The sequence below is a fragment of the Megascapheus bottae genome, chromosome 19 (genome assembly GCF_031878675.1).
Source record: "Megascapheus bottae isolate mThoBot1 chromosome 19, mThoBot2.hap1, whole genome shotgun sequence".
Classification (NCBI taxonomy): domain Eukaryota; kingdom Metazoa; phylum Chordata; class Mammalia; order Rodentia; family Geomyidae; genus Megascapheus; species Megascapheus bottae.
The window spans coordinates 41,323,251-41,567,043 of NC_143527.1; the positions used below are offsets into that span (position 1 = coordinate 41,323,251).

General features: G+C 43.6%; 3 protein-coding genes and 1 pseudogene across 4 annotated transcripts; 3 read left to right on the top strand and 1 right to left on the bottom strand.

The window, feature by feature from the left end:
* Positions 1-83,359: 83,359 nt before the first annotated feature.
* Positions 83,360-211,607, top strand: Gnal (G protein subunit alpha L). Of its 2 annotated transcripts, XM_090353420.1 has the most exons (13): positions 122,143-122,199; positions 122,715-122,952; positions 123,167-123,239; positions 123,978-124,032; positions 124,180-124,299; positions 171,958-172,055; positions 197,641-197,695; positions 199,613-199,686; positions 202,015-202,073; positions 202,464-202,584; positions 203,880-204,010; positions 206,768-206,835; positions 208,831-211,607. In XM_090353420.1, exons 2-13 carry the CDS (start codon positions 122,811-122,813, stop codon positions 208,975-208,977), a joined length of 1,143 nt encoding a protein of 380 aa, XP_090209546.1. In that variant the 5' UTR covers positions 122,143-122,199; positions 122,715-122,810; the 3' UTR covers positions 208,978-211,607. The 2 variants fall into 2 exon arrangements, with proteins under 2 accessions (XP_090209545.1, XP_090209546.1); XM_090353419.1 differs by lacking the exons at positions 122,143-122,199; positions 122,715-122,952 and adding an exon at positions 83,360-83,693.
* Chmp1b (charged multivesicular body protein 1B) lies at positions 185,527-188,220 on the top strand. The gene has a single exon (XM_090353422.1). It carries the CDS (start codon positions 185,641-185,643, stop codon positions 186,238-186,240), a length of 600 nt encoding a protein of 199 aa, XP_090209548.1. The 5' UTR covers positions 185,527-185,640; the 3' UTR covers positions 186,241-188,220.
* A 118-nt stretch (positions 211,608-211,725) lies between the features above and the next one.
* Mppe1 (metallophosphoesterase 1) lies at positions 211,726-243,492 on the bottom strand. Its single transcript, XM_090353424.1, has 10 exons — positions 243,182-243,492; positions 225,164-225,521; positions 224,201-224,309; positions 220,218-220,321; positions 219,269-219,343; positions 216,093-216,201; positions 215,904-215,972; positions 215,697-215,819; positions 213,687-213,827; positions 211,726-212,501 (listed from the first exon to the last, which is right to left on the bottom strand). The coding sequence occupies exons 2-10, from the start codon at positions 225,460-225,462 to the stop codon at positions 212,328-212,330; spliced, it is 1,203 nt and encodes a 400-aa protein (XP_090209550.1). The 5' UTR covers positions 225,463-225,521; positions 243,182-243,492; the 3' UTR covers positions 211,726-212,327.
* LOC150049907 (cyclin-D-binding Myb-like transcription factor 1 pseudogene) lies at positions 230,760-233,154 on the top strand (annotated as a pseudogene).
* Positions 243,493-243,793: the final 301 nt, after the last annotated feature.

Here is a 243,793-nt window from a genome sequence, read left to right on the forward strand (position 1 = left end):
CTGGCTCATATTTGTGATTGCATGGCCTGTGGAAAAACCAATGCAAAGAGGTCTTATCTTGAGGCACTCTGCAAACCTATACAAGCAAGATGCCTTGTGACTAAGATGGCTGTGGATAGAAGTTCTATATCTATGAAAAGAGTTATGAAAAGAGTCCTAAACCAAGTAGTATTATATTGGGAAAAAAGACAAATCAAGTATAAACTCACTAGAGCCAGATTCCCTCTAGACTTCCCTTTTTATTCCTCAAGCCTCAGCAATTTCAAAGGCAGAATTTTACATTTATGTATTTATTTGTTCCTGACATGTTTGTTGTAAGAGAAGATTAGGGTTTGGTCCTTTTAGCTGATGAGCTAATCACAAGTCCATATGCCTTAAATAATACGAAGGTCTAACAGTATTTAAACAATATTTAAGGTCGAAGTTTATATTAAAGTGGGTAAGAAATTCTCCACAAATTTAAAAGTGTTGGGAAATTCTGTCTGTCTTTCCTGTCAAGGTGCCACAGATGGTAGAAACAGTCTTTCAGGGTTGGGTCAGGGCTATAAACACTAATTGCTGCTGTTTTGGTTCCAAAATCACTCTGTACAATTGTTCACATGTCCAAGAGGATTCTTAAAAGCGAAAGAAAAGAGCCAGGAGTTTGGCCTAGTGGTAGAGTGCTTGCCTAGCATGCACAAAGACCCGGATTCAATTCCTCAGTACCACATACATAGAAAAAAAAAGCTGGAACTGTCCCTGAGGCTCAAATGGTAGAGCTCTAACCTTGAAAAAGACCAAGGACACTGCTCAGGCCTTGAGCTCAAGCCCAAGACTGGCAAAAAAAAAAAAAGCGAAAGAAAGATATTTAGATACAATGATGTCCTAGTTTCCAGTTACTATACTACAAGGACTCCAAACCTGATCATCTAAAAACAGTGACTCGAGCCCTGGAGCTCACAGAACTGCATGGAGTGCCAGCTCAAAACGTGGCTCATGGCTCATTGCTATTACAGGTGGGCTGGGCAGGCTAGATTCTGAAGTTATCTGATGATTTAGACTCAGAACTTCCTCACCTGTCCAGAGGCTGACACCACTTGTTACTGAGCACAGATTCCTGAGCCCTCTCCATGGCTGCCTGACTTTCACCCAGAATAATGGCTGAGTTCTAAATGCCATCATCCCAAGAAAGAGATAGAAGGCAGTTATTTGACCTTTCTCAACTTAGCCTCAGAATTCCTATGGCATCAGTTCTTTTATTCTACGTTTTGCTGAGAATGGCACAATGAGTCTCTAAGAAGACCAGTCTGGACTCCATTTGGGGTGTGTGTGTGTGTGAGTGTGTCTATGTGTGTCTATGTCTGCGTGTGTGTAAGAGAGAGAGAGAGAGAGAGAGAGGAACTAATGTTTGAACTCAGGACCTCATGCTCTCTTGACTTGCTTGCTTTGCTGACACTCTAATACTTGAGCCATATATCCCAGTTTTTGCTGGCTATTTTGGAGACAAACTCACAGAACCTTCTGCCTGACCTTGAATCTCTCATCCTCCATATCCCAGCCTCCTGCTTAGTAAAGATTGTCACATGAACCACAGCATGTGACTTCCTAATTCCACTATTTAATGGGGAATGGCAAGGTACTGGTAGAGTGAGAAAAATTGTAGAAAATACTGTGCACTCCACCTAAATTTCATTGAGTCAGTATAGTATATTGACCTTCTGTGACGTTTTCCCAATGCACTATGCCCAAATTAGAAATTAATTCACTTTTGAAATTCTTGATATGAGCTGTACATTTCACTAAGTTATGGATATGTAAAGATTAATAGGACAATATTCTATTCCCCCAAATCCTCAGTGCCTCCTATGAGAACAAATATGAAGTTGCATGACTTAGGAATATTTGGGTTGAGCAGGATTTACAGCAACTATGAGGCCTAGAGTCTGGGTTTAAGTTGCCTGGGTGCAAATCCTTGCTTTGTTACTCATTTCTGTCTAGGACTTGGTAAGTTCTTGAAACTTTTCTTTGCGTTATTGTGTGATACATGGCACTTGTAATAGATTTACCTCATTGGCTGTTGTAAGCTATAGCATATTACGTGACTGGTTAAATACTGCCTGATCCATAGAGAGGAAACACTTGACAAATATTAGCCATTAATAGGGTTATTAATGCTATCATATGCATTGAGTGCTTATGGCATAATGATGGGTGAAAGAAGACAGAAAATAAGCCATACTGTATCAACACAATGAAGTACAGAAAAACATCACAAGTGAAATATTCTACCGGAAAAAAATCCATCAAACAATGATAAATGAAACATTGGATTAGAAAATCCTATAACATCTTTTCTTTCCATTCAAAAACCAAGATCTCTCCATAAAAATGATTTGTGTGGCCAGGAGTGTGGACTATTAGTAGAGTACTTGCCTAGCATGCATGAAGGCCCCAGTTTTGATTCCTTGTACCACCTACATAGAAAGTCATAATAGCCCAGCACGGTAGCTCACAGCTGTAATCCCATCCACTTGGGAGGCCGAGATATAAGGATGCAGTTAAAAGCCAGCCCAGGCAGTAAAGTCCATGAGACTCTTATCTCCAGTTAACAACTAGAAAATCAGAAATGGCACTGAGGCTCAAGGGGCAGGGTGATAGCCTTGAGCTGAAAAAGAGCTCAGGGGCAATGCCCAGGCCCAGACTTCAAGTCCCATGACAAACCACGAAAGAAAGAAAGAAAGAAAGAAAGAAAGAAAGAAAGAAAGAAAGAAAGAAAGAAAGAAAGAAAGAAAGAAAGAAAGAGAGAAAGAAAGAACGAAAGGAAGAAAGAAAGAAAGAAGAGAGAGAAGAAAAAGAAAAACTCTAAGTGATGTTGTGGCTCGTGTGGTAGAGCTCTAGCCTTAAGAAAACCCAAGGACATTGGTCAGGCCCCGAGTTCAAACACCAGGACTGGCAAAAAAATATTTATGTAATATTTTATTATGTAGGGTTTCTTTTGTTTGTTTGTTTTTCATGCTGGTCCTGGAGCTTGACCTCAGGATCCAGATGCTACCCTGACCTTTTCTGCTCATAGCTAATGCTCTACTTTTGTGTATACATGATTAATCGGAGATATGACTCTCCAATCAATAGTGGTTTCTGGCAGGAACCACTATCCTCAGTTCTCAGCCTCTGAGTAGCTAAGATTGGAGCAGGAGCCACCGGCACCTGGCTATATATGTGTTTTTAAAAACTAGAAACTCAGCTGGGAGTTGGCTTAGTGGTAGAGTGCTTGCCTAACATGCATGAAGACCCAGATTCAATTCCTCTGTATCACATCCATAGAAAAAAGCCAGATGTGGTGCTGTGGCTCAAGTAGTAGAATGCTAGCCTTGAGGAAAAAGCCTAAGGACAGTGCTCAGGCCCTGAGCTCAATGCCCAGGACTGGCAAAAACAACTAGAAAATATTACCTGCTGACATACACTTAAAATAATAACAAAAGCCATATAATGAGTGATTGTTGTCCTTAATGTACTATGTTATTTCTCATCTCTTTTGCTCTCCCTTGGCTATCTCATATTGTTACAGTATTTTACCTTGTTATCAGATATATTGTATATATGCTTAATTGGTTATTTGAAATTGGATAGGGAAGGGGGGAAATAAGCGGGGGGAGGATAGGAGGGAAATAGGGACCATGTCATGAGAAAGGGTATCAACGTGTATGAAGTTATGCACCTCCTATCTGGTGAATATAATCACAATAAAAAAATATTTCATCTTGAACAAAAAAAAAGAAAGCCCACAGAGTAGGAGATCTTCACTAGCCATACAAGAGACAAATGCCTCATATCTAAAATATATCGACAGCTCAAAAAATTGTGTGTGTGTCTGCATGTGTGGGAGAGAGAGAGTGTGTGTGTGTGAGTTCTGTGCTCATGGCAAGTACTCTAACACTTAAGTCGTGCCTCCAGTACAGCATTTTTCTGATGAATTGGAGATGGAGTCTTATGACCTTCCTGTCCAAATTGACATTCAAAATTCCATTCACGCCATCCTCAATGGTGAGGGTTATAAATGATTCCTTTTAATAGGAGAGCAAGATCACACCTCGGTGGGATTGGGGACTGGGAAACAACACAAAGAAAAGTTATCCCAAATTAGTCCTCAAACAGCTGACCTGACAACCATTCAGTGCAATGATGAAGAACAGCACAGGACACCTCTAGGCCAGCTTGCCACACCATCAATCTCAGCCACAGTAACCCAATCTAAGAGGTGAACTGGCCTTTCTCACATGGTCCAAGTGAGCTCACAAGTGCTCTCTCCAAGTGAGAAAGCACAAAGTGAAATTGGAGGTGAGGAGGACAGGTGAAAGTACATACCACTGTCAGGCCCTCACACTGGTATCAACAATTGCTGGAGGCTTACACTGGTAATCCTAGCTAGTGAGGAGGCTGATACCTGAGGACCTTGGCTCAAAGCCAACCCAGGCAGGAAAGTCTTTTCTACAAGTAACCACCAACAATTTGGAAGTAGAGATACAACTCAAGTGAGAAGGGCCAACTTTGAGATAAGTAAGAGCTAATAGCTGTGAGTTCAAGCCCCAGTACTGACAGCAAAAGAGAAAGGAGGAGACAGAGAGTAAGAGCGAGAAAAAGAGGAGGGAGAGAAGAGAGAGGGAGAGAGGGAAAGAATGAAGTAGGCAGGAGGAAGGAAGGAAGGAAAAAAGGAAGGAAGGAAGAAAAAAGGAAGGAAGGAAAAAAGGAAGGAAGAAAAAAGGAAGGAAGGAAAGAAGGAAGGAAGGAAAGAAGGAAGAAAAAAGGAAGGAAGGAAGGAAGGAAGGAAGGAAGGAAAGAAGGAAGGGACAGGTGCTATTTTGTAAGTTTTAAAAGGTATAAAAAAATTGGTATTTTAAAGCCAAAACTGGAGGGCAGGGGATTCATTCCATTTCCTCCTATGAGGAGCAGTTTGGGATTCGGAACGATTCCTGGGAAATCAACATGTCTCTTCCAACAACGTAATGTTGGAGCTTCCCAAATGAGAGAGGTATGGTGCACCTGTTCAAATTTACCTCGCTAATTAGTGCAACACCTCACAGACAGTATAAATTCAGTATTGTTGAGAACTGGACACTCATGTTTACTGTGGCACTATTATAATAGTAAAGATTTATGAGGCCCTCAACTTTCTGTCAACAGATGAACAGAGAAAGAAAAAAATACACACACACACACACACACACACACACACACACACACACACACACACTGGAGCATTGTTCAGCAATCAAGGAGAATAAAAGTGTGTTATTTTCAAGAAAATGAGAGGACATCAGAAAGGCCAAGGAAAATATGTCCAACTTGTGACCACCACATGTTTTCTCTTATATTTGGAGTCTAGACCCATATATACAAGTAATCAAACATCCAAATAAAAACGGCTTAAGCAGAGGGAAGGATAGGAAGGTGTACAGGTACCAGGATGAGAATGTGAATAAAAACACAGTACTCGAGCATGGGTGGAGATATCATAATGAAATCCATTATTTAGTGAGTTGGGAGTGTGGCCTAGTGGTGGAGTGCTTGCCTAGCATGCACGAATACCCAGGAGTAGAGCTAGAGAGTGGTAGAGCTCTAGCCTGAGTGCCTCCTTGGACACATTTTGCTCAAGGCTAGTGATCTGCCACTTGAGCCACAGGGGCACTTCACACATGGACATCTCTCCCTACTCCATCACTGAGCCAAGACATATAGAGTTCCCATTCTCTCCTGGATGCTGCCTAATTTACATTCCTTTTTTTGCCAGTCCTGGGCTTGAACTCAGGGCCTGGGCACTGTCCTTGGGCTTTCTAAAGGCTAGTGCTCTACCCTTGAGCCACAATACCACTTCAAGCTTTTTCTGTGTATGTGGTGCTAAGGAATCGAACCCAGGACTTTGTGCATGCTAGGCAAGCACTCTACCACTAGGCCATGCTCCTGGTCCCTTACATTCCATTTTATTGAGTAATTCAACTGCATGCCCCCCTTGAAGTTGAATGTTAGCCATGGGCTTTGGGCAGCCTCCATAGCCACTCCCCATTTTTCTTCTGTAGCAGGAAGGTTTGTGTGTCTTCTGACACCCCATTTCATCTATTTTCTCATTTTATTGGAATCTGTTCTTCCCTATGCTAATCACACTCCTATTTCTCTACATACGGGTTTTCCAATGCATGAATTTTATCACATCCAAAAGTCCGAATGTAAGCAAGCTGCTAGGAAATTTTCACTCCGAACCCAATGCTTAGTCTTGAAAATGAACAAATACGGACAGTAACTCTAAGAGATAATCAATGGTGGGTGAGGCCCACAGCTGGACATAGACAAGGTGAAAAGCAGGTGTCAGATTTCATCCTCATCCCACTCAGAGTAGTAACTAAAAATTTATGGGAGGGCCAGGAGTTTGGCATAGTGGTAGAGTGCTTGCCTAGGATGCAGGAAGACCAGGGTTTGATTCCTCAGTACCACATACATAGAAAAGCACTGGAAGTGGTGCTGAGGCTCAATTGGTAGAATTCTACCATGAAGAAAGTCCAAGGACAGGGCTCAAGTCCTGAGCTCCAGGACTGGCAAAAAGAGAAGAAAAAATATTTATGGGAACTCTAAGTTATGTATAACTCAGCATGAGAGCATTCACCTTGCATCTAAAGGCCCCACAATTGATCCTCAGCACCACACAAAAAGAAATAATTAAAGAAATAAAATTTATGAATTTTCTGGAGTTTGTATTAATATTTTTAGACTATAGTTGACTTTGAATAACTGGACAAAACATCCCACAAATACAGTAAGAATTATGATATTTTCCCTCCACCATCTCCTCCCTCTCTCTCTATCTCTCACTTGCTGGCTCAGTTGTGTGTATATGCATGTATTTTACACTCTGGCTGTGTTGCCCAGACTGTTTGAAACACCTAGGCTCAACTGATATTCCCATCTCAGCTTTCCAAGCAGCTGGGACAATTAAAATGTACCACCATACCCCGCTCAGGACTAGACTATTAAAAAAAAATCACTTTCTCTTCTATAACTACAGGGGAATTTTATGAGGATAGAGAAATTCATTGTCACAACTGAAAACCCTATCTGTAATACCACCAAATTTTTTTCTTCTAAAGTGTTCTTCTTTATAAGAAAATTCTGGCTAAACTCTCTCTCTCTCTCTCTCTCTCTCTCTCTCTCTCTCTCTCTCTCTCTCTCTCTCTCTCTCTCTTTCTCTCTCTCTCTCTCTCTGTCTCTGAACCTTAAGTTAAAAGGAGAAGCAAATCTATCCTCATATTGAAATTACTATAGGATGAAGCGAATTTAATGTGTAAGATCATTAGCACTTACATACAACTATTGAAAAAAACAATAGTAAGCCAGGCCCGTTGGCTCATGCTTGTATTCCTACCTACTCAGGAGGCTGAAATCTGAGGACTGAGGTTCAAAGCCAGCAGGCACTGAAATTCCTGAGACTCTTATCTCCAATAAACCACTAGAAAACGCAAAGTGTCCCTGTGACTCAAGCGGTAGGGTGGTAGCCTTGTGCTGAAGAGCTCAGGGACAATGCTCAGACCCAGGGTTCAAGCCCCATGACCAACAAAACAAAACAAAAATCTGTTTTCACTCTGTCCACAGTATTCACTCTTGATCCACAAGTGGATCAACAAGGCAGAGCCCAGTGGTTGGCACTGGAGTCTCTCCAGCAGGGTGCCCTGTAGCTGTAGGGTTCTTGTCAAGGCCAGCAGTTGTTCCTATTAGAAAAGCTGAAGTCTTGAATATGAGACATCTGTGGCAGAGAGCCAGCCACTCAAACCATATTGCCAGATCTTGAGCCTAGAGATTAATAAGTCCCTCTGCGAAGGAAATGCTGGTGCATGAGGACAGGAAATGTGGTAGAATTTTAGCAGGATCTGAGGGGGGAGTGAGGAGCATGCAATTGAGTGAAGTACAATCTCCTCCACATCCTGTGTCTCATTATTGCTCATGCTACCTCCCCATGGCTGTGCTTTCACAGACCACACCAGCCCAGGCAGAGACTCCTCTACCAATGGATTGCTCTGAGTGTGTCTTGCACAACAACTACTGAAAACCTGCAGACTTTCAGACAATAAACAGATGTTACAGGCAGGCCTTACATTTGTGTCTGTGTGGCTGGGCCTGGAAGAGTTCAGATATGTAGGTCTGTGCTCCTGGGAAGATGATGAAGGAAACCTTGCCACATGATGGGACCAACCGTCCCCAGAAGATGAGCTTCATCAGAAAAAATGAAAGGCAGAACTTGTGGCTGACCCCTCAGTTCACTCCCCATGGGCCTAACTTTCTTTTCCTACTACCTGATGGGGCCTCTGAGTAGCCCCACTTTCAATTGGTAGATTCTGGATACAAAGAGATAAAGGATCCTAAGAAAAGTGGCTTTTGCCTTTGATGTATACATAGAAGGTTGCCAAATTAAAAAAAATAAAAATCTAGTGCATTATATACAGAATGAGAAAAGAGAAGTTCAAATGAAAGCTCTGACTCATTCAAACCCAAAGTCACCCTGAGTCCTTCCCTCCCCAAACAGTGTCCAGAACTAACAGCAAAAACTGGAAACTAAATTGTGCATGTTGCTGATAGCAAGATGACATCATTCTTGGCAGATACAGACAAAGTTGAAGCAAGGAAGGAATGAAGGGGAGCTGGGGAGGGGTGCGTGCCTATCTGAGAAAGTTCTGTCTTCTTCCTTTGCTGGACACACACGCTGATTTGCAAATTTGCACACCTCAAAGGTAGGCACAGATTTCTCTATCCAAGTATATTTTTAAAAACCTTTAAGACACTATCATCCAGACTAGCTGCCCTGAGTGAGCACAGTACATGCTCAGGAATGGTGCCACCACCAATGAGCTGGCACCAGCCCCCGCCTCAAGTCTCCAGGACCCATGAACTTTTATGTTCAAGAAGCAAGTACAAATATCTCCCTGTTGGCTAGTACAGGTGCACCTGGGAAACAGACTGCAGTGTGCAGCTGGAATGAGGATCTTTTTGACTTGTTCCCTAATTTAAAAAAAAAAAGAATCTTCATCATTAGAATTGTTCTCTGTTTAACCTTCTCAGCTCTTTTCAGAAATCTGTATAAAAATTTGTAGAGTGTCCCAGACATTGTACAGGAGAAGGGGGGAGGAGGGAGAAATAGGAGCCCTGAAGTGGGAGGAAGATTGGCGTGTCGGGGGGATCCTGAGTGCCGAGAACAAGGGGGTGGCTATAATCTCCAGATGACCAGCAGATCTGCAGAAATAACTTTTTTGCCCTTAAGAAACGTAAAACTCTAGTAAGTGCTATGGATGTCACATAGATTCCCATTTCTATTTGTCCAAGTACTGGGGCTGGAACTCAGAGCCTTGTGGTCTCTCTTGGCTGTTTTGCTTGAGTGTTCAACCACTTGAACCACACCTCTACTCCTGATTTTGATGGTTAGATATAAGGGTTTTGTAGACTTTCCTGCCTGGGCTAGCTTTGAACCTCGATCCTCAGATCTCAGCTCCTGAGTAGCTGGGATTACAGCTCTGAGTCACCAGTGCTCAGTAGATTCGAAACCCACATCATTCAGAGATGCCAAACACCAGGACTACCAGACAAAGGAAGAACGTCAACATCAGATAAGCCCTGAAGAATGGCTTAGAGAAGTAATTCGCTAAGTGCTATGGCTAGGGGCTTTGAAATCATAGTTTCTTTGATTCCAGTGACACTCTGGGACATGGAGAAAGAATTCAATTATTTGCCCTTCGACGTAGTTAGAGCCCTGCCTCTTTCTTGTCCTTTGCTACCACCACGTGGCAATTTTTCTTCACTGTCTCCTATCCAAACCAAACAACAACAACCAACCCAAATTCCAAATCTCAGACCAAATCAGCAGATATAGCTCTCCATAAGTGTCCAACTGTGCTCCTTAAACCTACTGTGAGCTTTGAGAGCTTGCGAAATTAATCATGGTTCTCAATGATGTTTTCTTCAGAGGAGTGTGTGTCCAGACATCAGGATTCTTTTTTTTTTCTTTTTTTGGCCAGTTGTGGGGCTTGAACTGAGGGCCTGAGCACTGTCCTTGGACTTTTCTCAAGGCTAGAGCTCTACCCCTGAGCCACAACACCACTTCTAGCTTATTTCTCTGTATGTGGTGCTGAGGAAACAAACCCGAGTCTTCGTGCATGCTAGGCAAGCACTCTACCACTAGGCCAATCTCCCGGCTCTCTTTTTTTCACTTTTCTAACGAAGGTGTCACTGTGCATGAGAGATAGAAAGCCCAGGTAGGGGAAGGCCAGGAGGATGCCAATGGGAAAATGTTTTGAAATTGATTATTCAGTGTCTTGGAGCCCAGTGATGTACCTTAGAGCCCAGTGATGTACCTTGGAGCCCAGTGATGTACTTACCAAAGCTCCTGGCAGATGGAATGTGGACTACAAGCTGGAGCCAATAGCAACATGATGCCCTTGGGTAGGATTTATTGTATGGGATAGCAAGCATGCTTCCTCTTCCTCATTGACTCAGGCACATTCTGAAGATATAGTTCACATTTGCTTTCACATTAATTGCACACATTCCTGCCAAATTACATCATAACACCGAATGTGATAGCCTACCAATGTGGCCTGCACTCCTAATTAATTTAGAGGAAATCAGCAATTCTGGTTTTTTAATCTCTTTCATATTAGAACTAATGATTCACATCATTGAGACCTGACTTTACAATCAAGTGCCAGAGCCACTGGCCTGACAGTGAGTGATCATTACACAACCATGCTGGGTAGTGGGGTGAGGACTTCATAGGGTATGGGGCAGGGGACATCTTTGACCTGGTTATTAAATGCTATTCAATTTCTGTTTTACAATATTAAGAACATGTTTTAAAATTATGAATGGACCCTTTGTATGTGACTCGCATGCACTGCACTGGTGGATGCACAGCTGTGTTACTGGAATAGTTAAAAGGGCTCAAAAATTCTAAGAGGTCACTCCTGTTCTCTGGGCAGACACATAGAGGAGGGCAAGGAGCCCTTGGTGGGAAGCTTGCTGTGCGGGAAGAAGAGGAGGTAGAACAGGAAGAAGAAGAGCTCTGGGTGGGAAGTCTCTGTGGGGTGCACAGGAAATAGGGAACCTATCAGGAAATGGGAGGAGAAAGGGAATGGAAAAGGAGGATAGAACACTCTGGAGGCCGAGAACAGAGTAAGGACTCCACCCAGGCTCTCCATTGAACACTCCATTGGGGCCACCACATGCATTAGCTATCATTTCTAGAAGTCTTCAATGAACTAATGTTTGGTTGTCTCAGGTCCACAGCCTCTCGTCGAGAATATTGACATCACGAGCTGGGCACGGTGGCTCAGGCCTTTAATCCTAGCTGCACAGGAGGCTGAGATCTGAGGATCAAGATTCAAAGCCAGCCCAGGCACAAAAGGACCTGAGACTATCTCCAACTAACCTCTAGAAAATGGGAAGTGGGGTTTGTCTCAAGGGTAGGGAAGTAGCCTTGAGCTGAAAAGCTCAGGGACATTGCCCAGACCCTAGGGTAGGGTGGTATCCTTGAACTGAAGAGTTCAGAGAAAGCCCAGCCAACTTCAAGCCTCATGACACCCACCAAAAAGAGAGAAAGAAAGAAAGAGTATTGATATCACAGTTGTGGTCATTTTCCAGGCGCTGACCCAAACGTCAGGTTTTCCATTTCCAAGCCAGATCTGCCTCTGGGAAGAAATGATTCTCTATACTTTCCTTGTAAAGTATAATATTTTATATAACTCATAAAATAGTGCTTTTGCAAAATTTTATTCATGGTTGCTAGAGAGCATATAATGCTCCCCCCCCCAAAAAAAGGTCCTGGGTTTTTATTATATGTGGTTTTCTAAGTATGTACTCCAATGGAGAAATGCGGACAGGATATGCTAGTATCCTTGGTAAAACTATTCTCATTATTTTGTCTGTGGCCTGCTTATTAAGATCTGTTCAGTTTCTGTTTTACAATAGTAAGAAAGTGCTTTAAAACTCTGAATGAACCTTTTGGGGTTTTTTTGGGGGGGTTGATATTCTTTATTGTAATTAATAATAGGGTTACATGATATTTGCCAGATAGAAGGTGCATTAATTCACATACATTGATACCCTTTCACACGTCTTGGTCCCCATTACCCTCTCCCCTACCCCCCATCTTGTTTTCCCTGCTTCCCTATCCAATTTCAAATAACCAAATACAATTGTATTCAATATATCAGATAACAAAGTGAGATACTGTAACAATATGAGATAACCAAGGGACAGCAAAAGAGATGAGAGATAACATAGTACCATAAGGACAACAATCATTCATTATATGGCTTTTGTTTCTATATCCTAGAGGTCCTTTCAATTAGCTTCATACTATATGGCCTTCTGTATCAAGGTTTTGCTCTATTGCAGATCTCTGCTAGGAGAGCCCAAGGTTTCTACTGATTATGACAAATGAGGGAAACCATTGAGCCTAAGTTCCTTTGAGTCTGGCTTACTTCACTTAAGATGATTTTTTTCTAAGTCTTTCCATTTCCTTACAAATGGGGCAATGTCATTCTTTCTGACAGCAGCATAGAATTCCATTGTGTACAAATACCACATCTTGTTGATCCACTCATCAACTGAGGGACATCTAGGTTGGTTCCATATCTTTGCTATGGTAAATAGTGCTACAATGAACATTGTTGTGCTAGTGGATTTAGTATGTCCTTGTTTCTGGATGATTGGGTAAATGCCAAGTAGTGAAATTGCTGGATCATAGGGGAACTCTATGTTTAGTCTTTTGAAGAACTGCCATACTGCTTTCCATAGTGGTTGAATGAGTTTGCACTCCCACCAACAGTGTAGTAGTGATCCCTCCTGGCCACATCCCCTCCAGCATCTGTTGTTATTAGTTTTCTTGATCCTGGCCATTCTAACTGGAGTGAGGTAGAATCTTAGAGTTGTTTTGATTTGCATTTCTTTTATGACCAGAGATGTTGAGCATTTCTTCATGTGTCTCTAGGCCATTTTTGTTTCTTCTTCAGAGAAGACTCTCTTTAAGCCTTTGGCCCAACTTTTAATGGGATGGTTGTTACTTTGGAGATTAGTTTTGGAGTGATTCAAGTTTTTGAGCTGTTCGTATATTTTAGATTTGAGGCCTTTGTCCGTTGTATGGTTGGTGAAGATCTTCTCCCACTCTGTAGGCTTCCTAATTAATTTACTAGCTATGTCCTTTGCCATACAAAAGCTCTGCAGTTTAATGCAGTCCCACTTATCCAGCCTTTCTCTGATTTGTTGTGATTCTTGGTCCTTATTAAGAAAGTACTGACCTGTGCCAAGGAGGCCTAGTGTATCTCCTATTCCTTCTTGTAAAGTTTTCAGTGTGTTGGCTTTGACCTTGAGGTCTCTGATCCATTTGGGGTTAAATGTAGTGCAGGGTGACAAAGAAGGATCCAACTTTAGTTTTCTGCAGGTGCTTAACCAGTTCTGCCAGCACCACTTGTTGAAGAGGCTGTCTTTCTTCCGTTCTATTTTTTTGGCTCCCTTGTCAAAGATTAGGTGGCCATAGGTCTGTGGTTTAATATCTGGGTCCTCAGTTCTATTCCATTGGTCTTCAGGCCTGTTCTTGCGCCAGTACCAAGCTGTTTTGATGATTATAGCTCTGTAATAGAGTCTAAAGTTTGGTATTGAAATTCCTCCTGCGCTGTTCTTTCTGCTAAGAAGTGTTTTTGCTATATGGGGTCTTTTATTATTCCATATGAAATTTTGGATTTCCTCTTCTATTTCTTTAAAGAATGACATTGGGATATTGATGATTGTCTCAATAGATGTAGAAAAGGCATTTGACAAGATCCAACACCCCTTTGTGTGAAAAGCTCTGGAGAAACTAGGAATCCATGGAACATTCCTTAATATAATAAAGGCTGTGTATGACAAACCCACACCTAGTATTATACTTAATGGCGAAAAGCTAAAGCCATTCCCTCTAAAGTCAGGAATGAGACAAGGATGTCCACTCTCTCCACTTCTCTTTAACATAGTATTAGAATTCCTAGCCAGTGCAATAAGGCAAGAAGCAAGCATAAAGGGGATCCAAATAGGTAAAGAGGAAGTAAAACTATCCCTCTTTGCAGATGACATGATTCTGTATTTAAAGAATCCTATAGACTCTACTCCCAAGCTCCTTGAGCTGATTCAAAACTTTGGAAGGGTAGCAGGCTATAAAATTAACCCTCAAAAATCAGCTGCCTTCCTCTATGCCAACAGTGAGAGGAATGAGGCAACAATCATGAAAGCAACTCCTTTTGCAATAGCCTCAAAGAAAATAAAGTACCTAGGAATTACCGTAACTAAGAATGTAAAGGACCTTTTTTTTTGCCAGTCCTGTGCTTGAGCTCAGGGCCTGTGCAGTGTCCTTGGACTTTCTCAAGGTTAGAGCTCTACCACTTGAGCCTCAGCACCATTTCTGGACTTTTTTTTTCTATGTATGTGGTACCAAGGAATCGAACCCAGGTCTTCATGCATGCTAGGCAAGCACTCTACCACTAGGCCAAACTCTCAACCCCTGTAAAGGACCTTTTTGATGAAAACTTTAAAACCCTGAAAAAGGAAATTAAAGCAGAACTGAGGCAATGGAAAAACTTCCCATCCTCCTGGATTGGAAGAATCAACATCGTGAAAATGACAATCTTGCCAAGGGCTATCTACAAATTCAACGCAATACCCATGAATGAACCTTTTGTATGCTACTCGCATGAACTGCTATCCACTTTGCAGGGTCTGCTGTTCCGAGGATGTCAGGAACACAGGAAGGCCAGATCTACAAGGGCCTGGGGCTTCCAAACCACAGTGGCAGCTCCAGGGGCCGGCCCCCTTCACAGCCTGTCCCTCTCCAAACAGGCAACTGGAAGGCCTGATGACCTCTGACAGGAAGTGAAACACAGACGGGGTGGGACTGCAGATTGAGGCTATCTCTACAAGATCCAAGTGGCCAAGCTGTAAAGTGGAAAGGCCAGTGGCCAATCAAGCCACCTCTAAGAATATCCCATTGGTTGGCAATTGCTGCTGACCGCCGTCTCTTCACTCCAGACATAAAAGGAAAGATAGAGTTGAACTGACACTGAAACCCTGGGGCCCACTTGTGCTAATGACACTATACAAGGCTTATTCGCCATAAAGGTCTGTCATCGTGTAGACACAGCCACATGAACCGAGCAGGATTTGAACAGCCTGTACGTTCATTTGTTTCTTCATACATTCCTTAGCATGGCACTAACAGGAAACTATGACCACAACTACCTACGGTGATGATTTTACTTATCAGAATGTGTCTGTGCTAATTGTTTAAAAGTCCCCAAGACAGAGACCAAAAAAGAAAACACAATAATAATAATAATAATAATAATAATCCAAAAACACAAATAACTAAATACCAAAGAATCGACTTGAAGATAGAGATAGGAGAGGGGAAAATGGAGAAGAAATGGGTGACCCCAGAGCATTGTACTCCTAACCTGATTTACAGAATTGCAACCCTTTTGGATAACTACTCAATAAACATAAATAAATACCAAAGAACCTACATGAAGGGACCTCAGATTTTTTCAGAATACATTCAATTCTACAAAAAAAACATTTCATACTTCTAGTGCTTCATATAAAATAAAAGTAAAAAAACACATGCCCACTCGAGCCACCTGTGTGGATGGAAAAGTGAGAATGACACAACACAGCCCAGGAGCCAGGAAGTGGCTCCCAGAATGCATCTGCCTCTGAAAGGAACCTGAGGATGTTGTTGGAGGGCAGTGATAATATGGAAAAGCCAAAATAGCTTCCAAATGTTTAACACATTCTAGGATACAAAAAAGAACTTGATGTCTCTAATGTGAGTAGAGAGGATTTAGAATTTAATACTAAATGATTGTGCTTCTGAAGCTATAAGCTCACAGTCCATCCTCTAGAAAATAGGTTAGTTTTCGCCCTGTGAAGTCTTTGGATGACTATCTGGAGGTCTCTAGGTCATCCTAGTCATGATTCTATTGTCCTTTCCTCTCTTCCTGTTTCCAGTCCAGGTTGGCATGCTAACTAATGCCCAACATGCTCTCTCTCCCTCCTTCTCCTGACTGAGGTCAGCCATCCTCTCTCTCTTGATGACACTGATCTGCCATCCACTTGAGTCTCTCTTCACCTGGACATAGTTATGAGGACCTGATCAGCAGGGTTTACTTCTGTTCTCTCCACTGATCAAGTTCATCTGTCTTTTCTCTTTCTTCTCTCTCTGTGCTCTTTACCCAGGAAGCTGCATGCCCTTTTCTATTGAAGCAAAAGCCCCACCATCTCTTCCGCCCACCGATATCAAGATCTCTGTGATATCCCCAGCATTTTCTAGTTGCTGTGTCACAGGAACATGGTGGAGCATCCTCTACCAGTGTGTTGATGGATTTGTCTCTTCTTCCAGAATCTGGATTTTGGGGGGCAGCACTGGGGTTTGAACTTAAGACTTTGTGCTTGCCAGGCAGATGCTCCACTGCTTGAAGTTCACTCCAGTCCTCACTGTCAGAGCTCATAGGACAGATTCGTGGCAGTCTGGGTGGGAGGAGAGGCTGGGCTCAACTCTAGATAGAGCAAGGCCATTAGAGACATACGTCCAGTGGAGAAGGTAAGGGCTCGTTGACGGACAGTTAATAAGAGAAAATATTAGACCTAAAAGAGCCACCGCCAGGCACAGGTAGTTCATATCTCTAATCCTAGCTGCTCAGAAGGCTAAGATCTGAGGATGGCAGTTCCAAGCCAGCCAGGGGCAGGGAAGTCCATGAGCCTCTCATCTCCACTTAACCACCAAAAGGCCAGAGTGGAGCTGTAGAGCAAGTGAAAGACTGCCAGCCATGAGTGGAAAAACTAAGGGAAAGTGGCCAGGCCCTAGAACTGGCACAAAATTAATTAGTTAAGCTAACTAAGCTAACATAACAAGATTTTTGCTGAAGACAAGCAGGCCAGGACAATCAGCCATCACACTGGTGTGGGAAGAAAGGGGGCGCGGTGTCGATTGAAGGACCTGATCAGATACTGAAGGTGATCTGAAAAGGCAGTATATGGCTGGGTCGGGGGAGTTTCTTATTGAATTGACTTGCAAAGGTTCTTTGCCAAAACTGAATTTTACTGGGATATACACAGGAGAAGTTTCAGAAACCTAAAGTTTGAGTAAGCTCAGGACCTGCGTGTCCAAGACACAACTTCTAATCTGGTTGGCATCTTGTCCTGTGCCACCCTCCGTATACTCTCCACCCCGACACAGCTCTGCCAACTCAGCCCTGCTCAGCCTGCTCAGCCTCAGAGCTCCAATGGGCTTGAGAAGCTCTGGAAATGCACTCAACGGGCAGAGCCTGGAGGGCAGGCCCCGTCCTGTTTCCCAGTTCTGCTTTCTGCCTTGGTCTTGGGGTGACCCTCAATGCTCCCCACAGGAGAAGAGCAAAGCTCTTCATTTTCATCCAGACCACAGACTGGTGAACCCCCTTTAGACAGACTGATCCTTGCACCCTGTGGGTTTCAAAGTCAGTGTTCCTCCAACCGTTCTCCTAGTAATAGTCCTGTAAAATTCACTTCTTTCACATGCTTTTAAGTAGATAGCTCAAAGAGCCAGGGAGATACACCTGCCTGCCCAAGAATTGTTAAACAAATTGCATTCAACTTGTGAAACCAGAAAAAAGAACTCATTAGTTTCTTGGAGAGGTACGAGTTGCTTGTGTCCATCTGATTATGTCACAAAAGGACTGGTAGGGAGGGCAGCACAAACTCTCCCCAAACAATCACTGTCCTGATAAGGTATTTTATGTTCCAGGCATTTTGAAGAGACTGACCTAAGCTCAGATTAAAACTAATTGTCCTTTGTCAACTGTGCCATCTTGTGTTGAAAGAGGGACATGACACTTTGTTGTTTGTTGTCTTCACCACTTCTTGACATTCCCATTTTGCTTAGGTAGATCCAAAGCAAAGAAAGATTCTGGACAGATGCAGAAACAATACTCAAGGGCCACTGCAAACAGCCCCTATGAGAAGAGATGGAGCAGGAACATCAATGGGGGGTTTAGGAATCTGGATCTTCAGTGTATAAAAAACCAGGTTTATTTATGGTCAGTGTTTTGAAGGTTCTAATCCACGATCAGGGGACCCCATTGCTTTAGGCCTGTGCTGAAACCATACATCTGGGGGGGGGGATACATGACAGAGAAGGTCTGCTTACATCATGAGCCAAAGAGCAAAACTGGGACAGACAGAAAGACCACCTTCAAAGACTCACCTGGCTGCAATGACCTAAAGGTCTCCCACTGAGCCTCATCTTTTGCGGGGAGAAGAGGAGCGAATAATAAGCCTCACACTTAACAGGAAAGTGCTTCTACCACTTGACTTATACATGTGGCCTCCTATCTCCAGGCTGGTCACCTTAATGGACATACTGCTCACACTGTTTCTAGAAATAGTAAAGATCAAACTGTTCTTTTTTATTGTAATTAATAGAAGGGTTACATTATATTCACCAGATTGAAGGTGCATTTCTTCACAAACATTGATACCCTTTCTCATGTCATGGTCCCCATTTCCCTCCCTCCCTCCCCCCTCTCAAAGCAAAACTGATGAGAAAACCTAGTTGATCTCACCTCCTGAAAAAAGTCATCAAAGCTTTTAACCTGCTCCAACACAAACACACACCACAGACACCTGCCCTCAAGCATCTAAAAATATGTCTGAAATCCCTCTAGAAAGAAATATTTCAAAAAAAATAAGTTTTCAGTGATGGGTCACCACTTCAATCTCCTAGAAGGAAGAATAGAAAATCTTTGAGAAATGCTCCAGAGGAGAGGGGTGAGGAGGCAGAGTGGATGCTGACAGAGCCTGATAGGCCTTCCAGGCATCAACTGAGCATGTCCCCTGGTTATGGGAAGCTGTTCTTGGCCTTGCTTTGCAATGTATGCTGTAGAGGATGGAAAGGAATCAAAGGTCCGAGAGCACACCTGTAGACTCAGCTGGTGGGTCAATGCAAACATGACAGAAGTGGGTGGGTGTTGGGATCTGTGCCCCACCAGCAAACCAAGAACCAGAGGTGTACTTCCTTCCACACAGAATAAGACCCATCTACCAATCCGAGGTTTCACGGTGTTCTGAGCTGAGGTGTCATCCTCTTGAAGCTCTGCAGACAAGAGTGTGGAAGTGGTAGATGCAGATATGACATTGGGGAATGTCCGTGAAGTTATCCTTCTAATGCCTTCCTCTGGCCTCAGGGCTTCCTGGCTAAATGGCACACTCCAGATACTGGGCCTGATGTTCCTGATGGAGGACTGGCTGAAATGAAAGGCATGTGTGTGCCTTGAAGAGAATTCTCCTCCTCAGATAAATAGACAGAGGCAGCGGTGGGGAAGCAAGTGTGTGTGTAGGCTCCAGCACTAGGACTTGGCTCAGGGTCTTCATGGTTTCCTAGCTTTTCTAGGTCAAGGCTAGCGCTCTACCACTTGAGCCAAAGCTCCACTTCTTTTTGCTAGTGAATTGGAGATGAGTCTCCAGGACTTTCCTGCCTGGATTGGATTTGAATCGTGAGCCTCAGATATCAGCTTCCCAAGCAGCTAGGATAGCAGGTGTGAGCCACCAGGACCCGGCTCATAGATGGAATTATTTAATTGCTTTTACAAACAAGAAAATTTAGAAGAGAGAATATGCCGTCATAATATTCAATGCATACGCTCTGAAACTAGGAAAACTGAGCAGAGGGGTTTGGTTGGGAGGGATTGAAAAGGATAATGGAAGGGGGAACGTCACTCAAGGTGCATTGTACCTAAACTGGTTGGCTGAATGGTGATCCTTTTGTATAACTTCTTAAAACAACAAAAGTATATTTTTTAACATTTTTTGCCTGCCCTGGTGCTTGAACTCAGGTCCTGAGCTCTGTTCTTGAGCTTTCTCAAGGCTAGGGCTCTATCACTTGAGCAACAGCACCACTTCCAGCTTTTTCTGTGTATGTGGTACCAAGGAATCAAACCCGGGTCTTTGTGCATGCTAGGCAAACACTCTACCACTAAACCATGCTCCTGGCCCAAAAGTATATTTTTAAAAAGAAATAGAAGCCTCAGTTCAAAAGGATTTATCTTGACCCATAGTCTAGATGGTAGGTTTGGGAAAAAGAGTGAGAGAAATAGAATCTTCTGCCAACCAGATTCATATCATCACACCTCTTAGATAAAGGAAGTGTCAGTACATTGTAGGAGAGCCAGGCACTAATTTAATCCTCACAACAGCTTCATGATGTTCATGTGATTCTCCCATTATTCAGAAGTTTGTTTTTTTTTTTTTACTCCTCAAGAATATGTAGCCAGTCATGGATTCAAACCTGGAATTGAGTGACTCCAAAATTCAACTCCATGAACTTTCTAGAATAAAGGGGTTAGCCAGACACCCATGGCTCGCCCCTATAATCCTAGTGTCCCCAAAGAGGGCAGCGCTCCTCGGAAGGATATGTGAGCTAAGGTGCTCTGAAGGTACTGGCATCTGGGGAAGATTCAAGGACTCTAAATAGCTGGTCATTCCCTATGACAGGTGCCATCAGAAAGGAATAAGCATCTACAGAAGGGCATATGGCGATTCTATGGAAATGTTCCCACTATCCATTATGCCACTAAGATAAGGCCTCCTGATAATAGACAGAAGCAAATGTTTGGACAGTCCCAAAATGAATATGGCAGGCTTATGCCTGTCATTCCAGCTAGTTGAAGGCAGAGACCACAAGAAGACTCTATCTCAACTAATAAGCTCAGCTCAAGGTAGTACATCACACCTGCAGACCCAGCAATGCTGGAAGAAGAGGTAGACTGTACAGGCCAGTCCAGGCCAAATTTAAAAGCTCTCACTGAAAAAGAATAAAAGCAAAAAAAGACTGGGGGTGTGGCTCAAGTGGCTCATTGCTTGCCTAGCAAACATAAGGCCCTGAGTTTAAATCCCAGTACCAGAAAAAAACAAAGACAGCTTCTCCCCTCTCACACTAACTTGCTGTTTGTTTTAGGGAACTTCAAAACTTGTATCTTGTGCACACATAAAATTGCCTATCACTCTTGAACTGTGATGGAAAGACAAACATTGCTGAGTAGATCACTGGCGTGTACCACTAGGCTACCTAACTTAATTTTTTAATAATTTTAATTATTCAGTCATTGTACAAAAAGTTGCCATTCACCAGTGTAGTTTATGAATACAGTGTAGTCTGATCACTGTCACCTTTCAACTTCCTCACCCACCCCTCCCAACCTCCCCTTCCTATACTCAGCTTGATTTTAGAATATGTATTGAATTTTTTTACAATTTAACAAAAGTTTATGTGTACAATTGCCTTGACTATTGTCTTTCCTATGCTAAGGTAAGGTCCTGGGCTTCCCTGTGTGTGTGTGTGTGTGTGTGTGTGTGTGTGTGTGTGTGTGTGTGTCCTTATCTTGCTTATCTCTCAGTCACACAACTTATACTTCCACCCTTACTAGTGCTACATAAACCACATTTACTACCTTAGGGAATCTCACTTATGATCTATCCAAAATATACCATTGAAACATCCATTGAGTTTGTACCAACTTTCATTTGGGCAGTAGCCACATTCTTTTGGTTGGTACCAATTTTTTCTGTGGATACTGCTCCAGTACTCTTTAAAGAAAACAAGTTTCTAAATAATTAGATTCAGCCACTGTGCAATTCTGTTTTGTTTTGGTGGTACTGAGGTTTAAGTCTAGGGTGTTGTACATGCTAGACAGGTAATCTCCCACCCTGTGCGTGTCAATTTTTTGAAAAGGGTCTGGTGCTTATGGTAGGGCCGACTTAGAATGTAATCCCATTTACACTTCTGGAGAGTGCATTTCTTTAGTGACTTCTACACATACCTGACTTCTTAGCTTTTCTGCTTTGTTGGGTTCCAGGTACTTCTTGCATCAGTAAAGAGGTTATCTAAGAAGATCTCAAACCACCTTTCCTGTACTCAAGCACTTTGAAGAGTGACGAGTTAGATGCCAATGTTTAGGCATGCCCTAAACATTTCAAAATTTAGTTCAAACTGGCATCAGCAAGATTCCTCCTGTTGATAATCAGGAAAGCAGAATGTGTTCTGTGAATGAAGGAGGGAAGGTGTGTCAAAGGTCATCGCATCCTGCTAAGTAAGATTTGTTACATCCTGGTCAGTGTGCTCTAAGACCGGTCAGTCAGGTTTGTGGGATGACACAAGGCAGGAAGCTGACTCTGACCTCTTCCTGAGCTGAGGACTAGGGAAGGCTTCAAGGGCTCCTGGAAAGATGTCTTTCTGTTCACTTTGGCCAGAGGATTAAGTCTGGGCAACCTGACTTAAAGTTGTTTTCTCAGATCATGGACTTCATAGAATGACAGTACTCTTCCTGGTGATTTGTCACTCTGCTGTATTCTTTTGGATTGGAACACTCTGGAATTTTCCCCTTAGAAGGAGGAAGGAAGGGGAAGAAAGTAGAAGAAGAGAAAAGGGGAAGGAGGAGAGAGAAAAGGGCAAATATTACCAACTGATGTCAAGGAACAGAAGTGTAAAGATGACTCTGCCTTCTAGGCGATTGTTAGGGCAGAAAAAGATCAAAGAGCTAGACTAGGCAGTCAAGGGAAAGGCCCCTCCCATCCAGACTCTCCACCTGCCACCTTGGCCTTTCAGATCCCAGATGTCGGGAGCATAGACATGGCATCACCATGAGCTTGAGAAGCGGGGTTTGCAGGCCCCAGGCTCTCTCTTGGTGAGATGGTGGTACCCTCCCTTGCAACGCCTCATGTCTTTCCTGAGCTCTGCTTATCTTTCTCTTGAATGCACCGTTGCCATTTTACACCTTCTTCTGTGTCTGTGGACTCATTCTTTGGGATCAGGTTGATGAAGGACCTGATCCATGGGTGACAGCTCTTCAGTATGTCTGGATCATTTTGGGGGGGACCTGAGGATTCTCCTATGAGGGGCTTTGGGAGAAGACTTGTCACGCCTTATTCCTAGTGTCCACCATTAAAACTGAAACATTATGCCACGTTCCCCACAGGGTTTATGTCCTCTCCTGTCATCACACAGCCCGCTTAGTGATTTCATCCTTTCACACACCACCTGTCATTTACCAACTAAGGTGCAAGACCAGGGCTCTGCAGCCCAGTGAGTTGAAGCAGCTTCAACATGGCTGTTGCCACCATTTTAGTCATCCTAGAGTCCCTCCCACAATTCCAAGGCCAAAAGCCACAGGAGCATGGAGAGTGACTCCAAGGCTGTGAACAAACTTTCCAAAACCAGGGCCCAAACCCCAATGACTGCAAGCGCTTCTCATCCAGAGTTACACTCTCCCACCACACACAGTTAACAGTAGCGCTTCACTAAACAGAGGTCAAATAGAAGGATACTCTTCCCACTAAACCACAACCAAGCATTGGCAAACCATGGAGAGGTTGAAGCTGCCAGAGCCTCTGCACCTCTGCCACTCCCATGCACCACCACACCTCATGAATGTTTTCCTTGTGGCCTAAACTACCTACACCCCACCCCTTCTCCTCTTAGCAGCATGGGGCAAGGTGAGAGCTAAAACATGGATGGAAGCTTGAGCACTGGACAGAGCCAATAGCCTACACCTTTACCACCCTGCCTGGGGAAGAGTCATCCAAAGATGACTGGGGCCAGGCCTCTTCGTGATTCCTTCCATACTCACCGGAAGTCTGAGAGTTGGTATAAAAACCTCACAGCACTTGAAATAAGGTCTTGTCTCCTGGGTCCCAAAGAGGGCATCCATACACACATCGAGCGAGGAGTCAAATGGCAACGATTTATTGAAGAAAAAGGTAGCGGGGCTCTGGAAGGAGCACAGGGATTCCCAGGAAGGGCCGTGCCTGGAGTGCATGTTCAGGGGTTAACGCGATGTCTCTAGAGAGGCGCTACGCGACTCTCAGGGTCACTGGACAGCCTGTGGACCACATCAGCCCCCAGACACAATCAGATGCTGCACACAGTCTGCATAAGCTCCCCATGAGTCCCTGAGTCCTTTGGATCCAGTGCTTATTCCAGCACAAACTTCTGGAATCCAACCCGTTGGCTATCCAGGTGCATATGTGCAACTAACTTCTCAGAGCCATAATGATGGAGTGCCTAGGGGCCTGCATACCACACTTTCAAGGCCCCAGGGAGGGATGCAGAGCCTCGGTGGGATGGAGTCTCTGCCCTGACTGCCCAGCCAGGCTCTTTTTCTGCTCTCAGAGAATATCATGACACACTCTGATGGTAGTGTTTCATGGCAAGTGGGGAGCTTTCCCAGAGTGCTATCTCCACAGCCAGACAATGCTTCCCATGAAAAATAAACGATGATTATTTTCTTCTCTGCCAACTGAAAGCAGTTCTGGAGGCAGTCACCCAAAAGAAAGCAAACAGGATTCCATCCATGCAAAAGTCATTCTAATCCACTCAATGCGAAGGAGAAGCAGTCTGGATCCACTGGCTCACACCTGTCTACCCTAATTACTTAGGAGGCTGAGAGCTGAGGACCACAGTTTGAAGTTAATCCATGAAAGACCCATCCAAGAGACATCAATTCATCTCCAGTTAATCAGCAAAGCGCCAAAAGTAGGGCTGTGGCTCAAGTGGTAGAGCACCTCCTATGAGTGACAAAATCTAGAAAGAGAGCACAAACCACCCCCCACCGGAACCAGCACACACACACACACACACACACACACACACACACACACACTCACACACATGCACACACTCACACTCACGCATACACTCACACATACACACACTCACACATACACACACACTCACACATACACACACTCACACACATGCACACACTCACGCACATACACACACACTCGCACACCCACACACACACTCACACGCACACACACTCACTCACACACTCACACACATACACACTCACACACACATACACACATACACACACACACACACACACACTCTAAAACAAATAAAATAATAAATGAGAAGTATTTAAGGTCAATGAGGAAAGAAAAATAATAAATCTTTGAAAAGTTTCCAAGTTTACATGTCACAAAGTCACCCAAGTGAGGTTTCTGCTGAGGAAGAGATGGGGGTTCCAGACTATGGAGACAGCCTGAGAGGAGGCCCAGCTTCCAGAAGCCACTGCCCCAGAACCTCATGCCACCTAACACTACTAGATCATGTCAGATAATCCACGTTCAACGATTTTGAATCTGGTTTTGCAGATAATTTACTCATTTCTTTGAAGAAAGAAAATTGTCTAATCAAAACAGTTGTTTGGGCCCAGCATGGTGGCTCAGGCCTGTAATCCTAGCTACTCAGGAGGCTGAGATCTTGAAGATCGAGGTTCAAAGCCAGCCCGGGCACTGAAAGACCTGAGACTCTTATCTCCAATTAACCTCTAGAAAATGGGAAGTGGGGCTTGGCTTAAGGGTAGGGTGGTAGCCTAGAGCTGAAGAGCTCAGGGACAATGCCCAAGCCAAGTTCAAGCCCCATGACCTACAAAAAAAAAAAAAAAAGTAGTTGTTTGGATGGGTCTCATAGAGTTTACCAGTAATCATATCGAGTCAATGACCTGATGCCCTTTCTGTCGGGGTTTTTAGCACTCTTTGCCTCCTGACCAGCAGGATGGGCAAAGAGAACACGCCCCAACTAAGATGAGACCTAGAAAGGATAGGGCCAGCTGGCCGCCTTCACCCACCCCTCCCTTCTCCAGAGGGAAGACACAGATGCACCAGGGAGAATGTCACAGCAGACATGGGAAGATACCAGGGGCTAAAGAAGCAGGATTGTCTATTAACATAAAAGTAGGCAGGACAGGGGGAGGTAGGTGTGGTCAGAGAGGGCGGCGGGGCCAATCCATGGGTTCCAGGTAGCCTTATTTTACATCACAAACCATAGCCAAACCTCCCAACCAGGAGACAGGCAGGTTGGATTTCCAAAACCAGGAAGTGAGCACTGGGCCACCAGGTAGGCCTTTTACCCTTGATGTGACGTGCCCCACACTTTCCTTCATGAAAACTCTTGGACCATCTCTCAGTATAAGCTACAGTGACATAGATGAAAAAGTAGCCACACACATAACTAAAAGTGAGGAAGTAATTTAATCCACAGATGCATAAGTAATGTTTCTCTAATTTTTTTCTAGACCATTCCTCCACTTCCTTTCTTGTTACATTCATGGGTCTTACATAAATGACCTCATTATTATATAATGAGGAAAATTTTCAAATTTCTTCTCTTTCTTAAAAGAAGCAAACCACCCAGGATAAGACCTTTACTCACCAAGACTATTACCTGGTTGTACCTCCAGAGCGGTCCAGCTGGTAGAAAGCAGCTAACACTCTAGTGGCCACAAAGACATAAAACAGAACCACTCCTTCAATAGTTACAATATAAGAAACCTCATCCAAGAATCAAAGATAATCTTAGTAGGCCCATCCCTATTCAGGAACACAATAATCAATACCCTTCTAAAAGAGAAAGCACCTGTACCTGCAGTATCTCTCTTCAGCATGGAACAACTGAAAGACTACTTCAGAACTCAGTCTCTCAAAACTCAATCTCTGAGATCAGCATTACCTAATTTTCAAATAGCCAAAGACATGGCAAAAAAGGAAAGGGCCATATAGCCATCTCCTATGACAAGAGATGCAAATGTCTTCAACAAAATATTACCAGCAGACCAACCGGCCTTCTGGACCCTGGTACAGAACAACCAGATCAGGCATAAAGAGAGAATGGGATTTGACAATGCAAGTCCAGAAACAGTGATAAAGCATTGAAAACAGACATGAAGGCAGAAATATGCCTTAAGTGTATACAAGCAAAAAAAAAAAAATCCTTTGAAACATTGCCTACTCATCCAAGAAAACAGTCGAATAGAGGGAAAAGTCAGTGATGCATCACAGTTAGAACAAAAGACTCTGAAGAAACCCATCACGAAATTACTATGTGAGCACAGTAAGTCTCAGAGACCCAGAACTGCAGAGGAGTGACGAGAAAGAGACAACCACACAGGGACAGATCGCTGTTCCCATAGTGGGCAATTATTGTGTTGGCTCACATAAAATCAATACCTGTGAGAAGAAAAAAAATAAGCAAGAGAAAGTCAGCAATGTGTAACAGCATTATGTCATGCCCCAAATGGGAATTATTCCACTACAGATGGCAAAAGTGCACATAAAAAGTGGTAAGTGACTCCTAAAAAATAATACAATCATACAATTTTGGGTTTTGAATCGGCCAAATTGAAAGATATTCTCAAGAGAAAAATGGTTGTTTATCCGATGTCTAAACAAAAACACCAGAATCTGTAAGACCACACAACAGTGCAAAATTCTGAGGAATTTATTTCCTAATTTCAACCTATAGCTCTCCAAATTATCTGTCCTAAAAAAAGGAAAATATCTGTTCAGGTATGCAAGCTCTCAAATGTTATATCTAGCATATACCAGTTACCATGAAACTGGGAGAAGGATACTTTGGCAAAACTGAGAAAGAAGCCATGAGAAAGAGGTGGGAGTCGGTAAACAAAGACTCCAACACAGAAGGAATTGGATGGAAATTCCAAGGCTAGTGATGAACAATGTTCATCTGGCCTAAAAACAAGAGTAGAAAAGAAGTGTTCATCTAGGCAGTCAATGACGGAGGGCTCAAGCCCTCACTACTCACTACTACTTGGGAAGTTAAGATCAGGAGGATCACAATATGAAGCCACCTCCACTGTGGAAAAACTCTCAAGACACCCTTCTCAACTGAATGCCAAGTACATTGGTACATGCCTGCCATCCCAGCAGGAACAAGAAGCCAAAAAGCAAGCAGATCGTGTCTCAGGGAGAAAACCCTATATTAAACAAGAAGATAATCTATGTGTCTCCAGTAGCAGAGTGAGGCCCTGTTTTCAAACCCCAATACTACCATAAAAAAAGTGGGGGAGGACACCGAAATGTGACATAAAGAGGAAAATGGGAAATCAGCTAAATGTGACTGGCCTATATTGAGAAGAATTTTAGAGTTCTCCATCGGCATTTATGGGTGCATTAAGCTGAAGCACAGTGCAGTACAAATGGGCTTGCCTTTGACTGGATCAGAACAATTGTAGGTGCCACATCCTCTTGTCAAAGAACAATTTAAAGGGAATTTGGAGTGAGCAGAAAAATCCAGCAAAAACTAAAGACGGTTTGGTCCTTAGAAAAGACCTCTGCTTACCTGGTTTGTTCCCAGCAATGTCTTCCTGTCCCTGTAACACAAAGATAAAACTCAAGTGGACAGCTCCAGGATCACGAACTTGAAATGAGAGAGGGTGAAAATTAATGCTGTCAGCCCATGAGGCACGGAAAGGGTGTAGAAGAGAAGGGAGAGGCTCCAGATAGCTGTAGAAACTCCGCCAAGTCTGTGCCAAGCCATCCCAAGCATAGGATGTGGAGAAGCCTAGAGTTTCATAAAGGTAATGGGAAAATCCAGTGGCCCATGGCACAGGTATAGAAGACTCTGACTTCAGATCTCCATGCAGAAGAATGGATTCTAATTCTTCTTCCACACAACAAAGAATTATACCAAATAGCCACAAAGCTCCTCAAAAAGAAGTCTCCCATCGCCCCCAGAGCAGAAATAGAGAACGCCTGGCTAGGCTAGTGAAATCATTTGGTCTAGTCCTGCCAAGGCACTAGACTAGGTGGGACTCAAACTTCAGTTAAGTCTAAGAGATTTTGTTCATGAAAACATAAATTGATATGAAGTGGATCCTAGTAGTGATGTCAATTTTGAGGGACAAGCAAGGAATATTCATTATGGAATAGACAGGACACATAGGAGTACAGGGACAGACACACATGTTTCTTGTTGGCGGTCCAGGGACCATCTCCCCATCTTGCATCGAGTCCACGCCAGCCAGGCTGGGCGGGCACCCGGTATGAAGGTGACAATGCACACACAGTGCTGAAACTCTGGTGATACAGTGGTAGGGGTGTGGGATAGTTCTTCACGACAAGGTGACCTTGCATCTCATGGCTAACTGTGATACTGGCCTCTTGGTCAGCACAGACTATTACTCCAATCCAACCTTTTGCTCTACATCCACAATCAATTATCCTTGCAAAAACTGAATCTCAGCTGATGAAGGAAATTATAGTACACATCAAAGACCTCCACTGCTCCCAAGTCAGAAGCACATGGGATACCACTTGCACACATACCACCAAAGCTAAAATCAAAACCATAAAAACGAGCATCGGTGTGGATGTAGGCAAACTGAGACCTCACACGTTTATGATAAGGATATATAACATGTAGGCCACTGCAGGAAACAGCTTTGCAGTCCCACTACATGTCAAGACATAAGGGCTACTGAGTGACCCATCCATTTAGTCTTAGATGTGGACTCGAGAAATGTAAATAACAAACCATGGACCCGCCTGTGGGTTTTTAACAGCACTGCTCATGTCAGTTGAAAACAAATATAGCCTAAACATTGGTCAAGTGAGGAATGAATAAAGCAAAATGGGCTACACAGTACACAAATAGGCTACTGTGCCCAGAACCTAGGCAATAGCCATCGGGAAAACCAGTCTGTTTGTTCTGGATTTGACAATGAGGTGTTATTTTGTTACTGTGAAGTTTCCAAAACATTGAGATTAAGGCTGTACAGATTACTTGTACTTTCTGTACATTAAGCCTCTCTTATTGATTTCACAAATGGTGGTGGTTCCTTTGCAAATGAAATGAGAAGTACGTTCGAATAAAAGAAATGATGTGTGCACAAGGTGGGTTTGAAGGAAATCCAAATTCCAAATGCTATTGGGTGAAGTCCTGAGTATCAACGACCCCTCATCAGTGCAAGCATTCCTTTCTTGGGTGGTCAGGTGTAAACATCTGGCACAGATCATGAGTACTTTCGGTCTTCTCCAGGTTTACACACATACAGGTCACAGTAGATGTACCCAGATAAAATCTGAGGTGTCTATTGATTGGGTTTGGCTGCGTCTTCCAAAAAGAAACACCGCCAGTGCCATGTCACCAGTACTGACCTGTGTGTGGCATGGGCCTCTGACATGCTGGATAAGGAAGGCTCTTCTATCCTGTTGCATTATTTCTCAGGGCTCATCACTTTAGGCTCCAGAAAAACCCCGAATAGAACAGTCAGTCTATTGGATAATTCTCAAGGACCACCAATGCAATGAAAAACAAGACTGAACATGTCCAGAAGAGAATGACAAATAAATGCAGTGTCATACAACACATCGCACAACCGTGGAAAAAGCCAAAACCTGGCGAGATCTAACTAAAGACTGCAACTAATGTTATGGTAAGCTCAGTTCTTAGTTTGGGGAATGCATCACAGTAATAAACACTGTTAACCATGGAGAAAGCTGGGTGATAGACATAGAGAAACTCCTATCCTGTATTTTCAAAGCTAGCAGCAGGGTCACAGAGTCTGCAGAGCTTGAGGAAGCTCTGGCAGATGGCTTTCTGCTAGGACTCTTCCAGGTACCTCTCCATCCAAAGTTTGTAAAGACCCTCTCTGTGTATTCACATCCCCGACAACTCTTAGTAGTGCATATTTCTGTAACTGATGCCAGTCTAATAAGTGGGTAGTATCTGCCCCTTCACTTCAATTTGTCTTATTTCCATTGACGATGATCTTTATTTAGAATAAAGTCAGTCCATAGTTGCTCAGGAAAATAGACAGAACTGTAAAAACATGCACGAATCATCAAATTTATGATGAATGCATTTTATAGTATATAAATTGTGCCTCAATAAAGCTGTTATTTAAAATTAGAAGTAACATGAGACTACTGCTAAACTAGAATGGAATTGATTTCCCAGGTCAAAAACCTAGAAAAATAAACTGAGATGAAATAAACAAATGGAAAATTAAAAGAATTAGAAATAAAGCCAGAAATGTGGTTTGGAGCAGCTTATCCATACAAAATACTAAAGAACTCAGAAAACAATTACAAGAATAGAGTTAGCAAAATGGAAATAATTTTTAGATCAAAATTACATTTCTAAATGCCAGAAAAAAATCAAAAAATGTAATTTTATATTAGCAACCAAACATTAATTACAAAAGATAATTACAAAGCTAACCCCAAAAAAATATCCAATCACTTAGTGAGAACATTTAGAAGCTTCATTGAAAGACTACAGGAAATAAAATGTGGTGACTTACGCCTGTAATATCAGCACTTTTGAGGCAAAATCTGAAAGATTATTCTTTCCATAATCCTGGGTCAGTCTGAGCTACATGCAAAGTTCAAGGTCAAGCTGACCCCCATATGAGATCCTGTTTCAAAAAACAAATGACTTGATCTGGGAGCATAGTCTAGTGGGTAGAGTGCTTGCCTAGCATGCATGAAGCCCTGAAGGAATCTAAATTCCTTGGTACCACATACAAAGAAAAAGCTGGAAGTGGTGGTGTGGCTCAAGTGCTAGAGTGCCTGCTTTGAAAAAGCTCAAGGACAGTGTTCAGGTCTTGAGTTCAAGCTCCAGTACTGTTAAAAAAATATATATGACTCTAAGCCAAGAACCCATGGCTCATTTCTCTAACGCTAGCTACTCAGGAGGCTAAGATCTGAGAATCACGGTTCAAAGCCAGACCAGGCAGGAAAGACTGTGAGACTCATAACTAAAATCTGAGCAAAGTGCAATCTGTTCATTTCTCATAAAGCCACATGGATCAACATTTGCCAATAACACTTTTACTACAAATAAATGGGCAGCCAATTACATGATACCAAAATAAGATCTATGAACCTTAACACATAACAAACAAACACAAAATTTTGAAAAGGTTTTCAAAAACTTGAGTACAGCACCACCTGGCCTTGGGAAGTCTCCAAAAGAGTCAAAGTTGGTGAGGAGAGAACAGAAAAAAAAATTTAGAAAATAATGGCCAAATTATTTTACCAAATTTGTTGACAAAGCTCAGCAAGTCCTAACTCCCCGAAATCGGGGAGAAGGGGACTTAAAAGCAATAACAAAGAGAAGATTCTAAACGCAGCCATACCAAAACATTGCATGGTGGGCAGAGAAATAATGATAAATGATCTGGAAGCCTGGTACAAGAAGTGGAATTCCTGCCCAGCAAGCCCAAAACCCCGAGTTCAGTCAGTCCCTAGTTATTAAAAAAAGAGAAAGAAAAAGAAAGAAAGAAGGAGGGAGGGAAACCATAAGGGATTCACCAAGGTCACTGTTTTTTATATGATTTGAAGGGAGAGAGTTATAAAGATGTATACTATAACCTTAAACAGGACATTGTTGGTTATGACAGTACTAGAAAGAAGAAGAGGAACTGTAAGATACATTTCTAAACTGAACTAATAGAAAACCAAAAACTGGACAAATGTAACAATGAATCCATGGAATACAGGGGAAATAGCACACGAATGATCTTTTGAATGCATTTTGAATGCAAATGGTCTAAACACTCAGATGATTGCCAAATATTGTTGGAGGAAGACAAAAGCATGGCCTAATATGAAATCTTTATTACCAAAGAATATTTTCTAATCACAGCAAAATTCAACTAGAAAGCAGTACCGAGAAGGGAGGCAACAGAGTGGATGCCCAGCCTTCACTAAGCACTGACTTCAAGCTCCAATACCACAATAAAAGAAATGAACAAAAAGGCATATGGGAAATCCCCCAATATTTGAAAAATATACAGACCTTAACTCATGGTTCAAAGGCAAAAAAGAGAAACTCATAAAGTACTTTGAACTGTATGAAAATGAACATAAAGCATATCCAAATTGTGGAGTGCAGCTAAAGCAATGCACTGTGGGAAGTCAGCAGCACTGACACCTCTAAGAGAGGACAGAAGTGCACTGTGGAAAGTCAATACCACCAACACTCTAGGACGGGACAGCACTGCGTTGGGGGAAATCAACAGAATCAACACCTCCAGAAGGGAATATTAAATTAACGCCTAAGAAGAAAATAGGGTCACCAGGTGCTGGTGACTCATGCCTATAATCCTAGCTACTCAGGAAGCTGAGATCTGAGGATTGCAGTTCAAAGCCAGCCTGAGCAAGGAAGTCCGTGAGACTCTTATCTCCAGTTGACCACCAGAAAACCAGAAGTGGTACTGTGGCTCAAAATGGTAGAGTGTGACCCTTGAGCTGGAGAGTTCAGGGGCAGTGCCCAGGCCCAGAGTTCAAGCCCCATAGTAGAGAAGGAGGAGGAGGAAGAGGAAGAGGAGGAGGAGGAGGAGGAGGAGGAGGAGGAGGAGGAGGAGGAGGAGGTGGTAATGGTGGTAAGGGAAGAAATATCACAGTAAATTATGCTAAATATAGTAAGATAAAATAAAAATAGAAATCAATGAAAAGACAGTGGGTTTTGTTTTTTTTTTTTTAGCATGAAGACCAGTGTAAAAACAATTCAGCTTGGGGCCGGGAGTTTGGCCTAGTGGTAGAGTACTTGCCTAGCATGTACAAAGACCCAGGTTCGATTCCTCAGTACAACATACACACACACACACACACACACACACACACACACACACACACACACACACACACACAAAGCCAGAAGTGGTGCTGTGGCTCAAATGGTAGAGCTCTAGCCTTGAGAAAACCCAAGGACAAAGCTCAGGCCCTGTACCCAAGCCCAGAAGTGGCACAAAAAAAAAAAAAAAACTAAGCTTGTTCATATTATATATATATGGTATAGTGAGATATAAATTCTGAAGATTTGACTAAATAAAACATTTTTTAAACCAAGCTTAATATATCTAGAAATAAAACCAAACTTTATATATCTAGAGAAAAACAGGCAGCAAAGCAAGAGGCAGAAATTTTCCCAAAATACACTAGATTTATAGGCAAGTAGTTATCTAACAAAGAAATAACTCAAAATGTATCAAAAATCTAAAAGTAAAAGTGAAAGACATAGAAGAAAACAAAAATCTTATTTGTGTTTACCAATGTTTTTTCATTTGCATTTTATTGAGAAGATGATATACAGAAAGGTTACAGTTATACAGGTAATGAGTACATTTTGGTTTTGTGGGGGCTTGAACTCTGTTCATGGGGCTTGAACTCTGAGCCTGGTGCTGTCCCTGAGCTCTTCAGCTCAAGGCTGTCTACCACCTTGAGCCACACAGCCACTTCCATACATTTCTTTTTGAAGAGTGTTACCCCCTCGCTCATTCTCTCCCACTTTCCCCCCATCCCACTCCCAAGTTGCAAAGTTCGTTTTCAACATAGTGTCTAGTGATATCAGTGTCGAATTGGATCACCCTTTGTCCCGCTGTTTCTGAGATTCCTCCCAGGCTCCCCAAATCCTATAAACCCATATTCAAGACAATGGGTACAGAAATCAACGACACCCGGGAATAAACCAAAAGAAACAAAAAAGAAATAGTGCAATAACTGATGTGTGTACAGATAGTTCAATAAAAAGAGAAAAAAGAAAAAAAGAAACGTCTTGTTTCCATTTTTTTTTATTTGGTCACCTAGCTATTGAGCCATTGTGATCCTCTCCTAAGAATATCTGCGTCCAACTTCATCAAACAACAACTACTAACCCTAAAACACATAGGTCCAAACACATTGATGGCTGGTGACTAGCACATCACCGGTGGCTCTGGATAGACCAACCCAGCAAAAACTCAACAGAGAAAACTCAGAACTAAATAATTGCATTGACCAACTGGACTTAACAGACATCTGCAGAATATTCAACCCAGCAGCTTCGGAATGTATATACAGTCTTCTCAGCAGCACATGGAACATTCTCCAAAATAGATCCTATTTTAGGCCACAAAGCAAGTCTTAGCATAAGCCACAAGAAAAAAGTTATAAAGTACACTTCACTAAAATTTAAATATTTGTTCATCAAAATACAAAATACAATGTTAAAAAATGAAAAGACAAACCAATCAGCAACCAGATAGAAAATACTTTCAAATAAATACCAACGGACCTGTATCTGGAATATATATACATACATATGTATATGTATGTGTGTAAATATATATACATGTATATATGTATATTGTGTGTGTATATGTGCCAGTAGTGGGGCTTGAACTCATGGCCTGGTCATTGTTCCTGAGGTATTTTTGCTCAAGACTGGCACTATACCATTTGAGTCATTGCTCTACTTCTGGCTTTTTGGAGGTTAACTGAAAATAACAATCACATGAACTTTCCTGTCTTGGCTAGTTTCTAATTGTAATCCTCAGATCTCAGCCTCCTGAGTAGCTAGGATTACAGGCATGAGCTTTCAGCTTATGGTTCAATAATAAGTAATCAATGAGAAAAAAAATAAAAATTAAATAAACGAAATAAAATATTTTCACCAAAAGAAATCCATTCTGCCCAAGAGCAGCAGAAGGGTAGGAAACCAGTTCCACTACTGCATGGAGCAGGAGCCCTTCCCCTAAAGACATCACTCAGCTCCCGAGAACCGACACTGAATCAAACCCCAGTCTCTTCTGTCCATCTGCTAAATGCCAACATGAACCAGCAGCATGCCCATATTCTCAGGAATCAGACTGCCTGGGATCTCCCAGCAAAGCAAACTTGCTTTATTCATAATTCACATTATTCAGTAAGTCATACTTGCTGAATGTCCACTGAACTGTGTGGATTTAAGTACAGGTAACAGCTCTTTAACCACCTTTATTATCTTTGCCCTAAAAGAGCCAACTCTGTCACATATCTTAACAAATGGGGTGATGTCATTCTTTCTGACAGCAGCATAGAATTCCATTGTGTACAAATACCAAATCTTGTTGATCCATTCATCAACTGAGGGACATCTAGGTTGGTTCCATATCTTTGCTATGGTAAATCGTGCTGCAATGAACATCATTGTTCTATTGGATTTAGTATGTCTTTGTTTCTGGATGGTTGGGTAAATGCCAAGTAGTGGAATTGCTGGGTCATAGGGGAGAGCTCTATGTTTAATCTTTTGAGGAACTGCCATACTGCTTTCCATAGTGGTTGAACGAGTTTGCACTCCCACCAACAGTGTAGTAGTGATCCCTCCTGGCCACATCCCCTCCAGCATCTGTTGTTATTAGTTTTCTTGATCCTGGCCATTCTAACTGGAGTGAAGTGGAATCTTAAGAGTTGTTTTGATTTGCATTTCTTTTATGACCAGAGATGTTGAGCATTTCTTCATGTGTTTATAGGCCATTTTTGTTTCTTCTTCAGAGAAGACTCTCTTAAAGGGTATCAATGTATGTGAATTAATGCACCTCCTATCTGGCAAATATCATGTAACCCTTCTATTAATTACAATAAAAAATATATGAAAAAAAATGAACCACAAGTCAATAGCACTTAGGAATAAAGAATTGATAAATAGCCAGACATTGGTGGCTCACACCTGTGATACTAACTAGTCATAAATCTGGGCTGAAATCTAAGGGTCATGGTTCAAAGCCAGCTTGAGCTGGCTGATGATGTGTCAAGGGGGAAACCAGTGTAACAGCAATGTTCACAGAACAACATGTTGGAAATGAACTTTACAAGTAGGAAGGGGATGAGGAGAGGTTTCAAAAGTGGGAGAAAATCATGGGAAGAGGAAACAATGTGCAAGAAGTAATGTACTCATTACTTCATGAATATAACTGTAACCTAGTAAAAAATAAACATTTTTAAAGCTTCAAAAAAAGAGCCAACTCTGACACATCCTTAATAATAATAAGAATGCAGTTCAGGCACGTGAGGGCTAGAGCTACTGCAACCAGTTAGGTACCCTGAGGAAGATATCCTGAAAGTGCATCAAACAATATCCAGAAAGCAAGAAGGCAAAAAAGAGCAGGCCAGGCTTCATGTCCTAAGTGACACCACTGAGTCGTTGAATGAGAAAGGTAATTTATTTGAGTCAATGAAACATATAAAGACTAGAGCAGAGAAAGAAGCAATCTAAGGGGAAAAATAGGTACCTGACCTGAGTAGATATTCAAAGAAGAAGAAACATGACCCAAATATTGCTCAAGACACAGAAATTAAAGTATAAGATGCTATCTTCCACTTCATGTTTTCTTCTAAGTACCAGGATGTTGAACAAAGAAAAATCTTTTAAATGCGGGTAAGAATATAAATCCTTGTGTCCAATTAGAAAAAAAGAAAGTTGGCGTTACCCTCTGACATTTGAGAATTTCTCTGCTGGGTAGGTGACTAGAGCAATTGCTGCACAAATATAATGTATGAGCTTTTATTTTGCCAGTCCTGGGGCTTGAACTCAGGGCCTGAGCACTGTCCTTGGGTTTTCTCAAGACTAGTACTCTATGCCTTGAGCCACAGTACCATTTCCAGCCTTTTCTACGTATGTGGTACTGAGGAATCGAACCTGGGTCTTTGTTTCTTCTAGATGAGCACTCTGCCACTAGGCCACACTCCCGGCCAATATATGAACATTTTAATGGCAAAAGTTTTTAAAAGGATTTCTTAACCAGAGTCAGAAGAAAACACCAATAGCATATTGTCAGACCAAAGAATAAACCTTAAATACATTAAGAGAAACAATCAAAGTTTATAAACATTCAAGAATAACATATTGTTCAGAGCCCTGAACAGAGGTGATAAAACTAAGCTAGGCAAGAGATTTACAATAAAACAACTTAGATGCATAAGTCCAAATAATATGATGCTAAATGAAAGGACCTCCAGGATATAGAAACAAAAGCCATATAATGAGTGATTGTTGTCCTTAATGTACTATCTTATCTCTCATCTCTTTTGCTGTCCCTTGACTATCTCATATTATTAGAGTATTTTACCTTGTTATCAGATATATTGTATATATGCATATTTGGTTGTTTAAAATCGGATAGGGAAGGGGGGAAAACAGGATGAGGGGCAAGGGTGGGGGGAGGGAAATGGGGACAAGACATTAAAAGGGGTATCAATGTATGTGAATAAATGCACCTTCTATCTGGTGAATATAATGTAACCCTTCTATTAATTACAATAAAAATATATGGAAAAAAACTAAGCTAGGCAAGAAGCAGCATGTGTACCCTGCCCCATCTAATTCATCTTTGCCCAGGTCAATTGAAATATTTTGAATATTAACCCTCCAAAAGAAACACAACTAAGGCAGCTGAGAAAATGCAACACCAAGTCAATTCCTACCATTTCCTAAAACAGACTTAAAAGTTAATTATTAGCCATATTCTATTTTTCATCTGTGGTTGAAACTTTTTCATTTTCTTTTTCTGTGTGTGTGTGTTCTTATGTTGAGTATTGGCTCTTCTTATTATCAGTGTTGTTCGTTTTGTTGGTGGGGAGGGCGATTCTTTTGCTTTACTTTTTTATGAATATACAAGCCTATGACCACCTATTCTTTTGCTTTCATATTTCTGTGCATATCCCTATGGCCCTTTGGCTTTTATATTGTGGTTCATATCACTATGCACAGCAATAGAGAAGTAGGCTGTGTCACTGCAGAAATGGCCGTGTATGGCTTCTTTAAGGTCGTGAAGGGTAAGTGCTCGCTCATCTCCAGAGCCACTGGCTACCAGCTGTGAGGAGAGCTGTGCACCAGAGTCCCCCCTGGACAACCAGGAAGCACTCATATATGTGTGAGAGACACTGGGCACACAAGAGCATTTCAGTTGCTGCTGTAACCCAGCTCCTGAGCCACCAAATGAGAGGAGAGACCATAAATGATTAATCTTGTGTTAATCATCTGACTTTGGGATTGTTTACTGTTGACAAAAATTTAAAAAGCCAGTGTGAGGGAAGCTGTGTCATGTGTTTGCAACTTGAAGGTGCATATAGGGGGGAGGGGAATCCAGGAGGTGGGGCCTAAAGGAAGGATGTTAGGTCTTTGGGGGTGATGCCCTCATAAAGGCTAAGTACTTAGCCCAGGTTCCTCTCTTTCTCCCTTCCTTCTCTCCCCTCGCACACATTCTCCCTCTTTTCCACTTCCTGCATACACTGAGGAGAGTAGCTATGCTGCAGATCCCAAACCAACAAAGCCATCCAACAACCACCCAGCAACCACAGACCGAATCTCCTGAAAGCATGAGCTGAAAGAAAGCTTTCCTCCTCAAGAGTGGGTTGTCTCAAAGTCCTGGTCATGGAGAAAGAAATGGTTTGTGTCAAACTAAAATGTCTCTATCCTCTAACAGGTCAATATTCTATACTGATATTTCCTGGAATTATTCGCTTCTTGACTTTAAAACTCTCCACTGTATTGTTTTATGACCCAGCAAGCCATGTCAGGGTCATGTATGAATCCTTGCCAAGGAGTTTAAACAACCAAAAAAAATAAAATAAATCCCCCTTGAATGAGAATATTCCACTGACTCCTCCAACTCCCTCCATACCTGTACCTCCAGTGAGACCAGGCCTCCCCACACCCACAGGGGCTTTACACTAATGGGTAGAGTGCTTTCTAACCCCCTTGTATCAACCCATCACCCTGGCAGCCAATTTCCTGAGTAGCAAGAAAGGACAATGTCTCTCCTTGGGTGACTGTCTCACTGGAGTGCCTGTCTAGCTCTTTGGAGGGTGGTAGCACACCCTTTTGAGTAGAAGTAAAATGTCTATATTGCTGTGTATCTATTCATGTTCTGACACCAGAGAGTAGTGTTTCCAACATCACAGCAACAGAAAGCTGCATCCCCCAGTGTAGACTGACAGTTGGCTAAAATGCACCTAACTGGGACACAGAGGAGATAAAGGGAATAAAAGAAACTCCAAGGAAGAGGCAATTCTAGACTTTACAAAAAAAAAGTTATTCTAATTCTCAATTATAATCAAAATAGGAAACAAATGGGAAAATTAAGGGAATTATTTAAGGAAACAGACTAGAGGTCAAGATCAAATACCTTCAGAGAGTTCCCTAGAGAAAATTTTAAAGTATTACAAACAACAACCCTGTACCGGTAGAAAAAAGAAACCCCAAATGGGGTTAGATATTGGTGCTTTATATGTCAAGGGCCAATCTTAAAACCAATTGTCTTTTGCCCAAAGTCTGAGCTGGGTTTACCAATGATTAACCAAGCATGTAAATTTATTTTCAGAAGAAAATATAGTCTCTGTAGAAATAAGGTTCTCCAAGCTATTGAAAAGAGTCCTGGTTTCCCATCAAGTGAAGGTAAGAGGAAAAAAGATGAGGAAACATAACTCCCCCATTGAGATCTACTGGCTTCTATTTCCAATGCCAGCCGTGACTCACTCCCCAGTTCCTCCCTTCCATCTCCCCTACTCATTATCCCCCCTCCACCTGCCCCAAAACAATACCCCAGACTTCTTGATTCCTCTCTGGATAGAGCAGGCAGGGTGCCCTGGGAAGAGTGAAGCCTGCCTGCCTAGCTCTTCACACCACCTAACATTCCAGGCCTGGGATGAACCCCGGGACCCCAAGAGTAAGAGGCTCTGCTGTTCTGTAGGAACCTCGCTTTCTCAAAGAAGAGGCACCCTGCCCCCTGCCCCCATCTTGAGAGCAACAAATGGAGACTAGAGTTACCACTGTTGGGCAATCTGGAGGGTAGAAGCAGTTGATATCTTGGGTGATGTACTGGTCCTCAAGGCACTGATTTTAGGGACAGATGCAGGAAGCAAGGGCTCAATATGTTTTACTCTGCAGCTACAACCTGGGCCTGACTTTACCCATCTCTAGCCATCTCTAGGATTTCCTCTCTCTCTTCTCTCTCTCTCTCTCTCTCTCTCTCTCTCTCTCTCTCTCTCTCTCTCTCTCTCTCTCTCTCTCTCTCTCTCTCTCTCTCACCGCCTCCCCCCCCCCCGAGTCTTGCCCTTCAGAGAAGTTCCCCTGGGGAATGGCAAAATTGAATTTCTTGGGGCTGGGAGCGTAGCCTAGAAGTAGCATGCTCACCTTATATGCACAAAGCCCTGGGTTTGATTCCCCAGAACCACATACACAGAAAAAGCCAGAAGTGGTGCTGTGGCTCAAGTGGCAGTATGCTAGCCTTGAGCAAAAGTGTCCAAGGGCAGTGCCCAGGCCCTGAGTTCAAGCCCCAGGTCTGGCAAAAAAAAAAAAGGATTTCTTAATGCCCCACTCACTATTGCTGAGATAAAAGCTTAAAGAAAACTCCAACCTCTGCTAGAAGGAGTCCCTTTAGAATCTCTGAACAAGCCAATCAGTTTCTGGGTCCACAACTATATACTTGAATTGTCTTCTACTTTGTTCACTCTTTAGGGAAAAAAAATAGAAGCTGTTGGCACAAGCCCCTCCACTTGACTTTCCCAATCATTCCCATCAACCTGGTAATTACATGCTGATCAAAACCTAGATGAAAGACAAGCTTGAGACAAGGGAGTAAGCTTGAAACAGGGACATTTCCTGGTATTCTTACCACAGAAACTGCTGTTTAAAACTGCTCAAAAGAGTTGACCATCACACTAATGTAAGGAAACTCCGATTCCAGCTCCAGATCAAGAAAAAAAAATGGACTGTCATCCCACACCCAGTAAGTACCAAGGTAGCTATAAAAATTGTCATTATTCTCTGGTTCCCCAGTTTGGTTCCCTGGTATCACGTGATAGGGACCTAAAAGTCCAGACCCAATGGGTTCAAGTCCCCTTACTCATTAATGTGACTAATATGAATACCCTCAAACCATTGAATTTGATGTGTGCCAAGCCATGTACTGCAAAAATCTTGCAAATCAGAGTGTCCATGAATATATGTATCTAAAAATCCTTAAGTATTTATGCCCTGAGCCCACTGTGTGGGAAAGGTTACTGTAACTCAGGAGACGATTCTTGGTGTGCTACCAAATATAAACATCCAAAATTTACTTTACCCGAGGATTTTAGCACAGTAAGAAAAGTGTAGGGATTGGGGTAGATGCAACTGGAAAGGATCCAGTAGAAAGGCTGGGAGTTCACATAAAAGCCAAGGGATTATTACACAAGCTCCTCTCTCACCAAGACCTCAGGCTGATAAATGTAGGATCGAAGGCAGACAGTAGCCTTGAAAATTGGGTACAGGGACACAAATGAGACTAAATATCCTGTCAACACATTAAATAAGAGCAACTATTATGTTTGTGTGACAGGAAGGCTGGGTGGGGGCTCAAGTTGTCCCAATCCTGCTGGGATGACCCTCCGATACGGAAGGCATGCCGTGTAGGACAGCTCTTTTCCAAGACATCAAAACTTCAGGAGTTCTGGTGGATCAGCCGCCCCCAGAACACAAACTACCTCCTCCAGGTGTCAATTAAACCTCGGGTCTTACCAGTCAAGGGAGGAAAACTGACAAGTATGGTGAATCCAACGGGATAACCTGGCACATTCTCAGTGGACAGAGGCAATATTTAGTGGTGTTGTGGGCAAGTTTACTTGTTTTCTGTGGAAACATTCTCAAGAAAGCAGATACCTGTCATCCTTCTCACACTGACATTCACATCACCAAGTCAGGCCACTGGAACATCACAATAAAAAATGGAAATACAAACATTCCCAGAGGTTCCTTCGACCCTCACATTTATATTGATGTCATTGGGGGTTCCCAGAGAAGGGGTACCAAATGACTCTATAGCCAAAAATCAAATGGCAGCAGGATTCAAGTTCCGACTGTTTTCGGTGGTCTATAGTCCACAAAAATGTTGATTGGATTAATTATATTTATTATAATCACCAAAGGTTTGTTAACTATACCAGAGATGAAATCAAGGAATTAGCTCAACAGCTTGATGCTGTCATCTATCTAGCCTGGAAGAACAAGTTTTCCTTCAACATGATACTAGCAAAAAGAAAAAAAGGAGGTATGTGTACTAATTGGAGTGCAGTGTTGTCTATTTATACCTAACAACACTGCCCTGTGGAACCACAACTAAAGAATTGCAAGGCCTACCCACTGTGGGCCAATGGGTTATCTGAAAATTCAGAAACGGATGACCACTTCATCATCTTGATAGAACAGTGCTTTGGAAAGTGGAAGGGAGTTAAAGCATGTATCCTGACTTCACTTGTGGTAGTTGGTGGAGTCCTACTCTTACAGGGGTGCTGTCTAATCCCCTATACTTGAGGACTAGTCCAGTGGCTTATAGAGACCATCTTGACTAATCAGCCATCCCCCACTCTATACAAGCAGTGCCTTTCTCCCAGACCTCTGAGAACCTAAGTCAGATACTTCTCCCAAAATCTGAAACATGAAAAAGCATCAAGAAAAGAGGAAAATTGTTGGGGGTGGGGTGAGGGGGGGGAGCAGTCTTTTCTGTCAAACTAAAATGTCACCATCCTGTAACAAATCAATATTCTGATATTTCCTGATACTGATATTTCCTGGAATTATTCACTTCTTGACTTTAAGCTAAAACTATCAGCTGTGTTGACTATGACCAGTCAGCTAAGTCAAGGGTATGAACCCTTGCCAATGGAATTAGAAAACAGACCTTTCCGCTTGAGCAGAAACTTTCCACTGACTTTTCCAACCTCCTCCCATTGTAAGCAGCAGCCGCCCTATTCCAAGGCCCATTCCCAGCTAGCTATGATGAGAAAAACATGCATCTATGCCTCCAATAACCACATTCCCCAACACCCCCACTGGGGATCTTTCACTGATGGTTAGAGTGATTTCTACTCTCCCTGTCACCGTGGTAGCCCATCACCAATGGAGCGTGGGCCTAACGCCTTAAACAACAAGGAGAAGGGACAATGTCACTCTTGGGGTGAGGTAAAAGCCAAGCAGACCATCCACCCTGGTGTGCCTGCTTACTTCCTGTACAGAACTAAAGTGCCTTGGTGGGATCTCCTATGTCACTTGTGTGTCTATTCATGTTCTGACACCAGAGGGTCATCACAGCAATGTAAAGATGCATCCTCCAGTGTGGACTGGGCAGTGGACACAAGCCGCATCGCCTCCTCTCACACATCGCAGGAAAGGCCTTTGAAGGCGCTGCTAGTGGTCACATCTGGAAAGGCTGCCTGTAAGGGCAGAAATAGAGTGGGCAACATCTGGCCGTTGAAATCATGGGTTCTAGCCCTGCCCAAGACCAACCACCATGGGTGGGACAAAAGTCAATAAATCTAGGAGCTTTGGTTCATAGCAACATAAACAGCAGTACCAGCTAACACACACCAGAAGTCCTTGACAGGAAAAAACAAAATGCTCCTTTTTGCCACAAAGGAGGCAGCAGAGGCAGTTCCAGGAGGCTGTGCTGAGGCAACCATTTAAGATCAATGGCTTCTGCAGAAAGAAGCACACACACACACCACACCCCTGGTTAGCTGGATGTTGAGAGTGCCAGAGCTTTGAGCCCTGCTTCTCACACTAGTCTACAATGGGGCTGAAATTTCCCTTCGAAACAGGAAAGAACCAAGAACTATTGGTGTTTGAAAAACATGCTAGCCTCTCCAGATGGCAAAGGCCTTCTTGTGCTAAGAAAGACCAGGCCAGAGCCATCAGGAAAGCCTGCTTTGAAGATGAGTCGCTGGCTCTCTGCAAAGCTCCTTTACCACAACCTCCACGAAGGAGGCAAGCAGACAGCAGCATTTCTTCCAAGGAACTACAGTAACTACCTCCTCCATTCAGCACGGTCTAATCTCCAGAAAGGCTTGCTTTGTAAAAGGGTCCCTTGCCCAGTCAAATTATATCCCACTAAAGACAGGAGACCCACAAGATCTGAAGGGAATTTGGCAAGAACAGCCTCTAAGTGGGGCTGAAATGGACAGAGGGGTAACCAAATGAAAAGTGGCCTTTGAGCCTCAAATATCTACAAGCAGCAACACTGAAAAACCCAATCAGTTATCAAATACAGCTATGAACAAAGAATGCAGAGTAGGAGGCCAGGAGATAAGACTATTGAGTATGCAGACAGCCAAATCCTGTTCAGGGAACTTTCCAAATACGTCCAGGTAGATTTCAGAACTGCTTATGGACAAAGGGCTCTTTTGTGGTTCCCACATCACTCACCCCCTCTTTTGTGGTCTATCATGGATCTAATTCACAGATCCTCAGATTGTGAAGAACTGGACCAGAAACCTCAATGACACCTGTGCCTCATGCAGATAAGGCCACACTGGACACATTGAGGTGATAGGGGTAGAGATCTTGAGAAGACTGCTTTGCTTGGGGCTGGAGGGTGAATTCCAGTAACTTATACTGCAGATAATCACCAGTGAAACTGGCTTCCTGGGGTTCAGACCCTTGTGTGCCCCCATCACCACCCCACAGCTAGTAGAACCAGTGTGGACATGGACGGCATCACAGCGTATGACTTCCACAGCGAGGTAATAGACATTGGACATGCCCTGGAGTTCTCTGATCACTCATTCTTGGGGAAACCAGGAGGCCGTGTCAGCAGCCCCCTGCACCAGCTTGTGGGGCAAGGGGCTGAGGCCTCGTGCCATTGGCCAGGCAGCCCAATCTGGGACTCAGGGAAGATATTTTGAAATTGTTTTAAGCAATTAGATAGGCCATGATAGGTAACTAATAGGTGTTGGGGTGTCAGAATAGGGCCTTCCTTCCCTCTCCACAATAACACCCTACATAGGATGCTATGAACCCTCAGAGAGGCAGAAGCCAATTAGAAGTTGTCCTAATGGCAGCATGCCTGGGTCTGGGCCACCTTATGAGTCCAACTTGGACCCCTGAATCCACATGAGAAAATCATGGGTGGGTCCTTTGTTTAAAACCATTAAGGATCAGGGGATTTTCTTGCATCAATAAATAACATACTTCAGAATAAAACATTTGACAGAAGTCACCTGGGGACAGAAGACATCCGAAGGAACTCTTTAACTATTAAGGAAGGGGAGCCGGATGGGGGCAGGTGGTCTTCAGCCATACCGAGCTCATGGGTTTGTAAGGTGCACTCACATACTGCACTTTCTATTCACTAGCCTGTGATATGCTGAAGACTCAAACTTTGCTAAGCACCAAGAAATCATAGATTATTTCCACATACTTTCTCAAAAGGAATGTTTTCATTATAATTACTTTGGAAATTGCAAGGTGTGCTTTCCAAATTGAACATTTATTTCCAGTTGATGGAGCCCATCCTAACAACCTCCCTGGACTCATTTTCTGAAATTTGTCAGAAATCCCCTGCTCTGAGGTATTAACAAGCCCTGCAGGTATCTGCTTTGCTGCAGTTATTTCTGAGACTAGAACAAAGCCCGGACATAGGTTTCCAATGGGGAGCCCTGTCCTTTGAAAAGATTATTTCCCCACCATGCCTCCTATTTACCAGTGCCTTCTAGGACCCACCTGGCTGGCCCTTTGTTAGCCTCTTATCCTGTGCCCCAGCATCAAATTCAAACTTTAGGCCAGCCCCTTAGCCAATCACAATCAGCTTATGAGCTGACCTAGCCAGGATCACACAGGAGACCTATAAAAAGCAAACAAATACATGGCCCCAGGCCTGGGGTTTTGGCTTTGGCAATCATCTCCCCTGAGACTAAGCCTTTTAAAAACCAAGTTCATACTTCCCAAAAGTGGTCTTGCGTCTTTCTTGCATCTTGCTGTTTTGCAACATTTCTGGTGCATGGCTCAAGAAGAGGAGCCCAAGCCTAGACTGCCCTTGTGTCTCCTTTGTAGGCAGGAGCCTAGTCTGGGAGACGTACCCAACAAGGTACCACTGGCACGGTTAGTCCAGTCGTTGAGGATAGTGACTTCCCCAGAGCTGGGTGCCTCCTGGGGTCAACACAGAGGAACCCAAGGGCCCAGGAACTCAGGGGTGGTATCCACTGAAACAGGTCAGATCCCGGGTCAATTCTGTCCCATAGGGAGTTTGGTGGCCTCCGAGTAAACCCATTGGGGATGTCAGTCCCGTTCAGGGCTTCTCTCAGCAAAGAGCCTTCACTTTAGGGCTTGTCTTCACAAAAAGCCTTCCGTTAAGGTCTTCTCCATAGCCACCAGTTCAGGGTATTCCCAAAAGGGGGAGAATGGCTTTAACCTGTTGTGTAAATGTGTGAGCAAAGGTGAAATGCTCTGTGGCTCCACAGAGTAGTTCAAAACCCACAGACTTAGACTGTATGATTAAAAGAGGTTTAAGGGCCCATCACCCAAGCGGGAACAAAAGGTGACTTTGCTGGTCCTCTTTCTCATTCCCTTTTTGCAGAAGGGAACCTAGCCGTCGGAGTTCCTGAAGGAACACTCACAGATGAGTGGTTTGGGGATTTTCTCAGGGGCGCACAGAGATCTCCAACAAAGGAAGTTGCAAATACAGAAGGTGCCAGAGGGATCCCCCAGTACTCTGTGCCAGGAGATCCAGGCTTTGAAAATTATCTCCCCTGAAACAAAGTTCCTGCTTCCCAAAAGTGGCCCAGTACCAGTAACTGTTTGAGCCTCGCTTTTCTTGCAACACAATGTATGAAGCTAATAATCCCACTTAAAGATACAAATATAACCTGCTTTTTCCATTATTAATTTTCAACTATATCAGAACTAAGTAAGTGAAGGTATGTAGATTTTGTTCTAATAAATGCATTTTATTAAACAGGAGATAAACTGAGACTTGTGAATACCCACCTCAGCCACCTGTTCCCTTCCAAACTCCAGTGGCCACAACCTTACTGATATGGGTTAAAATCAAACACATGTATTTTCTTCCCTGCTCATTTGATATGACCTCTTAGAGGATTTTCCATGCTGATCCGTTAAAACAGGTGATCCATAGCCCTTGCAAGTCTCTTACCAAAAGAACTTACCTGTTTCCTTTATCCCCTGTGGCCACTTGAACATCATCGTGGGCCTACTGCCCCTCCCTCAGGTAAGGGGGAGGGGGTGAGGAGAATGAACTTGAACCTAACACTTCATGTTGCCACTCACTGTAGGATTGGATGCACTCTTTGGGGGTGTACTTCTAGGGTGTTGCTTAAACATTTCCTGCTTCTTCCAACCCCACTCCTCCTCCTCAGGGCATCCAAGGCCTATGAACCCCCCACCACACACACACACACACACACACACACACACACACACACACACACACAGAAGGGCCTGGCAGCACACTGTGTCTGGCTCTCTCGGTGGAGTGTTCTAGGCCTAATCCTCAAGTACCTGAGGGCATTCCTCCTGAAAAAGCTCAGCCACCTCTCCTTGCTGACATTGGTTCGTACTGATGCTGGGGGCTTTGCACTAACTCTAGTCCAATGAGCTCACTCGGCCTCCCCATCCTTAGGACATGTCCAAACACCCCCATCCTGCATCTCAGTGGTCTTCCAGGTCTAGCTCCCAGCAAGTGGTTCAGGCCCACCCTGCACCCCCAACTCTCTGAATGGACACACACACACACCCTGGTCCTGGTACCACCTGAATTTCATTTCCATGCATCACTTGGTAAAGCCCTGCCCCAGCCTCCTCCTAGGAATTCTAAATGACAAATGGGGCAAATCCCCTTGACTGATGGCTGTGAAGCCAGTCTACGTCAGGCACTACCCACTGGGCTTCTATGTAGTCATTCCAGACTCTCCTCCTCCATTTATATTGAACATAACGAAGAGTGTCTGGGGCCACATCCAATGGTGAAATGAAGGTAATAAGACCCCTTACGCATCATATAAGCAGCTGAATGACCAGCACAGAAGCCAGGAGCATGGGGGCCAGGATGGGCCCCTGTGCAGAAGAGGGCTGGAGCTGCCACGTGTCCTTTGGTGGCAACCCACCACCCCTGGGTTGTGTGTGACCTTGAACTAGTGAAGGCAGCAGCCACATTGCCATTAGCCAAAGGAGGAGTGATAACTGGAAGGGAAAACATGACTGTAGAGAGGAGAGGGATGAGCTGCACACTGCAGACTGAAAACATGGCATTCAAGGAGAGGAGGCTGTTGGTTGATTGTGGATTTGTGGGGCAATGGGAAGCAAGTTAAATATTGATGGGGAAAAAAAGTTCAACATGACAGGAGAGGTCTGTCCCTTCCCTTCCTTCTGTCTTTCTCTACCCGGCAAGAGGGATACAATGCCACCTGCAGTCTGACTCAGGAATGAAGGACTAAACACAGTTTCTGGGCTTTGTGGCAGGGGAGGAGAGTGCAGCCAACAAGTGCCATGTAGTAATAGGACATTAGTGGCTTCAGCCAAGGCCAAGTTTTAGGGACAGGGACCTGAAGCGTGTGTGTGTGTGTGTGTGTGTGTGTGTGTGTGTGTGTGTGTGTTCATGTGTATTTCTCAGCCCACCTGGTCACCCATCACAAGTTACTAGACATAACTTGCTGTAACTTGTCATAACCAGCCTGTCCAGCTGGCATTTTTTTAACCACATGGGCAGCTGGTAGCTCAGGTAAAGATGCTCCTTTCATCTCAACCCCCTGGAAGGTGTCTACGATGCATAGGGAGCTAAGGGAGCCTTTAGACTTCATCCAATCGACTACCTGGTGTTTTCATCAGCTTGGAGAAACACCCTAGACCCAGAGACAACTCCTGGGAGGATACGATGTGAGGCATGTATATTCTGCAGCACGCCCCCTACCTCAGGGCCTGGGAGCCCCCCAACTTGAGTATGAATCCTGAAGGACAGCTTCACTAAGTGCCCATGGTAGGTGAAATTATATAAAGCAGTAAAACCATTTGATGCTAAAGCCCATCCTGCCCCTATCCCCAAGTGATCCTAAGCTATTTACCAATAAAACCTACAGCCCAGAGCAAGGATCCAAGAAAAGTATTCCTTTGGATTTCTACGAAGCTCAACCTCCAGATTTGTTGTTCTTTCCTAGCATGACTCTGGAGAGTCACCCAGCCTTGTAACTTGGGATTTCCAGGGATAACAGCACAAGTCCATGTGTACTGTCATGTATTTCTCCAGCTAGGCAATTCTCATTCCAGTATGATAAAAGCTATGTCCTCCAAAATGTGTGCATTCTTTGATCTCCTAACTCAGTCAGTAAGAGGAGGGACCTGGGAACTGGGCCAGGACTAAAAGTAGCATCTCCTCCACCACCTAGAAAACAGACCACAAGGGTTTCTTCCCTCCCCTCAATTCAAGTAGGAATTCTGGTAAAAGCAGAAACAGGACTCAGATTAAAATTTTCAACTGCAAACTTGAATGGTGAGGCTTTAAAATGTATGAAGATACCCCCAAATCACTAATTTCCAGACAACGGCAATATAAACCCATTGGGGCAAAGGGAGAGGATTGCTGATTCACATAGACCAGAAGACCCTTCTTCAAAAATGCTCTGTGTAGTGCAAATTCATCTCGATTCAAATCCATATAGCCAAATGGACCATTCCTGCACCAGGAATACAACACCAGGTGGTGGGGCGCTTTTTTTTTTTTTTTTTTGAAAACCAAGAGAGTATGCAGACTCTAAATTTTCAACTAACTTCTTAGTACGTGAACTTCACTTCAACTATGTTTGTACTCCACACAAAGGAATCCACTCAAGTCTAATATCTTGAAACCAAACTTCCTGATCAATGCAACTTCCAAGGCAGAATGTCCAACCGTGTCCCTCTCACCCAACTGTGATTTGTCACGGATGTTAGTGCAGATTCTAGAATCACCTCAACCTCTATGGCATTCCCAGAAAAGCTCCTCTGTGTTTCACATGTTGGCAAACTCCAAAGACTCTCTGATGACCTGGCCACTGGAGGTACAACTGAGAAAGACAAAAGCTACAGCCAAGCCCAAGGGACAGGGACAGCTGTCCCTTTTCACACAGGCACCTAGAACTTCTATCACTCACTCCACCCCTAACCTGTCCCACAAATACAAAAGTTCAAAAAAAAGAAAGACACAAGGATTTAGTTCTGCAGGGTTATGGGTATGAACTTTCAACCATGGGGCAGTGGGCATTTTCAAAACTAAAAAGATAATGTATATAGTGAGCTTTTTCATGGTGGGAACAAATTGCAGATCTCCAGACAGGAGCAGAAAAAAGGTGGTGTATGGAATTATTTTTAGATGGATAAACAGAAAAGTTAGAACACTCTTTTCAACTAAATCAAGAGCCACTTAGGACAGAGAACCGAAACATGGAGTTCAATGCTAGCCCAAACACACAGCACAGCGCCCACATAGAGTAGATATTTAGAAGCATTGTCCACCACCTACGTTATAGCTTCCTCTCTTCTGGACAGGGACATATATTCAGATTCCATCTACTTAAATGCTGAGTCTGACTTGCTCAAAGCAAATCTCTGGTCCCAGGCCACCCATCTGGTCCCCATCTCCTCTTCCCCTTCCTCTCCCCTCCCCCCTCCGCTACCTTCTGCGTCCCCAGCTTCCTCTCAGCCACCCTCTGTCCTTCCAACTCTGCCTGCTCCCTCTCCCCACGTGGACCTGTGGGCTTCTCTGTGAGCCTCTTCTCCCCTCTTGCACATGGGTGATCTCTTTCTTCTAAGTGTCAGTGCCAACGCTGTGCTTCCAGTGATGATTCTCTGTTCCCTGTCTCATTCCCAGAGGCCTTTGCACAATGGAGCTGATCACAAGAATGCCTAGGGCTCAGGTAACTAGCAGGGGATAATCCACTCCTTACCTCCCCAAGGCCAAGTTGGGTCCTCTTTCCACCCATGATGCTCCTCCCTCCTGCCTTACACAAGCACACAGCATGCCACTCAGGGGCAAGATTTGTACTCCAAGACTAGAGCTTATCCTCTCTCCCCCATCCCCCTTGACCCTCCTCCCTATCCCCATCCCACCTTCCTGCTTCCATGCACCAGTTGCTCTCTCCTGCCTGGAAAGTCGTGCCTAAATATACCACCTAACCATCCAGCCCGAACTAAATGCAGATTTCCCTTGTAGGGTACTCCCTCTTCCCCGGGGGCGGGGGGGCTCCCTCATGGGCTCCTCCTAAAGCCAGGTCACAACCCCAGGTGTGACTCAAGCACTTAGTGGCTTACCTAACAACCACAAAGCTCAGAGTCGGTGCCCCAACACACTACACAATGTGATCTTTGGCATGGCTTCAGTCTCATCTAACCTAGTAGGAACTGGCCTTCAACTCCTCATCCCAGAGACACATGGCCACAGTTCATATCTTCTTGGGCATTTTTTTGTTGTTGGTGGTGTTGCCTTCCAGTCTGGAAGCCTCCACATAGACCTTGGTCCACTTCAAATCTCTCAGGTCCCTTTCTCCATCTCCCACTCACCAAACCACCCCCCCACTTCCTTATCCAGCCCACCCTGGCACATTTTCCCCCATACTTCCATGTGGAGACCCTTAGGGACCAACTTTCTGGTTACCACCACCTTCCCTCCAACATTAAATCCTTTTAAGTATTCTCAGCATTTCTCCATATGTGGGGTCACAACCACCCAAGTGCCATTAGCCATTCTTGTTCTTCTTGAGCTCCATGAGAAGTCCCTGGCCAATATTACTCCCCAGTGTCACCTTGGGATAAGGGCAGGATTAGGCATGCTGAGTGACTTAGTGACCCCTCCCTCTGCATGGGCTCACATGGGGGTGAGAGACAGTTGTATCCTACCTTCTTTGCCAGTCTTCAGGGTCTCGAGGCCCAAGAAATCCTTGACCCAGCTCTCTGTGGGCATCGTGATGGCCTGGAGACAGTTCCAATTCAGTTCATACCTGCTTTCCTGGCCAACAAATTATTGTCCCCCTGGACTCTCAAAGCATTCACTCCACTGAAGCTACAAAATACTAGGCTCGCCAAGATCTGACTTACTTAAAGCAGACACTGTCTGAAAGCCATTCTTCCCTCTCATGCTTAGCCACGGGCCTCCTGTGACACCCACTGTGATGTTGACACCGCTTAGTACTTTTACCCACACCTGCAGGAACCAGAACACAGCATCCAATTTGAAAGCTCATTCCTGAATTCTTCCCCTTTCCTATTATGAAGGGATCATCCCAAAGCCTGGTTGATTCTTTTTCAGAGGCACAGTTGCCTGGACCGAGAAGCCAATTGCTTTTGGCAAAATCAAGTGCCAAGATATAGACACTCGATGTCTCACACTCCTTACCCTAGCTCTCCATCCTTCAGCCTTGGACTTAAGAGTTCAGAAGAACTCAGGATAGAAGGAATTATAGACACATGTCCCTAAAATGTAGAATTCAAACTAAAGAATAGGAGGAGGGAATGTGGGAAGACGTAGTTTAGCTCGGAGCAAGACCTATCTAACAGGGCCACCAACTATGGAACTGTCTCTCTTAAAAGAGATATTTGGAGGCCAGCGATGCCCAAGAGAATTACAAAATAGATTCAATAGGAAACAGGCCTTAGTAAACTTCTAATTGCCTCCCTATTGAGGATGCTCTATTTCTGCAGTGGATGATAGGCGGATAGATCCTTATTTGCATTACACATCATATCCTCACACCTATTTTTCATAAATATTCAGAGTCTCATAGCTATTTCTCCTACTAAAGGAATTATGGCCAAAAGATCAAGACTGAAGAATTGTGAGAGACACAAGTACCTTTCCCACCCCCTGAAAATGTTCCTGACTTGACATACATACATACATACATAAACCTATATAAAAAGTATGATCATTCTGAATGTCCCTATGTGATAGGGGGCATAAAACATTTTTCTCAACTCAGGAGATCTGTTCATTTTTTTTTTTCGTTTCAGTATATCATCCCAAGTGTACTATGTAAGTTTCCATTTTTTAAGCTCGTAACAGCCTCCCATACTAGTAAAATAAGAGTTTGGGATGGTTTTCAGACCATGGAAATAGTATTCCTTCTCAGGGCAGTTTCACCTTCACTGTGAAACATGTTGTGGATTTAAGCCACAGGTAAGGAAAAAAGAAACATGTCTGATAAAATTCAATTTAAAAAACTGAGGGAAGGGTTAGATTGAGAAGGATGGAATCGACTGATAAAAGGGGTGACACTGATCAAGATGAATTATATAAACTGCTTTGTTGAACAGAAACTCCTTTGCACAAAAATATGTTTTAGAAAAAGAGAAAAAAAAGGAATAAACGTGTCTGAGAAAGCTCCTGCTGTCCCTGGAGAGAACAGTCCTCCATCTACAATGAATAGAAATTAAAAACGGACACCAGGGGTGGTTTGCCATAGAATTAGGCTTCAACATCAAGTACACAGCTTTGGCAGAGCACAATGGCACACACTTGTCATTCCAGATAAGTGGGAGACATAAGTAGAAGGATCAGAGTCCGAGGCCCACCTCAGGCAAAAGAAAACATGAGGCCCTATCCAAAAAATAACTAAAGCAATAAAGAGCTGGAAGAGTGACTTGAATGTTAAGAGTCATGCCCAAGAAATTCTAGACTCTGAGTTCAAATCCAGTACCGCTGAAAGAAAATGGAGGAGCAGAACTCTGGGAGGTTACAAAGGTAGCACAGAGCTGTTCCCAGAAGTGACAGGGAATGGAAGCAAGCTTCTGCCAACTGGCCCAAGAAGTGTGGCAGAGGCATACGGCACGCTTGGTACACAAGCACTCAATCTAGACTTTCAGGACAGTGCTCCAGTATAAGGAAGTATCTTCATTGCTAGATGGGGAAAGCCTACTCCCCCTCCATCCCCAACACACAAACCGCAACAACTAAACAGGTAGAAAGAAAAGCAAGGCAGACATAGCCCTCCATATTTTAATGGGCATGGGAGTTGCAGTCACCCCAGAGAGACCAAGCCCAAGAATCCTCACAGTTCCCATGAGCTGTGGACCGGAGCTATTATGCTCAAAAGGCCCTGTTGTGGATTGGCCAAAGAATATACTGGAGAGAAATACACACTTGGAACCCAATCCAGAGGCCAGGAAAGGCAATTGAAGGAGACCCAGTGAGAGGCCTTCTGTCAGGGTGGAGTGGAAGGCCCTTAAATCTCACCTCTCTGAAGCCTCATTTCCCAAGCCCCCGGGGCCCTCCCCCAGCATGCATGTTTTGGCACAAGGGATCATTTTTCTGAAGGTCTATGAAGGTAACAGGGAACTTGGGTGTGATGTGGACTGAGTCCTGGCAGGATGACATGTTTGACCCCTGTGGTGGCCTTCCTCATTTTCGTCACCAAATTTCTTCCTCAGGCCCCTTCTATAACAGCCATGCTTCACACATCCTGTGCTTAATGAGCCCTGAACCACAGAGCTGGGCACATTTCAGGACTCTTGACTCCCTTCTGGTAGCCCCTTCTTGCTCCTTCTCAGTGGAGCCAACCCTTCTTTGGCCTCTGACTTTCCTCCCTATGGACAGCCTGGGAATCTTTTTGCAGCATTATCCTAGGATTACACTTCCAGCGTCCACTTAAGTCTATTCAGAAACCCACATGGAAGCTAAACAGTGCTGGTGCTGGTGTTGGCTCCAGAAAAGAAACCCAGGTCTGGAATCTAGACTTGGAAGGGAACCCCAAATATCCCTGGGCTAATTATCTCTGTGTTCACAGATGTGAGCAACAAGTTGTTAATAGGAATTGAGTGACTTGCTCAAGTTTGGAGAATGCATAAAATTCTTGCTCAAGGCCTTACAGCTAATTAGTGCAGCAGTGGAATTAGAATCCAGACCAAAGCTCTGCCTCCCTCTACAAACTCTGACTTGTTTGCATAGCATCTAACCCAATCTTCCCCACAGCTGAAAAGCCCATTCCTCTGGAAGTCTCCCTTCCAATCACATTCAGCCACCTACAAATTTGCAGGCATCTTGCACTGACTGGACATCACGAGGTGCATTGAAGAACATAAGATGGAGAAAGTAAGATTCATTCTGGTGTTGGAGAATTGGCAATCCAGTTGGGAAAGTGAGGCATATGGCCCCGTAGGCTTTATGGAACAGTTGTATGCTGGATTTCACTGCAGTTCTCAGCAAGGCAGGAACTTAGAAGAACCAGCCCCCTGCATTGCTGACCTCCCAACCTAGTGAAGAAAAGACCCCAGACCAAAAGAGACAACTAAAGACAAATAAATGCAGGAAGAGATTACTGAGGGTTTGGAATGGAAAATGACTGGTCACTACAAGTCCCGAAGAACACATTTTTATATGTCTCTACAGAACGGATAAGATATGAAAAGACCAGGAGAAGAGTTTTCCTGGGACAAGGAAGCACAATAGGGACCAGCTCTAATAGAACAAAGGCCAGAAGATCAGGTAACCAAAAGGGAATTTGCTTGAGCCAAACTCCAAGAGCCAGAACACGCAGAACCTTCTCAGCCCAGAAAAGAAATCTAGATTTTATTTTAATAAGCCAGAGGGTTTTGTGCGGGAGAGAGGGATCCTCTAATCATAGCCACAAAGCCAGCTAACTAATAGAAGTCGATATCTTTACAGCAACATCTGTATTTGGGTTAGGAGAGCCTATTGAGACAAACATCTGGAGCTATACCTGCTCTGAAGTATCTGACTGCACATTTGCTAATTGCTAGTATGGTGCAGGGGTCAGGGGCATGTGATCCCACGTTCACTTTTTATTCCAATATGACAAAGGATTTTCCTAAATTCTTGATGGAGGGACCACATAGGAAAAAGCTAATTGGAGCAGAGGTGGAAAGTTCTCCAAGGAATAGGAAGAGTGTGCAGGGAGAGGCCAGGCTGCATGGGAGTTAAAAGCCTGAAGTTCGTTCACATCCAGGTCTGTCAGAAGCAGGCAGGCAGGGTTGGGGTACCAGAAAAAGTCACTGGGCTCCCAGCAATCAAATTCTGTAACCTGTGCATGAAGGAGTTGGGACTGGAAAACAAAGGTTTGGATAGAGGGATGCCTTTATTGTTGTCTCTAGAAACATGAGATGAACAAGTGAGATGGTTTGGGAAATGTTAGCGTGCTTCAGATTAAAATCAACAAGGCCCCCACCAAAGAGGACAAAGGTTCACTGATGCAATCCCTTCCCAATGGTGTTCAGAACACCACACTGCTCTTGCCTCCCTGTGGCTCCCATAAAAAGCTATGAAAAGTAAAAATAACCACTGCAGGACTGTCTCTCTTTTGTGTTTATGTTACACCCTAAGCAAAAGCTTTACATTTGGTGTCTCACTTACCACTCCTAACTGTCATGTGCAGTGGACAGACCTCCTCCAGTTTACAGGCCCTGGAAGGAGGTCTCAGAAAGCAAAGCTCTAAAGGGCAGAGACTAGATGGGTAGTCACCCCTGTACTCGATTACTGGATCGCGGGACTTAAGAGTTCAGGGTACTTTTTGATCCTTTTAGCCAAGGTGTAAAAAAAGAAGGAAAAAGATCAATAGGTACTTTGCCCTCTTAAACTAGGAGAGATAAAACCTTTAAACAAAAATGTTGCTGTGGGGTCCAACTTAAAGAGGTTTCAAGACCAGCACTCAAAGCCTTAGCCTAAGCTTTTCCTCTGAATTCCCTCTTGTTTAAGGTCCCTCACTGATACAACCCAAACCAAGAGCAAAAGTGAGAAGCACAAATAAAAGTGGCTCTTACTATCTACAGGGCCTTCCACAGCCAGCTCTGAAACCCAGGCCACACAGAAGCATCTGGAAAACCTTATCCTCGACCCACTCCCGAAGGCTAAAGAAAACTAAGAGGCTGCTCCACATTTCTTTAAATGTCCAAAGATAGGTCACGGTCACTTTCTGTTCCCAATGTCCGCAACCTTCATCCTGTCATAATCAAGCCATGAAACTTAACCTTCAGGCATGCATCTCCAAGGAACCCACCTGGATCAAAGCACGGGCAAGCAGTGCTTTTGCGTAGTATTCCATTGGGCAGGGAATTATTCTCTGCCCACCAGATCACTGCATTGAAACCTAAACATCCACTCAGGATGTCTAAATGTGAATTGGATTGAAGTCACTTGTCAGTACTTGGCTTTTGTGGGGAGATGATATTGCCTCTTGCCTCCTGTCTTTTTAAGATTCTTATTTTTATCTTTTCTCAGCTCCAGCTCCAGTCAACCAGCTTTTCTGACACATGTGAATCAAGTAAAAATGGACCCATGAGATAAACAGAGAGGATGTTCAGCTTTTCAGGTAGCATAGACTAAGTGTCCCTGACAGGGCTGTGACAGGGCTAAGCCCAGGATCCTTCCCAGACTCAACCTCCTGCCTCAGCTGTTGTGATTGGCATGCCAAACACACCTGCATCTCCTGGCCAGATCCTTCAGCCTGAGTTCACAAAGCTCAATCCACACATAAAAGGCTGCTGCTTCCTTTCAGGCTCAAATCTGAGACTAAGCATGGGAAAGCAACCAAGAAAAGTCCCATTTACAAAATGCAGGTTTACACACACACACACACACACACACACACGCACGCACACACACAGTTTCACGATTTCTCCTAGGTTCCCAGAGTTGGTCTGTGGCTCCTCCTCACCAAGACAGCCTACAAAAATCCTTTAAACTGGCCCTTGTTAGCTAGGCATCGGTGGTTCACACCTCTAATCCTTGCTACTCAAGAGGCTGAGATCTGAAGATTGCAGTTGGAATCCAGCCAGGGCAAAAAAATTCCATGAGATGCTTATCCCAATTAACCTCCAAAAAGTCAGAAGTGGAGGTGTAACTCAAGTGATAAAACACCAGCCTTGAGCAAAAAAAAAAAAAAAAAGCTAAGGGACAATGCCCAAATACTGGCATAAGGAGGAGGAAGAAGAGGGGGAGAAAGAGAGGAGAAAAAGGAGGAAGAGGAGGAGGAGGGGGAGGGGGAGGAGGAAATCTGACTATGACTATGCCTCTGTTTATTTCGGATGGTCACATTCTCTCAGAGTGCCTCTGGGGATTGTGAAACTCACAGCCCAGAGATGTGCCACCTTATTGGTCTGTACCTCTGTCCTCTCTTTGGGGTAGGTTACAAGCATGCTGTCTATGTACCAGCTCTGTAGGGCAAGGAGAGAGAGAAGGGCCCTTGAAGGGCCCCTAACTGGTGTCTCACTTAGAATCATAATACAATAACATTTTCAGACAGCAAAAATAAATAAGCAGTTTTATCTTGACTGAGTGAAATGTGAACTTTTCTAGGAAAACAATGTTTTTAAAACACATAAATTCACCTGCTCAGGCAAATCTCTGAGGGTGTATATATAAGTGTAAATGTATTAGTTGAAATTATATATTAGTTGAAATTAAAAAATATCAGCTGGGTTGGAGAAATCACTTTTTTAAAGGACATTCTCTCTGTTCATCATTTTATTTCATCCACACAGAACCCTCCACAATAGAAGAAACTGGTGATGTTTTGCCAGTTAGAAAAGTGTGGTGAATAGAATTCCATGAAATGGCCTTGGTTACCAAGCCAATGATAATAGAGGCCTGAAATTTGAACCCAGAGCCTCTGCCTTGAGAAGCTAGACTCACTCTCTCCTAGTCTCCTCATCTGACTGGCTTTGAGTGTGTAAGGTGTAGCATCAGCACTATTTTTAAATCCCTATTTCTCCAAAGAAAATATGACTCCTGTTGCAAAGAATTCCTTGTTAAATGAATTATTGCCTCTCAGCCAACACACTTTGGGAAACAAGTGAGCTGAACCAGCCTCTTAAAGGAACCCATATAGAAGACACATAGCATCAACCATCCTTACCAAAAGCACTGCTTTTCTTTGTAAGCACTGTGGTGATTATAACTCACTAGTGGATTATAGGGCCCACTCGGGGCTCTAGAGAACATCAAAAGGGCTTGGAAAGGAACATCAGCTTTGTAACTCTGCATAGAATCGTTTTGCCTGGCCAGAGTCCATGTGGGGACCCTCATGGTAACTTGTTCCTGGTTCTTGCACGTCAGAAGAAGAAAGGATTTATGCCTGGTCCTGCCCCGGAAAGAATCCCAGACCTCAGGTCCAGACCTTCAGTTACCTCTCTCCCCAAGGCCACAGTGACTGATTCAGAAAAAAGCTTGTGATCCAATTTGACTCAGCTAGACTTCTTCCCAATACTTTCATTGGAAAACAAAAGACATCTCTCTGGGGCTTGGAGAACTAACTAGTTGATTAGGTAAGCCATATTTGCCACCATACAGTGGCAAAACCAGTTGAAGAAAGCCAACAGAAAGGCAGTGAAACTTTAATAAAAATCTTGATATCTAAGTGCCTGAATATACATCATGGGCCAAGATAGAAGCCATTGCAGACCAAGACTTCTGAATTATCTGATCCAGTAAATTTCTAGTTTTGCTTAAATATGTTTGAGTTGTGTTTCTGTTACTTGTCACCCAGAATCTTAACTGCTATAAGTCAGCATTGCTCCAAAGACAAACTTTGTGAACTGATATCATACTAGTGAATATATTAAATTTACTCACAGAGATTCTATAAAGAAGGTGGCATAATTGTGTGGGGATAGCATATTTGAGACTTCATATGTGGGTACAGTCATTATTAGTGGTATTGATCATTATTAATCATGGCATTCTTCATAAAAATCTTGTGTTGGTTAAGGAAAAAAAAAGATTGACTCACAAAAGCATTCCTCAAGCTTCAGGATTGTCTGGCTATACCAACAAAATAGGAAAGTCCTAGGCAGTATGACCTCTATCTCACAAGAATGGAGGCAGAATTTAGAGTCATTCATTCAGTGGAAATGACAGATAACGGGCGTGCTTCCATTGTGAAAGGGGACTTAATGAAACCAAGCTAGTTTGAGACCAATAAGTTTGCCAGTTTATTCCAGGAAGCTTTAACCTAGAAAAGACCAGAATTTAATTTGCACAATTCCTATGATTAGGTTTTGTGTTGAACAATTGGGGCCACAACCACAAAGATTGAGTCAGTAAACCAAGGTTGTGGGGGGAAGAAGGGGCTGGGATGTTAAGATCAGGTCAGAAACTTCTCCCACATCAGTGAAGCTGAAAAGGATCCTCTACTTTGGCTCTATTAATTTTGTCCAAGAATCTGTAGCAAATGCCCAATGTCATCTGGTGATGAACTTGAGGTAGAGCCCATCACCATATAAATAAAGCACCACATCTTCATTTTTTCTGCTGCCTTATTTTGGCAGATGATCTTAACCAAAGGCCAATCTTCAAATAGATCATCTCCACCAAACCTTTGGAAACCAGATCTTTCTAGAGGTAAAGATGGATCTCAAGACCTGGTCCTCAACTCTTATGAGCCACCATATTTTGAGGTATCAAGAGACTCCTTTTTTATTTTTATTATTCCTGATGCCTATGAATCTCTGAGGTTAAACTTGAGTTTCTGATAAGTCTGATTGTCCCCACCGTGGGCAACAAAGTTCTTTTACAAGATCATTTCCCACTTCATCACAGTAAACTTCAGAGGCAGTTTCCATGAGAAGGAAATAAGCTTCCAATGTCAAAAATAGAGAGAATCTAATGTTAAAATGTCTCGCATTTAGAGCAGAGATAAGCAGCACCAGAAAAGCTCTTTGGCCTAAATTATAGCACTGTTTCACTTCACCTCAGAGAGACAGACCAGTAACCCATCAGACCCTAGGCTTTATTTATATAGCAAGCTTCTCTTTGGAATTCCCTCTGTCCCTTGTGAACACTATTGTAAGTAGATAATATTTTGTTCATGTATCACATCCCTGAAATGCTGACAGTGGTACAAACTTCCAAACCCCAAATGCCACGTTTCCTACTGAAACCTGTGGTGAAAAAGCAACCCCATCCCATTTTAGCAGGAAATTGTGTTGAGTTCAATAAGGCAGACGAAATAAACTGGTAAATTATAGAATACTCAAAACCACTCAAAACTACTGACTCAGGCTAGCATTATTTCCATGTTCTCTTATTTACTGGTAGGACACGTAAAAACTTCAAGGAATAGAGATTAGCCCCATAAGATGCTCCTACAATGTATTTAAAGATTGAAAAATCATTCAATTCATGCTTATTCATATCAAGTAATTTCAATATAAACATTGAATGATTGAAAATAATTTTAAAGAATTGCACATGCATTCTCATTCCTCACTATTCTAGTAAAAACCATCTGCCTTACTTTGTTAAAAGTAATTATTAGAGCAGAATATTAAAATGACTGATGTTTTCTTGAGGTTTATGTGCACTCTATAGAGATGCACAAAACTCGTAGTCTTTACCTTTAAAGAAATTCAAATATTTGACAGAAAACTAGACACGTGAATATTATCAATAGAAGATAGTTTCAAGTGACAAAAATTGAGTCCCAAAATGAATTCTGAAAATAATTCTAAGAGAGAGAAATCAGAGGGGAATATTTAGAAGCAACAGGCTTGGAAGGCATCCACCGTAGAAAATAAGTGACCAAAGACTACAGTCTAGAACTGAGCTGAATTGTTTGCAAGATCGAGGACCATCCAGCCTGTGCATTTAAGAAATGCCAAAGTCCTAGGAAGCCCCCACTAAGACTGCAGCTTCAGACTGGCAAAATCAAAGGTGCCAACACATTTAAACAGGAGACTGGTAGTCAGGTGGGATTTTCCTTTTGCCAGAAGACAGACTAGGTTGCAAAGAAGAGAAATGGGGTGTCATTTACTATTTATTTATGCACCCTATTTGGGTACTAAGAGCTTGATGAGGGAGTGCTGCCAGCCCACGGTAGCAAGACACAAATGCTACTTGTGGTGAGGACTATAACTGAAGTGACATGAAGCAGCAACAGCACAGAGCAGGACACTGAGACCCAGAAACACCTGAAAGCAGTGATACCTGGAGAAGCCTCTGAGCAGCTCCCCAGGCCTGGCAACAGGAAGTAGAAGGAAAGAATTGGCCTTGGTGTCAAGGACGTCTTCAAGGACAACCAGGGGCTATGAACAGGGATGGTTCAAGACTAATTCTAGCTACCTTGGAGGCAACTTGGAGGCAGGCAACAACAAAGAAGAGCAGGTACCCCTGGCTTGCCACCCACTTGAAAACAAGGACCCAGTGAAACTAAGCAGGCTGAAGTTCACCCCTCAGGCTCTTTCTTCGTTCTATTCAATTCATTAAGGAATTGAAACACAAATCCAATGCATCAGGCCAGATGTTTCACCTGTACTAAGATTAGCTGTAGAAATGCCTGATCTTTCCCCTGCCTTCGTGCATCCGGCCAGGACAGCAAATAGCTGAGTGAACATCTGAGTCTGAGAAGCTGCCTGGCTAGAAGATGGCAAAAGAGCTCAACTCTGATGCCTACTTTGCCCCCTTGGCTCTGCTCCTTGGGGCAGGACAGCATTGGTCCCTCAGACCCTCCCATCTCAAGACTTGACATCAAGCCATTCTGAAGCTGAGTCTCCCTTAACTCCAGCCATTATGCTTTGGCAGCACACGGCCTGCCTCTCAGATCTCCACCAGTTTGTAGAAACCAGCCTCTTCCAACTGCTTTAGATTCTAACGGCTACCCATCAACTGTCTCCCAGCAACTGCCACTCAGAACGGCTCCTGAGGTCTGGCTAGCCTCCTGTTCTCTCCACAGCTCATTTCTCTTGGAGTCACCTCAGTGAACACTTCCAGCATGAGATGCCCTCCTGATCTACAGTGGATTCCTAAGGCTGGCAGCTATCTTCTTGAAGGGGGGTTGTGCTTTGTCAAAACACATACCTTTTCACAGGAGGATAATTTTCCAGAGCAGCTCTAGACCGCATGGGAACTAGTCCTGAAGAAGATGACTGTCATGGGACACTGCCTGGCTTGGGCCATCACAGGGTGCCTGTGCCTAAAGTCTAGTCCTGGGTTGACGGTTACCTTTTACCTCAACCACAAGGTTGTCCTATATGGACTTAAGGTTCAGTCATCTATCATTTCAAATTTTGCACAGTCAGAACTGTGGGCTATGGTTGCTCTGGCCCAACCAGGCTTAGGCCTTCCAGTCAAATTTTTCCTGTCACACTGTCATCTCACCAGGTTATTATATGCTTTCAGCTTCACAACCTAATTTATTTGCTTAACTACCCCCCACACACATGCACACCCCATCCTTTGTCTACTCTTAACTTCTTCTACCACCGCCTGGCCAAAATCAACTGGTGCCTGACATCAATGAGCTGTTAGGGCCTGAAGCAATGGTTACGCTTTACCCTCACCTTAGGCACATAACCTCTGGGGCTACTCTTCTTTTAAAATTTTGAGTTCTTGGTATTACGATCTCTATAATAATGCCATCACAAAGATAAACTCATAACCCTCCTCCATTGGGTCTGAGGAGGAACAAAAACTAATGCATAGAATTGCCCAGTCTAGAAAGAGTGAAGAGGTAGGAATGATGAGGAAAAAGTCCTCAAGAGAGAGTAAGTAAGAGACAGTGGCCTTGAGATCGTCCTTCCCAGACCCTAAGGCTAAGAAATGACATCCAGGCAACCAAATGGGCCTGGAACCCACATTTCAAAGGACCTTTGCCATTATCCCCTGGGCAGTCTTTTCATTCTTTCCTCCTTCAGAGTGATCTTCCATTTCCCTCCACTGTCTCCTGAGTCTGAGTGACATATATTGGAAATCCAGGTCAGCAAGCTAAGAGGGAAAATATGCCAGCCATAGCCCCGCTACAGTGAGGGATACCATAGCCCAAGCCCAGGCAGACAAGAGGCTTGAGCCTACCTGAGCCCACAGGTGGCCTAGGTTTTGAGTTGAACTCCATTGTTCACATCATATTAAGACCTCTATCTCAGAACTGATAACATAAAGCCCCCCACCCCCTATTTCACTTCTCTCACTCGAGTTTTCAAGTAGTGCTCCTGGGCACCAACCATTGCCAAAACACCTGTCCTGTTAGTGGGTGTCAGTCCTTCCTGGCCTTCACTTGTGTTTCTAGCTCAATGCCTGGAGCTGGATAAGATGTTCCTGTAGTGGATCTCTGGAATCCCTGTCAGCTATCCTATCACTGTTTTCCGACAGCGGGCTTCTGCAAGCACAGGGTACTGCTGTCATGAATAGCCATGAATAGTGACCACAGCCACGCTAATGTCAGAAATTTTCTACTTGGGCTGGGAGTTCTGCCCCTGGCAATTGCTAGGATTCTCTAAAGCATGTGGGGTCCCCTAGACCACCCACCATGCTTCCAGTGTAGATCTGACTCACTGTTGGAGGTACCACATTTTACAGCTGAGGTTTACCTCATATTCTTAGGGAGTGGGGGCTAGGCCTGGTTCCTTCCACCAAACTCATGTGGGGTGGATCTCAGAAGCCTATCTGAGTTCCTGCAATACACCCCAATATGTGAGGATTACAGGTAAACCTTTACTCACCTGTTGTAGTGGGTATTGTTCCTTACCTGATAGTCACATGAGAATGGAGCTCATGGAGTACAAATAGAATAAGGTCAGAGATCTACACATAACAATAATAATAATGGGCCAAGAACCAGGGAGTGTGAACAGGTCAATCCCATCTTTCAGGCACGGTCACTGCTCTTACTCTATCCTAAAAACATGGATCTGTCCCATGTTGGAACCTTCTTCAAAAGATTACCTTAGGTTCTGTTTAAGGCCCCTTGAGCAGCCTCAGCCAACAATCAGAACAAAGGCCAGTGGCAGCTAGCAGAGTGGCATGAAGAAAAACAGAGACTAGAGTTGCTCAAGGTCCAAATCTCCCCAGGGACCGCACCAAAAAAGCTGTGACTGCACCAAATCTAGTCATGGCTCCTTCCCAGTTTATCTTCCTACTCTATAGCTTATTTCTCCTGGTAGAACTTCCTTTAACAAATCACTCACATCCAAGTCTCCTGTCTTGGTATTTGCTTCTTGAGATCACCATCTCAAGCCATTCCCAACGTGAAACAGAACCTCATATCTGCAGGGAATAAAATGTATTGTCCTAGGAATCAACTAAATTACTATTTGGAAGCTTCAACTTCCCTCTGATTGGGCAGGTTGTTCAGTCATAGCAGGTCTTATCCCAGTAGAATAACTGGTTAACTGTAACCCCAGTGGGTGAAGAGAAAAACAGAAGCCCTGATTTCTGGCATTCACCACCTTCCTGCCAGGGTGGAGAATGTGATGGCCTTGGGAAGGGAGTGGGACAAATGTACAGTGTGTGCCATGGAAAACTCTAATAAGCTGGAAGAACCAGCCCTTAAATATCCCCTCCCATCCTCATCTTCTGCCCCTGGGTTTTTGTTCACATTCTTGAGAAAATGTGAGTCCCCTCTCTCTACAGGGACTTTTCTCATACATGGTTGCGTAGCTCTTCTGGTATGATGATACCACCTGCTAGTTTCCATGACCCAGTCTGTTGGCCTGTTTTCACACCACTAACTTGACCTATCACTGGTCTCTATCTCTGGTTCTGATGTTGGGCATCTTGCCTTAATTCTGTCTCTGTCTCTATCTGTTTGTCTTGTCTGTCTGTGTGTGTGTGTGTATCTCTCCCTATTCTTGAAGTCATCTCTCAGTGACAAGTGTGGTAGGCCACTCACTTTCTCTCTGAATCCTTTTCAGGATTTGTTATTTTTTTCCCAGTCACTTCTCCCAGGACACTGCAATTAAAAGACATTTTATGTCAGATGCTGGTAGCTCACATATTTAACCTTAGCTTTTCAGGAGGCCAAGATCTAAGAATCATAGTTCAAAGCCAGCACAGACAGAAAAGTTCAGGAGATTCTTATGGCTAATTCACCACCGCTGGATGTAGAGGGGTGGTTCAAATGGTAGGACTCCATCCTTGAGCAAAAAAAAAGACAAGGGACACCACCCAGGCTCTGAGTTCAAGCCTCAGTTCTGGCACACACACACACACACACACACACACACACACACACACACACACACACACCCTTGTATTTATCCTCTAAACTAGACATTAGGGAGTAACAAAGATTGACAGAGTTCAAGTTGGTGTCCATGGAGCTTTCATTTGGTATCTGTTCCTTGCTGCTGGATGTTTGGCTATGGTTAAATCTACCAGCTTCTTGTAAAACCTTTTCACTTCAGGGGAAGGACAAATAGATACAAAGACCCAGAGGCAGAAATAAAGCTTGTGGCTATGGATCAGAAAGAAAGCTCATGATACACTAGCACGTGTGACAAGAGGAAAAGACAGGAGCCAAGGAGGAAAGCCAAAGATCCTATAGAACATATAGGCAGGAAGAGGAGAAGAGGATATTTATTCCAAACACAAAGGGAAAACACTATTGAATGATAAGCAATAGGATGACACAACTGGATTAATATTTTTAAAGATGACCAAAGCCACTTTGTGATGGCTTTTAAAGGGAAATTGTTTAGATCATATATAGCTCCTACAGAAAAGTAGTAGTAATCATTTGCATGAACTACTGTTGAAGTGGTAAAAAAAACAAAAGTACTAGAGATGTACAGTAAATGTAGACATGGCAGGCCCTCAATGCTGATTTGAGGTGAAACATAAAGAGAATCAAAGGCAAGTCAAAGTTGGAAGACTGAGCCCATGGCTGGGTGATTATCTCACCTTCAGTTGTACATAAAATGAAAAGGAACCAAAAGCATAGGGAGTATAAATTCTACTTTGCACACGTGAAAATGAAATTCCCAATGGACAGCTTAGTGAAGATTCCGAGACATCAACCAAATATAGGAATCTGGAACTCAGGAGACAAGACAGGGATTAGAAGGAAATCTAGAGGTTCTGGATAGGTAGGCTACATTTAAACCACAACATGGGAGAATTTGCAGGTAGAGACTAAAGAAGAGCTCAGAATTGAATCTCAGGACTCGACACCATTTAAAAGATGATATGAAGGAAGCAAGTTATGACCCCAGGGGATCCAGAAGAGCAGGGAGAAAACCAGAAAGGCGCTGGAGAAGGGGTAGACCCTAAGAGCACAACAAGAAAACCTTCCAAGGATAGTCTCCATGATAGCTGAGCTGAGTGATGCTACCTAAGTTTCCATTTACCCTGGAAACAAGAAGTTCTGTGCGGATAATGATGCTAGCTATTTCTGCAGATGTCCAAAGGAAGAAGGTGGCAGCGTAAATGGGACCTCAATTCCTATAGGAAATGAGTGCTTGAAAAGCAAAGTCAATGTAGTACAAGACAGAGGGGAAAATGGCAGAAGCACCTTCCATTTGCCAAGAGGAAGATACACACCAGAGGTAAAATAGTCTGACCTATTTTGCCATGAGAAGAGAGTGCTTCTTCCATTGTTTAGTTTCTCAACAAGGAGTGAAGCAAGATTTTAGACTTCATTGACTTCTTGATTGATTCCTTTCTCTTCCTATAATAGAAGGACTGTTAAGGACCACCTTGAGAGTGGAAATTATTTTTCTCCTTTCCATGCTTCCCCATTCTTGTTACCAAAGACAGCTCTAGAAGTGTACCCCCACCGATGGCCAAGAGGCAAGTACTGGAAAGAAAGAAAACTTTTCTTCAGTGGTTCCAGAGAGGAAGCAAAGGTTTTGCTTGGGGTGCTTAGTCAGCTTTCCATTACTGTGACAAAACACCTGGGGAAAACAACTAAAAGGAGGAAAGGCTTTTAGCTCACAATCTTAATTCTTCGTTACTTAGTGTCAAAGTTTCTGGGCTGAGGTGAATCAGAACATATGATGAGGAAGGTATGGAAGAGTAGAGCTGCTCACCTTCCGTCAGCCAGGTAATAGAAAAGGGGCCTGGATCATATAGTATGACACTAAATGAAAGGACCTCCAGGATATAGAAACAAAAGCCATATAATGAGTGATTGTTGTCCTTAATGTACTATGTTATCTCTCATCTCTTTTGCTGTCCCCTGGCGATCTCATATTGTTACAATATTTCACCTTCTTATCTGATATATTTTATATATGCTTAATTGGTTATTTGAAATTGGATAGGGAAAGGGGGAAATCAAGATGAACGGGGGGGGGGGGGGGGAGAGGGAAATGGGGACCATGTCATGAGAAAGGGAATCAATGTATGTGAAGTAATGCACCCTCTTTCTGGTGAATATAATGTAACCCTTCTATTAATTACAATAAAAATATATGAAAAAAATAAATAGAAAAGCGAAGAGGGGAAAACAAGAAGATTGGGAGGGATGGGGGGAGGAAAACAGGGACAAAAATATGAGAAGGGGTACAAATGTGTGAAAAGTAATGCACCTGCTATCTGGCGAATGTAACTGTAACCCCTCTATACATTACCCCTACAAATAAAATCTTTCTAAACAAAAAGAAAAGAAAAGAAAAGGGGCCTGGAGACACAATCTACCTTTCAAAAGTATGTCTCCCAACTAGGCCCTACCTTCTAAGTAAGCCCATTCAGCTATCACTTCCATTGAGTGAGTTTAGAGACCTCTCAGTGGCACCACTAGCCACTGAGAAGGGCATTTTATGTCCAAAACATAACACACAAAAATCAACTTAACTCCAGGGGCAGTGAGGAATTGAAGATACAGAATGAGAAAAATAAGCCAATAATAAAGTGGGATATTCCTCTTGTCTTACCCGTACCTTCCAGGAACTCAAGGAATCTTCCCCTTCTCACTCCTATCATAGTTTTCCTACTGGAAAACTAATAGCATATTGTCCATCTGTGTGGCCTCCAAAATGAATGATTTAAAGCCAACAAGAAGCAAGAACAAGTGAAGCTGGGGGAGGGTAAAGGGTCCCAAGACATGTGAAAGGGTATCAATGTATGTGAATTAATGCACCTTCTATATGGCAAATATCATGTAACCCTTTTATTAATTACAATAAAAAATATATTTAAAAAGAACAAGTGAAGCTAGAGGGAGTATTTAGATTTTCCTTCAGTAGTATCATCTTTGGCACTTCAATGTTTACTAAACATTCAAAAACTTCAATGTTTACTAAACATCACATCTATGTGAATGTAAGGTGTATGTGTATGTAATATGAACATATATTTTTTCCCACTGGGCCTAAGATTTTTGCTTATGAAACATAAATACCATGTACCTGTAATTTGCTGGTATAGCTCTACATGAATTAAACTGAGAGCCCTGCTCTGCTTTTGGTGTCATAACAAAAGTTGTCCTTGACTGAGTTCTGCATATGACAAGTTGCCTGGCTTAATGGTGTTGCTGGATGAGAATGCCTTTTTTTAAAATCAACCTACATTAGTATCGGAATTTGGATGTATATTTTGTAGCTCAAGATGTGAAGATGGGTTTTGGGTTATTCCCTATTTTTGGTCTGTATTTCAAAATGTACTCAGAGCATTTAAACGCTGCAGTTTCCCCTACTATATCAGACTGAACAGAACCTTGAGAACAAAAGAAGAGCAAGAGAGGAAGGGAAGGGATATGAAATTTTGGAAGCAGAAAAACAGATGGCTGAATTACAACAGAGTAACAAGAGGAAAAATCAAGCACGTACTCACGTTCACATCTTTATACTCTGAAACACTTAAGGAGCATACCAGCCATAATCTGACATAGCTGACCTACAAATGCACACCACTGTGGGAATAGAATATATATATATATATATATATATATATTCTATATCAGAGCCTGGGGCTTATGACTCATGCCTGTAATCCTAGCTTCTCAGGAAGATCTGAGGATCTTGCATTTGAAGCTAGAAAAGCCCATGAAACTCTTACTTCTAACTAACCAGGAAAAGGCCAGAAATGGAGCTATAGCTCAGGAGCACAAGCTTTGAGCCAAAAAGCTAAGGGATACTACTCAGGCTCAGAGTTCAAATCCCAGCAATGGCACCAAAAAAAAAAAAAAAAACAATCAGATACCCTCTATCTCCTCCCGAGTTCACACAGCTGAACATCTGCCCCAGACAGGAGAGGACTGAAGTTTTGTGCTTGAAGAGATAAGTCAAAAGGACCTCACTAAGAGGCACCAGCACTGTTGAAGGGGTTAGATGTTTACGGAAATAAAGCGGGGGGTTAGCTGGAAGTTCGACATTGAGTGAGAGAATCCACCATCTCACTTCCTGACCTGATGTCTGAATTGCTAGCACCAAGTTCAGACTTTTTACTGTAGGGGCAAAAACCACAGAATCAACTTTTCTAGAGAATCTAGAGAAAGAAAAGATGTTCAGCTGGGGAATCCCAAAGTCACTGATGATGTTCTAGAAGAAATGGTTCTACAAGGAAGATGCTGGAGTCAGAGCTAAACATGTGTGCAGTTTCCAAAAGATTTTAAGTTTTGAACAATTTAGGGCACAGATGCAGGGGGAAAAAAGATACTATGACAAGAAAGAAAAGCATCTTAGAACAAATTCCAGAGTAGGAAAATTTGGAATGGGGCATGGCTGGCTTCTGTCTGTAATCCCAGTCATGAAGAGGGAGGCAGAAATAAGAGGATCTTGACCAAGTCTGTCCCTGGGCAAAAGCATAAAATGCTGTCTCAAATATAATTAAAACAGGGCCAAGCATTTGGCCTAGTGGTGGAGTGCTTGCCTAGCATGCACAAAGACCAGTGTTTGATTCTTTGGTTACCACATACATAGAGAAAAAGCCAGAAGTACTGTGGCTCAAGTAGTAGAGCTCTAGCCTTGAGAAAGCTTAGGGACAGTGCTCAGGCTCTGAGTTCAAGCAAGGACTGGAAAAAATAAAAATAAAAAATAACTAAGGAGAAAGAACTTTACTATGCGGCTCAAATGATATAGTACGAGCATAAAGCTTTGAGTTTAAACTCTAGTAGTACTACCAAACATTTTTTAAAGAGTAAGAAAATTTGAAATACTCTCCTTAATATCTTCACAGGCAAATATGAACTCGTTAAACACAAGTGAACCAGGTGCTCATGGCTCATACCTGTAATCCTAATTCCCCAAGAGGCTAAGATCTGAGGATCTTGGTTTGAAGGCAGCCTAGATAGGCAGATTTACCAGTCTTGCCTCCAATTAACCAGCAGAGAAAACCAAAAGTGGAGGCTTAGCTCAAGTGGTAGAGCACCAGCTACGAACAGAAAATAAAATGAGAACAAGAGGCCCATGTTCAAGCAGAACCAGCACAGTTAAAACACACACACACACACACACACACACACACACACACACACACACACACACACACACGGCAGAAGCCAATGGCAGTGTCTTGTGCCTGTAATCCTAGTTGGGAGACTGAGAATGAACAAGAGGATCAAAGTTCAAAGCCAGATAAATTCACAAGACATTTTCCCACACTTCTCAATCAAAAACTGGATGTGATCATCTTGTTTATGAAGGAGGCCTTTGGACCTGACCAAGTGTGTAAGACTAGACTACAAAAAAAGAAGCTAGACAGGCCTGTTGTCCTAGCTACTACAAGCCTGAAGTAGGTAGATTGTAGCTAAGGCCCTCTCCCAGGCAGGCAGGAAGTGAGACTCACAAATAACCAGCACAGAAAGGAGGCATTAGCTCAGTAGCAGAGCACCTACTAAGAAAGCATGAGACCCTGAGTTCAAATCCCCCCAATACTGCCTGCCCTCCACCAAAAAATAAATAAAAACCACACAAAATGATTTTATAAATGTGCATATTTATCAATGATTTTTTAAAAGGATGTTGGAAATTAAAGAGTCTGATGGAAGAATTTTGAAAATTCATGACTCAACATCACTACAGGGATACAAATCAAACCCACAATGAGATACATGTCACACTGACCAGAAAGGCTATAATTAAAATGCACATGCAAATAACAATAAGGATGTGGAGAAACTAGAAGTTTCATACATAACTGGTAGAAATGTACAGACAGAGCTTAATAGTTCTTTAAAGACTAAGAAATGAGAACCAGCAATTCTCAGGAGCAACAGAAACAGAGCCACACCAAAGTTTGTGTACAAAAGTTCATAAAAGTAGTATTCATAATAGGAAATGAACACCATGCAAAAAGTCTATCCACAGCTAAATGGATAAAACAAAAAAATGGGGCCTTGCCATGGGATCTTATTTAGTAATAAATAGGAATGGCATATTGATACACACTTCAACATAGAGAAACCTTGAAAACCTTATGCTAAGTGAAAGAAAGTAGACCCCAAAAGACCACATAATTAGATTCTATTCCTCTGAAATATCAGAAAACGCAAATCTAAAGATGATTTATGATTGCCAGATCTGAGGGAAAGGGGACACACACACCGACTGTGAAGAACATGTCTTTGGAGGGTGATTATAATGGTTCATTTGAGTTGTCAACATGAGTTAATTGATGATTACTAAACAATGCCTTTGGGTGTGTCTGGGTGGGGGGCATCTCTAGAGAAGATGGATTTGATCATGAGGGATCTGACTTAATGACTAATCTACTGATGGAATCAAAACCTGTATAGACCACTAGTGTGGAGGGGTGAAACTGTGGAAGTTATGACATCATTGAAAGAAGTTAAGGATATGTTTTTTGTGGGACATACCCCTTGTTGCTGTTTTGTTCCACTCCTCGTGCACCTGAGTTAAACAGCCTCCTCTTCCATACCCTACTCTGAATTTCTGTCTCACCAGGCCCATGAGGAAAGTAAGCAAGGACTGGACCCTCTGAAACCACAGAGTAAAATCATTCTTTTTTTGCCATTTGTAAGGCTTGAGCTCAGGGCCTTAGCACTGTCCTTGGACTTTCTCAAGGCTAGAGCTCTATCACTTGAGCCTCAGCATCACTTCTAGCTTTTTTTTTTTCTATGTATGTGGTACCAAGGAATCGAACCCGGGTCTTCATGCATGCTAAGCAAGCACTCTACCTCTAGGCCAAACTCCCCTAAAATCATTCTTTTCTCCTTTAAGTTGGTCTCTCTGGTACTTCTTAACTATACAAATGCAATTTATATATAAGATTAACTAATACAGTGATGGGAAAACATGTTCTGGAATTAGAAAGTGATCCTGAGTGCACAATTTGTCACTATTTTTAAACACTGATGTAGAGGTTGAAGATAATTTCTGCATTTTTCATTTCTTCTACTTGCTTACTTGGTTTTTGAGGCAGGGTCCCTCTGTGAAGATTCCTAGCTAAGGTAGATTCTGTAGCATTATATTAGATCTCAATAAATGTATATATGCTATTTTAAGAAACTGGGAAATATTTGCAATATAAAAAGAAAAGAAAAATCCCTCAGAAAGGCAAGTTAAGGGCTGGGAGTTTGGCCTAGTGGTAGAGTGCTTGCCTAACATGCATGAAGACCCAGGTTCAATTCTTCAGTACCATGTACATAGAAAAAGCCAGAAGTGGTGCTGTGGCTCAAGTGGTAGAACTGTAGCCTTGAGAAAGTCCAAAGACAGTGCCCAGGCCCTGAGTTCAAGCCCAGGATTGGAAGGAAGGAAGGAAGAAAGGAAAGAGGAAAGGAAAGAGGAAAGGAAAAAGGAAAGGAAGGAGAGAAAGAAAGAAAAAGAAAAGAGAAAAGGAGGGAGGGAGGGAAGGAAGGAAGAAAGGTCAAAAGAGAAAACTGGAAGGCAGTATAGGAGAAAAAATCAGAAAGTCATAAGACTAGAAAGTACATTTAGTGAATGGAAATTTTCAAGAAGATCAAACTCATCACAAAACTGAAATACTCAAATTTTTATTTACATCTTAATTAACATCACCCCTTTCCTCATTCTCCTCCATCCTTCCCAACACTATGTTTGGTAAGAAATATCTAGCTCAGTCTTGTGCTAAAAGCAAAAGCTAACATCCTCAAATAACCTCTGCATTTCATGACTATATTCTATGAGCATGGCAAACTAACATACGAAGAAGTCATTTCAAGATTTAGATGAGTTTGATAAAACTGAAATCTCTTTCTATAGAATTGGAATGTGGTTGATGGCTCGCTCATAGCATGAACAAGACCCTGGGTTCAATTCTCAGTACACAAAGAGGCAAACCAAAGAGAGAATGACGGTAAAATTCAAGTCATTCTGAAAACCATGGTTGTATAGTGCTTTCTTATAACATTTACTCTTTCAAAAATTGTCTTGAATTTTGAACATTCATTTAAGAGATTTCAAATCAAGGATGGAAAATTTTGGCTAGTAAAACATTGCGATTATGCTAAGTGAAAGACTATTCCATGATTTTATTCTAGGAGTTTCTCAAAGAACCAGAGAATGGAATGGTGGTTTTTGTAGATGAGGGGATTTGGAAATGATGACTTGAAAACTGATGGGTCTAGAGTTTGGATCATGTCGTACAGTAATATACCTGTGCTATATATACTCTTAACAATTAGTTAAATGGATCACATGTTCAATATTTTTACCTCAATAAAACAAAAACTGCCATTCAAGAACCAGAGAGCAAAAAAAAATTGTCCCTTTCTCTTTCCCTTCCTACTCAATTTTAAAAACAAAAAAACTTAAAAAAACGCACCTTATCTCAACCAGTAATAATAGCATTTCCTAAGAAAAATATCAGGAGGAGGAAAACGATAATGTGTTTAAAGCAGACATGGTGGCACCTACCTACAGACCCAGCTTGTTGCGAGGGTGAGGCAAGAGAATCACTTGAGGCCAACATTGCAAGACCCCTACCTCAGAATAGTATTAACGTACGCCTAGGACGTGTTCTCCAAGAGTCTGTAATTGAACAAGAATAAAGGACAAAAAGAAGTAAAAATCACAGAGTAGGTTCCAGAAGGAGATAAAACACACATTAACTTGCTTATGTATGTTCAAAGGAGATTTTTATGATGGTGGATGGAGGGGCAAGAACACGAATTTGTAATCAGAACATAGAAAACCAGGGTGGGCAAAGGAAAAAAAATGTATGTAGGGAAGTAATTGTAAATATACTTGGTGGCTCAAATGTGACTATTGCTTACTCAGTCAAGATGGTGAAAATACTAATGACCTAAACTGAATTGCAAGCTAATTCCACTGGATTTTTATTGTTGTTGTTATTGTTTGGTTGCTTGTTTGTTGTGCTAGAAATAGAACCTAAATTCTGGGCATCAAGCTCTTGCTTGGTTTTCTTGTTGTTGTTGCTGTTCAAGATTAGCAGTCTATCACTTGAGCTACACCTGCAATTTTAGGCATGGTGTTTGGTGGTTAATTGGAGATAAGAGTCTCACAGACCTTTCTGTCCAAGCTGGTTGGAACCTTGATCCTCAGATCTCGGCCTTCTGAGTAGTTAGGATTATAGCAGCTTCCACTGGGTTTTTTGGAGGACATGAAGATTACGTGTGAGTGAAAAGATTGGGGACTGGCACACAGTGAGAAAAGGGTATGAACAAGAATGAAACTGTCATCTTGATGGTGGCTTCGTGGATGACGTCTGAAATTGAACAACCCAGAAAAGCCATGTAGACATGTAAATTTTATGAGTCCCATAAACATTTTCTAAGCGCTGAGTAAACTAAAATATATTTCCCCTCAACAGAAAGAAATGAATCGGGGGAAAGACAGAGAATAGCTATTTTGAGATGCTTGTTGGGGTTTTTTGAGACAGGATCTTGCTATGTAGCCCTGGCTGGCCTTGAACTCTCCATCCTCTGGTCTCAGCCTCCCAAGAGGTATGGGACTCCAGAGGTGAACCATCATACTTGATGATACCTGTTCTATTATAAATATTAGCTTGCACAGTTGTGAATGATCTTAACTTCATTACTTAGGAGGATTTCATTGTGGAAACACGTTTCACAAATGCTTTCTCTCAGTGCGCTCAGGTTAGTGTAGTATCTTACGATGGGCAATTCTGTCCCTGGTTCTCTTTGGGTATGATGTAAAGAAAAGGGGGAAATGTTTAATAACTATTGTTGGAAGCAACAGTAATATGAAAAGCTACAGGCTCATCCCATCTCTTTCTTCCCTTCATATTCTACTTCAGAGGTCTTATTTTCTTGCCTTTCCATACTACGCTATCTTGATTGCTGTTTCTCTACAGTGAGTTATAAGATTTCCATATACATTTTAGAAGCAGCTTATCAAATTCTATGAGAAATTATCAGGGATGACCATCAAGTTTGCACTGAGCCTACAGAGAGGAAGAATGGACACTCTAACAATACTGAATCTTTCCAGCCATAACATATACTATTTACATATTCTTTTATTTTAAATATTCTTTCATTTCTCTTGGCGAAGTTTTATTTTCAGAGAGGGATTTGTCACATTTGTAATCAAATTTATCCCTAAACTCTCTGTGATTTGAGATGGAATCTCAAATGGAATTTAAACTTTTCATGTTCTTTTTGTTACTAGTATAGCTTGTATACTAGTATGTAACTTTTTATGTGACCTTATATCCTTAGACCTGGCTGAATCGATATACCTACAATTCCTTTGAGGCCCATTCCTCCCTGTTCATACCTAAACAAATGTCATCTGTCACTTTTTCTTCACAATCTTTACGTTTGCCATTCCTTTTTCTTGACTTGTTGCAATGGCCAGTAACTCAAATGTAAAGAAAAGATTAACAGCAGAGTCATTTTTGTCTTACTGTCATGTTAGGCAAACAAGCTTTCAGTATTTTACCAATAATTATTACATTTGCTGTTGAATTTGAACAAAGCCCTAGTACCAGCAGATTGTGTCTATTCCTACTGTGCAAAGAATTAGGATTATTTTTCACTAATGAACACTTTCTCAAATGCTTTTCCCACACTTTTAAGAAAGTAAACGATTTTTCATCCTAGTAATGTAGTGAATCACACTGGAAAATTACCAAATGTTTGTTTAATCAACCTTGCATTATGGAAATGGATGCCATGTTCGTTAGGACTCGCTGTTCATTTCTACATTGCTAAATTCAGTGTTCTGGTATTTTAAAACATTCTGTTCAACTTTATTCCTGGGGAATTTGGCCTAAAACTTTCTGGTCCTATATTTTGGCCCATTTTTTAATATTAAAAGTGTGTTAGTTTTGAGTCATGTGGTTTATCTTCTCCCTCTATATTCTGAGGGGGTTTGTATGAGATTGATATCACTTCATTATATATTGAACAGAATTCACCAGTAAAGTAATCTATTCTTGGACTTTTCTTGTGGGAACACTTTTAGTGATAACCCAATTTCATTGCTTAGATATAACACTACTCAGATATTTGAATTTTTTGTGTTTTCTTGTGTTTTTCAACACAGTGTCCATTTCTAAGTTGTCAAATATGTTTGCATGAAGTTGCTCACAATATTCCCTTAGTTTGATTTCTGTAGCTTCTACACAATATTCTACACAATATTTTATACATGATGTGGACAATGTATGTCCTTTACAGGGATTTATTTTATTAAACTTTTGGGGGGACTGTAACAGGAATTGAACACAGAGCCTTAGGCAGTTAGGTTAGAGCTCTACCATTTGAGTCAATCCTCAGCCTTTATGGTTTTAGTTTTTAGTTTTGAGATAGGGTCTTGCTAACTTTGCCCAGGCTGGCCTCCAACTCATGACCCTCCAACCTCTGGCTCCTAGCAGATGGGATTATAGGCATGTGTCACCACACTTGCCTTATTAAACAGTTCAGAGAAGAAAATGTTGCTTTCCTTCTTTTTCTGATTTGTTTTCAATTTCTTTGTTTTCTACTCTTTTTTATTTCCTCTGCTGTGCTTATTTGGGTTTAATTTTTTTTTTCCTTTTCTAGATTCCTAAGGTAGAACCAAAGATCAAAGCTTCTCTTTCTTTCTAATGAAAGTAGCTGAAGTTGTGAACGTTCATTCAAAAACTGATACACCAAATCTCACACATTTGCTAGGTATTATTTTACATACCATTTATTTTGAAATACTTTTCATCATCATTTATTTCTAGAACCACTGCTTACTTAGAAGTTCATTGCTCAGTTTTGAAGTGTTTGGGAATTTTTCCAAATACTTTACGGTCATTCTAAGGTAACTCTAGTGTGAACAGAAAGCATACTCTGAGTCTTTTAGTGTTGCATAATCTATTGAGACATATCTTTTGGCCTAGGTTTTGTCATGGCCAGTATTCCACATGAACTTGGAAAACTTGCTTTGGCTTTGTCAAGTTTAGGTGTCAATATCAGTGAGTCTCAAAGGAGACTCGTGGCATTGGTGTAGTCTTAACAAGGGTCCTCTTTTCTGATTTCCAGACAGCAAGTTTTTCTCTGTGAAGTCACATGGCAGAGAGGACAAGCAAGCTCAAGGGTGCCTCATAAGTGTACTGATTCCATTGGTAGGGTCCCCCCCGCAAGGATCCCCATTTCCAATACCGACCATAAGAAATTAGCACTTCTGCATTCTGTCTACAATATCACAGCATGATTCTCCTGCTTTTAACACCAATTCTTGTGTCTTATAAATAATAGAGCTAGTTGGGGCTTTATTTTTTGCACACTCTGACAGTCTCTGCCTTTTATTTGGGAAGAAATCAATGTAACCAAATAACAGATACTTGCCAAAGGTGGCTATTGAAATTGTAAATCTAAGCTAATTAAAATTTTAATTATACAGTCACAACACCCACATTTCAGTTGTTCAATTAGTACATATGAGCTAGTGGTAACCTTAAGTTTTACTAGTAAAAACTGTCATTGATCATAAGCAAATTATGGTTAATATCATAGACTATGTGCATCAAAATGTCAGAATTTAGTCAAATATAGTCATCCTACCCTCACCTTTTAGGACATTTCCATGTTTTCCATGGGTTTCGTCACCATATACCATAAATCCCAATAAATGCAACTTTTCCGTATACATAGGCATCTTAAAAAGCAGTGAAATACAGCGTGGTCGTTAATGTTGTCAACTTAAATTGAGAGAGGCCTAAGAGATGAGTGTAACCCATCTCCTCACGTCTGACAAGCGATTCCCAGAGGGTCGCACCATGAAAGCTCCAACCTAATCACTGATGGATTCCATATGTAAATAGAGTACTGGAAGGCGGGGCTATGGCAGAGGAAGTGGATCACTGAGTGTCTTTGAAGACAGAATCTTGGTCCTAGCCTCTTCCTTTGTAACCTCTCTGTTCCTGGCTGCCATGGTATGAGCAATCCTACTGCACCACCCCATTTCCCTCTTGTCATGTTTCTACCTCACCACAAGACTAAGGCACTCAGGGCCAACGGGCCTGTGGACTGAAACCATTGAGCCAAAATAAATCTTTCCTCCTTTAAAGGGTCATCTTCTCACAGCTATTCTAACACATGTAGTCGAACACATGGAGTCTTTGCATTTATCCACATATTAGCCATTGCTATTGGTCCTTCTTCTCCAGACCTGATACACCTGGTATCATATACCTTCTGCCTAAAAAGTTCCATTTAGCATTTTTTCATTGTGTGGACCAGCTGGTGGCAAATCCCAGAAGTCAGAGACTTACACTGTCTTAGCTTTTTTTTTTTGCTCACTGCTGATTCTCCATCACCTGAGTCAAACCTTTAGCTCAGCTTTTTGCTGGTTATTTTGGAGATAAAGTCTCATGAGGTTTTCTGCTCCCGCTGGTTTCAAATTATGATCTTCCAGATCTCAGTCTTCTGAGTAGATAAGCTGACAAGAGTATCTTAAATCTTTTTTCACCTTTTATTGTTGAAGAATAGATTTTTCAGAATATAAAATTTAGAGCTAACAAGCTGTTGCTTCTCAGCATTTTAGCTCTACTAGTCTGTTGCTTTTGTTTCTGACAACAGTTTTTAATCTGTCAACGCACCCAATAAATTTTTATTTCAATCATTATATTTTTATTATATTTGCTTCGGTTTTACAGCTTTGACATCTCTGGTTGGGTTCTCCATCTAATCCTTCATATGTATTCATCAGCTGTTATATATTTTCATGCATAAAACATATTACATATGAATAACTATCTACTATAATAACTGCTTGAAATATTTATCTACCAATTATTACATCTCAGTCATGTAAGCATCCATTGATAATCATTTTTCCCTCTCAGCTTTTGGTCATATTTTCCTGTCTCTGTGTATGTCTAGTCATTTTTAAAGCACAATCAGACATTGTAAATGATATATTGTAGACACTTGGGATTCTTTTCTACTCCTCCCACCCAGCTATATGCAAAATCCTAAACTCTGTCTCCCTATATATGAGAAGTACCTGAAATCTTGGCTCTATACATTTAGCTTTGCTAGTTTATCTGGTCTCCAGATATACCTCATCTATTCTTTTTTTAAAGAAGCAGCCAAAGATTTAAATAGCTATAATGTACAAATGCTATGTCTCGCTTCTCTGAAGTTCCTTTTTTGTTTGTTTGTTTGTTTTGTTTGTTTTTTGAAATTCCTTTTCTTCTAGGTTTCAGCTGTTTGGGATTTTTTTTGTTCTATTTCCTAGTTTCAAAATCTATTACCTGATATTTTAAGCCAGAAAATAGAGCAATTTGTAAGCAAGGGACCTCATTTTTAATTTATGTATGTAAAATTAATCAAAAGTCATACAATACTTGTTTCCATTTTCAGCTGGAATATATAAACATGTGCTTATATATTCTATATATATTCATGTGTTACTGGATGGTAAAAGTTTAGTAAGTTATAAAAGAAAAGTAGTTCCCTCCAATTCTACTTTTTGACTCAAATATTGCCCCCATTCCACTACTGAAAGATCTAAAAGTACACCACAATTTTGGCAAAAAAAAAAAAGGTTGTAATAATGTTAGGTCAAATACATAATGCATTTGTTCTTAATATGATCTCAAAAGGATATCCAACCTTATTTAAAAGTAATAATCAAATATAATACTCATACTAAGTACCAGGTGGAACAGTGCACATTGTGCCTCTCTGTACTGTTTATACTAGCTAACATGTGTTGCATGTGTTGCAGCAGCACTCTTTCTTCCTAAAAAGAATTTAGAAAAACTCATCTGTTGCAAAAGCACTGCCCAATGATACAAAGTGGCAAATGACAAGTGATATTGATTGAATGGAACCTACAGACAAGACTTTACCTACCAATAAGACAAAGGCTCTCACCAGGCAAAAGGCAGCTGCCCTGACAGGTTGCATGAAAGGTGGCTGGGTGTAGAGGTTTTAATTAATCTATGAGGGAGTTACATTTTCCTTGGTCACATCCTATGCAAATGAGGTAGAAGACAATAACCAATCAGAGGCAAGAGTGATACCATTGTGGCCCTGAAACTATGGCCCCCTCCTGCCCATCCATCTCTTCAGTCCAGTGTCCCTCTGCCTTCCCTGCCACTTATGGGGAAACACGAGGGTGCGAAACTTGAAGAATGGAAGCTGGACATCCAGTTCCTTGTAATTGGGATTTTTGAAACTTGCAGTTTTGGTGGTATTAGGCTCTGGCTAATGCACTTTCCTGCTTGTTAGCTATCTAATGTCTATTCAATGGGGCCCCCAGTGGGCCTGTATCTATGGAGGCATGGAGTGAGCACAGAGATAGGACCCTCTCTGCTCTTTTTAATGCTATATAGTGGAATAAGAAATTAAACAATCGGGCCGGGAGTTTGGCCTAGTGGTAGCGTGCTTGCCTAGCACTGGAGACCTGGGTTGGATTTCTAGGTACCACATACATAGAAAAAAGCTGAAAATGGTGCTGAGGCTCAAGTGGTAGAGCTCTAGCCTTGAGAAAATCCAAGGACAATGCTCAGGCCCTGAGCTTAAGCCCAGGACTGGCAAAAAAAAAAAAAAATGAAACTTGGCCGGGAGTTTGGCCTAGTGGTAGAGTGCTTGCCTAGCATGGATGAAGACCCCGGTTCGATTCCTCGGTACCACATGCATAGAAAAAAAAAAAAAAAAGCTAAAAGTGGTGCTGAGGCTCAGATGGTAGAACTCTAGCCTTGAGAAAGTCCAAGGACAGGGCTCAGGCTCTGAGCTCAAGCCCAGGACTGGCAACAACAACAAAAAAAAGAAAGAAATTAATCTTCAAATTCATATTCTTATTTTAACATAAATAGCACGATGATTTTCGGTGCTACCTATTTTTAATTATGGAGATAGTTGGAAATGATGGCACAGGCTCCAGAATTGCACCTTTTCTTGGGGTCAAGATATAACCATATTAAAATACTATCAAGAGCTCTGTCTAAATTGGATAGGGAACGGGGGAAAACAAGATGAGGAGTGGGGGGGGGGGAATGGGGACCAAGACATGTGAAACGGTATCAATGTATGGGAATTAATGCACCATCTGGCAAATATCATGTAACCCTTCTATTAATTATAATTAAAAAAATATGTGAAAAAAAGAGCTCTGTCTGACCACATTGAGCTTGTTTACATTTGGGGGGACTCTCTGCTGCTAAATCCCATAATGGTTTGTGTTGGCCAAATGAACTCTTCCTTTGAAGAGGTGAACAATTGGAACGCACCAGAGTTTCACTGGTGGCTGTTGTCAAAGCGCTTACCGCGCTCTGGGCATGCATTCATTCACAGTAAGAAAAAATAAATAAAAAGAGGGAAGGAGGAGGACATCACAGCGCTCTTACAAGAACCTTCAAGTCAGGAAGGAAGCCAACCCCGCTCACCAGCCTCCATCACACATTTAAAAGGCCTGGCAGATCTTCAGGCCCGCGCCCCGGGGAGCCCCGGTCCTCTGGGTCTCAGCTGGCTTGGACGGTGACCTAGTGGCTCTACGCGCCCGGGGAAGGTCCCAGCCCACTGCACTACTGAAGGTCAGACAAGGTGGCGACGGTGGAAGGAGCGGGCGGGCGGCTCGGAGGCGGTGCTCCGGGCCGCAGGAGGCCAGTGCGTGCACGGTGGTATTTACGGTAACCGGGTGGGGAGCGGCTCGGGCGTCGTCAGGTGATCGCCTGCCCCGGCCGCCGCCGGCCTCGGCACCCAGCGGACCATGCATCATGGCCCTCCGGGGCCGTGAGGGGCGGAGACGACGACCACCCTCGGCCCGGCCCCGCCACCGCGCCTGTCTCCTCGGTAGGAGTCCCGCAGCGCCGCGCGGGGTCCGAGGGCAGCGCCCTGCCACCCTCCGGCGGGGACCCCGACCTGAGCCCACTCGAGGAGCTGGGCGCCGCGCCCCGCCACCCGGGGGCCCATGGGGCTGTGCTACAGTCTGCGGCCGCTGCTCTTCGGGGGCTCCGGGGACGCCCCCTGCGCGGCCTCGGAGCCGCCCGGAGAGGACGTGCGGCTGGAGGCGCCCCCGACCCTGGCCCCCGAGGCCGGGGCCGACGCGGCGGGGACCCCGTTGCCCCGGGGCGGCGGCCGGAGTGCGGGACGCGCGCGGCCCGGAGCCGCCCTGCTGCCAGAGCAGCTGCGCGCCGAAGAGCGCGAGGCGGCCCGGGAGGCGCGGAGAGTGAGCCGGGGCATCGACCGCATGCTGCGCCAGCACCAGCGCGACCTGCAGCGGACGCACCGGCTGCTGCTGCTGGGTAAGGTCCCCCGGGGCAGGGGACGGGGTGGGGGGGACCGGAAAGGGGCGGCGATCGGGGGCGCCGACTCCACCCCGCAGTCCGGGCCCCACGGACTTCCGTGGCACTGACTCTGGTGGCTGGGAGCGCGCGCCATGCGCTGCGCTCCGGGATGCTTTCGGGACGCCGGCGGTGGCCGGGTGCTGATTACTCATTACTGAGCTTCCCCGGGTCACTTCCTCCCTGGACGCATTGATTTCCACAGCCTTTTGCTTCCGGCCGCAGCAGCAGGCTGGGCAGCTTGTTTTAAGAGCACAAACTGGAGGAGATGTGGAAAGGGCTTTTTAGTTTGGCCGCAAAGCTTTCATGCTAAAGTAGTGGCCAGTGGGAGTGGCATGACGCCTTTGGAGAAATAACGTCCGTCCCGAAGACGCTGCCCTGGGCTGGGCTTCTGTATTGGGAATGCTGGTTCCCCGGGCGCTTCTCCGTGGGGCGCAGTCAGCAGGCAATGAAGTGGATACGCTCTCCAGCACGGGATAAACCGAGCAACTCCAGGCCACGCTGAGTTACAGCAAGCCGAAATGGAGGGAGAGGTGGGAGAGGCCCGGGGAGTCCTGATGCCACCTGTTGACTTTAACATGTTATGAGGAAAAAAAAAAAAAGTGGGCTGTGATTTCCACTTGGTAAGACTTCAAGTCTGTGCTCTACGGTGCATGGGATAGAAGCAGTTCCATGACTTGAGTAAAAAGTCTGTCTTATGAATCTCTGCAACTTTTAGAGAACAATAAATTAACAATAATTAAAACAGAAACCTGGCTACTGTGTCATGGTGAGACACCTGAAGTCTGAAAAGAAAGGATTGCTTTGCTTCTAAGGAAGAATGCATTCCAAGACCCCCATCAACACTGAAAGCATGGATTATACCAGTTCCAACTGTGCTTTTCTCCCATAGATGCACACTGAGGAAGGCTGTGCACAGCCCCTTACAGTAAATGACAGCAGAGGGACCAGGACTTTGGCCTAGTGGTAGAGTGCTTGCCTAGCATGCACCAAGACCAGGGTTGGTTTCCTTGCTAGCATATACATAGAAAAAAGCCAGAAGTGGTGCTGAGGCTCAAGTGGTAGAGCTCTAGCCTTGAGAAAGCCCAAGGACAGTGCTCAGGCCCTGAGTTCAAGGCCCAGGACTGGCAAAAATAAATGACAGCCGACTGTAGCAAAAGTTATGTGAATGTAGGAACAGCAGCATGTCATGAGGGTGATTAACATCAGCACTGAGCAGCTATCACAGGAAATCCCACCCACATAGCTAAGTGCCCACCTGGCAGCATATACGAGTAACTGACACTGCAGATAGCAAAACCACAGACAAGAGGTACTGTAAATCAAGTAAATACAAGTATATCTCCAAAGAGAAGAGGAGGCTGGACTTGGTGGCAGGTATCTCTAATCCTAGCAGCTCAGGAGGTAGAGATTAGAAAGATTAGGCTTTATACTTAAAGACCTTTGGGGATAAAAAGTTAAGGGCCAAGAACATGACCTAGTGGTAGGGTGCTCGCCTAGCATGCACGAAGCCCTGGGTTCCATTGTCTGGAACCACATACACAGAAAAAGCTGGAAGTAGTGCTGTGGCTCAAGTGGCAGAGTGCTGGCCTTGAGCAAAAAGTGTCCAAGGATAGTGCCCTGAGTTCAAGCCCAAAGACTGGCAAAAAAGAAAAAACAAAGTTAAGAAAGCAAAGTATCTGAGCATGGTGGTACATGCCTATAATTTCAGCAGTGTAGGAGGTATAGGTAAGAGTCTCATGGTCTGAGGCCTCCTTGGGCAAAAGAAGTATGAGACCGTATCTGTTTAAAAACCAGACAGGATGCTGGGAGTTTGGCCTAGTGGTAGAGTGCTTCTGTAGCATGCACAAAGACCCGGGTTCAATTCCTCAGTACCACATACATAGAAAAAAGCCAGAAGTGGTGCTATGGCTCAAGTGGTAGAGCTCTAGCCTTGAGAAAGCCCAAGGACAGTGCTCAGGCCCTGAGCTCAAGCCCAGGATTGGCAAAAATAAATAGATAAAATAAAAACAAAACAAAACTGGGCATGGTGGCTCACACCTGTAATCCTGGCTACTCGGGAGGCTGAGATCTGATGATCAAGGTTGAAAGCCAGCCCAGGCACAAAAGGATCTGAGACTCTTATCTCCAATTAGCCTCAAGAAAATGGGAAGTGGGACTTGGCTCAAGGGTAGGGCGATAACCTTGAGCTGAAGAGCTCAGGGACAGTGCCCAGGCCAAGTTCAAGCCTCATGACCACCACCCCCCCCCCCCCCCCCCCCGCCAAAAAAAAGGCATGATTCAAGTAGTGGAACACTTGTCTAGCAAACTCAAGATCTTGAGTTCAAATATCAATAATGGGAATGAGGAGGCACTAAAGATAAGAGCAAGGGAAGAGGAGGGGGTGGGGGGGAGGCTGGGATGTAGCTCAGTGGCAAAGCACTCGCGTAGCAAGTACAAGTCCTTAGTTCAATCTCCAGTACCAAAAAACAGAAAATACAAAAAAAAAAGAAAAAGAAAAAAAAAGGAGCAAGGGGAAGTGGAGCTGTGGCTCAAGTGGGTGGTAGAGTGCTAACCTTGAGCTAAAGAGCTCAGGGACAGCTCCCAGGCCCAGAGTTCAAGCCCCATGACAGACAGACAGACAGACAGACAGAGAGACATAGACAGACAGACAGACACACACACACACACACACACACACACAAAGCAAGGCAGAGTTCTATATCACAGCAAATGTTTCCAAAGGCCTAGAGATACAAAATTGGAGTTCTAGAATGTCACACCTGCCCTAAAAGTATCCAAGTAAATTTTTAGAGGGTAAAATTTCAAATAACTGCACATATTTGAATGTACTTTTTGGAGATAGTGACTCACTCATGGCCTTATCTCCATATCTAAAATGGCATACAGCTGCTAAAATTATACCTTGTGCACATTTTTCTGGAAATTAGCCCTCAAAAAAAGTGTTTTAATGGATGCGATTTTAAAAATTCTAGAAGTCGTAAGCTCAAATACGGAAACAAGGTATAGAGTTGTGCTAACTCAATGTTACTTTAATGTGGTTGTGTATCAGACATAGTGTTGTATGTAATAGATGGGGTTTTGTGTGAGTTCCATTCCAGCATATAACAACAATAAAAATAATATATTACTTGGGATCCAGTTTATACCTGTATAGTCCTACCTACACAGAGGCTGAGATCAAAAGACTGTTGTTTGAAGCCAGCCAAGGCAGAAAAGTCTGTGAGACTCTCATCTCAAATTATCCAGCGAGCAATCTAGAAATGGTGCTATGACTCAAGTGGTAGAGTGCTAGTCTTAAGCAATAAAGCCGAGAAACAGCACCAGGCCCTGAGTTCAAGTCCCAATACCAGTACACACCCACACACCCACACATACACACACTAAAGTGTAGTGTGAAGCAGAAAATGATATATCTATAATAAAAGTAAACCAATCCTGTGAAAAGGACTAGAAGAACTGAAGAATGGAGCTGCAAACTCCAAGGTTTGAATGACTAAATGAACCCTGGCCCTTGGTATTTGTGAGTAGCTCGTCCCAAAGTGCAGCACTATAGATGCAAGATTCGTTTTCCCATAATGCACACCAGCCTCCAGCAAAGACATGCTGCCTCCATGTATATCTGTTTTTCCCATCACCACTTCCATTAAACACAATACATGTCACCTTAGACTGAGAGGAGTTCCCAGAACTTTTGTCTTCCTTTTACGGCCACCATTTGCTTTAGGGGAGACAAGTTTTACAATAGTAAAAGAGTGGAGAGAGACAACAGATCCCACAATGGTTGAAAAACAATCTACAGTAGCTTCTCTGCCTCAACACAGCTGCAGTAAGAATTCCATGTTTTGGGGTTTTGAAATTCTAGTTTATCATGCTTGGCCCAAACCATGTATAATTAATCCATGAGTAAATGAGCTTTAATGACCTTGCTTTGTCTCATAAGTTAGCATTAGCTGGTATATCAACATCAAGACTGAAATGACATTAATTCAGATGACTCACATATCAGGAAGAGACTACATCATTGACCAACACCCAGAGGGTAGAGCTCGGGGGTAAAGCATTTGCAAGCATGTCTGAGTTTCTGAGTTCTGTCCCCAGTTTTGGAAGAAACTTTTTTAAAAAATCGTATCAGGTTGACATTGTTTATCAGTTTCTGCATGGATTTGAGTTAAACACCAGTGGGCCTCAGTTTCATTAGGATTTAGATTGCAGCTCTTTGAGGGCTTGCTTCTATTCCACAGTAAGTGGCTGTCTTCACAACATTTGCTTTTGCACGGTGACTTCATTTCTTGATCTCAGAGCATTCATTGAGAACACGGGGGTGCACGGGGAAGCAGACTGTAGAATATACTTCTATACCCCAGGCCACTGCCTCCCTACAATACTCCTGTAGGGCAGCTCCACAGAGAATCAGTATGCCTGTCTAGTCTTTTTTCACCTGCTATGTACCTGTATTATGGTTGTTTCACTCTACAGTGGCTTAGATGTGCCCCTATTCCATAAAGGGCTGAGCTGAAGACTCAGAGACAGTCATCTTAAGAATATACTACCCCTGTGAAGTGGTATTGTTTAGTTTTTAGATAGAGCATCTTTCAAATATGCAGTGGCCAGATGCTAAGGGGTGTAGGTGTAGAAAATTCCTGCTACAAAGACAGCAGTCCAGGCAAGTAATCATGGAGTCAAACCCAAGCAGTGTGGTAGGGATGAGGAGAGCCTGGACTTGGGAAAGGACACAGGTAACTGGATGTGGAGGCAGGCGGTGGGGAGGGGTTCTAAGGTCATTCACATTAGTTCTGTAGGCTGAAAGTCTAAGACAGAGGCACAAGCTGTATTGGTTTCTGGTGAAGGAAGGCTCCCTTTGTGGCTCACAGACAGCTGCCTTTCTCAGTATTCTCCCTGGAGGCTTTTGCGGGTATATGCCCAGAGAGAGATTCTCTGTCTCTTCCTCGTAGGGGGACACGATTCCCATAAGACTATGACCTGTCCTATGAACTCATTGTGTCTCATTGACCTTCTGGAAGGTTCCATATCCACTATAGTCACACTAGGAGTTTGGGCTTCCTCATACAAATTGGAGGTGGAAGAGAAATAGTGGACTCCATAACTAAGGCCAAAGCAGATCACAAAGGCCAGCTGCGAGAACACAGGCTCAATGAGAATTTCTAGATTAAGATGGAAATGGCCAGTTCCCATGTGAAGCCAACATATTTGAAAGCATCAATTCACAGTACTAAAACAGTCTGTATGAGCAGTACCTGAGAGGGGCCAGTGCATGTGTCTCAGTCTGTCCATGGGCTACACAGCATTGGCTCTAAGGTGTGCCCACTCACATGGGTGGCCAGTGGCCGCAGCCCTGGTTCTGCACCAATCAAGAGCGCAAATGACTTAACCAAGTATAGCAATCATTTTATATTACTATAATGAAGTAACCGAGGCTGGATATATTTACAAAGAAAAGAGGTTTAGACTGAAAGACTGAACGTTGTAATGGTCTTTCTTGGCCTTTTGATGGCCTGTTGGTCTTCAGATAGTTCAAGGAATCACATAGCAAAAGAAAAATGTATGTGTTCCCCCTCTTCTTATAAAACCCAGAAGTTCCAAACATGGGGCCACCCCCATAATGTGCTTATCTAATCCTAATCAGCTCCCAAAGGCCCCAACCACTAAACTCCACGGATTAAATTCCACCTTCTTAATACTTCACCATGGAGATTAAATTTCACCATATAAAGAAGCTTGTGGGGACACATCAAAGCCGTATTCAACCCTGACACCAGGTGTGTTCTTCAGAGTGTTAACCTACCTGAACCCATTCAGAAAGCAAGGATGCATTCACTGTTGAGGCGAGTTTTCTGCTGGAGGCTGAGGAAGCCAATACAGGAAGGAGTTGGAGGAGGAAAAAAAATGCTCAAGCAGGTCCACCAAGAGTTCTGAGCAATGATGCCTGAGAAGAAATCCACTGGGTTTGCCAGTTTATGGGATGATGAAGGGCTGAAGATGTTTAAAGGCTTGGATTGCCTAAGCCCCTCCACCACAAGTAACCCCTGCTGCATTGAGGAACAAATTTACTTTTAACATTGTGTGTGCATGCGTGTGTGTGTGTGTGGGGGGGGGTGGGTGCGTGGGTGCGCATGGGCGCGTGCGCACGCACTCGCCAGTCTTGAAACTTAAACTCAAAGCCTGAGCACTGTCCCCAAGCTTTTGTGCTCAAAAGCTCTCTTCCACTTGAACCACAGATCTACTTCCAGCATTTTGGTTAATTGGAAATGAGTCTCACAGACTTTCCTGCCCAGACTGGCTTTGAACCACAATCCTCAGATCTTAGCTTCCTGAGTAGCTAAGATTACAGGCATAAGCCCCTAGCTCCTGACCAGTTTTACAGTTTTCAGTGAAAACTTTTCAGTGAATTGCAGAATTTTACCTTGAGTAGAAACCAGAAGAGCCATCAAATTGTCTAGCCAATTCAAGTCCATAAACATACACCGAACTACCAGGACTGAAATCAGCTCATGACATTGAAAGTGAGGATGTCAGTTCATGATGTTTTTTTTTTGGGGGGGGGGGGGTTCTTTGCTGCTGTTGTTAGGAATGGCGGTCTCTGCGTATACCAATTTTCTATCTCTTAATTTTTTTCACTCAAGGCTAGTTCTCTGCCACTTGACCTCCACTTCTGGCTCTTTGGTGGTTAATTGAAGAAAAGAGTCTCACAAACTTTCTTGCCCAGTCTAGCTTCAAAAATCAAGATCCTCAGATCTTAGCCTTCTAAGTAGATCATTTCTGTTTTTTAAATACGATGTAAAACTGGGGGTTGGTGACCCACACCTATAATCCTAACCACTTAGGAGGCAGAGATCTGAGGATCTGTTTGAAGCAAGCTCTGAGACTTTTATCATGGTAACTGCAACCCCTCTGTACATCACCTTTACAATAAAAATAATTTAAAAGCAAACAAAAAAACCATGTACTGAGGCTTTTAAACTACTCCAAAGTACACTATTAAGATCAGTATACATAAAGAACCCTAAGCAATTGCTTCACATATAAATTATTAATAATACCGTGTCCTATTTGGGGTTTATCTGGGTTTTTTTTTTGTTTGGTTTGGCTTTTCAATTTCAATCTGAAATCAACTCTTATTGAAAAGGGAATTTAGATCCTATCAACGGAAGCCCTTATTCATTGTGGTAAGGCATTAGATGAAACTGTCCTGCCTGGTTTCAGAATTTCTTTACTAGGATAAACGGGCTGAGCCTAAAGACAGCACAAGCTCAGCTAAGTGAACATACTCCCTGTGATACAGCTGTAGGGAAGGCATTTTAATAGGCATTTGCCTAGTCACAGACTGCAACCGGCAGCAAGCTCTGTGATTGGATGAGGAGACTGTCAAAGCAGCTTTATCATTTACTTCAAATGCAAAGCTCTGTGGGGCCAGCTGTTCACAGAGAGCATTTGGCAGGGAATTAAAAGGGAAGAGGGAGGACACAGTGAGCCCAGCAGAGGGGCAGGGCTTATTCTAATAAGTCCAGCTCAAGACCACAAGCCCCACCTCTCTTAAAGAGACCCAGGTAAATTGACTTAAGCAGAAAAGACTGCTTAGAAAACTACGGTTTATGAATATGAAAAGCATCCTTTTTAAATTTCCGGTCCTAGGACTTGAACACAGGGCCTGAATGCTCTCCCTGAGCCTGTTTGTACCCAAGGCTAGATGCCCACAGTCAATAACCACAAGGATGAAACCACTCGCAGGCAGTCGAGCAGGTTAAACATAAAAAACACCCACAAGAATTTGGCAGCTAAGCTTGACAGGTTATTACATCAAATAATAATCAAATAATTAATCTTTTTTAGCCAATCCTGGGGCTTGAATTCAGGAGCCTACGCACTGTCCTTGGACTTTCTCAAGGCTAGAGCTCTACCACTTGAGCCTCAGCACCACTTCCGGCATTTTTCTATGTATGTGGTACGGAGGAATCAAACCCAGGTCTACGTGCATGCTAAGCAAATATTTTACCACTAGGCCAAACTCCTGACCATAATCAAATCTTTAAAGACAACAGGCTCCACCAAAGTTATAACCAGGGTAGAGACTCAAGGCTACCACAAAAATGAAGACTTAGGGCTAGGAGTTTGGCATAGTGGTAGAGTGCTTGCCTAGCATACATGAAGTCCCAGGTTTGATTCCTCAGTACCACATTCATAGAAAAAGCCAGAAGTGGTGCTGTGGCTCAAGTGGTAGAGCTCTAGCCTTAAGAAAACCCAAGGACAGTTCCCAGGCCCTAAGCTCAAGCCCAGGACTGGCCAAAAAAAAAAGACTCAAACCAATTGTTTCCTTCTATATTCTCCCTTTAGACTATCGTGCCTCACTTTTCAAAAATGACTCTGGTCCCTTCATTAAAGGGTTGATGGATCAAGATCCATTTTCTGAAACTTCTTTCAGCTGACTCAGGGGTGGTGACCCAACCTAGACAGGAACCTATAGCCTTAGCCAATTTCTGAGTTAAACTCAGACGGAAAGAAAAAAAATTGCCTATTTTAAAATAGGTGACCCCAAAGCAATGGGTTGGATTTAGTGCTTCAAGGCTTCAATTGAAAATAAAAGCTTAAGTGTAAAAGTGTTAACAGAAAGGGCAGACTTCACACTGGTTTGCAGCTTTGAAGCTCCTATTCCACTCCTGAGTGTCAATCATTCCCAAGTGGGTTAATGTATAAAGAAAATAGACTCAAAGAGTGAAGGCCTGAGATTTTTCAGAAAAAGGAGAGGGTACATCATTTTTTTTCATATATTTTTATTGTAATTAATGGAAGGGTTACATTATATTTACCAGATAGGAGGTGCATTAATTCACATACATTGATACCCTTTCTCATGTCTTGGTCCCCATTTCCCTCCCCCCCAACCCCATCTCTCATCTTGTTTTCCCCCCTTCCCTATCCAATTTCAAATAACCAAATACAAATATATCCAATATATCAGATAACAAAGTGAGATACTGTAACAATATGAGATTACCAAGGGACAGCAAAAGAGATGAGAGATAACATAGTACATTAAGGACAACAATCACTATTTATATGGCTTTTGTTTCTATATCCTAGAGGTCCTTTCATTTAGCGTCATACTATATGGCCTTATGTATCTAGGTTTTGCTCTGTTGCAAATCTCTGCTAGGAGAGCCCAAGGTTTCTACTGATTATGACAAATGAGGGAAACCATTGAGCCTATGTTCCTTTGAGTCTGGCTTACTTCACTTAATATGATTTTTTCTACGTCTTTCCATTTCCTAATAAATGGGGAGATGTCATTCTTTCTGACAGCAGCATAGAATTCCATTGTGTACAAATACCACAACTTGTTGATCCACTCATCAACTGAGGGACATCTGGGTTGGTTCCATATCTTTGCTATGGTAAATAGTGCTGCAATAAACATGGTTGTGCTAGTGGATTTAGTATGTCCTTGTTTCTGGATGATTGGGTAAATGTCAAGGAGTAGAATTGCTGGGTCATAGGGGAGCTCTATGTTTAGTCTTTTGAGGCACTGCCACACTGCTTTCCATAGTGGTTGAATGAGTTTGCACTCCCACCAACAGTGTAGTAGTGATCCCTCCTGGCCACATCCCCTCCAGCATCTGTTGGAGGGTACATCATTCTTACGGTTCCTGTATTTCTGAAGAACTGGGAGATCTTGTTCCAGTGACCACGCTCCCCAAAGATTACTCTATGAACTGGGACAAGAAAGGGCAGATTAAAGGAACCTTCGGCCAGTTTGCATTGAACTCCTGCCGTTCAAGCTCACAGAGAGCTCAGGGATGGCCCATGAGTACTGGCTGTTACTGAAATCAGAAAACATCCAAGCATTACGGGCGGTAGAAACTGATGTTGGTTAACCCATGTTACCCATGTTGGTAATAAAACAGCTGTGCACAGAGACAAGGAACAGACAAGCCTCGGGTGGGACTTAAACTAACCCAAAGTCAGCACTTACCTGTCCTAGTCCAGTTCTAGTTTAGTTCAGGTTCAATTCAGGTTCATTTTGTACACAGAACATAAAACACTCACCAGTGTATTTCAACTGGTTGCCAACCTGTTTCAGTTGGTCCACACCAGATAGGGTAATGTCTCACCACCATTTATGTTTGGGGTATACAGCCACGTCCAGCTCACCCATGAACCCTTCCCAAGCCCGGCACACACCGGCCTGTTTCAGCCAGTACATAGAACACAAGATGCTCACCAGTGTGTCAGTCCATACGCAAAACACAAAACGCTCATCGGTCTGTCAGTACACAAAGTGCTCCCTTCTGGAGGATTTTAGACTCCTGCTAAACGTTGACCGTAGGAAGTATCCAGCTGGGAAAAGCTACCTTCCTTCTCCAGAACTGAGAGGAATTTCTGTCAATGGCCACCCCCTTTGAAAGGTCGGGGCTCACTGGTCCTGGGATTCCCCAAATCAAGGCCTGAGGCTGGGATCCCACTGGGGCCTCCATATGTAATATCCCAGCCATTCTTGGGGGCTCCTGAACCTCGTCACCAGCATTCAGTGAACCAACCTATGAGTCAATTTAATAGCAGCACAGCTCCTATTCTCCACCTTTGGGCCTGACCTTCCATGGGGCCTGAGCTTTTAAAGGTAAACACCACACACAGGTGGTAGTCACCTTATGATACCCATAGTCAATAACAAGGATGAAACCACTCGCAGGTGGTCGAGCAGGTTAAGCATTTTTACAAAGAAAAAGGAAAGAAAGAAAAAAAAAAACTTGGCAGCTAAACCTGCCAGGTTGTTGCACAGGGATGACCAAGAAGAAATGGATCACTGTAGGCTGCTCTAAGTCAATGGTCCTGGCAGTTGTCCATGAGTATGAGTTCACTTTACCTGTTATTCTCTGAATTTCTGTTTTTTGGTATCAATATCTGTCCATCTGGTTTCTTTAAAACTGAATACAACGCACCAGTGTCAAGTAAAAATTCAACTTCCCTCCCCACTTACCTCCAGTTTTACCGTGGGCTCTGAGGGGGGATTAGAGCCCTGACTTCCTCAGGCCTCAAGGATGAGGAACAAATTCATTCTTTTCCCATTTTTTTGTTTTGTTTTTTACATCCTTCTAGGGTCCTCACTCTCTTTAAAGAGCACACTGATCTTGTACTACTGGGTGAGGTCTGCGATGCCTGTTCCTGGGTTTGTCTTGAGTCTTGGTCACCTCTTCCCTTTTTACTTTCCTTCATTTTGCTTCTGTCTCCTCTCTATTCATAAACATTTTCTGAGCAACTTCCACTAACTCTGAAAATGCTTTCCATTCAAATCCTTCTAATTTCTGCAACTTTCTCCTTGTGTCAGGGAAGACTGCAAAGACACGATTAACTCTCTCCTCTGGTGGTCAGGTGCTTCTGGGTGAGGACTGTAGGTGTGGTATGACCCTAAGAGGGGACATACCACACCTAAAGAAGGAGGAGGGGAACTCATCTGATCTTTGATAAGCCTCATTTACCTTTCCCGTGTTGATCCGTCTCTATGCAGCTGCCCTATTCCTCCCTGGGGGTACCTTGCAACTGCTTCCTCCCCTTGACCTATGGATAGTCCCGTCCTGGGTGGGGGAGGGGGACCATCCAGACCCAAGACAGAACTCAGGGCCCCTGGAGGGATCCCACCCTGCTCCTCAGAGGTGAAGAGAATCTGTAACAGCTGCTGACAGTCATCCCAAGTGGGTTGATGAGTAAAGAAAATAGACTCACGTAGTAGAATTAAAGCCTGAGATTTTTTTCCAGAAAAAGAAAAAGAGGGCTCTACTGTTTCCAATTTAAAAGATCAGTGCTGGAAAAAGGAACATATATCATACAACTTGCCTCATCTGAATTGGAGACCTGTCAGAGGGAGAGAAGGCTCAGCAAGGGTGGTTGCTGATGAAGGGAGCCGCTTTGAGTATGGGGAGGACTAAGGGACTCAGGCAGTGCGTTAGGGAGCTAAGGCAGGTAAGGAGCAGGCAAGCCATCCTCTAGGTCCCTGAGCTCCTGAAGGACTGGTGGATCTGGTTTCAGAGGAGGTAAATTTCCTCTTGGTTTGCTTTGACCTGGTGGCTTGGCAACTGCCACAACCAAGTCCAAAATGGGTTTTCTGCAACTTAAGTTGATCCAGGCATAATATAGGGGATTTGGCCTGGGTAACAGTGCTCCCTGGATAATCCTATAAACTGGGTAAAAAAGGGGAAGATTTAAAAAACCCCTCAAGAGGGCCAGGAATTTGGCCTAGTGGTTAAAGTGCTTGCCTAGCATGCATGAAGACCTGGGTTCGATTCCTCGGTACCACATACATAGAAAAATAAAGCCGGAAGTGGTGCTGAGGCTCAAGTGGTAGAGCTCTAGCCTTGAGAAAGTCCAAGGACAGTGCTCAGGCCCTGAGCTCAAGCCCAGGACTGGCACAAAAAAAAACCTCAGACAGCCAGTTTACACTGAACTCCAGCCATTCAAGCTCACAGAGTCTGGAGATGGCCTTTAGTTACAGAATAGCCAGGAGCACTAGTTTTTCTTGAAATCAAGAAAATGTTCAAGCATTAATTCCAGGGGGGTAGGGACTGATGTTGATTGACCTTTGTCATCCTGTTGGTAAATAGAAACAGCTGTGCTGTGGCCCCACAGACAAACCTCAGGTGGGGCTCAGAGCCAGCACACTTGTTTCAGTTTGTACACAGACCACAAAATACTCACTAGCGTGTCTCAACTGGTGCACAGGACACAAGATACTCACCAGTCTGCTTCAAGTGGTGTCAATCCGTTTCAGTTGGTACACAGACACTTCACCAATCTATTTCAACCAGTGCCAACCTTTTTCAGTTGGTCCAAACCAGATACGGTAATGTCCCACCACCACCTGAGGTCCAGGTATACAGCCATGTCCAGCTCACCCATGAGCCTACCCAAGGCACACACTGGCCTATTTCAGCCAGTATACAGAACACAACATGCTCACCTCCAGAGGATTTTTAGACAGACTCCTGCTTAATGTTGAACACAGAAGGTATCCAGCTGGGAAAAGGTCGGGGCTCACCCATCTTGGGCCTCCTGAAATCAAGGCCTGAGGCTGGGATCTCACTGGGGCCTCCACTGTAATATCCCAACCACTTTAGGGGAACCCGACCCCCCCCAAGCAATAAAGTCACTAGCACTCAGTGAACTGAGTCAGGAGTCATTTTAGTAGCAGCCTAGCAACCACTCTCTATCACTGTATGATGTCACCTTATGATGCCCACAGTCAATAACCACAAGGATGAAATCACACTCAGGTGGTCGTAACCATATGCAGGTGGTTGAACAGGTTAAACATTTTTACAGAAACAGAATTTGGCAGCTAAACTTGACACATTATTATAAGTACCTGCCACCAGAACCAGGTACACACCCAAGAGTCACCACAGAAAGGACCTTCCGCTCATCCCTTTCTCTTCTTCCTGCTGCTCAGGGGAAGTGGGAGTGAACATGGTAACAGGTAAAACAGCTGGCTGGTACAGCACACAGCTGGATTCAGTTTTGTCTAATCCTAACAGAAGAGATGCGTGGGAGGTAGAGATGCCGGCTTTGGGTTCACTCAGTGTGTTTTGAGGTGAGTCCCTCTGAGTGTAACAAAGTGTGTCTAAATTAGAAAAAGATGTATGTGCCAGGCACCAGTGACTCACTCCTGTAATATAATCTTAGCTACTCAGGAGACTGAGGGTTGAGACTCAAAGACAGCCCAGGAAGGAAAGTTTCCAAGACTCTTTATCTCCAATTAACCAACAAAATGGCAGAATAGAAGTGTGGCTCAAGTAGTAGAGCAACATCCTTGAGTAAAAAAGCTGAGATAGTGCCCAAATCCTGAGTTCAAGTCTCAGTGCTGGCATGAGAAAGAAAGACAAAGACAGAGACAGAGATGGGGGAGAACATTACATAACATAGACCTACACCATCTTGGCTGTCTTCCTTGTTACGAGCTGGTCTTGGGTTACATAATGAGAACCCGATGGCCCTCTGTTTGGTTGACTCCTCTTTGTTTCCTGTAAAATTGGGACACAAAAGATTTACTGACCCATTCTTATTTCTCCATTCTTTTGTCTTCCTACATTTCTCATTCTGTTGCTGTCCCTTGCCCCATGTTATTGCCAGGTAGGTTTTCAGTTTATCAACTTATCCTCCCATCTGCAAGCTACATAGGCCACAATTCCCTGACTGCTGTTCTACTAACCCATAAGGAGAAGGTTTAGGAAGAGGCTATTTTGGTATAACAGGAGCAATTGCATCTAAACCTGACGTTACCGAGGGAAAGTTTACATTATCTGTGAAGACCTGATTGTCAATCACAGATTCCTTCCTGGGTTGGCTCTGTGCAGGTGTACAAGGTGTGACAGGTAGTTTCAGCCCTGGGGGGAAAAAAACATATCCTTGAAGAAAAACAAAGAATCTAAGAGAAGCTGGGCACTCATGACTCACGCCTGTAAGCCTAGCTACTTGGGAAGTGAGATCTGAGGATCATGGTTCAAAGCCAGCCTGGGCAAAAAAGTTTGTAGGACTCTTATCTCCACTTAACTACCATTAAGTCAGAAATGGAGCTATAGCTCAATGTGGTAGAGCACTAACCTTGAGCAAAAGAGCTCAGGGACAGCTCTCAGGACCAAGGCCTGAGTTCAACCCCACAACCAAAAAGAATCTAAGAGAATAAATAATAAAGAACCCAACCTTATTTTTACTTTGAGTAAATAGCAGCTTGGGGGGTCAATGTTAGCCTAACAAAAGTTCACATAGAAACCTCTCACCTCTCCCTTCCTTAGATCATTTGAGGATGAGAAGATAGAAGCATAATTGCTGTAACAGTTCTGACTTTCATGTATGAGTGTGTGATAATATTATTGATCCTGCATGCAAACTTACCTCGAAGAGCATGTGAGCTGTGTTTCCTGTTCTCCAAGGAGCCAATGGAAGAAGCCAAGAGACTCTGCCTCTGCCAGGTTGCATCAGATCAAGTCCAAGTAGCAGCACAAAATAATTAAATAAAATAACATATTTTAATGAATCAATTGTAGAAGCCCTGGGTAAATTCCATGCCCTTGTTTACTGAATGGCTTCCCATAGGCTCTCAGCTACAGTTGGAGACATTTGGAATAAAACTCTACCTTCCAAGGCCCGCTCTCAATCAGCTCAAGGTGACCCAAGAGGTATCCTCTGACCTTTGTATTTCTTCCATGTTGATTTAAATTAGGCATGTTAAACATACCTAAAATACGTAAATTCTCTTCTCAGTATTCTTCTACATTGTAAATAAGTCACTTCCAATTCAAAGTTAAGTGTAATCTCCTTGATTTCATGGTTAAATGGCTTTTGAAATGTGGAAATTTTCACTGTGTAAAGAACTAAACACCCCTGGAATTGTTACCGGAGCTTGGAAAAGTACTCTGCAAATTTATCTGGAAATAGAGATGTCTCTCTTCCTGCTTTAACAGGGCACATGAAGCAAAACAGCTAACATTACTTAACAGACTACTGTCTTCTAAATGACTCTTACAGGCAGAAAATTTGCCTATAAATGCACTTTTGCCTTATAATTTTAGGTTGAATTACTTAAGAAACCAGTCGTCAACAATAGCCAATTCTTGAAGCAATTCAGAGCTTAATCATAAAGATTGTCAAAGAGGGCCTGGAGCATGGCCTAGTCATAGAGGTCACCGAGTGTTTGCATATGTGAAGCCCCAGGTTCGATTCCCTTGTACCACATACATAGAAAAAGGCTAAATTGGTACTGTGGCTCAAGTGGTAGATCACTAGCCTTGAGAAAGCCCAAGGTCAGTGTTTAGGCCATGAGTTCAAGCCCCAGGACTGGCAAAAACATATTGTCAATGATTTGTCGTTTTTCAAAAACTTTCATTTCAGCCCTGAGCTCAAAATCTTATGCCAAAACAGTGGTTCACTCCTGTAATGTAATCCCAGCTAACTCAGGAGGCTGAAATCTGAGGATCATAGTTCAAAGCGAGCCAGAACATGCAAGACCATGATCTCCAATTAACCACCAAAAATCTGGAAGCAGAGCTGTGGCTCAAGTGGTAGACCTCCAGGCTGAAATGAAGAAGCCAACCACCTTAGGAGAGGATCTCGAAGGCTCAACAGCTATATGCATAGGATCACATAAAATACTTAATGAGATGAATTTCAAGATATGGAGTTCACTTATTGTTCTGTTTGCAGTGCTTTTTTCTGCTTTTTCCCCTTCTGTCTGTACCTTTTGTATGTAAGTTTAGCTGATTTGGGTAGGGTGAACTAAGTCAGCAGTGAAGCCCCCTAGACACTATTATGAAAATGAACCATACAACTTGGGGAGGGGCAGTCGGGAGGGAGAAAAATAAGGAAAAATGATGGAAGAAGTGACATTGTTAAAAAAAATGTACTCAGAATCGGACTTACGTCATTATAACCCCTATGCACATCACTTTTACAATAAAAAATTTTTTTAAAGAAAATGCCAATTGAGAGCTTGAGATTCTGAGTTTAAGCCACAGCAACTTCCTGCCACCCCCACCCCCATCACATCATCATGGCTCAGCCACTGAGGCACTCCAGCCAAGTCAGGACACTCAGCTGCTGTCTCTGCCAGACATTCACAGAGCCAACCATGTCCTGGGAGTAAATAAAGTGCTTCGATAAGTTGAGTGGATCAATAGCTCATTGCAGATTCAAGGGCTTTCTGCAGAAGAGATGCTGTTGAAAAATATAGGTGGTAACACTAGAATTGAAACTGAATTTTCACCAGCTTTGTGAGTTTCTCCAACTAAGCTTTTTCCTCTCCCATGTGTGTTTTTACCAACACCAATGGTGACTCAGAGAATACCACTACAGGATCACTACCTTCTCCCCTGGCCACTGTGGATAGGGGTGTGTGTGTGTGTGAGTGTGTGTGTGTGTGTGTGTGTTGTGTGTGTGTGTGTGTTGTTTGTGTGTGTGTGGCCCTGAATGTGTTTTCAAGATTATATTTTTTTACTTTAGGTCCAACTACTACATATGACAGAAAACTGTTGAAAGGAACTCGGTCACAAGAAAATGAGCCACCTTTTGAGGCCAAATTGGGAGTCTTTATTCAAGAGCCACCAGCTGCAGGTGAACTTATATCTAGCACAAAGCTTATCTAGGCCAAAACCACATACGGTGAGGAATTAAACCTAACAGAAGTGTTATACATAAACAAAGCAAACCAAATGAGGACACTTAAACTTAATAAAGGTATTAAATAGAAGAAAAACAAGCCATCTAGGTAAACAATCAGGATAAACCAAGGGCCTGTTACTTAGGGGAAACAATACTTTCTTGGAGCTTAACAACACAGGACACACTGGCAATCCAGAGAATGTCCTCTATCACTTCTAGAGCTTTCCAAAGCTGTGTGGAAAGCCCCTCTACCCAGCAAGGGACCAAGATGGCTGTAAGGACAAGGAAAATTGCTTAGAGCCAGTCTCCTTACTTCAGAACATGTGCCCTTTGTCTCTGGGCTTGGCTTATTTACTAAACGTGTCCCAGTTCTGTCCACCAGACCTGCAAATGACATTCTATCATTCTTCCTGATGGATGAATAGCACACAGATAAAACACTCCCATCCTTTACCTCAGAGGGGTGGTCAGACTGTACTCAGAGCCCACGCTTAGTCACTCCCTTATTTTCTGCTCACCGGCTCTGGAGTCACTGCTGGCCCCTGATGGAAGTGTAGCAGTCTCCCCCAGTCTTCATACATTCCTGTTCACACAAAGAATTCCCTTCTCCTCTGGGCATGGGTTGCCTTAGGGGGAGGGGGAAGTGCTGCTCTTAGATGGAACTTTCTACATCAGTTTTGGGTAGAAGAGGGAAACTGTGCTGCGGTTTGGATCATAAATTGCCCCCAAAAGGTCTGTTCCTGCTGCAGTACTGCTGAGAGGTCTTGGGGGTTATTTGTGACATGATCTCCAAGTAATGGTGGAATCCTGATTTTGTTCTCTTTCCAAGACTTGTCTTCTTTTGGTTTCCAGCCATGAGGCAATCAGGCCTCCACGATCACACAGTCACAATGTACTATGCTGCCACAGTCTAAAGCAATGGAGCCAAGCGCCCGTGACCCGAAACCTCCAAAATGGAGCCAAAATAAACCTTCTCTCTCTTTAAAATGATTTATCTCAAGTATTTTTTATAGTGACGGGAAGCCGACTGACACTGAAAGTTGGCTATGTTGGTTTCCTACTGCCACCATAACCAATTGTCCCAAATGTGGTAGCCTTGAAACAGCACAAATTCATTTTCTTGCGCCTAAAAGCAGAATTAATGGATCCTATAGTAACTGTGTTTTGCTTTTTGAGAAAAAGCCAAGGGCTCTCAGTGTACATTCCCACCAGCAGTAAATGAAGGCTCCAGGTTTTCCTCTTCTCTCACCAACACTTATTACTGTCTGTCTTAGTTTAGTCATGGTCTGCCTGTTGCATGTGACACATAACTATGCTCGTTCTTTCCATCTCCCTAATGATAGTAATATTTAGCATTTTTCTCATGCAAACTAACCATCTCCTTCAGGGAAAAATTGATTTGAAATTAGTTATATCCTTTGCTCATATTTTAACTGAGGCTAGTCCTTTTTTAAAAAATAGAAAATACTGGGGCCGGGAATTTGGCCTAGTGGTTAAAGTGCTTGCCTAGCATGCATGAAGACCCGGGTTCGATTCCTCGGTACCACATACATAGAAAAAAGCCGGAAGTGGTGCTGAGGCTCAAGTGGTAGAGCTCTAGCCTTGAGAAAGTCCAAGGACAGTGCTCAGGCCCTGAGCTCAAGCCCAGGACTGGCAAAAAAGAAAATATGTGTATATGTATCTTTCTATTGTTATTGTAAAGGCAATGTACAGAGGGACTGCAGTTTCATGGGTGGGGGGGAGTTGGTTGGGCTTTTTTATGTATGTATCTGTATTGGGGTTTGAACTGAGACCCAGCACATTGTCCCTGAACTTTTTTTCATATATTTTTATTGTGATTAGTAGAAGGGTTACATTATATTCACCAGATAGAAGGTACATTACTACACATATATTGATACCCTTTCTCATGTCTTGGTCCCCATTTCCCTCCCACCACCCTCGCCCCTCATCTTGTTTACCTCCTTTCCCTATCCAACTTCAAATAACCAAATACGCATATGTACAATATATCAGATAACCAGGTGAAATACTGTAACTTTATGAGATAACCAAAGGACAGCAAAAGAGATGAGAGAGAGAATAGTACATTAAGGACAATACTCATTATGTGGTTTTTGTTTCTATATCCTGGAGGTCCTTTCATTTAGCATCATTCTGTATGGCCTTATGTGTCTAGGTTTTGTTCTGTTGTAAATCTCTGCTAGGAGAGCCCAAGGTTTCTACTGATTATGACAAATGAAGGAAACCATTGAGCCTATGTTCCTTTGAGTCTGGCTTACTTCACTTAAGATGATTTTTTTCTAAGTCTTTCCATTTCCTTACAAATGGGGCAATGTCGTTCTTTCTGACAGCAGCATAGAATTCCATTGTGTACAAATACCACATCTTGTTGATCCACTCATCAACTAAGGGGCATCTGAGTTGGTTCCATATCTTTGCTATGACAAATAGTGCTGCAATGAACATCATTGTGCTAGTGGATTTAGTATGTCCTTGTTTCTGGATGATTGGGTAAATGCCAAATAGTTGAATTGCTGGGTCATAGGGGGCTCTACGTTTAGTCTTGTGAGGAACTGCCACACTGCTTTCCATAATGGTTGAACGAGTTTGCACTCCGACAAACAGTGTAGTAGCGATCCTTCCTGGCCATATCTGCTCCAGCATCTGTTGTTATTAGATCTCTTGATCCTGGCCATTCTAACTGGAGTGAGGTGGAATCTTAGAGTTGTTTTGATTTGCATTTCTTTTATGGCCAGAGATGTCAAGCATTTCTTCATGTGTCCATTCTTATTTCTTCTTCAGAGAAGACTCTCTTTAAGTCTTTGGCCCATCTTTTAATGGGATGGTTGTTTCTTTGGAGATTAGTTTTGGAGTGATTCAATTTTTTGAGCTGTTGATATACTTTAGATATGAGGCCTTTGTCCGTTGTGTGGTTAGTGAAGATCTTCTCCCACTCTGTAGGCTTTCTAGTTAATTTGCTAGCTATGTCCTTTGCCATACAGAAGTTCTGCAGTTTAATGCAGTCCCACTTATCCAGCCTTTCTCTGATTTATTGTGTTTCTTGGCCCTTATTAAGAAAGTTTCGACCTGTGCCAAGGAGGCCTAGTGTATCTCCTATTCCTTCTTTTTTTTTTTTGCCAGTCCTGGGCTTGAGCTCAGGGCCTGAGCACTGTCCTTGGACTTTCTCAAGGCTAGAGCTCTACCATTTGAGCCTCAGCACCAATTCCGGCTTTTTTCTATGTATGTGGTACCAAGGAATTGAACCTGGGTCTTCATGCATGCTAGGCAAGCACTTTAACCACTAGGCCAAACTCCTGGCCCTCCTATTCCTTCTTGTAAAGTTTTTAGTTTATCTACTTTTACCTCAAGGTATTTGATCCATTTGGAGTTAATCCTGGTGCAGGGTGACAAAGAAGGATCCAATTTTAGTTGTCTGCAAGTGCTTAACCAGTCTGCCAGCACCACTTGTTGAAGAGGCTGTCTTGCTTCCATTCTATTTTTTTGGCTCCCTTGTCAAAGATTAGGTGGCCATAGGTCTGTGGTTTAATATCTGGATCCTCAGTTCTATTCCATTGGTCTTCAGGCCTGTTCTTGTGCCAGTACCAAGCTGTTTTGGTCACTATAGCTCTGTAATAGAGTCTAAAGTTTGGTATTGAAATTCTTCCTGCACTGTTCTTTCTGCTAAGAATTGTTTTTGCTATACGGGGTCTTTTATTATTCCATATGAAATTTTGGATTGCCTCTTCTATTTCTTTAAAGAATGCCATTGGGATATTGATGGGTATTGCGTTGAATTTGTAGATAGCCCTTGGCAAGATTGCCATTTTCATGATGTTAATTCTTCTAATCCAGCAGCATGGGAGGTTTTTTCATTTCCTCAGTTCTGCTTTAATTTTCTTTTTCAGGGTTTTAAATTTAACGTTTTCATCAAAAAGGTCCTTTACATTCTTAAGTTAATTCCTAGGTACTTTATTTTCTTTGAGGCTATTGTGAAAGGAGTTTCTTTCCTGATTATTGCCTCGTTCCTCTCACTGTTGGCATAAAGGAAGGCAGTTGATTTTTGAGGGTTAATTTTATAACCTGCTACCTTGCCAAAGTTTTGAATCAACGCAAGCAGCTTGGGAGTGGAGTCTATAGGGTTCTTTAAATACAGAATCATGTCATCTGCAAAGAGGGATAGTTTTACTTCCTCTTTCCCTATTTGGATCCCCTTTATGCTTGCTTCTTGCCTTATTGCTCTGGCTAGGAATTCTAATACTGTGTTAAAGAGGAGTGGAGAGAGTGGGCATCCTTGCCTCATTCCTGATTTTAGAGGGAATGGCTTTAGCTTTTCGCCATTAAGTATAATACTAGCTGTGGGTTTGTCATACACAGCCTTTATTATATTGAGGAATGTTCCATGGATTCCTAGTTCCTCCAGAGCTTTTAACATAAAGGGGTGTTAGATCTTGTCAAATGCCTTTTCTGCATCTATTGAGACAATCATGTGATTCTTGTCCTTGCTCCTGTTGATGTGTTGAATGATGTTAATTGCTTTGTTTTTGTTGAACCAGCTTTGCCTCCCTGTGATGAATCCAGTTTGATCATAGTGTATAATTTTTTGGTGAGTTGCTGAAGATGGTTGGACAGTATTTTGTTGAGAAGTTTTGCATCAATATTCATCAAAGAAATGGGTCTATAGTTCTCTTGCTTTGATGAATCTCTGTCTGGTTTTGGGATGAGGGTTATAGTGGCTTCGTAGAACGAATTTGGCAAAGAGCCTTCGTTTTCAATTTCTTTGAAGAGCTTGAGGAGTATTGGTGTGAGCTCTGCTTTGAAGACCTTATAGAATTCAGCTGTGAATCCATCTGGCCCTGGGCTTTTCTTAGGTGGACGTTCTCTTATTGCCATTTCTATTTCAGAGCTTGAAATAGGCCTGTTGAGTTGGATTAGGTGTTCTTGGTTCAGTGTAGGTATGTTAATATTGGCTAGAAATTCATCCATTTCTTCTAGATTCTCAAATTTGTTGGTGTAAAGGTTTGAACAGTATTCCCTCATGATGCTCTGGATCTTGGTAATTTCTGTCATATTACCATTCTCATCTATGATTTTGTTTGTTTGGGTGTTCCCCCCTCTTTTTTGGTAAGATTTGCTAAGGGTCTGTCAATTTTGTTAATTTTTTTTAAAGAATCAACTCCTTGTTTTGTTGATTCTTTCTATAGTTTTTTTGGACTCCAATTCATTTAATTCTGCTTTGATTTTTAATAATTTGCTTCCTTCTAGTGGGATTAAGGTTGGTTTGTTGCTCTTTTTCCAAGAGCTTAAGGTGCGACATTAAATTGTCGGTTTGCGATTTTTCCAGTTTGTTAATGTAGGCACTCAAAGCTATAAATTTTTCTCTGAGTACGGCCTTTGCTGCGTCCCAAAGGAGCTGGTATTTTGTGTGCTCCTTTTTGTTAAATTTCATAAACTGTTGAATTTCTGTTCTGATCTCCTCGTTGACCCATTGGTGATTCAACAATGTGTTGTTCAATCTCCATGAGTTACAGGGTTTTTGTTGGTGGAGATTGGTGTTCAGTTCCAATGTCCCTGAACTTTTTAACTCAAGGCTAGCACTCTAGCACTTCTGGTTTTTTAAACAGGTATTTGGAGATAGAACTCTCAAAGACTTTTATGTCCAGGTGGATTTGAACTGGCTCCTCAGACCTTAGCCTCCCGAATAGCTAGGATTACAAGTGTAATCCACTGGCACCTGAAAATTTTTTTTTGTGGTGCTGTAGCCATCCTTAAAATATTCTGGATAATGCACCCTTTTGTTCAGAATCACCCATAATTCTGCATCTTATCTGTGCAGAGTACCTGTACTATATGCTTCTGTTTTGAACCACTTGAATTGTATGTTAGCAATATAAAAACATTTAGTTACAATATTCTCAGTATGAATCTGATGAGCATTTACAAACTTAACAGGGGATAAATGGAATTTTCCAAACAAAGCATCAGTGTGCTTTGAAACACTGTACAAGTAAAGTCAATAGAATTTAATAATTGATGATGGGTACAATAATGTAACAGCTACAATAGCAGCATGAGGAGGAAAAAAAGCAGTCCAGGAAGATTAGAAATAATAAAGAGGCAGGGAAATTATAGAAATTATAATTATAGAAATTATAAAGGCACAGGGGAGCCTCGAGGTTTCTTTGCTCTGCTTTTCACCTTGGGAATGTATTAAAGGTATTTAAGGTCTATGCTCACAACTAGGTTGTTCCCTGACACAGCCACCAGGTGGTGCTGTCATACAAGAAAATTGGATTCTTGCAGGACTGGCAATAGGATAGACTAGACTGGCATTACTAAGCTCCTGTGTGAGACAAGTTTCTCTCCTCCACAAGTTCAGGTACTGCTAAACGTATCCCATCCTCGCATGGTGTATTCTCTTCCGAGAATATTTTTTTCTGTTTAAAGTAAACCCGGGAAACTGGTTCTGCACATTCCTGGACATGTGTGCTCTGTCCTGAACGACACAGGTGAGATCCTGGCTTCAGCCTCCTCAAGCTCCTGGCTCCATTGTCACCATCTTTGCAGTGGTCTCCTGGGAGCAGTGGACCTCGGGGAAGAGAGATAACTTTCCTTCACATGAACAGATCAATCCAAGTCCCCTAAACTGGTGGTCAGCCCTCAGGTACAACGAGTTCCAGGCAAAGCTCAGCGTACATTGAGTTGTAGGAAACATGGGGGTGGGAGTAGGGGGGGGGTCATGACATATTCAGTGAGGATTTGGGGTTCCGCAGGGTGACTCCATAAAAGCTTTGCTTTGTTCACTGGGAAATATCACAGATCTGACTAGCTCATCCCAGGAGAGAAGCCCCATGTTCACAAGGAACCACAGCCAGAGGGAGAAAGCACAGGGTGAGAGGGGCATAGAGCAAGGTCGGAGGTGTGAAACAGGTGCAGTTTGCCGTTTCCTCCTTGCTTCTGCTGCTGAATAGCTGGGATTGCAGGTATGCACTACCACACCTGGCTTTGACCATCTTACTTCTGGATGCTTCCTTTTGGAACCAATGTAATGGTTATCTATATTCCTGAATTCCAGAACCTTCTGGAAACCAAACTCTCCACCTCTAGGTATCACCTCCAGACCAACTCCTGGGTAGTAATAAAAGTACATTTTGTGATGAGAAAATGAGATGCCAGGACTAAAACATTTTTAAGGGCCTTTTAGAGATTAAGATAAGGTGGCTCACACCAGTAATGTGCAGGCAGCAGTGGAAAGCACCTCTCTTCACAATGGCTTACAGCTCCTGCCCTTTCACCCCCTCCTTCTGTTTGTATGCAAGAATCTAGCTGCGTAATTGATATGCTCAGAATGACACAGCCAGGCCTTCTGTGTTCTAACCTGTTATGGAGGCCTTGTATCGCACTAGGGATTATCATTCATCTAGACATGCTTTGAAGGGTGCACATGGGTGTGCATAGGTTAGATACAAACTCAACACCAAGGGACTGAGGCATCTGGGGATTTGGGTTCCCACGGGGGTCCCAGAAATAATCACCTGTGACACAGAGGGATAGCGTACTGTACCTATAATGTCTCATCACCTACCAGAGGACTTCATAGAGCAAGCCTCTGTCTCCAAACCTGTTATACTTTCTTCCCACAAAGGAAATTTATCAAACATGCTTCTACATGGTTTTTTTTTTATTTTTTGATTGTGTGTGTGTGTGTGTGTGTGTGTGTGTGTGTGTGTGTGTGTGTACTAGGCCTAGGGCTCGAATTCAGGGCCTATGTGCCTTCCCTTAGCTTTTTTGCTCAAGGCTAACATTCTACTGCTTAAGCCACACCGCACTTCTTTGGTATAGATTTTAGTGCTTCATTGAAGATCAGAGGCTCATGGATTTTCCTGCCAGGGCTGGCTTAGAACCCTGGTCCTCTAACCTCAGCCTCCTTCAGCTAGGATTTACAGGCATGAGCTGTTGGCACCTGGCTTATTTCATTTAAAAAAAAATAGATTCTGGGTTTTCCAAGGCTGGTCTCTTGCTTCTGCTTCTGAATAGCTGGGACTGTAGGCATGCACTACCACACCTGGCTTTGGTAATCTTACTTTTGATCAGACAAATGGTCTGATTTTGCCCTTTGGGGTGACTATGTTTTCACTTAGGACACAGACTGGGCAGCTCTCCTGCACTTCAGGAAGCCCCCCTCCCCCACCTGGATTTATCACCCACTGTTTCCACCCCTCTTTAAGCTGGTGGCAAGAGCCAGCTCTCCTGTTACAGCTTTCCTTCCACATTTGCCAGCTTTTCTGGCCAGAGTCCTCCCTTCTCCATGCATTTGTTGATTTGGGTGTTGCTGGCATTTCAGGCATCGACCATCCCTATATTTTCCAGGGGTTTAATGCAGATGTGTACTTGGTTATCGGTGCTCCCATCATCCCACGTTGAGCTGAGGGACAGTCCTGGCACCTGTTTTAGGGATATGACCCTAATGTATTTTAAGTACTTCCTTACTTAACTTGCCAGGCTCTCTGGAGCTATCCTGTCCTCTGTGAACCAAACAGCTTCTGTCCCAAGCAGCCCTGCTTCCACTCGGAGCTGAATTATACTAAGGGTGAAGGATTGGACAATGGCTGTGTCCACAGCTACTGGGATTGGATGACACCTGCTCAGTCTGCACAAAAGCAGGAAATATATATACCTGGCAATACATGTGCACACAGACAGACAGACAGAAAGACATACACACACACACACACACACACACACACACACACACACACACACACCTTCCTGGGCCCCGTCTGTACATGATTTAGAAACCAGGCACTCATACCAATCCCTGCCATTCCAGTCCATCCTGGGGCTTTTTGTCTCTATTGTCCCTAATTTCTCAGTGACATTGACATGCTTTTCTTTTTTTCATATATTTTTATTGTAATAAATAGAAGACTTACATTATATTCATCAGATAGAAGGTGCATTACTTCACAAACACTGATACCCTTTCACATGTCTTGGTCCCCATTTCCCTCCCCACCCCGCCCCTCATCTTGTTTTCCCCCCTTCCCTATCCAGTTTCAAATAACCACATAAACATATATCCAATATGTCAGATAATAAGGTGAACTACTGTAACAATATGAGATAACCAAGGGACAGCAAAAGAGATGAGAGATAACATAGTACATTAAGGACAACAATCACTCATTATATGGCTTTTGTTTCTATATCCTACAGGTCCTTTCATTTAGCATCATACTATATGGCCTTATGTATCTAGCTTTTGCTCTATTGCAAATCTCTGCTAGGAGAGCCCAAGGTATTTACTGATTATGACACATGAGGGAAACCTCATGTTCCTTTGAGTCTGGCTTACTTTCTAAGTCTTTCCATTTGCTAACAAATGAGGCGATGTCGTTCTTTCTGACAGCAGCATAGAATTCCATTGTCTACAAATACCACATCTTGCTGATCCACTCATCAACTGAGGGACATCCGGGTTGGTTCCATATCTTTGCTATGGTAAATAGTGCTGCAATGTACAATGTGCTAGTGGATTTAGTATGTCCTTGTTTCTGGAAGACTGGGTAAATGCCAAGTAGTGGAATTGCTGGGTCATAGGGGAGCTCTATGTTTAGTCTTTTGAGGAACTGCCATACTGCTTTCCATAGTGGTTGAACGAGTTTGCACTCCCACCAACAGTGTAGTAGTGATCCCTCCTGGCCACATCCCTGCCAGCATCTGTTGTTATTAGATTTCTTGATCCTGGCCATTCTAACTGGAGTGAGGTGGAATCTTAGAGTTGTTTTGATTTGCATTTCTTTTATGGCCGGAGATGTCGAGCATTTCTTCACGTGTCTATAGGCCATTTTTATTTCTTCTTCAGAGAAGACTCTCTTTAAAAGTCTTTGGCCCAGTGGGGCTGTGGCTCAGGGGTAGGGAAGTAGCCTTGAGCTGAAGAACTCAGGGACAGCGCCCAGGCCCAGAGTTCAAGTCCACAAAAAAAAAAAAAAGTCTTTGGTCCATCTTTTAACGGGATGGTTGTTTCTTTGGAGATTAGTTTTGTAGTGATTCAATTTTTTTAACTTCAACATGTTTTTCTTACTTCTTCAACCCTATAACACATTTCATCTTGGAATAGTTTGGAGAGGCAGAAGATCTTCCGAATGACAGTCTTGATCAGAAGTTGCTCTGTGCCCCCACCCTCACCCCCACCCCACTCTCATGCTTGAGTAGAATACAGCCTCAATGCTAGACAAACCCTCTGCTCCTGGGCCACATTCCCAGCCTTGTCTTTAGCCTAAGCTCAAAAACATGGAAGGTGAGTCTATCAACTGTGTCATAATAGGAGATAGCCCTGAGCTTACTGTGACACAACACATTATTCTATGTCCCCTCATTCTTTACCAATAACCTGCAAATTTCAGGATGAGCCATTCCCACCTTTTCTGAGAAAGGGATATAGTCAGCTTATTTTTTGTTTAATTTCATAGACAATTTTATATTATATTAGAGGAATACTGTGGCTTTAAAACTATTACTCAACCAACTTCTAAAAGAAACCAGTTGCCAGGCAACTAGGCCAAGAGATAATGAATTCAAGAGCCATCTGATTCACCTGCCTCACTGAGTGGGAAGAGAGGTAGGCTTGCTGGATGTTTCCTTTTGGAACCAGTGCAAGAGTGACTAGTATGGTTACCTGCATTCCTGGATTCCAGAACCTTCTGGAAACTAAACTCTCCACTCATTTCTGTGTCCCCTCCAGACCAACTCCTGGGCAATAATGGGTCTCTTGTGACGACTAAGTATACCAGGACTGAAACATCTTTAAGGGCCTTTTAAAAAATTAAGATAAAGTGGCTCACAGCTGTAATGCTAGCTATTCAGAGAACTGAGACCTGAGGATCATGGTTTGAAGCCAACAGGAACAGCAAAGTTTGGAACTCTTATGTCCAATTAAAAAACAAAAAGACAGAATGGAGCTGTGGCTCAAGTGGTAGAATGCCAGAATTGAATGAAAAAGCTAAGAAACAATTCCCAAGCCCTAAGTTCAAGCCTCAGGACTGACACAGGAAAGAAAATAAGAGAAGATAAAGGAAACTAGATTAGGGTGAATTATACTGGGACATACATTTCTACAGGAAAGAAATTATGCTTTCAGATGGTATGGGTGGCTCACAACTGTAGTCCTAGCTACTCAGGAGGCTGAGATCTGAGGATTACAGTTCAAAGCCAGCCCAGTGAGGAAAGACCATGAAACTGTTATCTCCAATTAACAACTCTCCACCCCAGACCCCTCCCCTCCCCAAGAAAAGCCAAAAATGGGGCAGTGGCTCAAGTGGTATAGCACTAATCATGAGCAAAAAATTGTGCTCAGGGACAGTGCCCAGGCTCTGAGTGGCAAAAAATAATAATAATATAAGTAAACTGTATACTGAATGTGAGTAGATGGTGAAAACACAGTGCTATTCTTTTTAATCCAGTGAGCCTTTTTGTCCTCCAGGGTCTACAGTGCCACCCATTGGCCAGAAACTAGATTGCAGTCAATGCACCCAAGACCAAGGAGTCCAAGTCACTGGCTAGTTTGAGCTACTTAAAACACTATATCAGGGGCCTAGTGGTGGAGTGCTTGCCTAGCATGCACAAAGACCCGGGTTCGATTCCTCGGTACCACATACATAGAAAAAAGCCAGAAATGGTCCTGTGGCTCAAGTGGTAGAGCTTTAGCCTTGAGAAAGTCCAAGGACAGTGCTCAGGCCCTGAGCTCAAAAAAAAAAAAAAAAGGCTGTATCAGACATTAAAATCAGCAAGTCACCATCTTGAAGCCAGAATTTTATACTGTCATTCCAGTATGACTTCTCCCCTTCCACTATTGTCAAGCTGAAGATTCTTCTGGGCATGTTTTATTCTTTTCATTTCGGTGAAACACATGTAGGATTTTACATTTTAACCACTTTTAAGTATTGTAGTTATACCAATTATTCCATATCTGGAATTTGGCCAACCTATGGAATTGAAACTGTACCACAAAACAATGGTTCATTTCTCCATCTCTTCTCATTCCAAAGCCATCACTATTCCATTTTCTGCCTCTATTGGATGACTAAGTACACTTATGCATAGAACTCTATAGTATTTGTCTTTTCACAGGAATTCACTTTAACATAATGTCTTCAGGCTTCTTCTATGCTTTAGCCCCATCATAGTTTCTTTACTTTATTTATTTATTTATTTGTTTTTTTTGGCCAGTCCTGGGCTTTGAATTCAGGGCCTGAGCACTATCCTTGGACTTTCTCAAGGCTAGAGCTCTACCACTTGAGCCTCAGCACTGCTTCCGGCTTTTTTCTATGTATGTGGTACCGAGGAATTGAACCCTGGTCTTCGCGTATATTCTACTATGCGTACAAAGCACACCTGGTTATCCACTCACCCATAACATCTGGTATAGTTTCCTACTATACCTCACTGCTTTCATGCTTCCGTATCTAAGTGCAGGAATGCTTGCTTAACCCCTGTGGGACGTATCATAGTTGATTTCACATACCTTGGCCTAGTAGAAAACTTCAAGAATTCTTCGTGAACATTCACCTGGGGCCTTGTAAGAAGATATCAAATGGAGAGATATTTGTGAAATTAATATTGAACGATTGTTCAAGAAGTGATGTACTCAGTACCTTACAACTGTAACTGTAACCCCTCTATACATCACCCTGATAATAAAATTAAAATTGAAAAAAGACACACAGCAAAAATATTGAACCGTAATAGGAATGATTACATTTATCGAGTGCTTACTAGACATGGCAATAAAATGGATTCATTTCAATAATTCTCACTCTGAAAATCTGAATAATTCAAAGGGATGGGAACCCAGAAGGACACAGCAAGAGATAGTCGGAAACTCAAAGACCCTACTCAACAGCATAAGGACACAAATTTCAAGGGAGAAAATAGACTCTAAGACCAATTCCTACACCAACAATGTGTCTTCCCAAGATTTATCTGGTTGACCCACCCTGGAAGGCTGGGCTTCCATTTCTGTCTTGCTCCTGGCACCCTTGGTTTTCTTCCTTGGCTCTTACTTTTGCAATTCTCCTACACCTAATGAATGTTCACACATATCACTTCCTGTCCTCTATGAAGCTTTTGCATCCAGTGGAAAGACACGCATGTGTCATTTCAACACCATTCATCCTTGATGCATGCATTTCTGGATGAGTCTAGTGTTAAGGAGTTGAGTGTCCCATGTCCAATTTGTTTGGGGATAAAACTGTCAGATGTTTCAGATTCTGGGATATTTGCACAAACTTAATGAGGTGTCTTATGGATGGGACCCAAGTCTAAATATGGAATTTATTTATATCTCATATCCATCTTATGCACATAGACTCTGTGTTTGTATTCCTGTGTCTTGGTTACAACCTGTCACTTGTAGTCACGGGTGGAATTTTCCACTTGCATCATTTCAATGCACAAGAAAGTGTCACTAGGGAGTGTTTCAGATTTTGGATTTGGAGATTAAAGAAGCTCAACGTGTAACTTTTTCATGTGTGCATGCGTGTGTGTGTGTGCTAGTATTGAAGTCTGAACTCAGGCTCTGGGAGCTATCCCTTAGCTTTTATGCTCATGGCTGACACTCTACCACTTGAGTCACACCTCCACTTCTGACTGTATGGTGGTTAATTGGAGACACCTCTCATAGACTTTGCTGCCCAGGCTGGCTTCGAACTGTGGTTTTCAGATCTCATCCTCCTGAGTAGCTAGGATTGCAGACATGAGTCACCAACCTGGTCTCTTGTCATTTTCCTAATACACCACGCCTTTGGGGAGGAAGAAATCTGTTCGATCATATGAACCTATGCTGTGCAAACATGGACTTGGATTCTGATAGCCAGATTCCTTGTTGCACAGTGTCATATAATTTGCTAAAATACAAGAACAGTTGCACAGAGGTAGAAAAGTGTAAAGTCCAACACCGAATCAGTGTTAACACTGACCATTACACCTTTGGGAGGTATAATTCACACATTGGCTCTCACCAACACTATAGGGGCATTATTATGCATTTAACATACATGCTACAGTCAGGCACTGGTGCTCATATCTCTGAAAGTTAAGGATCTCAGTAAGAACTCAGCTCAGGGAAGAAAGCCCTTGAGACTCTTATCTCTAATTAACCAGCAAAAATCTGGCTCAAGTGTTAGAGCCTCAGACCTAAGCAAAAAAAAAAGAAAGAAAGAAAGAAAGAGAAAAAAGAAAAGAAAAAGAAAGAAAACCTAAAGGACAGTACTTAGCCCTTAAATTCAAGTCCCAGTACTGTCATACAAAAATGCAAGCTAATGGCTTGCCTGGGTCAAACGGTAGAGCACTGCCTAGTAAGCATACAGCTCTGTATTCAAATCCCAGTACCACCAAAAAGCAATAATGAAATGCAGGCCATGTTGTTGTCATCCCTTTTTCTGGTTCAAATCAAGAGACTTTACTGAGTCTGAATCACTTGGTAAGAAAATAGATCAGTGAATAGAATTATTTGCAAAGTATTCATAGTGTCTAGCATATGTTTGAGTATTTGCTGGAGTCCAAACTCCTGCAAGGCTGTTTGAAGGGACGGGACAAGATGAAATCTATATTCTGATGCTTTTTACCTGCTCCCACGTTCCTTCCCCCTCCTCATACAATCCCTTCACCTGGTTTCTGGTCTGGTAAGTATATTTTATTTTTGTAAAATAGTGCATTTATTTTTATAGAGTACAACCATGACGAACAGTTTTTCTTAGACTCTACCAGTCTCTGGATGTGCCGCTGCAAACCATCCTGCCTCATAGCTTACATTACTATACCAAATACCTGAATCCACCTGTAAAGAGAAAGGGGTTTCTTTTGGCTCACAGTTCTAGAGGCTTTAGTTTATCTTTGGTTCACCCCACTGGAGGTAGTATGTGGCAAAAATGATGCCCCTCACAGCCCAAAGGTAAAAGAGAAGGGAAGGAAATGATAGGATACTAATCCTGCCTTTGAGGACACCCCTCTCCCAATAACCTGAAGACTTCCCATCAGGCCCCACCTCTTACAGGTCTGCCACTTCCCAATAGTGCCATGCACTGGGGATTTTCAATGGTTTCTCATTCTGCTTCAAGATTTCTCCCCACAGATTTATGTCCAGTCTCATTTCAGTCCTAGGATTTGGAGATATGAAGAAGAGTCTGAGGCATTTAACTGACTTCTAATGATGTGCTGTGATTTTTGTATGACACTATCTGTTACTAGTCTTGTGGATGGCATCTCTGAAAGCTATGGAAGATTACTTTGATTGTAGGAGCAACTGTACTTAAATAAATTCTAAAATATTAGATCTCACACTATGTACAGAAAAGGAAATGAAGCTATTTCCCTGATTTTCTATTTTTAAAAGTACCATAATATTTTTTCAAGTATAATTAGGTTATAGAGTGATCTTTACTGCTAAAAATGGCTAATGATCATGGGTTCTTTCCACCAAGACACTAACAAAGAAAAAAAGTATAATGTGACAGCAATCATCCAAAATGTCAAGAAGGACCCGCAGCTCAGGACTGGACATGCACTGGTCACTCAGTGTCCCTGGCACTAGCCAAAGCTGTCACTGCACGAGTCAGAGATCTTTCACGGACTGTTTGACTCTTTTTCAGTTTCCCATGTACCTGTTCCAAAGGTTTTAATACAGCATTAATAGGGTCTTGGCTAGTTTAGGGTACTGAGGTTTGAACTCTGGGCCTAGCACTTGCTAGACAAATAATTTACCACGAGCCATGCCCTCAGCCATTACTTCTTCAGTTTTTCTTTTTTTCAGGTGGGTCTGTGGTTTTAGCTTGGGTCTACTCTGGACCTACCTCCAGCCTCCCACATAGCTGGGATTACAATCATAAAATACCATCCTATCCTATGTGTTGATTCTTTTTAATGTAATGTATCCATGGTATTGTGTGACTAACCACTTTAATCATCCTTCATATTTACTCAGTAACTACTGGATATAGGCCTGACATTAATTGAAACAGTTGCCTGAATTTTTTAAAATCACCCAGCCATGAAATCTCTATGAGAAGCTTCCTTTTCTTTTCTTTTCTTTTTTGAGGGGGGCCAGTCCTGGGGCTTGAACTCGGGGCCTGGGAATTGTCCTTGGATACTTTTTGCTCAAGGCTAGTGCTCTGCCATTTGAGCCATAGCGCCACTTCCGGCTTTTTCCCCCGAGTATGTGATACTGAGGAGTTGAACCCAGGGCTTCATGCTTGCTAGGTGAGCACTCTACCACTACGCTATGCTCCTGGCCCCAAGAAGCTTTCTTATAAAGGGGGAGCCCCCATTTCCTTCTTCCTGTTGTTTTAACTCACCAGCGAACAAGTCTCTGCTTTTCCGGCTTTGACCACCTTGAATGAAAGAGACTGAAACAAACCAAAACAAAACTTGTAAGTCATTTTTCAAAAATTCATAAAATTAGAAGACTAAAATAATTAAACTTCCAAATGTAGTATGATTTCAGCGCTCTTGTGTATATTTGGCATGAGTAGTAAGGCAATGGATTAATCTTGCTCCATTCTTGTCTCTGTCTCAACTTCTATTGATGTTGAGAACTTCTCTTGATGTCCTGGATAAGACCAGAGCCTTCCCTCAGCTGTGTGCCTGCGCCCTATGCTGACAAGTCTCACAGAGCAGCTCCTCCTCCCTGCCAAGAGTGCTGGTTGCCTGGGGAGCAAGATGCTGCTGCTGCAGCTGCCTAGCAACCGATGCTTGCATGACCCTCGCACCTCTGGTTTCAGGCCCTGTGGCCCTACCCCACCACCCAGCTCACAGCTCCAAAGGAGCCAGCTAGTAGTCTGGATTTTGCTTTACTGGTTCAAACACTCATAAAGATCAGTTTCTCAGACTAGAAGAGCCAAAGGCTAGATTATTAGATTTACAGTTGAGGGATTGAGGATATAGCTGAGTAGTTGAGTGCTGGCCTCGCCTGCACAAAGATGTAGGTTCCATCCATTGCTGGAGGAAAAGTTACAAGAATGACTTGAGATCCTACCTAATAATAAACTAAGGTTGGCTCTGTGTGTTGTGTGTGTGTGTGTGTGTGTGTGTTTGTGTGTGTGTGTGTGGTGTGTTAGTACTAGGGCTTGAGCTCAGGGCCGTAAACTCTTGTTCATTTTTTTCACTCAAGGCTGGAGTTCTACCACTTGGGATACACCTCCGTTTACAGCTTTTTTCTGGTTAATTGGAGATGTGTCTCATGGACTTTCTTGCCTAGGCTATCTTCAAACCTGGACGCTCAGATCCCAACTTCTTGAGTAGCTAGGATTATAGGTGTGAGCCACCAGCACCTGAATGGCTTTGGATTGTGTGTATGTGTGTGTTTACATGCACACATGCACACATGCACGTGCCAGTCCTGGGGGTGAACCCAAGGCCAGGATGCTGTTCCTGAGCCTTTTTCACTCAATGCTAGCACTGTACCACTTGAGTCACCACTCTACTTCTGTTCTTTTTTCTAGTAAACTGGAAGAAAGTTTAATGGACTTTCTTTCCCAGGCTGGCTTTGAACTGTGACCCTCAGATCTCAGTCTCCAGAGTAACTAGGACTACAGGTGTGTTCCACCAGCACCCAGCTGGCTTTGAATTTTTATAAGAAATATTTCATATACAAGGCTCTATGCATATATACACAAACTAAAGCATGGTATATGTAGAAGAGGAGTCTACAAGTATAACTTCTCTGGAAAACTAATGTACTGTTTCTATAAGGAAGTAGAAACATGTTTTGGGGGGTAAGGACAAAGTAGGGAACATGAATGGAAGGTGAGACATGCCCTCATTCTATTCAATGGACATTGTGTAAAAGTTGAGCTACATAACGAAAGTAGGGATTGAGTGGAGACACTGGGGAGAGAAAGATGGAAGGGGTAATATTGACTAAGAAGCACTGTACTTATAAACTGACTTACGGAATTGTAACCTCTTATAACTACTTAATGCTGATGCTAATAATAATAATAATAATAATAATAATGCTTTAAAAGAAATATTTCATCCTTGAATAAGATTGACACTTTTATGTTTTACACTGCTGTGCCTTTTAGACCAGAATATGGAGTCACATACTGTATGCAGTGCTGGGAAGATGTTATGGATAGCAGCACACTGATAACTCCTCTCCTCTATCCCTCAAAGGATTGTGACCGTAGTTCTCATCCTCTAAGATTATTGGAAATACTGAGCTGTTTACCAAGGACAGAATTTAGTCCATGGTCAACAATCCTTGACAAATCAGAAGCTATTTTTTTTAACATTTTTACTGCTGGTGTGCTAACTTTTTAAGTATAGTATGGGATGTTTTTCATTCCCACGCTAGCTAATCTTCTTAAATCCAGATACAAGTTATGTTTAGCCACGGTTTCTAAGTCTGAGTGAGTCTATAGTATGTATAGAATGTAGCAGGTTTAATTATGTGGCTACTGGCTTCTAACCAGAAGCTCCCTTTTTTATATATGGAAAGGTTTTGTTCTCTTTTCATACTTTATGGAAAATCCACAAGTCCTATCAAAATATCACAGCACGCTGTGCTTTGTGTGTGTGTTTTCTCATTTCTGTCATGCTACTACCCTGTGTATTATTACACTCCCAAGGCGTGGCAACTGTGCTCAAGACTCTTCTTCCCCAGACTGGAACTTTTATCCTGGTTTGGGATGTTCTCTCTGTGCCCAGATGAGATAGCAATCATTTCAATGGGTAGGTACCAGTCATTCATGCCTGTAATCCTAGCTACTCAGGAGGCTGAGATCTGAGGATCATGGCTCAAAGCCAGCCTGTACTCTTAAAGTCCATGAGACTTTTATCTCCAATTAACCACCAGAAAACCAGAAATGGCACTGTGGCTGAAGGGGTAGGGTGGTAGCCTTGGAAGAGCTCAGGGACCACACCCAAGCCCAGAGTTCTAGTCCCATAACCAACAAAAAAAAGAAAAAAGAAAAAGAGTCTGTGAGACTCTTATCTACAATTAACTAGTAAACTCCAGAAGTAGGGGTGTGGTTTAAGTGGTAGAGCACCAGCCTTGAGTATAAAAAGCATTAGGCTTTGTATGCTGGTGGATGCATACCCACACACATGCACACGGGCGTGCACACACAAGTACTCTCATTTTCAACAGGGTTCTGCACTGGAGAAATAGTTTATTGAGATTTGAACATGAAAATTCCTTTCCTGAGAATCCACACTTGGGCCAAGCATCATCTCTGACTTTCCTGAATGTATTCATCTATTCAACAGATATGCACAGGGCACAGACACTAAAGTACGTGGAGGAGGAGCAGGTGGAGAGACACACATCCTGGCCGCAAGGCTCCCACAGTTTCCTGGAGCTCTGATAAGCTATGAGCAAACCATCACAAGCAGGGTGCTAGGTGAAACAAGAGAGGAACTCGGGTCCCAAGACAGCATCAGAGCCTTCTAAGCCGGGCTGGAGGCGAACTAGAAGTGGGCAGAGGGAAAGGGGTACAGGGTTTCTCAGTGAGAAGCAGCAGTATGTCTGAACTGTCCTGGTCATGAAAGCAGATAGAGAGATCTGAAGATGAGCATCTGGGGATGGTGGGGACTGTGGCACTGCTGTGGTTTGAATTGTCCTGGCAGCAACATTGTGCAGGGTGCACTGGTGACATGAGGTGAGAAGCAGTGGAAACACTCAATTCTCCTGCTGAAATCCCGCTTAGAATTTGGGATTCAAGATGTGGATTGTACCAGACAGTAAAAAGGATGGGGCAAATGTGTGTTTAGGAAACTCATCCAATAGGATGTAACAACTCTGTGTGTTTGTGAGAGTTGGGATGACTCCAAAGGCCCTGGTTTGGAAACTCAGTGGTCCTTGTTTGAGGGGGGGGGGAAGAAGGAGGAAGACGAGGAGGAGAAGGAGGAGGAGGAGGAGGAGGAGGAGGAGGAGGAGGAGGAGGAGGAGGAGGAGGAGGAGGAGGAGAAGTGTGGACTGGCAGTGAGAATGAGCTCAGTTGTTGGCAACTGGCAATCCTTGAGGAATGTTGAATGCATTGAGGGTGAGATGGGTTTCGAAGGTGAGTGGGGCTGGAGGTATGATATGGATGGCTGGACTCTCAAGGGAGAATCAGAGCTGGCTCCAAAGAGAACAACAGAGAGCCCCAAAAGCCTCCCAAGAAATTAAAACCTGAAGGGCCATTAGCCATTCTGGTAAAAACACAGTTTATTGAAGGAACAGAGGCCAAAAGCTAAGCTATCAGGGGTTGGGTCGTAAAACAGGCGACAAGAAACAGGCAGAGTTGGAGCCCCTTTTAAAGTTTTGGTGTGACAGAGAAGGACCGGTGGAACTAATTAGAGGCTGGAAATGGTAAGTCGTTATGGATTTGCAGTGCAATTTCTTTACATTCTTGAGAGACGCAAATGGATAGGAAAAAGGGTTAAAAATGAAGACGCCAGACCCTCGTGACTCACACCTGTAATCCTAGTTATTCAGGAGGCTGAGATTGGAGGAGTGCGGTTCAAAGTACTGAGTTCAAGTCCCAGGACCAACACAAATAAAATAAAAACAATGAAACAAGCGCTGGAGGGGGCAAAAAGAGAAAGCTGACAGAAGGAACGCCCTCCAAGCCAGCATCAAGGCAGAGGAGCCCGGGCTAATGGCGTTAGTATCCCAGCGTGGTGTCAGCAGGCAGGGCCACTGGACCAGGCCGGGCTGAAGCAAGGGGAGCTCTGGGTTTGGAGTGATGGATGGGCTGGGATTGGAAAGCCGCTGAGCTAAGGCTGCCCAGCCTGCGGAGACCTCCACGACTTGAGGCCGGAATCCACGACTACGACCAGGACCCCACCATCCCCCGAGCACCCGGCCCTCTGTGGAATGGAACGTCCTCGTGCCCAAGCACGGTAAAGGACAACAGGTGCCCACCTCCTGCCCTCTGCTACCAGGCCGAGGTGGAAGCCATGAAAACGTCTTCCAGAAAAAGTAGTAGAGCTGTTCCGGAGAAGTGCAAAGAGAGAGAGAGAGGGAGAGGGAGACGGGGGCTGGAAGTGAAGACAGAAGACGTGGGTGCGCTGGAATCGTCTAGAAAGCGAAGGAACAAAGGCGGGGTGACTGGTGGGCCCCGCGGCGAGGCTCCTCCCCGATGGAATATGCATGATCCCGCGCGGGTCCGCGCCGCCCGCCCGCCCGCCCTCCGGGGAGCGGGGAGGCGTCGCGGCGGGGCGAGGGCGCGGGGCGCGGAGCGCGCGCTCAGACTCGCGGGCGCGGGCAGCGGGAGACCCACGCGGCCCGGGGCGGCGGAGCGGGCGGCGCACCGCGGGCCGGCGGGTAAGTGCCCCCGGCCTTCCCCTCCCCATCTCGGCGCCCCGGGGCGTCCGGTCCCACCACCCTCAGACTCCGAGACCAGGCTGCGCGCTGAGCCCGCTCCCCTTCCCCCGGATCCGACCGCCCGCGGCGAGCTAGCAGGTGGCCACGGCCGCCCTGGTGGGGGAGCCCGGCCGCCGTGCCCGCCCCGCGCCCCGGCAGGGACTGGGAACCCGGGTCGGGAGCGCCCGGCCCCTCGGGACCGCTGCGGGGCGGTGCTGAGAAGTCGCCGGTGCCGGCGTGGGGACGGGGGCGAGCCGAGGGCGCAGCGCCACCCCGACTGTCTCCAGCAGAGCCCGGCGCCCTCCGCCCCGGTCCCCGTGAGTTGCGCCGTATTTACCTGGCAGGGTTAGAACGTGCTTTCCCTTCCATCACCTTTCCTGCGCGGTGGGCAGAGGGAGGGAGAAGAAACGCCCGTGCCGATCGGGGATCGGGCACCGGGGACCGGCCCACACCGAGAGCCCAGACCTCTCTTGCAGCCGCGGGGAGAGGAGCCGTCGCAGGGCCCGTCCGTCTCCGCAGCGCTCTCCTCCGCGCGCCTTTCTCCCTGCCGGAAGCCGCCGGAGCAGGCAGGCATGGGGTGCTTGGGCAACAGCAAGACCGCAGAAGACCAGGGCGTCGATGAAAAGGAACGCCGCGAGGCCAACAAAAAGATCGAGAAGCAGTTGCAGAAGGAGCGCCTGGCTTACAAAGCGACGCACCGCCTGCTGCTGCTGGGTAAGGCGGGAGGAGCGCGCGGCGGCTCCGGCCTGGGGCGGCGGCTCGGGCCCGCCGAGCGCACGGCCGCGGAGCGCGGGCCGGGGCGGCAGGGCCCGCGCGCCCAGAGCCGGGACCCGCCCGCGGCCCCGCCGGCTCGCCCGTCCGCGGGAGGAGACTGCCCCGGGGAGACGCTCGGACTCCAGTGACCACGTCGTGTTCTGTTTGTTCGCAGGGGCTGGCGAGTCCGGCAAGAGCACGATCGTCAAACAGATGAGGATCCTGCACGTCAACGGATTCAACCCCGAGTAAGGCTTTCTCTTCCCACCCGCATGCAAACTTGGGTCGGTTCTCTCCAGATTCCTCCAGGTGCTTGGCTACGCAGTCCCTCAAACGGGGCGGGGAGGGGGGTGACACAGGTACTGTCCAACTCGCTCTGGTGAGGTAGGCAAACCCTTCTTCTAGCTAAAACATAACTGGCTTAGAAAAATAATGCATTTGTTGCCGGTCTGTGATGTTGCTGTCGCTCTGAGCATTCCATAACCCCCCCCTCATCCATAGGAATCTGACCCCCGCGAACCCCACAGATGCCTAAGTCGAGGGCTCCAATGCTGTATGTAAGATGGCGCAGTATTCGCTTTGAACCTTTGGGTGACCCATAACACCTCGCACAGTGTAAATGCTAGGTGAATCCTAGCCTTTAGTCATCCTTAATATTATCATTAGATGATCCTTAAAGACAAGGAGAAAGTCTACACTTGTTCAGTACAAAAGACCCATCCCAATCTTGCAGTTTTTATGAGTTCGTGGGGTTGTCGAAAGCTGTAGGTTATAAGATGTTTGATGTTTCTTTATCGCACAAATTAGAAGATAGGGATATTTTATTTCCCAAGTAAAAATCTTTGCAGGTGTTGTCTTGGGAACTGATAATGCTTTGTTAGTCAAACCAGACTGTGTGCTGTTGTACTGGACCTCTGAAATCTTACTCATTTGGTTCCAATTTGGGAAGGGTGAATTAAATTAATAACAACTCTCTTTCAATACAGGGAGAAGAAACAGAAAATTCTGGACATCAGGAAAAATGTCAAAGATGCTATTGTGGTAAGGACCTTTTTCTCTTCACGTTTGTTTACCAGAAAGATGACTCCGTGCTCAGCAATCGCAGAGGCACAAATGACATATGTCAGCCTATCATGCACGGAGCCTACATGTGCATTGCTCCTTGTGTTTCTCCATCTTCCCTTCTAGACAATTGTCTCGGCCATGAGCACTATCATCCCTCCAGTCCCGCTGGCCAACCCTGAGAACCAGTTCCGATCAGATTATATCAAGAGCATAGCCCCCATCACAGACTTTGAATACTCCCAGGTAAGTCAGTTCACGATGAAAATGTTTAAATGAGAAAAAAAAATGGAACCACTTTTTATGAGGTGGCTTACCATTGAGAACTAGCACCAATACTTTCTTCAAAATCTATCCCTGTATGAAATGCTTCCTCTATGCAAAAATACGTGCTCGTGAGATTATATTAAAGGCAGTGGGTTGTAAGGAATGCTTTTGTGAATGTCTGAGAGGCTGGTGATCAGCATATGGCTTTTCCTGTATATTTCTTTTTCTGTTTTAATGAGCAATTAAATATTATCCCAGACAACAAAACCTTACGGCTCATAATTGCCTTTACGAGAGTAACAGAAAGAAAACAATTTGGCTTATTCATAAGCTGTTTATCTGTCAGATGACTCAAAAGAGTGTGCTAGGTATACAACGCAGCCGGTGTGTTTGCATAGTGTAAGCTTGCAGCTCGGCACACACTTGCCCCATCTTTACACAGTGTGCAAAAGGACAGTGTCCATATTGGTTGTCTCTCTGTGTTTACATTTCCTAGAAATAATTGTTTGGTAATTTATTGAAGCAGATTTTAAGGGAAAGCTTTTTTTTAATTCTCAGAAAAATTGTTTTTGTTACAGTTGCACCCAAGAAGCAAAATTTTGAATGTGGTGTGTGTGTGTGTGTGTGTGTGTGTGTGTGTGTGTGTGTGTGTAGATGGTATCAGTCTATCAATTCAGAGCTTATGCTGCCTGGCACTGCCTGGCAGGTACTTGGAGCTGCCTGGCAGGGTAACTTGTTCTCACGGAACTCACACAAGAGCTAAGGTATAATCTGAGTCTGTGCTCTGTTCTATCTGCCTGAAGGGCAGGCACACCTGTCTGCCCTTTGCCCGCTCCGTACAGCTTAGAGTTTCTATGGGCTCTGTATAGGCTGGTGGATATGAATTACTTCGTTCGTACCTATAATCCTAGCTACCAAGAGGCTGAGATCTGAAGATCTCAGCTCAAAGCCGGCCCAGGTAGGAAAGTCCATAAAACTCTTCAATTAACTACAAAAAGCCAGAAATGGAACTGTGGTCCAAGTGGTAGAGTACTATCCTTGAGGGAAAAAAAAAATCTCAGGAACAGTGTCCAGGCCCTGAATTTGAACCCCAAGACTAACACCAAAGGAAAACAGTGTTACTTCTTTAAAAAGCTATTATAGGGCCGGGAGTATGGCCTAGTGGTAGAGCGCTTGCCTAGCATGCATGAAGACCTGGGTTCAATTCCTCGGTACCACATACATAGAAAAAGCCAGAAGTGGTACTATGGCTCAAGTGGTAGAGCTTTACCCTTGAGAAATGCTCAGGCCCTGAGCCCAAGCCCCAGGACTGACAAGGAATAAAAAAGCTATTATACTATGATGGGCTAAATACTCTACAGACATTAATGGCTCAAGGGTAGAGCTGTGCCTATGACATACAAACCCTCAGCTTAATTTTAATTATGTTCTAAACTCTAAGTTCCAGTGATTGTATATAGAGATTCCCTTCTTGAATACTTGTTAAACATGACATTTGAAATATGATGTAAAAATCAATGTGAATAAATTCTTTACTAAAAAAGAAAAAAAAGCTATTATAGAACTAGGCTGCAGTGACTCAGACCTATAATCCTAGCTACTCAGGAGTGTAAGATCTGAGGATCATTGTTTGAAGCCAGGAAAGTCCATGAAACTTTAATCCAGTTAGCCAGCAAAAAAGCTAAAAGTAGAGCTGTGGCTCAAGTGGTAGAGCATCAGTCCTGAAGGGACAGCAACCAGGCCAGTGAGTTCAAGCCTTAGTACATGCATTAGACAAAAAAAAGCAGGAGGGGCTGGAAGTTTGGTGTGGTGGTAAGAGTGCTTGCCTAGCATGCACAAAGACATGGGTTTGATTCCTCACTACCACATACATAGAAAAAAAGCTGGAAGTGGTAAAGTGGCTCAAGTGGCAGAGTGCTTGCCTTGAGAAAAGCCCAAGGACAGTGCTTAGGCCCTGAGTTCAAGCCCTAAGACTAGCAACAAAAAAAAAGTAAGGAAGGAAGCTTTTTTAAAAAAACTGTATTTTATTATCAGGATAATATATAGAGGGATTACAGTTACATTCATCAAGTAGCGGGTATGTTACTTCTCGAACCTTGATACCCCTTTTCATGTTTTTGTCTCCTTTTCCCTCCCTCAACCCCCTCCCAATCATCTTGTTTTCCCCCTTCCCTTCCCTATTTCAAATAAACAAATAAATGGATATACAATATACGAGGTAACCAAGTCAGATTCATTAACCACACAAGATTAGCCATAAGGGGGAAAAAAGAGAAAAGAAATAACTTCACATAGTATATTAAGAACAATCACAAAGATAAGCCTCTTGTTTCCATATCCTAGAGTTCATTTCATTTAGTTTCATCCTGTATGACCATATGTACATATCTTTTGAGCTATTGTGATCCTCTGCTAGGAGAATCCTAGATGTGTACTAATTATTACAAATGAGGGAAACCATGGAGCCTATGTTCCTTTGGGTCTGGCTTACTTCACTTAATATGATTTTTTTCCAAGTAGAAAGAAAGTTTTTATATGCATTATTTACTATGACTTTTGCATATAGTAAACATACCAGTATAGCCAAGGTCACCTTGAAATTTTCTGCAAAAAAAGTTAGGGGTGGCACCTTGACTAACAAAAGGACTTAGTGTCTGGTGCAAGAACACGTGGGTTCTTGATGCCAGGAGAAAATCATAAGGAGATGGAGTGGTAGGTGAAGTGTAGCCAGGGTCATGCTTTAGACATACTGAGAAACCTCTGGGCCTCCAGCAGAGCTGTTGTCTGTGGCTTTGGATGATTGCAAAACCCACCCAAACTTCACAGGCTTGTCTGAAAGCAGGACAGCATTCCCCCTCCACCTCAGAGGAGGAAAACCCTGTCCTGTCATATTGGCTGAAATCATCCCAAAATGCTAAATACTTTTTTTCTTTTCTTTTTTTTTTGTGGGTCATGGGGTTTGAACTCCGCCTGGACGCTGTCCCTGAGCTCTTCAGCTCAAGTCTACTACCCTACCCTTGAGCCAAGCTCCACTTCCCATTTTCTAGACGTTAATTGGAGATTAGAGTTTCAAGTCCTTTTGTGCCTGGGCTAGCTTCAAACCTTGATCCTCAGATCTCAGCCTCTTGAGTAGCTAGGATTACAGGCGTGCCCAGCTAATGCTAAATATTTTCTAAGGAAAAAGTTATTCTTAGCATATGATAAAACTGATGTACTCATCAGATCTTCATTCTCTTTCTTCAGCTCTGACACCCACAGATCACAAGGGTCCCTATTCAATCCAATGTTTCGAAACTTGCGTCTTTATCTAAGGAACTCATTTAGTGTGTGTGTGTGTGTGTGTGTGTGTGTGTGTGTGTGTGTGTGTGTGTGTGTGTGTAACTCAGGGCCTGGGTCCTGGCCCTTAGCTTTATTTCCCCAAGGCTAGCACTCTAATCGCTTGAGCTACAACTGGCTTTTTTGGTGATCAATTGGAGATAGAAGCCTCACAGAGTTTTCTGCCCAAGTGGCTTCAAACCTTGATCCTCAGATTTTTAGCGTCCTGGGAGCTAGGATTATAGCTGTGAGTCACCAGCTCCCAGCAAATCATATATTATTAAACAAAATATTAAACATAGTAAGACATTTCCTTTCAATGCATGTATTGTCATAAAAACTTACCAAGGGTACTTAAAATGGTTACCATAAATCAGAATCATACATCAAATGCAAGGGATTGCACCAGGTGCAAATGTAATTATAAGGCATTAAATCCTAGAATTTTCTTATCTTACAAGTCTTCCCTCATGTTAAATGAGACTGTTTTATTTATAATAACTCTACACTTATACCAGTAAGGAGCGTAATGTTAATTATATTGCGTAATAAAATGCTATTTTTTCTTAAAAGTTTTCAGAGACATCTATTTCATGGTGCTTAGTTTTCAGACAGCTCATTTCATTAGATTATGTAGTTTACCAGTACGGAAATTTGAAGTCAAGGAACTGAGGCCTGTCTTTCTTGCTTGGCTATTTTCATTGTGGCTGGCACTGTGTCAGCTAAGCCCTAACTTCAGCCCTGCATCATTGCTGCCTAGAGATAGAGTTTCTGATTGAAGCCCCTCGGCTTCAAACTACAATCATTTAGGTCTTGGCCTAAGTAGCTATGATTCCAGGTATGAGCACTAGCACAGAGCCTAGATTTTGTAGTTCTTAGAAACAGGTTTTGTGATCCTTGTTAAGAATGATATGAAGACAAAAATCCGACTTACATACTAATAATGTCCAGTATATTTGGAAAGTAACTTGGACATTAATTTTTATTTAAAGGAATATAAGTTTTTAAACAATATAAAAACAGAACTAGACGTGATTTTAATAAGTCTGATATTACTAACGTTCATTTTTGAGACTAAATCTTTGACAAAGTTTGTTACTGTCACAAGCCAGTGACTTAAGGATTTTTATTTTCACCTGATTGTTCATTTTGTTTTGTTCTTTTGTTGTTGGTGGTGGTGGTGGCCCTGGGGCTTGAACTCTGGGCCTGGGCACTGTCCCTGAGCTCTTCAGCTCAAGGCTAACTTTCTATCACTTGAGCCACAGCACCACATCTTGTTTTCTGGTTGTTAATTGGAGATAAGAGTCTCACAGATTTTTTTTGTGCTTTGGCTGGCTTTGACCCATGGTCCTCGGATCTCAGCCTCCTGAATAGGTAGGATTACAGGCATGAACCACCAGCACCCAGCTTCTTTTGTTCTTTTTTATATACTGCTGGGGATAAAACCTAGGATCTTAAACCGTACTAGGCCAGACACACTACAATTAAGCTGTACCCCTAACTTCAGAAAAATAACTTCTGAATGAAGTATATTCTATCATTCAAAAATAATTTTAAGGGCTTAAGGTGTGTTTCTATGGTAGCTTGTGCTCAGGCTGGACAAGCCCCAGGTTTGATTCTCCATCCAAAATAATAATAACATTTTCTGAGCCATTCAGATTAAGAAAATGGAGAATGACTTATTTGACAGAATTTCCTCAGCTGAGTGCTATGTACCACACCTGTGTAGGAAGCTGAGATCTAAGGACTAAGGTTCAAAGCCTGCCTAGGAACAAAAGGCCATGAGACTCCAGCAAAAAGTGGAGAGTGAAACTGTGGCTCAAGTGAGAGGACTGTAGCCTTGGGAAAAAAAAAACGAAGAAATTGTCCTAGTCCTTTTCTTGAAGCTCTGTACCAAATATAATGCTTGGGTAAATCCTGGGGGCGGGGGTCTACTTTTCTCCTTTTGCCCTTTATATTACATTTCCATTTGAATCCTCTGACATTAAGTTGTAACAGTAAGAAGGCAAATTTGGCTGAATCCTGAGAACAGAAAGGAAGAAGCAGACCCACACCTGTTGGCCAGGTATGGGAAGTATAAGATGTTTGTGGTTTGGGAGGAGGCTGAATACATAGCGAGGCTCTGTTTTATCAGATTTCACAGGCTTTGGGTAAGAGCAGATTTTCTTTCTTTCTTTTTGTCTGTCATGGGGCTTGAACTCTGGGTCTGGGTACTGTCCCTGCATCTATCAGCTCAAGGCCAGCGCTATACCATTTTGAGCCACAGCAGTAGTTAATTGGAGATAAGAGTCTCACAGACTTTCATGCCCAGGCTGGCTTTGAACTGTGATCCTCAGATCTCAGCCTCCTGAGTAGCTAGAATTTTTGCTAGCTTTTTGTTAAGATCAGGAGCACAAGTGAAGGTGAACAAGGCATGTAAAAACAGAGCCAGGCACAGGGGTACATAGTTTCCAGTAGGCTGAGACAGGTGGGTTATGAGTTCAAAGTTGAAACAGGAAGGTCCAAGAGCAGGAAGTATCGCTTTCCCTGCCTTCATGTCCCAGTAACCCAGGTCAGCAGAACGCAGCATGGCCAGCGTTTATTTTGGTGAAAGTATAGGCAAAGAATATCTTGGTGGGCTGTAACAAGGTTCCAGGAGCCAAGCAGTCCATTATCTGTCCACAATATGATCTTAAACAAGTGACCTTGAATATCACACATGGTCCAGGAGACTCCTGGCAGGAATCACCTGATACACTCGAGTATATATCAGGTGCCACAATAAGACTGGAGCTGGCACCTGAAAGGCCATATTGACTCATAGCTGCACCTGCTTTCTGCTCTGTTCTCTTGCTTTGGAGGTGAGATAGGAAGGTTGCTATGTAACTCAGGCTATGTAGCTCATGCTGGACTCCTTCAAACTCCTTCTGCCTTAGTTACCTGAGAGATGAGATACAGGCATGTTACTATACTCAGAATGAACAGCAGTTTAGTCTTCTGGAGATGAACGCAGAGCCTTGCACATGCAAGGCTAGCACTCTGCCACTGAGCTTCACTAACAGCCTTTGTGGCTTTTCAAATAAACCAATCTGCAGCCCTCTATGTAAAGCAGGTAAGAATGAGTTACTACAGTGGGGATTCAGCCACAACCCCAACTTGGGTCCTCAGCACCTCCCATGATGGTTCCTTCCTCAAGACCTTATCATAGCCGACATACCACTAAAGATGCCAGGACTCTTGTGGTAGCTCCCTGAGCAATAACTAAGGAATTGGCATCCCTTCCCATCCACTCCTAGACATTCACATCACATGTCCACGTGTCTGTGGATGTCGATCACAATGGAATCCTGTATTCTCGTCAGTCAGGACTTGTGGATGCACCATGTCAAGAGACAGACAAGCTGGCCTCACACTGGATGAAAACTAATCATAGTTATTCGGTGCCCATATATTTTGTTATATATATAGATAGATAGACACAAACATATACACATAATATACATATAATATACATATATACTATTTACAGCATATATAATATATAACAATTTATGTTCTATATACACATATACTATATACATTATATAATATATGCCATTATGTACAGTATATGCATATGTTCTATATAGTATATGGAGTATACAGTTATATCGTATACATATATGTATATAAAACACAAAATGGTAGTCTAGTCTTTGAAATGGTTTAAAAATCATATGTATGTATATTGTGTGTACGTATATTATATGTGTGTGTATATATGTGTGTATATATATACATATATATATATAACACAAAATGATTGTCTACTCTTTGATTTGAAATGGTTTGGAAATCAGTTTCCAGAGTAGTTATCTTTCTCTCTGCCTTTTGAACTACTGAAGCTGTGTATATGGTTTAGGAGAGAAAGAAATTACACAGAGACTGGGGGCATGGCTCAGCGGTACAGCATGTGCCCAGCATACACAAGCGCTTCTGCACTCAGAGTGGGGAGGTGGGATGGGGAGGGAGGCAAGAGAAGGAGGAGGAAGGGGAGCAGGAAAGAGGGATCCAGCACTGCACAAGAGGAAGCTGTCACTCTACTTTCTCCAGGGAACTGAATTGCTTAACAATGTTCAGATGTGACATCTTTTTAAAAGGTATTGTCTTAGATATGTGCAGGTATAATTAATCCATGGCAGTTACTCCATAGGCTTTCTTAGGCCTAGCTGCTCTGTGTTGGGTCATGATCCACCAAAAATGAAAGGCAAGGGGCCACTCTGAGCACAATCTATGGGGTGCAGGGGCCTGGTGCCCCCTCCATGTAGTCAAGAACAGGTGGGAAGTAGAAAGGTGACATTCTCCCAGGACCTTGAGTCTGGCAGAACAGTGTCTAGGTGATATGGGAGGCAGGAACCAGCCCACTCAGACTCTAACCACAGCCTTGGCCTGCTCTCACCCTGGGCGCCTGAGCAGTTAACCTCACTGCTGACCGTCTCTTCTCAGGGCTCTCTGGCTATCACAGAAGTTCCTTTGTTTGGCTGCATGGGGCTAAATATGTGAAGAGCAGAAATGCAGCTGGTTCATGGGAGATAACACACTTCCGGCTTTTTGATGGTTAATTGGAGAAATAAGAATCTCAGGCTGGATTTGAACTTGATCCTCTCCTGATTAGCTAGGATTACAGAAATGAGCCACCAGTGCCCGGCTGGGTGGTGCATCTTGACAAGGCTCATTCTTGATCTGCACAGAGGAAGTAACAGATGGGGTCTCAGCATCAGTGCAGACTGGGTCCCTCATTCTGAATCCATGTTTTTAAACCCCAGGCCCAAATTCCAGGAGTTCAAGTTATGTCCAGCCATTCGCTCCCATATGCCAAATAAAGAGACATGGTGAAAGGCTGAGAAAGGAGATTATTACATGACAGCCATGGGTAGACAGCAGTTCAGTACATCTTCAGTCATCTTCAAAGGTCTAGACGTGGGCTTCAGGTTAAATAGAGAAAATTGAGGGCAGGGCATGAGAAAGGTATGCATAGTTAAAACCATCTCAAGTCCAGGCATGGCCTGAGTGACCATTAGCTTAGTCTTGGTTCTTGGAAGAGTTCTAGACAATTGTTATCACTTTATTGCTAGAACAGAACAAGGAATGAGGCAGTCTCCTGAGTTGGGCTGTTTGCTTTAAGATTTAAAAAAAAAAAAAAGACCACATTGCTTGTTTGAAGGGCAGTGTGCCTTCCACACAAGGCTGCTATCTGAGAATTTCCACTCTCTTAGGTGGTGTCGAGATTGCTAGGTTGACCACAGCAGAAACTAGCTCAGATCTGAGGGCACAGATCCCATGTTGGGAGACGTTTAGTTTAGTCACATCATTGACGTTGCCTCTTACAATTCTTCCTCCACATCATCCCATCTTGAGACCCTGGTGGTGTCAGTGGATGCCAGCTCACTGCTCATCGAGAAACTGTGGCATCCCCAAAACCACCTTTCCCCAGCTTCCCACCAGCATTCAGAAGCAAGTCTCTACAACTGGGCCTAGAGCTGATATCCCTCCCCTCTCCCAGCCTGGCACTTCACAGTGGCCCTGTGGAAGCTCCCTGCTAAATACCTACGCAGGGTTCTCTCCAGATGGGAGTCCTCCAACTTCATTTTCTACCCAGTCTTCTGTCTCCAGCTGCCCACTGCTTAGGTGTCAGCCCTGCCCATCCCCACCTCCACCCCAACCCTGCCCCCTCCACCCTGCCTCACCTTCCCCATCCCCCTCTAACCCAACCCATCCACTCCACCCTGCCTTACTTGGAATTAGATTTTCCGTAGACCAACTTCCATGGCCCTCTTTTCCTATTACCTTTGCTTTCCTTCATCCTAGCTGTCCCACTCTGGCCTTCCTGCAGCTGTTAGAACTAACAGGGTTTTACTTGCTCCATGTTGGATTGTTCTATCTTGTTTTCTAAAGCTGCGGCTTCTGTCCAGGTATTCTCCAAGTCCCAAAGGTTGTTGGCTAAGTAAACTCAGTATCACCCAGCACACATGGAGCTGCCTGGTGAGATAGAAAAGGGCCTGCAGGACAGAGTGAATTCTTCCCATCTCTGGTGCTTTCTCAGAAACGCTGTCAACATTTGGAATTTTTAGAAGATATTTTGCATGCCTTATGATGTGTTCTCTAAAAAAAAAAATCCAGCCAGGTGCCAGTATCTCACACCTGTAATCCTAGCTTCTCAGGCCTCAGATTGCAGTTCATGGCTGGGCTGGGCAGAAGAGTCTATGAGACTCTTATCTCCAGGTAACCACTAAAAATCCACAAGTGGAGTTGTGGCTCAACTAGTAGAGGGCCAGAATTAAGTGAAAATGCTAAGAGACAGTTCCTAGGCTTGAGATCAAGCCTCAGTTCTGGCCTAATTTGTACTTTTGGCTTTCTTCCTTTTGGACAGTTTGCTAGAAAGCGCTACAAGCTTCTGTCATGGACTCAGAGAAGCCACATTTGTTCCATAGAGGATTTGAAAATCATACTCTAGAAGTAAAAGTAGTATTGAGATGCTAGTGGCTTACTTCTGTAATCCAGCAACTCAGGAGGCTGAGATCCGAAAGATTTTGGTTTGAAGCTAGCCTGGGTAGAAAAGTCCATAAGACTCTGTCTCCAAAATAACCAGCAAAATGCCAATTGATGGCATGATTCAAACGGTATAGCACCAGAAGCAAGCTAAGTTTGGAGAAATGAGATCTGATGGTAGAGCCCACTGGAATGTTTTTTCTTTTTACTAAAGAGGTGGTGAGAAGCTTATTGTAGATTTAGCTGTGGCAGACAGGAAAGAACCCACAGAGAAGAGAAGAAACCCTGAAGGCCCCTGAGCTCACTTGTTTGTCTCTTTCTAGAACCATATTGCAGGCTCGATCAAGTGCAAAAAAAAAAAAAAGTAGCCCACATATCTATGGGAAAATGACCATTGTTATTTCAGCTTGCATTGTTTTTGTCAGTTGTGGGACTTGAACTCAAGGCCTAGACACTGTTCCTGAGCCTCTTTATGCTCAAGGCTAGAGCTCTACCACTTAAGTCACAGCTCCACTTCTTGTTTTCCAATGGTTAATTAAAGGTAAGTTTCCCATGGGGACTTTTTTTTTTTTTGCCAGTCCTGGGGCTTGAATTCAGGGCCTGGGCACTATTCTTGGGCTTTCTCAAGGCTAGAGCTCTACCATTTGAGCCACTTCTGGCTTGTTCCATTTATTTGATACTGAGAAGTCAAACCCTTGTAAACTTTTCTACCCAGCTAACCTCAAACTGTGATCCTTCTCAGCCTCCTGAGAAGCTAGGATTCGAGGTATGAGCCACCAGCACCAGCTATGTTATAGACTGCATAATTATTCCTAAACTTACTATTGCTTTTCGTGTGTGTCAGTACTGGGGCTTGAATTCAGGATCCGGGCTCTGTCCCTTAGATCTTTTGGCTCACGGCATGTACTTTGCCATTTGAGCCACAGCTCTACTTCCTGCTCTTTGCTGAAGAGTCTTTCAGACTTTCCTGTCCAGACTGGCTTCAAACTGTGATCCCCAGATCTCAGGCTCCTGAGAAGCTAGGATTGCAAACAGGAGTCACCTATGACTGGCTAAACTTATAGATTTTTTTTTCTTTCAACCAAAAAGCTGAAACAACACCAAGTGGCAATTTGAACTGCTTAGAACTGACACACCAAACTTCAGCATCTGTGTTTCCTATTTCCCTAACTGAAACATTGTGCTTAATAAGTAGTCTGTTATGGGAATTTCCAAAACTTACAAAGCCTTATTATCTTGCTAATGTTAATATCTTTCTATTGAACCACTTTTTATCTGAATTGAGATTCAGTTCAGATTTTTTTTTGCCAGTCCTAGGACTTGAACTCAGGGCCTGAGCACTGTTCTTGGGCTTTCTCAAGGCCAGCCCTCTACCACTTGAGCCCCAGCACTACTTCTGGCCTTTTCTGTGTATGTGGTACCGAGGAATCAAACCCAGGGCTTCATGCATGCTAGACAGGCACTCTACCAGTAGGCCACACAGCTGGCCCCCAGATTTTTTTCTATTTGTCCTGTATTTTACAGTGCTGACATACTTAGGGCTTTGCATCTTCCGGGAAGGTGCTTCATTGCTTAAATATACACTCGTGTTTGGGGGTGAGAGACCTTGTCTCCAAGGTCTCTCTAGGCAGTTGTCACCATCCCCTGCCACAGCCTCCCAGATGCTGGGATTACAAGTATGTGTATTACACACAATCCTCAGATCTCAGCCTCCCGAGCAGCTAGGGTTACAGGCGTGAGCCACCAGCGACCAGCAAGACATTATTTTAATCACACTTGAAGAGAATTTTTAAGTAACCTTAAAAAGTACTTCTTTCAAGTCATTTTGAACTAATATTTGCTACTGACTACAGTATAAAAACTTGTGGTATGAAAGCGATATCAATATGGTATTAAAAATGAAATTCCCAGAGAACAACAACAAAAAAAAAAGAGTTAGGAGAAATTCAGAAATGCACGTGCTTCCATCAAAAGGCAGTTCAAGGAGCCAAGTTTAGTGGTACAACCTGTAATCTCAGCTACTAAGGGGGTTTAGATGGGAAGATGGTTGTCAGAGGTGGCTAACCCAGGCAAAAATCATGAGACCCTATCTGAAAAATAACCATGACAGGGCCAGGAGTTTGGCCTAGTGGTAGAGTGCTTGCCTAGCATGCACGAAGAGCCCTAGGTTCAATTTCTTGATACCTGGAAGTGGTGCTGAGACTCAAGTGGTAGAGCTCTAGCCTTGAGAAAAGTCCAAGGACAGTGCTAAGGCCCTAAGCTCAAGCCCCACAACTGGCAAAAAAAAAAAAAGTAACCATGACCAAAAGGGCTGGTGTGAGGCTCAAGTGGTAGAGTACCTGCCTAGATAAGCACACTGGCCTTCCCAGCCCTGATATAAATAGAGGAATGATAGATAGATAGATAGATAGATAGATAGATAGATAGATAGATAGATAGAATAACTTGTCATGTTGTAAAAGATTGTCAATTTAATTTTGAGGGTAAATTTGAAGCTTAATGGTCATTTCTTAATCAACTGACTATTTGTGATTCTCTTATGATTTGCTTTATCAAGAAACACAAGAAAGCTAGCTATTCAAGAGGCTGAGATCTGAAGATCCCAATTCAAAGCCAGCCTAGGCAGACAGATACAAATGTCTCTTATCCCCAATTAACCAGCAAAAAGCCAAAAGTGGAGCTATGGCTCAAGTGATATAAAGCCAGCCATGAGCAGAAAAGCTAAACAAGATTGTGAGGCTCAGCCTCAGGGCTGGCATGGAAAGGAAGGAAGGAAAAGAGGAAAGCAAGCCAGGAAAAGTAGTGAAAATGCCATGCCAAGGCATGGGGGATTGCTCTGTGCCAATCAGTTCACCCTGTCAAGTGTTGTAGATCAAAGTTCCAACAGTGACCTGGAGTCCCCAGCTACGCTCACAGTAGGGTGGCTTTGAATCAGAGCTTTCCCAAGGGAAATAGCCTTTGAGATCTAGTCCCAGACTCATTGCACCCCTGATTGAGGAGTGACAGTAGGACTGTCTGTGTCTCGGAGCTGCCCTTTGGTCCCGTGTGGTCACATCAGCTGCTGTGGTTCAGGCCTGTATCTGCCCAGAGGAGTGTCAGTGTCTGTGAGTTTGCTGAGCTCTGACAGCCCCATATGGCCAATCCTTATGGACTACATGTCACTTGCCTCTTATGTCCCCTCTTCCTGCAAGACAGCCTTCCCATGAGGTGACGGGTACTCAGTGAGAGGACCGCTGGTGTCGCTGTGCCATCCCAGGCAAGGCCCTCTCTCCTTATCCCCACCCAGCCTTTCTGCTTAACTATGGCAAGTCAACTTGCTGCGCCCATCCCTTCCAGTGCTGCTTCTTCTGGAAGCCAGCCCCTACCTGTGAGGTGAGAGGTGGCGGATCTGTCCAAAGCCATCCTAGGCAGACAACTAGGGTCTCTCTTCACCAGGTGCTGCAATACCACATGCGCACTCCTCACCCTTCTGGTTAAATAATGTAACATGTCCACTCCCGTACAGTTATAACAGCTAGAAGTTTGTTTAGGCTGTTGGGAGAGTTTGGGGGTTTGTTTTGTTTTGTTTTTTTGTTTTTATTGGGGAGGAATTCCCAGTGAGGGATTCATATTGCATGCTGGGACTACAGAGGAACATGGCAGTCTGGGCATACAGTGCCTGTCTGAGGCACTCCTATAATTGGCTTGCTGATATTTCTTAGAGCTCTTTTTTTTTTGGAAAGGAAATGGAATGAAATAGCAACAAATATCACATAATAATAGTTTGACACAAATAACTATCACAAAGTATTATGTCTGAATATTTTGGTGGCATGATTCCCTAACATTGCAGTTAGGCATGCAGGTTCTTTAGTTCACCTCGTCTCTGTCTCACTCTCTCTATAATTCTGGGTAAGATAACAAACGAGCCTGCCCTCAGTGCTCTCATCTGTAAAATGGGCTTGTGAGTAATAGAGCAATCACATGCCATCAATAGAGCAATGCACCTAAAGAGGCTCATTCAGAGTTAGATGTCAGCCCAGACACCCTTGGCAGGACACTGATAAAGGTATAAACACTGTGTAGAGAAATGTTGCCAATCTATACACAAACAAGTTAACTAACGAATGATATATTCAGTGGACTGCAAAGGTGTAACTCCTTTGAACAACTAACTTATAGTTTAACCAAACTAATACCAGGATGCTGGAACATGTGTTGACATGGCTCAGGGGGTGAGGTCAAGAGAGAAGGGGCTGTGCTAAAGCTATGGACACCTCCTTTAGGTGTATGGCATCAAATATACCAGTACCAGGAACACACAGAAAGCCAGCCTGCTTCCTTTGCCACAGTGCAGGCCTCTCACTCTCCATAGAGAAGCTGTGGGGGAGACTGGGTGGGGCTGTAACTCACCCTGTCGGATTCCTGTCCCCCCTAGCATCCAGAGGCAGAAACTGGTGTCCCGGTATTCCCTCTTCATACTGAGGCTCATAAATAAGACAGAGTGAATAAAAGGTCCCGGTAACCAGACACTGGTGGCTTATGCCTATAATCCATGCTACTCAGAAAGGCTAAGATCTGAGGATCACAATTCAAAGCTGGCTGGGGTGGGAAAGTTCACCTGGCTCTTTTTCTTTCTTTCTTTCTTTTATTGTTGGGGTAATGTATGGAGGGGTTACAGTTAAATTCGTCTGGTAGTGGGTGCATTACTTCTCGTACATTGATACCACTCATCTCCAATTAAGCACCAAAAATTCAGAAGTAGAGCTGTGGCTCAAGTGGTAAAGTGCCAGCCTTGGATGAAAAGCTAACTGATAGTTACCAAGCATGAGTTGAAGCCCTGATACTGGCGCACACACACACACACACACACACACACACACACACACACACCATAAAAGATCAGTTTCTATTCTGCAAACTCTGGGATTCTCAAGACGTGGCATTATATGGGAAGTGTCAAAAATATTCAGAGATGGTATCTTGATCATTATTTTATATGCAAATTTGCTTTACCTTTCCCCACCCCCTCTCCCATGGTTCCCCAAAAGAAACTCACTTCCTGGAAGAAGTGGAGGCTGCATTAGCCTGGAGACTCTGAGGCTGTAATGTGAAGGCTGGAGGCCAAAGATGTATGTTTTCATCTGTCTTAATACCAAGCACTGTGGGTTTTCAGAACTTCGGTTTCTAAATGGAGGAGTGGCTTTAAAAAGAAAAATCACTTGTCTGAGTGAAGAGTCTTCCTTAAGCAGGGAAAGAGAGACAATAGAGTTAAAGAAACCAGAGATCTTTATTAATGAGTTGTACTATTTGTGGATTTGCATAAATAATAACAAAAAATCGTTTTATGAAATTTATAGTCTTGGGGCCAGGAGTTTGGCCTAGTGGTAGCATGCTTGCTATCAGGTTCAATTCCTTGTTACCACATACATAGAAAAGCCAGATGTGGTGCTGTGGCTCAGGTGCTAGAATGTTAGCCTTGAGGAAAAGCCCAACGACAGTGCTCAGGCCCTGAATTTAAGGCCCAGGACTGGCCAAAAAAAATTATAGTCTTGGGGCCAGGAATTTTGCCTAGTGGTAGAGTGCTTGCTAGAATACATAAAGACCCAGGTTTGATTCTTCAGTACCACATAGATAGAAAAAGCTGGAAGTGGTGCTGTGGCTCAAGTGGTAGAGCTCTAACCTTAAGAAAGCCCAAGGACAGTGCTCAGGCCCTGAGTTCAAGCTCCAGGCTTGATGAAAATAAATAAATAAATAAATAAAATTAATAGCCTTATAGTGAAAGGTTAAACTGATGCTATTTATATAAATGAAAAACATGATAGATAGATAGATAGATAGATAGATAGATAGATAGATAGATAGATTCTGCAGAAAATATTTGGGCCTAGAAGAAATTCTTTAGTCTAGCTAATGATATAAAAGAATCAGATTTGCTCCTAGGTTTTTATGATTGCTAGTGTCGCTACTAAAGTAGGCTGGTCCCAGTGACAGTGATGACAAAGGGTCACATAGCACTCTACATGAGGGCTAACCTAGATGGAGAATTCACCACAGTCCTCTTGCCTTTATTTCACATGTGAGGAGAGGTGACCCAGAGAAGCCATTGACTTCCCCGTGGTGGGAAGAGATGGTCTAGGATTTGTGATCCCCAAATCTGATCAGACATATCTGAGTCTATGTTGTACCCCAAAACTAGTTGCAAGTGTGTACAGATCACCTCACCATCCCTCGTTCTGGTTTTGTTTTCAGAGCAAAGATAGGTGGAAACAAATACTGTACCAAAACCTAGACAATGTGTGCAGCCTGGTGTCTGACCACAAGAGCCATCCTGCAGGACTCCCTCACCCAGCCAAGTCCCCTGTGACTGCCACATGTCACTTCTGCACATGGGCTGAGCACTTTCTTCCTGACGCACAACTGTCAGCTAAGTCACTTCTAATTCCTGATTCACTCTGCCTTGTTTTCTCGAATCTCTAAGAGCATGTCTCAGCCCTAACCAGTACTTCTGGAGGTCTCCAGGCAGACTCTTTCATTCTGGAATAACTACCTGTACACACTACGTGTGGAAAGACAGGTGACCTAGACAGTTCGAACCAAGCCACTTGCCTTGCCCATGTACACAGACACAGCTTTCAATGATGAGGTTAAGTGTGTGAGTGTGTGTGTGTGTGTGTGTGTGTGTGTGTGTGTGTACTGGGGCATGAATTCAGAACCTGAATGTTGTCTTTCTTTTTCACTCAAGACTATTGCTCTGCCATTTCACCTACAGCTTCACTTCCAGCATTTTATGGATTAATTGGAAATAATAATCTCATGGACTTAGGAAATAGCCAGTCAGTATCAAGTAATACATGGCTAAGCCTGGGCTGGCTTTGAACCACTACCCTCAGATCTCAGCCTCATAAGTAGCTAGGATTACAGGTATGAGCCACAGGTACCCAAAGAATTTTTAGACCACACTTTTGAGTAGTTACTTAGTTAGCTAGGCAGTACTTGACATCACACAGCTCCAGCTTGCTGACTGGCACCTGAACCCACCTCTAAGCTACAATAGCAAAGTTCTCTCCATGCTCTAAGCATGCTCATATTAGAAATGCAGAAGGACCCAAAGAAACACTTGACACATTCCACCCTGAGATACGTTGTTAGGCTATTCTGTCAGTGTGCAATCATCACAAGGTATGCTTCCACAAACAAGAAGCAGATTGCTTATCCAGGCATACATGTATAAACCATCACACAGTGGTTTCTTGTGATGGTTGAGCATTGTGATTATTACGGGTGTTTCCTGGGGTGAGAGGGAGGTGAGTGGGCCTGGGCACTGTCCCCAGCATTTTGACTCAAGGCTGGTACTCTACTAGTGGAGCCATAGCTTCACTTCCAGGTCTTCGGTGCTTAACTGGAGATAGGAGTCTGACTTCCTGCCTGGGCTGGCTTCAAACTGTAATCCTCAGATCTCAGCCCCCACCCCACCACCAAGAAGCTAGGATTACAGGCGTGAGCCACCACTGCCCAGCTTTTGCTGTATGTCTATGTGACTACCAGCGCCATAGACTTGTTCCTGACAACCGCACCACAAACACAGCCCCAGTACATTACACTGTGATGTCAATCGCCGCATCATGACACTAGGCGATGGGACTTTCCCAGCTCCATTGTAACCTTAGGAGGCGGCTGCTTGCCGTCTACTGTCATCCTTATGCTGCATGTGACTGAACCATAGAAAGGAAAGAGGCAGACATGTCTCCAAGAGGAACATCAACTCCATAGCAAATCTTTGTGGACAGTCCACATGTTTCCAAGGACACACTGCATTTACAACACATGTAGAGTAACACTCATAGTGTATTTAGGTCCTGGGTCCTTGAGGAGGGGAAAGATAGTCTATTTTTTTAAAGAAGTGAGAGAGCTAGGATTACATGGTGAGGAAGAACACGGTCTCTCATACCTGTAATCCGAGCTCCTCAGAAGGCTGAGATCTTACTAATGAGGTCTGAAGCTGGCCTGGGCAGGAAAGTCCAAGAGACTCTTATCTCCAATGAATCACCAAAATACACCAGAAATGGAGACATGGCTTAAGTAAAAGACCATCAGATTGAACAAAAAAGCTAAGGTTCAGCATCTAGGTCCTGGGTTCAATCACACACACACACACACACACACACACACACACACACACACACACAGCTAGCCTGTGGTGAGTTCAGATTGCGAACACCAGCCTGGGGTGTGAGCTCTTTACTTGCTGAGCCACTCTGGGCTCAGAACCTCCACCTTGTCTTATTCCTGAAGCTTCATTCTGGACCTAGCTTTCTTCCACAGCTCTCGCACTGCCTACAAGTCATGCTGTTCAGAAAGGAAACCTCCTTCCATGTCCCCCGTGCTTCACGGCTAGGGGCAGTAGCTGCTGCCTCCACAATGGAAAGAGTTCTTTTTTGTGTATGCTGGTACTAGGACTTGAACTCGGGACGATATGCTCTCCCTTGACACTTTTGCCGGCACTCTACCACTTGAGCTACAACTCCATTTGTCTTTTCAGGGGTTCATTGGAGATAAGAGTCTATGGACTTTTCTGTCTGGGCTGGCTTCGAACATGATTCTCAGATCTCAGCCCCCTGAGAATCACCTAGGGTTACAGGTGTGAGCCACCCACATCTATGATGTGGATCATAGTTGAGGATCAACTCTATGTTAAGTTATGCTGAATTCTCACAAAGGTTTTCCACTGTCCACCAACTGAGCATCTCCTTCGCCCTCATTCAGCTCCTGGAGAACCATCTGCAGAGACTATATGTTACAAAGAACTACAGTAGGAGGACTCTTAGCTTCTCTGCCACTCCCTGTGTTAACCATGAAACTTGGGGAAATGTCACTCCGGGTCTAGAGCCTTGGTTGAATGTACAGTAAAGATGATGGCTGTCTGCAAAGCCTCCATCTCTGAGAACCAGGAGAATTATAACAAATGAAGTATTGAGTCCACACAATGGTGCACTGATGGCATTTGAGTAAAAGGGAAGTCTGTGTTTACCAATTCCCTTCATAGATTTGGGGGAGACAGTGCAGAGGAAGATGCTTTTATTTATATATATATATATATATTTTTTTGCCAGTCCTGGGCTTTGACTCAAGGCCTGAGCACTGTCCTTGGGCTTTCTCAAGGCTAGAGCTCTACCACTTGAGGCTCAGCACCACTTCTGGCTTTTTTCTGGTACCGAGGAATCGAACCCGGGTCTTCGTGCATGCTAGGCAGAAAGCACTCTACCACTAGGCCAAACTCCCAGCCCAGGAAGATGCTTTTAGAAGAAGCAAGGCAAGTCTCAGGTACTGGTGGTTCACAACTGTAATTGAGATCTGATATAAAGACAGCCTGGGCAAGAATGTTTGTAAGACTCTTATCACCAGCAAGAAACTGGAGGTGGAGATATGGCTCAGAATGATAAAGTGCCAGCCTTGAGTAGAAAATTTAAAAAGCTGAGAGTGAACAGGAGGCCATGAGTTTAAGCTGCAATATTGGCACCACCAAAATCCAAAAAACAAATACACAAAACAACAACAGCAACAACAACAACAAAAAAAACACCTTAAGTTAGGAAGGGAGAAGGGCCAGTTTCTCCCTGCCCGGAACATTGTCACACAGTGATGCAGTGGAGTAGAATTTGGAGGCTGGGTCTCATGTGTTACTGTGTGGGATACAATGGAGTCCAAGCAATCATTCCAATGAAGCAGCTCCTCACATCAAATTTCCTTCTTATCTGTCCTCCTGCAGCTCTGTAATCGGTAGTTAGCTCATGCACATGGGTGGGTGGGGTTGTACTGATGCTGAAAGCAAAGTAGAATCTTTCATTTGAGGACTGGCTGTGAGGTCGAAGGGTAGTCTCTTACAGAGAAAAGGGACCTGTAGCCAGTTGTCCCCTGTGCAGGGCTTAGACTTCAGTAAGCAGCCTGAGCAGGAAAAATAGGATGAGTTTGCAGTGCACAGGAGTCTGATTCCAGAACATACTTGAATGTTCAGCAAACGATCGAATCTTAAAGTTACTCAGTGTCAGGAGAGCCAAATATGCGAAGAGGTAGAAAAGAAAACTGGGCTAACATACATTTGTAAGTACAAGCTTAACTTCCTGGACTCTCTTGAGGGCTTGTAGCTTTCTGGAAACTGGACTATCACAGTGATGAAGGAACAGCCCCTGTTCTGAACTATCAACCAAATTTTGGCTGAAATTTTAGCCATTTTCCCTTTAACTACTCTTAGGAGTTTTATTCATTGCCTTGTATCTTACGATGGATTATTCATTCTTGAACAGTTCATGTTATGCTTGTCAGATATAATACAAAAATATCTTCCTGGGGTCAGGAGTTTGGCCTAGTGGTAGAGTGCTTGCCTAGCATGCACGAAGACCTGAGTTTGATTCTAGGTACCAGATACATAGAAAAAGCCAGAAGTGGTGCTATGGATCAAGTGGTAAAGTTCTAGCCTTGAGAGGTCCAAGAACCATGCTCAGGCCCTGAGGTTAAGCCAAGGACTAGCAGTAGATAGATAGATAGATAGATAGATAGATAGATAGATAGATAGATTTATATATATATATAATTTCTGGTTTTTATCCTTTTATATTTGTGATCAATCTCCATAAATACACTGGGTGATAGTCAAATTCCTCCCAGAGACCTATCTGCAGAGGAATTTATCCTATGTACTGTTCTAGGTATAGATTAGATAAGACCTTCTTCAGAGCAAATATCTAGCATTTTACTGTGCCTCTTGCATTTTTCTTGCCAGTCCTAGGGCTGAGCTCAGGACCTAGGCATTGTCCTTGAGCTTTCTCAAGGCTAGCACTCTACCACTTGAGCCACAACACCACTTTTCAATGTATGTGGTACCCAGGAATCGAACCCAGGGCTCTGTGCATGCTAGGCAAGCTCTAACCATTAGGCAACACTCCTAGCCTTTGCTTTTTTAAAAAAAGACATATATGTGTTCAATTTAAGATATGCCAACTCTAAGCTTTACATAGAGTAGACGTTTAAAAAAAAAACTAAATGTTGAAGGTTTGTGGAACCAACTCGTTATTGTTGTTGTTGTTGTTTTTTAATGTACCTGGGAATTGAATCTACGCCCTTGCACTTGCTCAGCACTCTCACACTAGAGTTCTGACCCCACCCCAAGCCCTTTTATTGGTTTTGAGTCATGGCATTGTCTAGGCTGTCCTCAGACTCAAAATACTCCTGCATCTGCCTCTGGAGAAACTGAAATTACAGGCGTGTGCCCTTTAAAACCAAAATATTATGCTTTCAAACAAAAATATTTCAAGTCTAGACTGGAAAAGTCTCTTTCAAAACAGCCAGGGGAAGCACCGGTGACTTATACTTGAGATCCTAAGCTATGGAGGAAGCTGAAATCCAAAGCGATGTGGATCTAAGGCAACTGGGGCAGAAAAGTCCAGGAGACTACATCTCCTTAACCCTGCAAAAAGCTGAACTTCAGGTGTGGCTCAAGAAGTAGAGTTCCAACCAAGTGGACAAGCAGACCAAGTGAGCCCTAGGCCCTGAGTTCAAGTCCCACCCCCTCCACTTTCCTCCAAATAAAACTCTTCCTGTTGGCCCCTGTGAAGCCTTGGTGGTGAAATGAGCTGTATAGAGAGAGACCTACATGCTTTCTTGTCCAGGCACCATGTCTGTGCCCACTACCTTTGAGGTTCCCCATCTGTGACACGGGGGTAAGAAGACTGACCCCATAGATTTCCTCTGAGGAATGAATTGGATCACATGCACGGGAACGCATGATAAGATTACAAAACAAATAAAAATGCAGTAGATGTGAACTATTGCTGTTATTTCTGTTGGTGAAGTTCAAATACCAGGATTAGAAAGTGACTTGGATTACAAAGGAAATCAGCCAAAAATAAGAAAGACTGACTTACACAGCCCCATTCCTCCCAGCCCATGCTTAGGCAGGACCTAAGATGTAAGTGATAACAACAGGTGACCAACCAGAACCTTTTCGCTTTAACTAAGAGACTTTGGCTGCAACGTTGACAGCCTACAAGTGAACATTTAAATGTCAACCAGCAAATGACTAAACCAGTTATGACTAAAACTTATCGGGGTTCTTATGAGCTATTTTAAATCAAGACTAAAAGCATAAGGCAAATGTGTTTTATTTTTTAATCTATTTTTGCATGCATCTTTTCAGTGTGCATTACATTTAATAACAGCAAAGTATGTCCCAATTTATAAAGAAGACTTGTTTTCAGAAATGCTCAAGTGGAAACCAGCCACCAGTCACTCACACCTGTAATCCTAGCTACACAGGAAGCTGAGATCTAAAGATGGTGTTACAAAGCCAGCACGGGCAGAAAAATCTGTAGGACTTTTATTCCCAGTTAACAAGCCAAAAGCTGAGGTAGAGTTTTGGTATCCTGCCAGCCTTGAACAAAAAAAAAAGCTAAGGGATGGCCCCTAGGCCCTGAGTTCAAACTACAATACTAGCATCAAAAATTAAATTAAAATAAAATAAAGAAGCCCTAATTATTAAGGGGGATCTCTGAATAGCTTATAATGGTCCTTTGGACAATCTAAGCCAGGAAGCCCAAACTTGGATTCAGAGAGCCTCAGTATACACCTTTAACAGTGCATGATTTCTGAGTCTTATAATAGATATTCACATTTAATCGGAGAGTATTTCTCCTCCCATCCACCCCCACACCCTCAAAACTCTATTATTAAAACAGTGCTACATCAAGGATAGAGAAAATAGAGCATTTGGTAGGAAATTAAACATCATATTGCTTTTTTAAAAAGGACAAAAGCATTTGTAGATATTTCCTTGGTTAATTGCATAATTTTAAAAGAACCTTCATTTTATATAAGGAACAAATGAATTGCTGAGTTCTTTGAACATCAACCTTGTCCTTGGTAAGGATTATAAACTGCTGTGGTATTGCCTGCATCAAGTTGCTGCACTGGATGGGAAGTTCTGATTGCAAGAGGAAGGATCAGACAAAAGCCGCTCTGTGGCTATTTATTTTCACATTTTTTCCTTCATACTAGGATTTGAACTTAGGGTTCTGTGCTTGCGAGGCTGGTGTTCTACCACTTTAGCCATATCTCTATGCTGGCTTTTTGTTGGTTAACTGGGACAGAGATGAAGTCTTGAGGAGTTTCCTGTCCAAGCTGCCATTAAACTTTCATCCTCTAAATCTCAGCCTCCTGAGGAGCTAAGATTATAGGCGTGAGCCCCTGGTACCTACTTTCCACACTTGGAGAACAGAATAGAGAGCAGTGTTGATTTCAAAATGAAAGTGGTTTAAATAAATATCCTGAGGACTTTATAATAAGAAATATATTCTAGAATAAAAACAAAGACAGCTAGGTTCGGGTAGCTCACACCACTGGTCCTAGCTACTCAGAAGACTGAGATTAGAAGGATTGGGGCTTGAGACAAGCCCAGGAAGAAAAGTTTGGAAGACCTTATCTTGAAAATAACCAGCAAAACCAGATGCCAGTGGCTCATGCCTGTAATCCTTGCTACTCAGGAGGCTGAGATCTGAGTATCATGGTTCAAAGCCCGCCTGGTTACAAAGCCCACGAGTCTCTTATCTCTAATTAACCACCAGAAAACCAGAAGTAGCACTGTGGTTCAAAATGGTAGAGTGCTAGCCTTGAGCTGAAGAGCTCAGGGACAGCACCCAGGTCCAGAGTTCAAGCCCACAACTGAAGAAAGAAAGGAAAAAGTGGAGGGGGGAAGGAGGGAGGTAAAAAGGAAGGAAGGGAGGAAGGAAGGAAGGAAGGAAATAACCAGCAAAATATGGGGGAGAAAGGATGGGAGGGGTGGCATTAAGATGTGTTATACCCATAAACTGACATATTGAAGTTAAAGCCCTTTGTGTAACTGCCTAATGATAATAATAAAGAAAGGAAGAGAAGGGGGAGAGAAAGAGAAATAAAGAAGGGAAGGAGGCCTGGAGTTTGGCCTAGTGGTATAGTGCTTGCCTAGCATGCATGAAGACCCGGGTTCGATTCCTCCGGACCACGTACATAGAAAAAAGCCGGAATGGTGCTAAGGCTCATGTGATAGAGCTCTAGCCTTGAGAAAGTCCAAGGACAGTGCTCAGGCCCTGAGCTCAAGCCCAGGACTGACTGGCAAAAAAAAAGGGGGGGGGGAAGGGGATTGGGTAGAAAGAAGGGAGGAAATAGAAAAAAAATGGGATGAGGGGACAGATCTGGAGATGTGGCTCAAGGCAGGATGTCAGCCTAGCAAACACAAATCCTGAGTTTAAAATCCCAGTACTGAAAAACCACCACAACCACAATAAGCAGAAGTCACCCAAGTGCCTGATGCCTGAGGACGTGTTCACCCAGTGAAACTGCACTCCGTGACGATGGGTATGCACTGTCACACACCCCAGCAGAAATACCGAGCAAAGAACTTGAGCCCTAGCCTAAGCTACACAGGGAGACCCCAGTTATAAACAAAACCAAACCAAGATTTGAAAGGGTATACCCAATGCAGTACTGTTCAGTAAAATTCACAAATGAGCAATGTGAAGTCCTATATTGTTTGAATATCCATGTATTCATAATGAATGCTTTGGAAAGAAGAGAATGGTAGTCAGATGGTCGTGGAGAAGATGTGAAGACTGAGGAACTCATGAGAAATACGGCCTCAGTACTTACCTCTGTGGGGTATAGAATACATCATGGAATCTACTGCTGTTTAACCAAATAAGAGCAAAATAGGACTTGCCAGGTGGTGAATGTGTGCTCTTAACCAATTCTATACACCTACAGACTACATTAAAAAGAAATTTGAATTTTCTTTATTTCTTCCTTCCCTCCCTACCTCCTTCTTTACTCTCCCCCCCCCTTCTTTTCCTCCTTAACAGCAGTAAGGACTTTGTACATTCTAGGCAAGAGATCTACCACTGAACTATAGCTAATCTTTTTCTAATTTATTGGGGTGTGTGTGTGTGTGTGTGTGTGTGTGTGTGTTGTGTGTGTGTGTAGTAAAGTAAGGAGAAATGTATTTTGGATTTGGGAATGTATTTTGGATCTATAACAGTACTTCAAGACAGTACTTGGCTAAGCTATTATCCTCATAAAAACAGATTGGGATTATGGAAAAGACCTGGTAAATGATCAATTTCTAGGTAGAGGCCTACAAATTCAACACTTAGAGTAAGAGGCTGGAAAATTCCATGTTTGAGGCCAAGAGAGAGACCCTGTCTAAAAAAAAAAAAAAAAAAAAAAAAAAAAAAAAAACAGGTAAACGAATGTCTGTAAAAATGTGCTGTTATTTCTTTATTATCCTATAAAGTTCTTGCAGTTAAATTAGACTATAACTGCAGAAATAGCTTATGCCCATTATATTTATTCTGCATGGAATCTGGCATCTGTGGAAATGCTCTACTGAGCACCACTCAGCCCACAGAAGAGGGTGTAGGAGTGTGTCCTGAACCAAATCACCCAAGCTCAGAGCCACGAGTACCTCCACTCGCTCACCTCTGAAATGGCCACTGAGACAGCATGGGCTTTTGGAGCTGTGATAAGGATGGGAGGAGAGTGAAGCTCAAAGGTGGAATGTTCAAGTGATCTGAGTTTGCCCTTGAGGGTAGAGCAGGCTTAATCACACTTCTTCCTATACTATGTGTTCCAAAGACCGAGAGGGTGTGCTCAGCTCGGCAAGGACATGGGAGAAACAGACTGTGAGCCACAAATGCAACCATACATGCAACTACATTTTCTAACACGTGTTTTAAAGGCAAAATAAAATAGTAATATAAGCCTAAAATATTAGCTCGGTCTTGGTGGCTCATGCCTGTAATCCTGTCAGAAGGCTGAGTTCTGAGTATCATGGTTCGAAGTCATCTGGGAAGAAAGTCCATGAGCCTCTTATCTCCAGTTAACCACCAAAAACTGTAAGTGGAGTTGTGGCTCAAATGGTAAAACACCAGCCCTGAGTGAAAAAAGAAAAACTCAGAAAAAGCATCCAGGTTCTAAATTCAAACCACAATAACGGAACATACACACACACTAAAAATGATTCATTTTTCTTAACATGGTGTTTCCAAAATATTTTAACCAGTGATCATTAGAAACTCCTAATTAATTAGCCTATACTTCTTTCATAATCTTTGAATCTAGTATGCATTTTGGGTACCTAGCATATCTCCATGTGAACAAGTCACAATTCAAGTGCTCAGAAACCACCTGTCACTAGAGGCTGCACAATCGGACAGGACAGGTATAAGCCAGATGCTATGAGGAAGAAAACACAGTTTTCCCTCCAATTTCATGGTTTCTATAGCCTAGAGTTCAACTCAATTAAAGATAAAATGTTTGTAAGAGCATGGCTTCTATTCTGAAACCAGTACAGACTTTCTTTTTATTTTTTCCCTATTTGGTTGTTGGGCTTGAATTCAGGACCTGGGAATCTGTCCCTTAGCTTTTTCACTTAAAGATGGTGTTCTACCACTTCAGCCACAGCTCCACTACTAGCTTTTTGGTGGTTTGGTGGAAATAAGAGTCGCGTGGACTTTCCTTCCTAGGCTAGCTTTGAACCATAATCTTCAGATCTGAGCCTCCTAAGAAGCTGGGATTACAGGCTTAAACCACCAGCTCCCAGCCAGATTTTCTTCCTCGTCATTTTCCCCTAAACAATATGGAATAGTGTTACAAGACATATTTACATACATACCACTTATATTTAAGTTGTACCAGGCATAATGAATAGTCTGGAGATGATTTCCAGTCTATAGAAAGATGGATTAAGTTTCATGCAACTACTTTGTCATTTTACATAAAGGACCAGAACACCTGTGAATTTTGATGTTTGCGGGGATTCCAAAGTAAATCTCATCAATTGCCAGGGACCATTGGTTACTAGTGTCAGTATTCATCATGGGGAAAGTTCCAGCCAGAGCTGGGGCCCCATCTGTGGCCGTTCATTGTCCTTTGAGGTAGGAAGGTGGCTGGCTTTTCCACCATGGAGTAGTAACTCCGTGATGGGTGGAAGGTCACATTGGTCTTTGGCAGCCATCTTTCTTCTGGTGGGGACCAGACACCCGGGCTTTGGCCTCCCATGTTGACAAGAGCCTCTTGTGCTTAGAGAGTTCTATGCAACCCTTTTCTTGTGTCCAGACTATGATTGAAGTGTCCCCTTGAGCGGACATGACCCCAAATCAAATCCAGCCATCTGCTTCTGAGTCTCCTGTGGCATCCAGCCAGGCATCAACCCAATCCAAGGGTCCTCTACCATAACCTTCAGGTCTGCACACATATGCACACGTCCTGCATGCAGTGGGTATGCCGCCTTCTCTCATCACACAGTTGGGATGAGGCCCTGTACTCTCCAAAGTCTGATGCAGTACTAGGGATCTCTTAGAGCCCCGCTAGCCACATCCCCAGCCTTTAAAGATATTCTTATTCATGCTTGTAATCCTAGCTACTCAGGAGGCTGCGATCTGAAGATCATTATTTGAAACCAGCCCTGACAAGAAAGTCTGTGAGACTCTTATCTCCAATTAACCAGCAAAACCCTGGAAATGGAGCTGTGGCTCAAGTAGTAGAGCACCAACCTTGGGTGAAAAAGCCAATGATCAATTCCCGGACCCTGAGTTCAATACCTAGTCCCTGAAGAAAAAAAAAGGGGGAGGTTGTTTTTGGGTTAGTCATGGGGCTTGAACTCTAGGCTTGGGTGCTGTCCCTGAGCTCCTCAGCTCAAGGCTACACCCTACCCCTGGAGCTACAGCCCCACTTCCCATTTTCTGGTGGTTAATTGGAGATAAGAGTCTCACGGTCATTAGTGCCCAGACTAGCTTTGAATCTTGATTCTCAAATCTCAGCCTCCTAAGTGGTTAGGATTACAGGCGTGAGCCACTGCGCCCAGCAAAAAAGAAAAAGAAACAAGAAAAAGAAAAAGAAAAAAGATATTTGTAATGCCCTTTTCTCAAAAGGAGCCATTTGGTTATGTGTTGCTCAAGCAGAAGCAGATTGTGTGTGTGCGCGCGTGCGTGCGTGTGTGTGTGTGTGTGTGTGTGTGTGTGTGTGTGTGTGTGTGTGTTGTTCTTTTTGTTTTATTTTATGCATGTGCTTTTTAGGGCACTTAGTAATTCATTCAAAACATACAAATTAACATCTTATTTCTGAGCCAAGAAATTGGCTCTGGTCCATGGGTGTTTAAAAGCAGCATATTATGAATTTGAATAGGAGACATGAAGACAGATTCTTCTCAGCCTTGATAGAACTTCAGCAATGGGAGGGAAGCAAACTGAAAAGCCAGTATCTGACTTGGAGGGACCTGCTTGGCGTGGCCTGGGGAATGGTGGGAAAACTCCAGGCTGGCTTGCCCTGTACAAACGGGTTTCCGCATAATGGTGGGGAAATGGGTGATTTATGAGTGTACAAAGAATTCCAGTTTGAAAAAGGGACTAAACCACTGAAGCTACTCAGTCATGACTATTTAAAACCCAGTCAACACACGTGCTAGAAGGTCCCACATACTGGGTTTTTAGTTGTTTTCAGTCTGGAATTACTGATTCATACACATTGGCGTCAGCCCCACAATCAGTTCTCATCTTCAGTCATTTGAAATGATCCCCTGCCTTTCCTGCCTCCAACTAACAAAGCCTTCTAAACAGTCGTACAGATTTCTCCCCAGTGGGGTCTGAAATCAGGTGAGATGAGATTGACAAGTGGAGGATGGGGGATGGTTTTTGCCTTGGTTCCCACCAGTCATAGAATGTCTGTCCTGTGGTATCAAGAGGGCCTGTGGGGGTGAGGGGTGCCCTACAGGAAGCCTTGTGCACCCAAGAACCCCTCAATGAGCAGAACAGTGGACAGCCATCTTGGTATGGACAGGGGATCTGTTTCAGGAACCCTATGCAAATGTTAAAACTCATAGAAACTTTGGTTCTTTCTATAAAATGCTGTAGTATGTAATACTTAATGCAATGTAAATGCTACATAGATGATGATGAGTGTATGGTTTAGGGAATAATGACAACCATTGTCCATACCATGTAGACTCTGATCAGATACTTTTTTACAATTATTTTTGATTCCCAGTTGATAGACTCTAAAGCTGTGGAACTCACAGACAGATACCAAGGTTGTACAGCGTAAATGTCAGAAATCTGATCAGCCAGGTACTCGTAGCTCACACTTGTAATCTCAGTTACTCAGGAGGCTGAGATCCAAGGCTCAAAGTTCAAAGCCAGCCCAAGCACATAAATCTATGAGACTCTTAATTCCAATTAAGCAGCAAAAAACTGGATATGGAGGTACGGCTAAAATGATAAAAAAAAAAATATATATATATATACCAGCTTAATCAAAAAAGCAAAGAAGGCCCTGAGTTTAAGCCCCCAAACTGAAAGATAGGGAGGAGGAAAGGAGAGAGGGAGAAAGAAGGAAAAGAGAAAAGGGAAAGAAGAGAAGGGGGTGGGAATTAGGAGCTGTTGGACACTGGGCATTTGATGAACTTGTCAAAACTAATGGCTAGGCAGGTGACTTGCCTTCTCCCTGCTGGGACCTAGAACCTGCCACTGTCTTCTGAGTGCCACGGTCTCTAGAGAACATACCATCCACCTTTGCAAGGGTTTTTGTTTTTTCCTTTCTCCAGAAATCAGTTCACTCTCATAGAGAATCACATTATGTTCTTTCCTTCCTTCCTTCCTTCCTTCCTTCCTTCCTTCCTTCCTTCCTTCCTTCCTTCCTTCCTTCCTTCTTTCTTCTCTCTTTCTCTCCTTTTTTCTTCCTCTCTTTCTTTCAGAATTTTCTTTCTGCCTTTTCTACAGTGTCAGCTGGCACATAAAGAGCAGAGGGGCCCATTTTGATCCTGCAGCTAGTTTTATTCTTCCTTTTCTGGAAAACCCCAGTGGCAGGATGGCGGAGGCCTGGGCTATGAAGGGTTAAGCAGCAGTCTCCTCAGCTCAGCTGGTGTCAAGCTATTATTGAAGGTCTGTAAAGACTTCCGCCCACCACCTCCCACTCTCCTGGCAAGTGAAAGACATTTGAATTCCTCTAGCAAGGGAAGGAATTATTAAAATGAGAGAAAATGACTGTTCCCTGTTCTAAAAAGGAGAGAGAAAAAGAGAGGGAGCTTGGGGCTTGCCTCTCCTTTATGCTGCCTTACCTGAGAGCAGAAGCTAGCCCAAGAAGCTTTTGTGGCTACTCTGGGTCCTGGACACCATAAGTGGGGTAGCTATTCAGAGACCACTGAAATTACTAGAATGTGCAAGTGGAAAGAGATCTGATTTCCTTTCCCTGTTCCTTTGAGCATTCAAATGGATCCATTTGGTGGTGTCAGATTTAAATGAGAAATAGTGCTTGTTTCCATGTGGCTAAAGGAGTAGCATGAAACCTGTGTTGGTGGCTCACTCCTGCAGTCCTAGCTACTGGAGGAGATACCAGTAAAACGGAAACAAGGGTTCAAGACCTTGAGTTCAAGTTCCTGTCCCAACAAAAGGCTGAGGGGAAAGGTTTCTAAGCATTCACACCACACCTGCTATGACTCCCAGCCACAATTGAAGCCAGGATGTGGTAAATTCACAGATCTGGTGCTGACTTTCTAATGATGAGGGGCTAGAGGTGCAGACCCTTTTATTTGTCAGTAAACCCTTCCCCCATGCTTTTTTCTCTGTAGTTACAGCTATCATCGCATGGATAACTATTTTCCAGTCTTTTCTATACTTACTAAGAGATAGGTGGAAAACTAAACATAAGTCTTGGTTGTACAGAGGACCCAGCATCACAGATACCTTCTCTAGATGATTTAGTTACCCATCTGCTGCCACCACAGCCTGTGGGCATCAGCCTATCCTGCCACCTCCCACCCCTGCCCCACCTAAGGACTTAGAGAAACCACTGTGAACACCGGTGTATTGCTTTGGGTTGCCAGCCCCAGGCAAAACAGAGCTGGTGGAAATCAAACGACCCATTTGTTTCCTGATGGTTTCCAGGATAGCAGTAATCAAAGAAGCTAAAAGTGGTTATTAAAAATCCAATTCTATGGATAGGGAAGGGGGGGGACAAAATGAGGGTGGGGGTGGGGGGAGGGAAATGGGGACCAAGACATGTGAAAGGGTATCAATGTATGGGAATTAATGCACCTTCTATCTGGTAAATATCATGTAACCCTTCTATTAATTACAATAAAAAATATATGGGGAAAAAATCCAATTCTAGGCTGGGATTGTGGCCTAATGGTAGAGTGCTGGCCTAGCATACACAGAGCCCTGAGTTCAATTCCTCAGTATCACATGCACAGAAAAAGCCAGAAGTCATGCTGTAGCCCAAGAGGTAGAGTTCTAATCTTAAGAATGCTCAGGATAGGGGCTGGGAGTTTGGCCTAGTGGTTAAAGTGCTTGCCTAGCATGCACAAAGACCCGGGTTCTATTCCTTGGTACCACATACGTACAAAAAAGCCGGAAGTGGTGCTGAGGCTCAAGTGGTAGAGCTCTAGCCTTGAGAAAGTCCAAGGACAGTGCTCAAGCCCAGGACTGGCAAAAAAAAAAAAAATCTAGTACCAGTTCGGCACCAGTGGCTAATGCCTATAATCCTAGCTACTCAGAAAGCTGATATCTAAGAATCACAATTCAAGGCCAGCTCAGGCAAGGATATCCAGGAGACTCTATTGCCAATTAGTCACCCAAAGGGGAGGTAGGTGGGGGGAGCCAAAGTGGAGCTGTGGTTCAAGTGGTAGAGCACTAGCCTGCACACACACACACACACACACACACACACACACACACACACGATCAAAGACAAAGCCTAGCCCCAGAACTGTCACAAAAATTAATTAATTAACTATTAAATTCTGACACCAGCACATCACTATCTAGAATTATAAGCTCTATGGGGTGCAGTCTCTGTGGTCACACTGTCTGAAGTTGGTTCACAGATTTGCCTAAAGTATTTTCTCATGATTCCTTAGTTCATTTGCATGATTATGTGAACACGTAACATAGCTTTGGGTATCTTTTGCTGGAAAGGTTGTATATAGCAAACCATATTTTCCCCCCACACACAGTTCTAATAAGAAAACTATGCATTTCACATATTCTAAGCAAGCAGAAAGTGATTGAAGTGGTTTCTTATTTTACTCTCTCTTTAATTTCATTCTCACTTTTTTTTTTCTTGTCCCAGTACAGGGTCTTGAACTCTGGGCCTGGACACAGTCTCATAGCTCTTTTCTCTCAAGGCTGGTACTCTACCACTTCAGCCACAGATCCACTATCAGCATGTTGGTGATTAGCTGAAGGTGAAAGTCTCATGGACTTTCCTGCCTGAGCCAACTTGGAACTACAAAAACCAGCACCCACCTTCATTCTCACTTGCTACCAGAATTTGGAGCTTAGACTAAAAGTTAAGTTTTATCTTAGACTAGAAGTTGTATGTGCTGTGAGCACAAATGGTGCCCCTCCAACCTTCCGAGAAGAGAAGTGAAGAGGGAGGAGTGGGAGCGGGTGCAGGGCCTGTGACTAAGTCAGTGTGACTAGAAGGGCCAGTAACGTCCTTGCCACTGTGTTTCAGAGTACAGCCTCCTGGGGAAGCAAAAACTTCCTTTGAAGTAGAATACATCACCAGTCAAATTACAATAATTGAGACTTCTTGAAGGACTTAATATTATATATCTGGAAAAAAAACTGTAGTAAGAAGGACTTTTTAGCCATCATTGATGAGAAAGCTGAGAATATTCTAGGAAACCAAGTTAAAGGCGAAAGAAAGGAAGGAAGGAAGGAAGGAAGGAAGGAAGGAAGGAAGGAAGGATCGATCTTGGGGCCAGGAGTGTAGCCTGGTGGCAGAGTGATTGCCTAGCATGCACAAAGCTTTGAGTTCGATTCCTTGGTATCACATACACAGAAAAGGCTGGAAGTGGTGCAATGGCTCAAGTGGTAGAATGCTAGGCCTTGAAAAAGATCAAGTACAGTGCTCAGGCCCTGAGTTAAAGCCCCAAGATTAATCAAAAATTAGGAACTTTTGAACTCACACCAGTGGGAGGTTAAATGTATTCCCAGTGAAAACTGCAGGACCAAGGTACCAGGGGCGCATGCTTAGAATCTTAGCTACTCAAGAGGCTGAAATTTGAGGATCAAGGTTCAGAAGCCAGCATGAGGAGGAAAATCTATGAGATTTTATTTCAATTAACCACCAAAAAGCCGTAAGTGGAACTGTGGCTTGAGTGGTAGAGCACCAGTGATAAAGCTAAAGAACAATACCCAGGCACTGAGTTCAAGCTCCAGTACTGGTATAAATGAACTAATTAGTTAATTAAAATAAAACTCCAGTGGGGAGATGGCTTAAAGAGTTCGAATGTTACACATACAAGCTATTCTTCGATTAAAGAGTCTAGAGCCTTGTCTTTCTGCAGAGGGCCCTGACATGGTGTGCCTGTCCCTGAGTCCTGCCTCAGCATTGCTGGGACAGAGGCATCCTCTAGGGCATGTGTCACCATTCCCCCAGCTCTGAGCACTGACGTCACTGTGTCCTTGGGGATAGGTTGTTTGTGACAGTGTAGCCTTCACACATACGATGGACCATATGTAAATACAGACTCAGCAGGGTTTTCTTTTTTCACCTCTTTGTTCAATTTATTTTTACTCATTTTATTCAGTAATTATTAATACTCCAAGAGGGGTCAGGGAACACTCCAGTGTTAGAAATGAATGGTATCATGTTTGATTTCTGTCTCTGAAACCCCTTTGGCACTTATAAAATCTGCAGGATTCTGTCAAAACCATTGCAGTATTTATTTTTAAAAATAAAACTGATGCTCAGGACCTGACACAGTAGCCCATACTGTAATCCTAGCTAGTCAAGAGGCAGCAACTGGAAGTTGAGAGTCATCCCAGGCAAAAAGTTAATGAGAGTCCCTCTCAGCGAATAAGCAGGCTCTGGTGGCTTCTGCCGTAATGCCAACTACTCAGGAGACAGGTAGAAAGATCACAGGCCAAGACCAGTCCAAGCCAAAAATGGGGGGAAAAAAACCATACCTGAAAAATAACTAAAGCATAAAGGGAGCTGGAGGCCTGAGTTCAAGCCTCAGCACCAGTATAGACAGACAAAACGACAATAGATAAAACTACCGCTCTGGTCTAGCTAACCGCACACCTGGACTTAGGGAAAGCAAGCTTACTAATTTACTTAGAAAACTAACTGTTTTCTAATTAGGTTGTCACTCCAGTAGAAAGGAAGAAAAGCTCAAACAGGCTTGCTGAGCCCTTAGCACAGGGGGAACCACCCCTGAATGCTTCATGGGTCCTGATAAAGGGTTCGTGGGATGTGGCAGCCCTAGAAAGAGATCTACTGGCCACTGTTACCTTTCCGTGGCCTGCCTGTTTGTGTCTTTGTTTCTCTGTAGCCACAGCAGAAAGCCCAGGCGGGAGGCTAAAGTCAGAGAATCCACCAGGGATGATATTTGCCACCTCAACAGAGGCTCATTATCAAGACATCAGGCTTGTTTGTTTGAAATAAATGAGCTGATTTCTCTCCAGGGTGTTTTATTGGGTAAAACATTTTTAAAGTTTTATAGAAAGGAAAAAAACCTGCCTGGTGCTGGTGAATCATGTCTATCATCCTAGCTGTTCAGAGAGCTGAAATCTGAGGACTGTGGTTTGAAACCAACCCCAGGCAAAAATGTCTCTGACACTCGTAACTCTAATAAACCAGCAAAATCCTGGAAGTGGAGGTATGGTTCAAGTGGTAGAGGACACAGGACCTGCTCCACTCCCATCTTTGCAGTAAGGCAGGTGTGCAGGGAACCTTCCGGGCCTCCTCCTTGGCCTCCACCCACCACAGTTCCGTGCCTCTCAGGGACAATTTTTCCTGCCCAGCGAAGCCACAATGTGCAAAGCCTAATGTTATTTTAAGAATGACTTTTGTCATTTTCTCATTCCATTTCCTACTATGGAGATATTTTCAGTCTGTGCTGAGATTAAGTAACTGGTATCATCCCTGATTCCTTCAGCTCTCTCATCCTCTGGATCCATGAATGAATGGCATGAAAACTTCGGTAGCACTATAATGTCCCATGATTAGAGATTTGTATCATTTCCTTATTATCTGCTATATCTTGGCCATGCCTTCCCCATCCCCCACTAACATATTAAGCTCTTTTTCTTTTATTAAATCTGGTACTTGGGCTGGAACTCAGAGCCTGGGCACTAGCTCTGAGGTTTTGTACTCAAGTCAAGTGCTCTGCCCCTTGAGCCATAGCTCTGCTTCCAGCTTTTTGCCGGTTAATTGAAGATAGAAGTCTCACGGACTTTTCTGTCTGTGAGCCTCAGATCTTAGCCTCTTGAGTAGCTAGCATCCCAGGCATGTGTCACCAGTGGGTACCTGGCTTCCCTGTTAAGTTTTTGACAACACAGTTGTGATTCTTTACTGTGCTTTCTCTCCCTGGCATGGCCTTTTGGTTGAGCCCAAATTCTTCAAGGACAGGTAACTCTTGCCTAGTCATGGCCATATCTCTAAGTTCCTAACATGGTAATTAGCACAAGTGAGAACCCCATAAATATCTGCCGAGTGCCTAGCGAATTATTGGCACCTAGGGAATATTTAGGTATTCATGGTAAGTTCTGAGAGAAAAGGGAACTCATGTTCTAATTTGTCTTTAACAAACTGCCATCACAGTAACACGGTGATAGAATTTTATTGTAATATTCTTTACATCCCATTTGTAGAAAAGAATGTTATTTCAACTGCTGGGTGTTGGTAGTTCATGCCTGTAATCCTAGCTAGTCAGGAGGCTTAGAACTGAGAATCATGGCTCAAAACCAGCCTGGACAGGAAAGTCCATTAGACTCTGATCTCCAGTTAACCACCAAAAAGCCAGAAGTGAAGCTGTGGCTCAAATGTGGTAAAGTGCTAGACTTAAGCAAAGGGATCGTGTCTAGGCCTGAGTTCAAGCTCAGAAAGCACTGAAACCCCACTCCCCCCCCCCCAAAAAAAAATAAAAAACATAAAGAAGTCACTTCAATATGTCTTAATGAAAGTAGGTATGTTTAGGGGTGTGTGTGTGTGTGTGTGTGTGTGTGTGTGTGTGCACTCACGCACACATGCATGTGTAGCTTTCCAGTTAAAAATCTATGGGAGGGTTGGGAGCATAGTGGTAAAGTGCTTGCCTAGCATACACAAAGACCCAGGTTCAGTTCCTCAGTACCACATACATAGAAAAAATCAGAAGTGGCACTATGGCTCAAGTGACAGAGCTCTAGTCTTGAGCAAAAAGTGTCCAAGGACAGTGCCCAGGCCCTGAGTTCAAGATCCAGGACTGGCAAAAAAAAATTCTATAGGAAAATAATTTAGATTGAACTAACTTTAAAATAGTTATGCATCTTTACATTATATGCAATTAATTAAAAATGAATCAGCAGCATAAATATCAACACTAAAACTGTAAAATCATAGAAGAAAGGAGGGGTAAATGGTCCAGGCCTTGGATTTGGCTATGATTTCTTGAAAATTATACGAAAGGCAAAACCAATGTCATACTTCCTCAAAATTAAAAATGTTGTGTATGGTGGGGACACAATCAAGAAAGCAAATGGAAGACGTACTTACAGATTAAATACCTAATAGAAGTCCAGGGTTCAGACTTCAGAATTTAAAGGAATCCTTTCAATTCAATAATAGAAATACAATCTCAATGTAAAAATGAACAAAGAAGTTGCACATCAGTACTCCATGCCTATAATCCTACATATTCAGGATCCTGAGACCTGAAGGATCAAGGTCCAAGGCCAGCCCAGGCCACAGACAAAACAATAATAATTACCTAGTCTTCATTTCCAAAAAAAAAAAAGCAGGGCCAGAGGCAAAGTGATAGAGTACCAGCCTAGCAATTCAGAGGTCCTGAGTTCAAACCCCATTATCTAAAAACAACAACAACAAAAGACAAAGGAGCAGATTAGACATTTCTCTAAAGTCTACTACTGGCCATAAATAGATTTTTACCATCACCAGTTATTAGAGACATTCAAAGAAAAGGCCACTGATTATAAAACTCCATTTCTATGGAATTTTCTGATTAGACAAATCCATGGAAACAGCACATTGCTGGTGTTGGAGCAGGCAACTGTGAAACAGGCACAAGGACAGGTATATCCTGTCTTTTAAACTGATGAAAATGTCTTTTGGAAGTAGAGGTATGGCTCAAGTAGAGCATCAGCCTTGAGGAAAATAACCAAGCAAGAATGTGAGGCCCTCAGTTCAAGCCCCACTAACATCACCAAAAGAGGGTGGACAGGAAGAAGGAAGGAAAGAATAATGAGAGGGAGGGAAATGTCTTTGAATTAAAGAAGTGGTGGCTACATACATTGTAAACATGTAAACATACCAGTGTTGCAGATCTATGCACTTTAAGATGGCTAATTTTATGTTTTATTAATTGCACCTCATTGAACAAACAGTAGACCAATTCCTCAGAGATAGAAGGTTGTTTCTAGTGCTGGGAGTTTGGCTTACTGGTAGAGTGCATGCCTGACATGCACAAAGACCCAGGTTCAATTCCTCAGTACCACGTACTTAAAAAAGTCCGGGAGTGGTGCTGTGGCTCAAGTGATAGAGCTCTAGCCTTGAGAAAGCCCAAGGTCCTGAATTCAAACCGCAGGACTGGCAAAACAAAAGAGGAAGAGGAAGGAGGAGAAGGAGAAGAAGAGGAAGAGGAGGAGGAAGAGGAGGAGGAGAAGGAGGAGAAGGAGGAGGAGGAAGGGGAGGAGGAGGTTGTTTCTGTTCACAATGTAACTATATGTAATGGTCCCATGAAGTTGTATAGTTGGAAGAGAACTTTGAGAGCCACAGAATGCCACTCTGGGTTAGAGAGAAGTCTTGTTATTGATCAGGATTTTCTCAGAATGAGATGTTCACAGTTGAATATGGTCCTGAAATCATAAGCTACAAAATAGCAAACTATTTAAACAAAGATGCCTCTCTAACAACCTCTTTGGAAATGAAGCAGACTAATGAATCCCAAGAGCCCAGCCAAATCCCTGAGCCACAGAAGCCATCTGCTCTCCTGTGTCAGTCTCTGAAAGAAGCCATCCCTGGGCTCCTGCAGAGGCACTGTGTGGGCTCTGCTGCTCTGTTGTCTTGGGGAATGTATAGCCATTCTTTCCAAGTGATTGCTGTGGTTTTTCTGAACTGGGGTCTCCTTAATTTGAGATTCTCCTGCTTCAGCAGCTCAAGTGCTGGGACTACAGCACTACCATCATATCCAGATCTATCCTAAACATATTTCTATAATGAGAAATGGTTTGGATATTTGCTTTATTCAATATTAAATATAATATAGCCAGCAAGCTACAGGTTTTAGTGTGTCATCATCTGATTCACTCATAGTTTTTACTTTTGTGAATAAAGTTTTTTAAATGAGTTCCATTTCTAGCACCTCAAAAAAAAAAACAACAGAATAAAAAACAATTCTTAAAGTACTACTTTTAAGAGGGGTATGGTAATCCCAACACTAAGGCTGGATCAGGAAGATTATGACTTCTAGGCCAGCCTAAACAAGACACTGGACTCTGTCTTTTTCCATAGAGTTTGACAAAGATACTATCTACAGATAGAATCCCTTATTGACTTTAATTGAATCTAATATTCCATAGTCTGACTCTCATATTAACTCATCTGTGGTTCAACAACCTTAACAAAAATTATAGAAGGGCGTGTGTGTGTGTGTGTGTGTGTGTGTGTGTGTGTGTATACACCATGTATGTACAGTCCCTCAGTATCTTCAGGGGATTGATTCCAAAACCTCACAAAAGTACCAAAATCCAAAGACATGGAAGCTCTTTATATATAATGGCATAGTATTTTCACAGAACCTGTTTTTAACCACCTCTAGAAAATTTATACTACCTCATACAAAGTCCATGTAAACAATTGTGACCCTGTAGTATTTAAAGGATACTGGCTGAGGGCCAGGAGTCTTCAAGCCCACTACAAATGCAATCATCCATTTCTAAAAATGCTTTTTCCCTGAGGTTGATTGTGTTCCTAGATAGGGACACATGCTCTGGATGGGCAGCTGTGTATATAGTAGTGTGTGTGTGTGTGTGTGTGTGTGTGTGCGTGCGCGCACGCGCGCGCACTCATAAATTTATTTCAAGCATGTTTACACAATAGAAGATAGCTAAGTAGGTTGGTTACATGGATATAGAATGGATCAGTGATTGAAAGACAGATGATAGATGGTTGAATAGATGAGTGGTTGGCGGGGGGAAAGGAGAGGAAACTGCCTGTCTTCCACAGCCCCTCCTGTGTTCTGCAGATGTTTCTGAAATTCCATTCTCAAGCCTGCATGATCTCTCCTCCTCCTCTAAGCCCACCCAAAATTTCACACCTGTAACCCTAATTACCCAGGAGGCTGAGATCTGAGAATTGAAGCTCAAAACCGGTATGGGCAGAAAAGTCTGTGAGACTCTTATCACCAATTAACCACCAAAAGAAAAGAAAGAAATGGAGTTGTGGCCCAAGTGATAGAGCACTAACCTTGAGCAGAAAAGCTAAGGGCAGGGACCAGGCCCTGAGTTCAAGCCTCATGATCAACACCAAAAAAAAAAATTTTTTTTGGACCTTGCCATGTTTTATGAAAGGTACAAGGCCATGTTGCTGGCACCTCCCTGAGCCCAGAGCCACCAAAAAACACTCTGAAACACCCCTCCTCCAGTCCCCTCTAGCCTTCCAGAGGGCAGTTATCAGACACACTCTCCTATTATCTTCAGTAGTACAAAGGGGTTCCATTTAACACATCAGTTTAGATATGCAGTTCATCTTGTTCCTCCTCTTGTTGTATCATCTGTCATCTCTTTCCTGCCCCTCACCCCCGTCCTCTTCCTAACCCTACCCCAACCTCTACCTATGAGCGCCTACTACCTGGACGCTCCTTTAGTGCCAAGCTGCCTCTGCAGTACTATCCCTTAGAGTGGTGAGTCTCATCAGTCAGAGCTAAAGACTTACCCAGCTGGATTTGAACTCTGATACAAAACCTATGCCCAAGCCACCATAATTATTATTATGTAGCTCCTCCATAGACAATCTTAACTATTTTGGGGGTATTTTTTCGGGGGGGGGCGGTGTGCATGCATGCAGCTTGAACTCTGGGCCTGGGCTCTGTCTCTGAGCTTTTATTACTCCACAGCTAACACTTTAACACTTGAGCCACAGCACCACTTCCAGGCTTTTAGTGGGCCACTTCCAGGCTTTTAGTGGTTGATAAGAGTCTCATAGACTCTCCTGCCAGGTTGGCTTTAAACTTCAGTCCTCAACTCTCAGCCTCCTGAGTAGCTGGGATTACAGGCAGGAGCCACTAATGCCAGGCTTTCAGTACTTTTTATGCTACAATCTTCCTAAAGAATTTGGATCTAGTCTATTGTCCTTGTCCTTAGGAATATAGCACATCTACTGTTTTTTGTCGGTTGTGGGGCTTGAACTCTGGGCTTGGGTGCTGTCCCTGAGCTCTTCAGCTCAAGGCTACTGCTGTAGCACATTGAGCCACAACACCACGTCTTGTTTTCTAGTGGTTAATTGGAGATAAGAGTCTCACAGACTTTTGTACCCAGACTGGCTTTGAACCGTGATCCTCAGATCTCAGCTTCCTGAGTTGCTAGGATTACAGGTGTGAGCCACCAGCACCTGGCTTAAATCTACTTTTATACATACTTGCTTTCAATTTAACTTAATTTCAAAAGAAGGGCTTTTCTCTGCCCTCTCTCCCCTCTTCCCTCTCCTTCCTCTCTTTTCTCTCCATTTTGCCCTTCAGCATATAAAGTAGGAGAGATTCAGTGACTAAGAACACCTTGAGTATTATATAATTCAAGTGCAATGTGCTGAAGAGACTCTTGTCAGATAACTTAACACCTTGTCTGAGAGCAAAGACTAAAGTCGTGATTCTTGGAGTCTCTTTCTCTAATGAAAATACCTAATTATTTTATTTCTGTTCCACATAAATAAGTTTCTCTTGTGACTCTCTTTGGCATGTGGTAATTCCACGAATTTCTCGGCGAATTGGGATTTTTACAGAGTATCTTAATTGTAGGAGTGGGAGAATTAGAAAGAGAAAGATTCAAAGGCTAGAAAATTAATTTCGTAAGGAGAAAAAAAAATACAGAAAAGTATATACCTCCACCACTAGAGGGGAGATTTTCTGTTCTGTGAATCATGGATCTGTTTACTAAACCTTTCTACTTCATTGTTCTCTGCTTGGTAGTTTTTTTGTTTTGTTTTGTTATTGTTGGGTTTTTTTTTTAATGTGTGTGCTGGTACTGGAGCTTGCAGTCAGGGTCTGGTCACTGTCGCTTGAGTGTTCTGCTAAAGGCTAATGCTCTACCACTTGAGCCACAGCTCCACTTCTGGCTTTTGGGTGGTCAACTGAATTTGTCTTCCCAAAATATCTCAGATCTGAGCGTCCTGAGAACTATATACATGAAACCATCCGTACCTGGCTCCTTTAGTTGTTGTGTATGTGTGAGATTACAATTTGAAAATAAAATTATCGTTAAATATCTCTTTAAAAGTCTCATGAATAACCAAATAACCAATAAACCACCAAAAAATTAACAGGTGCTGGACACCAGCAGCTCATGCCTTTAATCCTAGCTGCTCAGGAGGCTGAGATCTGAGGAGCAAGGTTCAAAGGCAGCCTGTGCACTAAAATCTGTGAGACTCTTATCTCCGATTAAACCACTAGAAAACCAGAAATGGCGCTGTGGCTCCAGGGGTAGGACAATAGCCTTGAGCTGAAGAGCTCAAGGACAGCATTCAGGACCAGAGTTCAAGCCCCACGACTGACAAAAAAAAAAAAAAGGAAGAAATTGGATAGGATAGGGAAGGGAGAAAAACAAGATGAGGGGTGGGTGGGTGGGGGGAGGGAAATGGGGACCAAGACATGAGAAAGGGTATCAATGTATGTGAATTAATGCACCTTCTATCTGGCGAATATAATGTAACCCTCTATTAATTACAATAAAAAATACACGAAAAAAAGAAAGAAATGAATAAGCTAATTCTAAAACATATATGAAAACCAAAAAGACCTTAGAATAGACAAAATAGTGTTTGAAAAGAACAAAGTTGGAGGGCCCGGGAGTTTGGCCTAGTGGTTAAAGTGCTTGCCTAGCATACATGAAGACCCGGGTTCGATTCCTCAGTACCACATACATAGAAAAAAGCCGGAAAGTGGTGCTGAGGCTCAAGTGGTAGAGCTCTAGCTTTGAGAAAGTCCAAGGACAGTGCTCAGGCCTTGAGCTCAAGCCCAGGACTGGCAAAAAAAAAAGAAAAGAACAAAGTTGGAGCATTTTAAACTGTCTCATTTAACATTGTATAAGAGTTTATAATTGGCATTTCCAAGGCCCTGAATTAAATCCTAGCACTGAAAAAAAAGAATGGGGGGGGGGGAGATACAGAAGAAAGGGAAAGGAAAATGAAAAGGGAAGACAAGACAAAATAATCAAATTTTAAGACTTATTAGTGGTTCAGGCCTGAAATACTAGCAACTCTGGAGGCTAAGATCTGAAGATGGTAGTTCACAGCCAGCCTGGGCAGACAAATCTGAAAGACGTATCTCCAATTAACTAGCAAAACGCTGAAGTAGAGGACTAACTCAAGTGATGGTTGGGGGGAATGGGGAGATATTTGTAACTAATCCTTTGTGAACACTGAGAGATGTCTGTAGTTATGTTATATTTGAGAGTAGACAGAAATTATAAGCTACAAAGTCATAGTGCTAACAATCATGACAGACCCCACACAGACTCTTAGTTCTTCCCTCTGGAGGGAAAAATAGGAATGATTGAAACTTATTATACCATTCTGTTATCCCAGGAATAAAACTGAGTAGCTAAAACTTGGGTTTCAGAATATTCTAATTCAATGTTTATTGTCCTAAAACTATTTCTAAGACCACAGTCATGGACATGTTTCACTGTGCTTTATTAAGTCACATTAAATAGTTGCTTATGCTTCAGCTTATTCCAGATTTGAGGCTTCTTATCAAATTAAGAAAGTGATTAATAACTTCAGAGAATAAAATGAGCACAGGAGGTTGAGGCATGTGGGACCAGCAGTGAAATCCATCTCCAGGACCAAGGCCCTTCTCACACACACCCAGAGTATCAGCCTAACACTTCCTTCCACCTTGCACACAGCCAGCGCAGAGAGTGGAAATAAAAAGCAGTAGAAAAGACAGACTCCATAAGATTAAAAACTGTGTATATTCAGGCACCTATAAAATTCTAGCTACTCAGCAGGCTGAGGTCTGAGGATCAAGATTTGAAGCCAGCCCAAGTAAGAAAGTCTCTGAGACTCTTATTTCCAATTAACTACCAAAAACCTGGAAGTGGAACTATGATTCAAATAATAAAGCACTAGCCTTGAGCAAAAAATTGTTCAGGCCCTGAGTTCAAATCCCAGTACTGGTACAATAGATAGGGAGAGAGAGAGACAGAGACAGAGAGACAAAGAGAGAGATAGAGGCACAGACACACAGACAGAAACAGAACAGTAACAAAAAATGAAATGCGTACATATATATTTTTGTGTGTGTATACACAATGGAATTTTATTCATTCAAGATGGAAGAGTAGGGCTGGGAGTTTGGCCTAGTGGTAGAGTGCTTGCCTAGCATGCACGAAGACCCAGGTTCGATTCCTCCGTACCACATACATGGAAAAAAGCCGGAAGTGTTGCTGAGGCTCAAGTGGTAGAGCTCTAGCCTTGAGAAAGTCCAAGGACAGTGCTCAGGCCGGAGCCCAAGCCCAGGACTGGCAAAAAAAAAAAAAGATGGAAGAGTAGAAGATGATATGGGTTATCATTTGCAGGGAAATGGATAGACCTAGAAAATATTCTGGACTAAGTAAGTCAGGTTCTGAGCACCAAAGAGCACATGTTTTCTCTCCAAAGTAGAAGTTAAATTTAAAATATAAATATATATGATACAGGGTTGTATGTTCATGTACTTGATGGAGGTAATCATAGTATGGGACATGTAAGGGCAGGTGTCTGTGGTGCAATCTCTGTGAACCTTTAATAGCTTAACAAAATACTGTATCGGTAAGCTGAAATATGTCTTATCTGAGAGTGGTACCACTTTAGGGGAGGAGGTCAGACAGCTAAAGAAAAGAGTAAAGTGTAAACATAGTCATAATACTTCACGCACAGATATGAAAATGGAACTGTGAGACTTGGGGGGATGAGAAGGGTTGGGAAGGGTGGGGAAGGATGGGTGGGAAGAAATGGTGGAAGGAATGACACTGATCAAGAGCCATGCATTGACATATTGAATTGAAACCTTTTGAACAATTATTTAAAGATAATAAAATTTAAGTAATTTTTTTGCCATCCTGAGGCTTGAACTCAAAGGCTGGGTCCTATCTATGAGCTCTTTTGCTCAAGACTAGTTCTCTACCACTTGAGCCATATCTCCACTTGGAGGTAAGAGTCTCACAGCTGTGGCCAAGAGTGTGGCCTAGTGGTAGAGTGCTTGCCCAGTATGCACAAAGCCCTGGGTTTGAGGTTGGGAGTTTGGCCTAGTGGTAGAGTGCTTGCCTAACATGCATGAAGACCCGGGTTCAATTCCACAGTACCACATACAGAGAAAAAGCTGGAATGGTGCTGTGGCTCAAGTGGGTAGAGTTCTAGCCTTGAAAAAGCCCAAAGACAGTGCTCAGGCCTGAGATCGAGTCTGGGACTGGCCAAAAAAAAAAAAAAGATGGAAAAAGCAGGGTGCAGTGGCTCACACTTGTAATCCTAGCTACCTAGGGGGCTGAGATCTGAGGATGGAAGTTCAAAGCCATCCTGTGCACTAAAGTCTGTGAGACTCTTATCTCCCATTTTCACTAGAAAATGGGAAGTGGGGCTGTGGCTCAAGGGTAGGGTGAGCTGAAGAGCTCAGGGCAATGCCCAGGCTCAGAGTTCACGCCCCATGAGCTCAAGTGGGTAGAGTTCTAGCCTTGAGAAAGCCCAAGGACAGTGCTCAGGCTCTGAGCTCAAGCCTAGGACCGGCAAAAAAATAAAAAATTTTAAAAGCAAAATTAAAGCAACCACCACAAAGAAATCACCCATCTGAGAATTCTATGTTAGTGTTGAGTATATACATTCAGTGTAAAAGTGAAAATGATATGGAAGAGTTAGATGTCCATCTCTTTTTTCCAGTTTTATATAAAAATCTGATACAAAATATAATTTGAAAGGCAAATTTAAAATCAAATAAATTAAAATGTTAAAGCTCTGTGTTGAACATTAGACTTAAATTTTACATTCGTTTTTATATCTTCCATAATGTGATTTCAAATTCACTATGCTCAGCTGAGTGGTGTAATCCTAACTACTCAAAAGGTTGAGATCTGAAGATCAAGGTTCAAAGCAAACTAGGTGGGAAAGTCCAGACTCTAATATCCAGTTAACCAGTGAAAAGCTAGAAGTGGAGCTGTGGCTCAGGTGGTAGCACACCAGCTTTGTGTCAAAAAGATAAAAGGAGGGCACAGAAGTGCGCCACACACACACACACACACACACACACACACACACACACACACACACACACAATAAAGGAGTTTGCTTTTTACTTTTTATTTTATTTCTTTTTTATATTTCTTGATCACAGTTTTTAAATTCTAACTTGAAAAACAATAGTAGATCTTTTGTTTTTCTTTTTTCATAGTGGTGGTATTGGATTTGAACTCAGGGTCTCATGCTTACCAAGCTCACACTGTACCCCCTTCAGCCCTATATTTTTGAAGTAGGGTCTTCCTTCCTTCCTGGATAAGTACTGATGTCTGAGCCCCAATCCACCTACGTTAGGCTTCTTGTTGCTGGGGTCATAGGCACAGACCACTGTATCGTTTTTTTCTTCTTCATGGAAGCAGAGCCTTATACACTTTTCTAACCTCAAACTAAAATCCTTCTAATTACAGTTTAGCCTCTCAAGTAGCGTTATAGGTGTGAGCTACTGGCATTGGGCTTATAGTAGATAATTCTCTCTCTCTTCCTCTTTTTTATTTTTTAAGTTATCTTTAAGTAGTTGTATGAAGGGGTTTTAATTCAGTATCCATCTATGAATATGATGCATATATATGTATATGTACATATACATTACATATACATATACATATACAATCTATCACGTGGGCAGAAATCAGGTGTCCCAAGGCTAATAATACCCAAGTATCTGTCACTGTCATGCAGTTGTCAATTTCTTCTAAGACACCCTTGCAAAAGCATAATGTGTGTATGAGTATTTGTGGATATATTAGGAATTACTTTTTTAATGAAGCCTACTAGCAATTTGACTGGAGTGATGGGAACATGAAAGGAATGTTCCAGAAGGAAACACAAATCTAGAGACATAAAATAGAGACTAGAATAGAGATGGGCCTACACTTTTTCAACTGTAGATAATATATGTTTGTTGTTGTTGTTGATGTTGATGATGATGATGATGATGATGATGATGATGATGATGATACACAAGTATAGAGGTACATACCATAATTTTAAAGATTATTTCTGAGAAGGTTGGGCTTACTAGAAATGAAGGGTGCCTAAATGCATTCCCCTGGTAGGAGGTGAGTTTTGTGACTAGTTTTGTAGTCATCATTTTCCCCCTTCCCTCACAATACCTGGATCCACTTTTGCATGACGTTGTGAATCTCTAAGAAAACACAGCAACTTGTTAGATCTTTTTTTTTCCTCAAAAAGATCCAGGCTGTTTCTTAAGCTGAAAACACAGCAGAGGGAAATTTCTCAGAGGGAAACAGAAATTATTGCCTTAGTGGGTAAAACCTAGCAAAATGACATTGTGGCTCGTGGATGAGCCAAACCTCACAGTTCACAGTACATTCAAAAGTGCTTGAGACATATTTAAAACTACTACACTAAAAAGTGTACTTTTAAGATTTCTTTGTCTTTCTTTCTTTTCTTATTTTATGCCGGTATCAAAAACTTGAACTCAGTGTGTTTTATTCTTACTGAGCTTCATTGCTCATGGCTGGTGCTCTACCACTTGAGCCTCACCGCTAGTGTGGCTTTTTTTGCTGGTGAGTTGGAGATAAGAGTCTCATAGACTTTTCTGCCCCGGTTGACTTCAGACCATGATTCTCCAGATCTCAGCCTTCTGAGTTCCTGGGATTACAGGTATGAGCCACCAGTGCCTCACTTAAAGGCTCTCTCTTGTGTGTCTTAAAGATCCAAATTTAGGCCGGGAGTTTGGCCTAGTGGTTAAAGTGCTTGCCTAGCATGCACGAAGACCCGGGTTCGATTCCTTGGTACCACATACATAGACAAAAGCTGGAAATGGTGCTGAGACTCAAGTGGTAGAGCTCTAGCCTTGAGAAAGTCCAAGGACAGTGCTCAGGCCCTGAGCTCAAGCCCAGAACTGGCAAAAAAAAAAAAAAAAAAAAGAGTGTGACACTCTTTGTTCAAGCCCCAGTTAAAAAGAAAAAAAAAAAAAGATCCAAATTTAACCATCACCTTGCCCACGTCTATCTGATCATAGCTCACATAGAAAAATTAAGAAAGCATCTAAGACAGATGAGTATGTTTTATGACTGAGACACCTGTTCAACATATTAAGTTATGAACACTAAAAATAATAACATTATCAGTCATTTTTTTTACTTGTAAATTTCAGTTTGGGGAACTTTCTGGAACAAATAAGAATGTTTTGCCACTTAAGTGATAAGAACACTATGTACATTTTTCATGTTACTAAGCATAAGATGTATGTTTTGTTTGCATAAAGTAAAATTCCACCAGAAAAGAATTGGGGCGCTAAACTTGCCCCTTTTTTCTTCATGAGTAGAATGCATGTATTTACTTATTTGTGCCTCTTTCAAACTTTAGGAATTCTTTGATCATGTGAAGAAGCTCTGGGATGACGAGGGGGTGAAGGCATGCTTTGAAAGATCCAATGAATACCAGCTGATCGACTGTGCACAATAGTAAGTAGATCCTCAAATGGTGACAGACCTCTCTGAAGAACACTGTTGTCCCCAGCCCTAGTAGCTCATGCCTAGAATCCTTAGCTACTCAGGAAGCTGAGATCTGAGGACTGAGGTTTAAAGTGGTCCCTGGCAGAAAAATCGCCATGACATTTATCTCCACTTAGGCAACAGAAAAGCAGGTGAGTGACAGCCTTGAGGAAAAAATAAAAATAAAAACAAAAAAACAACTAAGCCAGAGTTCAAGGTTGTAGGTTGAAGCCCCAGTACTGACACAGGGGAAAAAAAAGGAAGAAAAAGAACATAATGGCATTCACAACCTTGTAGCTAAGGTTTCCTTTGACTATAAAAGTCTAAGGGGGGCTAGGAGTGTGGCCTGATCTAGTGGTAAAGTGCTTGCCTACCATGCACAAATAAAAGTCTATATGCTAAATAAAATGTTCAATAGGCAGACAAATAGAATTTCATTAGGAAGTAATGCATCAGGGAGGAACCAGAGTGGGTTCATTCACTTTGTCATTACTGGTGTTTTCAGTTCTTTTCATCTTTTTCCTTTCTATGTGAAAGTACAGGCGTATCTGTAAATTGTAAGGTGTATATAAACATTTGTTTGTTATTACAGTTTAATTTTAAAGCAGGGGATTCTCAATTTAAATTTTTAAATAATTCCAACATTTATGATCAAGACAAGGCCCTGATTGAAAGTAATAAGGTCATAGTATACTCATTAAAAGGCTGAGGGGAGGGTCTGAGCCCCCAATGGCTCCTGCCTGTCATCCTAAATACTCAGGAGACTGAGATCAGAGGATCACAAGGGGAAGCCAGTCCAGACAGGAAGGCCTGTAACTCTAATCTCAATTAGCCACCACAAAGCCAGAGGTAGAGGTATAATTCAAGTGGTGGAGCACCAGCTTGGAGTGAAAAAGTTGAGACAGCACCCAGGACCTGAGCTCAAACCCTAGTACTGGCAGGCACACGCACACACACACACACACACACACACACACACACACACACACACACACACAGAGGCGGGAGACTAGAATTACAAAATACAAAAGCTAAACTTCAGTAGAATTACACACAAAAGCATCATATTGAACAACTGTAGCTTCTAGCACAATTTATCATCAGACTAAAACCCATACTCATTTGCACTGGAAACTGATGTGTTTTGTGATCTTTTCTGAATGTTTCTTGGAACAAAGACCAACCTTGGGGATGCTATCATGATACTCAAAATCCCACTGGAAATTTATCTTTAACAAAATAAATAAACAATAGACAATTTATTGTTGCAGCAACATAATTCTATAATTTATGATTTTATTTAGCACAAGATATGTAAAAATGGTGTGGCTTTCACAATGAACAGATGAAGAATCACATACCAGCCTTGCTACTCACCACTTTGTGAGAAGTTAGGCCAATTATTTCAATGGGAAAAGCAACATCATTTGGTCTTTTTGTTTGGTCAGTCCTGGGACTTGAGTTCAGCCTGGGTGCTGTCGCCGAGCTCTTCAGCTCAAGGCTAGCACTCTACCACTTGAGCCACAGCACCACTTCCAGTTTTCTAGTGGTTCATTGAAGACAAGAATCCCTGGGCTTTAGTGCCAGGTTGACTTTGAACCTTGATCCTCAGATCTCAGCCTCCTGCATAGCTAGAATTACAGCCACCATGCCCACCCATCATTTGGTCTTACACAGCTGTTATGGGACCAATGGGTAGATACACAAGCCCTGGTACACAGTGAGCCCTAGGAAGGAATATGCTACCTCGTTCGTGTACATTACCAGTGAAGAAACTGAGGCCCACAGAGGTAAGTCGAGGAGGCCTGGGTGCACAGCTGCCATGTAACAATCACAAGACCACAGAAAGAATGCCAGGCACCAGTGGGTCACACCTATAGTCTTAGCAACTCAGGAGACTGAGAGCTGAGGATTGTGGTTCAAGGCCAGCACAAGCAAGAAAGCCCAGGAGATTCCTGTCTCCAACTAACAACCACAAGCTGTAAGTGAGACTGTGGTGTACCTAGTCAGCATGAGGCCAAGTTCAACCCCCAGTGCCACTAAAAGAACAGACCGGAAAGAGATCTGCTTCCTTCCCTTCTTTCTTACCAAATTACAAAAGGCAAGGAATAAACATGACCTTGTAAATAAGGCCTAGGGCCTTTGGCAGAAATTCCCTTTTTAGGCTTGTTAGGAGTAAGACATTTTGAACTAAAGTCTCTACCACTCCCAACTAAGGCCTGTGACCTGAAGGGATACAGGAAGCAGCCTCCGCCCTCTCCAGACTCATAATCTTGATAGTTCATATTTATCCACCTTCACACATGGGACTCTATTAGACCAATGATCCTTCTCTTTGTAACTATCTTGTTTGTGCTCTGTTCTCAGATCTGGAATTGATGTTAAGCCATATAGAAAAACCCACTTTTAAATCCAAAGCAGTTCATTTTAGCTGGATGAATTCATAACTTGAAATCCATTGAAGTAGCAAAGCAATGAGAAAGCATACTATTTTCAGTATTTCTGGACCACTTCGAGAGATTCCGAAACAAGTAACATTTCGGTATACATCTTAATGTACTACATGGATATTGTCAAGTATGTGAAGTGGCTAAGATGTTAAGAAACCATAAGCCATATGCATTACCCAGAGCTGTCACTTCATAAAATAAAGAATACACAATGGCAATGGACAGACCTAGGGCAGCCTGAGATCTGGATCCGCATGTGTTTTATTCAATCCGTTGGCCTTTCAGCTCCCCGGGAATGTATGTTGTTTGTCTTTGCTACTCAGTTCCTAGATGGGTGTTCTTTCAGGAAATTAGTGTTCAGTGAGTTACTGATTGAAATAAAGACATGTGTCAATGACAGGAATGTATACTGGAAACTTCATATCTGTGTGATATCAGATTGTCCTTATACAGGCCAAATGACAGAGCCTCCCACACACCTGAGCTACATGTAGATAGACATAAATATGAATACATAACAGCCTATTTCTAGGGCTGTGTTAATAAGCAAAATCACATGAGATTAAGCTACACATAAGGGAAAAATGATGCAATAAAGGCACATGATAGGGCTAGGCATATTGATGCATGATTGTAATTCCAATTACATGGGAAGCAGAGGCAGGAGCCTCTTTAGTATGCGAACCATACTAAAAACTAGGAGCTTGGATCAAGTGGTAGAATGTCGGCCTAGAAAGCACAGGGCCCTGAGTTCCAACCCCAGAGTGCCAGAAAATGAAAATAAAAATGTGGGACCCCCTAGCCCTAGCATGTTGTGGCTTGCTCTCCTTTCCCTAGGAATCTTATCATAGTTTTCTTCTCTCCTCATCTAAATTGCACCAAGAAAAGATCTTCCTATGTCTTGGGTTGGTTCTGAGTCACTGTACCACCGTGCTGTACAATATCACGTTTTGAGCTTGGGCTAGGGGCTCAAATCTGTAGGCTCAGCTACACAGGAGGCTGCAATCTGAGGATTGCAGTTCAAAGCCAGAATTGGAGCTATGGTAGAATGCTAGCCCTAAGACAAAAAAAACTAAGGCACAGTGCTCAGGCCCTGAATTCAAATCCAGTCCTAGCCAAAATAAATAATAATGATAATAATAACAATAATATTTTGAACCTTAAAAATCTTTGGTGATTACTAACGAGGTAAGAATGCTGAGGTCTTAGAAAGCCATCATTTCTTTGACAGAGCTTCTGGGACTTTTTAGAGAATGAGATTTTTCTCAATAACGCTGAAATTCTGTTAGGGCCTCAGGAAGCTGAGCTGCCAGCTAAAACCCCAGGAGAACCTGGAAATTTATAAGAGATTCAACCTATGGTCCCCAGCTATTCACTCTTGCATATGTACCCAAAAGAATAAAAGCATACACCCATACAAGGCCTTGCAGGCAAGTGTCCATAGCAGCCAAGATAGGAAGAACTGAGTGCCCATCAACTGGAGAATGGCCAGAACATGAGACAACTGCATGGTGGCCTGTATTTGGCCCCAAAGTATAGTGGACATATGTACAAATACTACATCCTAGATGAAGAAATGCAGATACAAAAGGCCACAAGTGAATGAGTCCACTTCTAGGAAACGTCCATAGAAGGTAAATGCACAAAAGGGCTGAGAATGTGGCTTAGTGATAGAGTGCTTGCCTCCCATGCATGAAGTCTTGGATTCAATTTCTCAGTACCATACACACAGAAAAAAACAGAAGTGGTGCTATGGCTCAAGGGATAGAGTGCTAGCCTTGAGCAAAAGCAGCTCAGGAACAGTGCCCAGGCCCTGAGTTCAAGCCCTAGGACTGGCAAAAAAAAAAAAAAGGTAAATGCGCAGAGGCAGGAGAAGATCGGTGGTTTCCAGAGCCTGGGGAGAGGAAGACATGGGGAGATGTTTCTCTTTAGGGAAATGGTGTCAGGTGAAATTTGAGGGTGGTGATGGCTACACACTTTATGAATATACTAAGACCACTGAATTGTGTAAGCCAAAATAGTAACGCTTATGTTGTGTGTATATGCTATGTGAATTATGCCTTAGTTTTTTAAAGAAAGCTGAAAGAAGAACAAGACTGTGGGACAGAAGAAGCATGAAGAACATAGAGGCAGGGTGTGCCATAGGCACGCTCAACCCTATGTGAGGACTCAGGTGGAAACTTACTTAGAGGTCCTCTTTCCAACATAGACAAGGGTCATCAGTGTGTTTGTGAGGCCTCAGACTCAAATAGTCAACATGCAACAACCCACAACCACTCTGTAAGCCTGAGACTGGGTGCAGAGGGACCTCCAAAACCACAGAACACAGGAGGTACTTAGGTATTGAGGGCTATTAACACTTACAACATGCTGGCATGCTGGCTTTAGATCTTCATAATGCCACTTCAAGAAAAGGAAGATTTTTGCTAAGCGCCAGTGGTTCACATCTGTAATTCTAGCAACTCAGGAGCCTGAGATCTGAGGATCACAATTCAAAGCCAACCCAGGCAGGAAAGTCTGTGGGACTTTTAGCCCCAGTTAGCCAGCAAAAAGCCAGAAATGGAGCTGTGGCCCAAGTGGAAAAGTGCCAGCCTTGAGGAAAAATTCTAAGGAATAGTGCAATGCACTGAGTTCAAGCCCCAGTACTAGAAAAGGGAAAAGGAGGCCAGGAGTTTGGCCTAGTGGTTAAAGTGCTTACCTAGCATGCATGAAGACCCAGGTTCGATTCCTTGGTGCCACATATAGAAAAAAGCCGGAAGTGGTGCTGAGGCTCAAGTGGTAGAGCTCTAGCCTTGAGAAAGTCCAAGGACAGTGCTCAGGCCCTGAGCTCAAGCCCAGGACTGGCAAAGAAAAAAAAAGGGAAAAGGAAGGAAAAAAGGTAGGAAGGAGGGGAATGAAGGAAGGGAAACTTTTCTGAAACTTTCCAGAAGCCAGTGTTGACCAGAAGAACTTTGTACAATGCCTCAAGACTCCTCTCTTTGGGAACCTCAAATTCCCTTCCCATCTACTTACCTGCCCTTGTTCCTGCTAATTCTGCAGACCAGACTTGAAGTGAATTGTGGAGATGGGGGATGGTCAGCCCAGGCCATCTCAATTAACCTTGTCCCTCCCACCTGCCCCTGGCCTGTCCCCCGCCCTGCTCCAGCTCAGTCATTGGCTGCTTCTGTGTCTCTGAGCAGAGACTGGCCAGGTCAACCCCAGGATAACATAGTTAAAGCAGTGTACACATAATCTCCATAACTGAGTTTGAAATGCTACTCGACTCTCCATAAAAAGAATGTCTTGGAAGCACCAAGCGAGCTACCAGAGATTCTGTTTGATACCCAGTTCCCACTTGTGAACATTAAAACACCGTCTCTACTGAATTATGCCCCCAAAACGCATTTCCTCTAAGTCCTAATAATAAGTGATTATGTAGTCATGGAAACCGCTATTTTAAGAGGGAAGAGAAATCAGAGAAAATTGGATCTTTCGAATAGCTATATAAAATCCAACTTTGCTTAATGTAACTTGAAAACGCCACAGCTTTTAGAGCGAAGGTCTGTGTGTCTTGTACAAACACATAAGCTCATTTAGGAAGGCATTATTTGGATAATTGGCTTGTGAATACTGCCAGAAAGAATATCCCCAGAAAAAAAAAAAGAAAGGAATCAGGTGACTCTCCTGTAGTCTCAGACCTGTCTTTTGTTATTTTTCAGAAGTTTTCCCAGCCACATGCACTGGTACTCAATTCCCTCGTGGCACGGTCAAGTCTGAAATATTCAGCTTGCAAGACAATCTGGAAATTACTGACACTGATAAAATTTTACCTTCAAGGATGAAGCAAATACTAAAAGAGTGGTGATTTATCAGAATAAATACTTCAAAGCCAAAGTGATTCTTTTATGATAATAATTTTATTTTAGACATTCACGTCTGCTACCTTTGATTATTGTAAGTAAGCCACAAGACGTTTGTGACCATTTAGACTGAAACAAAATTTATTGTTCAGATGTATTGGTCAGAATGAAAAATGGATCTTCCAGTGGATTCACGTCCAGTTTCTTCCTGCTAGGAAAAGGACTGTATAGAGAAAGACTTGCAAATGGTATCACAAGTGATTTTTTAAGTAAATGTATACTTGGTTAATTTAAAAGCTCAGAGCTTTCATTTGTATTTCCTTGGTTCCCTCAAAAGAGCCAGAAAACAACACTTAAAAAAACCGTAACAAAATTCCTCACATACTCAAATGTTTTACATGCTGTACTGGATTTTTGTTTTTAGTACTGGCAGCCAAATCCAAGTGTATGCCAGGCAAGCGCTCTGGCACTGAGCTGCACCCTGCCATATTATAATTTGAGGGGCACTAGTCAATTATCAGCCTTTGCTACTCTGTAACTTATCTTTCTTCAGCCTTCTTTTTTTTTTTTTTTTTTGTGAGTCCTGGGCTTGGGCTCAGGGCCTGAGCACTGTCCTTGGACTTTCTCAAGGCTTAGCACTCTACCACTTGAGCCTCAGCACCACTTCCAGCTGTTTTTCTATGTATGTGGTACCGAGGAATCGAACCTGGGTCTTCGTGCATCCTAGGCAAGCACTTTAACCACTAGGCCAAACTCCTGACCCCTTTCTTCAGCCTTCTGACCACCTATATCCATACTTTTTTTCTTTCCCTTACATCTGAATATGAACATTTTCAAACATTAGACAAATGTGAGATGATTTTTATGGTGAATAGTTAAATTGTCACTGTCTAAATCCTGCCATTACCATTTTAACAGACTTCGTTTACCTGATTGTTATTTTGAAACTGTATTGATCAGGTTGATCTTGCACTCCTGAGCTCAAGTGAGACTCTTGCCTCAGCCTCCTGAGTAGCTGAGAGTTCTGACACACACTGGGTCATCTGGTAGATTTCTTTTTCTGTATTGAAAAATACTGCGCTTGATGTTTGATACATTTCAAAGTAGTTGAAGTGAGTTTCACAGTCTTTATTGCCCAGGCTGGCTTTGAACCTTGATCTTCAGATCTCAGCCTCCTGAATAGCTAGGATTACAGGCGTGAGCCATCGCACCAGCTAAGCTCAGTGACTTGATGACAGTGACTTGCTTATCTCCTTCACTGTCTCTCTAGCCTGAAACTTGAGAAATACCTGTGGAACATAAACATGAATGGGAAGATTGCAATCCAACTCTCCCAAACACAGAGGAAAGCATAGCCATTAAATTTTAGTTCAGATGTTGCCTATCTAGTGACCATGACACTAAAGCAGTTCTTTTTTTATTTTTTTCCTTATATTTTATTGTAATTAATAGCTTACATTATATTCACCAGATAGGAAGTGCATTACTTCACAAACATTGATACCCTTTCTCATGACATGGTCCCCATTTCCCTCCACCCTCCCCCTCTCATCTTGATTTCCCCCTTCCCTATCCAATTTCAAATAACCAATTAAGCATATATAAAATATATCAGAAAACAAGGTGAAATATTGTAACAATATGAGATAACCAAAGGACAGCAAAAGAGATGAGAGATAACAGTACATTAAGGACAACAATCACTCATTATATGGCCTTTGTTTCTATATTCTGGAGGTCCTTACATTTAGCGTCATTCTATATGGCTTTATGTATCTACATTTTGTTCTATTGTAAATCTCTGCTAGGAGAGCCCAAGGTTTCTACTGATTATGACAAATGAGGGAAACAATTGAGCCTATGTTCCTTTGAGTCTGGCTTACTTCACTTAATATGATTTTTTCTAAGTCTTTCCATTTCCTTACAAATAGGGCAATGTCGTTCTTTCTGACAGCAGCATAGAATTCTATTGTGTATAAATCCCACATCTTGTTGATCCACTCATCAACTGAGGGGCATCTGGGTTAGTTCCATATCTTTGCTATGGTAAATAGTGCTGCAATGAATTAGTATGGATTTAGTATTGTTTCTGGATGATTGGGTAAATGCCAAGTAGTGGAATTGCCGGGTCATAGGGGAGCTCTATGTTTAGCCTTTTGAGGCACTGCCACACTGCTTTCCATAGTGGTTGAACGAGTTTGCACTCCCACCAACAGTGTAGTAGTGATCCCTCCTGGCCACATCCCCTCCAGCATCTGTTGTTATTCGTTTTCCTGATCCTGGCCATTCTAACTGGAGTGAGGTGGAATCTTAGAGTTGTTTTGATTTGCATTTCTTTTATAACCAGAGATGTTGAGCATTTCTTCATGTGTCTATAGGCCATTTTTGTTTCTTCTTCAGAGAAGACTCTCTTTAAGTCTTTGGCCCATCTTTTAATGGGATGGTTGTTACTTTGGAGGTTAGTTTTGGGGTGATTCAATTTTTTGAACTGTTGATATATTTTAGATATGAGGCCTTTGTCCGTTGTGTGGTTAGTGAAGATCTTCTCCCACTCTGTAGGCTTTCTATTTAGTTTGCTAGTTATGTCCTTTGCCATACAGAAGTTCTGCAGTTTAATGCAGTCCCACTTATCCAAACTTTCTCTGATTTGTTGTGTTTCTTGGTCCTTATTAAGAAAGTTTCAACCTGTGCCAAGCAGTGTATCTGCTTTTACCTCAAGGTCTTTGATCCATTTGGAGTTAATCCTGGTGTAGGATGACAAAGAAGGATCCAATTTTAGTTGTCTGCAGGTGCTTAACCAGTTCTGCCAGCACCACTTGTTGAAGAGGCTGTCTTGCTTCCATTCTATTTTTTTTGGCTCCCTTATCAAAGATTAGGTGGCCATAGACCTGTGGGTTAATATCTGGGTCCTCAGTTCCGTTCCATTGGTCTTCAGGCCTGTTCTTGTGCTGTTTGGGTCACTATAGCTCTGTAATAGAGTCTAAAGTTTGGTATTGAAATTCCTCCTGCACTGTTCTTTCTGCTAAGAATTGTTTTTGCTATACGGGGTCTTTTATTATTCCATATGAAATTTTGGATTGCCTCTTCTATTTCTTTAAAGAATGACATTGGGATATTGATGGGTATTGTGTTGGATTTGTAGATAGCCCTTGGCAAGATTGCCATTTTCACGATGTTGATTCTTCCAATCCAGGAGCATGGGAGGTTTTTCCATTTCCTCGGTTCAAGCAGTTCCTTTTAAATGAACACTTTCTTCTAAAATCTATCCCTTGGAGCCGGAACATGGCCTAGTGGTAGAGTGCTTGCTTAGCCTGCACAAAGCCCTAGGTTTGATTCCTTGCTACCACATACACAGAAAAAGCCAAAAGTGGTGCTGTGGCTCAAGTGGTAGAGCGCTCGCTTTGAGAAAGCTCAAGGACAGTGCCCAAGCCCTGAGTTCAAGCTCCAGGACTGGCAAAAAAAATCAATAATATAAAATCTCTCCTCTTCGCTTCCTTGAGACCTCAGTATTCTGTGTTTCAAGGGAAGTTGGATATCAGAATGGTGCATTATAAAATCACAGAAGGAAATCTCAATGTAATTAATGTAAGTGCTAAGTTGCTCTATCAGCACACAAAGATGCTACACTTCTCCTTAAACAAGAGAATCATTGTTCTGGGGGTTACACTCAGGGCCTCATGCTTGCTTAGGTGGCTCTGCCACCTGAGGCAAGTCCACCACACACACACACACACACACACACACACACACACCTGTGCCCACACGTGCAGGTTTTAAGGTACTCTTTACAGTATGAGCTCAGCAGGCCTCTACGAAGAACAGCAAACCAAACATTAAAACCATAGGATCAGTGCAGAATCCCATCCATCTGCCCCTCCTCTAGTTCCTTCTGCCTGACTTCAGTCTTGAGACTTACCATTCTGTTGCTATAACCCCAGGGCAGGACAATGTTTTTCCCATTTCCCAAGGTTGATGAAATCTCGCCATTTTGAAGTATAGCTGTCTTCCTAAATGCCTGTCTTCCTAAATGCAGATGCAAAGGTACCATAAGGAATGAATGTGTCCATATATCCCTTGAGCCACAGGCCCACTTCCCATTTTTCTAGTGATTAATTGGAGATAAGAGTCTCACAGCCTTTAGTGCCCAGGCTGGCTTTGAACCTTGATCCTCAGATCTCAGCTTGAGTAGTTAGTATTATAGACGTGAGCCACCACCACACCCTATCAGGGTTTTTTATGATTATATACCAGATCATCTCACCTAATTAAAGTTTATTATTTGGAAAGCTATGATCGAGGTTGCAGTGGCTCATACCTACTCAGGAAGCTGAGACCTGAGGATCCTGGTTTGAAGCCAGCTGGAGCAGGAAAGTTCTGACATTCATCTCCAGTTAAACACAGATACACACACAGACACACATACATACAGAGCCACCAGAGGTGGAGCTGTAGTTCAAGTAGTAAAGTGTCATCCTTGAACGAAAAGGCTCAGGAACAGTTTTTAGGCTCTGAGTTCAAGCCCCTCTACTCTGTCTCTATCTCTGTCTCTGTCTCTCCTCTCTCTCTCTCTCTCTCTCTCTCTCTCTCTCTCTCTCTCTCTCTCTCTCTCTCTCTCTCTTTCTCTCTCTCTCTCTCTCTCTCTCTCTCTCACTCTCTCTCGCTCTCTGTCTCTGTCTCTCTCTCTCTCTCTCTCTCTCTCTCTCTCTCTCTCTCTCTCTCTCTCTCTCTCTCTGTCATACACACACAGCTTTGAGACTGGGGTGTTACTCAGAGAAGGAGTGTTTGTCTCTAGATAGTATGTATGAGTCATTGAATTCCATCCCTAGCAATGCAGAAGGAAAAAAGGGAAGGAAAGCAAAAGGAAAAGAAGAAGAGGGAAGGAAACTATAGGTGTGGACACGAAGTTAGTTTGTAAACTGCAAGAAAACCCCACAGTTCCAAATATCTGGCCAGGAATGAGCAAAACAGAGAAGAGAACCTCCTCTAGCCCCAGTTTTTTGTTGTTGTTTTTTGTTTTGTCAGTCATGGGGCTTGACCTCTGAGCCTGGGCGCTGTCCCTGAGCCCTTCAGCTCAAGGGGTCGTCCTACCCCTGGGCCTGGGAGTTGTTCTTGAGCTCTTCAGCTCAAGACTACCACCCTAGCCTTGGAGCTGCACTATTTCCAGTTTTCTAGTGGTTAATTGGAGATAAGAGTCCCGAACTTTAGAGCCCGGGGTGGCTTTGATGCCTGGGGTGGCTTTGAACGGTCATCCTCACATCTCAGCCTCTTGAGTAATTAGGATTACAGGCATGAGCCACTGCGCCCAGCTTTCTAGCCCCACTTTTAATAACTGCCTTGCCTTTCATTCACTTACATATTATCTTTTTATAAAAGTTTCACTTGCATGGAGGCCAGGAGTTTGGCCTAGTGGTAGAGTGCTTGCCTAGCATGCACAAAGACCCAGGTTCGAGTCCTCGGTACCACATATGTAGCAAAAAGCCAGAAGTGGTGCTGTGGCTCAAGTGGTAGAGCCTTAGCCTTGAGAAAATCCAGGGACAGTGCTCAGGCCCTGAGCCCAAGCCCAGGACTGGCAAAAAAAAAAAAAAAAAAGTTTCACTTGCAGGAAAAGAATTTTTTTTTTTTTTTAGATTCTTGGCTAAGCTGATGTGTAGCTTCTCTCAACCACAAGCAAAGTCAACCAAGCCTCCTGGCTCAGGGAGCCAGGCACTCCATTGGGAAACAGAATAAAAGTGTTCTCTGCTTCCACATTGTTAATGCCAAGAAGGTGTGAGCCAGGCTTGTGCCCTGTGCTGTGGCAATATAGAATATAGTAATGGCACCCCCTGGGAAGGCCTCCCAGAGGCACGGGATCCCAGCAGACACAAGAATGATGTAGGGAGAGGAGCAAGCACTGTGCCTCAAGAGCTTCCCTCATGATCAAACAATACAAATAATGAACAGTTTCTAGTGTTTCAGCTGGTTGGACTAACATTAGTACAAAAAAGGGGAACCCATATGCCACAGAAAGTGGTTTCGCCTGGGTGTCCTGATTTTAGAGTTGTTTTTTAAAAGGATATCTGTGGCATGGGTGCCCCTTTAAGTGATTGGCAAGCTAGCACAGTCCATATGTAGAGAGATGGACTGGGGATTAAAATCATCTCAATTCAGGATTTCCAGCCTAGCTTATTAAAGTAGATTGAACCTTCTTACATTTTGCTCTTGCTTATCAGAAGACGCTTTCCAAGGGAAAAAGTTACAACACACACTGCCCTTATTGGAAAGCCAGCTTTTATTTTGAAAGGGTATAATACACAGTGACAGTTTTATGTGCTCCTATGTGTGTGGGTTCTGGCACTCAGCATTCTCTGCCTGCATTCTTTTACGTGACAAGCCTAGCCTGTCAAACTCAAATGTGAGTGAAGTTCTTGTGGATATTTATAAAATATGAAAAAGAATTGTGTCAGCCAGCGACAGTTCTTTTTATGTCTCTGGCTTAGCCACAGGATGACTTTTAGATGAGGATTGCTGGCAGCCCATCGGTAAACTGGAGAGATTTTTCTGAAGGTACGCTGAGGATATTTTCACTCGTTGCCATAAAAAGATAATACAGAAACGGTGGACAGACAGATGCGATCACTGGCAACTTTGGGTATGTTAATCTGTGTTTTTAGACTCCCCTGAGAAACTGGAGATTAGCCTTATAAATAAAACTACCGTCTGAGGAGCTCGTGGGTATCTTGCTGGGTTTTATGCACTGTGGCCAAACATGCCTTAGAAGCCCGCCCAGAGGAGCGTGGGCTTCTGTCACTTGAGATCTGGACTTACCCCGTCTGCGTCTGTGGATGGATACATTCCTAGCAAAGCGCTTGTGGACGCCAGTTGTATCAACTTTCCCACTAATCGCTTTTAAAATGCAAAACGCTGTGCAGAAAGAACGCAAGGCCAGGCCTAGGCAGCTTCCCAAGCAGCTGCACCCAAAGCCCAAGAATCTCGCCGCAGTCCCGCCCCCCGGTGCTGTCCATCACCAAGCTCGGTGGGCGGCCCCTGGTGCGTTCCACCACGCAAGCCCCGCCCCCCAACGCACGCTGATCCGTAGGCCGCGCCCTTCTCCGGGAGTAGGCCCCGCCTCGGCGCCGGGTTCTGACGTCACCATCTGCGCGGCGCGCCGCAGAAGCAGGAAGCGGGATCAAAACAAAGGAGCGGCGGCCGGGTGTGGACGTGTTTTTCCTGGTCTCCCTTCTGCGTGTTTCCCGGGCGGAGCCGCCGACCCCACGGAGCTGTCCCGCCATGTCCAACATGGAGAAACACTTGTTCAACCTGAAGTTCGCGGCCAAGGAACTGAGCCGGAGTGCCAAAAAATGCGACAAGGAGGAAAAGGCCGAAAAGGCCAAAATTAAAAAGGCCATCCAGAAGGGCAACATGGAAGTGGCGAGGATTCACGCGGAGAACGCCATCCGCCAGAAGAACCAGGCGGTGAATTTCTTGAGAATGAGTGCGCGGGTGGACGCGGTGGCGGCCCGAGTGCAGACGGCGGTGACGATGGGCAAAGTGACCAAGTCGATGGCCGGCGTGGTGAAGTCGATGGACGCGACGCTGAAGACCATGAATTTGGAGAAGATCTCCGCGTTGATGGACAAGTTCGAGCACCAGTTTGAGACGCTGGATGTCCAGACGCAGCAGATGGAAGACACGATGAGCAGCACGACCACGCTGACCACTCCCCAGAACCAGGTGGATCTGCTGCTCCAGGAAATGGCAGACGAGGCGGGCCTGGACCTCAATATGGAGCTGCCGCAAGGCCAGACGGGCTCGGTGGGCACGAGCGTGGCCTCGGCCGAGCAGGATGAGCTCTCCCAGAGACTGGCGCGCCTGCGGGATCAGGTGTGACGGCGCTGGGCTTTCCTTCTGAAATGCTCTCCGGAGATACTCTTGATCCCAGAAGCATGCCGAAACGCCCTGCTTCCTGCCTTCGGGTTTACGGCTCTCCGCATACGTAAAGAAATTCCAGTCTCTCTCCACTCTCCACTGGATTTAAAAGTTCCGTATAGCTTGTGATGATGTGTATTTTTATAGCTGCCTTTTAAAAAAAGAACTAGTTAATTTGCTCTGTAGGAATCTCAAAAATTCGGACAGAACTCGTTCTCACGTATTCAGTTTTCCACTTAGCATTATCAGATTTGAAGTTTTATTTTAATGTGGTTGATACATAGATGTTAACAGGCGGTGCATAAAAATTAAAGGGGAGTGATTACTTATTTTGGTTACAAGACTACGCTTTGTTCACCTGGGGCCATGTGCACATTCTTTTTTCTATCAGGGCTGCAACTGACTATTAATTTATTCTCGTAAATTATACTAAAATTACCATAGGAGATTTTTTTTGTATAATAATCTCTTACTGTTTACATTGTGTAAACTCATGATTATGGAGTTTGTGTAAGTGGAAAAAAATGCCGCTTAGTTTCGTTTCTTATCAGGAAGATTAACTCAGTCCAATTAGCTTTTCTGTTTACTAAATAGTTTTTATGAAGAGTTAGTAAGTTTAAGTTTCCTCTGACAACACTTTATCAGATTTCTGACAGGTGTCAAAAATGTGTGTTAAGCCAAGCCAGGCACAGGTGGTTCACGCCTGTAATCCTAGCTACTCAGGAGGCTGAGATGAGAGGATCAAGGTTCAAAGCCAACCTGGGCACTAAAGAACCAGAGATTCTTATCTCCAATTAACCACTAGAAAACAAGAAGTGGGGCTGTGGCTCTGGGGTAGGGCGGCAGCCTTGAGCGGAAGAGATCAGAGACAACACCAGGGCCCAGGAGTAGGGTGGTAGCCATGAGCTGTAGAGCTCAGGAACAGCACTCAGACTCAGAGTTCAAGCTCAGTGACCCACAAAAAAAGAAAAGAAGTGTGTGTTAATTAGCATGGCAGTTATTTTACACACCTAACATTGCCAAAGAACTGTTGATTCATTGGGGGAAACCCTGTTGACTATATACTTACAGGTTTTGTTTCCATTTTTAACAACCAAAAATAGAAATAAAATTAGAACTGTATTTTAAGTTCTAATTATTTGCATTTATTTTGTCTTAAACCAGCAACTCAGAAATGTAGCTTGGAATGTTTTAACCAGTGCAAAATGGAAATGTACATCCAGCCAGGAAGATGAAAGGGCTTGGGATTGAAGGCAGGGTAGGCTGAAGGCCTGCTGTCCCACCACCCTTCTCCTCCTAAACTGCCACTCCCAGTCTATTCCCTGGCTGAATTTTAAAGCCACCACTTTCTCATAGCCTCAAAACATGGAAAACAGTGACTTTGTTTTACTTGGCAAGTCTAGTAACCTAAGTTAAATATATTTAAAAAGTGGTCTTTTTTTTTTTTTTAATTCCCCACTTTATTTCATTGAAAGTTTTCTCGATAGGAGAATGCCAGTGTTTTAGAAAGTCTTCCAAGCTCTTGAAATATTCATCATTATAATATGCTCTCCCTTCCTAGCTGTTGAGTGTTCTCTTTCTTGGGTGGAGAAGAGGAGTTGAGTATCCATAGGTCTCCCATGAGGGTCTTAGGTTAATTGCCCAGTAGCTTCTCTTCTGTAGGGCCCTATAGCAGGCCACTTGTGGTCACATCCACACAGTTGTGCGGCTGTGAGGACAGCATGTCTTGACCCCTCTTTAATGTGGAAAAACTTGGTTAATAATTTCCAAAGCAGCTCAGAGTTAAATTCTTTAGTAAATGAAAAGCCCTTTTATACTGCTGATATTCCCATCACAATATATTTTGTGAGATGAAACAATGCTGTATATGTTCTAACTTTATTAAAATATGTTCATTTCATAATAAATACATTTCTATGAACATAAATATTTTCAAAAGCACTACAGGCCTATGAATTATTTTCTTCTTTTTGGAATTGATGCAGATTTGAAGTATAAACCACCATGAATTTGCTTTAAAAAAAATCTTAAACTGCATGTTACTAATTAGATACTTAAGGACTAGGAGTGTAGCTTAGTGTGAGGCACTGAGTTGCACCTCTAAAATCACCACCGCCTTAAAAACAACAGGGGAGGTGGGATTAAAAAGTACTTAAGAAACCTGGCACCAATGGCTCATACCTGTAAATCCTAGCTACTTACTAGTCTAGGATCTAGAGGTAAGGATTCCAATTTGAATCAAGCCAGAACAGGAAAAGCTATGAAACTTATCTCCTATTAACCACCAAAAGCTAGAAGTGGAGCTGTGACTCAAGTGGTAGAGCATCAGCCTTGAACAAAAAAAGCTAAGGAACAATGCCCAATCCCAGCGTGCACGCGTGCACACGCACACACACACACACACAATAAAAGAATTCCAGGAAAGTTAGTTCAGACAACATGGTATTCTTAACACTCTCCATCTTGCCATCCACATTCTTCATTCCCATAGCATATTCTTGCATGTTTCTAGAATTCTTTTTCTGTCTTTACTATCATCTTTTCTTCATAGCAACCAATAATTGTATGAGAACAAACTTCCCCAGACTAAAGACATAAAAATTACAAAAGAAGGCGGGGAATTTGGCCTAGTGGTTAAAGTGCTTGCCTAGCATGCATGAAGACCCGGGTTCGATTCCTCGGCACCACATGCATAGAAAAAAGCCAGAAATGGTGCTGAGGCTCAAGTGGTAGAGCTCTAGCCTTGAGAAAGTCCAAGGACAGTGCTCAGGCCCTGAGCTCAAGCCCAGGACTGGAAAAAAAAAAAAATTACAAAAGAACCTATTTCCAGTAGTGAATTTTCTTTTTTTTTTTTTTTTTTGGTTTTTGTTTTGTTTTTTGTTTTTTTTTTAAAGGTAAATATATGTTTTATTTTATTTATTTATTTATTTATTGCCAGTCCTGGGCTTAAGCTCAGGGCCTGAGCACTGTCCTTGGACTTTCTCAAGGCTAGAGCTCTACCACTTGAGCCTCAGCACCACTTCTGGCTTTTTTCTATGTATGTGGTACTGAGGAATCGAACCCGGGTCTTCATGCATGCTAGGCAAGCACTTTAACCACTAGGCCAAACTCCCAGCCCCAGTAGTGAATTTTCTATGCTGCTACTAAAACTGCTTTTGGTCGTTTTGTTGTGGTTACTAGGGTTTGAACTCCAGCGCTCCACTAGCCATGGATTGTACTTTTTTTACTTCAGAGGCACAATTTTTGCTGGTGTGTTAGTTACATACAAAACTTAGGAAGCTGAGGTAGGAAAATCAGGAGTCCTAGGGCAACCTAGCCTATACCTATTATGTCAATAATAAAGCAAGCTGGGTGCTAGTGACTCACACCTGTAACCCTACTACTCAGGAGGCTGAGATCTGAGGATTGTGGTTCAAAGACAACCCTGGGCAGGAAAGTCTATGAAAGACTCATCTATTAGCCACCAGAAAACCAGAAGTGGCTCTGTGGCTCAAGTGGTAAAACTCAGGGACAACACCCAGGCCCAGAGTTCAAGCCCTATAGCTGACAATAATAATAATAATGAGGGACTGGAAATGTGGCCTAGTGCTAGAGTGCTTGCCTAGCATGCAACCATGGGTTCAATTCCTCAGTACCACATACAAAGAAAAAGCCACAAATGGTAGAATGCTAGCTAGCCTTGAGCAAAAGAAGCTCAGAGATAGTGCCCAGGCCCTGAGTTCAAGCCCTTCATAGGGTAATAATAATAATAGTAATAATAATAATAATGCATAATTTCTAAGCTGGGTTTAAAAGTAATGGTGAAAAGTTAGACTGATAAACTTATCTCCTTCATTTTTAGCAGGAATCCAGGTACCTGCTAGTTAGAGCCATACTTTCTGCTGCGTTTAATTTCAAGAAGACCACCTAAGCTTAGCACTGTCTCTAATGACCTTATTGACATAGTAGCTGGGCAGCCAACCAATCACTAAAAGAAGGAACTTGTCTGCAGCACATACAACACCCTTTAGATGTGTTATCTGAAGCCAAAATCTAAAAATCAAGGCAAATCAACGAGATTTATCCCCAGTTAACCAACAAAAAAGGCCAGAAATGGAGCTCAAATTGTCAAGAACCAGCTTTGAGTAAAATAACTGAGCAAGAACAAAAATCTCAGGCTGGTAATGTGGCCTAGTAGTAGAGTGCTTGCCTAGCGTGCACAAAGCCTTCGGTTCAATTCCCTAATACCACATACACAGAAAAAGCCTGAAGTGATGCATGCTATGGCTCCAGTGGTAGAGCACTAGTCTTGAGAAAACTCAAGGACAGTGCCCAGGCCCTGAGTTCAAACCCTAGAACTGGCAGTAATAATGATAATAACAACAGAAGGCCCTGATTCCAAGCTCCAATACTGGCATGTACATACACAGAAAAATAATTTAAGAACTCTGGTGGTGGCAGTGTTACTGTTGTGTTGAGTTTTTTATTTGTTTATTTGTTTTTATTGCCAGTCTAGGGGCATGAACTCAAAACCTGAGCATTGTCCTTGGGCTTTCTCAAAGCTAGTACTCTTACCTTTTGAGCCACACCAATATTTCCAGCTTATTCTGTGTATGTGGTACCAAGGAATCGAACCCAGGGCTTTGTACATGCTGAGGCAAGCACTCTACCACTAAGCCACACTCCTGGCCTGTGTTACTGTTGTTTAAAATCAACTGCTTAGTATTAGCAAACTGCCTGCCTTGTTCCCTCAAGTTCAGTTCTACAACTTATTGGGTGGTCAGATCCACAGGAGGCAGGGCTGTGCAGTCTGTTGGTCTGGATTCTTGGGTCTGGTGTGGTGCTCACACAGTAGGCTCCTGGACTGAGTGCTCTCTGGTGATGGCAGATGGGTAAAACCAGAGCAGTAGGCACGGGCCAAAGCTGTTATAAATACCAATCATTGCCCTTTTGGGTCTGTATAATGTCTATTTTACTCAAATGTGAAGCCAAGCAGGTTCTCAGTGTTGGTTCAAAACAAGTAAAATACAAAGACTTAGAGCAAAATACATCAGGCACTGGGTAGATATGCTTTCTAGAGATCAAAAATACTTTAAAAAATGTTTCTGTGTGAGATTCTGGTAGCTCACACCTCTAATCCTGTCTATTCAAAAAGCTGAGATGAGGATAGCAGTTTGAAACCAGCCTGGGTGGAAAAGTCTACAAGACTCTTATCTTCCAGTTGACCAGGAGAAAGCCGGAAGTAAAACTGCCTCAAGTAGTAGAGCATTAGTCTTGAGAGAAAAAGTGAAGGGAGGGGGACATAAAGAAATACTCATTACCTGACTTGTGAAAGGGTAACCCCTCTGGACATCACCTCTGTAATCACAATTTTTACAAAACTAATTAAAGAAAAAGCTAAGGGAGAGTGAGTGGCCTTGAGTTCAATCCCTCTGACCAACACACACACACACACACACAGCTTCTGCCCTTAGATGCCATGTGACACAGTCAGATACACAGGATATGCAGGTTAAAAAATTTTAACTGAACACTCAAGAGTAGCACAAGCCAGGCATGGCGCTATATACCTGTACTCCTGTCTTCTTCAGACGATGGTTTGAGCCTGGAAGTTCCAGGCTGGCCTGGGCAACAGGGCAGGATCTCAACTAGAAAAGGATGATGTCAGTGCTGGCTTGCCAGACTTTTGGCTGATGGCACCCTTCTGCGGAAGTATATCTTGCCTTGTGGAAACAACTCTTTATTTTCATGTTTACCATAGGGATTCCAGTGCACTCACTATGGAGTCACAGTGGAGCTTGAAGAGATGTAAATGTGTGACAATTTAGGAGACCCATCCAGAATCTTTCCATCCAAGAGGGAGAGGTACTGGAAGCCCTTATTCCTCAGGAGATGTGTCCCCCTGCCTTGTTGCAGAGGCCCAGAAGTATTGGGCAACCAAGCACTCTTGGACTGGAATCCATCCAAGACCTGGATTTTCAGCATCACAGGGAAAGAGGGCTCCAGCAGGTACTGCAATGACCAAACAATTTCGTGTACAAACCAAGGCATAGACATCAAAAACATTGACTGGTGAAGTATTCCTCCGTGGTCAGGAAGATTGAGCACCTAATTTGCAAGACTACTTTAGGTCTGGCAGATTGGGCATCTAGTTTGCAAGATACCTGGAGTCTTGGAGCTTTGGAGACAGAGTTTTGGGAGATTGAGAATCTAGTTGGCAAGGCATCTCCAGGTTCCAGTTGTGCAAGTACTCTCCAGTGGGGGTGTTAAGCATAACAGGAGTGCACAAGAAACCTCTAATAAGAGAGTTGGGTGCATAGGCTTAGGGAGCTTGCGCATATAGCTTGCAGTACCAGACAAGGAACCTCCAGTAACAGGGGCCGAGTACAGAACAGCACAGGAAATCTCCAGTGGGGATAGGTGAGTACAAGAGGTTTCCAATAAGGGGGAATTGAGTGCATCAGAAAACTTGGGGGCACAGAAACTTGCTGAAAATGGAAATCAAATTTTAAGTCTAGTAAAACAAAGGCAGAGCTAATGAGGCTCCTGTGAACATTCCCGTTAGCCCATTGGGGAGGGAAATGTTAAACTCACCATGATACTATAACGTTCTCTGTCATTGTCTTTCTTAATATTCTGTTCTTAGAAGAGGTCTGTTTGTTGTTGGCATCTTTATGATTGATACTGTGCCATTCATGTGTTTGTTTGTTTGTTTTTGTGGGTCATGGGGCTTGAACTCGGCCAGGGTGCTGTTCCTGAGCTCTTCAGCTCAAGCCTACCACCCTACCCCTTGAGCCACAGCCCCACTCCACTTCCCCTTTTGGCTAGTGGTTAATTGGAGGTAAAAGTCTCACGTGCTTTAATGCCCGGTCTGGCTTTGAACCTGGATCCTCAGATCTCAGCCTCCTCAGTAGGTAGTATTACAGGTGTGAGCCACCAGCTCCCAGCTTCATGAGACCCTTCCCTCCAATGAACCAGTAAAAAGCTGGAAATGAAGTTGTAGCTCAAGTTATAGAATACCAGCAAAATAGCTAAATAAGAACAAAAGCCCCTGGGCCGGGAGTTTGGCCTAGTGGTAGAGTGCTTGCCTAGCATGCACAAAGACCCGGGTTCGATTCCTCCGTACCCCACATACATAGCAAAAAGCCAGAAGTGGTGCTGAGGCGCAAGTGGTAGAGTGCTAGCCTTGAGAAAGTCCAAGGACAGTGCTCAAGCCCTGAGCTCAAGCCCAGGACTGGCACAAAAAAAAAAAAAAGAACAAAAGCCCCATCTAGGCAAGGTGGCTCACACCTGTAATCCTAGCTACTCAGGAGGCTGAGATCTGAGGATCAGGTTCAAAGCCAGCCCCGGGCACTAAAGTCCTGGGGACTCTTATTTCCAATTAACCACCAGAAAAACAGGAAGTGGCGCTGTGGCTCAAGATATAAGGTGGGAGCCTTGAATTGATGAGCTCAAGGGCAACGCCCAGTCCGGAGGTAGTGTGGTAGCCTTGAGCTGAAGAGCTCAGGGACAGCACCCAGACCCAGAGTTCAAGTCCCACAGCCAACAGAAATAAAAATAAAAAACAAGTCCCTGAGTTCAAGTCCTAATACTGGCACAAAAAAAAAAATCACTTAAGAACTGGAATTGTGGCTCAAATGGGTCCAGCATCTAACTAGCAAGTGTGAGGCCCTGAGTTCAAAAGAAGTGATTTAAAATATAGTATAAAAAACATTTAAGGGCCGGGAGTTTGGCCTAGTGGTTAAAGTGCTTGCCTAGCATGCATGAAGACCTGGGTTCGATTCCTCGGTACCACATACATAGAAAAAAGCCGGAAGTGGTGCTGGGGCTCAAGTGGTAGAGCTCTAGCCTTGAGAAAGTCCAAGGACAGTGCTCAGGCCCTGAGCTCAAGCCCAGGACTGGCAAAAAAAACAACAACAAAAAAACCATTTAATTGGATTTTCCTCAACTTCACTGGTGTAGTTACAACAGCATTACACAGACTCTTTTCATTTTTCTGACTGACTTTGGCCATCACCCGTAGCCAGCTCCCAGACCATAATGAGCTATGGAGAACTCAAAAGAACAAGTTTCGAGTTGTTCTAGCAGGCAGACAAACAACTGAAGAAATATGGTTATTGGGAGAGGTAAATGGTTGTTCGTGCTTTTTCTTGTGTGTGTGTGTGTGTGTGTGTGTGTGTGTGTGTGTGTGTGTGTTTGCTGGACCAAACAGGCATGTGAATAAAAAACATTTCTGCAGACACAGATATCCTCAACTGTACCAAGAAATAATGAAAAGGTTAAAACAAGATAACTCTGTAACTACTTTTTTTTTGCGCAGTAATGGGGCTTGAACTCTGGTCCTGGGCGTTGTCCCTAAGTTCTTCAGCTCAGGGCTACCACTCTGCCATTTTGAACCCCAGCGCCACTTCCAGTTTTCTGGTGACTAATTGGAGATAAGCATCTCACCTACTATCATGCTTGGGCTGAGTTTGAACTGTGATCCTCTGATCTCAGCTTTCTGAGTGGGTAGGATTACATACGTGAGCCACCAGCACCAGGCTTTAACTACTTTTCTACAGAGGGTTTTTCTACACTTACAATTTGCTACAGTTTTGTGACTCTGATACAGAGATTTTGCCCAAGATATTCATAAGATTTGCTTGATTTTTTTTGTCGTCGTTGGGTTGGTTGTTGGTTGGGTTTTTTTGTTCATTTGTTTTTTATATTTGTTTATTTATTTCTGTCTTTTTTTTTTTTTTGCCAGTTGTGGGCTTGAGCTCAGGGCCTGAGCACTGTCCTTGGACTTTCTCAAGGCTAGATAGAGCTCTACCACTTGAGCCTCAGCACCATTTCTGGCTTTTTTCTATGTGTGTGGTACCAAGGAATCGAACCCAGGTCTTTGTGCATGCTAGGCAAGCACTCTGCCACTAGGCCAAACTCCCTGCCTATTTATTTATTTATTTATTTGCAGTTACGAGGGGCTTGGATTCAGGGCTTGAGCACTCTCTTAGCTTTTTGACTCTTGGCTGGCACTCTACTACTTGACCCATACCGCCACTTCTAGCTTTTTGTTGGTTAATTGAAGACAAGAGTCTTGGATTTGTGTGGCCAGCCTCCTTTCAAACTGCACTCTTCAGATCTCAGCCTCCTGAGTAGCTAAGTTATAAGCAGGGGTTACTGGTAGCAAGCTTGCTTAATTCTTCTGAATAGCATGTGGCAGCATATTTAAGAATAGTGTTGTAACCCTTTAAAAATGTATTTCATGTGCCCAAGTTCTGTATATGACCTAAAAGATCCTCTTAAAATTCATCTCTATGCAGTTAATCCTAGGAGCCCCAATTTGAAGAAGTACATGCACCAAATCAGAATTGGATGGGACCTAGAATGCCAAGAGAGCTGGAGCAGGGGAGGGACTTAATACCTTGGCCACCTGACCTTTGCCTTTGTCCTTGGCATATCTGAGCCATGCATCATTAATAGCATCAGAAAGGTTCCCACCTCCCTCCTACTACTTCCTCTGGAAGGCAATCTTTAATTACATCTCTCAGGAACCTCAGATGTACTTTTTGTTGCCATATTTCATTCTTCCTACTTGCATACTTATTATCCTCTGAACAAATTCACCCACCTACCTCTGCCTCTCCTATGCTCATCCTAGTTTAGATTGATTACTTCCTGAACTCCATAGCCACAATTTCTGGCGGGAGGGGCTTCCTCTCTGAGTCACATGCTCATAGGACAGAACATGTCTGAATCATGCAACTGTGTGGGCCACAGTCCAATCTCTGTCCTCTCCAGAGCTGACATTTTTCCATTTTATCATAGACTCCAAAGTCTCTTTGCTCTGTTCTTGAGGATTGAGAACTTAGAATAAGCCACATGCTGGTAGGCCACATCTGTAATCCTAGCTGCTCAGGAGACAGAGATCTAAGAATGGTGACTCAAAGCCACCTTAGAAGGAAAGCCCAAGAAAGTCTCGCCTCCAGTTTACTGCCAAAAAAACAGAACTGGAATTTCAGCTTAAGTGGTTTAAGTGGGAGAATACTAGCCTTGAACAAAAAGCCAGGGACGGTGGCTCATACCTGTAATCCTAGCAACTTAGGACTTGAGCTTCTTTTGCTCGAGGCTAACGTGGCACCACTTCCAGCCTTTTCTGTTTATGTGGTACTGAAGAATCAAACCCAGGGCTTCTTCATACATGCTAAGCAAGTACTCTACCACTAAGCCACATTCCCAGCCCCAATAATAATAATTTAAATAAATGCCTACCACGTTCTTCCTTCCTTCTCTCCTCCTCCTCCTCCCCCTCCTCCTTTTTCTTCTCATCCTTTTCTTCCTCCTTCTTTTTGGCAATAGTACACTTTGAATTCAAGACCTGGAACTTGCAAGGTAGAAGCTTACCACTTGAACCACACACCCGCTCGCTCGCTCTCTCTTTTGTGCCAGTACAGGGGCTTGAACTCAAAGCTTAAGCATTGTCCTTTAGCTTTTTCTCTCAAAGCTAGCACTCTACCAGCTTTTGGTGATTCATTGGAGATAAGAATCTCACAGCTGGGGCCAGGAGTTTGGCCTAGTGGTTAAAAGTGCTTGCCTAGCATGCATGAAGACCCAGGTTCGATTCCTCGGTACGACATACATAGAAAAAGCCGGAAGTGGTGCTGAGGCTTAAGTGGTAGAGCTCTAGCCTTGAGAAAGTCCAAGGACAGTGCTCAGGCCCTGAACCCAAGCCCAGGACTGGCAAAAAAAAAAAAAAAAAAGAATCTCACAGCCTTTTCTGCCAGGGCTGGATTTGATCCATGATCCTCAAACCTCAGCCTCTTGAGCAGCTAGGAATACAGGTGTGAGCCATCAGTACCTGGTCTGCATTGGTTATCTTATAGACTTTATGCCTAGGCCAGCCTGGACTCTGATCCTATTTCTGCTTCTGTGTGTTGCTAGGGATAGGAATCTCACACCAGTGTACCAGCCATCATGTTTCCCTTCTGTCTGGAATGGCAGAATGGGCGCCTTCACCTAACCATCGATTGAGATGGCTTTAAAGGAACTCTGTGCTCACTCTGATCTGCTTCCCAGGGAGCTAGATTACAAGCTTGAGCCGTTGGATCCTAACTTCTTCCTTTTAAATTTATATTGCAAAATCTTCTACGGTTTCCAAGTATCTGCTACCCTGAACCTTACAGGACAGACAAGAAGGAACAAAGCAGAGGAAAACATGCAAAGCCAAACCAAATGCAGGTTTTGCTTTGTGTTAGAATGCTATGTCCTCTGTACAAGTCCACACTCCGGGGGAGAGCAGGAGTTAACTCTGGTCCCTGGCCTGTGCCTATCCCCATTATGGTACCTCAACCCCAGGAGAGGGTGAGCAGAGACAGCTCTAAACACATCTGCCTTCCTTTGCAGCTTTCTGGAGAGAATCGACAGCGTCAGCCTGGTGGATTATACACCCACAGACCAGGTACGTGAGTGCACACTCACCACCACCATCCCAAAGCTTCTCGAACTGACTTGCAAGGCCACAAAGGGATTACGTAATCTGAAAAGAGAAAATCCAGTGGCTCACAACTGTAAAATTCTAGCTGCTCAGGAGACTGAGATCTGAGGATCAAGGATTGTTCAATTAACCACCAAAAGACTGGAAGTGGAGTGGTGGCTAAGATGGTAGAGAACCAACCTTGAGCAAAAATAACTTAAGGGACAATGCCCAGACTCAGAGTTCAAGCCCTAGACACACACACACACACACACACACACACACACACACACACACACACACACACACACAAAATGAAAGGAGAAAACATTCCCCTAAATAACTACTGCTTGTGCCTCTCTGGGATGCTCTTACCTACTTGTGACAGTAGTTATACCAAACCCTGAGCCCTGTTCTCTGACGTGGTGCTCTAGCTCCTTGTAGAACTCCAGCCTGTCAGAGCAGAAGAGCATCAGGTGACTGGGCCTCCTGAGCAACAAAGCCAGGCCCCAGCCCCTCTTAAACTGGACCCCACCCACCTCATGCACTGGGTCTGTTTTGCTTAGAGCCCTAGGACTGGTCTTGCCCTCAGGCATTCTCAAGATGAGAGTATCTCCCTGGGATTGAAAAAGAAACTGTGTGTAAATTTCAAATACCACAAAGGGACTTTTCTTTCTCCTCTTGCCTTCAGCTATCTTTAGAGACTGGAGTTGAGCCCTTGGGGGAGCTCAATTCAGAGCCCTATGTGCTAGAGAAAGCTAGGAAACCTCAAGGAAAATAAGAGGGTCTTTCTTCAAAGTGACTCTCCAAATTCCCTTAGCATTTTCCTCCCCTGAGGTCAGGTCTTCTTGGCCTCCGGGGGAGGTCTGAGGTTCTCCCTCCCTCCCTCCCTCCCTCCCTCCCTCCCTCCCTCTCTCTCTCTCTCTCTCTCTCTCTCTCTCTCTCTCTCTCTCTCTCTCTCTCTCTCTCTCTCTCTCTCTCTCCCCCTGCTCAAAAAATAAGTAATCTGACAGGGCTGGAAATGTGGCTTAGTGGTAGAGAGCTTGCTTTGAGTAAAAAAAGCTCAGGGACCGTGCCCAGGCCCTGAGTTCAAGCCCCAGGACTGGTATAATAATATTAATAATAATAATAATAGATTATCTGACAGTTCAGACAGGGCCTCCTATTCCTCATAACCTGTCCTGGCTGTTCTAAACACGTCTCATTCTGCTGAAATAGCAAGACCTTCTCTGACCTTCCAAAATAAGTACAGTTTGGCAGTAAGAAAACAACGCTGTTATCTTTGAGGGGTGTCAGAGGTGTCAACTTTGTGACCGTTTTCAGCTTTCTAGTCCTTCTCTGTGACCTCCAGAATAAACAGACATGTTCTCTGGGCACTAAGCACTGGCTTTGGTTGTCAGGCGCACAGGAGTCAACAAGATGCAAGTGTGTGTGTGTGTGTGTGTGTGTGTGTGTGTGTGTGTGTGTGTGTGTGTGTGTGTGTGGACTGAGGCTTAAACCCAGGGCTTTAGCACGGTCCTTAGGGTTTTTTTTGTTTTTTTTTTTGCCCAAGACTAGAACTCTGTCACTTGAGCCACTCGTCGCTGTAGCTTTCTGATGGTTAATTGGAAATAAGAGTCCCATGGACTTTCCTGCCTGGACTGCCTTTAAAACTCAGATCTCAGCCTCCTGACTAGCTAGGATTACAGGTGTGAGCCACCAGTGGCCAACAGTTAAGTCATTCTTTAAGGATGAACAGATACATTAATTGTAGAGAGGCATTCCTGGAGAATAAAACAGATTTTGTCTGACTTTTTAGTTGTTACTGTTTTATGTTGTTCCTTATAGTAGAAGTGTCCTGTGAAATGTTCAGTTACTGTAGTTAAGCCAAGGCTCTGTTTGTTTGTGTCTTCCGGCCTCCAGGACCTCCTTAGATGCAGAGTGCTGACATCAGGAATTTTTGAGACCCGATTCCAGGTGGATAAAGTGAACTTCCAGTGAGTATGCAGTTAACAGCATGGCTGTGACAGGGGTGCTAGTGAGAGCCAGCCGGGATTGGGGTGGGGGTGTTGTGGAGTGGGAAGCTCCACCCTTTTTGCTGAGGGTAGCTTGCTCTCAAGTGGACAGGAAAGCCTAAAAGGAAAATTCTTTCTCTAGGCATAGGTTCTCTTGGCCCTTATTATTAAGTTTGGAGTTTGAGAGATGAAAACAGCAAGGTCTTTTTTATTGAACTCAGAGCCTCCCTTCCTCGCTTGGCTTCCCCCACACACAAGGTTGGCATTCTACCACTTGAGCCTCACACCACTTCTGGCTTGCCTTTCTTTTTTTTCCTTGTTAGTTGGAGACAAAAGGCTTGCAGAGTTTTGCCAGGCAAGTAACAGCTTCTTGTCTCCAGCAGGATCCTCAGGCTGTCCACACACAGCCCCCGATGAGCTTATTTTCTTTCATTTCCTTCCGTATGACAAAAAGTCAATTCTCCCTCCCCCAAAATTTTTGTTCCCTTCAGCACTAGACCAGGACTCCAGTCCCTGCTGGCTACCAACCCTGACCAAATCAGCAGGGGCTGGCTTCTTTCCCTCTTCTACTTTACCCATCCCAAGCCTAGCGATCACAAAATGAAGCTTTCCAAAGCACACCTCGTATCCTGTTATTCGTGTAGAAAAAGGATCAAGGTCTCATTGCTGATCCTTATTTAAAAACAAAACTTAGCCTTTCCCAGATGACCCAGGCATCTCCCCTCTACCTTCCACCTGCCTCACTAGGTCAGTGTTCTGTGTGGTCCAGCAGTCTTTCAGTGCACAGGTGAGGGCACCATTTCTAGGCCTCCCGAGAGCCCAGCATAATGCTACCATGAGGGTGAATGGCCTGGATAAAACCATGTCAAGTTCCTATTTGTCATGAGACCCGCACAGTGAGCCACCAAGCTGGAATGGAACTGGTGCTGTCCATATCATGATGTGAACTAGGGGATCATTCACAGTGAAGTTTTACACAGAAGTAGCGTTTGAGATTTACTGTTGTTGATGATGACGAAGGCTCTGTGTGCATGCGTGTGTATGCATGTGCACACGCAAGCACGTGTGTGCGCACACATTTACTGCTACTGGAGCTTGAATTCAGGGCCTGGGTGCTGGCCCTTAGCTTTCTCACTCAAGGCTGCCACTCTACCACTTGATCCACAGCTCCACTTGTGACTTTCCATGCTTAATTGGAGATGAAAGTCTCACCAACTTTTCTGATTCTCAAATCTTAGTCTCCTGAGTATCTGGGATGGAACCACTGTACCTGACAAGAAGGAGTTGTTGTTTCAAAATGCACTTTTCCATAGCTGGGGAGGCCTTGCATGGGCTAATGCCAAACATAGCTTATAATCTGTGGCGATGCTGTGTAGTCCTGAAGCATGTGTTGTTGTCAAGTTTAGAGAAGAGAGATCTGAGAGAGACAGCCTCCTAGAATTGGGACAGGTGGAAACAAAAATCTACAGGGAAGCCTATCTCACATAAAGGGTGTACTGAGTAGACAGACCAGTAGACGATAAGCCAGGCCTGCTGAAGTGCAAGGTGTGGCAGGAGAACCAGGGGAGGCACACAGAATGGGGAGAGCTTGGGGATGGGCAGAGTGGTTGAGAGTGAATTGTCAGTGTGGCTCATGGCATTTCATCTCTGAGGAGAGCATTTGATCCGCTAGCAGAGGGGCTGTGATATAGCAAGATGAGGAAGGAGGGACTCTCGCTATCCAGAAAGCAAGATAGTGGCTTGAGATCTGGGACAAGTCACCAGGACAGCTCTTGTGGTAGACTTGACATGTGCTAAGAGAGACCTAGATGTCTGCATACAACATGTAAGCTAGAAGAAACCGCTACATTTATTAAACAACTAGTGTGTGTTACACCAGACACTGAGCCAGCTGCCCTCTTCCTGATCCATAGCCCCTGCAGCCACGTTGTGGGTAAGAAGGGAGGTTGAGTTTCCTAACTGAAAGCCTGAGATCATACAGGCCTGATAGTTCCCAGCTGACAGGATGTGCAGCCAAACATTTTGATAGCAGAAGAGAAAAATGGCGCTCTTCCCGAGCATGAGTGGCTCACATCTGGCTGTTTAGGAGGCTGAGATCTGAGGTTCAAAGCCAGCCTGAACAGCCAGCTGAAAATGGAGCAAATGGTTCAAGTGATAGACTGCCAACCTTGAGCATAAACGCTCAGGGACAAGATCCAGGCCCTTGAGATCAAGGGCCAGGACTGGCGCACACACACACACACACACACACACACACACACTGGCACCCTTGCTCCCCAGAATAACTAGTGTTCTTTTGTTCTTCCACAGCATGTTCGATGTTGGTGGCCAGAGGGACGAGAGAAGAAAATGGATTCAGTGCTTCAATGGTGATTGTCCCACTGTCAAGGCAGGCTAAGGACACTGTGCACTGATGCACCACTACCCTGCATCTACTTTGGAGTCAGATGCTCTCTGGTGTAACGAGAGGAGTGTAGCGTTTGATAGATTTGATGGCTTGTGCTCTTCCTTTAAATGGGGCTCTCATAAGTACAGCACTTAAGCATCCCCAACTTACATCCATCTTTGCGGTAGGCCAAAGCGGTGTAGAGCAGCAGTCAGTTATACACAGCTGTGACCAAGTCACTCTTACATCACTGAGGGAAGTGACCAAGTCCTGGATCTAAATAGCTGTTGGGTTTGTCCTCAGCACTAACCCAACAGTGACTGCCATTGTCCAGCTACAGTGCTTCCCTCTTTGTCTCCTCCTCCCCCCCCAGATGTCACTGCAATCATTTACGTAGCCGCCTGCAGCAGCTACAACATGGTCATCCGGGAAGACAACAACACCAACAGACTGAGAGAATCGCTGGACCTTTTTGAAAGCATCTGGAACAACAGGTTATAAAAAACAATAAGTCCAGACTCCTCAGTGGGTCACAAGTCTACTTTTAGTCCAAATACATTCAGCTGGATGCCAGTGGCTTACACTTATAATCCTAGCTACACAGGAGGCTGAGATCTGAGGATCATTTTTCAAAGTCAGCCCATTTAAAGGAGTCTATGTTGGGGCCGGGAGCATAGCCTAGTGGTAGAGTGCTTGCCTACCATGCGAAAAGCCCTGGGTTCAATCCCTCAGTACAACAAACACAGAAAAAAGCCAGAAGTGGTAGTGTGGCTCAAGTAGTAGAGCACTAGCCTGGAGCAAAAAGGGTCCAAAGACAGTAACCAGGCCCTGAGTTCAAGCTCCAGGACTGACAAAAAAAAAAAAAAAAGAGTCTGTGAGACACTCACCTCCAATAAATACCTTCTGCTGTAAGCAGAAGAGGAGCTATGGTAAATCGCTAGCCTTAGGCATAAAAGCCCATGGACACTGAATAACAACTTAATAATAATAATAGAATTACATATTATATATATATATTTATTTATTTAAAATGTTCAGGCTGGGAGTTGGGCCTAGTGGTAGAGTGCTTGCCTAGCATTCACAAAGACCCGGGTTCGATTCCTCGGTACCACATACATAGAAAAAAAAGTCACAAGTGGTGCTGTGGCTCAAGTGGTAGAGCTCTAGCCTTGAGAAAACCCAAGGACAGTGCTCAGGCCCTGAGACCAAGCCCAGGACTGGCAAAAAAAATTAGTAAATAAATAAAATGCTCAGAGACAGTTCCCAGGCCCTGAGTTCAAGCCCTAAGATGTGCGCGCACACATCACACACACATTCAGAGGGATAGGAAGGTGTGCAGTTCAAGTGGAAGCATACCTGCTTAACAGGTGCATAACTCTGAGTTTGAAACTGAGTAAAAATATAAAGTAAAATAGGAAATAGAGTCAGAGCTCAAGTAATAGAACACCAGCTGCAGACAGAAAAACTAGAGCAAGAGCACAGGTTCCTGAGTTCAAGCCTCAGTGCTGGCAAAAATTAATTCAACTCACAGTGTTGCAGATCTGCTTTTTAAAAAAATATTTTTTGAATTGAATATGCTGAAACACCTGTACTCCTAACACTCTCAAGTGAGGCAAAGGAATCACAAATTCAAGCCTTTCTCTACCTAGAGCACTCCACAAGCTCAGTCCCTTGAACTACAGCCAGTTTTTCCCCTTTGACTAAGTGACATTAAGTGTTTGAGATACTTTTCAAAACACAGTATGTGCTAGCATATGTGAAATCTGTGTGTCCATTTTTTTCTTTCTAGGTGGTTACGGACCATATCTATTATCTTGTTCTTGAACAAACAAGATATGCTGGCAGAAAAAGTCTTGGCGGGAAAGTCAAAAATTGAAGACTATTTCCCGGAGTATGCAAACTATACTGTTCCTGAAGATGGTAAGATTTCAAAACCCAGGTCACACAATTGAATAGGTTGTTGTTTTTGTCAGTAGTCCTGTTACTGTCATTCTACGAATTTAGGTCAGTACTCTCTTCTGTGACTCCATCTGTGAGTATTTAGGGGAACAGATAGTGTCTCAGCTTTCAGATCTTTAATTTTGGAGTGAGTTCTCTGGAGGATTGGGACCCAAATCTAAGCTCAAACCTCACTTACGTTTCCTATATACCTTATTCATACACACAGCCTGAGGGAAATTTACACATTATTTTTAAAGTGCCTATGCCTTTTGTGTTTGCTTTGTGCTCCTCCTGGGGCTTGAACTTATAGCCTGTGCACTATCCCCTAGCTTTTCTACTCAAGGCTTGCACTCTACCGCTTGAGCCAGAGCTCTATGTTTTGCTTTGGTGGAGGGGGAAGAGGGGTTAGTTTATAGGAAATAAGAGTCTCATGGACTCATAAGCCCAAGCTTGCTCTGAACTTTGGTCCTCAAATCTCAGCCTCTGAGTAGCCAGGATTACAGGTGTGAGCCACAGTACCAAGCTCACAGATCCTCTCTGTCATAAAATGTCAACAGCTTGTGTCATTACCAGATAGCCTTGGCCCCAGTGGGTTCGTGCTCATGTGCAAGCCCTGTCTACAGTCAGCCACACCTGGAGCTCTGGGTAATAACATGTGCTGAGACTCAGGCAGAGCAGGACTGAGTCCTAGTCTCAGGATACTCTCACCACACGGTGGCTTCTGTCACAAAGCCAAGAGTGGCACCACTGTCTTCCCAGCAAGCTGAACCCAACCCTCTCCCCAGAACCAACTCCTACCTCCACACCATGGCCAGGCAGAAGCTATGTTCTGTGGCACCACTCAAACATCCCCTTCCCCAGCCTTTGCCCTGAGAAACTTTTCCAGAACATTCTCTGAACTTGTGTCACTGCTGTCCTTCTGAAACATAAGCATACCCCACTTATGCTCGCCCCAGCAGCTTCTGAGGCTGATCTGCCTGGCCAGGGAATGTCAGAGAGTAGCTGAAGGAACCCAAGTTGCTGGCCACCTGGCAAGGCCCAGTGGCTGAGGCCCACATGGGTACCATGTGTCACTTCTCTTTGTGCCTCCTGGCACACCCACCTCTCCCTAGAATTGTTGGCAACTGTGGTTAACCTTGACCATCCAACTCCATGATTCTCAGTTCTGACTTAGCAATCAAGCATGGACAGGACTTACTGTGACTGCAGAATGGAGGGGTACAGGGCCATAGGCCATATGGTTGTATTCGCCTCACATCTACACAATGCAGATGGACCTAGAACAGCCAAAGACATGTCAATGTTGCCTGCAGATAAAAGGGGAGCTGTGAGCAGGGGTTGCAGAAGGCCCCAGGGGACACTTCAGAAGTGTTGGGTGCATCATGATTTTGAGTATAGTGATGATTTCAAACATCCTATGTCAAACTGCATCAAATTATACAGTTTAGCATAAGTTGTCCCTCAGTGAAGGCAATCCCCAGTTCTCACTCAGGTCTCTGGGAAGAGAAAACTTTGCAAGCCCCTAACTCCTCCCCCACCCCAGAAATTCCAGCACATAACTTGGGCTGACAGCCTGAGTGGTCTGCTGCTATTCACTTTCTCTGGCACCAAAGGCCTGAGCCTGTGTGGAAAAGGGTTAGTCCTAAATGCAGTTGACAAAGGGTGGACATCAGAAAAATCACAGCCTGCGGTGATCACGGGAAACCAGGAGGCCGACAGCCTTGTTAGCTCCATAGGTGAAGCCAACCACAATATGGATCCACATTCAATAGGAGGCTTTCATTTTCCTTGAGCAGAAGTTACCACTTGGGTAGCTGTGACAGAATGCTGGGTAATTTATACACAACAGAGGTTTTACTTTCAGTTATAAAGCTAAGAAGTCCAAAAGCAAGGCACCAGCATTTTTTTTTTTTTTTGCCAGTCCTGGGCTTGAGCTCACGGCCTGAGCACTATCCTTGGACTTTTTCAAGACAAGAGTTCTAACATTTGATCCTCAGCAACACTTCCAGCATTTTTTTTCTATGTATATGGTACCAAGGAATCAAACCAAGGTCTTTGTGCATGCTAGGTAAGCAATCTTAGCATTAGGCCAAACTCTTGGCCCTCTTTTTCCCCCCCTTGTCAGTTGTGGGGCTTGAATCCTGGACCTGGGCCCTGTCCCTGAGTTCTTTCACTCAAGGCTAATGCTCTACCACTTTGAGCCACAGCTCCACTTCCAGTTTTTTAGTGGTGAAATAGACAAGCGTCTCACACTTTCCTGCCTAGACTGTCTTTGAACCACAGTCATTAGCCTCTTGGGTAGCTAGGATTATAGGCATGAACCAGCACCCAGAAGCAATAGCATCTTGGTGTCTGCTTTATAGCTGTATGTGTTTCACATGAAAGGTGTCTCTTTTGTAAGACAAGCCCATTCATCAGGGCAGAGTCCCCGTTACCTAGACACCCGCCCAGAGTTCTCATCTGATATCCATTGTGCCAGACACAAGGAGATGAGAAATGGGGTAGGATATACACACTTAAGTCTCCACAGCATTACCAAAGAACTATTTTTTCAGAGTTGTGTGAAAAATTGTTTGGGAGAAGGAAATGAAAATTTGACTTACATGTTTGCCTTGCCATACATGTACTTTAATGGTGTGAATAGATAGCAGCCTGACTAGTAATTCCTTCTGTTTCTATGCTGTTGTATATTGGCTTTGTGTCAACCACGTAAAATGTCATTTTCAATTTCTCCAGCCACACCGGATGCAGGTGAAGACCCCAAAGTGACAAGAGCTAAGTTCTTTATCCGTGATCTGTTCTTGGTAAGCAATTTTCTTAACTTCTTTTCCTACTACTTTAGAGTTGCATTGTTCTGTAAATTTGCCATTTATTCACTTTTCCGCGATCACTACTGACTCTTGTCCAAAAGAATGGCTTATAAGAGAAGGAGTGACTTTCACATCTTGGCTGAGGCACCAATGTTTAGAGAGATTATGCTTCTCAGGCTTGCACAGCTTCCAAAGGCGGTACCCGTGGAACCAGACTCAGAAGGGCTAGACAGGTTCACTGCCTCTTCACCTCACAAAACTAACAAGCCAATGGACTTGCTCAAATCCTGACATTTCTTGATTAATTTTTTTATTTTGAGGGTACTGCACATGTACATAAAACATGGAAGAATTACAATTTTAAATTCCCATATACTTTTTTTGTCCCAATTAACCAATTGCTAAAATTGAGGCACATTTGCTTTATTTGCTTTATTTACACACACACACACACACACACACACACACACACACACACACACACATTTCACTCTGTGTGTGTCCACATGCCAGTACTAGGGCTTGAACTCAGGACCTGGGTGCAGAGCTGGAGTAGGTAGTATTTCATTACCAGTTGAATTTTCCTCAAAGCCCATTGGTCCAGCAATTTCCCAACACTGCATCCCAAGATTCTTTGCTAGACTTGGGGATATGGAGGAGCCAGGGGTTCCCAGGTAGCCATTTGTGGCATAGAGAAGAAAGCTCTGTGTAGCCTCTGCTGAGACTGAGGACAACCAGAACTAAGTATCACAGATTGGGTCAGGAGTTTAACCAACAAAATCATGCTTTCTCACAGCTCCACCACTGCAGGTTTGAGGCCAAAGTGCCGGCAGGGTTGGCTTCTCCCAAAACCTCTGCCCCCTGGCTGAGCCATGGCACCTTCTCACTCAGCCCCCGCGGTACCTTTCCTCTGGAAATCTGCCTGCATCTCCTGCTTTCACAAGGACACCAGTCAGATTGGATTAGGGTCACACTAAGGAATTCTAGTCAGCTCTTTAAAGGCCCTGCCAATACAGTCACATCCTGAGGTGCTGGGGGAGTTAGGATTTAGTCTATGAATTGGGTGGCTCTTTTTCTTAGTCCTAAAAATTGCTATCCACCCTTCTCCATGTACTGTCACCTCACTGTGAGTTTATGACTCAGGGAGATCCTCATATTTGATCCTGAATTTCCCATAGTTGATAGTAGGGCACTTCAGTACCACCCAGCAGTATGGCACTACCAGCCAGGGACACTCTTATCTATAGTCAACCAGCAAAAAAGCCAAAAGGGGAAATGTGGCTCAAGTGGTAGAGCACCAGCCTTAAGCAGAAAAAGCCAAGTGAAAGTACAAGGCCTTTAGTTCAAGCCCTACTACTAGCACCAAAAAGAAACCTCCCAAACACCCCGTTCTTCAGGGCTGGTGATGAGTACAAAGTACAAGCTGGCAGGACACAACTTTTCTGTTATCAGAGCAAATTCTGTCTACCATGCTGAGTAAGACACCTGTTGGTTTTCTGGAAAATCTCAGCCTGTTCTGTCCCATCCCAGCTGTCCCTTTACCTGCCTTGGCTGCCTCTGTGGCAGAGACAAAGTCATCTGGTCCCTGACACATGCTCTGAATCTAGAAAGTCACCCCACTAGCTGCTCCTGGGGGAACAGGGCTAGCCAGAGCCAGATCTAAGCTATTCCAGCCCTTGCAAAAAGTGTCACCAAGCTGGGCTCCGTGGCTCACACCTATAATCCCAGCTACTCAGGAGGCTGAGATCTGAGGATCACAGTTCAAAGCCAGCCTGGGCACAGAAGTTCTTGAGACTCATCTCCAATTAACCACCAGAAAATCAGAAATGGTGTTGTGGCACAAGTGGTAAAGCACTAGCCTTGAGCTGAAGAGCTCAGGGACAGTGTTCAAGCCTCACGAAGGACAAAGATCAGTGTCACCATGCTGCCCTCCTCCCCTGCCCCCATCCCCAGGGCCAGTGACCATCAGCACCATTTTCTTTTTTGCAGAGAATCAGCACAGCCACCGGTGATGGCAAACACTACTGCTACCCACACTTCACGTGCGCCGTGGACACGGAGAACATCCGCAGAGTGTTCAACGACTGTCGTGACATCATCCAGAGGATGCACCTCAAACAGTACGAACTCCTGTGAGAACCACCGCCATCCCCCCCAACACCCCTCGTGGTCCCTGACCACTCGACAAGGCGGAAGCTTTCCTCTGGACTTTGTCAGCCCTAAGCCGTGGTAGGACGTAGTGTTGTTGTCTAGTGTCCTGTCCTGGGAACACCATGTGTGATCACCAAGCCTCTGGCTACCTCTGTTTCCCTCCCTCACCCCCAACCCAGGTTTGGTTCTGTAGCTTTTGTTTTCATAGAACACAAAATCTCCCCCACTCCACCCATCTCTCATTTGGGGGGTCACACTGCAGTGCATCTCTCTGGGTGGAGATCCTTTTTATTCTTTGATTGACTGGTTAGCTCCTCCAAGAGAATTTGGCAAGTGATTTTTTTTTTCAGGTTACTAAGCTTGATTGTGGAACATATAGTGCCATGAGGTGCTGTTTTCAATTTTCCCTTTACAACGCTGCTGGCAGACAGGTAGCTGTCCTTTGTTATCTGCACTGGCCCAAGGCTTAGAGTAGACTCCAGGCCAGCAAGAGAATTGCTTTTGCAGCCACATTTAGAGTAGCTGAGAGCTGCAGATGATTAGAGTACTTCTTTGAGTCTTTTACAAAAGGGAAAACCTACCCCATTCACTACGGCAAAATGTGTCTTATCTAAAAACAACCAATAGCCAGGCACTGGTGGCTCCAGCCTGTAATCCTAGTTCCTCGGGAGGCTGAGATCCCATTTCAAAGCCAGTTAAAGCAGGAAAAGTCAATGAGACTCTCATCTCCAATTAACCACCAAAAAGGTGGAAGTAGAGCTAGGGTTCAAGTGGTAGAGCATCAGCCTTGAACAAAACAGCTAAGGGACAGTGTCCAGGCTCTGAGTTCAAGCCCCAGGACTGGTAAGAAAAAAAAATTCTCTACACTTTAATCATAGTTGAGCATAGTCTTCTTTCATATATTTTTTGTTGTTGATCTATTGCTGGTTTATCATACTGTACAGACCACAAAATGTAATATTATTTTCTATCACTACTGGAGAAAAATCCTTGTAGACTTCTGTGCCTTGATAATGGCTCCACCTGTAAAGGAAATTTTTTTCTTTTTTAAAATTGGGCTAGACAGCCTCATGTTACCATGACCAGCTGCTTACTTTACCACAGGGGATGAAAGGTATCTAGAATTTAGGATATTCTTTTAATCAGGTTGATAGTTTGTCAAATTCCCAGCAATTGTCTTTCTAATATCACAAACTCTTACAGCCACCTGCTTTTACTGCTTTGAGCCTGAGCTACAAACACCAGGACTCAATTTCAGGGCACAAATACAATAGAATCTTCTTGCAAGGAACCAGGGATCTTTTTTTTCTTCCCAGACAATGTATGTCTTCATCACTTTGCTAATGAATGACTCCTTCAAGTTCTCTGGAAGAAACGGGCCAGCCATTCTCTTAGAGCAGACAGGGGAACATTCAGCCCACTTAGTAACTAAGACAGGCACATAAGCTTCTTGTAAGCTCTCAGCAGCAGTCCAAGGTGGGCTGCCTGTATCAATCATTTCCTATGGCCTGAAAAATGATGCTATAAATACCCAAACATCCACTGGCGCTATAAAAAGGTCCCCAACCCCATGACAGTTCCAGGCCCAGGTTTACTGTACAAGGAAACAAGAGAAAAAGCAAACGTTGCCCAAGGAGAGTAAGGACAGGGTTTTTGTTGGCCTTTTGAAGGTGACGCATTCTGAAGCTTTATTTATTCATCTATTCATTCTCGTTTGTTTTGCAGTGTTGACAGTAAATCTAGGGTCTGATGCATGCTAGGCAAGTGTTCACCTGAGTCTCAGCCTCAATCTCCTATGATACTTATTTGAAATAAGACAAAATGTAAGACTATTTCTCACATGTATAAGAACTATAAATGCAGCATCTTCAGTGTGCCGAGAACAATGCCAAAAAAAATCTGAGCTGCTTACAGCCGCACATTTAACATTGTCTACAGCCATAGCTCTGAGGGCAGTTCTTAGGTCTCAATCTGCTAAGAAGTCCAAACTTAAACTCATCCAGGTTTAAGTATTCCTTTCTCATCAAAGGATGGCCACTGGATAAACCAGCCATGACTGGTGACAGACCTTCACTGCTGTCACCTGGCTGCTTCGTGCTCTGCCCTATTAAAACTTTCAGTTTAACACAGACATATCACATGGGCATGATCTCAGTTCCTCTAGTGCTTTCACAGTCAAACAAGAAGAGACTGAAGAGCCACTCTTCCACACACAAAAGCAGTGACGACACCTTCTTAATTTTCACCTAACAATCCCCCTTTAACTGAACTATTCTTAAAGCTAGATGGGAAGCTGGGCACTGGTGGCTTCTACTTGTAATCCTAGCAACTCAGGAGGCTGAGATCTGAGGATCATGGTTCAAAGCCAGTTCAGGCAGAAGACTGAGAATCTTTATCTCCAGTTAGCCAGCAAAATAAAGACAGAAGTGGAGCTGCCACTCAAGTAGAAGAGTGCCAATTTTGAGCCAAAAAGAGAAGAGAGAGGCTGAACCCCTGAGTTCAAGCCACAGTACTGGCACTAAATAAATAAAAAAATAAAAGATGGATGCGGACTAGGGCAGAGCTCAATGATAAGAGTACATGCTTAGTATGCACAGGGACCTGGGCACAATCAAAATAACATAAATAGAAATAACAGTTGGATTTAAAACAAACACCAGACTCAAGGGGAAGATAAAAACAGTACATTTTTCTGACTTAAAATGATGACAGCAATTTATTTTTAAATACCAAAAGATGTATCCTCCATTTTCTTCAAGTTTTGATCATTGGCAAGCACTGAGATATAGCATCCCAAAATTCCTTGAGTGGAAAATTATACTTCTCTAAAAATCTGATTAATTAGTACAGAAATACAAAAATCTATTTAAAAAAACAATGTGTTCCTGCACATTGATCTATAGGTTTTTTTTCCCCAGTGTACAGCTTCATAACATATAGGAGGAATCTGAGAGCCTTCACGAAGGACACAGCAAATCCAATGTTCTGTACACATCAAGCCCCCAGAGTGCACGGAACTGCAGGTCCTCCTGGGGAAGCAAGGGCTGTGTCTTGCATGCAAGTGACAGTACCCATAGCATTTACATACTGTACAGATGCAACCTGATCATACGTATATTTGATAAAAACAAGAAAAATTTTGCTGTAGAGTACATGTTTCACTGATAGCATGAGAACAGTACCATCAACTATTTGTTCTGCAGTCACTGATTTCATGTCCACGATGCACATAAAGATGGTGTACCCCTCTGCTCTCATTCACTTGTATCTGATGGAGGCTGTGCTGGAGGTTCTCTTTGGCTTTCATATTTATTACCACATGAACACCCACCCTCTCACCTTGACCTGTACATCCTGACCAGGTGAAGAAAAGGTGAGGCTAAACACTCAAAGTGAACTAAGATGAAGAACACGAGGAACCCAGCTGTTACACAGTACATGGTCAGAACCGTGTTCTCAAAAGGAAGGAAACACTTGGACAGAGCATAATCTCTGGACGTCAGGCTGCCCTGGGGAAGAAATGGAAAGTTAAGCTGCAGAGGGGACATCAGAATCAGCAGACAATAGGCTGCTTCCTGGGGTTTCTCTTGGTGTCAGGACAGGGAAGCAGCATTCCTCACCTAATACCCAGAGACCTTCAGCCTGACCAATCTCACTAGCATTGGCTAAGTGTGTATGAAATGGAGGGGTTGGTCTGCTAACTCTGTTAAACTTGCCCCTGAGCCAAGCACTGGTAAATCACACTAGTAATCCTAGCTTATTGAGAGGCTGAGAGCCAGAAGATTGTAGTTCAATGCCAACTCAAACAAAGTAAGTCTGAGACGCTATTTCTAAAATAACCAGCAAAAAACCAGGCTTGAGGCATGGTTTGAGTGGCAGAGCACCAGCCACATAAGTGGGAAATCTTGAGTTCAACCCTTCGTACTGGGGGGAAAAGAATCTCATCCCTGGCAGAGATGTAGAGACATCTGATAGATCCAGAAAGGAAGCACAGAATCTAATACTCAGTAGTCAGGGAGAAACAAGAACAAGAAGTGCACATGTTTTCCTGCCACTTGATAGTGAAATGGGCAATCTACTACCCAGAAATACCCATGCACTTCCATTGGCTTTTCTTTCTAAAGTGTAACGTATAATCCCAGTAACAAAGGCTTTATACACTCAGACTTTGAAAGCACATGGGGGTGTCCAACATTTTATGAAGAGGAAATACAGTACAGTGACATAAAAAAAAAAATCACCCAAACAGGATGCTGGGACTTCTGGCTAAAAAGAAGGCCTAAAACATCAAGAACTCATTCCCTGACATATCACCTGTAGTCACCTTGTGAATCTGGCAGAGCTTTTGGCCAGGGAAAAGAAGAGCTGGCTTGTCTAGCTACTGAGTAAATGATCCTGTACCCTTAAAAACTTGAATGCATGAAGGGTGTGATTGCAGAAGCCTCTACACACAGGATAAAATGCTCTTGCAGCTGCTCCTCCACTCCTCGCAGTAACACATGCAGTCATGTTCTGTTCCTTCATCCCCAGGCAGAGGCTAGACACAGGCAGTATATCAGATTCAGTGTACAAGGAGAGGACTTTACTGCTAGCTTTTGTGCATTTTTACAGATTGCGGCAACTAAATAGTTGATGACTGTGTTGATTTCACTACTTACGAAAGCTTACAGATGACAATAAAACTTTCACTTTACCATGATGAAACTGGGGTTGTTTCTGTTCCTCCAACTGAAAGATGGGACGCTGAGCTCAGGGATGCCTCCAGCATGGAACACCTCACAAGCACTGTGTGTGTGGCCACTCAGGATCAGGCGGGGCTGGAGCCACCACAGCAGCTGAGCAGGCCAAGGAGACACAAGCAGGGAGTCAGGACTGAAGCCTCCGCACAGCTGAGGGCCCAGGCCACTACCAAGTTTATCCCAGGGAACCACCGACTGATTCTGATTATGTAGGACTGGTGGGTTTTCTTTGTGTTCCCTCCCTCAGAATTCTTGGTTTTGTTTTTCCTAAACCTCTTAGAAGCTACTCTTCCTATCACAGATTTTATACATCTTACTTTTATAAATTTGTTCCTAAATGTATTCTGCAAATATACTTACCACAGCTAGAGGTGTAGCTCAAGTGGTAGAGAGCAAAGCCAGAGCTTGAGGCCTTGGTTTCAAGCCCCAGTACCACATATAATGTATGTTCACCAAATATAAATGTGTGCTGTTAGCCCACACCAGTGGCTTATGCCTATAATCTTAACTCCTCAAGGGGTTGGAAACTGAGGATCACAGTTTGAAGCAAGCCAGAGCAGGAAAAGTCTATGAGACTCTTATCTTATTAGCTACCTAGAAGCTGGCAGTAGAGGTATAGCTCAAGTGGTAAAATGCTAGCTTTGAGCAAAACAAGCTCAGGGATAGCACCCAGGCCCTGAGTTTATGCCCCAGGATCAGCATTAAAAGAAAAACTATGGGGCACTGGTGGCTCATGCCTATGATCCTAACTACTCAGGAGGCTGAGGTCTGAGGATCACAGTTCAAAACCAGCCCAAATAGAAAAGACCATGACTCTTATCTCCAATTAATCACCAAAAATGTCAGAAGAGGAGCTGTAGCTCAAGTGGGAGAGCATTAGCCTTGAGCAAAGAGTGCTCAGGGATAGCACCCTGCCCTGAGTTCAAACTCCAAGACAAAACTATGCTTTTGAATATAAATTCAAGTCCTGGGGCTAGAACTCAGGGCCTGAGCACTGTCCTTGAGCTTTCTCAAGGCTACTTGAGCCACACCACCACTTTTGGCTTTTTCTGTGTATATGGTACCCAGGGCTTTGTGCATGTTAGGCAAGCACTCTACCACTAGGCCACACTCCCAGTACAAATCTTTTTTGTTTGTTTTTTTGGTCACAGGGCTTGAACTCTGGGCCTGGGCATTGTCCTTGAGCTCTTCAGCTCAAGGTTTTTTGGCAGTTTAATTGAAGATAAGAGTCTCATGGACTTTCATGCCTGAACTGGCTTACAATCAGGATCCTCAGATCTGAGCCTCCTGAATAGCTGGGATTACAGGCGTGAGCCACCAGCTCCCAGCTTCAAATAGAAATCTTTAAATAAAAATGTCAAACACAAATTTTATTTTATATTTTAACAAATGTTTCATATTATATATGATTTTTCTTAAATATCTGCATTTTTAATTAAGTCCCTAAAAATATGATCCTAAGTTCCCAATCCATTTAAATCAATGGGGAATTTTTAAATGAAGAGCTGAGAAAAATTATAGACTTGATAATAGGAAGTGGTAGATTAAAAAAAAAAAAAAGAGCCAGGCACTTTACACTCATACTTATTTAGAAGACTGAGATCTAAGGATGGTGGTTCAAAGTCAGCTCAAGCAGGAAAGTCTGTGAGATGCTTATCTCCAGTTAACCATCAAGCAAGCCAAGGGTGATAGCACCAAGATCCTGAGTCCAAGTCCCAAGGACTGGCACACATGCACACACACACACACACACACACACACACACACACACACACACACACACACACACACACACAGAGCAAGGCAGGTGGACAGGAGTTTGAGGAGGAGTGGAAACTGCCTGGGCTTGCACTGGGAAGGACGGGCCCTGAGCACACCACTGTGAGGCTGTCTCTGATCTGCCGCTGCAGGAGACATAACCAGGAGCAGGGACCCAGACTGAGCCCCACCACTGCACATGGGTACCTTTTGCGAGGCCTCCTGAGAAAGCACGTCGTACTTCTCCTGAAAGGGGATGTTCCTTTCCTCTGGAGGAGCCGCATCCTCCCCGGAACAGTTAGCATCACTGGTGCGGTAGAGAGGGTAGTGCTAACCCAGGATTTAAGAGGAGGTCAGAGGGGACACTGGAGGGCCCGGCGGCTTCACCCAGTCCAAGCCACTCCTCATCCTCACCTGCAGGAGCACTGGGGCAGACAAAGGGAGCTTCTGCTGACCTCCACACTGGCCAAATCCTTGTACCTGCTGGGAACAGTCAGCCCATCAGTGTGGCCTCACTGGTGCGGGTGTGAGAGAACAGGGGGCACAGGGCAAAGGGAGGTGGGGAGGACTCATGAGCAAAAGCCCCATGATACAATCTCCTACCTCTCGTGAGCAGTTCAGTTTACGAGAGATCCCAATGAGTTCAGCTTCTGCCTGGGAGCAGATGTCACAGCCGTCCCCTTCCAGTGCGACACTGTTGACCATCACAAAACTGAGGCAGAAGGGAACAAGTAGCAAGTCAGGCCCCTGGGGAACATGGGAGCTGCTTTCCCACTGCTCCCAGAGAAAGCAGCGTGAAGAAATGAAGAAATACCCAGAGCAGTAGGCCCAGCCGAGCTACCCAGCTGTTTTATGAACTGCTTTTGTTTTTTTGTTTTTTTCTAGTTTACTTTATTGTCGTTTTAGAGGTGATAAACAGCAGGGTTACCTTTACATGCATCAGGTCGTAAGTGTATTTCCTTTCACATAGTGCCATCTGTTCCCTCATTCTCTCCCATTCCCTCCCTCCCAGCTCCACCCACAAGTTACAGAGTTCACTTTCATCAGTGTCCAGGGCAGCCATGTGTTCTACTACTGCCCTTTTTCATCCTTTTTCCTCTGATTCTGTGTCCTCCCTCCCACTCTCCCACAGATGTGCATGTGAGTACACTGTATATAAGGTAAAGAACAGTCATTAGAAAAAGGAAAAACAAATTAAGTCCTTTGTTTCCATATCTTTGGAGTTCATCTCAATGTGTGTATTGTTTTATATACATTTGAAGAAGCGCTTGGGTATTGCACTTTTGTGATTCTCTCCTAAGACCATCCTCTTTTGGTTTCACAGTGTGTGAGGATCTGGACTTCTGTGTAGTTGATCATGTCCCCATGCTTAGTCTAACATCCACATATCATGGAGAACATGTGCTGTTTGTCTCTCTGGTCTTGGCTTACCTCACTTAACATTTAACATGATTTATTCTAGTTTCATCCATTTCCAGGAGTCAACATTAACCAACCCCCACAAAAAAAGCATTACTGGGAAACATGTCTGGGCATTTTTAGCCCTCAATTTGCAAGACATTCCAAATCACAGAGGCTCAGCTCATGGGCTCAGCTAACTCCTAAGCTTGGCATCCACCCAGAAATATGTCCACTAGAGGAAGAGGAGACAAGGAAGAAAGTCCAAGGAAACCAGACGCTCATGGCTCACACCTATCCTCTTACTCACCCAGGGTGAGATCTAAAGATCTTGGTTCAAAGCCAGCCCAAGAGATTCTTGCTTCCAATTAACCAGCTAAAGGCCAGAAATGGAGCTATAGCTCAAGTGGTACAGCCTTGAGGAAAAGAAAAAAAATCTAAGGAAGGGCTGGGAGCATGGCCTACTGGCAGAGTGCTTGCCTAGCATGCACAAAGCCCTGGGTTGGATTCCTCTGTACCATATACACAGAAAAAGCCAGAAGTGGTACTGTTGTTTAAGTGGTAGAGCACTAGCCTTGAGTCAGTGCTCAGGCCCTGAGTTCAAGCCCCAGGACTGGCAAAAAGAAAAAAAAAGCTAAGAAGGAGCATAAAGCCTTGAGTTCAAGCCAGTACTGACACTAAAAAACTCAAGTATACCATGTCTCTAAGGTGACACAGAAAATGAAGCTACCAAATAAAGAGACAGGCAGGAAGGGAAAGAGAGCACACAGTCAACACTCTCGTCTCAGGTGCTTTTACAGCAGCCTAGAGCCATGGTCAGAAGAGTTCTGGGCACCACAGGAAAATCAGGACTAAAGAAAAGAAAGCCTCCCCGCCCAACTTTTCCTCCACCATTCCACAGCCAGGAGCAGTAGACATTCTCTCCTCACTGTGCTACAGCCAGGAAAGGGTCCACAGACAGGCACTGTGATGGGGATGTATACTAATGGCCAGGCCTAATGACTTAACAGGGCTGATGAGAGTGGTAACCCCAGATCTACAGAAGCACTTGACATTCTTATCACTGACTACTAGGACCATAGGGAAATAGCTTTTGGTTTTAGGGATTTGCTTTTCCTCTGTGTGTGTGTGTGTGTGTGTGTGTGTGTGTGTGTGTGTGTGTGTGTGTGTGTGTGTGTTAGTACTAGGGTTTGAACTCAGGGCTTAAGTACTGTGCCTTAGATTTTTTTTGCTCCAGGATGGCACTCTACTACATGAACCACAGCTCCACTTCCAGCTTTTTGCTGGCTAATTGAAGATAAAGAGTCTCATGGACTTTCTTCTCCCAGCGGGCTTCAAACTATAGTCCTCAGATCTCAGCTGCGTGAGTGGCTAGACCTGCAAGGGTGAGCGATCAGCACCTGGCTGGGAACAGCTTTTACAAAGCCGAAGAAGCTGATGAAATAAAAGAAAAATAAGAAGAAAAAAGAAAAAATTGAGCAAATAAACAAAAATGCCTTTTAGCTATGTAAGGTGTCACACTCCTACATTCTCAGCCTTTTGAAAGCAAGAGCAGGAGGAACACTTGACATCATGAGTTTAGACCAGCCTGGCATCAGAATGAGACTCTTATCTCAAAACCAAAAGAAAGCCGCCTTTATAAAGTGAGCTGATAGGGACCGGAAGTTTAGCCTAGTGGTAGAGTGCTCACCTAGCATGTACGAAGATCAGGTTCGATTCCTCCGTACCACATACACAGACAAAAAAACAGAAGTGGTGCTGAGGCTCAAGTGGTAGAGCTCTAGCCTTGAGAAAGCCCAAGGACAGTGCTCAGGCCCTGAGTTCAAGCCCCGGGACTGGCAAAAAAGAAAAAATCCAACAAAAAATAAAATGAGCTGGTAAAATGTGTAAGGGTCAGTGCAGAGCCAATCACCTTCCAGGTGCAGCCACAGACCAACTGGGATACCACCCATCTTCTCCCACAGTGACCAACAGCAAGCACAGCCTGGAGACGTAAGAAGTCAAGGAAGTCAGGCGCAGTGGCTCTCACCTGTAATCGCAGCTACTCGGGAGGCTAAGAGCTGAGACTCTTATCTCCAATTAACCTCTAGAAAACAGGAAGTGGGGCTTGGCTCAAGAGTTAGGTGCTAGCCTTGAGCTGAAGAGCTCAGGGACAGCACCCAGGCCAAGTTCAAGCCTCATGACCCACAAAAAAAAAAAAAAAGAAAAAGGAGAAGAAGAAGAAGATGAAGTTCCGCGCTGGGGGAAGGGGAATTCACAGCTCAAGGGTGAAGCATGAGATCAACAGCTCAGGGCCCACAACCAGCCCTATATTTAAAAAGAAAAACAACGTCTTCAAGGACTCAAAATCTCTATAAGAATCCATGAATAATAATACTTACTTAACACCTTTCCAAGAAAACAGCCTTTCAGAGTTGAAGACCTTCTCAAATCGCTTTACTAGGTATCTGTTCATCCTGCATTCAGTTGTAAAAAGAAATATGTCATGAAAAAAGTTTCTGAGGGTCACACTAGCTTTAGGTTAAAGACTCCAGCTGTCCCAGGCAATCGTCCAAATCTGAGCTCCACTACTCCCCATGAAGCCCGGGGGAAAGTGACTTAGCTTCCTTGGACCCCACTGTCTGGACTGGAACAATCACTAATATAAGGGACCACTGCTAAAGAGTAAATGAGTTCATTTTGCTCTCAATAAATCTCTGCTCTCTGAAAAAAAAAAAAACAGAGTGAATGAGTAAATACACAAAAGTACTTAAAAATGAGCTAAGACAGCTGGGTACAGTAGCTCACGCCTGTAATCCTAGCTACTCAGGAGACCTGAGATCTGAGGACTGCGGTTCAAAGCCAGCCTGGGCACTAAAGTCCATGAGACACTTACCTTCAATTAAAACCACTAGAAAAGCGGAAGTGGGGGGCCGGGAGTTTGGCCTAGTGGTTAAAGTGCTTGCCTAGCATGCATGAAGACCCGGGTTCGATTCCTCGGTACCACATACATAGAAAAAAGCCGGAAGTGGTGCTGAGGCTCAAGTGGTAGAGCTCTAGCCTTGAGAAAGTCCAAGGACAGAGCTCAGGCCCTGAGCTCAAGCCCAGGACTGGCAAAAAAAAAAAAAAAAGAAAAGCGGAAGTGGTGCTGTGGCTCAAAGGGTAGGGTGGCAGCCTTGAGCTAAAGAGCTCAGGGACAGCCCCCAGGCCGAGTTCAAGCCCCATGACCCACCAAAACAAAAAAAACAAAAACAAAAAAAAAAACCAAGGCTAAGGGCCTGGCCCAGCAGTAAGAGTATCTGCCCAAATAGATAGCAAAACGCAAGGCCCTGAATTCAAAATTCCACTTACTGGTAGTGGAAACCAATATCGTGGTTGCCAACAATGACTTTTAGCTGCACATGACGCGGGTGTCTGAAGATTTTCTGAAACCGCTGCACGTCATCAGCCCAGGCCTAAAAGAACACAAGGACGCCCTCTTCAGGCTGGGAAGGTGGCACAGTTGTTAGAAAACTCGCCTAGCATACATGAAGCCCTGGGTTGCATTCCTCTGTACCACATAAACAGAAAAGGCCAAAAGTAGTGATGTGGCTCAACCGGTAAAGTGCTAGCATTCAGCAAAAGCAGCTCAGGGATGGTGCCCAGGCCCTGAGTTCAAGCCCCAGGACTGGCAGGGGGGGAAAAAAGCCTTCTTGCCTGGACTAAAATAGGGTTTTTGAGGCATTAATTCCCTGTTGCAAATCATGTTCACATAGATCACATAGAGTGATGAAATTTTAATTCTTTTTCCAAGTCTATTACAATACATTCATTCATTCATTCATTCATTTTGTCAGTCCTGGGGCTTAAACTCAGGGCCTGAGCACTGTTGTTGGGCTTTTCTCAAGGCTAGAGCTCTACACCACTTGAGCTACAGCACCACTTCCAGCTTTTATCTATATATGTGGTATCAAGGAATTGAACCTGGGTCTTGGTGCATTCTAGGGAAACATTCTACCACTAGGCCACACTCCCAGCCCTACTTTTAATTTTTTAAATATTCCAAGATTCCTTGAAGTCCATAAACTCCAGATTAAGAAAATGCTTCAGCTCAGGAGGCTGAGATCTAAGGATCATGGTTCAAACTCAGACCAGGCAGGAAAGTCCTTGAGACTTTTAGGTCCAATTAACTACTGGAAAACCAGATGTGGTGCTGTGGCTCAAAGTGGTAAAGCACTAGCCTTGAGCTGAAATGTTCAAGGACAGAACACAGACTCAGAATTCAAGCCTCATGACTGATCAAAAAGAAAAGGGGAAAAAAATCTTCAGATCCATGCATGTTCAAAGAACAGATGCAGGAAATGTCACAAATGTTCTAGATGTGCTCCAATTGAGACAAAGGTGACAGTGTCATTCAGAATGCACATCCCCTGTGGCTCACACTGAGAATGAGAACAAGTGATACTAGAAAGAAAAACAAAAGATTCATAATTAATTACAGCATCATGATGATAAGGACACCTGCACAGCCATGTTCATCTCTGCACTAATCACAATAGCCAAGCTATGGAAACAACCCAGATGCCCCACTACAGGTGAATGGATACAAAATATGTGGTACATCTATATAATGGAATTCTACATAGCCAACAGACAAGATAAAATAATAGTATTCCCTGGGAAGTGAATGAATCTAGTGCAAATCATGTTGAGTGAGATAAGCCAAGACCAAAGGAACAAAAGGCATATGGTCTCCTTCATATGTTTATATTAGATCCAAACAGTACAAGAGCAATGACTCAATCAATAGTTACTCAAGGTTACTGACATGAAAGTGAAAATATGACATATAGATATATGTCTATGATGGGAGATAATTCTATAGACACATTGATATATAGATCGATATATATCTATGACATACAAAGACTTGGCTTAATTTTTGTTTGTTAAACTTGACATTTGAAATATGATGTAAAAAATCAGTTAATAAAAATCTTTTAATAAAAATAATAAAATACATTGGGCCGGGAATTTGGCCTAGTGGTAGAGTGCCTGCCTAGCATGCACAAAGACCCGGGTTTGATTCCTCGGTACCACATACATAGAAAAAAGCCAGAAGTGGTGCTGAGGCTCATGTGGTAGGGCTCTAACCTTGAGAAAGCCCAAGGACAGTGCTCAGGCCCTGAGCTCAAGCCCAAGACTGGCAAAAATAAATAAATAAATAAAAATAAAATACAGATTATTCTGACATTTGCTTTTACTATTAAAGCATCAGAATTATGTTACTCTAGATTTCGATTGTTGTTTTTGTTGTCATTCTAATCCTTAGGCTTCAACTCAAAGCCTCATGCTTTCTCTTAGCTTTTTCACTCAAGGCTGGCACTTTACCACATGAGCCACACCTCCATTTCTGGATTGGTTAAGTGAAGGTAAGAGTCTCACAGACTTTTCTGCCCAGGCTAGCCTCAAACTACAATTGTCAAGTCCCAGCCCCCTGAGTAACTAGAATTACACAATCATGAGTCACTGGCATGACTCTGTAGTTCTTCTTTTTATATGCCTAAAAATATTAACTGCACAAGTAAATATCTTCCTATAACATATAAATATCCATCTTCTGGGTTATGACCAACTATCCTGAAGTCGTTTTTTGTTTTTTGTTTTTTTTTGGTCAGTCCTGGGCTTCAGTGTCCTTGGACTTTCTCAAGGCTAGAGCTCTACTACCTGAGCCTCAGCACCACTTCTGGCTTTTTTTTCTATGTATGTGGTACCAACGAATTGAACCCGGGTCTTCGTGCATGCTAGGCAAGCACTCTACCACTAGGCCAAACTCCCCGCCCCCTGAAGTTTTAACTATGGTACAACCTGGGGAAACAGGCTAGATAACGTCCTTCAATACATTTACAAAGACTGTGCTTTAAGAGATAACACAGAGTAACATAGCCAGGTGCTGGTGGTTCATTCCTGTCATCCTAACTACTCAGTAGGCTGAAATCTATAGTTAAAAGCCACCCTGGGCAGCCAAATCCAAGAGTTATCTCCAATAAAGTAAAAGGCTGGGAGTGGAGGTGTGGCTCAAATGGCAGGGTGCCAGCAATAAGCAAAAATCTTAGCAAGAGTGCCAAGCCCTGATGTGAAAGCCCCACTATTGGCACCAAAGCAAAAACAAAAAACTGAAGTGAGAATAGCAGGAAATCAGAATAACAAACTTAGAAAATCATAAAGTGTTGTTCTTAGTTTGCAAAAGCAATATACACAATTCAGTGTATAGTTATTTTTTTACATGTAGTATTTCTAGTAACTAATATTTAACTAGAGACTACATTATAATAAATATTACAACTGTGTAAAGAATAAGCTTCGAGTACTGTCCTAGAAAAACCAAAGATTTCTTGTTTCAATACCCTCATATAAAATCCCTTCTAAAATCCCTTTGAACATCAAGAGTATTGCTGGGCGAGGTGGCTCACACGTGTAATCCTAGCAACTCAGGAGGCTGAGATCTGAGGATCAAGGTTCAAAGCCAACCAGGGCACAAAAAGACTTAAGACTCTTCTCTCCAATTAACCTCTAGAAAACGGGAAGTAGGGCTTGGTTCAAGGGTAGGGTGGTAGCCTAGAGCTGAAGAGCTCAGGGACAGTGCCCAGGCCTACGGGTAGGGCAGTAGCCTTGAGCTGAAGAACTCAGGGGCAGCGCCCCAGCCAAATTCAAGCCTTATGACCCATGCCAAAAAAAAAAAAAAAAAAAGGAGTGTATTTGGGACTGGGAGTTTGGCCTAGTGGTAGAGTGCTTGCCTAGTATGTACAAAGACCTGGGTTCAATTCCTCAGTACTACATAAATGGAAAAAGCCAGAAATGGTGCCATGGCTTAAGTGACAAGAGTGCTAGCCTTGAAAAAGCTCCAGGATAGTGCTCAGGCCCTGAGTTCAAGCCCCAGGACTAGCAAAACAAAATAAAGTTCTGGGCTAAGGATGTAGCTTACTACATCCTTACTACATGTATGCGCATGCCTAGCACATGCAAGGCCTGGATTCCAGTCCCAGAATGCTGTATCCCAAAATGAAAACAAAAGTGTAAAGTTAAATGTCCATTACAACATGTATTCTGACTTTGAGTGGTAATTGAAATGGAATCATTTGCCTGTTTCTTTGTCCCCAAAAGCTCATAGAACTGTATATCCCAAGCAAATGATGTCTGACCAATCTGTCTTAAGCACATGCTAACCACCCTTCTACTGCTAGCCTCACGACCATGCATTTCAACTCAAGCCAATATAGCTTCACAGGTGCTCTGGGAGCTATCTATATGAAAAACTCCAGTCAGAATTAGGGCACTTCGACCAGAGGTCCTACCTGAGGAGAGCTCCACTTCCCTTCATCAAAGATGTCCCCTAGAATGAAGACGACTTCTGGCTGCAGCCACCACAGAGCTGTCTGGAAAGCTCTCTCCATCTGCCATTCCCTTGAGAACCAAAGGAGAAATTATTCATCCACTTGTTTCTTAGGAAGAAGCCCTTTGTGTCTTCTCGGTCATTTACGAAACAAAGCAAATGGTCCCCTTTTTCTTTCACAAAGGCAGCTCTTGCTGCCTTCCTCCCCTTTGTGGAAAGGCCACTGAGTCTGTATCTTACTAAATATGGGCAATTAAGGCACAAAGGAAAGCCATGCAGCCTCAAATGTGTCATCTCTGGCCATCACTCCATCAAAAGAACCCTGGAGCTGGCAGCCAGTGGCTCACACCTGTCATCCTAGCTACTCAGAAGGCTGAGATGTGAGAACCAAGGTTTGAAGCCAACCCAGGCAGGAAAGTCTATGAGACTCTTTTTTTTTTTTCCTCGGGAGGCTGAGAATTAAGGATCGAGATTGGAATTGGAAGTCAGCCTGGGTAGGAAAGTCCATGAGAACATGATTTCCAATGAACTACTAAAAAGCCTGAGGTAGAGCAGTGGCACAAACGGCAAAATTCTAGCTTTGGGCCACAAAGCTAAGAGCAGTGGTCAAGCCCTGCATTCAAGCCCAAGGACTGATATAAAAACAAACAAAAAATATATAAATTTTAAAAAGCAGTACTAAGAGGCTCAAGTAACAGAGAGGCAGGGCTCAGAGGGGCCCCAGTAACTTGTTTGAACTCAAAACACTCATCAGTGGCTTATATCTGACCTTCCAAGTTTCATGGCCATGAGTACAATGGATATTCAATGCACACGAAGCTGGAAAAATTCAAAGGTCTCAAATATCCTTCTCTGCAAGGAAAATGACTAACAGAAGCCATGCAGCTGACAGACTTCCATAAGAATTCTAGACTTTCCTCCTTACCTTCGTAATTTATCCAGCCAGTGGCCTCTTATTTCCCCAAGCAAGTGGGTATCAGCCAAAAACATGGCTCTCAGCACAGGCTCCTGACCACCACCATGGGCTTCAGTTTTCATCTCAGGCCAATGACACTGGGTAATCACCAGATGATAGATAAAAAATTCACAAAACAGGAGCACAGCCAAGACAATGGCTAAGAGTTTCAGCAGCAAGAAGCTCCTCCTCTTTAGCCTTCCCAGCCTCATTTCATCAGAGCCATGCCTTCTGCCCAGAAGTTGCAAGCACAGGAGAGTCAAGTCCATCCAGACACACTGGAGAATCTGGGACAGGAGGAACAGGAAGCCAGGTCTTAGCAAAGTACCTTCAGGAAAAAAGGAGAGGAGGGTTATGATCCTTAAGAATTCCAGTATTGGGCCAAGGAGCGTGGCCTAGTGGTAGAGTGCCTGCTCAGCATGCACAAAGCCCTAGATTTGATTCCTCGATACCACATACACAGAAAAAGCCTAAAGTGGTGCTATGGTTCAAGTGGTAGAGTGCTAGGCTTGTGAAAGCCCAAAGACAGTGCTCAGGCCCTGAGTTCAAACTCCAGCACTGGCAAAAAAAAAAAAAAAAAAAAAAAAAAAAAAACTAGTATTACTGCCTTTTCTCTTATTAAGAGCCAATGAGCCAAGCAGGGTAGCACATGCCTGCAATTCCAGACACTCAGCTGGCTGCAAGTCTAGGTCATGTAATGAGACATGGGACCACCGCTCAAAAATAAAAAGGAAAGAAGGGAGGATTGGCATAGGAAGCTCTGCCCTCTACCAGGTCTGCTCTGGAATGCTAGTACTTGGCTAGACTCTACCAAGGAAAGTGCAGCAGCTGGCTTACACACTTATGTGTAAGCAGATGTGAAGATGAACTCAGGTGACTCTAGTCGCTGGCAGCAGCTGGTAGCATGGCCTCGGTGGGACTGCTCTAATATGGCTGGCACTCATCACAAAGACAGGCCCTAAGGGTTGACAAGGGACTCTGCCCCTTCAGGTACCCATTGGTCTTTGTTTGGATTCAGTCTACTAGATGCCAGTGGATCACACCTGTAACACTAGACACTCTGGAGGCTGAGATGGGAGGCTCACAGTTCAAAACCAGCCCAGGCAAGAAAGTCAGTGAGATTTTTTTTTTTTAATCTCCGTTTAATTAGCAATAAGCCAGAAGTGGATCTATGGCTCCAGTGATAGAAAACCAGCCTTGAGCAGAAAAAGCTAAGGGACAGGGCCTGGGCCCTGAGTTCAAGCCCTAGCACCCAAACTGAGGGGCAACTGTTTGACTCTGCTATCTCACTTTGGAGGAAACAGCAGCTGAAAACACCTATAGGGTTTGTTGGTATTTTTTTGGGAGGGGGGGAGGGTTGTTTATTTTTTTGCCAGTCTTGGGGCTTGAACTCAGGGCCTGGGCACTGTCTTTGCTCTGCCGCCTGAGCTACAGCACAATTTCTAGCTTCTTCTGTCTATGTGGTACCAAGGAATTCAATCCAGGGCTTCATACATGCTAGGGGAGCATTCTACCACTAGGCTATGCTCCCGGCCCCTAGGGTTAGGATTTTTTATTTCAATTAGTACACTTTTTTTTGTAGTTTGATGACTTTTTTTTTTTTTGTAGTATGACAGGGGTTTCACTGTGCTATCTCAATACATGTACACAGTGCACTTTGAAAAAATTCACCCCTTCCACCTAAGTGCAAACCATGGCAGCTTTAGAAGCTCCTCACTTCACATTTCCCAAGATGAAATACCAGAAGGACAAGTTGAGGGCTGTTCTTCTTCCACCCTCACGTCTACATCAGAGAACCAGTTCTGAGCAGTTATGACTAAGGGACAAAGAAGCTGAAAGTCTGGCTTTGCCCAGGGTCAGGAAAGTCCTTTAGGGAATTTGAGCTAAACTGAGGAGGAGTCCAAAGGTGGGACTGTATGTCCTGGGAATCTGGGCTTGGCCACATTCAGCCTCCAGCTGGGCTCACTGGCACTGAGACTCATTTGAAAGAAAGCCACTGAAGCTGGAAACTGGTGGCTCATACCTCAGGAGGCTGAGATCTGAGAAGGGATGTTTGAAGCCAGTCCTGGAAGACAAATCCATGAAACTTTAACCTCCAATTAGCCAACAAAAAGTCAGAAATGGAGCTGTTGCTCACGTGATAGAGCACCAGCCTGGAACAGAAAAAGCCAACTGAGAACGTGAGGTCCTGAGTTCCAAGCCACAGTATTAAACCAAAATAAAGAGAGGAAGAGGAGGAGGAGGAAGAAGAAAAAAAAAAAAGCCACGGCAAGGAGGATCATTTTGCACAGACAGACTAGAGGCTAAAAGTGGACACGTTCAGCCGGTACTGGTAGCTCATGCCTATAATCCTAGATACTCAGGGGGCAGAGATCTGAGGATTGAAGTTCAAAGCCAGCCCAGATAGGAAAGTCCCAGAAACTCTTATTTCCAATTAAATATCTAAAACCATGAAAGTGGAGCTGTGGCTTAAAGTGGTAGAGCACTAGCCTTGAGCAAAAGAAACTCAGGGACAGCACCCAGGCCCCGAGTCTAAACCCTACAACCAAAAATAAATAAAAATAAAAAATGAAGAGCTCTGGCCCTCAAATTTCTAGCTCCTGTCCATAAAGAAAGAAAAATCTCCTACAGAGCTATTTTTATTCAAGAAGAGACTCAGGAAGCATGGAAAGAGAGAAGCAAGCTAGCTAGCTAGCTAGCTGGTGGTACTGTTCTTCGGTGAGAAAATCCTGCTATAGTTCCAATCAGCTCTCTGTATAATGTGATCATTTTGGGGAAAAAAAAGATCAAATATGAATGCCACAGGAACATTGTATATCCCCACAAAATAGTTTAGGCTGGCTGTTGGAACTCTCCTGATGGGTCCTAGGTTAGATTCTGAAGGCCTTGTTGAGGAGTGCAATGTTGAACCCCAGGCAGTTTGGTTTCTACTATCTCACATACAGACATCATAGTGCTAGCTCAGGAAAGACAATCAAAATGAAAACGCAGGCCTGGAGTGTGGCCTAGTGGTAAGAGTGCTTGCCTAGCATGCACCAAGCCCTGGGTTCCACTGCTTGGTACCACATACATAAAAAAAAAAAAAAAAAAAAAAAAACTGAAAGTGGTGTTATGGCTCAAGTGATAAAGTTCTAGCCTTGAAAAGGCTCGAGGACAGTGCCCAGGCCCTAAGTTCAAGACCACCCAGAACTGGCAAAAAAAAAAAAAAGCACTAAAAAACAACCTAAAACAACTGCTCATGGTTAGTATACACCTGTAATCCCAACACTTGGTAGAATGAGAGCAATGAATTTGAGGCCAGTCCTGGCTACATAAGACACTGTCTCTAAAAACCAAAAATAGGAAAACACACAAAAACACAAACTAGTTCAGTAATATCTATGATGGTAGAATTTTTCACAAAAGTAGAAGATACTCATTTTGACAGAATGGGTTTGATGGTTCAGGATTGAAATGTTTTTTTTTTAATTAAATAGAACAAAACAAATAGAAAATCTTGGTTAGACTACACAGAGGAAAGGCCAGGTATAGTAACTTCATGAAACTTTTATTTTTTTTAATATATGTTTCCACATACACTGGCCATGATATTGCAAATGTCATGTATCTCTGCACTAGGCTACTCGCCCCCTTAAGACAGGCAGCTGGCCTTTTCAATCATTACCCATTTCCCATGACTAGCAAGTGGCAAGCAAAGAGTTCAGTGCTCATTGCTGATTCTACTATACCCTCCTTTACCCTCATTTCACCAAACATTTTAGAATTATAAACATTAATACTCTCAGCTAGGTGCCAGTGGTTTACAACTATAATTCTAGCTACCCAAAAGGCTGACATCTAGAGATTGTTTGAAACCAGCCCAGGGAAAACGTTCAACAGACTGTATCTCCAATTAACCAGAAAAGGCTGGGCTGGAAGCATAGCTCAAGTGGTAGGGCAACAGCATGTTGAAACCCTGGGTTCCATCCCCAGTCCATATCAAAAAAAAAAAAGTCTTAGGGACTTTCAGGAGAATCTATTTGTCATCTCATCTTTTAAAGATGTTACTGGAAGACTGGGACCTCTACGAAGGCTCCAAGTTTGAATTTGTTCCCTAAAATCAAAGCATAGCCACATGGAACAAAACAGAAAATGTGGTGTTTTGTTCTTAATTCAACAACAACAAATTAAATCCAGGCCTTGAAAATAAAAATGAAAACTGAGAAGGTAAGGAAATACATGACATTGTGTGGAAGGTTGCAAACTCAATGCCTGCCTGGGTTTCTTAGGAAGGCACCCACCGTCTCAAAAAAGAAAGACGAGGTGGCGAGGGGAGGTGGGGGAGACATAGCACTTTCGGACCAGGTCCTGGGTTCAATTTCTAGCACCACACATACAATTATATCTATATTTAAAAAAAAAAAACATGGGGAACCTTATTTTATATGCGCAGCATACAAGAGCTGCAGTTGATCACTGAAAGCAAAATATTCTTATCCACCAAGTTTTAATTTCTTTCTATGCGATTATTAGATATCTAATTCCTCCAACACACGCGCAATGAGTATGTAGTTAATGAACTCATTATCTCAAATACAGTGTTGCGAAAAATACATAAATCGTCCTCGGCCCATGAAATGCCCTCTTCAAGGGCTCCTCGTTTATCTGGAATCTTGGAGCAGGCTGGCACTCCCCAGCCACCGCGCTCAGGCTGCCAGGCGGTCACTACTTTATCCGTGTTTTCCAGTGTTGCTGTGGTACCTGGGCCTGCAGTCCCCGAGCTCTCCCAGCGAGCAGGCGAAGCGCTTGGTCGACAGCTGACCACTGGCGCGTCGGGAAGGGCGGGCGGTGGGGAGTCCGGGACGCAGAGAGGCCCCGGGCCTCGGTGGAGGTGCCGCTCCGGGGGACGCGGACCCCGAGTCCTCCGGCGAAGCCTCCGCGGCCGGGGCTCCCTGGACGCCGGGCTGCGAGGCTGCGAGGCGCCGATCTAAACCGCCCAGCCGAGGCTGCGTGGCCCTCGGGTCCCCCGCCCGGCGGATTCGCCCGGGAGGCCGCCGCCAACGGGAGGGAGGGCGCGCGGGCTGGAGGCCGGGAGGAGACGCCGGGGCGCTCCCCCGCGCGGCCGGGCCCGGAGCCGAGGCGCAGCCTCCGGTGTGCGGCGCCGGAAGCGGCCGGTGGCGCGGCGCCCCGGCGCTTCCGCCCTCCTTCCGCCGGAAGCCCCGGCGCCCGCGCTCGCCGCGCCCTCCCCGCCGTGGGACTCGGCCGCGGGCCCGGGAGGCGAGGCGCAGCAGGGAGACCTGCAGAGGCTCTAGCGAGGGATTTCTTTTCTTTCTTTTTAACAATTACTCGAATAATGTTTGCAGGGCCGACGTTTCCACGTGCTCGCGCATCCACTATTTTACAAATCCTGGAAAGAAGCCTGAACATAGACAGCAGACACCACGACGAGCTGGCCAAGTAACTGAGCTCAGGGTAACGGACATGCGCACAGCCAACGAGCTAGATGGGGGGGGGGGGGGAGTAATGCAAGTGAGAACCAAGGGCAGGCTTACCAGCAGCAGGAGGGGGACAAGGGCTTGCTGACTCACCCAGGGCCTGTACACTCCACGCGGAGGCCAGATGACCTACTAACTGGACGGCCCGAAGACTCCATCCAGGGTCTGCAAACTCTCCCCCACCCCTCCCCACATCCACAGCAATGGAGTGACGGGGAGGGGGGATAGCTAATGAGCCAACCCTAAGATGATAGGAATGGTTAGGAGCCAGCCCTAAAAGTGGCTAGGAGGTGGCTTTGATGTGTGAATGAGGTGGCTGGGAAAAGACCTTGACCTGCCCTAAAAGCTGCTGCTGAGGATGCTTGAGTCTCAGTATGGTCCTCCTGGGCTCCAGGCTCTTCCCAGCTCAGAAGAGGCTTTGTTTGTCCTCTGAGGGTGGTGGGAGTAGCGATGAATCTACTCCGTGTTTGCACTCCCAACTGAAGAAAATGATCGCAGTTCTGAGGTGACCCTGACTACAGCCACACAGGTGGGAGATGATGAGCTTACTGAAGGAGTGGTGACACCGATCCAGATTTTACAGAATGAACAACTAGATGCCTTGAGTGATGAGGGAGCACCAGCCATTCGCCAGGCATGGTTTATAACCAAAGGGGATAAGGCTATTCTAAGTAACAGAGCATGTGATCCGAGGAAGATGTTGCTGTATTGATAAACAATATATAACCTTATCTAAAGGTACATGGAATGAAAGATGCTAGATACCATCTTTGTGATGTTAAAAGACAAAAGAACAGATTTCTGCAGCATGGGGCTTGAACCAGACTTTGTTTGCAGTTTATAGAAGAGTGCTTCACAGGTCTGATGACAGAAACCATGTGGGAAAATATACACCTGGTGAAATTGAGAGGCCCAGGGAGGTTTGGACAAATCATAGCAATGACTCCTCTGTCAATGGCCAGTGTAGACTGGTGAAGGATACTTGCAGCATGGGAAAATGGACAGGAGGTGGAGAAGAGACTTGCAGAGGGGTTCAAGAATTAACCAGCACTGAGCCAAGTGACACAAGGATGTCTTGGGCAGCTGTGTCCTAAATGGCTCAACTACCTGAACTGGAAACAGAATGGGAGTACTGAGTAGATCAAGGAAGATGATATCAATCTCATCCTTAGGATAGCAGAACTTGAGGTAGCTGATGAAAATGACATAAACTAGGATCTGTAAGCTCAGGGCTAGAGCACAAGCCATTCACCACAATGGCTTCGAAGTCGACCATCAAAAGGCAAGTTGCAAGCTATAAGAATGTTTCATTCCCTATCTTAATAAATATCTTAAACAATTATATAGGGGCCGGGAGTTTGGCCTAGTGGTTAAAGTGCTTGCCTAGCATGCATGAAGACCCGGGTTCGATTCCTCAGTACCACATACATAGAAAAAAAAAAAGCCGGAAGTGGTGCTGAGGCTCAAGTGGTAGAGCTCTAGCCTTGAGAAAGTCCAAGGACAGTGCTCAGGCCCTGAGCTCAAGCCTAGGACTGGCAAAAAAAAAAAAAAAAAAAAACAATTATATAATGGGCTTGGAATGTGGCCTAGTGATAGAGAGCTTGCCTAGCATTTATAAAGCCCTGGGTTCAATTCCTTAGTACCACATACACAGAAAAAACTGGAAGTAGTGCTGTGGCTCAAGTGGTAGAGGGCTAGCCTTGAGCAAAAGAAGCTCAGGGACAGTGCCCCAGTCCCTGAGTTCAAGCCCCAAAACTGCCAAAAAAAAAACCCCACCCAGTGCTTTTGAAGAATAAATCAGGATCTGGAGTTCCAGTAATTCCATTGTCATTGTACAACATGTGCAGATCAGAGTCCAATAATTCAACCACATCTCCAAGCTCCAGCATTGCATATTCCAGTCTAGATTACCCAAATCCCTTCAACAGACTCTTCTGCTACTGTTGCTGCTGCTGCTGCTGCTGCTAACCCAGAAACAGTAACATTAAACAGTGGAACACTACAGACATCTAAGATTCTTCCATCTTTCTGTTTACAGCCCACAGGCCTTCTAGGCCCCTCCCTATTTCAAATAAGCTCTAGTCAAGGTCTTCTCCTGACTGACAGCTGGTCCCACACTAACCCTGATAGCCACTACTCTCCTGAACTGATCATTCATGCTTTATCTCCAGAACATCTGTTGACCATGAGCAACAATGGCACAGTAAAACGTCACATACCAAGACTGTTGCTACAGAGGACATCACATCTTCCACACCCCAAACAGAATTAACTGCTGGTGATATTCAGTCATCTGATTTTCAAGAACCTCCGGATGCATTAGAAGCAGATGATTTCCCAGCTGAAATTCTATCAGCCTAAGATGACTTAATGACTCATGTATCCAAATTCAGTGACCAAAGTAGCACAGAACTGAAGAATAGTACTATGGCCAGAACAGAAGAAGAAATCTCAAAAGATGTTAAGGAATTGGTGAACTGTCATTAAGTAATTCTTAGAGACAGGCAGTTGTACAAAGAAGTCACTCTATGAAGTTACAGTATCTCCAAAAACAGAAGGGCAACCTTCAAAAGGTTTAATTCACCCATTCTTTTGGTTGATATGTAGCTATAGTATTTTAGTCACATACACATGATGTTGATGCTTTGACTTTTTGCCTCCTCATAAGTTTGTCCTTTGAGGAGCAGTTTTATGACAGGGTGTACTTGGAGAGTGAATGGAAGTATTAACTGTCATCCTTGCATTTAGTGTTTTCAGAAGGGAATTGCATATACTAGAAAAAATTTAAACCACCAAACTTGAGTTTAAAAGCCAGCAATATTCAACTCTACTGATCACACATGGCACTCTATCCAGTCTTTGCTCGGCCAGGATATTTCAGAAAGTCCTTATCTCCATGATCTGTAGAGCTGATTACTGGCCTTCTTTAAAAGCATACACAGTATTAATTTGAGAAGCATACAAATACCAGGAGATTTATGTATTTGTGTGGCAGTGATTTTTAGTAAGCCCACTACTGGCAGTGGGGAGATAATTTAGGCAAGGTGAAGAGAAATATGGATAAAAATAGAAAAAAAAAAACTACGGGAGTGGTCACTGGTGGCTCCTTCCTGTAACCTTTAGCTACTCAGGATGATATCTAAGGATCAAGGTTCAAACTGAGCCAAAAAAAAGTCCATGACACTTTTGTTTTCGTTTTCTTTTCTTATTTTTCTGTCAGTTATGGGACTTGAACTCAGGGTCTGGGAGCTGTCATTGAGCTCTTTTTTGTTTTTTTTTTTGTTTGTTTTTTTCCCCTCAAGGTTAGCTCTCTGGTAGTGCAGCAGGCTCCTTGCTGTAGCTTTGCAAACTCTTCTAGACAATACAAGGCCCAATTAGTGAGGCAATAAATAAGCAGCTTCCATCCCTTTTACCTTTAGATGGCCATCCTTTGGGGCAGCTATAACCATATAAGATGCCCTTGGAGTGACCTGGAAAGCTGCAAGACCCGTTGTCTACTATTTGGGCAGTTGCCATAAATCCTAGCCTCCGCATCCATACCAGAGCCCTGCCACTAGGAAAGTCCCCTCCATAGTTTCTCAGTAGCACCTCAGACAAAGACAGGTGTCTTTTCTCCCTGTGAGACTTGGCCTTTTTGTTGGCAATAAACTTTCCTTTGTTCTACATGACTGTGTGCCTGTATGGTTTTCTGGGTCAGAGCTTACATTACTACTTTGAGCCATAGCTCCACTTCCAGTTTTCTGGTGGTTAATTTGAGATAAGAGTCTCACTGACTTTCCTGTATGGGCTAGCTTTGAATTGTGATCCTCAGATCTTGCTTCTGAGTAGCTGGGAGTACAGGCATGAGCTACCAGTACCCAGCTTTTTTTTTTTTTAGTCATGGAGCTTGAACTCAGGGTCTGGGAGCTGTCCCTGTGCTCACTTCCCCAAGAGACTCTTAAAAAGCTGTAAGTACAGTTGTGACTCAAATGGTAGGGTGCTAATCTTGAGCAAAAAAGCCAAGGGACAGTGCCCAGGCCTTGAGTTCAAGCTCTAGTACAGATGGGGGGGGGGGAGTTACATGGGCACTGTGGTAGAATGGCAGCCCTGAAAGATATCCTCAGTTCAGACCCTGGCCCTATGAACATGCTCTGCTGCCTTTTATGGCAAAAAGGACTTTAGGATGTGATCAAGGGCCAGGCCCCTGAGATGATGGGATTACACTGGATTATCCTGTGGGCACAATCTAATCCCTAGGTCTAATCACATCTGATTTTTTCCCAGGGCTGAGGGTACAGTTCAAATGTAGTGTGCTTGCCCAGCATATCTGAGGCCCTAGGTTCAATCCCCAGTCATGCTGAAGTCTGAGGGAGATATGACAAAGCTGTGGAAGGTCATGAATTGACCTGCTCAACTGTTGCTGAAATCTGAAAAACAGAGGAGGAGTTGCTACTGATTTATTATTTATTTATTTATTTTTGCCAGTCCTGGGCTTGAGCTCAGGGTCTGAGCACTGTCCTTGGGCTTTCTCAAGGCTAGAGCTCTACCACTTGAGCCTCAGCACCACTTCCAGCTTTTTTCTATGTATGTGGTACCGAGGAATTGAACCCGGGTCTTCATGCATGGTAGGCACACTCTATCACTAGGCCAAACTCCTGGCACTGCTACTGATTTTTTAATGCCCCACACAGGATCCTTTTCCTCTTAGAATTGTGAAACAAGACCAAGAGCTGTTGACACAGGAAGGAAACTTTTTTTTTTTTTTTTTTTGCCAGTCCTGGGCTTGAGCTCAGGGCCTGAGCACTGTCCTTGGACTTTCTCAAGGCTAGCATTCTACCACTTAAGCCTCAGCACCACTTCTGGCTTTTTTCTATGTATGTGGTACCGAGGAATCAAACCCTGGTCTTCATGCATGCTAGGCAAGCACTTTAACCACTAGGCCAAACTCCCGGCCCCAGGAAACTTTTTTTTTTTTTAATTCTGTAGCTTTAGCTCAAGACCTGCATGCTATCCCTTAGCTTTTTTCCTTTCAAGGCTGGTTCTCTAGCACTTAAGCCCAGCTCCAGGTTCAGCTTTTTGCTGGAAACGACTTTAATGGACTTTTCTGGCTGGGTAGCTTTGAACCTCTATCTTCAGATCATCATAGCCACCCTAGGTAGTAGGATTACAGGTGTGAGCCATCAGCGCTTGGCTGAAAAGTTGTTCTACATTATCAGGACACAGTCCATAAAATGATTTCATCAGCAAAAATAAAACCATTAAAACAATAAAACGGATATTATTAGAACTTCTAGAGTGGACTTAGGAATTGAAAGGGCTTCATTGAAGTCTTAATTGATTACATGATACTGTCATTAACCTAACCAAGAGTGTACAACTCTACTTCCTTACCATGGGAGGAAAACTAAATAAATCAGAGAAATGTACCTTGTGATTGTTAAGATTTACTCCAGGGGCCGGGAGTGCTTGCCTAGCATGGCATGGGTTCAGTTCCTTGGTACCACATACACAGAAAAAACCAGAAGTGCTGGCTCAAGTAGTAGAGTGCTATTCTTGAGAAAGCTCCAGAACAATGCCCAGGCCCTGAGTTCAAGCCCCCAGGACTAGCAAAAAAAAAAAAATATTTTTTCACTCTAACTCCAATTCCAAGGGTCTGGTTTTTGCTTTATTTATGTGCCAGTACTAAGGCTTGAACTCAGGGCTGGCACACTGCCTCTTAACTTGTCCACTCAAGGCTTATACTCTACCATTTGAGCCACAGCTCCACTACTGGCTTTTAGGTGGTTAATTGAAAATAAAAGTCTCATGGACTTTGAGAAAACATTAGGACAATGCTCAGGCCCTGAGTTCAAGGCCCAGGACTGGCAAAAAAAAAAAAAAAGCCTGCTTTTATACATCGGGGCTGCACTCCAAGATCACGACCTTGGGGTGTAGCCCTCGCACATCAGCTCCTTCCCTGCTCAATGAATGTTTAGCATCCTAATCGTGTTCTGAGTGGTCTCATGGTTTGTTACCTTTGGACCCCACTACACCACGTGGAAGAAGTCCCTGAGCCAGGAATGTGGCCTAGTGGTAGAGTGCTTGCATAGCGTACACAAAGCACTGGGCTCGATTCCTCAGTACCACATACACAGAAAAAGCCAAGTGGTAGAGCACTAGCCTTGAGAAAGCTCAAGGACAGCGTCCAGGCCCTCAGTTCAAATCCCAAGACTGGCAAAAAAAAAAAAAAATGAAATCCCTGCTCCCGTAGGTGATTCATAATGAGCAGCTTTTTATTTTTAATTTTGTACCAGTACTGGGGCTTGAACTCAGAGCCTGGGTGCTGTCTCTAAAGTTTTTCACTCAAGGATGCGATCTACCACTTGAGCCTCACCTCCACTTCTGGCTCATCAGTGGTTAATTGGAGACAAGAGTTTCGTGGACCTCTTTCTGCCCAGATTGGCTACAAACCTCAACCCTCAGTTCTCAGCCTCCTGATTAGCTAGGATTACAGGTGTGAGCCCCAAACCCTTTATTCTCTGTGAAAACTGGCAAGAATACTTTTATGGACTTCTCTGATGTTGGTGGAAGTTATAGGCTCCACTTTCTACCTCTCTAACAGCTCCTTCCGTGTAGGAAAGTTGCCTGGTGATCACGTCATTTCACAGCTGTTGAGGTATGCTGGAATCTCTCTAAGTGGCAACTGTGCTTCTGCATCTTTGTTTTTGATATCCAGTCATGTGCTCCAAAAAACTTAAGATCTTGGCACTTTAAGAGGTGTATTACAAGGGGCTGGGAGTTTGGCCTAGTGGTAGAGTGCTTGCCTAGCATGCACGAAGACCCGGGTTTGATTCCTCAGTACCATATACATAGAAAAGAAAAAGAAAAAAAGCTGGAAATGGTGCTGAGGCTCAAGGGCTAGAGTTCTAGCCTTGAGAAAGTCCAAGGATAGGGCTCAGGCTCTGAGCTCAAGCCCAGGACTGGCAAAAAAAAAAAAAAAAGAGGAAGAGGGGAAGGACAAAGACAAGAAGGAAGGGATAAAAGAAGGAGGGAGGGAGGGGAGGAGGGAGGGAAGGGAAGGAGAGAGTAGGGAGGTGAGGCATGCCATACCCTGCAAAGAGAACTTCTTTATGGCCATCTCACCTCCAGAATGAGGAAAGTTCAAGCAGCAGAATCTATTGCCCTTTATGGCTACCCAGACCAGTTCTGATCTGCTATGGGAAGTTAATATAAGGACATGCATTTTGGGAGTTGTCAGCGATTTTGGCTTTGGAGAGGCTGTCTTCCACAGTAGAAAGTACAACACTAAACCAGATGCTAGTCTCCGTTGCAGGGTGGAGGGAGGAGGTACTAAGAATTGAACTCAGGACCTTGGAAGCATCTATCCAACCACTGAGCAATCCCTGCCACCAAGCTGTAAAACATTTTTAGTGTTCTTATTTGAAAATCTGGTTTAATTTTAATAGTAATTACAATTCAATTTATGTCATGGACTTTAGTCTTGGATTTATTATACCATCACAAAATAGGAATAGGAATATAATTGGACATACTACTTTGAAGACAGAAGCAGGAAAGTAGTGAGAGTTCAAGATCAGCCTAGACAAAGTTTGCAAGAATCTATCTCTAAAACACAGCTGGACATTGGTGGCTCGTGCCTGCAATCTCAGGAGGTTGAGATCTGAGGATCAAAGTCCAAACCCAATCTCCAAGTAATCACCAAGAAAGAGCTGGAAGTGGATCTGGGATTCAAGAAGTAGAACACTAGCTTTGAGCATAAAAGCTAAGGGGCAGCACCTAGGGCTTGAGTTCAAGCCTCAAAACTGGCATCAAAAAGAAATAGAAAACAAAGTTTGGGATATAAAGCTCAAGACCCATAGCTCATGAAACCCGAATCCATGAGTTCAATCCCCAGTATAAGGGGTAGAGAGTGGAAAAAGATTTTTTTAAAGGCTTTTGAGAAAAATTGAATAATTTCTTCACAAGACAGAGCATTCTCCATTAAAAATATTTAAAGAGAGATTCCCTTCTTGAACACTTGTTTGTTAAACTTGTCATTTAAAATGATGTAAAAATCAACAGGCCGGGAGTTTGGCCTAGTGGTTAAAGTGCTTGCCTAGCATGCATGAAGACCCGGGTTCGATTCCTTGGTACCACATACATAGAAAAAAAAAGCCAGAAGTGGTGCTGAGGCTCAAGGGGTAGAGGTCTAGCCTTGAGAAAATCCAGGGACAGTGTTCAGGCCCTGAGCTCAAGCCCAGGACTGGCAAAAAAAAAAAATCAACATTAATAAATTCTTTAAAAAAATAAAGATGCTTTAATGACTTTACCACAGGAAGATAAGACAAACAAGAATATTTTGTGCCTTCCATCAACATGTTTGCTAATAATTAGCTCAAACTCCTGTCGAACCCAGGTCTTGCGCATGTAAAACCTGGGCCAGCACAAAGCACAGCATTTCAGGCTCCCACTATATGATTCTACCCCAGAGACCAGGGCAGTGCCCAGGCCCTGAAGTCAAGGCCTGCTTCCAGCCAAAAAAAAAAAAAGAGAGATCCTCACCTCAGGCAGGTGGACAGGGCTGACAGTGAGACTGGGGTCCAAACAATCTCAGGCCAAGAAACTCAACCATCAAGGATGAAGTGTGCAGGGCTAGAAGAGAAAGCCAGTTGAGGATGTGGGCCATGGGAAGGACCTGACAGCGGGATGATGGGAATTCTAAATGTTACCACCAGGGGGCGCAAGCTGCCATCTGTTATAACCAGACTCAACACCAAAAAGGTGTATCCCTTGTCAATGGTTACAGTGAAACCCTGTAAGGTAAGAAAACACACAAACCACATTTTGAGAGGTCGAATCTTGGAGTCTTTATTTCTTTTAATATATATATATATATTTATTGTAATTAATAGAAGGGTTACATTATATTCACCAGATAGAAGGTGTATTACTTAACGATCATTGCTACCCCTTCTCATGTTTTTGTCCCCATTTCCCTCCCCTTGGAGTCTTTATTAAAAGGCCAGCGAGTACATGATGGACTCCTGTCTCAAAGCCCAGCAGCCAGCCAATGCACTCAACACTGTTAGGAAACTGCCATGAAGGCCAGAGAGAAAAGAAAGAACAAAAACAATTCAACAAACCAATTCTGCTCTAATGGAGAGCTGAACTGGGATGCCATGGTGACCAGAGATAAACATGGGGACATGTGGCATGGCATCCTAGTACCTAAGCTAAATAGGCCAAAATAGGGCCAGGTGAGGGGACAGGGTCACAGGAAACCCCCAGTCCCAGGCACTGGACTGACAGGTTTAGTAACCTATCAGGTATGCCCGGCAGGGGAGGTGGGGCTTCACCTCCCTCTCCCGCCTCCCCACCATGAAGACAAGATGCCAGACCTTATATGGACATACTCAGGTACCATCAGAACTTTTCCATCTAGGGAAGAGAGGCCTGGCCTTCCATATAGGGTATACTTAGAGTCTATACAGAGGCTGGTGCTTCAAGCCATTTAGGGAGGTTATCAAGACAGAATCCGAGCATTCTCTATACAAAGCTTTCATAACACTATGCATCTGCTTGTCTCTGAAGCAGGGTTCTCTCCTAGCTCACCTTGAACTAGGCATCTGCATTCAACCAATAGCCTCTGTCACCTCTAGGCTTTTCAGTACTGTGTGGAATTCCCTCCACCCAGCAAGACACACCAGGATGGCTGCAAGAAGTTCAGAAGACTACTTTATCCTAACCATAGGTTAGGAAAGCATTCTTTCAAGGAGATTCCAGGAAATACAAGTTAGATAAGACACAATCTAGAAACTTCTAAATTTACTTTTTTTTTTTTTTTGCCAGTCCTGGGCTTGAGCTCAGGGCCTGAGCACTGTCCTTGGACTTTCTCAAGGCTAGAGCTCTACCACTTGAGCCTCAGCACCACTTCCGGCTTTTTTCTATGTATGTGGTACCGAGGAATCGAACCCGGGTCTTCATGCATGCTAGGCAAGCACTTTAACCACTAGGCCAAACTCCTGGCCCTACTTTTTTTTTTTTTTTTGCCAGTCCTTGGGCTTAAACTCAGAGCCTAGGCACTATCATTGGACTTTCTCAAGGCTAGAGCTCTCAGCACCACTTCTGGCTTTTTTTATGTATGTGGTACTAAACCCAAATATTCATTCATGCTAGGCCACTTTACCACTAGGCAAAACTCCCAACCCTTAAATTTACTTCTTATACCACCTGTAAAATCTAAAAACAGATCAACATCATCCATAATATTGTCTATTCATATTTGTATGATGCCGGTACAAATACAAACACTTGAACTCAGAGCCTCATACTCTTTCCAGTTTTGTTCTCAAGACTAGCATCACTTCCAGTTTTTGATGGAGTCTCATGGACTTTCCTGCCTGGACCAGCTGTGTTTTAGTTGTGATCATCAGATCTCAGCCTCCTGAGTGGTTAGGATTATAGTTGTGAGCTCACCTTACCTAGCTTACTGGGTAGACATTTCAAAGTCCCAATGCAGAACTGAGAATATAGCTCAGCTGTAGAATGCTTTTCTAGCATACTCAAGCCTGGTTTGATCCATAGTACTTCAAAATAATAATCCAGTAATGCCCTACATTCTTGGAATGTCAGTCGGGATACTTCAGAGGCACTTGCACACTCATGTTCAGTGCAACAATATTCATAATAGCCAAGGTACAGGAGCTGCCCAGATAACCTACAACTGATGAATGAATCAAGAAAATACAGTAATATATATAATGGAGTATTATTCAGTCTTAAAGAATGAAATTGTGACAGTTACAGAAAAATGGTTGTCAAGTGAGTAAGCCAGACTCAGAGGACAAAGGCTCACATGTTTGTTGGTTGGTTTGTTTTCTCATTTGTACATGCTAGACCTAAAACATAGACTTATAACCATGTGCTGGTGGCTCACGTCTGCTATCCTAGCTACTCAGAAGGCTGAGATCTGAGGATTAAAGTTTGAAACCAGCCAGGGCAAGAAAGTGAATGAGATTTTTATTTATAATCAGCCACCAATAAGAAAAAAGAAAAACTCAAAGTGTGGATGTAGCTCAAGTAGTAGAGAAGCAGCATTGAACAACAACAAAAAGCTAAATAATAGTGCCTTGGCTGTAAGTTCAAGACCCAGTATCAACACACACACACACACACAAAAGAAAGGTAAACTCAAGCCAGGGAGGTGGCTCACACTTGTAATCCTAGCTACTCAAGATACTTATCTCCAATACTCGACCAAAGGCCAGAAGTGGAACTGTGGATCAAGTGACAGAGCACTAGCCTTGAGCAAAAGAGCTCAGGGAGAGTACTCAGGCCCTGAGTTCAAGCTCCAGGACTCGTACATGTATACATGCATGCACAAACACACAATAATAAAGTGTGGTTTATACAGTGCAGTATTATTTAGCCATCAAGAATAGAATCCAACCAGGTACCAGTTCACACCTGTGATTCTAGCCATTCAGGAAGCTGAGATGTGAAGGATTACGGTTCAAGGCTAGCTCAAACAGAATAGTCTAAGTGAGTTCAAAACGCAGGACTTGGAAGTATGGGTCAAGTGACAGGGCACCAAGCCAAGCGATTTTGGAGACTTGAGTTTAAACCTTAACCACAAAAATGTCATACAGATTGTGAAATTTAAATAAAGTCTTTAGGAGAAGCTAAATAACTAACATACACATATAATGGGATAGCTATGATTGTAAAGCCTGGCATATCAATTACTGGCTAAGATGTGGAGATTCCTGTCACATTGCTGGTAGCATAGAGTGGCAATGATCTTTCTAGAAAACATGGCATGAGTTAGTAGAGCTTAAATGGACATGTGCTCTATGGCACAAGAATTCCATTTAGATAACATATAAATAAAATACACAGGCACATCAAAATTCAGAGGTATCACTGTTAGTAGCAATGTACGTAACAGCCAACAAATAGTAGATAGATAAATAAATATGCACACAGTGGAGTGCAATTATCCAGGAAAAATAATAATTTGCAGCTACATGGAAGAACACGGCTGAGTCTAACGTAAGCCAAAAGAAGCTAGATATAAAACGCTTACTGATTCTATGATTAGAGTCCAGTGAGAGAGAAATCACACCAGTTATTTCAACAAAAAGTAAAATAAAAAATTTAGATTGCTATTCTAAAGGTAGTGTACAGAGGGATTACAATTACAGAAGTCAGGTAGTAAGTACATTTCTTTTTGGATAATGTTACAATTATTAACAAAATGACTAAAAATATTAAGGAAAGGACAAAAAGTTTAAGAAGTACCAGGAAGGTTTCCCCTCCAGTTGGGAAACAAATGGTTGGAATTATTCAAGTGTCATGCAAGCTTGGAGGAGAGGCCAGCCCTTTGGGGCATCCTCAAGCAGATGTGTAAGTGCTGTGAAAATGACCAGGGAGACTCCCCTCCCGGACACTGCACTGCCCATCGAAGCAGATGTAGTAAGGTGACATTCAGAGAAACACATGGGAAGGCCTGTGGCTCCCCCTGCCAGCCCCCTCCTGCTCCTTCTAGAACACCTACCTGGATCGAGGATGGAGGGGTGGGGTAGACCACTGCTTGTTAGGTGGAGTAGATGTTCCTGGGAAGTTCAAAGGCAAGAAAAGGCAAGTGTCATCCCAGCCACTGCTGAGAACCATGGTTCAAAGCCAGCCCAGGCAGGAAAATCCATGAGACTCGGATCTCCAACACACACCTGGAACGCCTGTCAGCGTGGTACACACACACACACAACACACACACACACACACACATGCACATCTGGAACACCTGTCAGCGGGGTCTCCACTCCCCTACACACACATACACAGACACACACCTGGAACACCTGTCAGCGTGGTACACACACGTACACACACACACACACACACCTGGAACACCTGTCAGCAGGGTCTCCACTCCCCTACACACACACACACCTGGAACACCTGTCAGCGGGGTCTCCACTCCCCTACACACACATACACAGACACACACCTGGAACGCCTGTCAGCGTGGTACACACGTACACACACACCTGGAACGCCTGTCAACAGGGTCCACACACACACACACACACACCTGGCTAGGAGGCCCGGGCCTGGAGCCCTCCTTCTCCCTTTGGGCCCTGGCAGTGCGGGTGAAGCATAGGGGGGG

Coding starts and splice junctions, on each gene's coding strand:
- Gnal (XM_090353419.1), top strand. CDS start 83,360: ATGGGGCTGTGCTACAGTCTGCGGCCGCTGCTCTTCGGGGGCTCCGGG. Junction 124,300..171,957: donor CAGACTTTGAATACTCCCAG/GTAAGTCAGTTC, acceptor TTCAAACTTTAG/GAATTCTTTGATCATGTGAA. Junction 172,056..197,640: donor CTGATCGACTGTGCACAATA/GTAAGTAGATCC, acceptor CTTCCTTTGCAG/CTTTCTGGAGAGAATCGACA.
- Chmp1b (XM_090353422.1), top strand. CDS start 185,641: ATGTCCAACATGGAGAAACACTTGTTCAACCTGAAGTTCGCGGCCAAG.
- Mppe1 (XM_090353424.1), bottom strand. CDS start 225,462: ATGGACTTGACTCTCCTGTGCTTGCAACTTCTGGGCAGAAGGCATGGC. Junction 219,344..220,217: donor GATATTGGTTTCCACTACCA/GTAAGTGGAATT, acceptor AACTGAATGCAG/GATGAACAGATACCTAGTAA. Junction 213,828..215,696: donor CTCAGGAGGCCTCGCAAAAG/GTACCCATGTGC, acceptor TGGCCTGCTCAG/CTGCTGTGGTGGCTCCAGCC.